The sequence below is a fragment of the Erinaceus europaeus genome, chromosome 16, assembly GCF_950295315.1.
Source record: "Erinaceus europaeus chromosome 16, mEriEur2.1, whole genome shotgun sequence".
Classification (NCBI taxonomy): Eukaryota; Metazoa; Chordata; class Mammalia; order Eulipotyphla; family Erinaceidae; genus Erinaceus; species Erinaceus europaeus.
The window spans coordinates 42,219,163-42,458,633 of record NC_080177.1 but is presented as its reverse complement, the minus strand read 5'-3'; the positions used below and the strand labels follow the sequence as shown (position 1 = coordinate 42,458,633).

The following is a 239,471-nucleotide window of genomic DNA, read 5'->3' as shown; positions in this document are numbered from 1 at the left end:
ACAATAGTAACTACAACAATAAAACAAGGGCAACAAAAGGGAAAATAAATATTTGGAAAAAATTTAAAAATTGAGAGGGGATGAGGAGACAGAAACACCTGAAAACGGACCACTATCTTTATTATTTTCAAAATGTAATTTATAATTATTTTTAATATTTATTTTTCCTTTTGTTGCCCTTGTTTTTTTGCTGTTGTAGTTATTGTTATCGATGTTGTCTTAGATAGGACAGAGAGAAACGGAGAGAAGAGGGAAAAACAGAGGGAGAGAGAAAGATAGACACCTGTAGGCCTACTTCACCACCTGTGAAGCGACTCCCCTGCAGGTGGGGAGCCGGGGGCTTGAACTGGGATCCTTATGCCAGTCCTTGCACTCAAAATGTAGTTTAAGTTTACTGTATATAGATGGAAACCTGAAATTTAGCCGAGGTTGGTCTGAGTCAAAGTAATAAATAGGTATCCTTTAAAAGTTCATTTTATGAAAACTAAAATTTTATGGACCATGCCATAGTTCAAGAAAAACACAGACAGCACTAGGGTTTTAACAAGACTAGTATTCATTATAGGAACAGGTTTAATGTAAAATGAAATGCAAAAGATTAAAATTAATATCTAATTTGACTTAAAAATAAATAAAATCAAAATAGGATAATGACCATATAATGCCATTATAATAACATTAAATAGAAAAGCATCCACCAACATTTTAAAATTGTAGCAAAAACATCCTTAAATAATCAGTTTTACAATTTATTTTTCATAAAAATTGTACTCAGGCTTCTATCCATGAAAAGATGAGAAATTTGGTTACGACTATATAATATGTCAGAATTTGTTAACTCACTTTTAAAGTACTTAATATTTACTTTTAGTGTTCCATTTTTTAAAATATTTATTAAGAAAGGGAGAGTAGGAAGAACCAGAACATTACTCTGGTATATGTGTTGCCCAGGATTGAACTCAGGACCTCATATTTGAGAGTCGAATACTTAATACACTTCACTACCCCCTGGGCTACTGCTCTAAGTATTTTAAACATTTAAATTATATCCCATATATGACAGGTAATACTTTAAAAGATAATTATATAGGCTTTTAAATGTACATTTAAGTTGTCTTGAGAATTTTGTCAACCAAGTTAATTTTCATTTCCACTCTAAATGGTTGATTGATTGCCAGTATCATACTAGGGTCAACAATTTTTTTGTCTGCATTATTTTAGTTTTAAGATACTTTATCCAACTTAAATATTTCTTTGAAACAAAAAAATTTTGAGTGTGATAATAATTCACATAAAGATAGTGGATATAAACTTCCTTACTACCTTTACTGCCAAGAAATAAAGCCAAACTTTAGAAAAATACAATGCAAGAAAAGGTTCAAGTTAAAAATATATTCCTTTGGTTAAAAATCATCCTCATTACAATAATCACTTTAATCTAAACTTGCAACATAGTATGTCCCACCAACCGAAAGGAGTCTTCTGAATGTCATTATTCCTGTTGTATTACAATGTTTTCTCAGTCCAGTACCTATGACAGTCACTAGAATATAGCAACAAAGTGTTTTGACTCTAGAAAGAGTTATATCAACTCCTTTGACAAATGTCTTAAAGGACTTTTACTTTAAAACCTCCTACACATGTAGTTCTCTTCAGATACAGTATATCCAAACTTTTTATAGAAAGCAACATTTTGTGGCAGACATTCAAGGGTAATCTTATAACAGTTCAGTTTCTTGCTTAGCAACGTAAGGGTTGATAATAACCTGCAATTAAAGATACACAGAATTTGTTAATAATGGGTTTTAGTAACAACATAAAAACTGCTTGATAATACTTCCAGTTTATAGCAGAAGTAGTTTGAAATCATGCCCTTTCCTCACTATATTTACATTTAAATTTACAGGCTTAACATGGATAAGCCATTAAATCACCCAAACCATTTTATTTCAAATATACTTTGTCTAGAATCTTCCTTATTAGAATAAACACCACCTTAAATCTTTCTTCCTTTTTTCTTTTTTAAGATTTATTTATTTACTTATGAAGATAGAAGGAGAGAAAAAGAACCAGACATCACATGTGCTGCCAGAGATTGAACTCAGGACCTTATGCTTGAAAATCCAATGCTTTATCCTCTGTGCCACCTCTGGACTTTTTTTTTTTTTTTTTTAAGGTTTAGTGTTAACACTATAGCCTTTTAAAGCATATGGTCAGAATTTTTTTTAATTATCTTTTTCAAAATATATTCAAACTATTCAATACTTGGGAAACAAGTCCCCTATGTGTTTACCCCTCACCCCACACTGAACAGCACTGAAGCTTCCTTTAGTAAGGTAGAACTTGAGTCATGTGTATGACAAAGCAAACATACTTTATGTGAGGCATTTTCACAGTCCAAAAGTTTTGTTGTTTACTTTTTTGTTTTTGTAAACTTCACTGCTCTACTATGGCTTGTGGTGTTGCCAGAGGTTGTACTGGGAACTGTAGTGCCTCAGGCCTGTGCTACTGCTGGTGATCTCTCTTTGGACCAGTTAGTTTTTAAAATTTCTTCATTGGTGGATTAATGGTTTACAGTAAAATACAATAGTCTGTACATGTATAACATTTCACAGTTTTCCACATAACAATACAACCCCCACTAGGTCCTCCTCTGCCATCATGTTCCAGGACCTGAACCCTCCTCCTCACCACCCCTGAGTCTTTTACTTTGTTGCAATATGAACCAGTTCATTTTTAAAGCTATCTTAATGATTATGAAATTATCATATTAGATTGATTTAACTAATATGAAGTGGAAACAAACAAACAAACAAAAGAAACCAAAAATACATCTTTTAAAATTCTTAAGAAGAATGTGATTCTAGGGGGGGGAAAGACTTGAAAAATTCTGGTATATAACAGATACTTAATGTTGGAGATAACTTCTTACTAGTCAGCAAAGATAATATTAAAATTTAACTAGGGGCCAGAGGATAGCTCATATGATAGAGCTATCTTTTCTTTCTTCCACAATTTATTTATTTAATTTTAGCAGAGGGTAAGAGGAGGGAGAAAGACTATTGATGAAGCTTACCCCTTGCATATATTCCCATGTGGCTAGGGGCTCAAACTAAGGTGTTTGTACCTGGTGATGTGCGCACTCCACTAGGAGGCTACTTCTCAGCTCCTAGAGCTAATTCATACACAAGGACCTGGTTTGAGTCCCCAGCAACTATATAGGAAAATAAGGTACAAGATAATTAAGCTTCACAAGTGGTGAAATGCTGTGGTGTCTCTCATCCTCTTATCTAGATAAAAGAATAAGAAGTAACAAAACCAAACCTGGTAACAAAAACAAACCAACCTGCAGATGTCACTGTACACTTTTGATTTCTAAAGTGTAAGATCAACTTGATAGACTATTTCTCTGTTAAAATCAGTTGAAGCATAAAGACAATGTCTTCATAGTGGATGCCATCTAAAAATTACAGGAGAATACTTTCTCACAAGTATTCTTAGTATTTCACTTAGCAAAAACCTGTTAGCTAAAGCAGAGTATCTGTTACCTGCTTGTTTTGTCTACTTACAGTTTGCCAAGCTGCTTTCCTCTCCATTCATCACTAACAACAACATCTTCTACTCTTCCTCTCTGAAAATATTTACAATATTTAACAACTTAAACATCTGGTTCTATATTTAGATAACTCAACAAATAACACTGATAAAAATAAAATGTTCTGTTAACTTCACAAGAACCAAAAAAGAATTGTTTTTTTTACTTTGCTAACTTGTGTCTTCTTGACAATATCTTAAACCTCCTACATTATTTTAAAGCAAACTTCAGAATCCATATTACTAACATGTAATCATACTATGTACCGTATCTTACTCAATCCATACCAAAGCGCCCCCCCCCCTGCAGGAAGGGAGTTTGGGGGCTCAAACCGGGTTCCTTGTGTGGGTCCTTGCACTTCACACTATGTGCACTTAACCCAGTGCGCCACCTCCTGGCCCCTCACTGTTACCTAGATTTTCAAATTTATGAGTTATGTGGGAAGAGTCAACAGTTATGAAGTCTTTACCATTTGTAAACTGGTGATGAGAATCTGTTAGTGTAGTATGTATATGTATCATATACATATTGTTTATTATTTGATAGAAATTGTGAGGAAAGGGAGAGAGAAAAGACACCTACAGCACTGTTTTACTACTCATGAAGCTTCCCCCCTGCAGGTGAGGGCTGAGGACGTTCTTGAGCCTAGGTCCTGCATATGCTGTCGTATGCACTCCGCCAGGTGCCCCACCACACAGCCCCTATAATATATATATATATATATTTATATATATATATATTTATTTATTTATAGTACTATTTTTTCCCCATGCCCCTAAAGTACTATTTATGAAAAACCACCATTAGGGATTTTAAACAGTACTGCTGAACTTTACAATGCATACTTGGTTTATAATTATACCAAATTATACAGAACACCTTAGTAAACAATTCATATATTTTCTTTCTCTTACTTGAACCAGTGTATATCACTCTGGCACATTCTAAGCTAAGAACTGAACTCAAGACAGCAGTGGCTAGGTAAATGTGTCCTCGGTTGAATGTGCATGTTAACATTCTCAAGGACCCAAATTCAAGCCCCTTTTCCCCCACCTGGAGAGGGGAAGTTTCATGTGTGGTGAATCAGTGTTGCGGTGTCTCTTTATCTCCCCTTGCATCTCAGTTTCTGTCTCTATTCAATATTTAAGAAAAAAAAATACATGTTTGAGAATCCAACACTTAATCCACCCAGACCACTATCTCCTTTTCAATGAAAAGCAGTGAGAAAGTCAGTAGAAACTGTAGCAGTGATTTTGCTAGACAGAACTTGTCCATTTTACTTAAAAAATTGTGAGCACATACCTTAGCACAGGAATGGATAAATTTATGTTCTATTATTAGAGTTGCTGTAGCAACAATCCGTCCTAAAGTCACATCTTCCACAACTGTAACATAGTAATCTCCAGATTTCTTCATGTGCTCAAAAGATTCTATGGAAGTTGGAAAACTGTTATTGTAAACACAAAACTTTATTAGGTGTCTGAGAAATACTAAGATTAACTGACTCCATTATTGAATTCAGAGCTATCTCACCACATGTAATTCATACATTGTAATTCATACATTGTTTCTAAAGGAAACTATTAAAAGTGATCAAGGAGTTCAAATATAAAGTCAGTTCCAATTGAAACACAGTCCATATATTAAAAAGAAAAAGGAAAAAAAAAAGGCTGTCAAAATGAAAACATGTAGTTAAAAAAAAGATGAACAACACTTGCTATTCAGTTTCAAAATATTTTGGCAAAGTAGTAAACGGTTTTCTCTTTGTAGTTTCAAGTGTTTCGTGAATAAAAAACTGACTACCTTTTTAATGTAAGCACTTAACCAGGTGCACTACCACCTGCCCTCCAAAGACTGACTACTTAAAATTTTTTTTTATATTTATTTATTCCCTTTTGTTGCCCTTGTTGCTTTATTGTTGTTATTGTTATTGATGTTGTCATTGTTGGATAGGACAGAGAGAAATGGAGAGAGGAGGGGAAGAGAGAGGGGGAGAAAAAGACAGACACCGGCAGGCCTGCTTCACCACCTGTAAAGTGACTCCCCTGCAGGTGGGGAGACGGGGGCTTGAACCAGGATCCATCCTTACGCTGGTCTTTGCGCCATGTGCGCTTAACCCTGTGCTACAGCCCAACCCCTGAGAGGAAAACCTCTCAATACATGTTTGTAGGGAATAAATAAATGTTAAATAAAAAGCACCCTGAGTTAGGTATCAGAAAACCAAGTATAAATCATCTTATGATCGATATCAAATCCCCCCCTCCAAACTAAACATTTCCCTCAAGATGATATTTAGTCTTAGGGTTGGGGAGACAACATAATGTTTATGCAAAAAGACTTTAATGCCTGAAACTACAATGTTCCAGGTTCAGTCCTTAATTAGTACCAACATAAACTGGAGCTAAGTAGTGCTCTAGTTAAAGAAAAGAGGGAGTAGGGCGGTAGCGCAGCGGGTTAAGTGCACCTGGTGCAAAGCACAAGGACTGGTTTAAGGATCCCAGTTTGAGCCCCTGGCTCCCCACCTGCAGGGGAGTCGCTTCACAGGCGGTGAAGCAGGTCTGCAGGTGTCTATCTTTCTCTCCCCCTTCTCTCTCAATTTCTCTCTGTCCTATCCAACGACAACAACAACAATAATAATAATAATAACCATAACAATGATGGAACAACAAGGGCAACAAAAGGGGAAAAAATGGCCTCCAGGAACAGTGGATTCATGGTGCAGGCACTGAGCCCCAGCAATAACCCTGGGGGCAAAAAGAAAAAGAAAAGAAAATCTATATACTGCATATCATATTTGGTTTCCCATCAAATCCAAATATGATACACATGCAAAGAAGTATCCACGGATAAAAACTGAACCTAACAGTCTCACTACTGTTCATTTTTATTCATATATATTTTTTTCTCTCTATTGGGGGATTAATGGTTTACAGTTGATAGTAAAATAGAGTAGTTTGTACATGTGTAACTTTTCTTAGTTTTCCACATAACAATTCAAACCCCACATAACAATTCAAACCCCACTAGGTCCTCCTCTGCCACCATATTCCAGGACCTGAACTATCACCCCCACCCCAGAGTCTTAGTTTGGTGCAATACACCAACTTCAGTCGTATTCTTAGAGATAGGTGTCATAGAAAAGAATCAATGAAGGAATCAAACAGTAAGTATCGGAGAATGATTCTTGTATTGGGTGGGGGGTAGACAGCATAATGTTTATGCAAAGAGACTCAATGCTTGAAGCTCCAAAGTCCCAGGTTTAACACCTCCCCTTCCCCAACCCCATCACCACCAGAAGCTAGAGCTGAGCTCTGGTAAGAAAAAATAAATAAAGATTCTTGTATCAAAAAGGTTAAAGTACTAAACAGAATCACTCATTGAAAGAAATGAAAGAATTCCTGGTCTGGGAGGTGGCACAGTGGATAAAGCACTGGACCCTCAAGCATGAGGTCCTGAGTTCAATCCCTGCAGCACATGTACCAGAGTGATGTCTGGTTCTTTCTATTCCTCCTCCTACCTTCCTCATTAACAAATAAATAAAATATTTTTTTTTAAGTTTTAAAAAATAATAATAAAAGAAATGAAAGAATTGTAGAAAAAATAGATATGTGGTCTGAAAAGTAGTACAGTGGATAGTGTCAGACTCTCACGCATGAGATCCTGAGTTCAATCCCTGGCAGCACATGTACTAGAGTGAATGTGTAGTTCTCTTTCCTCCTATCTCTCATCAATAAGTAAATATAAAATCTTTAAAATTTAAGAAAAAATTTAGAACACATTCTTACATATTTGGTGATGAAAGTCAAACCATAAGAAGAGAAAGGATATAATAAAACTTTCTAGAGCTACCACCTAAATAAGTATTTTGCAAAACATGCTAATTGCTACATTCTAGGTACAGACTGCTACATTTACATTCTAGGCTAGTAAAGCCATGTTAAGTTTTAAAGGCATTGGGGCTTTGTTCACTGTTCATTGTTTAACTTTTTTTTTTTTTTTTTGCCTCCAGGGTTATCGCTGGGGCTCAGTGCCTGTGCTGAATCCACTGTTCCTGGAGGCCATTTTTTTTCTATTTTGTTGCCCTTGTTGTCATAGCTGTAGTTGTTAGGACAAAGAGAAATGGAGAGAGGAGGGGAAGACAGAGAGGAGGACAAAGATAAGACACTTGCAGACTGCTTTACCGCTTGCAAAGCGACCCCCTGCAGGTGGGGAGCTGGGGGCTCGAACTGGGATGCTTAAGCTGGCCCTTGCGCTTTGCCCCGTGTGTTCTTAACCCGCTGTGCTACTGCCCAGCCCCCCAACGTTTTTTAGTCTTAATTATTTCAAGGGTGGGGGAAGTGAGGAGAACAAAAAAAGAAGAAAGATATTACAACACTATTCTACTATTTGTGGTGCTAGTGCTCAAACCCAAGAATTTAATAACTGTAAGGTGCATTCTCTATCTACCCAAGAGGGCTATCTCCTGCTTCAAGCCTCTCGTCCCTATCTGCAGGGGAAGCTTCATAAGCAGTAAAGTAGTGCTGTAGGAGTCTCTTTCTCGCCCCCACCCCCAATTTTTCTCTTGCTTTACCAAAACAAAGTTTTGAAAAATATTTTTTGGGGACCAGGTGGTGGTGCACCTAATTAAGAGCACACATTATAGTGCTCAAGGACCCAGGTTCAAGCTCCTGGTCCCCACTTGCAAGGGGGTCACTTCACGGGTGGTGAAGTAAGGCTGCAAATGCCTATCTTTCTCTTCCCCCTCTGTCTTCCCCTCCTTTCTCAATTTCGTTCTGTCCTATCCAACAACAATAGTAGTAACAACAATGATAAACAACAAGGGCAACAAAAGGGAAGAAAAAAAGCCCCCAAGAGAAGTGGATTCGTAGTGCAGGCACCCAGCCCCAGCAACAACCCTGGAGATAAAAAAAAAAAAAAAAAAAAAAAAAAAAAAAAGAACGGCTTAAAGATCCTAGTTTGAGCCCCCAGCTCCCCACCTTCAGGGGGTGGCTTTGCTAGCAGTGAAGCAGGTCTGCAGGTGTCTTTCTCTCCTCTCTGTCTTTCCCTCCTCTCTCGATTTCTCTCTGTCCTATCAACGACATCAATAACAATCTGCAACAACAAGTGCAACAAAATGGGAAAAATGTCTTCTAGGAGCAGTGGATTCATAGTGCAGGCACCAAGCTCCAGTGATAACCCTGGAGGCAAGAAAGAAAGAAAGAAAAAGAAAGAAAGAAAGAAAGAAAGAAAGAAAGAAAGAAAGAAAGAAAGAAAGAAAGGGAGGGAGGGAGGGAGAGGGAATTGGGCGGTAACACAGTGACTTAAGCACACGTGGCGCAAAGCCCAAGGACCAGCATAAGGATCCCTGTTCGAGCCCCCGGCTCCCCACCTGCAGGGACGAGTCGCTTCACAGGCGGTGAAGCAGGTCTGCAGGTGTCTTATCTTTCTCTCCCCCTCTCTGTCTTCTCTCCTCTCTCCATTTCTCTGACCTATCTAACAATGATGACATCAATAACTACAAAAAGAATTAAACAACAAGGGCAACAGAAGGGAAAATAAATTTTTTTAAAAAGTAAAAAAAAAAGAAAAAGGAAGAAAGAAAAAGCAAATCTGTTATCTGAATAGCCACTAGCTATTTAAAAAGAAATGTAGAGGGGCTGGGTGGTGGTGCACCTTGTTGAGCACACATGCTACAGTGTGCAAAGACCCAGGTTCGAGCCCCTGGTCCCCACCTGAAGGGGAGAAGCTTCATGAGTGGAGAAACAGTGCCGCATGTCTTGTCTCTCTTCCTCTTCCCTCTTAATTTCTGGAAGTCTCTATCCAATAAATAAAGATAACAACAACAAAAAAAATGTAGACACTGAGCAGAGCCTTAAGCAAGAAGCTATAGTACTGAGGCTGAATAGTGTCACACCTGTTGAGCACACATATTACAGTGTGCAAGAATTCAGGTTCAAGCCCCAAGTCCCTATTCCCCACCTGCAGAGAGAAAACTACAGAAGCAGTGAAATAGAGCTGCAAGTATCTTTCTCCCTCTTTATCTCCTTCCCACCCCCTTTCAATTTCTGTCTCTATTCCCTCCTTCTCCACCCCCCCCAAAAAAAGCTGTAATACTTACTTATAAATTGTTCAGGGCTGACAACTCCAGTTTCTGTCAGTTGACCAAGCACCTTTAAAAAACCTAGTTTTAAAGAAATATACTTCATTTCATGGGAAAAGCAAATAGAAGATATCTCAAAGAAGCAGTCTATTAAACTGGTGGGAAGTACAGAATTTTTTTTCCCTAGAATTTCCTATGAATATTCAGTTTTTAGTTAAGTACTTTATTTAAAAACATTAAATTAGAAAAAAAGTAATAAAAACAAAAAAGCATTAAATTCTGTCTATAATCACTACATAAAACAGTAATAGTTTATCAGTGTTTTTGCCTGAACAAGACTTTTTAATACTCGATAGTTATAGAACCAGCATATACAGACTTCAGTGTAATTTAAAATGTTCAATTAAATTTTATTGCCCTTGTTTCTTATTGTTATTGTTGTTATTGACATTGTTGTTGTTGGATAGGACAGAGAGAAATGGGGAGAGGAGGGAAAGACAGAGAGGGGGACAGAAAGATAGACACCTGCAGACCTGCTTCACCACTTGGGAAGTGACTCCCCTGCAGGTGGGCAGCCGGGGGCTCAAACCATCTTTATGTTGGTCCTTGGCTTCGTACCATATGTGCTTAACCCAATGCACTACCACCTGAGTCTCTAAATTTTAAAAAGAAACACATGTAGAGAAATTTTTTTTACAACTTATCCAAAGAAAATTATTTTACCTTCATTCCCCATATAGCTTCTTTAGTGTAACTGCACATAATTCCAATTTTATGAGAAAGAAGTCTTTTTGGTTTCTTAATTAAGAAATAGCAGCATTGTATTTAAGTCATTTGAAGTAAAATATAATCCAAAAGTCAGATTTAAAAAACTCATCAACATTACAATGCGGAGAAAAGATGTTAATTATTAAAACCAGGTTTTGTAAGCTTAGTAAGTTCATACCTCTATTTAAGTCGGCAGTACAAAGAGGCCTCAAAACCAAACCTTCTCCAGGATGTGTTGGGGAAATGGCTGGAGAAAATGTAGCTGTATTCTGGCTCCAGTCCACCTCTTTAAGCAGATTTGGATCGAACATAGGCGTTTCATCAGGTTTCATCTTTGTAGTAAGACCTACAATATTTTAAATGTTAATGCATTTAATAGGAAAATTATGGCTGATGAGAAAGCCAATTTCTTTGAAAATAAATGAATTAAACATATTTTAACAGACTTGGAAGATACTGTATTTTAGCCTATCTTAAATGTAAAAGCAAATTCCTGGGAGTCGGGTGGTAGCACAGCAGGTTAAGTGCACATGGCACAAAGCGCAAGGACTGGAGTAAGGATCCCGGTTTGAGCCTCCGGCTCCCCACCTGCAGGGGTCGCTTTCTCTCCTCCTCTCTGTCTTCCCCATCTCTCTGCATTTCTCTCTGTCCAATGACATCAATAACAATAAAAAAAATGTAAAAGCATTTCATATCAAGTTAGTATCAAGACAATAAAGCAAATGACTCATTAGTATCAAGATAATAAAGCAAATGACTAAATATACAACTTTTGAACATTAACAGCCTAATAGGAGCTCCTCTAAAACATTTTTCCTACAGGTTGATGCTACTAGTGTAGCACTAAACAGCTGAGATTTTCATGGGCTCCCAGGTTCTTAGATATTGATATGTGGCTTAAATCATGGGGGTGGGTGGAATAGCAAAAAATTTTCATGCCTGAGTCTCTCAAGTCAGATTCAATCCCCACACCATCATAAACCAGAGCTGAGCTGAGCAACGCTCTGGTAAAAACAGCATAAAAAACATACAGTAACATAAAATATGAGGATAGAGAGTGAGAACCAGTCTAAATTATTTATGTTCTGTTCACTATAGTATTTGGTACTAGCTATTACTTTATAAATTCACACTAAAAATATATGTTCAATTTTGTTTCCACACAGCAGTTTTTCTTTAAAATTCTGTTTTTCAACTGAATCTAAGCAGGTTGAACCAACAAGTGTTTTTCATACTGTTGTACAATAAGTTATGGTATTTTTCTGTCAAAAGAGCAATAGGCTCCTATTAATTGTGGCCTAATAAAACTGAGACTAGATAACAAATGTGAAAAAAAAGCAAATTATATAAAAACAGAGCTGCACTTCTGTAGAATAGTTGCTGGAAGAAAAAGTATCTTCCCCACCTGCAGGGGAGTCACTTCACAAGTGAAGCAGGTCTGCAGGTGTCTATCTTTCTCTCCCCCTCTCTACCTTCCCTCCTCTCTCAGTTTCTCTCTGTCCTATCCAACAACAGTGACATCAATAACAACAACAATGACAACAACAACAATAACTACAACAATAAAACAAGGGCAACAAAAGGGAATAAATATTTTAAAAAAGAAAAAAAGAAAAAGTATCTCACTAGTAATTGTTAGGATGTGGTCTTGTAAACTATTATTAAATTACAAAAAATTCAAAAATACACGTGGCGGGGGGCGGTCGGGCGATAGTGCAGTGGGTTAAGTGCACATGGCGCAAAGTGCAAGGACCGGAGTAAGGATTCCAGTTCAAGGATTCCACCTGCAGAGGGGTCACTTCACAAGCCATGAAGCAGGTCTGCAGGTGTCTATCTTTCTCTCCCCTTCTGTATCCCCTTCTCTCTGATTTCTCTCTGTTCTATCCAATAACAACATCAGCGGTAACAATAACAACAACAAGGGCAACAAAATGGGAAAAAACATGGCCTCCAGGAGCAGTGGATTCGGGTACAGTCACTGAGCCGATACAGTCAATAATGCTGGAGGCAAAAAAAAAAGAATTTTTCAAGGCAAAACACTTAAAAATTTTAATATGTTCATACTATTTAATATACAGTTGTAACCATGAAGTTTAAAGAAAGCTCAAAAGGGGACCAGGTGGTGGCGTACCTGGTTGATCACACATGTTACAATGCACAAGGACCAGGGTTCAAGTTCCCTGGCCCCCACCTGCAGTGGGAAAGTTTTGCAAGTGGTGAAGTAGTGCTGCAGATGTCTGTCTCTCTCCCTTTCTACCACCCTTTCCTTCTTGATTTATGGCTGTCTATATCCAATAAATAAGTAAAGATAAAAAAAAAAAAAAGCTCAAAAGATGTGGCTGGGGTGATAGCTCAGCAGGTAGAGCACAGGACTTGCATTTGTGAGGTCCCAATTTCCTTTCCTGGCACAGCATATGCTAGAACAATGCACAGACCAGCTCAGAACAGAAGTTAGATGAACATTCATACACTTAAAAAAAACGTGGGGGTCCGGCGGTAGCGCAGCAGGTTAAGTGCACATGGTACGAAGCACAGAGACCCGGCTAAGGATACTGATTCCAGCCCCCGGCTCCCCACCTGTGGGGGGCGCTTCACAAATGGTGAAGGAGGTCTGCCGGTGTCTGTCTTTCCTTCCCCTGTTTTTCCCTCGTCTCTTGATTTCTCTTTGTCCTTTCCAACAACAGTAATAATAACAACAACAAAGGCAACAAAATGGGAAAAATGGCCTCCAGGAGCAGTGGATTGTAGGCACTGAGCCCCAACAATAACCCCACAGGCAAAAAAAAAAAATGCATGAGTGGGTAGGAGGGGAAGACAGAGAGAGAACCAGGGCATCACTCTTGCACACATGATACCAGGGTTTGAATTTGGGACCTCATGCCTGAGAATCCAACTCTAGTCACTGTGCCACCTCCTGGTCATGGAACATTAGTACAACTTAAACAAATTCTTCCTATAAAGCTGCTGGAGTTTACAATACAATATAGACTAGACTACATTCAAAAAAAGTTTTACAATTTTCAAGAAAGAAGAGAGGTACATGGAAGAATTAAGATTATGAAGACTGATGAATTTTATGTAGTGAATACTAATATCTATTTGTGCTTTTCTCTAGGCAGATGGTTTCATTCCATGGAGGAGCATAAGAATAAAGGAAACCGGCAACACTGAGTGCTTTATATTTTTTTAGCTCTAAAAACCTTTAATGAAAGATGTATCATTATTGTCTTCATTTTACAGACCAGGAAGCAAGCAGTATAACTTATTAAAGAGAGAAGAGTCTATAAGCACACAGGCAACAAAGCCAAGCAGCAGGACCAGATTTATGAGCACTAGTCCTGTGGAACTACATAGGACCCTACACTTGATTTAATTCTCAGCTGCCACTGTCTTGGAATTCTTAATTTTTTTTGCCTCCAGGGTTATCGCTGGGGCTCAGTGCCTGGACCATGAATCCATTGCTCATAGAGGCCATTTTCCCCCCTTTTGTTGCCTTTGTTGTAGCCTTGTTGTGGTTATTACTGTTGTTGTTGATGTCATTCGTTGTTGGATAGGACAGAGAGAAATGGAGAGAGGAGGGGAAGACTGAGAGGGGGAGAGAAAGATAGACACCTGCAGACCTGCTTCACCGCCTGTGAAGCGACTCCCCTGCAGGTGGGGAGTCAGGGGCTCGAACGGGGATTCTTTTTTTTTTTTAAACTAAATTGCTTTTCCCCCATTATTTTATTTATTTATTAATGAGAGGGATTGGAGAGGAGATAGAGAGAAAAAAAAGAGAGAGAGAAAGAACCAGACATCATTCTGGTACATGTGCTGCCAGGGATCGAACTCAGGACCTCATGCTTGAAAGTCCAATTCTTTTTTCACCACACTACCTCCTGGACCACACACTCGAACGGGGATTCTTAACGCCAGTCCTTAAGCTTAACCTGCTGCACTACCGCCCGACCCCCGGAATTCTTAATATTTTAACAGCTCTGCATATTCACTTAGCATGGTTTGTCATATATATAACTGTTCCTACATGATTCCAGATTGTTTCTTCTTAGTAATAATGAGGGTACACTAGTGAAGATAAGTTTCCTACCTTATTGTACAAGATTTTTGTCAAAAGTAGGGGCTGGATGGTGGTGCACCTTGTTAAACATACATATTGTAATGCTCAAAGACCAGGGTTAAGCCTACTTGTTAGAGGAAAGCTTTGTGAGTGAATCAGTGCTGCAGGTGTCTTTTTTCCTCTCTTCCTACCCCTCCCTCTCAATGTCTGTTTTTATCCAAAAAAATAGATATTTAAAAATAAATCTATTTATTATTTTTGCCACCATGATTATTTCTGGAGCTAGCTGCTGGCACTACAAATCTGCTGACTTGGCCATTCTTCCCCCCCTCCCCCGTTTTTTCTATTTTATTTGATAGGACATAGAAACTGAGAGAAAAGGGAGAGACACACCTGTAGCACTGCTTCACTCAACTGCTCAGTTGTTTGAAACTGAATCTCATCATTATTCTTGATTCTTTATTGCCATACGGGTTATCATTGGGCTTTTAGCACCTTCACGATTTTTCTATTCCTCTCCTGTGGATTTTTAAAATTAAATTAAAAAATTGTTTTTGGTAGAGGGTGAGAAGCAGAGGAAAAACGCATAGCACCATTCTACCATTACTGAGGATCCCTGGTGCAAGTACTCTTGCACAGTGGTCCTTGAGCATGTTTAAGTGTGCATTCTATAGAGGAGTCATTGCCCTCCCCTTAAATCTTAAAGATCATAGATTAATTTTAAAATACAGACCCACATTCTCTTCACATATTTATCAAACTTTTTTACTTCTGCTAAATTAGTATGTGTCTACAAGAACCTTAGAAGTGTAACTTAGCTCAATAAAGATTTAGTGAGTAAATAATGAATGTTATGTGGTCCAGGTGGTGGCACAGTGATAGGGCTTTGGAGTCTCAAGCATGAGGTCCTGAGTTCGATCCCTGGTAGCACATGTGCCAGAGTGATGTCTGTTTCTTTCTCTCTCCTCCTATTTTTCTCATTAATAAATAAAATCTTAAAAGAAATAAATAATGAATGTAAGATTTATGAGGTCACATTTATTTATTTATCTTTACAGAACACTGTTCAGCTCTGGTTTATGGTGGTGCAGGGATTGAACCTTGGAGCCTCAGGCATGAGTCTTTTTGCATAATCACTATGCTATCTCCCCTGCTCCCTGAGGTCACAGAAAAACCTCAAAATAAAAAAGATGTCGGGAGTCGGCAGTAGCGCAGAGGGCTAAGCACACATCACGCAAAGCGCAAGGGCTAGAGTGAGGATCCCTGTTCGAGCACCTGGCTCCCCAATTGTAGGGGAGTCGCTTCACAGGCGGTGAAGCAGGCCTGCAGGTGTCTTTCTCCCCCCTACTCTCTGTCTTTCCCTCCTCTCTCCATTTCTCTCTGTCCTATCCAACAACGAAATCAGTAACAACAACAATAATAAATACAACAACAATAATAAATACAACAACAATAAAACAAGGGCAACTAAAGGGAAAATAAATATTAAAAAAAAATTTTTTTTAAGTCACGTCATATCACAAATAACATGCATAAAATTCATTTGTACTAGGATCACATTAGGTTTTTATTCACTTTCTTATTCTTCTGACACAATTTCAACAATTTGGTTTGTTCCCAGCTTCTATGAGCAAACAATACAAATGAGGGGGAAGTTGCTGCTGCCGAAAGCAACAAGTAATAAACACTGGAAATGTAGATTATAAAAGTTCATATACATTATTTGTCATTGCTAGGGCTTCACTGCTCTGGACTGTTTCAGAAAGAGAAAAGAGTAGAAAGGATAGGACAGTGCTAGAGTTTCCTCCATTGCGAGACGGCCTGGCTCAAGCTTGGGTCCCGTGCATGGCAAAGAATGGGCACTATCCAAATGAGCTATTTTGCTGGCCCTCATAAAAAAATTTAAAAGTATAAGCTAAGTATAAGGCCAAATCTAAACTACTATATATATATGTAAGGCTTTTGAGAACTATGGTGGTTATCTTTGAGAAGTGGGAAAGTAGGGATGAAGAATTTTGGTGGTGGGTGTGGTGTCGAACTATAATATTGTAATTCTACAATCTTGTAGCATATGATTAATAACAAGATTTTAAAAAATAAACTACTGGGAGTCCAGCGGTAGCGCAGCGGGTTAAGCGCATGTGGCGCAAAGCGAAAGGACCTGCATAAGGATCCCAGTTCCAGCCTTTGGTTCCCACCTGCGGGGGAGTCGCTTCACAGGTGGTGAAGCAGGTCTGCAAGTGTCTATCTTTCTCTCCCCCTCCTCTCTCCATTTCTCTGTCCTATCCAACAAAGACGCCATCAACAACAATAATAACTACAACAACAAAAACAAGGGCAACAAAAAGGAAGTGGTCCGGTAGGTGGTGCTGTGTCTAAGGCACTGGACTCTCAAGCATGAGGTCCTGAATTCAATCCCCCGCAGCACATGTACCAGAGTGATGCCTGGTTCTTTCTCTCCTATCTTTCTCATTAATAAATAAATCAAATCTTTTTTTAAAAAAAGGAAATAAGTAAAATAAATATTTTAAAAATCTTTTTAAAAAATAAGCTACTGGGGGTCGGGCGGTGGTGCAGTGGGTTAAGCGCAGGTGGCGCAAAGCACAGGTACCGGCGTAAGGATCCCGGTTCGAGCCCCCGGCCCCCCACCTGCAGGGGAGTCGCTTCACAGACGGTGAAGCAGGTCTGCAGGTGTCTCTTTCTCTCCCCCACTCTGTCTTCCCCTCCTCTCTCCATTTCTCTCTGTCCTATCCAACAACGACAACAACAATAACTACAACAATAAAACAACAAGGGCAACAAAAGGAGGAAAAATGGCCTCCAGGAGCGGTGGATTCATGGTGCAGGCACCGAGCCCAGCAATAACCCTGGAGGGAAAATAAAAATAAAATAAGCTACTATATATACACCAAGATCTCATCCTATATCACCTATATTGGTGAATGGGGTAATGAGGAGTCACAGCTGTTTGAGACTCCAGGATTCATCTACATGCATTTCATTTTTATTTTATGATTTTATTGGGAGGGTAGTGGCTGAAAGTACACAAGCACACACTTTCACCTCCTTGCCACTCGTCTGCCTACATGCATTTTATAACTATTTCAAGGGCAGACTAAAGTTTGAATATAAAAATTAACACTGACTCTGACAAACCTAGGCATATTTATTAACCTATGCAATTACATTTCATCTGAGAATACCAGTACTATTTTTCTCCTAGTCTACTTGACCGTTCCAAGCTATTTCTAGTTTTCTCCATAGGAAGCTGGAGCACGAGGAAGTTCCAGGACTTGACTCCGTGGTCACATAGCAAAGTGAGCTGGGACTATCTTGCTTCCCCACCTTGAGCTCTACAATGCTATACTAGATAGGCACCAATCTTTACTCCATCGCACCACACAGATAGCTTTGTCCTCCTCTATTCTAAAATCATGTCAGCAATTTCTGCCTAAGTAGAATTAAATTATTGCTTTAAGTCCACTCTAAGATTCATTCATAAGTGGCTAACGTAACAAAATTAATCCTATACTGTCCCGGCCGGCAAATTGAGCATAAAATTGTCAGTTTGGAGTATGTAAACACCACCTTCCACAGGAGAAATATCCAGAGTAGCAGGAAGACCCGGGAAAAGAGACAAAGGGCATCTCAGCGAAATTAGTCTGCACACAAGGTGTTCTTCCGGATGGGGAGCAAGTCCGCGAGCGGATCCTAGTCGCTGTGGGGCGCACCCGCGAAAGGAAGGGAGAATCTGGGGCCTGGGGCGCTCGTGGTTATTAGGAAGCGACCAGGAGCAACTGTCCGGGTCCTCCACGCCAAGTGTGCTGAACAGAGTTGGTCTCGACCCACCTCTGCGCCAACTCTGCCAGGGACACCGACCACCCTCCACCTTGGCCCCGCTCTGCACCGGGAGCAGCCGCCCCCACGTTACCCGCGCAGGGCCTAGCTCGCCTCGCGGGGCAGCAGGCGCACCTGTTCGGAAAAGGTGAAGGCGGCCACCCGGCCCCGCTCGCACCCCCGGTTCCCTCACCCGCTGAGGCTCGGCCGCCGGCGTTGCACTCTCGACCCTTTGGACTCCTGTCCACTGGGCTACTCAGTACAGAATCCGAATCCGGATCTGGATCCGGCTACAGCGACAGCCCCACCTCCTCCGCCACCAGCCACGCCACGGTCGCCACCGCGACAGCCGCTACGCTAGCGGCCGCCAAGACGTGGCAGCGCCAACGCCTGCACCCCGCCTCTGCCCGCTGACGTACGGCCGCGCGGGCGGACTCGACGCTGCTTGTGCGCGGGCCGGGCCCGGCGGGGGGGTTGGGCCTGCGGTGATGACGTCATGTGGCTCCGCCCCGCCGAGGCACCCTCGGGAGCGCTGACCTCGCCCAGCGTGTGCCTAGGAGTCGCGGAGCGGCGAGGGTGGTGTTTGGTGTGGACGTCGGGTTCTCAGACCCGAGAGGCTCGGTTTAAAGTACCCTCTTCATTTGCCGGGTTTTCACCCCTCCCCTTCCCTTCCCGTAAAATTCAGTTTTTTCCTTAGGATTTCTGCAACTCTTTGGAAGTAGGAGATTCTACTGGAAGCTCTTGCCTCCATCAGGTGGAGCCGCCTACTTCTACTCCGTCTAGACTTATTTTTATTTCTCCCTCAAATCGTTTTGGTTAGGGCACAACTTTATTCTTTTTATTATTATTTCCCTTTTTCTTTTTTAAAAATATATTTATTTATTCCCTTTCTTGCCCTTGTTTTATGGTTGTTATTATTGTTGTTATTGATGTCGTCATTGTTGGATAGGACAGAGAGAAATGGAGATAGGAGGGGAAGACAGAGGGGGAGAGAAAGATAGACACCCGCAGACCTGCTTCACCGCCTCTGAAGCGACTCCCCTGCAGATGGGGAGCCGTGGGCTCGAACCAGGATCCTTACTCCCGTCCTTGCGCTTTGCGCCATGTGTGCTTAACCCGCTGCGCTACCACTTGACTCCCTATTTCTTTTTTTCTTCCATTTTTTCATTTTTGTCTATTGGATAGAGACAGCCAGAAATTGAGAGGAAAAGGGGGTGATAGAGAGGGAGAGACCTGAAGCCCTGCTTCACCACTTGCAGTTTTCCCTTGCAGGTGGAGACTGGGGGCTCTAACCTGAATCCTTGCTGCTTGTAACATGTGCGTTCAACCAAGTGCGCCACCACCCAGCCTCCAGGGCACTGCTTTTCAACTGCAGCGATTTTTGCTGACCAGGAAGCATTTGGCAGAGTCCAAAGTGCTTTCAACCTCAAGGCGGGAGAAGTATTAACTAACAATTTCTTCAAGACTTTGGAGGTAGATTAGAAAGGAGGCGTGTTGGGAGTCGGACAGTAGCGCAGCGGGTTAAGCGCACATGGCGCAAAGCGCAAGTAAGGGTCCCAGTTCGAGCCCTCAGCTCCCCACTTGCAGGGGAGTCGCTTCACAAGCGGTGAAGCAGGTCTTTGGGTGTCTGTCTTTGTCTCCCCTCCTCTTTCGATTTCTCTCTGTCCTCTCCAACAACATCAGTGGCAACAATAACGGCAACAAAATGGGAAAAATGGCTTCCAGGAACCGTTCAGGTACAGAGTCCCAGCAATAACCCTGGAGGCAGAAAAAGAAAAAAAAGAAAGGAGGCATGTTTGTGAGTGTGGCACAGCACACAGCACAGAGCTCCCACAACAAAGAAATGACCTAGTCTGTGATGTCAGACTTAACTGAGGTTGAGAACCCCAGGACTGGGAAAAGAAAAACCACTTTTCCTTGAGCGCTGAGTTCCAAAGCGTCTCAAGTAAGTAGCACATATCCCCATTTTACAAATTAGAATGTAAGTTCACAGATGCTAAGTTACTTACCAAAGTCACCTTACAGTAGCCACACTTTCTTGCCTTGTAACAAATTTCAACTTATAGAAGGTACATTTTCAGGGGCTGGAATTCAGGGGCAGAAGTAAACATTAGCCCCCAAGCATGGAAGAGAACATAAAACACAAGGGTTTATTTATTTATTACTTATTGGACTTCACCCTTCTGAGCTAACTTCTTCAGCTGTGAAAAGCAAGACAGAAACAAGCAGACACCACAACATCAAAGCTTCCTCCAAGAAGGTGGGATCAGACTTGAACTTGGGAAAACAAACATAATCCACAACAGTGAAGCTTCCTTCAGTGTGGTCAGGGATGGGTTTGAACCTGGGTCATGGTACATCAAAAACAAGCGTACTATCCAGGTAATAACTACTTTGCTTCTGCATCCCAGGACTTTATCTTATAATAAGATGTATGTACCTTTTATCCACTTTACTCCATTTACTTACCCCCCCTTCTATTGCCTCCCCCCACTCCTGACACTCACCAATCTTGTATCTAAAGTTTGGATTTCAATATTTAATTTTTTTAGATTCCGCATATAAATAAAGTTTCAATAAAATGAATAATGTGCAATACCTTGGTTCCCTCCTGCAGCAGGAAACTTAAGGAGCAGAGAAGCAGTACTGTAGGAATCTCTTTCTCTCCCTCTATTATGCTCTTCTCTCTCAATTTCTCAGTTTCTACCCAGTAAGAAAGTCTTTAAAACACACACACACAGCCAGCTCAGAGCCCTGGCAGTAGCACACCTGGTAGAGCACAGATGTTACAATGTACAAAGATGAGAATTCCAGCTTTCATTCCTCATCTGTAGGACAGAAGCTTCAGGAGGGCTAAAGCAATACTACAGGTATCACTTTCACTCTGCCTATTTTCCCCTCCTCTCTCCATTTCTCTCTCTACCACTGGGGCTTGGTGGCTGCACTACAAATACGTTGCTTCCAGCGAACTTTTTTTGACAGAACAGAGAGAAATTGAGAGGGGAGGGGAGGGGAAGGTAGAGAAGGAGAGAGACAGACACCTGCAGATCTGCTTCACCACTTGTGAAGCACACACTTATATTGTGTGTTTTATCTTTCCAATTTGTTATACTCTTATACAAGTATTCATCATTTTATTCCCCCTTTCTATCACTATTTTAAAAATATTTATTCCCTTTTGTTGACCTTGTTTTATTTTTGTAGTTATTATTGTTGTTATTGATGTTGTTGTTGTTGGATAGGACAGAGAGATGGAGAGAGGAGGGGAAGACAGAGAGGGGGAGAGAAAGATAGACTCCTGCAGACCTGCTTCACTGCAGGTGGGGGAGCCGGGGGATCCAACCGGAGTCCTACGCTGGTCCATCTGCGCTTAACGCTTAACCCGCTGCGCTATCACTGGACTCCCTCTATCACTATTTTTTAAGTGACAAGGTATAAAATCAATACTTTGTAAAAATTGCAGATTAAGAAGTAAAAATGGTAACTTCATTAAACATAACATTAGTCCTTAACATATTTAGTATTGTACTCTGTTGAGAATATATAAAAAAGTGAGTTATACAAAAATAACAATTTATTTTTTATTATTTTACTTTATTCATTTTCTATTTATTTATTTATTGATTTACTTACTTACTTACTTATTTTGCCTCCAGGGTTATTGCTGTGGCTCAGTGCCTGCATTACAAATCCACTGCTCCTGGAAGCTATTTTTCCCATTTTGTTGCCCTTGTTGTTGCCCATGTTGTTGTTGGATAGGACAGAGAGAAGTCGAAAGAGGAGGGGGAGACAGAGAGGGGAAGAGGAAGATAGACACCTGCAGACCTGCTTCACCGCTTGTGAAGTGACCCCTCTGCAGGTGGGGAGCCAGGGGCTCAGCTGGGACCTTTCCACCCGTCCTTGTGCTTAGCGCCATGTGCGCTTAATCCGCTGTGCTACCGCCTAGTCCTTATTTATTTATTTATTTATTTATTTATTATTTATGTGGTTTTGCTGCCAGTGTTATCATTGGGATGCCAGAATTGCACAGTTCTACCGCTCCCAATAGACCCTCTTTAGCAAATCAATTTTTTTTTACTTATTTATGTATTCCCTTTTGTTGGCCTTGTTTTATTGTTGTAGTTATTATTGTTGTTATTGATATTGTTGTTGTTGGATAGGACAGAGAGAAATGGAGAGAGGAGGGGAAGACAGAGAGCGGGAGAGAAAGACACCTGCTTCACCGCTTCTGAAGTGACGCCCCTGCAGGTGGGGAGCCGGGTGCTAGAACCGGGATCCTTATGTGGGTCTTTGCACTTTGCGCCAAGCGCGCGTAACCCGCCGTGCTACCGCCCGACTCTCGATTTTTTTACTTTTTAAAATGGAGACAGGGTTCGAGACCCTGGCTCCCCACCTCCAGGGGAGTCGCTTACAGACTGTGAAGAAGGTCTGCAGGTGTCTATCCTTCTCTCCTCCTCTCTGTCTTTCCCTCCTCTCTCCACTTCTCTCTGTCCTATCCAACAACAACAGCATCAATAATGACTACAACAAGGGCAACGAAAGGGAATAAATAAATAAGTAAATATTAAAAAAAAAATAAAGACAAGCAGAGTGAGAATGAGAAAGACCACAGCACCGAAGCTTCCTCTAATGTGGAGACCAGGCTTCAAACCTGGATCGTGCACATAGCAAAGCATTCCACTATCCAAGTGAGCTATTTCACAGACCCAATTTTCACAGAACAAATTAGAACAATTTGAACTAGAGAACTAATTTAAAAATACTTGGAGTATTTTTTCTTTCCAAGAAATTGACCAAACGTGATGTATAATTTGATTAGAGAACTCTCTTAGTCACATGCTTGTCATTAATCTTATACTAAAAAAATAGTTCTTTAAGTGATTTACTTTCTGTTGCCATAGAACTATGATATATTGCATAAACACTGCCAGTAAATTCTGCCCACTTTTCCTTGAAATGACTAAGAGTCTCAGCTACTTGATAATTGCAACTGAAGCAAAAACATAATAGTAAGAAATGAAATCAGCCCTGTTCACCCCCCCAAGAGTTTACTGGACTCCATAAAACTTATTTGGCTAGATTCTGGGGTCACACCCAGACACCAATGGGACTGTCTCTGAAAGAGCACTTACTTAGAACCACTCAGCATTTAGGGGAAGTGGTGACAGGCTGGTCAAGCAGTAGGAAGACTCTTGTCATAGATAAATGTATCAGTCAATGTTAGTCACACAACTCAAACATAACATTTAAAGGACAAACCATGACTCTTCTGGGAAGCTTCCTGGAAGAGATGGGAGTATTATAAATTTAGGGAAAATTGTACTTCCATGATACAGAGAATTGGGAAGTCTAACATACTGAAAGTCCTAATGAATTTGTTCATAGTAGTTCTGGTATTTTATAAGGTAAACTCTATTTTGAGGACAAAGTTTCTGTTTCAGGAAGGAAAGATTATTTCATCTTGCTGACATTGAGTTGTAAACATTTGTTAGGATTTGGAATGATTTATTTTCTCAGTTTGAGACTTTCTGATCACAAACTTCATCTATTCATGCAACCAGTTTGGGGATCATGTCCTTACCACAGTGTCAAACACAGAATAGCACCTTCCTAGTTCAGAGGTCATCAAACTGCTTGGAGAACTTAAATTAATTTTGATCTCTGAGCCTCAGCTTCCTCATCAGAACAATGGAGACAGCGATTATCTTCCTTCTGCATTTTATTTATATGTTTTGGCAGTGCTAAAATTCCAAGCCTTGTTCTTCCAGGAAGAAACCTGAGCAAGGGAAAAAAAATAATGGCAAAGACCCATTTATGGTGTCCTAGAAAGAAATATTCGCTGTTAATCACTAAATTGTCCTCCAAGGGAGAATTTCTTTAGATTTTTAAAATTTAATTAATTATTTAATTAATTAATTAGATAAGACAGAGAAAAATTTAGAGGAAAGGGACATCGGGAGAGAGAAAGACACATGCAGCCTTGCTCCACCTCTCATGAAGCTTCTCCCCTGCAGGTGGGGGTGGACGCTTGAATCTGGGTCCTTATGCTTGGATCCAGATAAAATTAACCAGGTGTACCACTTCTATCTGAAGACCAGAATCTTATTTATCCTCCTCTAAGATTTCACAAACCCCCTGTTTAATAATTACTTATTCTTTTCTTTTAGTGAGTTAACATATATGTACATATACATATTTTTATTATTATTTTAGTAGAACACTATTCAGCTCTGGCTTATGGTAGTGAGGGGGACTGAATTGGGGGCTTCAAAGTCTCAGGCTAGAAAAAGTTTTACATAACTGCTATTGCTATATCTCCAGCTCTAGTTAATTATTTATTAAATATTAACGTTTTACCACATGCCAAGCTCTATGCTAGGAATTAGGGATACAAAGAGAAATAAGATAGAAATATTCCAGCCCTGTGGTTATGCAAAGAGACTCTCATGCCTGAGGCTCCAAAGACCCAGGTTCAGTTCCCGGCACCACCATCAGCCAGAGCTGAGTAGTGCTCTGGTTAAAAAAAAAAAAAATCTCAGGGCTAGAGAAATAGCCAGGTAGAGCACCAGTGGGGAGTGCCTTGGTGCACTTGGTAGATAGTGGCACTGGGGAGGCTATAATGGGGTGTCTCTCCCCTTTTCACTTCTTTCTTTTCTTCAATGTATTTTTTTTTCTTTTATTGGTAGCACAGAGAAAAAATGAGGGGCAAGGAGGAGATGGGAGAAAGAGATCTGCAGCACATTTTTACCTCTCATGAAAGTTTTCGCCCTGCAAGTGTGGACCAGTGTTGTTGTCCACGGGCCGTGGAGAAGAGAGAGAGGAGGGGTCCGGAGCGAAGATGAAACACAAATCTTTATTTGCGCTGGCACCTCAGAGGTGGGTGCTAGAGAAGCAGGTTGGGCCACGTGGAGGTAGCGAAAATGGCCGCCTCACACAGTAACCTTTCCTGCGTCCGAACACCAGAGTGAAGCGCTGGCAAGAGAGCAAGGTGCGGAAGAAGAAAGGCTTTTATAGGAGCAGCTTTCATGAGAATGAGAAGGGGGAGGAGTAACCATAGCACTCCAGGATAGGATAATAACTCTCGTGAGAATGGGAGGGGGGAGGAGTAACCAAAGCACTCCAAATATCGCGGGGATATAGACAATGCCCTGAGGGCACAACATGGCTGAACAGGCACTCCGAGAATGTCCCAACTCTCCAGGGAACTAGCAGTAGCCTGAGGGGACAACATGGTAGATGTGACTGCATTGGCACAATTTCCCAGCATCTCCCCCTTTCCTTTTATCTAATGTCCAGGGCAACAGTGTATAAAGTCTATGAACTACTCAGGGTCAGTCTATGAAAAACCAGCAACGTGAAGGGAAGGAAGCTGCTGTAAAATTCTCTAAAGTGTCCAAAGGGTATATCAGCAATCCGATAGAAGTCTCAGTCCAAAGTAGGCAACTAGGGGGAGAAATGGCAGGGGATGAAATGCTGCATGAGGAAGGTCAGCCTCTGGAATTCTGCTTTTCTGTAGATTGTGAGCTGGAACCGCCAAAACGTGACAAGCAAAGCAGAAGCAGGAAAGGCAGACAGGCAGTAAAATGTTCTGTCCTTGGAGTCTGTGAATCAGGTTCTTCAGATCGCGTCAGGTGGCATCCAGGGTTTTTTGGGGGGGTGTGCCACTGTAGTCGTGCCATCTAGTGGGTGATGTCAGGGTGTGCAGGGGTCCAGATGGTTTTTTCCGGGATTCCTGTGGAAGAAACACAATCTGCTTCTCGTGGTTAGCAGGGCATCTGCTTTGAATGCTTTATAGAAAAAGAGGTTTGGTGCCTTATCCAACTGAGTATTGGGGGATGTATCTTTCCTATTCATTTATTATTATATATTCATGGGGAAAAGGAACTTACCTTTTTTTTTCCTCCTCCAGGGTTATTGCTGGGCTTGGTGCCTGCACCATGAATCCACCGCTCCTGGAGGCCATTTTTCTCCCCCCTTTTGTTGCCCTTGTTGTAGCTTCATTGTGGCTATTATTATTGCCCTTGTTGACGCAATTCGTTGTTGGATAGGACAGAGAGAAATGGAGAGAGGAGGGGAAGACAGAGAAGGGGAGAGAAAGATAGACACCTGCAGACCTGCTTCACCGCCTGTGAAGCGACTCCCCTGCAGGTGGGGAGCCGGGGGCACGAACCGGGATCCTTATGCCGGTCCCTGTGCTTTGCGCCACCTGCGCTTAACCCTCTGCACCACCGCCCGACCCCCAGGAACTTATCTTTTAACAAAGACTCTAAGGTGTAGGGAAGCGGGAACTATCTTATCCCCCCCCCCTTTTTTTGTATCTTGCCTTTTGTTGCCCTAGTTGTTTTATTGTTGTAATTATATTGTTTTTATTACTGATATTGTGGTCGTTGGATATAACAGAGAGAAATGGAGAGAGGAGGGGAAGACAGGGGGAGAGAAAGACACCTGTAGACCTGCTTCACCGCCCGTGAAGTGATTCCCCTGCAGGTGAGGAGCCGGGGGCTCAAACTGGTATCCTCAAGCCAGTTCTTGCACTTAGTGCCACCTGCGCTAAACCTGCTGCGCCACCGCCCGATTCCCAGGAACTATCTTTTAACATAAACTCTATGGCCATGCCAATAGCAACCTTGAGGGCACATGTGGCTCCCCACATGTCCCCCTGTCTTATATCATGTTTTGATGTTTGGCGGACTTTGTTTTGTGGCAGAAGGAAATGAACACATGTCTGCCACAGAAGGAACCAAACACGTCTGCAGAAGGAGCCGAACATGTGTCTGCAGGGACAGTGGGTGAAGGGGTCATGGAAGCCGCAGAAGGAACTGAGCACGTGTCTGCAGGGACAGAAGTTTGGGTGCTGACTGCAAATCGCTTACAGCGTTTAGGTTGTAAGCACATATCTCTTAACTCTTGTATCTCAGGAGAAGCTGGACCCTGGGCGGCAGGGGGTGGGGTCGGAGGAGGAGCTTCCAAACACATGTATGTGTCTGTGGGAACAGAAGTTCTGGGTCTATCTGCTGATCGCTGAGGGTGTCTGAGTCTTAAGCACATGTGCTTTAACTCTCATATCTCAGCCTCAAGGTCACTTATCCTCATGGCAGACCACATTGTACATATCTTGTGAGTGGCAACCACAGTTATAAAAATCCAAGGGGTAGCGAAAATTAAACCGTCTGTGAGATCGCGAATCTGTCCCAGGGCAGAAGGAGATAATAACTGGGACACCTCCTCATAAAACAAAAAAATTCCCATGGTGGAGGGAAACGCGGGGCCACAGAGGTGGGCGGATGCCACTTACCTGTGTCTGGGCGGCTTTCGGGGACCTCAGGCCGGGCCACCCAGTGGGGCATGGGTGCGGAACACGTTGGGTGCCAGATGTTGTGCGCAGGCCGAGGAGAAGAGAGAGAGGAGGGGTCCGAAGCGAAGACAAAACACAAATCTTTATTTGCACTGGCACCTCAGAGTTGGGTGCTAGAGAAGCAGGTTGGGCCACATGGAGGTAGCGAAAATGGCCGCCTCACACAGTAACCTTTCCTGCGTCTGAACACCAGAGTGAAGTGCTGGCAAGAGAGCGAGGTGTGGAAGAAGAAAGGCTTTTATAGGAGCAGCTTTCATGAGAATGGGAAGGGGGAGGAGTAACCATAGCACTCCAGGATAGGATAATAACTCTCGTGAGAATGGGAGGGGGGAGGAGTAACCAAAGCACTCCAAATATCACGGGGATATAGACAATGCCCTGAGGGCACAACATGGCTGAACAGGCACTCCGAGAATGTCCCAACTCTCCAGGGAACTAGCAGTAGCCTGAGGGGACAACATGGCAGATGTGACTGCATTGGCACAATTTCCCAGCAGACCAAGGACTTGAATCTGGATTCTTGTGCATGGCAATGTATGTCTCTACCAGGTGTGACTCTCCCCTGCCAGGCCTACATCTTCCCTTCCCTTCTTTTTTTCTTCTCTTCTCTTCAAGCTTGTTTATTAAGGAGGAGGAAGGAAAAGAGAGAACCAGAATATCTCTCTCACATGTGCAATGTCAGGGATTGAACTAGGGGTCTCATGGTTGATGGTCCAATGCTTTATCCACTTTGCTACCTCCCTGACAGCAGATCAGCTGTGTGTGTATTGGCAATGCTCAATGGAAAAATAGTTTATTAAACCACTGTAGATTATTGTACAGTGAAGGACAAGGGTTTCATCTCTTAAATCATCCTCCCTTTACACTGTCCCATTGTTCCTTTTTAAACCATCCAGGCTTCAAGCCTACATGCTCAAAGGCAGGTTTACATCAGGAGGCCTCCAGTTGTGTAGGTTTGAGGTGGAAGACCAAGTCTATGTACTGACTTCCAGCTGTGCAGGCAGGTTTCTCGATAAACCACCAGGTCTATAAACCTCCAGGCACGTAGGCATTTTTTTTCTATGATTTTTTTTTCCTTTTTTCATTTTTATGGGAGGGAGTGTTAATGGACATGTGGGTACAATTTTCATCTCCATATGATAGGTGTCTGCAAAGCACTCTCTTCTCCAGTTTAGGTCTCTTTCCACCATAATGCATTAAAACCTTAAAACCAAAATCCCCAAGCCTCCTCTTTACTCTCCTTCAGAGACCTTTGCTTTTGTGAAATACGCACAACCTAGTCCATCTTTTACTTTGTGTATTAATAATAAGGCCTGGGGTCCTGGAACATGATGACAGAGGAGAACCTAGTAGGGGCTGATGGTTATGTGGAAAACTGGGAAGTGTTAAGCATGTACAAATTGTTGTGTTTTTCTGTCAACTGTAAACCATTAATCCCCCAATAAAGAAATTAAAATAATAATAGTAATAATAATAATAATGCCTGGGGACCAATACTATCTGCTATATAGCCTAGACTCTCTCCAGGATCAGTTATGTCACAGAATTAAATTGGGTTTTTTTTTTAGATAGGACAGAGGGAAATGGAGAGAGGAGGGGAAGACAAGAAAAGAGTGTGAGAGAAAGATAGACACCTGCAGACCTGCTTCACTTGTCTGTGAAGTGACTCTCCTGCAGGGAGAGCCAGGGGCTTGAACTGGGATCTTTATGCTGGTCCTTGCACTTTGTGCCACGTATGCTTAACCCACTGCGCTACCACCCTACTTCCATTAACTTGGGCTTTTCCAAAAAGTATACATAACCTGAACAGTTCCAGGAAATTTTAGTAGGGAAAGGGGAGTGAAGCAACAAAGGAGGGAGGACCACTATGAAACCCTATTACAGAGTATGGCCATTATTAAATTCCCTGATGCTTGATCTCCTGTGATAATCTTTGTGATAATCTTGACTGAATTTGGAGTAGGGCACCAAAGTAAAAATCTCTGGTTGAGGGCGAGGGCAGAAGTTCCACTTCACTCCGGCGTGGGGGGGGGTTGGGGGGTTGGGATGGGACACAGATTTTTGGTGGTGGGAATGGTGTTTACGTACACTCCTATTAATTTGTAGTCGTATAAATCACTATTCAGTTAATATGAGAGGGGAAAAATTGAATGTCTCAAACTTTTTAATGCACAGACCATAGGCTGAGTCTTTGATATGTTGACTCTCTTAAAAGCTTAGATGGGGAGAACAGAAGCAACCAGTGGCACAACTATATACAAATAATGTCAAAGGACATAAATTATGGTGATGTTGTATATGATACAGTACATCCTAAAAAAGGGATTTTTCGAAGTAAACCCAATGGCCAAATAACGTGATTATAGCAATAACTATCTACTTTCTTCTTAAACCCTAAGATAGCAAGACCCTCCTGCTTCCTCTATAGAGCCTATATTTCCTCCAGTCCTGGAACCTCTAGGGTGGGACTCACTTTCCTGCATGCTTCCCTCAATTCATACCAAATGATATTGAATCTGCTTATCCCAACCTAATCAACGCATACCACCTTGGTATGCTTCACTTCAGACTGTGTCCAGAGATGTCAGGCATGGAATGTCAACCCTTCAGCCTCATTATTCAGGTGAGAACTTTCCTTTCATAGGATTCTCTAATTCCATTTCAGGTGGTTCACTTCCTAACAAAGTCCCAAAACCTAGATGTAGACCAGGTACCATGAGATAGAGCATATGCTTACATGTATCCATAAATTAGGGCAAAATACACACCTGAAAGCAAAAGTGCACAATAGTCTGCAGTGAGTCAGTATAAAGTTAATAATGAAATAATGTCTACTTAGACTTAGATACCCTCCTCACTTACTTCCTATTACACTTCCTTCACTCATTCCAAAGCTAATTTTATCAAAGGAAGGAGTACAAAAGCTGAATAAGGGCAAGAGACTGGCATGCTTTAACAATGACTCTTTAGTCACTATCAGCACCCCCCTCCAACAACTGGGGCCCTAGTCAGGGAGTCCTGAGATTCCCAAACAGACATGATGGGCCTAGACCTTGAATAAATCCCTCTCTCCATTGTTACTGGTCATCTCTATCAGGAACAACAAAATAGACCCCTTTGTGCACCCCCATAGGACCTTGCCCTCAACTTGGATCAACAATGGTAGAGAATGTTCCATCCTCTGAAGGGAGGATGGACAACATACTCTATGCTCCACTCGAGGAAGATGGGTCCTGAAATCAGGGCAGCTTGGAACGTTCCTACTCATGACCACAGAATGTGAGTTTAAATCTACAGGGATGCAGAGGTCACATAGGCTCTTAAGCTGAATAGGGGCCCCAGATCAGATCAGATTAGTGATGCTTATAGTCAACAATATTTATACACTTTTTCCCATCTTTGGGAGCTACTCTCTTCCCTGATCCAGCTTTCTGGTCCTTTTTCCAGCCATGATACCATCTCCCCAGACAATAACTTGGATCCACCTGCATATCAGATTTCAGGCTCAGGGGGAAAAAAAACACACAACAAAACTAGTATAGCCATAGGCCCTTTTGAATAGAACTAAAATAGGTCTACTAGCTATCTACAAAACAGAGACCCCCCTAACTCTTCATCTGCACTATTCCAGCCTTTAGGTTCATGATTAGTCAACAATTTGTTTGCCTTTATACGTTAATTCTTCTTTCAGCCACCAGGTTCCAGATGCCAGCATGATGCCAACCAGACTTCCCTGGACAGACAACCCTACCAATGTGTCCTGGAGCCCCGCTTCCCCAGAGCCCTGCCCCACTAGGGAAAGAGAGAGACAGGCTGGGAGTATGGATCAACCTGTCAATGTCCATGTTCAGTGGGGAAGCAATTACAGAAGCCAGACCTTCCACCTTCTGCACTCCATAATGACCCTGGGTCCATACTCCCAGAGGGAGTCGGGCAGTAGCACAGCAGGTTAAGTGCAGGTGGCGCCAAGTGCAAGGGCCAGCATAAGGATCCCGGTTCGAACCCCTGGCTCCCACCTGCAGGGGAGTTGCTTCACAGGAGGTGAAGCAGGTCCGCAGGTGTCTAGCTTTCTCTTACTCTCTCTGTCTTCCCCTACTCTCTCCATTTCATTCTGTCCTATCCAAAAATGATGACATCAACAACAATAACTACAACAAGGGCAACAAAAGGGAATAAAAAAAAGAATAGGAAAGCTATCAAGGGAGGGGATGAGATGCGGAGTTCTGATGGTGGGAATTGTTTTACCCCTCTTATCCTATGGTTTTGTCAATGTTTCTTTTTTACAAATTAAGAAAAAGGTGGAAGTCAGGCAGTAGTGCACGTGGCGCGAAGCACAAGGACTGGCATACAGATCCCAGTTCGAGCCCCTGGCTCCCTACCTGCAGGGCAGTCACTTCACAAGCGGTGGAGCAGGTCTGTAGGCGTCTGTCTTTCTCTCCCCCTCTCTGTCTTCCCCTCCTCTCTCCATGTCTTTCTGTCCTGTCCAACAACAACAACATAAATAACAACAAAAATAATAACTACAACAATAAAACAACAAAGGCAACAAAAGGAAATAAATAAAAAGAAAAATATTTAAAAAAAGGTTCTCATGCTCATTGTGTTTGAATTATGGTTACAATCCACTTAGTATTTCAAAGGTACTGTGTTTTAACTGCCTCACAGTATAATAAAAATATTATTTATTACTTAAAAAAAAGAAACTTAAAAGGCACTTGAACTTTTGTACCTGAAGACCCAAATGCCTGCATACAATTTTACAAAAGATCTTTCCCTCCTTTAGATGGTTGATATCTATTAATTAAAACTCTTTATTCATACCTCAGATTCCCTTTAATCAACATCCAACTCATAATTATGGATACTTGGGATAATTAAAATCTGTGAAATAGTAACTACCATTTAGTAAGTACAAAGCAGTTATACATAATGTCTAACTCAAGGTAGCTTTTGTTACACTGAAATTCAGCCAATTTTCAGAACTTGACCAATGCCACAAAACTACTAAGTAGCAGACCAAGTTTTGGAATCAGGTGTGTGTATGTGTGTGTGTGTGTGTGTGTGTGTGTTCACACTCCAAGCACAGTTATTTTTCTGTTATACCATGAAGTCTCACAAAAGTGAAAATTGAGGGGGCTGGGCAGTGATGCACCCCAGAATACCTCACTTGGATGATGTGCTGCTTTGCCATGTGTGCAACCCATCCCTCACCATATTGAAGGAGGCTTCTGTGCTCCAGTCTCTTTTTTAAATTTTTTATTTTACTAGAGCATTGCTCTGCTTTGACTTATGGTGGTGCAGGGGGACTAAATCAGGAACTTTGAAGTCTCAGACATGCTATCCATCCCCATCCCCAGTCTCAACTCTTTATCTCTGCATCTCTGTCTATCTAAAAAAAAAAAAAAAACTTTCAAGGTGAAAGTTTCAGATGAAAGTTCAAACTGTAAATTTTTAGAAAAAGAATTATTTTTATTTTATTACATATAAGGGAGAAATTTCACATAAGGTAGAGAGGCAGAGAAGTCAGAGCACCACTAGGTGCTTGCAGTGCCAGAGAGCAAACTTCAGTTATGAGAGTCTAATCCTTTGCCAATTGAATTATGTCCAACACTGTAATTTAGTTTTATCTAGTATATCTGACTCTGTTTAATATAGCTTTTGCTTATCATTTATTTTTAGTAAACATCCATAGAGCAAATATTTTAGGTTTTGTGGTGTCTGCTGTGGCTCCTCATTCCTGCTGTTGTAGCACAAAGGTAGTCATTGATGACAGATAAACAAATGAACATGGCTGTTTCAGTAGAACTTTTTTTTTAAAAAAAAAAATATATATTTATTCCCTTTTACTTCCCCTGTTGTTTTACTGTTGTAGTTATTACTGATGTCATCGTTGTTAGATAAGACAGAGAGAAATGGAGAGAGGAGGGGAAGACAGAGAGGGGGAGAGAAAGTGAGACACCTGCAGACCTGCTTCACTGCCTGTAAAGGGACTCCCCTGCATGGGGAGCCAGGGGCTCGAACTGGGATCCTTACGCCAGTCCTTGCGTTTTGCCCCACCTGCGCTTAACCCGCTGCGCTACTGCCCGACTGCGCTTAACCCGCTGTGCTACTGCCCGACTCCCCTCAGTAGAACTTTTTTTTTTTATACAAATAGGCAGCATGTGACCCAGGAGGTAGTAGATAAAGTATTGTATGTATGAGGCATGAGGTCCTAAATTTGACTCCTGTTATCTCATGTGCCAGAGGCAATACTCTAGTCTCTTCCTCCTTTCTTCCTCCTCTTTCTTTTCTCTCTTATTAGTAAATAAATAAATATTTAAGAGGTGGGGTAGATAACATAATACTTATGCAAAGAGACTCACTAAGGCTAAGGCTCCAAAGTCCTAGGTTCAATCCTCTGCAGCAGCATAAACCAGAGCTGAGCAGTGTTCTAGTTAAAAAATAAATATATTTAGAATTTTTTATATTTATTTATTTATTTATTCCCTTTTGTTGTCCTTGTTGTTTTATTGTTGTAGTTATTATTGATGTCGTTGTTGTTGGATAGGACAGAGAGAAATGGAAAGAGGAGGGGAAGACAGAGAGGTGGAGAGAAAGATAGACACCTGCAGACCTGCAGTGAAGCGACTCTCCTGCAGGTGGGGAGCTGGGAGTTGGAACCGCGATCCTTTTGCCAGTCCTTGAGCTTTGCTCCACGTGTGCTTAACAGCTGCGCTACCACCTGACTCCCATAAAGTAAATATTTTAAAGGAAAAAACAACAAGTCATACATAGCTCGCTAACCTTTAGTGAAATACTACTTAAACTGGAAAACAGAGGTATAATAAAATCAAGCCCTGATTTGTACTGTTTGCCAACTTTCTGTAATGTAAATACTCCTGATGAAATGACTGGTTTCAAACTCTTAATAGTTTAGCAACTGGATTGCAAAATTCCCTATTTAGTAATTTGCTTTCAAAAGCTAATTATAGCCAGCTCCAGCAGACCTTTAATTGCATATTTCTGGGGTATGGGACAGAGTATTGGGAGTATATAAAACCAAAGTAAACTATAGCGGAAAAAGGCTAAGCTTTTTTTTTTTTTTAACCCTGAACAGACTAAAGAAAATTATAATAAGCATAATTAATAATATCTTTGCATAGCAACTGATATTTAGGATGTTTTTGTTTGGCTGTAGGACTTGTAGAGAAGAAAAATATGTACCTAAAATGATCACCATTGCATTAAAGAAATCTAGTGGTATTAACACTGAAATTAAATCAAAGCAAATGGGCTGAAGCAGAACTGTGTGTGTAACTTATATTATGCATATATGAATATTACAGATTACATAGTACTTTTTTTTCATTTTCAGTGGATTTTGAGGGAATATTGACTTATAGCATGATTACTGTCATGCCGGTATATATCCACATTTCTAATAGTTCCTGTGAGCAGATGTATTCTAGCTTAGTGGGAGGCACTAGAAGCAATTTCTTCTTCTTTTTTAAAGATTTATTTATTCATGAAAAAGATAGGAGGAGCGAGAGAAAGAACCAGACATCACTCTGGTACATGTGCTACCAGGCATTGAACTTGGGACCTCATGCTTGAGAGTCCAATACTTTACATGACACCTCCTGAACCACAAAACAATTTCTTTGAATTCAGGTTTGATTTATTTCCCTTCACAGAGAAACATAGATATGACAACAAATTGTAAAAATCTAAATAAAATGAAGAAATTCATTGTTCCCTTTTACAAACTGGTGAATGGGGCCAGTGAAATAACTCAGTGTGTTTGCAAGACCCACACAATCTTTTTTTTTTTTTTTTTTTTTGGCCTCCAGGGTTATTGCTGGGGCTCAGTGCCTGCACTATGAATTCACTATTCCTGGAGGCTATTTTTCCCATTATGTTGCCATTGTTGTGCTTGTTGTAGTTGTTATTGTTGTCATAGCTGTTGTTGTTGCTGGATAGGACAGAGAGAAATGGAGAGAGGAGGGGAAGACAAGAGAGGAGGAGAGAAAGACAGACACCTGCAGACCTACTTCACTGCTTGTGAAGCTACCTCCTGTAGGTGGGGAGCCCAGGGCTCAAACCGGGATCCTTATGCTGGCCCTTGCACTTTGTGCCATGTGCCCACACAATTTTAAAGACTCGAAATCTATGGAAGATTTTGGTTTTAACTAGGCATTGGATATTAGCATATCATTAATTCTTCCTTTGTATGACAATAACACTGATGTAATGAAGAATATCCTTGTTCTTCAAGTATACTTGAAAAGTCTTTGGGGGGCCAGGTGGTGGCATACCTGGTTAAGCAAGCATGTTATAGTGCTCAAGGACCTGGATTCGAGCCCCCAGTCCTCACCTGCAGGAGGAAATCTTTGCAAGTGATGAAGCACTGCTGCAGGTCTCTTTCTCTCTCTCTCTCTTTGCCCTACCCTCTAGATTTCTGGCTGTTTCTATCTAATAAATAAAGATAATAAAAATTTTTAAAGGAAGTCTTTAGGAGTAAAGTATCATAACATACATGCAGCTTAGATCCAGTGTTTCAGAAATAATTATACTTCGACAAAGCAGAATATTAACAATGATTAAATGTAGATGGTTGGCTTATGAATGGTTGTTTTCATATTCTTTCAACTTTTCTGGTTGCTAGAGAACATTCAGACTAGAAAATGAGAAAAAATGTTTAGATCACTTTTCTTTTTTTCTTTCTTTCTTTATTTAAAAAAGGAGACATTAACAAAACCATAGGACAAGAGGGGTACAACTCCACACAATTCCCACCACCAGAGGTGTGGAATGACAACCTTTCAGCTTCATTACTCGGATGAGACCTTTCCTTTCATAGTATTCTCTAATTCCATTCCAGGCGGTTCACTTCCTAACAAAATCACTTTTCTTTTTATGAAGGATGGGGCAGGAGAGATAGCACAATATACAAAAACTTCTATTCCTGAGCCTCCAAAGTTATCAATTCCCTGAACTACTACCATAAGCCAGAGCTGAGCAGTGCTCAGGTCTCTCTCTTTCTCTCTCCATATATATATACCTCTCTCCACTCATTAAAAGAAAACAAAATATATTTTAAAAAAAAAGATGTATGACTATGAAATTCTCCAGAGGAAGTGCATTCCCAGATTGGAGACCATACAAAATTAAAGCAGTTTAAGAAAGACTTTTGTCACTCTTCTTTTAAATCTAAGTTGCATCAGTTAAGAGTAAACTTAGTTCTGAGGCAATACACTTCTCAACTTTGTCTCAATTATTTAATGTTTATTTTTCTGAACTCTGACTTACCTTGTACCTTTGCCAAAGCAAACTGTGTCTTCATATTCTGGTAAGGCACTTAGTCTATACATACATTTACTGTATAGTATGCCTTGGTGATTGGGGATGGATTCAGTACAGTGAGAAGATGAGTTTTTGGCAAAAAAAGTTTATATTATTGTTACTATTGTACTAGAGTACCACTCAGCTCTGGCTACTAATGGTGCTAAAGATCAAGCCTGGGACCTATCACATATAAGTTCTGTGTACTACCATTGAGCTATCTTCCCAGCCTGAGTATGTAATTTTTTTATTGATTTAATAATGATCAACAAGACTGTAGGATAAGAGGAGCACAATTCCAACTACCAGAGCTCTGTATCCCATCCTCTCCATTGGAAGCTTTCTTGTTCTTTTTTTTTTTTTTAACTTTTATCCCCATAATATTGCTTTATTTTTTAATATTCAATCTTTGAACAAAAGCATGATAAAAATACATAGTGAAATATGATTAATCAATCAAGGACAAGTTTATGCTTTTTCCCCTTAAACATATGAGAGGTATAGCCAGGCCTAACTAGGAAATATCTAGCATCAAATACTTGTATGGGAAGTATCTAACAAAAAGTGCTTGTGTTTTCAGAAATTATTATTTAAAAATTTTTAAATATTTATTTATTCCCTTTTGTTGCCCTTGTTTTATTGTTGTAGTTATTATTGATGTTGTCTTTGTCGGACAGGACAGAGAGAAATGGAGAGAGGAGGGGAAGACAGGGAGGGGGAGAGAAAGATAGACACCTACAGACCTGCTTCACTGCTTGTGAAGCGACTCCCTTGCAGGTGGGGAGCCGGCCTTGAACCGGGAATCTTATGCTGGTCTTTGCGCCAGGTGCACTTAACCCGCTGTTACCGCCTGACTCTCCAGAAATTCTTAAGGATCAACCTTATGTTTATTAGCCCTGGCAAGTCCCTAAAGGGTGTAGTTAACCTAGAAACTTCCTCTGTTGACTTTTTTTTTTAATTTAATTATGATTGATCAACAAGTCTGTTGGACAAGAGGGGTACAATTCTACACAATTCCCACCACCAGTTCCCATCACCTCCATTGGAAGCTTCCCTATTCTTTATCCCTCTGGGAGTATGGACCCAGGATCATTATGGGGTGCGGAAGGTAGAAGGTCTGGCTTCTGTAATTGCTTCCCCATTGAACATGGGCATTGGCAATTTGATACCCGCGGCCTGCTTCTATCTTTCCCTAGTGAGTAGACCCAGAGAGTTGGGGTTCCAGGACACATTGGTGAGGTTGTCTGCCTAGGGAAGTCAGATTGGCATCATGATAGTTAGTATCTGTAACATGGTGGCTGAATGCATTAAGATATAAAGCAGAACAAATTGTTTAATAATCAGGAACCTAAAGGTAAGAATAGAGCAGATGAGGGAGTCAGCGCAGTGGCGCTAAAGCTAAAGGACCAGTGTAAGGATCCTGTTTTGAACCCTGCTCCCCACATGCAGGAGAGTCACTTCACAGGTGGTGAAGTAGGTCTGCAGGTGTCTATCTTTCTCTCCCCCTCTTTGTCTCCCCCCCCTTTCCATTTCTCTCTGTCCTATACAACAATGATGAAAACAATAAAACAACAAGGGCAACAAAAGGGGATAAATAAATGAAAAAAAAAGAATTGAGCAGATGAGATTTGGGGTCTCCCTACTGGAAAAAGCTAAGAAGTCTATTTTAGGTATATTCCAAGGGGACCCATGACTTTACTAATTTTTGCTTGAGCAGCCCAACAGCTAACATGCAGGTTGGCTAAAGGTATTGTCTGGGGAGATGGTGTCAGAGTTGGGAATAGTGTTAAAGTATATATATCAATTTTTAAAAAAAATATTTAAAAAATTTTTTAAACTTATTTTATTTTGTTTATTCCCTTTTGTTGCCCTTGTTGTTTTATTGTTGTCGTTATTGATGTCGTTGTTGTTGGATAAGACAGAGAGAAATGGAGAGAGGAAGGGAAGACAGAGAAGGGGAGAGAAAGATAGACACCTGCAGACCTGCTTCACTGCCTGTGAAGCTACTCCCATGCAGGTAGGGAGCCAGGGTCTAGAACCGGAATCCTTAAGCCGGTCCTTGCACTTCACACTACCTGTGCTTAACCCGCTGTGCTACAGCCCGACTCCCTAAAAAAATATTTTATTTATTTATTATTGGGTAGAAACAGAGAAACTGAGAGAGTAGGGAGAGCGACAGTGAAACACCCGCAGCCCTCCTTTACCACTTGTGAAGCTTTCCTTCTGCACATGGGGACCAGGGGCTTGAACCTGGGTCCTTGCGCATTGCAGCATGTGCACTCAACCATTGGCTCTGGTTTATGATGGATGGTGTGGGGATTGAATCTGGGACTTTGGAGCCTCAGGCATGAATGTCTGTTTGCATAACCATTATGCTATCTACCACCATCCAAAGTATATAATTTTTATATTTATTTATTTGTTATTTTTTACTAGAGCACTGCAGAGTATGTAATTTTTTTTTTTTTTTTGGCCTTCAGGGTTATTGCTGGGGCTCAGTGCCTGCACCATGAATCTGCTCCTAGAGGCTATTTTTTCCTTTCTGTTGCCCTTGTTTTTTTTTAAATCATTGTTGTGCTTATTATTATTGTTGTTATTGCTGTCATTGTTGTTCGATAGGACAGAGAGAAATGGAGAGAAGAGGGGAAGACAGAGAGAGGGAGAGAAAAAGAGACACCTGAATAGCTGCTTCACCGCTCCTGAAGCTGCCCTCCTGCAGGTGGGGAGTCACTCTGCAGGTGTGGGGGGGTCTCGAACTGGGATCCTTGCACTTTGCGCCACATGTGCTTAACCTATTGCACCACCGCCCGACCCCCAGAGTATGTAATTTTTAATTTTGAAAGTTTAAGTACATAAATCTGTAAATCAGAACTTGAAATAATTTAGAAATTACAGAATAAAATAGTGTTGCCAATGTCAACATGGAAACAATGCTATTGCAATAAGATATATTAATAATGTCCATATTATTCAAGCTTTTTCATAATTTAAGTTTTTCCTCAACTCCAGATAAATTTAGGATTACCACCATTGGAGTTTTCTTCCAACAGACATTACACCAGGGGGTGACATTATATACCCATCCACAGATGGAATTTTGTTTGTTTTTCTACAGTTTTCACAAAGCTCCCAAGGGTGGAAAAGAAAAGTTTTTTTTTTTTTTGTCATACATAGGGGAAGCTTCAGGAACAGTGAGGCAGTATTGTGATATCTTCCACTATATCGCTTTCTTTGTCTTTCACCTTTATCTGGAAAAAAGAAAAAACTACACCTAGTGTATCCAGTATATACTGTACTACAAGGCATTTTTTTCTATTAATTAATTAACTAATTTTCAAAGTAGTTTAAATTTTATTAAACTCCTGGTTTTTAAAAGTTAAATCTAAGGTCACATGTCAAATTTGATGTACTATATACAGATCGTGCAGCATATAACTGAAGAGATGCAAATTAGTCCATGCCTCAAAAGATTTACTAGAGTATAGAGTCATTTTCATAAATAAATATAAAATCTTTGTGAAGATAGGAGGGGGACTTAATTTTATTAGGAAGTTAATGGTTTACAGTATAGTTGGTGGCACATGGGTACAGTTTCTTTTTTTTGTTTATTTATTTATTTATTTTTCCTTTTGTTGCCTTTGTTATTTTTTATTTTTTTTATTTTTTTATTATTTTAAAAAAAAAATTTTTTTTAATATTTATTTTATTTATTTATTCCCTTTTGTTCCCTTGTTGTTTTATTGTTGTAGTTATTATTGTTGTTGTTGTTGGATAGGACAGAGAGAAATGGAGAGGGGGGGGAAGACAGAGAGGAGGAGAGAAAGATAGACACCTGCAGACCTGCTTCACCGCCTGTGAAGCGACTCCCCTGCAGGTGGGGAGCCGGGGTTCGAACCGGGATCCTTATGCCGGTCCTTGTGCTTTGCGCCACCTGCGCTTAGCCCGCTGTGCTACAGCCCGACTCCCCTTTGTTATTTTTTATTGTCGTAGTTATTGCTGTTGTTATTGATGTCGTCATTGTTGGATAGGACAGAGAGAAATGGAGAGAGGAGGGGAAGACAGAAAGGGGGAGAGAGGAGAGTCGGGTGGTGGCGCAGTGGGTTAAGCACAGGTGGCGCAAAGCGTAAGGACCTGCGTCAGGATCCTGGTTCGAGCCCTGGCTCTCCACCTGCAGGGGAATCACTCCACAGGCGGTGAAGCAGGTCTGCAGGTGTCCTCCTTTCTTTCCCCCTCTCTGTCTCCTCCTCCTCTCCCCATTTCTCTCTGGCCTATCCAACAACGATGACATCAATAATAACTACAACAATAAGAGCAACAAAAGGGAATAAATATTTAAAAAAAAAAGAAAGGGGGAGAGAAAGACAGACACCTGCAAACCTGCTTCACCACTTGTAAAGCGACTCCCCTGCAGGTGGAGAGCCAGGGCTCAAACCCGGATCCTTACACTGGTCCTTACGTTTGGCGCCCGGTGCAGTTAACCCGCTGCGCAACCGCCTGACTCCCAGGTACAGTTTCTTTCTTTCTTTCTTTTTTTTTTTTCATAAATTTTTAAAATCTTTTTAAAAATATATATTTATTTATTCATTCCCTTTTGTTGCCCTTGTTTTTTTAGTATTATTGTAGTTATTATTGTTGTTATTGATGTCATTGTTGTTGGATAGGACAGAGAGAAGTGGAGAGAGGAGGACAAGACAGAGAGGGGGAGAGAAAGACAGACACCTGTAGACCTGCTTCACAGCTTGTGAAGCGACTCCCCTGCAGGTGGGGAGCCAGGGGCTCCAACCTGGATTCTTATGCCTGTACTTTCTTTGCGCGTGGGCTTAACCTGCTGCGTTACCGCCTGACTCCCTGCGGGTACAGTTTCTTATCTCACCAAGATAAATATCTGCAAAACACACTCACACCCAAATTATATTACCATAGTGTACCAAGACCTGAAGTCCCCTAACATTCTTCCAGTCCAAATTCTTCCCGGAGTCCTTTGTTTTGGGTGCAATACATCAAACCAGTCCAAGTTTTATTTTGTTTCCACTTTTTTGTTTCTTTCTCTGTTCTTGTTTCTTAAGTTCTGTCCATGAGTGAGATCATCCCATATTCATTCTTCTCTTTCTGGTTTGTTTCATTTAACATGATTCCTTCAAGTTCCATTCAACATGAGGTGAAGACGATGACTTCATCATTTTTAATTCAGCATATATTCCACAGCTTTCTTCTTAAAAATTTTATTATCTTTATTTACTGGATAGACACAGCCAAAAATCAAGAGGGAAGGGGGAGATAGGGAGGGAGAGAGACATAGAGACACCCGCAGCACTGCTTTGCCACTAACAAAGCTTTCCTCCTGCACATGGGGACAGGGGCCCAAACCTGGATCCTTACACTTGTAATATGTGCGCTCAACCAGGTATGCCACCACCTGGCCCCTATACCATAACTTTCTCACTCATCTGTTGTTGGACACATAGGTTGCTTCCAAGTTTAGGTTATTACAAATTGTGCTACTCCTGAAATTACCAATGTAGTAAGGTGGCAGGTTATAGAACTACTATGTAAAAATCAGTGACATCTCTCTACACAAACACTAAGTCAGAAGAAGAAATTCAGGAATTGATCCTATTTACTATAGCAGCAAAAATAGTCAAATATCAGGGAGTTAACAAAAGAAGTGAAAGACTTGTATACTGAAAATTACAGTCACTGTTCAAGGAAATAGAAACAAAGAAATGGAAAGACGGGGTTGGGTTACAGCGGGTTAAGTGCACGTGGCGCAAAGCGCAGGAACCAGTGTAAGGATCCCAGTTAGAGCTCCCAGCTCCCCACTTGCAGAGGAGTCACTTCACAGGTGGTGAAGTAGGTCTGCAGGTGTCTGTCTTTCTTTCCCCGCTCTGTCTTCCCCTCCTCTCCCCATTTCTCTCTGTCCTATCCAACAACGATGACGACATCAATGACAACAATAACAACTACAACAACAATAAAAAACAAGGGCAACAAAAGGGAAAATAAATAAAAAAGAAACGGAAAGATATTCCGTGTTCATGGATCAGAAGAATTAACATTATCAAAATGACTATTCCATTCAGAGCCATATACAGAGTTAATGTAATCCCCATCATGGTCCCATATTTCTTCAAGAGAATGGGAAAAAGTTATAAAAGCTTACCTGGAATCAGAAGATACCTAGAATTGCTAAACCAATCTTGAGAAAAAAGAATAAGACTGGAGGCATCATGCTTCCAGACCTCAAACTATTCTAAGGCTATTATAATAAAAAAAAAAAACCGCCTGGTACTGGAACAAAAAAAAGGACACAGCAACCAGTGGAATTGGATTGAGGGCCCAGAAATCAGCCCCCACATGTATGTACATCTATTTTTTTTGACAAAATATTAAAAGGGGAAGAAAGAGTCTCTTCAACAATGTCATATTAAATAATCATGACATCTAAGTGAAAATTGTATAAAAGTATTTATTTATACCTCTGGGTGGTGCTGTGTATTGCTTTATGCTTACACAAGCCTTTCTAGTTTTGAAGTTGGATTCTTAAGATTATGCATTGTACTTTACTGATGAATAAACTGAGACTCAGTGATAAAGATTGTACTAAGTAACAGTTCTGATTTGAAATATAGCCAGGAATGCTTTTTTGTAAAATATTAGTATATGATTTATCTGGGAAAAATTAGTTTATACATTTCAAACAGTATTATACTACTGTGATAAATTTATTATTGTTGTTATTATTACTATTACTTTTAACAGAGCACTGCTCAGCTGTGGCTTATGCTGGTGCTGGGGGATTAAATCTGGGACTTTGGAACCTTAGGCCTGAAAGTCTTTTTGCATAAACATTACGCTAGCTCCCCTGGCCTGACAAATTTAGTAATTAAAAAAAAATGGTTGGTTGGGACTGGGTACTTACATGACTCCCCCACTCCTGGTAGCCATTTTTTTTTTTTTAACTTTTAGTTAGACGGTAAGAGACAGAAATAAAGAGGGAGAAAGATACAGAGAGAATAGACACTACAGCACTGCTTGTGAACCCATTTCCCCTGCATATGGTGGTCTGGGTGTTGAATTTTGGTCCTTGCACATGATAACATGTGCACATTCTGGGTGAGCTACCTGCTAGCCACCTTTTTTTTTTTTACAGATTTATTATATATGTATATATATATACATATATATATGTATATGTATATGTATATATATATATATATATATATATATATATGGAGAGAGAGAGAGAGAACCAGAGTATCACTCAGGCATATGTAATGCTGGTAATCAAACTTGGGATCTCATGTTTGTAAGACCAGTACAGTAGCCACTGTGTGCAGTCTTCTGGGTTACAGAATTTAATAATTTTAGCTTACTGATTAATGAAATTTTCTTTTAAAAATTCTAGAAGTAAATTATTATTGTTAAATTTAATTTTTAATTTTTTTATGACAGCACTGCTCAGCTCTGACTTTGGTGCAAGGAATTGAGCCTGGGACTTTGAAGCCTCAGGGATAAAAGTTTATCTTGATTAATATACTATGTCCCCTGCCCTTAAAAGGAAATTATTTGGGCCAAAAAAATAGCTCATTTGGATAGTGTGCTGCTTTGCCGTGTGCATGACCCAGGTTCAAGCGTGGTTCTTTCCGCACTGAAAGAAGTTTTGGTGCTATGATTTCTTTCACTCTCTCTAAATAAGGAAAAGAAAGAAAGAAAGAAAGAAAGAAAGAGGAGAAAAGAAAAGAAAGAAATATTCACCCCAACTTACATGAACATAGACTGTAATGCTAGGTGGAGAATATATATCCAAAGAACTCCAAGTGACTAAAAAACCTAGCAAAGTAATTCTCTGGAAGCAAAGTATAAATTGCAAACAATTACGTGAAAATACATTCAATCACATTCATAACTTAAGTCAAAACTAAAATAGTAGTGTTACGCCTTTTTGTCCTCCCAGATCGACAAAAATCTGTAATGATCCTCTTCAGAGACTTTGAAACAGTGGTATGACAGTCATCACACTGACATGGAGGTTTAAATTGGTATAATTTTTCTCGAAGTTAATTTGACAGACATTATCAAAATGCTTAGGTTATTTATTGTTTGATAGGACAGAGAGAAATTCGGAGGGAAAGAGGGAGAGAAAGTGAGACACCTACAGCACAGCTTCACCACTTGTGAAATTGCCCCCCTGCAGGTGGGGACTGGAGGCTTGAACCCTGGTCCTTGAGCAACATGTATTCAAGTGGGTGTGCTACTCCCCAACCTCCCAAAACTTTAGATTGTTCAAACTGTGACCTGGCATTCAGCTTCTGGACACCTCTTTGTAGGAATAATTAGAAATGATTTATATGTGAAGTCTCTAATGACATTATTTACAGCTTTTATAAAAAAGAACTGCACAGAGGTCCTGGCAGTGGCACACCAAATTGAATGTATGCCACCATGCTCAAGAACCCAGTGTCAAGCCCCTGCTCCCAACCTGCAGCTTGGTTGCTTCACAAGCAGTGAAGCAGGTCTACAGGTGTCTTTCTCTCCCTTCCCATTTCTATTTCCCTTCTCAGTTTCTCTGTTCTATCAAATAAAATTGGTGGGGGGGAAGGAAAAAATGGCCACTGGGAGCAATAACTTTGTAGTGCTGGCACTGAGCTCCAGTAATAACCCTGGAGGGGAAATAAAAAGCACTGCATTGTTTAGGACATGTTTATTATATTAAGCAGCTACTTACAGACTGGTTGGAAAAGATTTTAAATAACATAAGAAAATGTTCATAATGCTTTTTTTTTTTTTAATTGCCACCAGGCTTATCGCTGGGACTTGGTACCTGTACTAGGAATCTACCACTTCCAGTAGCCTTTTTTCCTTTTTTTCTTTCTTTCTATTTTATTTGACATGACAGAGAGAAATTTAGAGGGGAGGGGAAACAGAGAGGGAGAGAGACATCTGCAAACCTGCTTTATTACTCGTGAAATGCCCACCCTTTGCTGCAAGTGGGGGCTCAAATCCTGGTCCTTACACATGGTGATATGTCCATTTAACCGGGTGTGCCACCACCCAACCCTTTTTATAATACTTAATCGAAATTAAAGAGGAAGTTAAAACCTGTAAACATGCTATTAGCTCAATTTTATAAAAATAGTATAGTATTGGAGACCATACACTAAGAATGTAAGACATACAGTAAGACTTTGTGAGAACTATGGTGGTTATCATTGGGCGGGGGTGTGGATGGGGCACAGAACTTTGGTGGCAGATGCAGTGTGGAACTGTACCCTTTTAATCTTGTAACTATACCCTTATGATCTTATAATCTTGTAAACCATCATTAAATCACTAATTAAAGACAGAATGTGAGGCATAGGCAGTGTCAATAGAGGTTAACTTCATGTGAGGAGTATGAGTGCTTTTCTTCTGCTTCCCTTTTACAAGTCTTCAACAACAAGAAAAACTTTCTACAGTAGTATAGGCTATGTTTAAACATGGAAAGTTATCTTTAAAGGAAACAAATAGTATTTTAAATGATTTTGAAAGATGTTCCTGTTGATGAGCTGGGGAGGAGCATTGTTTTGCTATCCCTGTTTAATCCCTTGTACTGCTAAAGAAAGTGAGGAAACTCCACAGGAGCATCTCCAAGAGTCGAAATAATTATGTCTGACTCACATTCCCTTTTAATACTTTGATTAAGGTGGAGAAATTTTGTAAAGCACAAAGTTTAAAGTTAATTTTAGACAACAGTCAATAATCATCATATCTAAACAAACCGCCCTGAGTACATGTTGCCAACTATTCTTCACAGTTCCTCCCTTTGCCCTTACTCACTTTATTCTGTAATTTGTATTGGCTCAAGTTTTTAAAATCTGTTTTTGTGCATTGCAATTTATACTAATTCTCCTCTCCCTTCCCCCTCTCCCCTTTCCTTTCCCCTCCCCTTACTCGCTCTCCCTCCTCCTCTCTTCTCCCCACCTTCCCCTCATCCCCCTCTTCCCTTCCTCTCCCTCTTCTCTTCCTCTCCCTTCTCACCTCTCCTGCCTTCCCCTCTCACCTCCCTCTCTCCCTTTCCCTTTCCTCTGTCACCTCCCACCTCTCCCTCTCCTCCTTTCCTCTCCCCTTCTCTCTTCCCCTTCCCTTTCCCCCTCTCCTCTCCTCCTTTTCTACTCCCTCATCTCTCTTCCCCTCCCCTTTCCCTCCCCCCTCTCTCCTCCTTTCTCTCCCCCCTCCCCCCTCTCTTTTACCAGAACACTGCTCATTTTTGCCTTATGGTACTGTGGGGGTTTGAACCTGGAACTTTGAAGCCTCAGGCTTGAGAGTCTCTTTACATCACTATTATGCTGTCTCTTCTGCCTTATACTAAGTTTTCTTATTAATGTAAAGACCATACAGTCAGATATTTTGTTAGCTGCTCATAATTCATTCCTGAGCTGGTTACTGAAAGGTCCTCAATGTAATAGAAATAACCTAATGCTAAGCCTCCTCTGAAACTTCCTTTTAAAAATCAGATTGTCTTGTAATCATGCTACTCATGAAAAGCATATTTGGTATTATGTGTTTGTTAAAAAAAAAAAAAAAAAAGCCTGGAGTTAAACTGCAAGCGTCCTTGACATTTGTCCTAGAATTTGGTTAGTATAGTTAGGAAGAAAAGTTTACCATTTCCATCTATCATTAATTACTTGTGTGATCTTTGGCAACATATTTATCCTCAGTTTCTTTCCCTATAAAGTGAAAGTAGTGCCCCTGTTGAACTGTGACTCATGACCTAAGAGCTGAATATTTGAAATTGTGCTTGCTTTGGAAAATCTGGGTTACATGGCTCTCATGCATGTATAGTCCCTCTGAGTTTCAAATGCTTTATTTTTTGCTTACAGTGTCTTCATAATAGTATCTATGGCAGAAACTCTGAGGACCCAGAGTTGAGAGGGCACTGTTTACTTCTCTTTCCTTACTCAGGACTGTGCTTACATGTTGGATCCAGGGGCATAAAGGTGAATATTGAACAAAAATAATGTCTTGTGCCCCTCTCTCTACCATTACTGTTATTCTCTATCAGGAACATCATCATAAGCCCTTTCAGGACCTTGCCTCTACTATAAAGTAGCAATGGTAGGGACTTCCTTACTCTCTAAAGAGAGGCTGGGCCATCCTACTCTGCCACTCAAGGAAGACTGGTCCTGAAATTGAGTGCAGCCTAGAATGTTCCCAGCTGTGGCCATGAAATTCAAGCTCAAACTGACAGGGACTCAGAGATTACACAGGCTCCTGTGCTAAATATGAATATACTTGGATCCTGGGTCAGATTGAGGGGGATAAACAATCAATTGTATTTATATATTTTCTTCACGTTTGGGAGCTACTCTCTGCCCTAGTCCAGCTTTCTAGTTTTATTCTCAACGCTCGCTGACTACATCTTCCCAGACAATATTTTTAGTTCACCTTCATGCTTATCAGGCAAAAATCACCAAAGTGTGGACTCCTAGGAACATACCTAAAATAGATTTCCTAGCTTCTTAACACTCTAAAATCCCTATTCCCATCTGCTCTAGTCCTACTTTCTGGTTCCTTTTTGTTAAATATTTTGTCCTGCTTCATAACTTACTGCCTTTCAAACACCAAGTTGCAAATGCTACTATGATTTTATCTTGACCTTCCTGAGCAGATGACCTCATTAATATGTCCCAGAACTTCACATCTCCAGAGCCCTACCCCACTAGGGAAAGAGAGACACAGGCTGGGTGTACGGGTGGACCTGCCAATGCCCATGTCCAGTGGAGAAGCAATTACAGAAGCTAGAACTCCTACTTTCTACAAAAGAATTTTGATCCATACTCAGAAGGGGAGAAATGTTAGGGGAAGGTAACAAAAGGTTCTGAGAGCCAATTCCATCAGGACCCAGAGAGAGAAGAAAAAAGGAAAGAAATTCAAAAGTAGTAATATAGGTGTAGGTGTGACTTAAACAGGAAGAGAAGGCAGGACCATAGGGGGAAAAATGAGCAAATGTATATAAATATAGATAGCTATAGAAATAATAGTCAACCAATATCTGTGACCTTGGGAGAACCACTGCAGTTTCTAATAGAGGGGATGGGGATGCAGAATTCTGGTGGTAGAAATTGGAATTGTACCCCTGTCACTTGTAATTTTGTAAATCACTAATAAAAAGTAGAAAAGAAAAAATAATAGTGTATCACCTGTAGCCATAGACATATCTAGAAGGGTGTTAAAGCAGCCATATGCATGAGGACACCCCCCCCTTTTTTTTAGCTCAGAGAAATGTTAGTAGAAATTTTAGTCTGTAACAATTGTGTTATCTTTTCATTTGAGGCCTGCCTTGAAGTAGGTAGAATTCATAGGGGCTACATACAGGGAAAGGTTTGATACTAGAGGGGGTACTTCATCCCAAAACATACCTGCTCCACTGTCATAAATAAATTCAATATATATATGTGTATATATTTCGTATAAAGACAAATACTGAGAGGGAAAGGGAAGCTAGAGAAGGGAGAGAGAATTAGAGGTGCCTGCAGCACTGCTTCACTGCTTCTCAAGCATCTCTCTGCAGGTAGAGACTAAGGGCTTGAACTTAGTTCCCTGTGATTTGTGTTCTACTGGGTACACCAACATCTGATCCCCTTAAGTTTTGACTCTTGAAAATGACCACAGATATTTTAAGTATTGGATTGTTATGAAATCATGATACATTTTTCTATGCAAAAGTGAGTTGTGACTTGCCGGGATAGCCTGAGGGTGCTTCTTCCTGAGCAAGTGCTCTCTGGGTTGGAGAGAACTCAACTGGAGCCAATCTAGGCTGCTGCATGGGAGAAGGATCAGGAACTCTGTTGAGCTAACATCACAGGAGATACACTCTGAAACTCTCGGAGCTGGAAAGCAATTCCAAGTGTGTTTACTCAGAAAAGCAGCTGTATATATACTTGCCAAGTAGGGTGGAAACAGGATGTGATGTAGAGAGGGTGGAGCAAAAAAAGACTAGTGGAAATCAGGGTGTACTAGGAGAGGGGGCGGGGCAAAAAGACATCGTGAACCAATGGGGATTAAACCAATGCCCTGGAGGTAGGGTGGTGCTTAGTTAACAGTGGTTTATGTAAATAGACTGCAGCTTTAAGTGGGATCAAACCAATGCCCTGCAGGCATGCCGGTGCTTAGTTAATCAGGATTAGAGACAGAAGCTTTAAGCCGGGGGAGCTGGCATACTACCCAACAATGACTTTTTTGACAACCCCGTACATATCTCAAGCATCAGAGAAATAACTCAGGCTGTTAGAGCTCCATCTTGCATGGCTAAGGCCCCAGAGGCCACAGGTTCATGCCTGGTACCACTCTATGTCTAAGCTGAGCTGTGCTCTGCTCCATCGCTCTCCCTCTCTCTCATATAGTATATCTTGAAAGGAAAAAAAAAAGAAAAAGGAAAAAAGCACATTTCAAAAAGTAGAAAGATACTTATCCTGGGGAGAACAGGAACACTTGTACATTAGTCTAAGTTCTAACAAAAAGTTCAGTGAGACTTCAATAGGACTTTAATGATTGTATTTAAATATACATTTTCTTTGTCAGGAGGCCAAGGACTGCTGTCATGAACACCACAAACAATACATTGCTATTCCTACATATCACATTCTTCATTAGTCCCAGTGTTGTCAAGTGTGACATGCTCAAATGTATGTCACAACGTAAACATTTGAATGAGTCAGTGAGATAGCTCACCTGGCAGGGCTCCTGCATTATCATGCAAAATTCAAACCCTTGTTTACCACATGGTAGTACTAAGGCACTGCTTTAATGTCTTTCCTTTCCTCTTTCTTTCTGTCTCTAACAATGAGGGGAAAAGACAAAGAAAAGTAGATTTCAGGTTAAGATTTACATTGTGCCTGTTTTTAAAACTATTTATTCAATCTAAGTATTCTGTTACTGGCCATGTTTGGTCATCAGTATGTTTATAGATATAAACTTGCATTCATCTATGTATTCTTTGTTTTAATAACTACAGTTTAATAGTCATAGAATACAATTTTTAAATAAAGGATTGTAAGAATGTATGAAATGTAGTGGGGATCTCTTTGAGTTACTATTGTAAATTGCAAACAATAAATAGATTTTACTTTCTGTCAAAGTTCTTATATTTATTCATAGTTTATATGCATAGTGATACCATCTTATAACACAAATATATAGTTGCTGGTCATTACAACAGGTCACCTGCATTGCTTGATGCTGTGGTCTATTTACATAATCATTGTTTTTTTTTGCCTGAGACCTGCCCTACCAATACCGCAGGGTATTGGTTTATCCCATTGGTTAGAACCTTCGCAACAGTTGCTATGGAAGCTTTTCACCTTTGAGCTCTTTTCTTTTCTCCACCCCCCCTCCTAGCCATTTCCTACCTGCCACTTCCATTTCAAAAGATATAAAGGCGTTGTCTCTGATCAATAAAGGCATTGCATTGCATTCTCGCTCCACCAAGAGTTCCTGGTCTCTTCTCGCCCCTGCAATGCAAAGCAACATCTGGCACCCGAACAGGGACCAAACCCGCCCATCCCCCAGATAAGTATATGCCGCTTGGCTCTCTGCAGCCTCATGTTTTACGAAGGCACTGTGATTCTTTTTTTCCCTCTTATTAGTTTTCTGAGACCCCTCCGCCATGGGCGACCTTCCTCCTTATGAAGAGGTTTCCTAAACCTTCTACTCTTTTTTCTCTATACAGTTTTTATATCTCTGGGACATTTTGCTTGGGGCCGCACTTTGGATCATCTTGACCATGGTCGCAGCTTTCAGGGGATATGTAGGGCACCCTCACAAAAGCCTAAGGGACCTTGAGGCTGAGATCCAAGAGTTAAGGGAGACGGTCATTGCGATTACCCAGCACCATGCATGCTTTCGAGAGAAACCAAAGCCTGTTCTGATCCTGACCCACCCTAAGCCCTCTATATTTTGCCCTGAGGCTCCTGTTTTGGTAGACATGTGTCCAGCTTCTCTGGCGGCCACCGCAGCTGCTTCTGACAGCCACCACCACTATGCCACTATCGGACACTGAATACCTTTGCTGACTTCATGATGGAGGTTTTCCTCTAGAGCAAGTCCACACATTCCCAGTAAACATTGCCCCCAATAGACAGAGACCTCAGGCATGATACCCATATTCCTCCACAGATATTAAGGACCTTTGACAGGCGATTAAGGAGGATGGAATTCATTCTCCATGGACCAGGTCCATTTTACAAGGCCTCCAGAAATTTAATACCCCCCAAGACTGGAGGGACATAGCTCACGCTATGCTCCCAGGCCCACTCTTCCTTCAGTGAGAGGCATTTTTTAGAGATGAATGTTTATAGCAATCCCAGAGAAATAGCCAGAATCAGCCCAAGTGGGATTTTGAGGCTCTGTTTGGAATGGGTCATTTGGGAAACAGAATTCAACAGGCAGAGGCCAAGTTTCCACCTGGTTATTTTGATCATGTATGCCTCTGCGCATTACAAGCATGGGAGAGGTTAACACCACCCACGGGAGCGGCCTCAGCCCCCATTCTCTCCCTTCACCAAGAACCTGATGAATCCCTACCTAAATTCATTACTAGGGTCCAATCAGGTTTAGAGAGAAAGATTTATTATCCTGATGCCCGTTTTCTCATCCTGTATTCTATTGTCTAGGATGGCATGATTCCGAACTTCAGTCAGGCATGCCTCAGTCTTAAAAATGAACATCCAGACACCTGGATTATAGTGACACAGGAGCTTAGATCAAGCTTTTATCAGGCACCCATTATGCCACAGGCCTTTGCAGCTATCCCACATAAGAGAAAGGGGGCTTAATTTCAGTGCAGTCACCAAGGGCATTGGCATAACCAATGTCCAGAAAATAAACCGCAACCCCGCTTCCAGTCAGGGGGCCAGAGGCCCTGAATGCCTTGTTCTAGATGCCAGAAAGGTTTTCATTGGAGGAGAGATTGTTGGTCCAAGTTTCATAAAAGTAGTATGCCCCTGTTGAATGTAGATTTGAACAGGGATTTAAATTAGGCATGGGGCATCCCTCAGTCCTGCCTTCAAGAGAGAGTCAAGCAGGTTCCCCCTCAGCATCGCACCTTTCTTCCATAAACAAAAGCCCAGCCCAGGACCCAACCCATCACTCTGCCCACCACACCATGTAACAATAGCAGAGGGTGAGTGGGAGGAGGAGCATACGGTATGTGGGAACTCCCAGCTTAAAAATAGCTGGCTGGAACAAGTGAACAGCGTGGATTCAGAGCCTGAGATTTTGTGGACCACCCTTGTTTTAGAACAGGATCACCCTACTATGACAGTAAAGATTGGTAAAATTCCTTTTAAGTGTTTGATGATACCAGAGTAGATGAGACAATTTTAAGGCAAGCAGAGGTTCCCCAGAGTTGGGAACTCCTTCCAGGACCATGTCTACATGGCGTTGGAGCATTAACACAGGTCTTCCTTACACGAGACTTGCTTGTGTGGGAAGACCCGGAAGGGACTACCAGACGCTTTCATCCTATGATAGATGATATTAGCACCAATTTATTGGGCAGAGACTTGCTCTCTATGGAGAAGCAAAATTCCAGTGGCTGTCTTCCCCCATCAAGATAGACGTGCGGCATTTCTTCCCCTGGTCATTGGCATTGGACTGACGCTTCTATTGGACTTGCTGATACACCTTTGGACACTCCCTTTACACTGCTAAACTTCTTGAGGACTGACTGTAGCAGTCCATGGACCTTGCATCCAACTGTCTCGAGACTTTTCAACACCAGATCACCACTCTTGCCCCTCAGCCTATCAGGCCCCCACTCCTCCGCCTATCAGGCAATGTCCCCTTTCTGCCCATCAGGCAGCCCCTCTCTGCCTACCAGGCCTCTCTTCAGTCTCACGCTGTCCCTTGATACTCTTACTTATAGCTCCCTGTCTTATTCCAGTTCTTTTAAAAGTGCCTGCATGATATCATTTAGGTTTCTGCCCAACAGGTTTCTGTTCACCCCTACACTACTATTGCTCTGTCAGAGATGGAGTCTTTTACAGATATTGACCCATTTAAATATGGCCATTGGAAAGAGGGAGATGTTGGGAAATTGTGAGGATGTGGTTGAGCTTGGCAGGGCTTGAACCTGAGGAGTGTATCAATCCTGTTAGTCTCTCTCTCTACTGAGAGGTTGAGCAAGGAGGGACAGTAGTAACCCCAAAGGTGTGCCTCCTCCTATCAGACTCACAAAGCACCCCACATTCCTGATATTATGGCCATTAGGTAAAAAGAAAGAGATAGATGTTGGTCATTATGCCAGGTCTCCTGCATTGCTTGATGCTGTGGTCTATTTACATAATCATTGTTTTTTTTGCCTGAGACCCGCCCTACCAATACCGCAGGGTATTGGTTTATCCCATTGGTTAGAACCTTCGCAACAGCTGCTATGGAAGCTTTTCACCTTTGAGCTCTTTTCTTTTCTCCACCCCCTCTCCTAGCCATTTCCTTTTCCTACCTGCCACTTCCAATTCAAAAGATATAAAGGCATTGTCTCTGATCAATAAAGGCATTGCATTGTGTTCTTGCTCCACCACGAGTTCCTGGTCTCTTCTCTCCCCTGTGATGCAACCCGACATATAGTAATCTGGGAGGTAGTGCAGTGGATAAAGTGTTGGACTCTTTTTTTAAAAAATTTTTTATTTAAGAAAGGATTAATGAACAAGGTGTTGGACTCTTAAGCATGAAATGGTGAGTTTGATCCTCAGCATTGCATGGGGTACAAGAGTGATGCACTGGTGTTCTCTCTCTCACACTAGTATGTAAGTAAACCTCAAAAATAACAGTAATATAATTTTAATGTAAATTTTGGTAAGTAATAAAAAAAACAAGTTGATGCTGAGAAAGCAAACTTATGAACATTCCATATAGCTAATATAGTGTGGCCTTGTTAGGCTAGAGATTGTGAAGTAAGATATGTGATGTACTTGCCCTTGCTTGTTGATCTCTGTTCCTTCTATTTTTTTTTTAAAGATTTTACTTACTTATTAATGAGAAACATAGGAGGAGAGAAAAAGAGCCAGACATCACTCTGGTACATGTGCTGCTGGGGATTGAACTCAAGACCTCATGCTTGAGAGCCCGATGCTTTATCCACTGCGCCAGCTCCTGGACCACTGTTTTTTCTTTTTGAATGCTAAAAATATTCTCTGGCAACAGAGAAAAACAAGTAGAACTTCATGGATAATTTATGTATGCTCTCTCATGAAATAAAATATTGGGCTGGGTTGAGCACATGTGTGAGACCCTCAGCACATGTTTGATTAATAGCACCACATTAAAAAATGTACTGCTACAACAATGGGGAGAAAAGATCACCACCAAGAGCAATGGATGCATAGTGCAGGCACCGAGCCCCAGCAATAACCCTGGAGGCAAAAAAATAAAATAAAATAAAATAATAAATAAATAAAGTAAAGTACTTTTGGGGGCCAGGTTATGGGGCATATTATTGAGCACACATTAGTAAGCACAAGGACCCAGGTTCAAGTCTCTGGTGCTCATCTGCAGGGTGGGAGGAGCTTCACAAATGGTGAAACTGTGCTGCAAGTATTTCTCTTTTTCTCTCCTTCTTTCCCTCCCCCACATCTCTTAATTTCTATCTAAAAAAGAAAAAAAAAGAATGCTGTAGTAAAAAAATTTATTTGAAATTTTAGATGCTTATCTATTTGTTGAACAAATTATCTGTTGGTTACCCACTTTTCTGGGCAATAAAGCTTGTGCTTAAAGTTATGAGATGGATAAGATAATGTCCCTCTCAGTATTAGTGGGAGGCAGAGATGGTTACAACATAATGATATAAAAACAGAAGTATGCCTGTGGTTTCAAGTAGTCACATGGGGAGAAGCTGCTGTTGCTGCTTCCTGGGAATGCCAAGAAAGAAATGCTTAAGGAGTGAATATTTGCCCAGCATCATAATCTAGTGTGGGAGAAAGAAGGGAAGTGTGCTCAGTGTTTGGCTGAGGGATCATTTGGGTGATTGCAGAAGGACCTCTAGTCCAGCCTCTGAAGTTCTGAGAAGGTATTTGGAGATGAACCAGAGTGAGATGGAGGGAAAATATGGCATAGGAGAACCTTCCAGGAAAGCAGAGTGGATGACTAGGGCACCGAGGTGTTTTGCCTGGGGGAAAGGAAAATAGTTCAGAAAGACTGGGAGTTAGGATGTGTGAGGGAACTTGACAAAGGAGGGCATGCTAGGATACAAATTTGAAATAATAATGGTAGCTCACACTTCCATTTTCTTCATAAGCTTCATAACCATTCTAAACACTTAGTTCTTTTCATCTTCACTTAACTCTGAAGTTATTGCTACTGGTATCTTAATTTTATAGAAGAGGACATTGTGGTTTACATATAACCACAAATTTATTGATACTTTTCTCTTTGAGAAGTAGACACTAATTCTTTTCTCCTTGAGTGTGGGATTGCTAATGACTTGCTTCTACCTAATAAAATGTGGCAGAAGGGATGATTTGCAACTTCGAAGACTAGGCTATTACAGGCGTTACGGTCTTTTGCTCTTCCTCTTTGGATATTTTAACTCAGGAGGAAACCAGTTGACAAATCATAGGAATATTTAAGCAGCCCCACTGTGGAGATGGCCATATGGTAAGAAATTGAGCAACTTCTGCCAGTAGGGATGCAGGATTCTAAACCTGCCATTTGCCCTATGAAAAGCTATTTTGGAAAGAAGATCTAGTATTGATCATGCCTTCAAATGAGTGCAGCTCCAGCCTTCACTGCAAGCTTGAGAAATTCTGTCCTAAGACGACCTACCTAAGCTGTTATTAAATTCTTAGATATCCAAAAAGACTCTTACTCCTGAGTTTCAGAGGTCCAAAAGGGGGGAGGGGAAAGAGACATCTTCCTTCTAAAAACAAGCAAATATCCATCGTTTTAAGATGCTAAGTTTTGAATAATTTGTGATACAGAATTAGATGACTAATACAAAAAGGCATACCCATATTAAGTAATTTTTTTCAAGATTGCGTAAATCATAAATTACAGCTTTGAAGTTTGAGCCCAGGTTTCTTCTTTTAATCTCCAGAGACTGTGCACTAAAACTATATACTATTTTGCTTTGAAAATTAGGAGGCCTGTTAGAAATGTAAGAATATGACTGGCCTAGGGACTGCTAGATAGCTCACTCTGTAGAGTGTGTGCCTTAGTAAATCCCTGAGCTGAAGTATTGCCAGTACACAGAAGTACATGTGAATAGCAGAGTGGTGCCAAGGTCCCTCTGACTCTGTCCTCTTTGTATGGGGGATTGAATCTGAGACTTTAGAGCCTCAGGCATGAGAGTCTCTTTGCAGAACCATTATGCTTTCAACCCCCACCCTGTCGTTCCCTCTCTTTTTAATTTTTTTTCCTTTTGTTGCCCTTGTTGTTTTATTGTTGTAGCTGTTATTGCTGTTATTGATGTCGTGTTGGATAGCACAGAGAGAAATGGAGAGAGATGGGAAAGAAGACAGAGAGGGGGAGAGAAAGATAGACACTTGCAGACCTGCTTCACCGCTTGTGAGGCGACTCTCCTGCAGGTGGGGAGACGGGGTTTGAACCGGGATCCTTATGCTAGTCCTTTCGCTTTGCGCAACATGCGCTTAACCTGCTGCGCTGCTGCGCTACTGCCCAACTCCCCCCCCTTTTTAAAAGATTTTATTTATTTATCAATGAGAAAGATAGGAGGAGAGAGAGAAGGAACCAGACGTTACTCTGGTGCACATGCTGCCAGGGACTGAACTCAGGACCCCATGCTTGAGAGTACAATGCCCCATCCACCTAGCCACCTCCTGGACCACCCTCTTTAAAATACATGTTTTCTACTTGTTTTCATCTAGTTTATGCATTTACTTTATCGTTGTATACTCTATTTTTTTCTGTCTCTTTCTTTTTCTGAACCATTTGAGAATAAATTGTGTAAACCAAACTCTTGACTTCAAAATGCTTAACTGGATTTTCTTTCTTTTTTTTAAATTTATTTTATTTATTTATTTATTCCCTTTTGTTGCCCTTGTTGTTTTATTGTTGTAGTTATTCTTGTTGTTGTCGTTGTTGGATAGGACAGAGAGAAATGGAGAGAGGAGGGGAAGACAGAGAGGGGGAGAGAAAGATAGACACCTGCAGACCTGCTTCACTGTCTGTGAAGCGACTCCCCTGCAGGTGGGGAGCCGGGGTTCGAACCAGGATCCTTATGCCGGTCCTTGTGCTTTGCGCCACCTGCGCTTAACCCGCTGCGCTACAGCCCGACTCCCCAACTGGATTTTCTAAGAATATCATTCTCTTACTAATCCAGTATGTATGAACTAAAATCAATTTAATATTGATATAATAGTTATTACATAGTTAATTATTTCTAATTATATTCATTGATCTGCATTGTCCTTTATGGTTCCTTTTTCATTAGTATCGGGTCAAGTCATGTCTCAAACCTGGAATATTTCCACACCATGTCTTTGTTTTGTATGACATAGGTGCCGTCGACTTTGATGTAAAGTTTCCAAGGAAATTGATTGTTCAGCTAATAGTTTTAACATAACTTGGAGATAAATCACTATAAGATGTAATTTTCCTCTTAGGACTTCATTAGAATCACATAGAATGCTGGACATGAAACAAACACCCTATTAATGCTTGACTAAATCAGTTCTGTAATTCACTTTCCTAATCTAGCCTTTCCTCCTTGCCTGAAGCACAGTCATTACTGAAACAGAGTTTGCATCTGAAATTCTGTGACTAAGAGCTGATTCTGAATTAGGATTGGATTTCTGAGTTACAACCACATCTGTTTGTCAGCTAATTAATCCATAATATCAGAGAAAACTAAGAGACTGAGTTTTTTAAAAAGTGAGAAGATATTGGAGTCACAGGGAACAAAGCTCTCCCCAAATATGTTCCCTTAAGCTTTATTTGATATATTTTACAAAAACTCATATAATTACATTTAATTCTTAACAAGCTCTGGATTATTTTTAATAGGAGGGAATGCTTGATTAAATTACTGTTCATTTAAATTACTCTTCATCTGAAAATATTATTTGATGGAGAAAACCCACTAGATTTATAAAGACAGATAACACTGAATTGTTAATTGGGAAAAAAGGATCCCAGGATATGATATAAATGAAGAAAAATAGTTATTTATTTTAAGATATATTTTAATGTAAAGTCATGCAGTAAAGTATGTTAAATTTCATAGTTAAATTTTACTATGAATGGAAAAAATTACTATGAATAGTATTTTTTGTCAAAAAATAGAAGCCACATAGTATTCATGTAACATCATCATTTTGACTGACTCACAGTCTTGGCATGGTCTTTCTCTAAAAATGTGTGTAGAGATGGGTTATGTCATACTTTAGAAAATATCTTTGAATAACAGAGCAGAAATTACATAATTAAGGAGATTTTTGAATTATTTAAAAAAAATTTTAAATTATTTTTATTCGCTTATTGGATAGTAGAAATGGCCAGAAATCAACAGGGAAGGGGAGATAGAGAGAGAGAGAGAGAGAGAGAGAGAGAGAGAGAGACACCTGCAGCCCTGTTTCACCACTGTGAAGTTTTCCCCCTGCAGGTGGGGACCAAGGGCTTGAACCTGGGTCTCCCTGCACATTGTAACATGTGCACTCAACTAGGTGCACCACCAGCTGGCCCTGAGATTTCTGAACTATTAAAAAATATATATTTTTTTAACCAGACCACTACTCAGCTCTGGTTTATGGTGGTGCCAAGGACTGAACCTGTGACTTTGGAGCCTCAGACATGAGAATCTCTTTAAATAACCACTATGCTATCTACATCTGCCCTGAAATATTCAATAAAAAAAAGATAGAAATTTTACTTATTAATGAGAAGAGATAGGGGAGTGAGAAAAAGAACCAGGCACATTGGTACATGTGTTCCTAGGGATCAAATTTACGACCACACGCCTGAGAGTTCAACACTCCCTCCTAGACTGATTTTTTTTTTTTTAATAGTAGAGGAGTAGAGACAACCAGAGCTTCACTATAGCACATATGATGCCTGTGACTGAACTTAAATCTCATGTGAAAGCCTAGTGATTTATCTACTGCACTACTTTCCAGACAACACTATTTTATTTAAGAGAATAGAGAATGAATTTAAAGACACTATCCTTGGGGGTCGGGCGGTAGCGCAGTGGATTAAGCGCATGTGGTGCAAAGCTCAGGGACCAGCATAAGGAACAGCGTAAGGATCCCAGTTTGAGCCCCTGGCTCCCCACCTGCAGGGGAGTCGCTTCACAGGCAGTGAAGCAGGTCTGCAGGTGTCTACCTTTCTCTCCTCCTCTCTGTCTTCCCCTTCTCTCTCCATTTCTCTCTGTCCTATCCAACAACGAACAACATCAACAATGGCAATAATAATAACCACAATGAGGCTACAACAACAAGGGCAACAAAAAGGGGGAAAAAATGGCCTCCAGGAGCGGTGGATTCATGGTGCAGGCACTGAGCCCAGCAATAACCCTGGAGGGAAAAAAAGTAAAAATAAAAATAAAATAAAGACACTATCCTTTTGACTATGAAAATAATAAAATGATTTACTTTATTAAACAATAGGAAAATTTTGAATTGGGATTTGGGGGGACAAACATACCTAGGTGATGATGAGCTAATTTTCAGTCAAATACTCTTTTTAAAAAATTTGTCTTTACTTGGGGATTAATGGTTTACAGTCAATAGTAAAATACAATAGTTTGTACATGGGTAACATTTCCTAGTTTTCTACATAACAATTCAACCATCACTAGGTCTTCCTCTGCCATCATGTTCCAGGACCTGATCCCTCCCCCCAGTCTTTTACTTTGGTGCAGTACACCAACTCCAGTCCAAGTTCTGCTTTGTGTTTTCCTGTCTGTTCTTATATTTCAACTTCTGTCTATAAGATCATCCCATATTTAATCCTTATGTTTCTGACTTATCTCACTTAACATGATCCCTTCAAGTTCCATCCAAGATGAGGTGAAGAAGGTGAATTCACCATTTTAAAATTTATTTATTTATTTTCCCTTTTGTTGCCCTTAACATTGTTGTGGTTTTATTGTTGTTGTTATTGAGGGATAGGACAGAGAGAAATGGAGAGAGGAGGGAAAGACAGAGAGGGTGAGAGAAAGATAGACCTGCTTTACCGTTTATGAAGCGACTCACCTGTAGGTAGGTAGCTGGGGGCTTGAACAGGGATCCTTAAGCCGGTCCTTGCGCTTTGCACCATGTGCGCTTAGCCCCCTGTGCCACCACCTGGCTCCCTGAATTCACCATTTTTAATAGCTAACTACTATTCCACTGTGTAGATGATATACTACAACTTACTCAGCTACTCAGCTGCTGTTAGGAGTCAAATGTTCTTAAGTAATAAATACTATTTTTGTGCAGAAGAAAAGCTTTTTTGTATTACTCCAAAAACTTGATGAGGTGGCACAGTAGATAAAGCACTGGACTCTCAAGTATGGGGTCCTGAGTTCAATCCCTGGCAACACATGTACCGGAGTGATGTCTTAGTTCTTTCTCTCTCTCCTGCTGTCTTCAATAAATAAATGAAAATCTTTAAAAAAAAAATTGATGACTGCCAAAAAAATCTTGAGAAAGAAGAACAGAACCGGAGGCATCACACTCCCAGATCTCAAACTGTATTATAGGGTCATTGTCATCAAAACTGCTTGGTACTGGAACATGAATAGACACACTGACCAGTGGCATAGAATTGAGAGCCCAGAAGTGAGCCCCCACACCTATGGACATCTAATCTTTGACAAAGGAGCTCAGACTATTAAATGGGGAAAGCAGCGTCTCTTCAACAAATGGTGTTGGAAACAATGGATTGAAACATGCAGAAGAATGGAACTGAACCACTGTATTTCACCAAATACAAAGTAAATTCCAGGTGCATCAAGGACTTGGATGTTAGACCACAAACTATCAGATACTTAGAAGAAAATATTGGCAGAACTCTTTTCCGCATAAATTTTAAAGACATCTTCAATGAAACAAATCCAATTACAAAGAAGACTAAGGCAAGTATAAACCTATGGGACTACATCAAATTAAAAAGCTTCTTCACAGCAAAAGAAACCACTACCCAAACCAAGAGACCCCTCACAGAATGGGAGAAGATCTTTACATGCCATACATCAGACAAGAATTTAATAACCAACGTATATAAAGAGCTTGCCAAACTCAACTCAACAAGACAACAAATAACCCCATCCAAAAATGGGGGGAGGACATGGACAGAATATTCACCACAGAAGAGATCCAAAAGGCCGAGAAACACATGAAAAATGCTCCAAGTCTCTGATTGTCAGAGAAATGCAAATAAAGACAACAATGAGATACCACCTCACTCCTGTGAGAATGTCATACATCAGAAAAGGTTAACAGCAGCCAATGCTGAAGAGGTTGTGGGGTCAAAGGAACCCTCCTACACTGCTGGTGGGAATGTCAATTGGTCCAACCTCTGTGAAGAACAGTCTGGAGAACTCTCAGAAGGCTAGAAAAGGACCTACACTATGATCTTGCAATTCCTCTCCTGGGGATATATCCTAAGGAACCCAACATATCCATCCAAAAAGATCTGTGTACATATATGTTCTTAGCAGCACAATTTGTAATAACCAAAACCTGGAAGCAACCCAGGTGTCCAACAACAGATGAGTGGCTGAGCAAGTTGTGGTATATATACACAATGGACTACTACTCAGCTATAAAAAATGGTGACTTCACCGTTTTCAGCCGATCTTGGATGGACCTTAAAAAAATCATGTTGAGTGAAATAAGTCAGAAACAGAAGGATGAATATGGGATGATCTCTCAGGCCCAAGTTGAAAAATCAAGGTCAGAAAAGAAAACACAAGTAGAACCTGAAATGGAATTGGAGTATTACACCAAAGTAAAAGACTCTGGGGTGGGTGGGTGGCTGGGGAAAATACAGGTCCATGAAAAATGGTGAATTAAATAGTGGGGGTTGTATTGTTAAATGGGAATCTGGGGAATGTTAGGCATGTAAAAAAAAAAAAAAAAGAAGTAGAAACGCAAAGCAGAAATTGACTGAGTTTGGAGTATGGCACCAAAGTAAGAAAGCAGAAGTACACTAGAGTTTGCAGTGAGTACCTCCCTAATACTTCCTCTCCACTTTTCCAAGCTTTGGGTCCAGGATTGCTCAACAATTTGTTTGGCTTTGTATGTTAACTCTCTTTTCAGTCACCAGGTTCCAGATGCCATCAGGATGCCGGCCAGACTTCCCTGGATTGAAGACCCCACCAATGTGTCCTGGAGCTCAGCTTCCCCAGAGCCCCACCCTACTAGGGAAAGAGAGAGGCAGACTGGGAGTATGGACCGACCAGTCAACGCCCATGTTCAGCGGGGAAGCAATTACAGAAGCCAGACCTTCCACCTTCTGCAACCCTCAATGACCCTGGGTCCATGCTCCCAGAGGGATAGAGAATAGGGAAGCTATCGGGGGAGGGGGTGGGATATGGAGATTGGGCGGTGGGAATTGTGTGGAGTTGTACCCCTCCTACCCTATGGTTTTGTTAATTAATCCTTTCTTAAATAAAAAAATTAAAAAAAAAAAAAAAAAGAACCTGAAATGGAATTGGTGTATCACACCAAAGTAAAAGACTCTGGGGTGGGTGGGTGGGGAAAATACAGGTCCAAGAAGGATTCAGAGGACCTAGTGGGGGTTGTATCATTATATTGGAAACTGGGGAATTTTATGCATGTACAAACCATTGTACTTACTGTTGAATGTAAAACATTAATTCCCCAATAAAAAAAACTGATGAATAAAATGACTACCATTTAAGCTGTTTTTTTTCTGTTGTTAAAAGTTTGTTTAGTAGCAGGATAGAGAGCAAAAACATCACTCTAGCATATGCGATGCCAGGATTGAACTCAGAACCTTGCTTATGCAAGTCTAGTGTTCCTTTCCTGACTGCTGAACTTTACTATTATTTTTAAATTTTATTTATGAGAGAGAGAAAGAAAGACCATTTAGCCACCTTCCCAGCAAGAAATGATTGCCATTAAAAAAAAATCTCAATATCACTTTCATTTAGAAGTCAATTTAGTTAGAGGCCTATAAACAAAATTAACAAGTTAGTTATAATTTAAAAAATATTGAAGTTCTTAATACTTTATTTACAATGCAATCACTGACATGCATACAATTCCATTATTCAATAGGCCCCCAAAGTTTTCTTTCTATCCTCCCTTTTTCTCCCCAGAGTCCTTGGCTTTGGTGCAGTACACCATAGTCAGTCCATGTTTCACTGTGTTCTCCCTCCCTATCCCTACTTTATTAAGTCCCACTAATAAGTGAGATCATTTGGTGTTTATTCTTCTCATCATGTTGTTCATCTCAACATGATGTTCTCAACTTAAAAAAAAAATTTATTTATTCATTTCCTTTTGTTGCCCTTGTTGTTGTTGTTGTTATTGCTATTGTTGCTATTGATGTCATTGTTGTTATGTAGGACAGAGAGAAATAGAGAGAGAAGGGGAAGACAGAGAGGGGGAGAGAAAGATAGACACCTGTAGACCTGCTTCACCGCCTGTGAAGCGACTTCCCTGCAGGTGGGGAGCAAAGGATCCTTATTTATTTATTTATTTATTTATTTATTTATTTATTTATTTATTTATTTTTACCAGAGCACTGCTCAACTCTGATTTATGATGATGCTGGAGACTGAGTCTTTTTGCATAACAATTATGCTACCACCACAGTCCAACTATTTTGTTTTATTTTTTTTACCGGATTACTGCTCAACTCAGTCCACCAAAAAAGTCTTTTTTAAAAATATAATTAAAGACTGTGCTAGAGGGCAGAGGGTAGATAGCATAATGGTTATGCAAACAGACTCTCATGCCTGAGGCTCCAAAGTTCCAGGTTCAGTCCCCCACACCACCATAAACCAGAACTGAAACAGTGTTTCAGTTGTAGTAGGGGTTGTACTGTTATATGGGGAACTGGGGAGTGTTATGCATGTACAAACTATTGTATTTACTGTTGAATGTAAAACTTTAATTCCCCAATAAAGAAATTTAAAAAAGAAAAGCAAAAATGCTAAAAAAAAAAAAAAAGAAGAAGAAGAAGAAGAAGAAACAGTGTTTTGGTAAAAAAAAAAAAAAAAAAAAAAGACTGTGCTGGAGAAATAGCATAATGCTTATGCAAAAAGACTGTCATGCCTGAGGCTTTGAGTTCACAGGTTTATTCATTAGCACCACCATAACCAAAGTTGAGCAGTGGTTCAGGAGGTAGCACAGTGGACTCTCAAGTGGGAGGTCCTGAGTTCGATCTCTGGCAGCACATGTGCTAAAGTGATGTGTGGTTCTTTCTCTCTCCTCTTATTCCTCTCATTAATAAATAAAATATTTATTTATTCCATTTTGTTGCCCTTGTTTTGGTGTAGTTATGTTGTTGTCATCATTGCTGGATAGAACAGAGAGAAATGGAGAGAGGAGGGGAAGACAAAGGGGGAGAGAAAGATAGACACCTGCAGACCTGCTTCATCACCTGTGAAGCAACTCCCCTGCAGGTGGGGAGTTGGGGGCTTGAACCGGGATCCTTATGCCGGTCCTTGCACTTTGTGCCACCTGTGCTTAACCTGCTGCACTAACATCCGACTCCTAATAAAATATTTTTTTAAGTAAGTAAATAAATAGACTTAAAAAAATAAAAGATTTAGTGTGCTGTCAAAACAGCTTACTTTATAGTGTGTGTGCTTTTCTGTGCATGTGAACTGAACACACACATTGGAGGAAGCTTGATGCTATAGTGTGATTCTCCCTGTCTCTGTCTCTTTCATTTATCCCCCCTCCACTTTACTGAGGGGTTAATGGTTCATAGCATAGTTTTTGACACTTGGGTGCTACATCTCATCTTTCTGTGATCAATGTCTGCAAAACATCCTCTTCCTCACCGTAGATCCCTTTCCATCATCCTGTATCAGGACCTCAATACCCTCAGCCCAGAGTGGTGAAACCCAGACAACAGTAGTTTTATTGTACTGAGGGAAAGAGAGATGACGGCACTACTTGGCTCTAGCTTCTAGAAGTCCATGGGACTGAGTCTGGGGCCTCTGATCCTCAGATATGAAAATCTGGTGTCCAGCCACTTCACTAGCTGCTACTTTGACTAGTAATACAAGCCATTAAAAAGTTCCAGTGAATATGGGCCCCAGATCAGATCAAATCAATGGGGTTTATAGTCAACAATATTTATATACCTTTCCCATATTTGGGAACTACTCTCTTCCCTGGTCCAGCTTTCTTGTCCTTTTTCTAGCCATGATATCATTTCCCCAGACAATAACTTGGATCCACCTGCATATCAGATGTCAGGCTCAGGGGAAAAAAAAAAAACACTAGTATAGTCATGGGCCCTTTGGAATAGAACTAAAATAGACCTACTAGCTATCTACTGTTGGAATATTGTGAAAGCATGGTAGAGCATAGGGGAACTCCCATCATAAAGATGGAGGTCTGAAAAGATACCTCACCTGTCAGTCTCTCCCTTTCAGGGGTCGAACATGGAGGGGAAAAGCTTTCTTGACTCAGTTTCCCCTTGTCAATCTCCCAAGCATCACAAGAACCTACACCCCCTAACACTTAACTCATTCCCTTGTTATAACCAAATGGTTTGCTTGCTTAAAGTTCATTATAGTTCACCTGCTTTGATCACACATACTCCATATATCAACATTCTGCCTTAACCAAAAGGCTCTCCTTTCTATTCCCTTAACCCCCCTCCTCCACTTTGATCTAACTCCTCTATCTTATCTCTCTGCCTTCAAGGCTCCTCTCTGTCTGCTTCTCCCTTGCCACTAATCATTCTGGAACTCCCCTCTATCACTATCAGTTCTCCTCATTCTTTAGAACCTTCACAATGAGGGTTCTGACCTTCAAAACCCATCATTATTGCCACATATGAAAAATGTCCTTTGTTCCCTTCTTTACTTAAAGCCTCCCTTCTATACAATAAACAGATCATTTGAAACCAAATGGTCTCCTGGTCTTTTCCTATTTTTAGCCACTAGAGTTAACATGAGAGGCCTGTACTGACTTATCTCTGCTGCGAGGCCCCCCACGTGAGTACCAGAAATCTACAAAACAGAGACCTCCCAACTTTCATCTGCATTATTCTAGCCTTTAGGTTCATGATTAGTCAATAACTTGTTTGGCTTTATATGTTAAATCTCTTTTCAGCCACCAGGTTCCAGATGCTACCATGATGCCAAACAGATTTCCCTGGAAAGACAACCCCACCAATGTGTCCTTGAGCCCTGCTTCCCCTGAGCACCACTCTACTAGAGAAAGAGAGAGACAAGCTGGGAGTGATTGACTTGTGATCGACCTGTCAACGCCCATGTTCAGCAGGGAAGCAATTACAGAAGCCAGACCTTCCACCTTCTGCAACCCACAATGACCCTGGGTCCATACTCCCAGAAGGATAGAGAATAGGAAAGCTATCAGAGGAGGGGATGGGATACAGAGTTCTGGTGGTGGGAATTGTGTGGAGTTGTACCTCTCTTACCCTATGGTTTTGTCAATGTTTCCTTTATAAATAAAAAATTTTTTAAAAGTCTCAGTTATCCATTTCAGTCAACATCCCTTTATTCTGAAACTCACCTGTCCTACGGGAAAACAAAGGTTTGCTAATTGGAGTAGTATAACATCACTGATGAAGGTTTCTAGACAAATTTCTAAATCATTATTCATCATTTACCAAAACGGAGGTTAGGTGTAATACAAATGAAAGGCTGTTACTTGCTTTTAGTGAACCACCATGCTTCCCCAGGACACCTTGATAAAGGACAAACACTTGTTTCTTCATGTGTAAAGGGAATAAATTGTTTCTTTCTGGATGAGTCTATACTAGCAATGCAGAAAACAGTAATGTGCTTAGGTAAAGGTTGAGGCTTTTGCTTTTCTGCTTCTTCAAGTGCTTTTCCACCCCTTAATGTACATACATGGAATTCATAGAGACTCGGCCCCACTTCCTTCCAAAGACTCTGCTCCTCCAGTGAGTCATGCAGACAACACACTCCAACCCCTCCCTCCTGCTGGGTGTTTTCTCTTCTAAGCACAGACAGGGATCCCTTGCACCTCATGTTGTCTACCAAGTCAGCAGTCTCCTCCAGTTTCTCAGACAAGGTTTCCTGCTATGAAGGTATGCCTACTATGAAGCTAATATGAGGGTATGCCTACTATGAAGCTAATAGAGGGCTTAAGGGTTTGAATTGCCTAAAACAGTTCTTCAAACTTGAGTCATTATTTTTTTAAAAAAATATTTTATTTACTAATGAGAAAAATAGGAGGAGAGAAAGAACCAGACATGCTCAAGTTTCCCACACTGCCCCCCCCTACGGGTTTTGATCACAGGCCTCTAGCTTTTAACATCCACCACTTTAACCTCTTGACCACAGCAGTCAGCAGTACTAGAGGAAGGTTTCTTAGCTTCTATCCATAATCATGAAATAATGAAAACCTGCAAGGATCCACTTCCTGCTTCCAATCACAAGTTTCAGGTGTTTTCCCTTCTCCATCTCACTCAGGCCCTCTTTCTTCCCTTTCCATGCTATATCTCCACAATAATCATACTAGTAATAATTGGCCACATAGGGCTTGCCCTTTGCTGGTTGTTAGTGCCATGAAAAGTACCCAGAAATCTCAACATGGGAGTGGTGGATCATGGGCCGATACCATCCACCTTCAGGGCCGTAGGGGTGGCTACGATGACAGTATACCTTCCTTTCCACCAGGGCTCAAGTGTATCTTTTTGGTGGCGTCTAGCCAAGACCGAGTCTCCGGGCTGGTAGGGATGAGGGTTTGGAGGGGGTGCAGCTTCATATATTGCTTTCAGTCTTGGCCACACACGCTTTTGGACTTGAACTATTATCTGTATAGAGGCAACTAGGTCCTGATCATTAATACCAGAGAGCAAGTCTGATCTCAAGGCTGGGATTATGGGAGGGGGACGACCAAACATGATTTCGAATGGGGCCAGCTTTGCAGTATAGGGGGTATTTCTTACTCTATAGAGGACAAAGGGAAGGAGAGTTACGCAGTCTATGCCAGTCTCCATAGTTAATATTGTTAAGGTCTCTTTTAAAGTTCTATTTATCCTTTCCACCTGTCCTGAGCTTTGGAGCCTATAGGCACAATGTAATTTCCATTTTGCCCCAGGACACCTACCAAGTTCTGAGTTACCTGGGAAGCAAAGGCTGGACCACCATCTGAACTTAATTGAAGGGGCATACCAAACCCTACAGGAGTTGCTTCACAGGCGGTGAAGCAGGTCTGCAGGTGTCTGTCTTTCTCTCCCCCTCTCTGTCTTCCCCTCCTCTCTCCATTTCTCTCTGTCCTATCCAACAACAAGGATATCAATAACAACAACAATAACTTCTACAATAAAATAACAAGGGCAATAAAAGCAAATAAATAAATATTAAAAAAAAGAAAATTGTAACTTAACCCACCTCTTGTTATTATTTTCAGGAAACGTCAGCAAACATACTGAGCTAACTGACAAGTATGACTATTGTGTACCAATTTAGAAGTAAACAGAGGGGACCAGACGGTATTGCACCTGGTCAAGCCCATATTACAATTCACAATGACCTAGGCTTGTGTCACCACACCCCATCTGCAGAAGGGAAGCTTCAGGAGTGGTGAAGCAAGTACTGCCGGTGTCTCTCTCCTTCTCTATCTCCCTCACAAAGATCTGCTCCCATTCTGTGAGGGGTCGCTTAGTTTGGGTAGTAGTGTCTTGCTGTGCAGAAGCTTTTAAAAAAAAATTTTTTTTTTTATTGTGGGCCCCAGATCAGACCGATGGGATTTACAATGAATGGTATTTATATACTTTTCCCATATTTGGGAGATAATATTTGAAAGCTTCTCTGATCCAGCTTTCTAGTCCTGTTTCCAACTCTGACACCATTTTCCATGCAATACCTTTAGCCCACCTGCATGTTAGCTGTTGGGCTCAAGCAAGAATTAATAAAGACATGGGCCTCTTGGAATATACCTAAAATAGAATTCCTAACTTTTCCCACAATGGAGAACCCAGATCACATCTGCTATATTCTTAGCTTTAGGTTCTTCATTACTAAACAATCTTTCTGATTTATATCTTTTTAAAAAATTTATTTCTTTTTTGGGGAATTAATGTTTTATATTCAACATTAAATACAATAGTTTGTACATGCACACCCCAGTTTCCCATTTAACAATACAACCCCACTATGTCATTTATCATCTTTCATGGACCTGTATTCTCCTCACCCACCCACCCTAGAGTCTTTTACTTTGGTGCGATATGCCAATTCCATTTCAGGTTCTACTTGTGTTTTCGTTTCTGATCTTGTTGCAGAAGCTTTTTTATTTGATGTAGTCCCATAGGTTTATGCTTACCTTAGTCTTCTTTGTAATTGGATTCGTTTCATTGAAGATGTTTTTAAAATGTATGCAGAAAAGAGTTCTGCCAATATTTTCCTCTAAGTATCTGATAGTTTGTGGTCTAACATCCAAGTCCTTGATCCATTTGGAATTTACTTTTGTATTTGGTGAAATATAGTGGTTCAGTTTCATTCTTCTGCATGTTTCAACCCATCTTTTCCAACACTATTTTTTGAAGAGACTCTGCTTTCCCCATTTAATAGTCTGGGCACCTTTGTCAAAGATTAGATGTCATAAATAGCTTTTCTACATTGCTAGTAGAAGTACAAAATAAGTAGTGCACCTGGTTACGTGCTCACAATACAATGGGCAAGGATGCAGGTTCAAGCCCTTGGTTCCTACCTGCAGAGGAAAGCTTCAGGAGTGGTGAAGCAGGGTTGCAGGTGTCTCTCTGTCTCTTTCCCCACACCCCCTCAATTTTTCTGTCTCTACCCAATAATAAATAAATCTAAAAAATAATTTAAAAACAGCAGTGAAATCCAAGGTGACTCAATGTCATCCTTAAAAAAAAGAAAAAGAGGGAGACGGGTGGTAATGCAGCAGGTTAAACGCATGTGGCGCAAAGCCCAAGGACTAGCGGAAGGATCCCGGTTCGAGCCCCGGCTCCTCACTTGCAGGGGAGTCGCTTCACAGGTAGTAAAGCAGGTCTGCAGGTGTCTATCTTTCTCTCCCTATCTGTCTTCCCCTCCTCTCTCCATTTCTCTCTGTCCTATCCAACAATGACAACATCAATAATTACAACAATAAAACAAGAGCAACAAAAGGGAATAAATAAATACAAAGGAAAAAAGATAAAAAAGAAGTGCAAAACAATACATCCACTTTTGGAAAAAAGTTTAATAGTTTTATATAAAAATCTAATTTCCAGGGGGCTGAGCTGTAGCTCAGTGGGTTAAGTGCACTTAGTGAGAAGCACAGGGAACTACACAGGGATCAGAGTTCGAGCCCCTGGCTCTTGAGCTGGAGGGAGGCGACACAGGTGTCTTTTCCTCCCCATCTGTCTTCCCCTCCTCTCTCAATTTCTCTCTATCCTGTCCAGCAACAAGAACAACAGCAACAACAACAGCAACAATGATAGCAGCAACAAAAATGGAAAAAATGGCCTCCAGGAGCAGTGGATTGTAGTGCAGGCACCAAGTCCCAGCAATAACCCTGGAGGCAAAAAACAAAGCAAAGCAAAAGAAAACAAACGAACAAAAAACCCCAAAATCTAATTTCCACCTGTCCTTTGAGTTAGAAATTAAGAGAAAAGAGCCACCTGCTTACAGAAAGTCCTATACAGGATGAGTCATACTCATGTGCTTATAACAGTTCCAAAATGTAAACACCCCAAATATTGTAGAGTATTCATACAGGGGGTGGATGACCCATGTGTTCACCAAAATTCAATAAATATTGAAAACATGAGGAAGAAAAGTCATATATGAAGGATATATTATATGATTTTATATATAGGAATTCTAGAAGAGGCAAAACTGATCTATGGTGTAAAAAAGAAAACAAAACAAGTTTATTTCCAGGCTAGCAAGATAACTCACTCAGAATATTTTCTTGCCTTGTCATGGGCACAATCTGGGTTTAAGCCTGATCAGCCTTGCATGGAGGGAAGCTTCAGTGCTATGGCATCTTTCCCTTTGTCTCAATGGTTTCTTTCTGAAAAAGTCAGCCTAGAGTGATGAAATTCAAATAGTGATTGATAAGTAAGTTTTTAAAATATATTCTTTTTCAAAAAGAAAAAAAAATCTGTGTATTTTCATGTCAGTATATCTCACCTTAAAAAGCAAAACAAAACAAAACAGAAAAAGAATGATTGAGTAGAAGTCAGGTGGTAGCACAGTGGGTTAAGTGCACATGGCACAAAGCACAAGGACTGGCATAAGGATCCCAGTTTGAGTCCCCGGCTCCCCACCTGCAGGGGAGTCGACTCGCTTCGCAGGCGGTGAAGCAGGTCTGCAGGTGTCTCTCTCTCTCTCTCTCTCCCCTCTCTGTCTTCCCCTTCTCTCTCGATTTCTCTCTGTCCTATCCAACAACGACGGCATCAATAACAACAACAATAATAACTACAACAATAAAACAAGAGCAACAAAAGGGAATAAATAAATAAATACTGAGAAAAAGAATGATTGAGTGATGAGTAGGTAGAGGTAGAGATGATGCAAGAATGATAAGATGCTGATAATAGTGAAAACTTTGTGATGGGGGACTGGGTATGATCCTTCTGTGGGAGTGTATATATTACATGCATGAGGACCTGCTTCATGCCCTTCACCGCTACCTTTGTGGTGGAAGGATATTCATGAATGGTGGCAAGTGCTACAAGTGTCACTCTTTTTTTTCTTTCACTTTCTATCAAAAAGGGGGAAAAAAGTGGCCACCAGGAACGGCGAAGTGGTGCAGGTTCCAAGCCCCAGAAGTTACCCCTGGTCAAAAGCCAGAAAATTGTGTGAAGAGCACATGGACTTTATTATATTATCCTGCTTACATTAAATATGCTCAGATTATTTATTAATAAAGAGTGATTCTTGCTCAGGCAAAAATTATTAAAGTCACAGGCCTCTTGGAATATACCTAAAATGGACTTCCTAGCTTCTTCAAACATGAGACCCCAAATTTCATTTACTATACTCTTACCTTTAAGTTCTTGATTATTAAACTATTTGTTCTGTTCTGTATCTTAATGCTTTTCAGCCACCAAGTTGCAGATGCTACCATGACATCAGCCTGACTTCCCTGTGCAGAGGACTTTAATAATGTGTCCTGGAACCCCATCTTCCCAGAGCACTGCCCCACTAGGGAAAGATAGAAACAGGCTGGAAGGGGGCCTGGAGGTAGCACAGCCGGTTAAGAGCACGTGGTGCAAAGCACAAGGACCTGTGGAAGGACCAGCATAAGGATCCAGGTTTGAGGGATCCCTGATCCAGCCGCCAGCTCCTCACCTGCAGGGGGCTCACTTCACAAGCTGTGAAGCAAGTCTGCAGGTGTCTATCTCTTCTCTACCCCTTCTTTGTCTTCCCGTCCTCTCTCGATTTCTCTCTGTTCTATTCAACAACAACAGCAATGACAGCAACAAAAATGGGGAAAAGATGGTCTCCAGGAGCAGTGGATTCGTGGTGCAGGCACCAAGTCCCAGAGATGCCCCTGGAGGCAAAAAAAGAAAAGAAAAAAGAAACAGGCTGGGGGTATAGATAGACCAGTCAACACCTATGTCCAGCAGAGAAGTAATTACAGAAGCCAGACATCCCACCTTCTGCAGCCCATAAATATCTTTGGTCCATATTCCCAGAGGGTTAGAGAATTGGGGAAGTTCTAATGGAGGGGGTGGGATATGGAACTCTAGTGGTGGGAACTGAATTATATGAAATTGTACCCCTCTTATCCCACAATCTTGTCAATCATTGTTAAATTAAAAAAAGAAAAAGAAACCTGGGTAAAGAAAACCCATTCTGGCCTAGGCATTCATGAAGAGGGAGCTAGTATTTTAAAACGAGAATATCTAGTTTTCTGGCTCTTTTCAGACAAATACATTTATATCTGTACTAAAAAATAATATAAAAATGCTTCTGAGGTATCAATATCAGTAGATTAGATTTATCATTGTTTGCCTTTTCCTGGGAAATATGCAATTATCTATATTAATTGATACAATGATATAAAATTACAAACTTTGAGGGGTTGAGTGGTGGCACAGCTGGTAGAATACACACATTACAGTGTACAAGGACCCCAGTTAAGTCTCTAGTCCCTACCTGCAGGGGGGAATCTTCACAAGTGGTGAAACACTGCTGCAGATTTTTCTCTCTCTACCATTTATTTTTCCCTTTCCCTCTCAACTTCTGTTTCTATTCAAAATAAATAAAAATTGAAAAATAACAAAAAGAAATTACAAACTTTGGAAACATTTGTTAGCTATGTGGCTTTGAGAAAATTCCTTCACTTCTCCATAATTCTATTTCCTTGTAGGGTTTGTGAGGACTAAATGAGATGAAATATGTGTAAAGTGTGTGCTAAATTCTTGTTCAATAAATGTCAGTTCTTATTATGGGGATATGTGGCAGAGATTACCTTAAAAATCACTTTTATTTTACTTTGAAATAATTCTTCTCAGGGCCAGGTGGTGGTGTATCTGGTTAAGTGCACACATTATAATGTGCAAGGATCTAGGTTCAAGTCCCCAGTCCCTACCTGCTGAGGGAAGCTTCATAAGTGGTGAAATAGTGCTGTAAGTGTCTCTGTTTCACTCTCTCTTAATTTCCTCTCTCCTCTCAATTTCTCTCCTTCTCTATCCAAAATAAATAAATAACTTAAAATTTTAATTAAAAAAAGATAGAATCCTTCTTTGTTTAATATGAATGTGACTGTGTTTGTTACTTGGGGAATTGATATGCTAGAGTCACACTGGGGAAGGTTGGGCTGAGAAAAATTTAGAAAAGTTTTTCTACCCTTGTAGTAAACTCTTATACTTTGTGTTTAATTTGGGAGTTATCACCCAAACTTTATCTTCATGAGACTGTCTTCAAATTCCTAACATACTGATAATGCAGACAATTCTGAAAAAAAAAATTTTTCTTGTTTGATTACTTTTTAAACTTAAACTTTTTTTTTTCTTTTGAGAGAATCTATCTTTGGGATGTTCTGCATGGGCCAATATTTTAATTGGCTCTGCTTTCTAGCTTTAAAAAACAGTTGGTGGTGGAGGGAAAAGGTTAAGATTTGGGGTCCTAAAAATAGCTAAATAAATAATTCCCAGCTGGCTAACAAAACGGCAAGTATATAACCAGATTCCTCTTCAGGCATAGAATGCAGTTACTTCTGTTTTTCTTAAGCCACATTCACAGCCCTGCTTTCACATGCTAAAGACTCATCCTTTCTTTTATTACTACAATTCTTATTCATGCAGAGAATAGTGCTGAGTTTCTTCTTTTTGCCCTACCTTGGTAGGAACTGAGAGGGGAGCATGGACACAGCTATCTAGTTCAGGTCTGGAGAGGGGCACAGTACATTGTAGGGAAATTGTGAGGATGTGATAGAGCTTGGCAGGGCTTGACCTGAGGGTTAGGCATCTATCTTGTCAGTCTCTCTCTCTACTGAGAGGGCGAGCAAGGAGGGACATGAGACCACCCCCCCAAGGTTTGCCTCTCTTATCAGACTCCCTGCCTCACAAAGCACCCTGCATTTTTCTGCCTCCAGGAGCCCAGCATTCCTTAAAACATTAATCCAGCTCCCTCTGCTCCACCCTGCATTCCTTGATACTATGGAACGCCCTTTTATTACCTATATATCAATCTTTTGCGTTGTCTTACAAATGACTTAAGATCTCCTTACTAATTCCTCGCAGGGTATTATTATTATTATTATTTTTTTAAGATTTTATTTATTTATTTATTCCCTTCTGTTGCCCTTGTTGTTTTATTGTGTTGTTGGATAGGACAGAGAGAAATGGAGGGAGAAGGGGAAGACAGAGGGGGGAGAGAAAGACAGACACCTGCAGACCTGCTTCACCACCTGTGAAGAGACTCCGCTGCAGGTGGGGAGCCGGGGGCTCGAACCGGGATCTTTACTCCGGTCCTTGCGCTTTGCGCCATGTGCGCTTAACCCGCTGTGCTACCGCCCGACTCCCGCAGGGTATTATTAACCCTACCAGTTAACCCCCTAACGACAGTTACTAAGGAAGTCCCTACCTTTCCCAGCCCCCTTTCACCTTTCTCCTCCCCTTTCCTAACCATGTATGGTATTGTCAAGCCACTTCCATTTCCGACTTGCTTTTTCCGTTTTTCAGTCTCTGAGCAAGAGGGCAGACTGGGAGGCGGACGCTGGCCATTGTGGTTTGCGCTATGTGGCTTAATTAGGTGTGCTACCGCCCAATTCTGGGGCACCCCGATGAATAAAGATTTGAATTGCCTCGCTGCCATGAGCTTGGTTCCTGGGTCATCTCTCTCTCGCGTCACTAGCCTGGCAGTATGTAACAGTAACTGTTGGGGATAGTGAATTGGTTGTCAAAGAAGACCCCCAAGATGTCATGAAGATGGATTCTGCTGCTTATTTCTTTTTCTTTTAGTGTCATTTTTTAGGGGAGTTAAATAAAATTTGCCAGAAAACTGGCTTTGACAACTTTTTTGTGGTAGCCTTTCCAAATTTCTTCACAGAAGCTTCTTTGATCACCACAACCTAATTTTGTTTTATAAAAGCAAATTTTGGGGGCTGGGCAGTGGTGCATCTTAAGCGTACATGGCTCAAAGCTCAAGGATCAGCTTAAGAATCCCGATTCCTCCTTTCTGCATAAATTTTTAAGACATCTTCAATGAAATGAATCCAATTACAAAGAAGACTAAGGCAAGCATAAACCTATGGGACTACATCAAATTAAAAAGCTTCTGCACAGCAAAAGACACTACTACTCAAACTAAGTGAAACCTCACAGAATGGGAGAAGATCTTTACATGCCATACATCAGACAAGAGGCTAATAACCAGAATACATAAAGAACTTGCAAATATCAACAACAAGGAAGCAAATTACCCCATCCAAAAATGGGGGGAGGACATGGACAAAATATTCACCACAGAAAAGATCCAAAAGGCCGAGAAACACATGCAAAATGCTCCAAGTCTCTGATTGTCAGAGAAATGCAAATAAAGACAACAATGAGATACCACTTCACTCCTGTGAGAATGTCATACATCAGAAAAGGTTAACAGCAGCCAATGCTGAAGAGGTTGTGGGGTCAAAGGAACCCTCCTACACTGCTGGTGGGAATGTCAATTGGTCCAACCTCTGTGGAGAACAGTCTGAAGAACTCTCAGAAGGCTAGAAGTGGACCTACCCTATGATCCTACAATTCCTCTCCTGGGGATATATTCTAAGAAACACAACACACCCATCCAAAAAGATCTGTGTACACATATGTTCTTAGCAGCACAATTTGTAATAGCCAAAACCTGGAAGCAACCCAGGTGTCCAACAACAGATGAGTGGCTGAGCAAGTTGTGGTATAAATACACAATGGAATACTACTCAGCTATAAAAAAATGGTGACTTCACCATTTCCAGCCCAGCATGTATGGACCTTTAAAAATTCATGTTAAATGAAATAAGTCAGAAACAGAAGGATGAATATGGGATGATCTCATTCTCAGGCAGAAGTTGAAAAACAAGATCAGAAGAGAAAACACAAGTAGAACCTGAACTGGAATTGGAGTATTGCACCAAAGTAAAAGACTCTGGGGTGGGTGGATGGGGAGAATACAAGTCCAAGAAGGATGACAGAGGACCTAGTGGGGGTTATATTGTTATATACAAAACTGGAAGTGTTAAGCATGTACAAACTATTGTATTTACTGTCGAATGTAAAATATTAATTCCCCAATAAAGAAATTAAAAAAAAATAATTCAAAACAAAACAAAACAAAGAATCCTTACCTGTAGTGTGGTTGTTTCACAAGTGGTCTGCAGGTGTATTTCTTTCTCCCTCTCTCTTCCCTTCCCCCCCCTCTCTTTCTTTAAGATTTTCTTTTATGAGAAAGGTAGGATAGAGAGAGAGAGAGAAAGAACCAGACATCACTCTGGTACATGTGCTTCCAGGGGTTAAACTCAAGAGCTCATACTTGAGAGTCCAATGCTTTATCCACTGTGCCACCTCCGGGACCACACTTTGTTCTTCTATTTCTCTCTGTCCTATCCAATAACAATAACAACGATAAACAAGGGCAACAAAAGAAAAAAGTATAGCCTCCAGGAGTAGTGGATTCGTAGTGCAGGCACCAAGTCCCAGCGATAGCCCTGGAGCCAAAAAAAAAAAAAGCAAATTTTTGCACATTTGCTTGGGGTCAGAGTTCTCTGCACATCCTTTATCATGTCTCTGAGAGATTCCCACGCTGCAGCTCTTTTGCTGGATGGCTGTGATTTTATGCCTGCCTTTTGGTCTTCCCCTGAGGATGTGTTTACATGCTCATATCTATCTCATCTCCCTCCTTATCCTGAAATGTAAAGATCATTTTTTTTAAATGGAAGTTTGCCTTCCCAGGAGTCTTCTCCATAACATCTTGTTTTAGGAAGCTTCAGTTTCATATTCCTTTATCTTGTGATTTTTGTAAAACCTTTTTAGGTGTCTTTGTCCCTTCTTTGTTTTTTAAAAATACTAGCATCTAAACTAAGTTTATAAATGATGCTTCTCATATGCATTTTATTTCCATGTTTCTCTAGCATAATTAATTACTAATGGTTTTCCTCTCTCACTTTCTAGTTTCTCTGTGTGTATTTCTGAAATAGTTAGCTAAACTGAGTTTCATTTGACTAACTCTAATCGAAGCCACATTACTCCACACAATTTCTTTGTATGAGTAGAAACAACTTGGGAATTGTGAGTTTGCTACATTAAAACAGATTTCCCAGTAAAGAAGCAAATGGATATGTTATAAATACCATACTAGACAAAATACATACTATATTACAATCTGTTAATTGTACAATAGTATTATTATGCCTAGAAATAATGTACACACTTGGATGGGGACAGATAGCATAATGATTATGCAAAGAGATTCTCATGCCTGAGGCTTTGAAGTCCCAGGTTCAATACTTTGCACCACCATAAGCCAGAGCTAAGCAGTGCTCTGGTTTAAAAAAAAAAAAAAAAAAAGGAGGGGTGGGGGAGGCCGGTCGTGGTGCACCTGGCTAAGTGCACACATTACAGTGCACAAGGATACAGGTTCAAGACCTTGGTCCCCACCTGCAGAGGGGAAAGCTTCACAAGTGGTGAAGTGGGCCTGCAGGTGTCTGTCTGTCTCCCTATCTACTTTCAATTTCTCTCTTTCTCTATCCAATAATAAATAATTTTTAAAAAGAAAAGAAAAAAGAATGTACATACTTTAATTTTAAAGTGCTTGTGTGTGTGTGAAAACAGTTCCTTTATCTTCCAAAATTGGAGTTAATCCTTTCAAACCAGCTGCTGCTTTGTCAACCAATCCTCCATTGTCATTTCAGCACTGTTCTCAACACCTTACCGGGAGTAGTCTCCGTCTCATAAAACCATATTTTCTTGCTTGTCTTTAAGAACAGCTCTTCATAGAGCAGGAGTTGGTCCAGTAGATAAAGCACTGGACTTTCAAGCATGACATCCTGAGTTTGGTGCCTGGCATTACACATGCCAGAGTGACACTTTGATTCTCTCTCCTCCTTTCATCTTAATAAAACAAGCAAACAAGGACCAGGTAGCAGTGCACCTGGTTGAATGCATACGTTACGATGTGCAAGGACCCAGGTTCGAGCCCCTAGTCCCCTCCTGCAGGGGGAATGCTTTGCAAGTGGTGAAGCAGTGTTGCAGATGTCTCTGTCTCTCCCTCTCTATCACCCCCTTCCCTCTAGATTTCTGGCTGCCTCTATCCAGTAAATAAAATAAAGATAATAAAAAAGTTTAAAAATAAAACAAAAACTATACATACAAACATACATATTAGGTATAATATATATATATATATATTTTTTTTTTTAAGAAGCAACTCCTTAGGGGTCACAGTGAGGTCACCTAGTGGGGTACCTGCTTTGTGATGCATGTGACCCATGTTCGAGCCTGGCACACCACATAGGAATACAATGGCACTGAAGTAGGTTTTGGTACTGTGGTATCTCTCCTTATCTCTGTGCCTCTTTATCTGAACAAGTTAGCTGGAATGGTAAAACTGACACCACCACCATTACTAACACCAATTCTTCACTTATTCAAATTGTATCATGAACTTAAACAGTCACATCTTCAGACTTCTCTAATAATGTCTCTTCTTATTTATACCACATCTACAACTACTTTCCTCAGTAAAGTCTTGAACTCCTCAAAAGTCATTCATGAGTTAGACTGAACTTCCTTCAAATTCCATTTGGTCTTTTCCAAACACATGTTGATCTTTTGACCTCCCATGAATTGTAAATGCTCTTGTTTTTTTTAATTAATTTTTTTTATGTTTATTTATTTATTTTCCCTTTTGTTGCCCTTGTTTTTTATGACTGTTGTTATTGATGTCGTCATTGTTAGGTAGGACAGAGAAAAATGGAGAGAGGAAGAAGACAGAGATGGGGAGAGAAAGATACTTGAAGACCTGCTTCACCACCTGTGAAGCGACTCCCCTGCAGGTGGGGAGCCCGGGACTCAAACTGGGATCCTTACCCTGGTCCTCGCACTTTGCGCCACCTGCACTTGACTTGCTGTGCTACTGCCCGACTCCCTTAATTTTTTTTTTTTAATTTTGCTTTTTTTCCCCTTTTAGTGCCCTTGTTGTTTTATTGTTGTTGGGGTTATTATTGTTGTTGTTATTGATGTCGTCGTTGTTAGGACAGAGAGAAATGGAGAGAGGAGGGGACGATAGAGAGAGGGAGAGAAAGACACCTGCAGACCTGCTTCACTGCCTGTGAAGCGACTCCCCTGCTGGTAGGGATCGAACCAGGATCCTTACTCCAGCCCTTGTGCTTCGAGCCATGTGCAGTTAAGCAGGGCATTACCTCCTGACTCCTTGTAAGTGTTCTAAATGGCATCTATTGTAGAGTGACGAATCCATTCCAGAAGGATTTTAATTACCCTGAGTGTAATTATTTTTTAAATATTTTATTATGTCTTATTTATTTATAATTTATTTATTTATAAAATGGAAACACTGACAAGACTATAGGATAAGAGTGGTACAATTCCCACCACCAGAACGCTGTATCCCATCCCCTCCCGATAGCTTTCCCATTCTTTAACCCTCTGGGAGTATGGACCCAAGGTCATTATGGGGTGCAGAAGGTGGAAGGTCTGGCTTCTGTAGTTGCTTCCCCACTGAACATGGGCGTTGACAGGTTGATCCATACTCCCATCCTGTCTGTCTTTCCCTAGTAGGGCAGGGCTCTGAGGAAGTGGGGCTCAAGGACACATTCAAGGAGTCGTCTGTCCAGAGAAGTCTGGTTGGTATCATGGTAGCATCTAGAAGTTGGCAACTGAAAAAGAGTTAACATATAAAGCCATACAAACTGTTGATTAATCATGAACCTGAAGGCTGGAATATTACAGATGAAGATTTGGGGTCTCTGTTTTGGAAATAGCTAGTAGGTTTATTTTAGGTATATTCCAATGGGCCCACGACTTGATTAGTTTTTGTCTGAGCCTCGCCTTTGATACGCAGGTGGACCTAAGTTATTGTCTGGGGAGATGATATCATGGTTGGAAAAAGGGCTAGAAAGCTGGATGAGGGAAGAGAGTAGCTATCTCCAAAATATGGGAAAGGTGTATAAATATTGTTGACTGTAGACCCTGTCAATTTGATCTGGGGGCCATATTCAGCATAGAACCCTATGTAACCTCTGCATCCCTGTTGGTCCGAACTCACATTCTGTGGTCATCAGTAGGAACATTCCAAGTTGCACCAATTTCAGGACCTATCTTCCTCAGGTGGTAGATAGAGTATGTTATCCAACCTCCCATCAGAGGATGGAACATTCTTTATCATTGTTGATCCACATTGAGGGAGTGTAATTCTTATCTGTGGCCAGCTATAGCCTATGAAAGTTATTTCTTAAATAAAAAGATTTTGAAATTAAAATGACTCCCTGACTCATGGTAGTGCAGACTGAGTGCTATTTAACCACCACAAAAACATTAATTGTGTGCTACATCACCAGAGCTCTTGAGTAACCAGGTGCATTGTCAACAAGTAGTAAGTTTGAAAGGATCTGTTTTGCTGAACAGTATGTTTTATCAGTGGGTTTAAAATATTTAGTGAACTATGTTGAAAACAGATCCTCCAGGTTGTTTTGTTCCATTTGTAGAGCATAGGCAAACTAGATTTAGCATAACTATTAAGGACCACATGATTTTCAGTGTTCAAACAAGCATTAACTTCAATCCATTGAATGTAACTAGTAACTAGTAATGTAAGCCTGTAACTAGTGAGCTGACCTGTTCTGTGAAATTTTGAAGCTAGGCATCAAGCTCTGTGACTACTATAGATGGCATCTCTTAACAGAGGACTGTGCACTTGCATTGAAAAATCTCCTTGATAAGTGCACATGGCACAAAGCGCAAGGACCAGTGCAAGGATGCCGGTTCGAGCCCCCAGCTCCCTACCTGCAAGGGAGTCGCTTCACAGGCAGTGAAGCAGGTCTGCAGGTCTCTCTCTCTCTATCTGTCTTCCCCCTCTCGATTTCTCTCTGACCTATCTAGCAACAATGACAGCAATAACAATAGCAATAACAACAATAATAATAACCACAACAGTGATAAACAACAAAGGCAACAAAAGGGAAAAAAATAGCCTCCAGAAGCAGTGGGTTCATAGTGCCAGGCACTGACCCACAGCAGTAACCCTGGAAGAAAAAAAAAAATCTCCTTGAGTGTAGCCACCTTATCAGTGATCTTAGCTAGATCTCTCGATAGTTTGCTTCTACATCACCACTTGTTATTGAAGTTGGGTGATGTGGAGATGAGTTCTTTCCTTCAATCCTTCAATCCTAAAAACCATCCTCTGCCACCTTCCATCTTTTCTTTTGCAGCTTCATCACCTCTCTCAGCCTTTATAGGCTTACAGAGAGTTAGGACCTTGCTCTGGAGTAGGATTTAGCTTACAAGGATATTGTGACGGGTTTTATAGCATGTCTAAACCACTTAAATTCTCTTCATATCAACAAGAAGATTGCTTTATTTTCTTATGATTTTTGTGCTCACTCTAGTCAAAATTTTTTTTTTACTTTTTTTGTTTTTGTTTTTGATTTCCTTCAGGCACTTTCCCTTTCAGAGGCGGGGTGTGGGCAGCATAAAAGTTATGGGGAAAGGCTTTGATGCCTGGCTCCAAAGTCTTAGGTTCAATCCCCACCATAAGCCAGATCTGTGCTCTGGTAAAAGAAACAAATTTTCCTTTTATGGCCACAAGTTTAGTGCAGGATGCTTTACTTTCAACCTGTCTTTGATGCTTGACATACTTCCCTCACTAAGCTTCATCATTTCTAATTTTGATTTGAAGAGACAAGTGATTCTTCCTTTCACTCACTTAGCTGCTATTAAAGGATTAATTGGCCTAATTTCAATATTGTGTGCTAGAAAATAGAGATCTGAGAAACATAGGGCACATATGATTGGTGGAACACACAGAATTTTTTTTGTTTGCTGTCTCATATGGGTGTGGTTCCTGTTACTCAAAAACAATTAAAATATTAGGTTTTTGGAAAACTCATGACACATTTTTGCATTGAAAAATATGTCATGATTTTTCTGATAACCCAACAGGTCAGTTTTCAGAGTGGTGTATGGTAAAGTTCAATGGTAAAGCACATATCTCATATGTGTGAGGTCCTGGTCTTAATCTCTAACACCACACACACACACACACACACACACAAAAACCTTGATTAACAAAGTAGACATAATAATGATAATGTTGAAATGTTATGAGAATTACCAAAATGTGACACAAAGTTAGTGAGCACAAAATATTAGGGAGATGTCAACAATAGACTTGCTCCTTTTCACAAACCTTTATTTAAAAAACCTGTACCTGCAAAGTATGATGAAATAAAAGGCAATATGGTGAGATCTGCCTGTATTTCAGTTTGTTAAAAACAAACTAGATTTTCACAAATATTTGTTGAATGCCTAGTAGTTCCTGTCGGAACTGGGTTTTTCTCACTGATCTGGAATCTTGCCTGCCATCTCCTACCCACTTCTCTGCACATCCTTCAAGGTTCCTCTGTTATCCTCTTGTCGGACAATCTTCTGGGCTGGCCTGGCCTGCAGTGTTGTCAAACTCGTGAACACTTATCACGTCTATCACTCACTTGACGGTTATTCACGAACAGCCATATGGCATGTATCAAACTTCTGGACTGTTTATCACAATTAGAGGAGTCTTTTTATCTCTGGTCCCTATAACACTTAATATTCTCCTCACTCCAAGTATTAGATTCATTAAAAAGACAAAAGTTCCTTGTTTTCTACTTCTCCATTGTTAAGCTTCAGTGACCTATTTTTGTCTACTGCTCTCCAAATAAACTTTCTTCTCTTTCTCAAAAGGTAGTCACTTCTGTGGCTGTTACTTGCCTCACTAGGGCATGCATGTGAACTTCTGTATGTGAACTTGGAACAAAATGAAGTAACTGGCCTCCAGTGATTTGTGACTTCTTATTTAGAGATAGAACTCAATTATTTAAGTACCAAACAATCAGTTACTATAAGCTCTCTCCCTTTTAAAAAAGTCACTTAAATAAATTATGAAATTCAGGCTTTATTTTCTTAGTGTAGTTTCTCAGAATACAAATCAAAGGTTAGTAATCAAATCTCATAGACTTAGAAATTATTTTGGGCAGGGGGTAGATAGCATAATGGTTATGCGAAAAAGTGCAAGGACACTGCCCAAGGACCCACATGGGGCCCTTGGCCCCCACCTGCAGGGGTAAAGTGTCATGAGTTGTGAAGCAGGGATGCCAGGTGTCTCTGTGTCTTTTTCTCTTTATCTCCACCTCCCCTCTCAATTTATCTCTGACATTATCCAATAATAAATAAAATTAAAATAAAACATATTTTTTGTTTATAGATCAACATAATTTGGTCTCAAGCAATTCTTGGGACTAGACAAACCACTGTCATTTCATATTGTTTGTTTAAAATGAAATAATTCAGGAGGTTTGGCATTCCACAGTTGTGTCTTAACCAGTGAGTATTAAAGAAAACATCTGTCTAAATCTCTTTAAAGATCTTCATAGAAGGAATCCTGGGTATATAAAAGGAGTCAAGTTCATAGTGGACAGTTCCATCTATCACACAACAAGGTTTGGACAAGGCATTGTAAGGAAATTAGTTCCGGTTTCCTGGTAGGAATAAGTAGGAGGCATTTACTCTTCATTATATGGTCACCTACAACAAAATTTATGAGAAAGCAAAGGGAAGTTTCTGAATGGCAAGAACTGAGAACTAAAACCCAACCAGAAAGACACATACCATAGTCAGGGTAAGAGAGACAGGCCTCTTTTGAGATGACCTAAAACTAGCTTTGTTTTTGCCCCCATCCTTCTTTGTCTCCTTCTCCTTCTCCTCCTTCTTCTTTTTAAATTGCCACCAGGGTTCTTGCTGGGGCTTGGTGCCTACATGACAAATCTAATGGTCCCAGTGTCTTTTATTTCAAAGGACAGAAGGAAAGAAAGATAAAAAGGAAGAGAGAGAGAATCCAGGTGGTGGTGCACCTGTTTAAGAGCATACATTACAGTGCACAAGGATCCAGGTTCAAGCCCTTGGTCCCCACCTGCAGGAGGAAAGCTTCATGAGTGGCGAAACAGGACTTCAAGTGTCTCTGCCTCTTTCCTTCTCTACCTTCCCATTCCCCTCTTAATTTTTTCTGTCTCTATCCAATCATATATATATAAAGAGAGAGAGAGAAAGAGAGACACCTGCAGTACTGCTTCAGCATTCATGAAGTTTATCCCTTGTAGATGAGGACTAGGGACTTGAACCAGGTCCTTGTACATGGTAACATGTAACTGTGGCATTTCAAGCCTTTTACAAAGAGACACATTTTTAAACCTTTTATAAAGAGACACAGGGTTAGGATTAGGGTTAGGGTTAGGGTTAGGGGTTAGGGGCTAGGGGTTAGGGGTTAGGGTTAGGGTTAGGGTTAGGGTCTCTCTCTCTCTCTCTATATATATATATATATATATATATGAATGATTGGATAGAGACAGAAAAAATTAAGAGGGGAATGGGAAGGTAGAGAAGGAAAGAGGCAGAGACAGTTGAAGTCCTGTTTCGCCACTTACGAAGCTTTCCTCCTGCAGGTGGGGACCAAGGGCTTGAACCTGGATCCTTGTGCACTGTAATATATGCACTTAAACAGGTGCACCACCACCTGGACTCTCTCTTCCTTTTTATCTTTCTTTCCTTCTGTCCTATGAAATAAAAGAGACTGGGGCCATTACATTTGTCATGTAGGCACCAAGTCCCAGCAATAACCCTAGTGGTAATTTAAAAAGAAGAAGGAGAAGATGAAGAAGGAGACAAAGAAGAATGGGGGCAAAAACAAATGTATTCAGAGTTACTTGAGTATGAAATTAAAAACAAAGACCAAACTTGGTGACAAAGATCACCTCAACAACCTTCTATTTGCTACATACATCTGCTTTTATAAAGGAAATTTCTTCCCAGTTTAGACTGTTTTTGAAAAGCTATCTTTCCCCCCCATCTTTAGTGTAGATCAGCTAGAATTGTCACCCCTTGATGCAAATGGTAACCTTTCAAAATAATACCCTTGTAGAAAAATCTTATGTCTCACTTAATCCACGATCTGTGTTATTTTCTGTTTATTTCACTAAAGTTGCCATGTGAGCTAGTTTTATTCACACATAAACACATACGCATACACACACGCACATACACACACACACACACACACCCACACACACCACACTTACTTTAACCAGAGCATTGCTCAGCTCTGATTTTTAGTGGTATGTATTGGGACTTGAAACTGACAAGCACAAAAAGTCATAACCACTATACTATCTTGCCAACCCTCAAACATATTTTTAAAGCCTCCTAATAGGGGCTGGATGGTGGTGCACCTGGTTAAATGCACATGTTCAAGCTCCCAGTCCCCACTTGCAGGGGAAAGCTTTGCAAGTGTTGAAGCAGTGTTGCAGGGGTCTCTCTGTCTCTCTTCCTCTCTATCTCGATTTCTGGCTGTCTCTATCCAATCTATAAAAATAATAAAAAATACTTTAAAAAAGAAACCTCCTAATGGTTTTTACCTACCTTTAATCACTCCTTACTTTTTACTTTCTGATATTAACTTATAGTTTCTGTAGGAACCAGGGACATCCTTAAAAATACACCAAAATGAGTCTAGGCATTTTCAAGATTATCCTACTATATAGCATTTTTTAAAACTTGTTTTTATTTTTATACAGAGACAAAGTAAGATGGGAGTAAATAGCATAAGCAAACAGACTCTCCTGGCTGAGGTTCCAAAACCCCAGGTTCAATCCCCTGCACCACCATAAACCAGAGCTGAGCAGTGCTCTGGTAAAAACAAAACAAAACAAAAACAAAACAACAACAACAAAACATAGAGACAAGACAGAAATGTAAAGAGACCGTGAAAGAGGCCACAGCACAAAAGCTTCCTTTAATGCAGTGGGGGCTGGGCTTGAAGCTGAGTCGAGTACATGGCGAAACAGTGCACTATCCAAGTAAGCTATTCTGCCAGCTGAGCAATGTTTTTTTTTTTTTTTTTTAATATCTACCTTTCCTATTCTGTTGACTTCATACTCATCAACTCATATAGCACTTGAAAATCTTGAAAGTCTAATTTCTTGAGAGTCAAAGTCATATTCAGAATTTCTTTCTTGAAAGTCACTATCTGTGGAAGACTGTAAATTTCAGGAACACCTTTTTTATTAACCCAAGTAGCCTGGGAAACTGCCAAATAAATTCCTGGACCCAGTCACTTCCTGAAATTCTGTTAGGTTTTGCACAGGTTTAAGAAGATTTGGGTGGGAGATGTCACAATGGATTAAGATGTTGGACTGTCAAACATGAGGTCTTGAGTTCAATTCCTGGCAGCACATGTTCCAGAGTAATGTTCTATTTCTCTCATTAGTCAATTAGAAAGGAGGAGATAGCATAATGGCTATGCAAAAGCGTTGAATACCTGAGACTCTGAAGTCACAGGTTCAACCCCATTAATCATTGGTAAGATCTGAGTGTACAACTTCACAATTGCTGGTGGAAACAGTGCTGTGATTTGTTTACAGACCAGACCTTGAGTTCTGAGGTGATTTTCAGATTGAGTTGATCTGTTTTTTTTTTTTTTTTCTTGTCCAGCCCCTCTCGTGGCTAGCCCTGCCCATTAACAGAATAGTATAATCTGTGAGGGTGCAACACAGCAAAGCCATCTGGACCACAGGGGACTGAACCCCTGACCCTACTCATTAGTTTCATTAGTTTCAAACCAGGGCAGCCAAACAACCAATTAGTGACTCACTCGGCAACAGGGGCCAGATGCTTGTGCTGATGTAGTCCAGACTCAGGAAATGTGCGGAGTGGCAGCTGTCAGGAGCAAGGCTTGCTTCCATTAGACTGCATTTAGTGTTATGTTACACTGGACTTTAGAATCACCAGCAATCTGTCTTTTAAAAAATGCAATTTTTATGGGTGGAGAAGACAGTACAATGGTTGTGCAGACTGCCATGGCTGAGGCTCCACAGTCCCAGGTTCAGTCCTCCACACCACCACAAACCAGAGCTGATCAGTGCTCTGGTTTTAAAAAAATTAAATTAAGTTTTTTAAAATGCAGATTTTAGTCAACAACCAGAATGGAAAAAAAATATTTTGCCACTTCTACACTTCTGAATGTTTAAAAATCTTGCACATTTAAAGTCTTATAATACTACATGTTCTGCAACTAAGTTTCTGCTTCAACATAAGATATTTTGATTTACAGTAGATACAACTGTTGATACATGTATAAAATTTCTGTTTTCTGCAAAAACTCAGAAGGCTAGAAATACCTCTCCTGGGAATATATCCTAAGGAACCAAAGACACCCATCCAAAAAGATCTGTTTATACCTATATTAGTTACAGCACAATTTTAATAGCCAAAACCTGGAAGCAACCTAGTTGTCCAACAACAGATGAGTTGCTGAATAAGTTGTGGTATATATACACAATGGAATACTACCCAGCTACAACCCAGCTACTAAAAATGATGAATTCACCTTTTTCACCTCAGCTTAATTGGAATCACATTAAGTGAGAGAAGCCAGAAAGAGAAGGATGAATATGAATGCCCTCACTCTTAGACAGAAGTTTAGAAATAAGAACAGTAGAGGAAACACAAAGTAGAACTTGGATTGGGTTTGGTGTATTGCCCACTTAAGTTTTGAATCCTTTTGGAATTGACCTGGAATGCTACACACAACATATGAGCTAGTCCAGATTTCTACCAGTACTATCCATCAGGAAGTTCCTTTGTCTTTATGCTCTCCTACAAAGCTGGTTCTAAGAAGTCACATTACCACCCCCACCCCCCAACACTTCCTCTCTACTATTCCAACCTTTGGGTACAACTTTTGGGATTGCTCAACAATTTGTTTGGCTTTGTATATTAACTCTGTTTTCAGCCACCAGGATCCAGATGCCATCAGGATGCCGGCCAGGCTTCCCTGGACTGAAGACCCTACCAATGCGTCCTGGAGCTCTGCTTCCCCAGAGACCCACCCTACCAGGGAAAGAGAGAGGCAGACTGGGAGTATGGATTGACCAGTCAATGCCCATGTTCAGTGGGGAAGCAATTACAGAAGCCGGACCTTCTACCTTCTGCAACCCACAATGACCCTGGATCCATACTCCCAGAGGGATAGAGAATAGGAAAGCTATCAGGGGAGGGGATGGGATATGGAGATTGGGTGGTGGGAATTGTATGGAGTTGTACCCCTCCTACCCTATGGTTCTGTTAATTTATCCTTTCTTAAATAAAAATAAATAAATAAGAAGTCACATTTCCATAGATATGCATAGTCCTTCAGTCTGTTTGGATACTTTGGCTATTTCATGTATCCCTGTGTTAACAATATCAAAAAGTAGCCTTTATATGACTTTTTATTATCTGATAAGGCCTATTGTTCTTTAGCAGTGTTTGTTTTATTTATTTTTATTTTACTATTCTTGGCCATTTGCTCTCCTGGAGTAGAGGAAATGCTGTTTGTCTTCCAAATGTTCTAAGAGCTAAATGGATTTGTAATTAGGAAAGGAAGATAGAAACAAGGTCTAGATACTTTGATTCACAAACTTGACAGTAAATATGCTCACTTGAATTTTACTTATACTTATAAAAGTAAAGTTTACAAAATTTAGATTTGTGATGATTATTTATGTTCATTAAAGTATTTTATTATGAATTTTTTATAAACCATATTAACACAGATATGTTAAAACCCCTGTGGCTATAGTGTTTTATTTGTTATTACAGATTTAATTAGCATTGAACTTGGATCACTTCCTTGAGCAAAGAGCAAAGATAATGTCTGTCCAGTGAAGCCACATGAGAGTATAATTATATCTCATGAAATAATGTTCTCAAATTATTTTAAGTGCTTGTAATTTTTAGGCTCATGCACAAGTATCAGAAGGGAAACTTAGCTGGGGTTGTGTGTATACACTGGTAAGTGTTTACTAAGGGAATGGAGAATTTTAATGTATACATTCAGCCTGGGAAACTTTGTGTTTATTAAAACAGGAGAGAGAGAAACAGGGCGGGGGTGGGGAGGAAACATCACAGTGGGAAATAGGGTCATCAGATAAGGATTTTTTTTTTTCCTACTTGGTTTCCTGTTCTGGGTGGCTCTTCTATTCTCTTGAGAATCATTCCTCTTACCCAGATTGAAAAGTCTCCTTTTCCTGTCACTTTATCACCTCCCCCACTCTTGAGCTGCCAAACCAGAGTTCAAACAGATAAGGACAGTTAGTTTGTTGAACAGCACAGAACTCTCCAGTAAATAACTTCTTCCTGGATGTTACTGTGCAAAAATGACTGGAATTTTGTCAAACAAATGAGACTTTGATCAACTTGTATAATGTCTGCTAGGTATGCTTTTGCAAGTCAATTCATCCTTGCCCTTCTTCACACCTGTATAATTACAAAGACATTTTATGGAATGTCAAGATTTATTTAAATTAGAGTCTACATTTTAATTTATTTTATTTTTAAAAAATATTAAAATTTTTATTATATTTATTTACTTATTGACTGGAGATGGCCATAAATTGAGAAGGAAAGAGGAGTAAGGAGAGAGACAGAGAGACACCTGCACCCCTGCTTTACCACTTGTAAAGCTTTCCCCCTGCAGGTGGGGACCAGGGACTTGAACCTGGGTTCTTGCGCATTGTAATGTGTGCTCAACCAGGTGTGCCACTGCCTGGGCCCAAGTCTATATTTTCAGAATAAAACAGAGTAGAGATGACAGCTGTGTACTTAGGAAAAGCATTTAGTATCAGTACTGATGCTGTGACACAGACAGAGAGATTTCAAAAGGTTCTGTCTTCTTATTTTGTGAATTATCAAAGCAGTGAAATGTCATATAATTAGTAGTAGTTCCTGTGAAACTAATTACAGGGGAGCAGAAGTAATCATGAAAGGTGTAGAATACAGATGTATTCCAAAGAATTAAAAGGCCCCAAATCTTTTACTGGTAAACTACTATGTAGGGACTTTTTTTTTTTTTTTTAAGTTTTTGATACTTTAAACATAATTGACTTGGTGGTATTTTCCAGATAAATAGTGAAGAACCCAGACTGATCTGATTTCACTACATCACTAAATAGTAATTACTTACAAGCACCTTAGTTAAGACTGTGTGTGCATGTGTGCTGGTGCTCTGCACTTGTGTGATTCCACTTCTCTCAGTGATTTTTTTTTTTTTGCTTTTATTTTCAGACAGAGAAAAATGGATAGAGGAGAGGAGAGACACCACAGCACTGCTAAGTACTATACATGAAGCTTTCTACCAGAGCTATGTGTGCATGGTACTTCCATGCTGCTGGGCCTTGAAAGCAGGTCATCACATATGGTAAAGTGTGTGCCCTAGTGGGTGAACTATCTTCTAGTCCCTTAATGAGACATTTAACATTTAAAAAAGACCAACTCTGGCCAGGGAGGTGGCATAGCAGAAGGAAACTTGGAATTCTAGGTACAATGTGCTGAGTCTTTCAGCATCATGTGCCAGAGTGATGCTCTGGTTTTCTCCCTCTCTTTTGTGAAATAAATCTAAAAACAAACAAAAATAAATAACAATTATGGTAGACAAAATGAGAAAAGTCAGGGCCAAGATATAGCACACCCTGTATTCTTTACCACTTTATCATGCATGAGGACTCTGGCTCGAGCCCCTAGGCAACAGATGGGAGCTTTATGCACATGGAAGCTTCACAAGCGGCGGAGATGTGACCCTTTTCTCTTTTTCCCTCCATCTGGAAAAAAGAAAAAAGTAATCTGCCACATAATTGTCTTTGGTCTGTGTAAAAGAGGAGCATCTAGAAATGTAAGTGGTTTTCTTCCTACAAAAGCCAACTTTCATTTACAAAGTTCATGTCTCTAGGGGAATGGGCTATGCCAATTATCTGGGTGGCAGGGGTCTTTTCATAATGTTTTTAAGTACTTATATGTCTCTCACATCACCACGATGTATATTTAAAATATCTTACAATTTTATTTTCGGTGATACCTGAAGAAAAAAGTCCCTACGTTGAATATAATTGTTTATCAGTAAAACATTCAGGGCTTTTTGATTCTCTGAAATACATCTGTATTCTACACCTCTCATGACTACTTCTGCTCCCTGTAATTAGTCCTACAAGAGCTACTGCTAATTATACAAGACATATTAAAAGAAAAAAAAGACATATTTCACTGCTTTGATAGTTCACAGTAATACCCCCTGGGGAACAAGGGGTTGATTTCTCTAGTCCCTGATGTTTGAAGTTCAAGATTGTGGATAACATTTGTACCAAGTTAAGATTACTGATTAACTAAATCAGGGGCTCCCAGCAGGTTTTAATGTGAGGACTTTAGAGAAATATAGCTTCTTGTCCCCTTCATGTCCATATGAAGTTGAGTCACACAGAGCAGAAACCTGAAGCCACTATGCAACCCCAAACTTGTGTTCCTTTTTCAGATTTATGCTGTTTTTGTAGTGACAATCCCTCAGGAGGGTTTTGTGTGTTATTTTGTTTTTATTTTTTGCCACCAGGGTTTATTTTGTTGAAGCTTTGCACAATTCTACTACTCCGGGAGACATCCTCTCCCCCTCCTCAAGATAGAGGTTGAAAGAAGAGATGGAGAGAGGACATCACAGCTCTGCTTCACTGTTCACAAAGCTTCCTTTTACATGGTGCTCCTATGTGGTGGCAGGAGGCTCAAACCCAGGTCTTCAATCTTAGTAAATTGTGCACTACCAGATGAGCCACCTCCCAACTCCCAAGAGGGATTATTATTATTACTTTCTTTTTCTGCCTCCAGGGTTATCACTGGGGTTTGGCGCCTGCACTACAAATCCACTGCTCCTGGAGGCCATTTTCTCCATTTTGTTTCCCTTGTTATTTTTATTATTGCTGTCATTGCTGTTGTTGTTGGACAGGACAGAGAGAAATCAAGAGAGGAGGGGAAGACAGAGGGGGGAGAGAAAGATACCTGCAGACCTACTCTATCGCTTATGAAGCGACTCCCCTGCAGGTGGGGAGCCAGGGGCTAGAACTTGGATCCTTGAATCCTCAGGCGCTTTGTGCCATGTGCACTCAATCCGCTGCACTACAGCCCAACCCACAAGAGGGGTTATTTTATTATATTATTTTTTTTATAAACAAATTTTTATATTTATTTATTTTCCCTTTTGTTGACCTTGTTTTTTTTTATTGTTGTTGTAGTTATTGTTGGTGTTATTGATGTCATCATTGTTAGATAGGACAGAGAGAAATGGGGAAGACAGAGAGTGAGAGAAAGGATCCTTACACTGGTCCTTGCACTTTGAGCCACCTGCGCTTAACCTGCTTGCACTACTGCCTGACTCCCAAGAGACGTTATTTTAAATGTTATGTTGAACAGAGAGATAAAACCAGGGTTCCAGTTTTAGCTTTGCCTTTGTATTAATTAATTATAGTTGTGAATTTAAATGAGTCTTGTCTATAAAATGAGACTAGAGGGCAGGGTAGATAGCATAATGGTTATGCAAAGAGACTCTCATGCACGAGGCTCCATAGTTCCAGGTTCAGATACTCATACCACCATAAGACAGAGCTGAGCTGTGCTCTAGTGAAAAATACAAAAATTAAAGAAAATTTAAAAATGAGACTAGATTGTGTGATTTTTAAAAATTTGTTGATTGATTTACTTGTGATAATGAAAGAGCAAGAGAAAGAACAAGAGCATCACTGTGGCACATGTAATGCCAGGGTTGGAATTTGAGACCTTCTACTTGAGAATACTGTAGGCTTTCTGGCGGGGTGATCTCCAGGAGAAAGGTAGCGGACTTTTTCTTTCTCGCTCGCACAATGGACGACACAAAGTAAAGTCACCAGGGATACCTGGAGCGTGCTCCGATCTCACATCTCATTTATTAGCAGGTAGGCAAAGGTTTAAATAGAAAAGCAAACAAGGAACATTATTCAAATATTTCAGAAATTACAGGTTTCTTAAACGTCAGCTTGCCACTATGGTAGGGGGCTGGTATGACAAGAATTGATGCAGATACATAAAGGTCAAGATAATTAGTCTCCTGATGCAGGCATTTAATTACCCAAAGGCGTTTGAGGGGAGGAAAGGGGTCAAACCAGTTAAGGCAAGATAGAGAGAAGATAAGCAAGGTTTGATGCAAATTGAGGACATCAAAGGGCACTGCTAGGAGTGTGTGATAAGGTGTGTTCTCTATGATCAGAAGGTGAGGTGAACTTTGAGTAAGTGAATCTTAAAGTAGGCGACCATGTGGCCTGCAGTTAATGGAGAGAAGTATTGAGGTCTCTGTGGGCTTGAGAGACTAACAAGGCAAGCTTAGTCTGGGAGACTTTTTCCCTCTTGGCTCACCTCTATGATGAGAGAGACTTATAAGCGGGGTGTCTATCCAGACCTCCATCCAAGGATGGGAGAGCTCCCCTATGCTCTACCAAGCTATCACACAGTCCCACAGAATACAACACTATTCACTGTATTCCAGGCTGTTAGATTGTGTGAATTTTTGGAAAAAATAATGTGGATGGGGTAGATAGCAGTATGGTTATACAAAAGACTTTCATGCCTGAGGCACCAGAGTTCCCAGGTTCAATCCCTGGCAATCATAATCTGGAGCTGAGTTGTGTTGTGGTAAAAGAAAGAAAAGAGAAAAAAAATGCACATACACACATGTTATGTGAACAGTTCTTATCATGCTGCTAAATGCACAGTGTGTAAAAGTTCATTTCTTTCATTTTAAACTATGCTAATGTGTAAAAATACTAAGACATGGAGTGGGAAGAGAGCTCACTAGGAAGGTGCCTGCTTTATCATGCATATGGCCCAGGTTCAAGACTGTTCCCCATTACACTGAGTTAAGTTTTACTGTTGTGACTTCTCTTTCTCTCCCTTAAACTAAAAACAGTTGGTGCAGAGCAGTGGAGCCCCAGTGATACAAAATACCCCAAAATTCTTAGTTGTAGTGATTTTTTTTCATTTCCAAAATAACCATTGTTGTATTTAATGAAGAAGTCTATGTTAATTGATCCTAGATAGGAGACAAGTGGTTCACTTAATCCTCAATGTAGTGATTAAAGTTAGCATAATGTCTGTAATCATATACAGCAAATCCTAACCATGGGGTTTTCTAAGTCAACCAACTTTCCATATAACTTGGTTATAACAATAACTATTACCTTCTTAAATGGGGAAGGGACCTTCCCCATTCTCTATAAAACCCATAGTTCTCCCAGTCCTGGAACCTCTAGGGTGGGGGTCCTTTTCCTGCATATCAATTGATACTGCATTTGCTGATCTCAACCAAATCGATTCAGCCAGTACCATCTCGACACGTTTCACTTCAGATTGTTTATAGAAACGCCGGGCGTGGAATGTCAACCCTTCAGCTTCAGCACTCTGGTGAGACCTTTCCTAGCTCTTGGGAACCCTTAATTCCATTTTGGGTGATGCACTTCCTAATAAAGCCACATAACCTAGATAGACCGGGCCCATGAGATAGGGCTTATGTACACATATAGCCACAGGAACAAATATATACCTTAAGTAAAAGTGCACAATAGTTTGCAATGAATCAATAAAAGCATCAGGCAAGTAGAAAGACCTACAAAAGACACCATGAAGTACTTAATCAAATAGTTTTTTTTTAATTTCCTTAAAAATTTAATGTGGTTCAAATGTTGGTACAAAATGACATCTTTCTCTATACATTGTCATGTGTTCTCAAATTTTCTCCCATTTTCTCTCTCTCTCTTTTTATTTATTAAAAGGAAGCACTGACAGTAGTTAGGTGGTAGCACAGCAAGTTAAGCACACGTGGTGCCAAGCGGAAGGACCAGCAGAAGGATCCCTGATTGAGCCCCTCCTTCACAGGTGGTAAGCGGGTCTGCAGATGTCTTTCTCTCTCCCTTTATGTCTTCCCCTCTTCTCTTCATTTCTCTCTGTCCTATCCAACAACGATGACATCAATAACAACTACAGCAATAAAGCAACAAGGGCAACAAAAGGAAGTAAATAAATGAATATTTCTTCCACCAGAACTCTGTATCCCATCCCATCCCTTGATAGCTTGCCTATTCTTTTTTTTTTAATATTTATTTATTTATTCCCTTTTGTTGCCCCCCTTTTTTATTGTTGTAGTCGTTTTCCTATTCTTTAACCCTCTGCGAGTATGAATCCAAGGTCATTGTGGGATGCCGAAGGTGGAAGGTCTGGCTTCTGTAATTGCTTCCCTGCTGAACATGGGTGTTGACAGGTTGATTTATACTCCCAGGCTATCTCTCTCTTTGCCTAGTGGGGCAGGGTTCTGGGGAATCGGACCTCCAGGACATATTGGTGGGGTTGTCTGTCCAGGGGAGTCTGGTTGGCATTCACAGATCCCAACCTAATCAAAGAAACGAGTACCATCTCAGCATGCTTCACTTCAGACAGTGTCCAGAGACATTAGGCGTGCAATGTCAACCCTTCAGCCTCATTACTTGGGTGAGACCTTTCCTTTCATAGGATTCTCTAATTCCATTCCAGGTGGTTCACTTCCTAACAAAGTCCCAAAACCTAGATATAGACTAGGTCTCATGAGATAGAGCATATGTTAATCAAATAGTTTCTACTTAGACCTAGATACCCTCCTCTACTCCTCACCTACTTTCTTTTTTTTTTTTTTCTTTCCTCCGGGCTTATTGCTGGGCTTGGTGCCTGCACCATGAATCCACCACTCCTGGAGGCCATTTTTTTCCCCCTTTTTGTTGCCCTTGTTGTTGTAACCTTGCTGTGGTTATTATTATTGCCATTGTTGATGTTGTTCATTGTTGGATAGGACAGAGAGAAATGGAGAGAGGAGGGGAAGATAGAGAGGGGGAGAAAAAGATAGACACCTGCAGACCTGCTTCACAGCCTGTGAAGCGACTCCCCTGCAGGTGGGGAGCCAGGGGCTCGAACTGGGATCCTCATGCTGGTCCCTGCGCTTTGCGCCACATGCGCTTAACCCACTGTGCCACCGCCCGACCCCCCCCACCTACTTTCTATTTCACTTCCCTCAATAATTCTAAGTCCAGCCATGCCAGATAAAGTAGGGACTAAAAAGCTGGAAAAGGATAAGAGACTGACATACTTTAATGATGGCTCTTTTGGTTACTATCAGGCCACCCCATCATCCAGAGGGAATGTACCCCCCCAATATCCAGCTACCAAAAGCCTTAACTACATTAAATCTCTTGAATCTTTACAAAAACTCGGACCTACCTCCTATTATTCTTCATTAGCAAATACCATTCACCTTCCCAGCTATGAAGGTCAAATGGAAAGACCCACTCGATAAAATTTGGAAAGGGCCTGACCCCTATTGACCATGTGGAAGGGTTTTGCATGTGTGTTTCCGCAGAATTACTCCAAACCTGTCTGGGTTCCTGCCTGCCATGTCCAGCAATACCCGCATGATGGAGCTGCTATCCCTGAGAAACAAAAAATACTGCAAGAGGACTAAATGCAGGACGCACCCCAGGACCCATAATACGACATGGCAGAATCTGAAAAATCTGGTTCACAGAGCCCTCTCTCCTACCCCTCCTCTGAATATCTTATGCTATGACTGGCCAGTTATGTTTTGTGAGTGAGTGTGTTGAATGACCAAAAATTTTTGTATGACCCATTTTGCTCAGAGTACTATGAAACTTTAATTTACTTTATATAAAAATGCTGGACTCAGCCAAGGTTTCTATAGACATCCAGAAACAGTCCAAAAATTTGTTTTTTCCTCTTTTGATTTTTTTATATATAAGCCTTGGTATAAATGTAAAATGCTTAGTCTTAAACTGTGTGAGTAAAGACAGATCTAAATTCGTTTTTAAAATGATATGTTTTCATAACAAAAGTTTTTCTCCTCCTGTGTTTTATAACTAAATGTTTATGGGTATGTTTCAAGTTTGGTAAACATTAACTTAACAGTTAAAAGTGTAACCTTGAAGCTACATTATTACCAGCCAAGGTAAAAAAATTAATTTGCTAAAAGTAACTAACTATTTAATGTAAAAGTCTAAATATTTAATGTGACAATACATCCCCAAAACTAAAATACAAATTCTCTACACAGGACATCTTTGGAGGGCCCCCAAAAGTGCCCTGTAAACTAATCTTGTGGAAATTAATCCACAACAGATCTGGCATCAATCTGACACTGTAAATGTTAAAACCATTGTCATTAACTTAACTCTCTAAGTAACCTTAGTCTGTTTATAGTCCAAAGTAAAAATAGTTAAAGAAATCAATATATATTTTAACTAAAATTGGTCTGAAGATCCTGCTGTAGAGACTGCTACAGGAGGTCACACTAGATGACCTTTAATCAAAATTATAAAGATACTTAAACCAATTATAATCATTGAGTTATCAATTATAGCAAACTTCTAATTTGTTAAAAGTTTTTCTTTTTCACAAGTAATTGACTACAACTATGTCAAAGTATTCCCATGAAGAAGCATCTGCTCATATGGTAAGGTATTAAACTATAAGAAGTTCCTCCATATACAACTTATGTGAATTAACAACATTCACATATTTTTCTACACTTAACTGATGTATCTCATCTTGCCACTATAGGCCTGCCTTTGTCAGCCAACAATTTAAAGATGTTTCCCTTTATAACATCACCCATGCCACAGACATCCCTTACTACCCCCAAAGTCAAATGGTTGTTGAGAAGGCCCGCCAAATGCCTAGGCCCAATTAAGTAAAGAAAGAAACAAGGGGAGATACATCCCCCCAATATTCAGTTGGCTAAGGCACCAAACCTCTTTTTCTATAAAAAATTAGAATCAGATGTCCTGCTAACCATGGGAAGCAGATTGTTTGTGTTTCTTTCACAGGAATCCCCGGAAAAACCATCTGAACCCCTGCATACTCTGACATCATCCACTAGACTGCACAACTACAGTGACACACCCCGAAACCCATGATATAACCTGACACGATCTGAAGAAACTGATTCACAGATTCCAAGAACAAAACTTTCTTACTGCCTGTCTGCCTTTCCTGCTTCTTCTTTGCCTGTCACGTTTTGGCAGTTCCAGCTCACTTTCTATAGAAAAGTGGAATTCCAGTGGCTGACCTTCCCCATGGAGATAGACGTGCAGCGTTTCATTCCCTGGCATTTCTTCCCCTAGTTGTCTACTTTGGACTGAGACTTCTATCGGACTTGCTGGTATACCTTTTGGACACTTTACACAATTTTACAGCAGCTTCCTTCCCTTCACGCCGCTGGTTTTTCTAAGACTGACCCACAGTAGTTCATAAACTTTGCAGCCTATTGTCTTGAGGACTATACAATGCCAAATAGCCCCTCTGCTTGGCAGGTCACACCCTCCCGCCTGCAGGTCCTGTCCTTTGAGGCAAGAAATGCCCCCCCCATTACTAGGCCCTGCCCCCACATGCAGGACATGTCCCCAGATTCAGGAGATGCGCCCAGAGACAGGAAATGCCCCCTTGCCCAACAGCCTTCCCTTAGCATCACACTGGCTCTTACTGCTCCTCTACTTGTCCCTTCCTGTTTTGTTATAGCATTCAGGTTTATGCCCAAAAGGGTTCTGCTCACCCCTACACTACTATTCCTCTGTCACAGATGGAGTGTTTTACAGACATTGACCCATCTTAATGCGATGACTAGATAGAAAGATAGGTGAAGATGTAGAAAAATTGTGAGGAGATGGTGGAGCCTGGCAGAGCTTAACCTATGAGATGAGTCCCTCCAGGTAAGTCTCTCTCTCTACAGAGGGGTTTAGCACAGGGGATCACATAAATCTCACAAGGTTGGCAGCCATGTAAGTCTTCCCTCCCCCACACAAACATCCTACATCTTCCCACCTGAGCATGGCATTCCTTAAAAACATTTAAGCCTGCTCCACTCTACATTTCCTATACTGTGGCCATTAGATAAAAGGAAAGGGGGAGATGCTGGGAAATTGTGCAGATGCAGTCACAGCCGCTATGTTGTCCCCTCAGGTTATTGCCAGTTCCCACGAGAGTTAGATGATATTATTGGAGTGCCTTTTCTGCCATGTTGTCCCTTCAGGTTATTGCCAATTCCCACGAGAGTTAATACGATATTCTCGGAGTGCCTTTCCCAACCAATCCTGTCTTGACTCGTCACTCCTGGTTTTTGCCCTATAAATTCCTCCTGCTTCTGTCTCTCTCTCTCTCGCCTGCTTTTCACCTCGGTGAATGTATGCAGGGAAGGGTGCTGTGCATAGCGGGAGGCGGCCATTTTTGCTAGCTCCACGTGGCCTGAACTGCTGCACGCTCACCCAACTCTGAGGTGCCCCTGCGAATAAAGAATTGTGTTCCCTCTCCGCTTTGGATCTCCTCTCTCTCTCCTCCATGTTGCAGCCTGACACCTAGTAAGGGAATCCTAGGATTCTCACACAGACATGATGGGCCTAGATCTCTAACAGATCCTTCTCTCCACTGTCACTAGTAATCTCCATCAGGAACAACATAGTGGACACTCTTGTGGGTCTCTACAGGAACTTGCCCTCAGTGTGGATCAACAATGACTGCCCCCATACTCTGCCACTCTAGGAAGACTGGTCCTGAAATGAGTCCAGCATAGAATGTCCCTAGCTTTATATCTTAATGCTTTTTCAGCCACCAAGTTGCAGATGCTACCATGAAATCAACCTGACTTCCCGGGGCAGACAACTCCACCAATGTGTACTGGAACCCCACCTCTGTAGATCCCTGCCCCACTAGGGAAAAATAGACAGGCTGGGAGCACGGATCAACCTGCCAATGCCCATGTCCAGCGGAGAATCAATCATAGAAGCCAGACCTTCCACCTTCTGAACCCCATAATGATCCTGGGTCCATACTTTCAGAGGGATAAAGAATAGGGAACCTTCCAATGGAGGGAATGGGATACAGAACTCTGGTGGTGGGAATTGTGTGGAATCATACTCCTCTTATTCTATGGTCTTGATATTTTTATTTTATAAATTAAAAAAAAAGCTATTACTATGTCTTCAGAATGGAAAGTCATTTAAATTTAAACCGTCTTTAATAATCTAGATGTGAACATTCATTAACACAAAACTCAAGCCAAATTTGGGGGGGGATTAGAACTAAAGACACGAAATCTGAAGTGTGAACATACGTGTTCTATGAAAAGTCTGGGTACTTTTTAACTTCAAAGGTGGCTCATGGATGGCTACAGGATAGCTGTTGACACCTGAGTACAATTTCTCATGTCCGAGTGGCAGGTGTCTGAGGAACGCACTCAGTCCAACTTAGGTCCTTTTTCTTACAGAAAATGATTGGCTGAGGCCGGGTGGTGGCACACCTGGTTAGGCACACATTGCCACGTGCAAGGTCCCAGGTTTAAACCCCTGGTCCCCACCTGCAGAGGGAAGCTTTATGAGTAGTGAAGCAGGGCTGCAGGAGTTTCTCTGTCTTCCTATCTTCCCATGCCCTCTCTACAAATTAAAAAAATATGATTTGCTTTAGCCAAGGAGTCACTGAATAACAGTTATTTTCTGTTCTTGAAAATGTTTATTTTAGGGGCCAGGCGGTGGTGCACCTGGTTGAGCACACATGTTGCAATACACAAGGAACCAGGTTCGTGCCCCTGGCCCCTGCCTGCAGGGGGAAAGCTTTGCAAGTGGTGAAGCAGGGTTGCAGGTGTCTTTCTGTCTCTTTCCCTGACAGTCTCTATCCAATAAATAAAAAAAAAATTTAAAAGAAAATGTTTATTTTATACAAAAAATAGTAATACTTTCCATACTTTAATTCTTCTGAATAGCAGATTAAGTTTTCATGAATTTGCATATGTAGTCATAAAGATGATTACTCTTAAAATTCCCAAAAGGATGAAATTTATGGCCATTCAGAGTAAAAGAATATTACTGGCTGCAAGGAAACTTGGAAGCATTTATGGGGAAAAAAGAATACTTGGGCTTGTTCTAAAATTTCTAGGATGCTAGAAAGGTGCTGAGCCTTAGAAATATGTAGAAACTGGAATGTTCAGGGATAAAGACATCCCAGGTTTTTGGAATGACTTATCAATAGAAGGGCAAATGCAAAGTGTTGTCCCAAGGTGGAGAGCTGACCAGTTTGAGAAACTTGATAGGAATACTGAATGTTCATGGGTGTTGGATAAAAATTTAAGCTTGAGGGTAAAGGGATGCAAAGATAGCTCACTATACCAGTCGCTTGCCTTGCCGTGTGTAGTCCTGATTTGAGCCCCACGGAGCAGTGAAACCGCATATGCATGAGACCCTGTCTTAAAGAAAGACAAGGAAAAAAAAAGCCTGGAAAACCTCTTGAGTACCTCACTGGCTATTTTGGCTTTAGGTTATAGGTGACAAGGTGTCATCATAGCTAAATATTGGTATTGTTTTGGGGCTTAATCTCAAAACCATTGGAGAGGAATAGTGGAATAAGCCATAAGGAAAGAAAGTAAAAGGGCTCTTGTGTGGAGGCTTTAGGGCTACAAAGAATGCAGTTACAGGCGGCTGGGTGGTGGCACACCTGGTTAAGTGCATAAGGACCTAAGTTCAAGCCCCTGCTCCCCACCTACAGGGGAATGCTTCATGAGTGGTGAATGCTTCATGAGTGGTCCCTTTCCATTTGTTTTATCCAAATTAAAAAAAATAATAAAAAAATAAGGAAAAAAATGGCCTGGAATTAGTAATGCCAGCACCTATAGCCCTGATAGCAGAACAACAAAAATGATTATACAACTTGGTGACCTACAGTTGAGAAAAGAGAATATAATTATCAAAACATTAAAAAAATATATTTTTTTTACCAGAGCACTGTTCAAATCTATCTTATGGTGGTATAGGGGGCTGAATATAGGTCTTTGGAGGCTCAGGCATGAGTCTCTGCATAAGCATTATGCCAACTATCCCTGCCTATTATCAAGACGTTTTTTACTGGTAAGGTTTTCAAGCAAGACTTATTACGACCTGGCCTTAAGAGTACAAAGAAAAGCCATGGAAAATATGATTTGAGTTTTGCTCTAAGAGGCTACTATATCATAATAGGCATAGGACAAAGACCTGAATTAGCTATCAGTGATTAGTAACACAGTGTCTGAGGGAGAAACTAACAGATGTAAAAAAAAAAAAAAATCACCAAAACAGAGTTAGATACAAGAATAAAGTTCAGAATCAAAGTTTTGTGTCTGAATAGTGACATGATAGCAATAACAACAGTAAATACATTATGTATTACTTTAAAACAAAACAGTCATTTTGATGTTTAAAACAAATTCTGGGTGTAGTAAGATAGTTCATCTGGAAGGGTGCCTGCTTTCCCATGAGTACAACCCAGGTTTAAGCTCCACATGGGAGTTGTATGCCATCAAGCTTTGGTGCTGCTTCTCCTCTCTGGAATAGACAAAAAAAAAAAAAAAAGTGGGGTGGGGTGGGATGGAGTTTTGAGAAAGAAAAAGTCAGAGATATCTGTAAATGTCACATTTTTGTTTAGAATTGTGTTTCTAGCATCTAAGTATCACAGTTCATTTTGAAATACAGGTGGTCTGATTCACGGTTGTCTAATAGCTTTTCCGTTTTATGATAATGTGAAAGCAAGTCAGTACAAACTATTTTGCTCTTTTCCCAGGCTGGTGATATGGTGTGATGCTGTCACAATGGTGGGTGGTGGCAGTGAACTGCAGCTCCCACTCAGCTCTGTGATGAGGTCACACCACAAATATTCTAGTTGTTCCCACTTCCAGTATCCAGCAAATTAATTATATTTACTTTATTATAAAAGCAGGTTGTGTGTTAATGAAATTAGCTCAATTTATAGGCCTGTGAGCACTGTGAACATGATTAAGGCAATACAAGCTCAATTATGACATTTGGTAGATGCATTTTCAATGAGTTTATTAGGATCTGACTCCATCAAATGTGCAGATCTGTGTTAGGAAAAATGTTCTCAAAGTGACAAAATCTTAAGAGACCAAGCATCTCCAGTGCAGTGACACATTTTCATTTTTATTTGTGAGAGAGACACATGTAGCATTGCATTACCATTCATGCAGCTTACCCCCTGCAGGTGAGGATTGGGAGCTGAACCTGGGTCCTGGCACACTGTCGTGTGTGTGCTCAACCAGGCAAATCACCCAGCCACACATTATTTTTTAGTAAGTTCTCGTAAGATGTCAAAACCTTTCCACAACATGGTTTTCTATTTCTACTATGTAAATAATAAGTACAAAAAGAAACATTAAATAAAAGACCTTTTATTTAAAATAAAATGCATTTATACAGACTTTAAACCATGGATTATTGGACAATACTGATAATCAGCCCCTTTCTGGCACCCTTTTGGGCTTACTGAGCTAGGGATTTTCTGACTAGCACCAATGCAGATTGTAATAGCGCAACAGACTAGAACATGGCCAGTCCAGACTGTGTTAAGGACACAGTGGCAAATCATGACTATAATGAAGTCATCCTTAATTTAGCAGATATTAAAACTCCACATTAATTATATATTTAAAGCATTCATTAATGCAGAGATGCTATATCTAAGTCATTTGCTAGCTGTGAGTAGTTTAAAAACTGTACAATTTTATAAAATTTGTGTTTGTACATTAGTTACACAAAATGTATATACTTCATAGACCTTTACTTCATATTGTAATGCAAAAGTTGCATATTTTAGGCAGACAGTGAATATGCTGGTGAATACTAAAAAGTGTTGTAATACAATATGGTGAAAAAAAAAACAAGATAATATACATACATGCTTATTCAAAGAACAAATACAAACAAAGTTTAACGGACTAAGATTTTCCTTCAAAGTAAAACAAATGACATTATTAATTATCAGGCATTTGCATGCCTGACTTATGTATGGTAATACCACAAGTAGGATAATTTTAAACACAATATCAAATCAAACATATATTAAAATACATGCATTAAACATGATAAATAGACTTCATATAGTTTAAGCCCTGGATAGCTTTAAAGTAAATGGCTTGAGTTTCGTACAGCTTGGCTAGCTTACATCAGTGACAATTGGTTGTTCCTGGCTTGCCTACTACTTCGGTTTTCAATTCATGGCCCTAAGGAATGTGTGCCATTTTCAAGTCCATATATTGTATCATGATAGCAGATTATTAGTCGTGCTTGTTAGTGCACATATTAACTGGTCTGATAAGGCAAAAGAGTTTTCATGATAAATGATAAATTTCAAGCTTACTTTATTAAGCAGCATATAACGAACAACAGCTTTTAAAGTTAAATATTATGGCCATGGAGTTTCATTACATAGTATCTATATTCACACCCAACCACTGGTAAGCTTGTAGAACATCTCTTCATCTAAACTCTCATTTTGGTCTTTTGCACGAGTTGAAAGAAAGATATAGCCTCCGATGAACTCATGAACCACTTTGCAATCTACTTCAGTACAAATGAAGGACAATCGTACTTCATCTGCAAACTCCACAGTGACCTAGAACACAGACAAAGAGAATTATCAAATCCCAGTAAAATGCAAAACAGTTGCGTTCAAATAAAGCTAGCAGGCTATTTAAGGCCTGTTTTTATCACAAAATTCAGTTCCTTCTCAAATATTCTACCCCTTTCCCCCAGATACCTACAAGAACGGTTCCATCTCCTGGACCCAAATATTATTCTTATTCTTCTATTTCTTTTCAAAAAATATTTATTCATTCCTTTTTGTTGCCCTTTTTGTTTTATTGTTGTAGTTATTATTGTTGTTGTAATTGTTGGATAGGACAGAGAGAAATGGAGAGGAGGGGAAGACAGAGAGGGGGAGGGAAAGATAAGACACCTGCAGACCTGCTTCACCGCCTGTGAAGCAACTCCCCTGCAGGCGGGGAGCCGGGGGCTCGAACTGGGATCCTTATGCCTGTCCTTGTGTTTTGCGCCACGTGTACTTAACACTGTGCTACCACCCAACTCCCCTATAGATTTTTTAAAATCTTTTTATTTATTGGATAGAGAAAGCCAGAAATCAGGAGGGAATGGGGTGATAGAGAGGGAGAGAGGCAGAGAGACACCTGCAGCACTGCTCCACCACTTGCAAAGCTTTCCCCCTGCAGGTAGGGACCGGGGGCTCGAACCCAGGTCCTTGCGCTCTATAATATGTGCGCTCAACCAGGTGTGCCACCACCCAGCCCCTATTCTTATATTTCTTAAGTAATAATGTCTTCTCCTCCAAAAGGATAAATTCTACTAATTCCTTTAGCTGCCTTTTATATTTTGTTTTCATATTCTGACAAGGAAGACTGACTGAAAAGGGCTTAGGTCATTATGTTCCCAATGGTCTCTGGTGATTCAGTTAATGAAGATGCCCGAGTCCTGGGAGGAAATCTATTTCCTGTGTTAGTCGGAAAAGTCATGATGTCGGAAAAGTCATGATGTATTTTTCCATGTTTCCTTATGCAAAAAAGTGTCATCTTTAAAGATGTCCCAATACTTGCTTTAAATATTTAGCCTTTAAGTATCAGTGTTTGAACATTTCAGAAGTATGAGGTTCTATGAATTCTATGACAACAAAAACTATGATCCTAAAATATGACTTAGGAGACAGCATAATAGTTATGCAAAAGACTCTCCTGCCTGAGCCTTTGAGTGCCCAGGTTCAATCCCATCCCCAGTATCATAAGCCAGAGCTGACTAGGAATCTGCTTTCATTAAAAATAAAATTTCAGGAGTCAGATGGTAGCGCAGTGGGTTAAGCACACGTGGTGCAAATCACAAGGACTGGCTTAAGGATCCAGGTTTGAGCCCCCGGCTCCCCACCTGCAGGGGAGTTGCTTCACAGGTGGTGAAGCAGGTCTGCAGGTGTCTATCTTTCCCCCTCTGTCTTCCCCCTCTCCACTTCTCTCTGTCCTATCTAACAACGATGACATCAATAACAACAATAACAACAACAACAATAAAAAACAAGGGCAACAAAAGGGTAGATAAATAAATATAAAAAAATTGAAAAAAAAAGATCAGGCGATATGTTGTAAGATTATTAGTTTCAATAACTGGGCTACTTACAAGTAGGCAAGTTTAAATGAGAAATGAGTAATTAATTTTAAAAGCCTATGAATTATTTATCAATAACTCACTCACTCACTCACTCACTCACTCACATGTAACGTAAATCTATTTCTAGCAACACTGGTAAAAGCTTACCATTTTTATCTCCCAGTTGACATTCCACTGCTTCATGTTACTGAAACGCCATGTTTTAATCGCATCTCCTGTGTTAGCATCCATCCTAATCAGTCTATTGTATGCAATTCCAATAAGCTCTTCTTTTTTGCCTCCCTGGAATCTGTAGAATTAAATAAAATTGTTAAAATCATGTTGGAGAGAGGGGATGTGTTGGTTTCTGCAAGATATAAAATAGGTTAATGGGTTTTGGTGGGTGGCTTCTTAAAATCTAAAATTTCTTCAAATACAAATTCTATCCCTTTTTCTTTATGGTAAGAACACTATTCCTCTTGAAGCTGTTCCATAATTCTCTAATAGTATCTTCATTTATTTTAAGATGGCTTCTTCTGCCTTCTCTTTTTGTATCTTTGTTGGCTAGCTTTGTGTGTTTTAGCTAAGTCACTGAACTCCTTGTTTCTCTGAAAATTGAAAATTTTCTACAAATTTTCTCATTTATATCTCTGTTTAATTTGGTGTTCTCCCCAAGTTACTATCTTGGTCTAGCCTTGCCGGCAATTTATGTTGTCTCCCCATTATGTTTAATTCTCAGTGAAGATTGCGGCCTGGGTGGGCAGGAGGTGGTAGCAGTGGTGAGAGAAAACAGCTGCTCATCTGCTGATACCTTGACTGGAAGTTCTAGTTTTTTTCCCTCCCTTCCTTCTTCCCTTCCTCTTAAAATAATTTTATTTATTTATTCATGAGAAAGATAAGGAAGAGAGAACTCACTCTGGTATATGTGCTGCTGGGGATTGAACTCAGGACCTCATGCTTGAGAGCCCAGTGCTTTATCCACTGCGCCACCTCCTGGACCACTAGCTTTTTTCTAAGATGTGGCACGAGGAAGTGAACAGAGGGCCTTTCCTCTGTGATACTGCCAAGTAGCTGCCTCAGACCAATTTTAAGATTCTATATAGTTAAAGAGAGATAGCAGGACCAAAGCACTGCTCTACCATCTAGGGAGTTCCCCAGGTGCCGCTCACTCCTCAGCACCATATGGAAGCACTATAAACTTGTAGCCAGCCAGTGCTGTACCTGGTAGAACATGCACAAGGACGAGGGTTCAAGTCCCTGGTGCCCACCTGTGGGAGAGGGGAGCTTCACAAGCAATGCTGCAGGTCTCTCCCTTCCCTCTCAGTTTGTCTCTATGAGAAAGAAAAAAAAAAAAGGCTGCCAGGAGCACTGAGCCCCAGTGATAATCCACAGGGGCTTCCCACACTGTGAGTGCTTTACCCACTGAGCTATTGCCTAATAGCCTTAAATGCTTAATTTCTAATTAAATGAAGTAGATTAAACTGTAATATTTGCCTTTTTACTTAATTATAGGTTTTTGTAGAACTGCTTACCTTGCAATAAAATGTGTGATGCCGAACTCTGGTAACGATTGCCAAGCTTGAATAAATCTCATCTTGGCTTCAATTAGACTCATTTGAGCTACATTCTGGTGGGCTTCCAAGATTCTTGCTGTTATCTAAACATAACCAAACATCACTTTTATTATTAGACATATTCATTCATGGTAGAAAGTAATTTTAAAATGTGTATTATGCACCCCACCAGTATTTTATTGCAAGAGTTGGGATTAGAAAGTTATCTGAAGCAACAATGAAAATTTTAGAATCTCAGAATAAACCTCAATATATTTCTTAATTTTTTATTTATTAAGATAGAAACTATGAGGAGTACTTAGCTGCACTTAAAGACATGTCTCTTTCTAACTATGATGCCATCCCCACTCCCACCCCCACCCCCAGATAATAGCTTAGGTCACCTGTATATTAGATGTCAGGCTCAGGTAAAAACTTGTTGGGTCATGGGTCTCTTTCCATATACCTAAAATAGACCTACTAGCTTTTCCAAAATGGAGACCCCCAAATCTTCATTTGCAATATTCCAGCCTTTAGGTTCATAATTAGTCAACAATTTGCTTTGTTTTCTACCTTAACTCTTTTTCAGTTACCAGGTTCCAGATGCTACCATAATGCAGACTTCCCTGGGCAGATGACCCCACCAATGTGTCTGGGAGCCCCACTTCCCTAGATCACCTGTCCCACTAGAGAAAGAGAGAGATAGGCTGGGAGAATTGGACTGACCTGCCTACGCCCATGTTCAGCTGAGAAGCAATTACAGAAGCCAGACCTTCCACCTTCTGCATCCCATAATGACCCTGGGTCCATACTCCCAGAGGGTTAAAGAACAGAAAAGCTATCAGGGGATGGGATGGGATACGGAGTTCTGGTGGTGGGAATTGTGTGGAATTGCACCCCTCTTATCCTATGGCCTTATCAGTGCTCTCATTTTATAAATAAAAACAAACAAACAAAAAAGACATGTCTCAAGTACACACGACACTATAGTTATAAAATGACATGTGCTGATCCTTATATGAGTCTTAAATTTAGTATCAAAATGTACTCTATGTAATTCAACATATCACTTTTTAGGACTATTTCTTAAAAACATTAAGTACTTGAAATGACCTTAATAATGGAAAAAAAAAAACTATACATGAATTATTAGACAAGTTCATTTTGAAATCATACTCATTTTGGGATTTTACATGAGGGGAATTGTGATTAGGGCTTTAAATAATTATTTTTTGCTTTTTTTTTTTATAAATATGGAGAACTTACCAAATCTCTTATATAGCCTGGCTGCAGATGACAATGCGAGGAAAGAAAAAGGAAGCAGAAAAAAAATCAGAAAAATGGCAATGAAGCAAAGAAAAGTTGTGGTAACCTGCAAACTAAAATTCCAGCCAAAAACCATGCGAAAAATTACATCAGGTAGAAACCAAGCAAAGTAAATGGAAGCATGAAAATGAAAATGAGGAAGCAACAATCACTTTTCATTTAGAATACTGAGAAACACTCCATATGACTTTAGATAGTTAAGTATTACTAAAATTAAGGGGGGAATAAAGAGCAAATCTCTGTCCCCCTTCTTGTACTCATTCTCATTGGTTGAGATAAAGCTAATTATTTTAGTAATGAAATGGTAATATTCTAAGTCTTCTCAGTTTAGTCAGATAATATATGAGTCATGCACTGCTTCTCACATATGTAGAAGGCATAAAGTAAGTGCACTGTTATCTCTTTACACAAGAAAAATAATTACCATCTGTTTTTTGCATCCTTTTTCCTGGAAAGGGAAACAAAGAGCTGCCATACACTATACTAGGAGTGTTGGCTACTAAAATTTTAGCCCAGGGGCTGGGTGTTGGCACAACCAGATGAGTGCACGTATTACCATGTGCAAGGACCCAGGTGCCTACAAAGGAGAAGCTTTACAAGTGGCGAAGAAGTGATGCAAGTGTCCCTCCTTCTCTCTCACTTCCATCTCAGTTTCAGTTTGTGAGTCATAACCATTTAAAAATAGTGAAAATCATCATGAGGATGAGGGAGACACTTAGTGTTAGAGCACAGGATTTGCATGCCTGAGGCCCCTGGTTCAATGCCCAGCATCACATATGCCAGAGCTGAGCAGTGCTGTTTTATATTGGGTTGTCAAGAAAAGTCGTGACATTTTTTTTTTCTATGCCAAAGTCATGACTTTTCCAAGAACTCAGTATAAATAAATTTAATACTAGGGAGGGGGTAGATAGCATAATGGTTATGCAGAGACTCTCTTTCCTAAAGCTCTAAAGTCCCAGGTTCAATTCCCTGCACCACCATAAATCAGAGCCGAGCAGTGCTCTGGTAAAAAAAAAAAAAAAAAGAAGAATTAAAGAACAAATATTGAATACTATGTCCAGTGATTAGCACATGCAACTGGATTTACATTTCAGCATTTACTCAATATTCAGAGCAATGTATGGCTCCTACCCTCTGAGAACAACCTGCAAGTCTGTCTAGGGAAAGGACTAAGAAAAATGCTAGAAAGATCCTTAAGCACAGATCAACTACTATGTTGCCAGTTAATGGCAGTCATACATGGTCTTTGTCCTGGAGAATTTTCAGTGGACAGCAGAGTCAATAACTCAGGGATAGAGAACTATTTTTTATAAAGTGAAAACTGTAGTTATATATCTTTGACAACCATCACAACTATACTTTTTAAAACATATTTTTCGGGGCCAGCTGGTGGTGCACCTGGTTGAGCACACATGTTACAGTGCACAAGGACCTGGGTTTGAGCCACCAGTCCCCACCTGCAGGGGGAAAGCTTTGCGAGTGGTGAAGCAAGTGCTGCAGGTGTTTCTGTCTCTCACCCTCTGTATTCCTTCCTTCCCTCTCGATTTCTGGCTGTATCGATCCAATCAATAAATAAAAGATAATAAAAAAATTTAAAAAAGGTATTTTTTCTGACAATGGAATAAGATTTGAAATGATTCATTCCCTTTTAAAGCAAATGGCTCTACTTTTAGAAATAATTTACGATTTTAACTAAGAATTAAAAAAAAAAATGAAATTAGTACTTTATTTCCTTTCCCTTTTAAACTTACAATCTACATTCCACAGAGCTCCCCAGGGCAGCATTTCCTCCATTCCTTACTCCTCCCACAGCATGACTGTGAGGCAAACAATTCCCATGTAGCTTACACAACCTCTGGAACTTAAACTACTTGGTGGTTAAAATGTCTGAATATTTCTAGCTAAGTGGTTTTAGACCCATATGGATCAACATATTTAAGGTTAAGAGAAGTGTTCTGGGTACTTCACTAGGTTTTTTCAGTATTTTAAAACTATTCCTTAACAAAGATAAAAATCAAACTAGATAGGCCTTCCGATCTCCCTATTCTACCACAAACTTTAGCCTTTTCTTTTTCTTTAATTTTTTAAAATATTTATTTTCCCTTTAATGTTGCCCTTGTTTTTCTTTTTTATTGTTGTAATTATTATTGTTGTTATTGATGTCATCATTATTAGATAGGACAGAGAGAAATGGAGAGAGGAGGGGAAGACAGAGAGGGGGAGAGAAAGAAAGACACCTGCAGGCCTTGGCTCACCACCTGTGAAGCGACTGCCCTGCAGGTGGGGAGCTAAGTCTTTTCTTTTTATAGCATGATATTTAGTATAGAGAATATTGGGGGCTATCCTAAGTGAAACTTGCCTACAAAAACTGTTTTATGTTGTACCAAAAAACTACTGAAATTTTCCTAAGCAGTAGTGGTATAATTTCCAGGAAAGACACTCTAAGCACAGTGAATAAAAGCCACAAATTTCAATGAAATTGACCAAATCCTCTCACATTGTGTAAATCTTGGTTACCAAACAAAGTGTTAAAATGTGGATGATTTCTACTTATATAGTTAATTTTGACATGGCTTATTACATGGTTTGTTGGGAAAGGATGGATATGCTTTATGTCACATGTATACTTAAAAAAAAAATCAGAACACTGTTCAGCTCTGGCTTATGCTGGTATGGGAGGGGACTGAATTTGGGACCTTTGAAGCTCAGGATGAACATATTTTGCAGAATATATAGTTGCACAAATTAAGAAACAAAGCATTAAGAACATATTCAACTTTGAGTATCTTGTTTGACAGTGAGTCCTTCAGGCTTTTTAGAAGACACTTCAATTACCCCACTCCATTATGTGTCATATTAAAATAAAGATTAAAAAATTTATTTATAAAAAGGAAACACTGACAAAAAACATAGGATAAGAGGGGGTACAACTCCACAAAAATACTTTTTAAATAACAGTTTAAAAGCTGCTTACATTAGCCACGTAATATGAAATCACAAATACCTATTTAAGACTTCATTTAAAGTATATGTACCAATCATAAATCATCAGAAAACAGGAAATGAAATAAAAGGAATCAAGTACCTGTTTGTTCTTATACTTTTTTAGGTAGCGAGGGGACACCAAACATTCAGGATTTATATCAGTTGTGATCTGTTCTGGTATTAACTGAGGGTCTGGGTTTAAATGCTGCATCTTCAGAAAGGAAAGAATATTCTGAACTTCTAAATTATAAGAACTGTCTGCCATGGTCTTGCCTTTGGAGGCTAATCTGCAGGCTGCCATCCAGTGTGCATATTGCTTCTCCTGTTGAAAAAAAGTAATTGAGGTATAAAATGTATCACATACCAGGTATTTTCTGAGAATAAAACAAGGATGGCTGGTCAACTCACTGAAAAATCAAAATTTAAGTTTATGTTTTGTTTTTGTCACCAGAGTATCACCTCAGAGGGCTAACTTTTAGACAGAAACTGAAGGAGAGATACTACGGTACCACACCTGGGTTGAGCACATGATAAAGCATGCATGTGAGCTGTCCTGCTGGTCCTAAGTTTACTGTTAACTGGAAAACTTACATTGTCACATCGAAGCCAAATTTCATTCATGCCTTCAGCAACTGGAATTAGGAGTTTAATGTTAAATTTTTGGCCTGAAATGTTTACATCTGGAGTAACTTCACATCCTGTAATTAAAAAAATAATTTGTTCAGATTTACTGTTAAGAAATTCCAAGACAATACGGGCAGCCCCTTATTTATTGCATCTTAATATACTCAATTTTTCTATTATATCTATAAATTGGGAGATGATTTTTCTGTTGAATCTATGAATCAGGAAGTGGTTGATTTATACCTGCTAATTTTTGTCTAGAGTAGATAAAGCATACATTCTCTCTACATTACAGAGAAAAATAAATGAAATTACCAATGAAATTTTCTCCCTTCACATGAATGTTTTAAGTAGCACATAAAAGAAATAGAACATATTAGGTTTTCACTAGAAAAGGGGATATCATCTTTTCCCTCCAAAATTAACTCCTATTATTAATTTGGTAGACTTTCTCCCATTTCTTTCTCTTAAAAGTATCTACTGGGCAGGGGAAATAGCATGGTGGTGTAGGCAACAGACTTTCATGCTTGATCCTCAGAGGTTCCAGGTTCAATCACCAGAACCACCTGGGCAGTGCTCTGGTTAAGGGAAATGAAATTAAAATGTTACAGGACTGGTGAAATAGCTCACTCAAGTTACTGTTCTGCCATGTGCAGGACCCAGGTTTGGGCCTGGCTCCTACCTCCTCACTGAAGGAAGCTTTGGTGCTGTATTCTCTTTCACTCTTAAAAAAAAAAAAAAATCACTGCAGCAATTCAGGATATAGCTCACCCTGTAGAGTGCATACTTTAACATGTATGAGGACCTAGGTTCGAGCCAGCCCCTCACCACATGAACACCTGCATGGTGGAAGCTTCACAAGTGGTACAGTGGTGTCCCTCCTCTCCTCTGTCTCTCTCTCTCTAAAGGAGGAAATAAGGAACAACTGTCATGAGGAATAGTTGTTCAGAGTATCATAGGTGTAAAAGTTCCAGCAATAACTTTGGTAGCAAAAAGGAAAAATATTTACTATATGTGAATATCTGCAAGCAATTAGTTCTTCTTTTTAATATTTCATTTAGAGATACAGGAAGAGGGGACAGAGACCAGAGCACTGCTCAGCTCTGGCTTATGGTGGTGCTGGGGATTGAACCTGAGCCCTTGGGAGCCTCAGGCATAAAAGTCTCTGCATAACCATTGTGCTATCTCCCCAGACTTCCTCTTCTCTTCATGCCACCTTAGCTACCTATTTCCACAGCAGTATGTTGGTCTCTGCTGTAACTATTACTCTTAGGAAATACTAAATGCAATTTGTCATGTCAAAATAAAGGGGAAAGGGAAAATGGGAGATACACACACCTACAGCAGTTGCTTCACTACTCATGAAGCTTCACCCCTGCAGGCGAGGAGCAGGGGCCTGAAACTGGGTCCTTCTGTATAGTAATGTGTGTGCTCAACCTGGTGTACCGCCCTACCCCCCACCATAAATATGAAAGCCTTTAAGAGTAAAGTCCTCAGCTTCCTGCCACCATCCATTCATTGTAAAACCACACAGTGGAATAGGCAGATCTCTTCTGGGCTCACCTATTTAAGTGGGCTGTTTTCTACCATCCCAAGAATCTTGCTCTATCACAGAGATCCCTCCCAAATACTAGATTCTTCCTATTCTGTCCATCAAGATTTGACTTCTTTGTGTCTCTCCTCCACTTTTGCCTCTTTCTTCAGCTACTGCTTTCTCTTTGCTCCTCCTTTGTTATATACATGAGCTATTAAAAAGCTATTTCAGGGAGTGAGGCGGTAGCGCAGTGGGCTAAGCATACCTGGAGCAAAGAGCAAGGACCGTCTGAAGGATCCCGGTTCAAGCCCCCGGCTTCCCACCTGCAGGGGAGTCACTTCACAAGCAGTGAAACAGGTCTGCAGGTGTCTTTCTCTCCCACTCTGTCTTCCCCTCCTTTCTCCATTTCTCTCTGTCCTATTCAACAATGATGACATCAATAACAACAATAAAACTACAACAATTAAAAGAAAACAAGGGCAAAAAAAGGTAAATAATTTTTTTAAAAAAGCTTTTTTTTTTTTTACCTCTTAACTGTATATTGATACTTACACTCAAAATCCACTGAAATCTGCTGTATCTATACTTCACTGAGATCACCAACTCCATATGGCTAAATTCTTTTTTTTTTTTTTAAATATTTATTATTTTCCCTTCTGCTGCCCTTGTTGTTTAACATTGTTGTGGTTATTGATGTCGCTGTTGTTGGATAGGACAGAGAGAGATGGGGAAGACAAGAGAGGGGGAGAGAAAGACTGACACCTGCAGACCTGCTTCACTGCCTGTGAAGTGACTCCCCTGAAGGTGAGCCGGGGGCTTGAACCGGGATCCTTACTCTGGTCCTTGCGCTTTGAGCCATGTGCGCTTAACCCGCTGTACCACCGCCTGACTCCCAATAAGGCTAAATTCTATAGAGGATGTCAATCTTTAGCTATTTTTATGTAACACTGGTGTTATTATCTTTGTCTAAGTTTTACATGTTAGCTTTCATCATTTCTTTTCCCATAGTCTTCCCACACATTTTTTTTTTTTCTCTTCAAGCTCCTTTTCCTCTAATCCAACTAGCTCTTAAAGATGAGTGTTCTGCAAGGTTATGTTCTGAGTCTTCTTATATTGTAGACAACCATTCTACATTAGCAGTTAAAGCTAACTGCTACTATGTCCACAGTGGAGCCTCCTGTGGTGGGTGCTATAATTCTTCCCATGTGATGCTAGATTTAGAACCTGGGCCACACATATGACAAAGCATGACCCTACCCTGATGAGCTATTTCTCCAGCCCTTTACTTTGAAAAATAAGTACTATTTAATAGCTGAATTATAAAGTTATCTCCCTGATAAAACTCTAAACATCTTAAGGGATAAAACTGTAATTCATTCCTGTTCATCTCTCTAGTACCTGGAAAAGAATTCTATATTTACTGAACAACAACAAAAATTTTTTTTAAACTTTGTTTTTTAGGGCCTCAGAGAGCCTTTAGTCAATATTCGCATTTCTCAGAGCAAGATTCTGAAGTCTACACAGACTATTTTACCAAATCACAGTGCTTTTTAGTGGCAGAAAGGAATCTAAATCATGATTTTCAGTGCTAGCTTCTTGAGGAGATGAAATGTTCCTTTGGGAGGCCTTGAAATGAGGCCATCACTTTTCAGCCACAAAGGAAGAAGGTTCAGGATGTAAAAGGGCCACAAGGAAGACATAATTAGTGACCAAATCAAAGCAGACAATCTGAGTCAATCATAGGCAATTTAGGACCAAAGCAAGAAAGCTGTGATAGATTCCAAACGTAAACTCATGCCTTAGTTAGAAAGGCAGTGACCCTAACAAAACTATTTGGAAAATCGTTTCATTTTAATACATTAAATTCTAATACATGGGCACTACAATTTTCTACTCAAGACAGAGGTTCCAATCTATTTCTTTAAACATGCACATAACTATACATCGATTCAGAACAACAGATACACAACAGATACAGGGTGAAGATTTGGATATTTTGTTGAAATATACTAAAAATGTACAATGTATTAAGAAAAATTAACACAGATCAGGAAAAGTACACCTGTACATTAAGTGATAAATGAAATTATTTGGTAAATCATTTTTGCAGAGTCAAAGGACCCTTTTTGTTTAATTACGGATATGTTTTATTACAAAGCCATGATGCTTTACATATAATAAAATGTGTATGTGAAATTAAACTTTCCACCTTTCTCAATTCTCCTTCTCTAGTCCTTACCTCAGATGGGAGCTAAAATCTTACACAAGTGCATCTGACCAGAATGCAAATCTTACTTGGCATAAGAATGGATAATGTATATTTGCTTTCTATTTTTTGCCATAAGGGAAGGCACAGTAGGAGCAAACAGTAAGGAGTCAATCTACATTAGCAAGCATCCTAAGTGTTCCAAGACTCCATGGGAGAGTGGTTTCTGGGGTACAACTTCCCAGGAGGATCTAGGAAATCTCCTAGTACAGAAGTGGGGAAACTTTATTCTACCATGGGCCACTTGGATATTTGTAACATCATTTACAAGTCATATAAAATTATCAACTTAATACTATGAAGAAAGTCCAGCTGCCTTGGCAGGACCAGATTATTTCCCCTGCCCTAATGGCATCTGGAGAGGGCCAAGGAGCTTTAATAACTAGTATTATCACAAGTAGGAGGCTTATCAACAAATGCAAGATTAACTAAAGGTCCTGCAGTAGAATTATGTAGAGGGAGAAGGATATCATTTAGCTAAGGAAGGGACTAATTCTGAAATTCTGCCAACACCTGAGCCAGTGCATATAAGATGAGAGTAGCCCAGTGGTGGCACACCTGGTTGAGCACACAAGGACCCAAGTCCAAACCCCCATTTCCCACCTGCAGTGGGGAAGCTACACAAGTGGTAAAGCAGTGCTGCAGGATTTCTCTCCCTATCTCTCCTTTTCCTTTCAATTTATTTCTATCCAGAATAAATGAATAAATGATGGAAGAGAGCAGTGTGCACAACCAACGAAAGAAGTTAAAGAAGTCTATAGATCTGAATGGGGAATAGGAAGCAAGTCTGCTACAGCTGTGAAAAGGGAAAGACAACAACCTTGTGTGCCTCAAATAGCAGCTTTTAGTTGTGAAGTAGCTTTGGATTTAAATAGATGATGGAACTATTAAGCTAAGGCTGTTAGCCTGAGGGATATCTTGGGGACTTTCTCAGCAGCCAGAGCAGAGTAATAAAAATGACAAAAAAAACTTCAAGAAAGAACTTCACTCAGCTTTGCAGGTGACAGCTAAACTAATGGTGAGCCAGAAAACCAGGAGACCATGATATGGACCAGTCTGTCCTCAGTGAAGGTAAAGAGAAAAGGATGGTGAGAAAGGGGATAGCTAGCAAAAACTGGAGAAAATTACATACATGCATGTAAAATACAGCATGGATGAAAATAAGCCAGACTCTGAAATAAGACTAGCAGGCAACTGCTGCAGAATGGGTAAAACCTAAATATACTAAAACTAATCAGAAAAGCAACAGATAAATTTAACAAGCAAGAAGGGTAAAATCATGTACTTTAAGCAAGGACTGCACAGAAATTATCCCAAAATATGTGTGAAATTAAATGCTTAAAACTGAAAAGATCTAAATAAAAACTTAAAAAAAAAAAAAAATCAAGGAGTAAACAAACTGCTAAAAACACACAAACCCCACCCCCACTGCAGCAAAGTGAAGTATACTGAATATTAGCCAATAAACATATTCTATGCCTTCTCCCCACCCCTTTAACTTGAGCACTGCTCAACTCTGGGTTATGGTGGCACAGGGGATTGAACCTGGGACCTCAGAGCCTCAGACATGAGAGTCTGTCTGCATTATGCTACTTCCCTCACCCTCCATAGCTTTTCTTTTCTTTTTTTTTTTAAGTTTTCTTTCTTTCTTTCTTTCTTTCTTTCTTTCTTTCTTTCTTTCTTTCTTTTTTAAATATTTATTTTATTTATTTATTCCCTTTTGTTGCCCTTGTTGTTTTATTGTTGTAGTTATTATTGTTGTTGTCGTCATCGCTGTTGGATAGGACAGAGAGAAATGGAGAGAGGAGGGGAAGACAGAGAGGAGGAGAGAAAGATAGACACCTGCAGACCTGCTTCACCGCCTGTGAAGCGACTCCCCTGCAGGTGGGGAGCCGGGGTTCGAACCGGGATCCTTAAGCCGGTCCTTGTGCTTTGCGCCACCTGCGCTTAACCCGCTGCGCTACAGCCCGACTCCCCCTCCATAGCTTTTCTTTCTTACTTACCTCTTAGGTTCATCTGATGAGCTGGTGTGCCACTGGATTCGTCTTTGCTCTTATAGCAAGAAATAGATGTATCTTTAAAAGTGCACCAATACTGTTTATAACCTTTTAGAGTCAGCTTTTTTGGCCTATATATCAAATAGGGAAAAAACAAAAAACAAAACCATTTGTTACCCAAAATTTCACAATATTAAAAGCCCCAGGATAAGTTTGTTTCCTTCCCTATGGTCACTATCACCAGGGTATAGTGCCTGCATGGCCCCATTGCTCCTGGAAGCCATTATTTTTTCTTTCAGCTAGAAAATGAAAAATGGAGAGAAAGAGTCACCCCAACACCATTCCACTGTTCCTGAAGCCCCCCCCCCTGCTATAAGCACTCCACATAGTAAATGGAGGCCCAAACTTTAGTCCTTGTGCATGCTAATGTGTGCACTCTACTTAGCTGAACCCCTCAGTGGTATGACTCCCTGGGCCCTCAGTTATATCTTAAGTTTCTGGTTTTTCTTCCCCTTAAATTCTGGTTTACAGTGGTGCTGAGGACTGAACCTGGGACCATCAGAGCCTCAGGGATTAAAGTCTTTTGCATACCATTATGTTCTTTCCCCAGGACACTACCTTTTTTTTTTCCCTTCTTCTTCTTCTTCTACTTCTGGCTTTAATGCCCGGCTCTACTGATTCTGAGGAATATGACCAGATCAACTGTTCAAAAATCTAGATAAAATATACTGGAACTGAGGCCAAGCAGCGGAGCACCCAGTAAGCATACACGTTAGCACGTGTATGTTATCACCAGGGTTTAAGGCCCTGCTCCTTACCTGCAGAGCAGACACTTCGTGAGTGGGGTGAAACAGGTCTGCTGTTGTCTTTCTCTTACCCTATCTCCCCATCTCACTTCTCAATTTCTCTCTGACCTACCCAAAAAAGAGAAGGAAAAAAAAAAAAGGGAAAAAATGGCTGTCAGGAGCAGTATATTCATAGTGTAGGCACCGAGCCAGCCCTGGTGGCAATAAAAAACAGAGGAGGGCAGAGCCAAGATGACAGCTTGTAGACAACACTTGGTGTGAGCTCTGCAAGGAAGCTGCTTTCAGCCTTGGAATCTTGGCCACCAGGTTCCAGATGCTACCATGATGCCAACCCAACTTCCTTGGGCAGAGGACCCCACCATGGGTCTTGGAGCCCTGCCTCCCCAGATCCGTGCCCTACTAGGGAAAAAGAGAGACAGGCTGGGAGTATGGATCAGCAGGAAAGCAATTACAGAAGACAGACCTCCTACCTTCTGCACTCCATAATAATCCTGGGGTCCATGCTCCCAGAGGGTTAAAGAATCAGAAAGCTATCAGGGGAGGGGACTGAATACGGAGCTCTAGTGGTGGGAACTGTGTGGAAATGTATCCCTCTTATCTATAGTCTTGTCAATATTTCCATTTTATAAATAAAAATTAAAAAAAACCCAAACAATATACTGGAACATTATTATAAAAATGTCACATGAATAAATGGGAAAAATCCAATAGAACAAGAAAAGTAACAGTTCATTTTTACACATGCTTTTTACAAGCTCTGATCTAGGTACTATGTTTATCAGATGAAGCAGCTTAATGAGAACTGTGATAACTTAGATTTGGTAACGATGGTTTTTCTAGTTTTGTGCTCTAATTTCTAAGTGCACCTGCCAATCGGCAAACAGATTTAAATGTACTGGTTACTACAAAACTGATGTTTATTATTTATCACTGGATCCCTCTTTTTGTACTTACTTGAAAACTTTAATGTAGTCAGCAAGTTCAGGAATGGAAGTGATATCACCCTAGGAAAATAAATCAGTTTTCTTGAAATATAAAATATTTGGTATGTGAAACTAAGAAATAAGCTTATTTACTTATAAAACTACATGAAATACAAATTATAGATATATAGATGAAGGCATTCCAAATGGCACAAAAACTGGGTAAAAACTGAGACAGAATTTACAAGAATATGTTATTGGGGGTGGGAAACAGGTCAAATAGAGAGCACCTCATTTACCTTTTCCTATTCTCACAGCAAAGCTGCACAGAAACGGACTCTAAAACCCAAGTCAACGGAGCTTCCTATATCAAGGGGCAATAGGGCAGCATCTAGGTGAAAAGAGGACAGATATGTCCTCACCCAGAAATAACCTCCACTATGTAGAGTTAAGATCCAATTCACAAGGTCTCTACGGTGTGGAAATTGAATCTAGGATGCAAGAGAAAAGACTGTGCTAAATTCCCAATAACCTAGTCCTATCACTGGATTGTCACATTTTTGCATAGAAAAAATTCTCATAAATTTTATTTAAAATTTTCCCTACTTTTATTATCTTTATTTAATTGGATAGAGACCACCAGAAATTGAGGAGGGGGGGTCAGAGAGGGAGAGAGAGAGATATTTGTAGCACTGCTTCACTACTTATGAAGCTTTCCCCCTGCAGGTGGGGACTGGGGGCTTGAACCGGGTTCTTGTGCACTGTAATGTGTGCACTCAACCAGGTGCACCATCACCTGGCCTCCCCCCCAATATAATTTTTTTTTTTTTTTTTTTACCAGAGCACTGATCCGCTCTGGTTTTCCGTGGTGCAGGGGATTGAACCTGGGACTTAGCTTCGAAGCCTCAGGCATGACAGTCTGTTTGCATAACCATTATGCTATCTACCCCTGCTCAATATAATTCTTTATTAACTAGGACAGGAGACAAAAAAACTGCTAAGTATAAACGATGTAGGAGTTGCCCTGCAGGCACCATTTCAAGATGACCTACTTAACTTTCCAGAAGGCAATTAGTAAATGTCATACTGGACATTAGTCTTAAGAGTAATGAACCCAGAGGGCAAATTCCTGGGATCTCCACCCACAGCTAGCTAGCAAAAGCTTTGGCTGGAAAATGAGAAACATTTTCAAGACTGTGTATCCTAGCTAACAAGTAGATCCAGCCCATACCAGCCCACACCTGACTGCTTTTCCCCTCCTACAGTTAGTATCAGGTAGCAAAGGGGCCCACCTGTGGACTGTGCTAATGTCACTTGTTTCTATAGTCTCCTATATACTACTCTCTACCAGCCTGGGAGTGTACACTCCACAAGCTGAGACTTCACCCAGACTTTTTTTAAGACAGAGGGAAAGAGACAACTGCACCAAAGCTTCCTTCAGTGTGGTGGGGGGCCAGGCTCAAACCTGGGCTGTGCACATGGCAAAGTGAGCTATTTTGCTGGTTACTTCTTTCAGATCCCAACTTGTACCCAGGTAGCCAAATGGCTGCTAGGCACTTGTGAACTTGAAGTTTTCTGATTATGCCCAGATTTGCACAAACTTGGCCTACAGGTACTGCTAGGCTCTTGCAACAGCAACTCCTGGTCCCTGCCTGCTCAAGCACCGATCCTTTGGCCTTGGATTATCAGACATAATGAGATGACATTGACTGACTAATAAAACTCCTGGAAAACCAAAATTAACCAAATCAAGATAACTATGTAGAATTACCTTAAGCCTTCAAAGCAAAAATTCAGTAATGATGCTCACTAAAATAAGGAGATTGATGGCAAAGAATGTCAATGAGGAAAAAAATATTAGAAAAGTCTGGAAGGAAATCATAAAACTAAAGAATACAGCAGCTTAATTTAAAAAGTATAACATAGAGGCTCAACAGCAAAATGACAAAAGGCAATGGTCAAGTCAGTTAGCTAAGCACAAGGTAGAGGAAACCCTCAAAAAAGGAAGAAAAAAAGAGAATGAAAAGAAAAAGAATGAAACAAATGGAGATAACGTAAGAGAGTTGTGGGATAACATCAAAATGAACAATATTCCCTGGTTTCCAGGAGAGAGAATTCTTATTTGAAGAAATAACAGTCAAGAACGACTTCTTTTGTATAGAACGTCTTTATTTTATTTATTTACTTACTTACTTATTTTTTTTAACCAGAGCACTGGTCAATTCTGGTTTATGGTGGTGCAGGGGACTGAACCTGGATTAAGGAGCCTTGGGTACAAGAATCTCTTTGCATAGCCATTCATTATGCTATCTACCCCCAATCCAAATTTTCTTTATTTATTTTACATTTTTCCAAGAACTTCTTTAAAATAAGGAAGAAGATAGACACTCAGATCCAAGAAGCTTAGATTTTCAACTGAAATAAATCCAGACAGACTTCCATTATGACACATTATAATTAAAGCAGCAAAGAGCAGAGATAAAGATTTATAGAAGCGGCAAGTAGAAAAATCCAGAGAGCCACATAGACGGAAACATTTCCATGAGGCTATGAACTGATTTCTCAATAGACTTTCCAAAAGGACAGAAGGGAAGGGCATAATATATTTTAAGCACTGAGTAGACCAGAGCACTAACCAAGAATAATCTACCCAGCCAGGTTGTCACTCAGATTAGAAGAAATGATAAAGAACTTTTTATATAAACAACAGTAAAAGTTTGTGGCCAGAGGCCAGGTGATAATGCACAGGTTAAGCACACATAGTGTGAAGTGCAAGGACCACGCAAAGATCCTGGTTCGGGCCCCTGGCTCCCCACCTGCAGAAGGGTTACTTCACATGTGGTGAAACAGTTCTGCAGGTGTCTATCCTTCTCTCCTACCTCTGTATTTCTTTCTGTCCTATCCAACAACAGCAGTAGCAACAACAATGAAAAAAAAAAAAAAAGATAGCCTCTATGAGCAATGGATTTGTAGTGCTGGTACCAGGCCCCAGCAATAACCCTGGAGGGGGAAAAAAAAAGTTCATTGCCACTAAAACAAGCCCTATAATAAGTACTAAAGGACCCAAGTGATCTTACTCATGTGTTATATAAATAAGTAAAGCAAGGAGACAAAGTCAAAGGAAAACAAACCCCATATTCTGATTGCAGAACTAGGTTGACAAAGGGCTGGGGTGGGGGGGAGTTGAGTGGGTGGAGGGGCCCAATGGACTATAGTGGAAGGATATTGGTATTTTTGTGGTGAGTATGGTATGTGACAACACACACTTTAAGTGTAAAATTGTACATACAGCCTTGTAAAACAATATTACCTCAGTAAAAAATCATTTAAAACATGTATGTTCACTCTAAAAGTTAAAACTGCAGCAGGATAAGGATATTTAAAAAAATAACACAAAGCACAAGGACTGGCAGAAGGATCCTGATTCGAGCCCCCAGCTCCCCACCTGCCAGTTGCTTCACAGGCGGTGAAGCAGGTTTGCAGGTATCTCATCTTTCTTTACCCCTCTCTGTGTTCCCCTCTTCTCTCCATTTCTCTCTGTCCTATCCAACAACAACATTAATAACAACAACAACAACAGTAATTACAACGATAAAACAAGGACAACAAAAAGAGAATAAATAAATATTAAAAATATAAAAAAATAACATGTCTGAGAATTTAATAATTACCAAGATTTAAAAATCAACCGTAACATTATCTTTCCTTTTTGTATTATTTTAAATGTGCACATTTTAAATCTTCTACAGAAATGTTCTCTCATTACTTGTAGAGAATATGCACAGTATCAGAAAAGTCTATTTTACTGTGTTCAAACCACTATAGGCTAGAGATTAAAATTTCCCTGAAATTCTGAAAAATCAATGTCTAAATTCCCTGTAGTAGTAAATATTTATCTCTTCACCCAAATGATTCATGAAAACCTAAATCCAAAAATAGGTACACATCAATTCCAATAATGAATAAGTAAAAGCATTCACTCACCAAGATTGTTGATGTTTTACCCCCTTCCAAAGTAATCTCCAGGTCTGAAAGGGCAGCATCAACTTCATCAACTTCTTTGTCACTATTGTTCAAATGATTCTCTGATGTCATGATTGAGAGTTTATTGATATGATACTGAAACCAGAAATAGCATCTTAAAATTATTTACTGTACAATTTCATTTTATTTAAAAAATTTAGGTGAGAGCCCAGCAGAGCACTGCTTTGTCGTATGTGATATTACAGATCAAGCATCCTCAAATCACAGATCACATATGTAATCCTGCACTCCACCCAGTTTCTTCTCTGCTTCTAACTACAAAACTTTAAAGATAAGATTACTATCTGCAGGGAGTCGGGCGGGCTGCAGGTTAAGCACATGTGGCCGGTAGTGCAAGAACCAGCGTAAGAATCCCAGTTCAAGCCCCCGGGTCCCCACCTGCAGGGGAGTCGGTTCACAGGCAGTGAAGCAGGTCTGCAGGTATCTATCTTTCTCTCCCTGTCTTCCCCTTCTCTGTGTCCTATTTAACAACAACATCAATAACAACAAACAATAATAACTACAACAATAAAAAACAAGGGTAACAAAAGGGAAAATTAAAAATTAACCTCCACTAGGTCTTTAAGCCTTCATGATTCTACTGCTGTCAATGGATTTTTTCCTCCTCTTTCAATGACAGATAGAAACAGAGGAGGGGAGGGGAGGGGAGAAGAGATGGGAAGTGGAGGGGAGAGGAAGAAAGAGACACCATGGCAGCACTGCTTCAGGGCTCATGGAGCTCCTATTGCACTTACACTTAATGCGCTCTACTACCTAATTTAAAAAAAGTGCCTAGGAAGTAGAATAGGGAAATAAAGGACATGAGATGTCCCAATAAATAATTACCCAAAGAAGGATTTTAAACCAATAATACACATATTCTACTGGGCTTTTAAACAAAGCTTTCTGATTATATTATTTTCATTGTAGTATTCCCTGTGTCTAGAAATTGGGTCTGGTACCAATAAATAATGACTGAATAAAGACAATGTGCACACCATTTTTTGTAGGAAAGAATTTTCTTTATTTCATATACTATCATTACTGAAAGGGAAACTTAGGTGTTTGGTACATGTGCTGCTCATGCTTTATCCACTGTTGCCACCTCCCAGATCACGGGGAAACTTAATTCTCACTACTACATTGAAAGCTAAAACTACATTTCCCCCATTTTTAGCTTAATGCTTAAAACATGATTAAAGAGATTATATTCTATTGCACAAGAAAAAGATGATTCTGTATGAATACACGTATGCCAAAGTGTATGTACATGTGTGTACTCTTACAAAATAGTGTAACTACCCCTATATGTAAACAAAAAAACCTTTGGCTTTAGAATAGTAAGTCATGATTTTAAATACACTTAGATAAGTGACTTAGAAAACATATTTATTTTTAATTTTTTTATTAGTGATTTAATAGTGATTTAAAAAGATTTTAAGGTAACTGGGGTACAATTCAGTACAGTTCCCTAGAATAATTATTAATGATCTGTTAGACTTCGGTGTTAAAAACCTTAAGATTTAAAAAAAAATATTTATTCATTCCCTTTTGTTGCCCTTGTTGTTTTATTGTTATTATTGTTGTTGTTGTTTGACAGGACAGAGAGTAATGGAGAGAGGAGGGTAAGACAGAGAAGTGGAGAGAAAGATAAGACACCTGCAGACCTGCTTCACTGCCTGTGAAGCGACTCCCCTGCAGGTTGAGAGCCGGATCCTTACACACGGGACCTTGTGCTTTTCGCCACATGCACTTAATTCACTGCGCTACCCGCCTAACTCCTGAAAGCTAAACTTTTAAAGTCACTTAAACAGTTACCTTTATTGTTAAATATTGAGTTGTCGGAACAGTCATGTTGTAGTTTTCTATGTATTTCTTTCATTTTCTATTTCTTGCCTCCAAGGTTATCATAGGGGCTTGGAATTGGCACTACAAACCCATTGCTCCTGGAGGCCATTCCTTCCATTTTTTTTTTTTAACTGGATAGGATAGAAATTGAGAGAGGAGGGAGTCGGGTGGTAGTGCAATGGGTTAAGCACATGTGGCGCAAAGCGCAAGGACAGGTGTAAGGATCCCGGTTCAAGCCCCCGGCTCCCCACCTGCAGGGGAGTCACTTCACAGTCAGTAAAGGAAGTCTGTAGGTGTCTATCTTTCTCTCTGTCCTATCTCACAATGACATCAATAACTACAATAATAATAATAATAAAAAAAATAAGAGAGGAAGGAGAAAGACACCTGCAGACCTGCTTCACCTCTTATGAAGCAACCCCCTTGTAGGTGGGGGGGGGGTTCAAAATGGGATCCTTGTACTCCATACTATGTGCCCTTAATTTGGTGTGCTACTGCCCATATCCCTTTTTCTATGTATTTCTACTTTTCAGACAGCCCAATAACACAACAATTTCTAAAAGGAAAATTGGGGACAGGCCACCAGGAACAGTGGAGTCCTCATTCATGCACTGAGCCATAGTATAACCTCGGTGACAAATAATGTACTATTATTATTTTACAATAAAAGATAATTATACAAGAGTATACAATAAAATATAAAATACACATATTTCAGGAATGGGTGGTAGAGCAGTGGGTTAAGTGTACCTCGTGCAAAGAGCAAGGACTGGCTTAAGGATCCTGGTTCGAGCCCCCAGCTCCCCACCTGTAGGGGGGTCGCTTCAGAAGAAGTGAAGCAGGTCTGCAGGTGTCTATCTTTCTGTCCCCTTCTATCTTCCCCTCCTCTCTCAATTTCTCTGTCCTATCCAACAACGACAGCAGCAACAACAATAATAACAACAACGATAAACAACAAGGACAACAAAAGGGAAAAAATGGCCTCCAGGAGCAGCGGATTTGTGGTGCAGGTACCAAGCCCCAGCAATAGCTCTTGAGGCTAAAATAAATAAATAAATAATAAAATTTAAAAAGAAGGAAAAAATATAAAATACATATTATTTCTGTCATTGGCAAAGCATTCAATAGAAAACTACTGGTCCATATTCTAAATGAGAAAGATATAACAGAAAACTATAACCAAATGAGGCTTAAGAAAAACTGCTTCTGAATTCAAGAAAAACTTCAGTCTGAACAACTCAGAAATAGAAAATTCTTAACTGGTGATTAATAAATAAGTCCCTAGAAAACATCTGACAATACTCATCCATCTGTCAAAGATTTTCCTTGTCTGAGTTTTCTTTCAATTCATATAAACTAAGAATAAATGAGCTGTCCTTCCTCTCTAAAGGACTTTAATGCTGCTCTTCCTAGTCTCTAAAGGACAACTTTTTAAATGTTAACTGCACAATTTTTCTAGATGTTTAAAAGCATTTGAAGATCAAGATAATTTATTTTTTGTGTTCTAATGGCAATGAAATAATTTTTATAGTCAAAGCTTTTTAGAACTAAATGTCATTTCTTTGCTTTTTTTTGCCTCCAGGGTTACTGCTGGGGTTCACCATGAATCCACTGCTCCTGGAAGCTATTTTTTTTCTTCCCTTTTGTTGCCCTGGTTTTATCACTGTTGTGGTTATTATTGTTGTTACTGATGTCATTGCTGTTAGATAGGACAGAGAGAAATGGACAAAGGAGAGGAAGACAGAAAGGGGGGAGAGAAAGATAGACACCTGAAGACCTGCTTCACCGCTTGTGAAGTGACTCCCCTGCAGCTGGGGAGCCGGTACTCAAACCGGGATCCTTACACCAGTGCTTGGGCTTTGTGCGATGTGCATCCTGCTGTGCTACCACCCAACCCACTCAACTTTACAGTTCTGTTTTATATGGTTTTTCTTTGTTTTTGTCATTGCTAGAGCTTCACCACTTTCAGCTGACTTTTTCAAATAAACAGAACAAGTGATACCAAATCACCAAACCTCCCCCAGTGTAGTATTCCTATGTGTGTGTACTGAAGGCTCAAACCTGGAAGGTATGAATGGTATAGCAGAGGTCTTTCCAAGTGAACTATCTAATTGGACCCAGTGCTTTCATTAATTATTTATTCTATTTTCATTAGTGGTTTACAAAATAACAGGTACAGTTCCATACTGTTCCCACCACCAGAGTTCTGTGTCTCTACTCCCTTCACCAGAAACTGCAGTGGGTTTCCCAAAGTAACAGATATGGTTGACCATTTCTAAAATTATCTATCTTGTTATTTACTTTGTATTGAGGGGGCTAATGGTTACAGTGCAGTCACTGATACATGGGTATAATATCATTATGCACCAGGACCCCAAAGTTCTCTTCTGACTCTCCTTCCCCTAGACACCAGTCCACATTTCACTCTGTGTTCTCTCTCCCTGTCTCTATTAATTACGTCCTAAAATGAAGTAATTCAGTATTTGTCATTCTCTTTTTGGCTTATCTCACTTAACATGATGTCTTCAAGTTCTATCCAAAATGATACAAAAGGAATAATTTCATCATTTTTAACAGCTGAGTAGTATTCCATCCTCTACATACACCACAATTTTTTTTGTGGGAGCCATTAATCTGCTGTTGGACATCTGGACTGATTCCAAGTTTTGGCGATTATAACAGGTCTCTTTTGACAGGGTGTTTTTGTTTCCTTTGGGTAAATCCCCAGGAGAGAAACTGCTAGGTCATAAGGTAGGTCCATTTCTAATGCTTTAAGAAATCTTCAGACTATTTTCCATAAGGGTTAAAGTAATTCACATTCCCAACAGCACTGCAGAAGTGCCTCCTTTCCCTTTTATCCTAACGTTTGTTGTTACTGGTCTAATTATTACATTCTCACAGGAGTAAAATAGCTTCTCACTGCTGTCTTTATTTGAGTATCTCTAATGACCAGTGACTCTTGAGCGCCATTTCATGGATCGTTGGTCTTTTGGATCTCTTCCTCATTTCCTTGCTCTATTTCTCTATTTTGTTCCTCCCTCCCTTCCTTTCTTCCTTCCTTCCTAGTTTACTGAGCTCCTTATGTATTTTATTAGTACTTTATCTGAAATATGTTACATAAATATCTCTCACACTGCAGGATGCTTTCATTAATTGTAACTATCACTTTTACAACCTTTGGTAAAACCAGAATTCTACGACAATCTGAGAAAACCCAGCAAGGGCTTACTCAGATAACTAAAATGAAGAGTGATTAACCTAATGTATTTTTGTTTTTTTTTTTGCCTCCAGGGTTATTGCCGGGGCTCGTTACCTGCACCACAAATCCACTGCTCCTGGAGACCATCCTTTCCCCCTTTGTTGCCCTTGTTGTTTTTTTATCATTGTTGTGGTTATTATTACTATTATTGTTGCTGTCGTTGGATAGGACAGAGAGAAATCAAGAGAAGAGGGGAGACAGAGAGGAAGATAGACACCTGCAGACCTGCTTCTCCATCTGTGAAGCGACTCCCCTACAGGTGGGGAGCCGCGGGATCCCTACTCCAGTCTTTGTGCTTCGTGCCATGTGTGCTTAACCTGCTGTGCCACTGCCCGCCTCCCCCCAATAGTTTTTTTTATCTCTAAGAATGCTTACTTGTGGGTGTCACTCTGAAGTTGTTTTACCAGAGGGGGGCAGCATTTCTGAGTTAATCAATCTTTTTTTCCCTTTTTTGCCACGTTATCACTGGGGCTCGGTGCCTGCTTAATCCCACCATTTCCCAGTCATTTTCATTCTTTTTTGATAAAGAGTGAAAGAGGAAGAGGAGGAGGGACACCTGCAGCACTGCTCCATCACTTATAAAATTTGCCCCCCGCTGGTGGAGATTGGAACTTGATTCCAGGTCCTTGAGCTGATAGCACATGTACTCTACCTGATACACTGTCACCCAGCCCTGAAGTGAACCAAATTTTAAAAAATAATTATTTCCTTTTGTTGCACTTGCTGTTTTTCATTGTTGTTCTTACTGATGTCATCGTTGTTGGAGAGGATAGAGAGAAATTGAGAGACATGGGGAAGACAAAAAAGGGGAGAGAAAGTTAGATACCCGCAGACCTGCTTCACCATCTATGAAGCGACTCCCGTGCAGGTGGGGAGCTGGGGGCTCAAACTGGGATCCTTATGCCAGTCCTTGCACTTTGCGCCATGTGCGCTTAACCCACTGTGCTACTGCCTGACCCCCAATTTTTAAAATAATTCCTGGAGTAATTCTGAAGCAGGTGTGTATATATATATATGTCACATTTGGAAACCACTGTTTAAGGGAAATAGTAGCTGTCTGCTACTTAAAGAATCTAAAAACTTATTTACATTTAGTTTCATTAGCCTCAAAATTTTTATCATCTAAAAAGGGCTATTATTTTCAGCAAAGCCCTTTTTTTTTTTTTTTAAGATTTTATTTATGGGGCTGGGTGGTGGTGCACCTGGTTGAGTGCACATGTTATAATGCGCAAGGACCCAGGTTCGAGTCCCCAGTCTCCACCTGCAGGGGGAGAGCTTCACAAGTGGTTAAGCAGTGTTGCAGTTGTCTGTCTCTCTTCCTCTCTATCCCAACCCCATTCCCTCTTGATTTCTGGCTATCTCTAGCCAATAAATAAATAAAGATAATGATTTGAAAAAAGATTTTATTTATTAGAAATATAGGAGGAGAGAAAGAACCAGACATCACTCTGGTACATGTGCTGATGGTACATGTGAACTCAGGACCTCATGTTTGAGAGTCCAATGCTTTATCCACTGTGCCACCTCCAGGACCACAGTATAGCCCATTTAAAAAATATTATCATCTCCAACTGTTTTATGGAAACTTAATTTCGGAAATCTATTGCTATTTACCTGGGGGGGGGTGGAGAATAAATTTTCTCTTGCAAGACAATTACTAAGTGTATTATTTAGCTTCTTAGAAAAGGCAAATATATAAATGTTAATGGATTATGCTGTTTTACTATTTAAAAACAATCCTTTAGACACCCCACTACCACTACCAAAGTACCATCTATCAATATTCTCTACCTGCAAAGCTGCAAACATCATCATTTCTTCTTCTGTGCATTCAATTTCTTCTAGGAGAATAGCCCATTTGGCCTGTTCATAAAGTTGGTTGATTCTGATGGCATCATACTGCAGAAAAAGAGACATTCTTTTGTAATATATCACTTTTAACATTAAAGTGCTTGAAAACTCTGAATAATCACTTTTAAAGTTTAAGAAAAAATTAAAGGTAAATAACTCCCAATTTTTATTCACTACCAAGTACTCAATTGTTGGTATGCTTTTAAAAACCCCTTCTGTTTCATTTGGTTTAAATCCCCCCTGCTTAACACTATTCTATTTACATAACCACTTCATTCTATTTACATAACCGCTGTTAACAAGCACCACCCTCCCTCCAGGGCATTGGTTCAATCCCCACTGTTTCATGATATGTTTTTGCTCTGCCCCCTCTCCTTGTCACACTCTGATTTTCACCAGTCACTTTTCTCTCCACCCTCTCTATGTCACATCCTGTTCACGCCCTACTTGGGAAGTATATATAAAGACAACATTGTTGGTTTTAGTAGAGTTTAGCTTAGCCTGGTATAGATTATGCTGCGTCCTGCATGAATAAAGAGATACTGCGTACAACCCAGCCATGAGTCCCGGATCGTCTGTTACCCGCCCGTGAAGCCAGCCTGTTGAAAACAACACTCAATAATGAAGTTACCTATAGGGTCAGGTATACCTATCAATATCCACATTAATTTCCCATTAAAAACAATATCAGAATATGTCAGAAGATTTTATTAGAAATAGGTCCTGTCTGATATTTTCTAAGGAAACAAACTAGTGGTTTTTGTACATATAAGTGTCTCTAAGAATGCTGACTTGTGGGTACTGATTTGTTACTTTTTTAAAAAAATTATTTCTTTATTTATTCATGAGAAAGATAGGAGGAGAGAAAGAACCAGACATCACTTTGGCACACATGCTGCTGGGGGTCGAACTCATGACCTCATGGTTGAGAATCCAATGTGAATACACTGTGCCACCTCCCAGACCACTGATTTGTTACCCTTAACAAATGAAATGTAACTGGAAGCCATGAAGGTAAAATAGAAGTTTTTCAGTCTTGCTGCAACACAGCACAGTAAATGTCATAATCAGAAAGTAAATTATTTGGGCCAGCAAAACAGCTCACTTGGATACTGCACTGCTTTGCTATGTGTGTAACCCAGGTTAAAACCCAACCCTCACCACACTGAAGGAAGATTTAAGGCTATAATCTCTTCCTTAAAATACATAAATCAATCAATTGGGGGGATGGTAGAAATTAAAACCTGACAAAGCAGCATGCCTTTAGAAGCAGTTATTTAAAAAACCCAACATAGATTATATGTCTGTATACTGAATTTCCCATTTAGTTATGTTAATAAAAATGCTGATACAACAACAATAAAAACAAGAGCAACAAAAAGGAAATAAATAAATATTGAAAAATTAATACTGATGTCTTAACAATACTACCTTAGACTACCAAGAAATGTTTGGGGAGAATAGGTGTGTGTGTGTGTGTGTGTGTGTGTGTGTGTGTGTGTGTGTGTGTGTGCGTACACGTGCATGTGCATAGGGAAAGATGGCAAACATCAACCAGGGAGCAGGAGATAGCTCACCCAGTATAATGCATGAATTGCTATATACAAGGACTCAGGTACCACATGAGGGCACCACCAGGGGAAGCTTCATGAAGAGTGGAGTGATGCTGTTGTGTGTCTCTTCAACTGATTCCCTCACTTTCTCTCTCTATCTGAAAGTAAATAAATAGTGGTTGTTATGCAAAAGACTTTCATGCCTGAGACTCCAGTGCCCTAAATCAATCCCCAGCACTACCATAGGCCAAGCTGAGCAGTGCTCTGGTCTCCTCTCTGTATCACTCTCATTCATATTAAAAAGCAAAACAAAAGAGGACTGTAAAAAGTAAGAAATCTGCTTTGATATCCTTTTTTTTTTTTTTTTTTAAACGAGACCACTGCTCAATTCTGGCTTTGGAGCCTCAGGCATAAGAGTACCTTTGCATAACCATTATGCTATCTACCCCCAACCTAGATATGCTTTTAACTTATGAAAACACTGTATTTAAAGTATACATGGCCTTTGTCTAATTCATAAGCTGCTATAAATGAGTAAGTCCTACCCTGCTAACTTTGAAGCAACAAGAAACACCAAACATGAAAATGAACAAATGAAAAAAAAAAAAAAAAAGAATCAGACATCCCTCTAAACCCTAGGTACCTTTGGATTCAAATCAAAAAAGCTGTAATACTTGAATCGGAGGAGCAAAGCCTCATTTTCCTTCACTTCTTGTTCCATGAGAGATCTTGAGGAGTCAAGCCATCTAGACAAATGAGTAAGAATAGTAGTACAAGGTAAGACAATATAATTTCTACCTCTAGTTGAAATTCATCAATTTTATCTGTATTTAAAACATACCCTTGGTTGATTTTTGCTTTGTCAAGAAGAGCTTGAGGCTTGAACATTTTCGCCAAGATTTCTGGTGATGTGATTGGCTGACTGACAGCAAGTATACCAGGATTGCCTTCTGACAAAGCACTATCACCAAACCAAGCAGAAGTTGGTAATAAGGGACTTCCATCATGAGCATCGTAAGTAGGGGTCATTGTTTTACTGTAAAGTCCTGGGCTTGAATATATACTTCCTAACAAATAAAAATAATTGGTAATAAATATGAAGCACCTAATGTTAAATTTTCAATAATATATTCTACAATGATGTAAAAGCACATGTGAAACACAAGCTGCACTATGAAAAGAAAGCTCAGTACATTATTTTACCTGAAATTTTACATGAAATTAACTCAACTTGCATAGTATTAGAACATACAGTTACAAGGCCAAAAGACTGTAATTAAGTTGAGAAATTCTAAGGGGGAGGGAGTATCAGTTCAAGAGAATTAGAAGATAAAGATATAGCTGAAGCAGACAGACCAACACTTTGTTTTTAATTGTGGCAAGGCTCACCTTTCAGAGGGCCAATGTAAAGAACATCAGTGCCTACAGGAAAGGAAAGAAAGGAATTCAGAAGGTAAAGGAAAGGACGAAACAAAGGTCGAAAAGGAAATGGGAAAAGAAAATCGATATTTTTTTCCTAATTGTGAATCATACTGAAGCAAATATTTCAAATAGATTTAAGAGTAAAGAAACTTAGTAATGAACTATAACCTAAGTTTTTGCTCAATTAAAAAAAACAAATTTATGTACTAGTCAAATGATAAATAGGCCCACATTTATCACTTTTAAAAATTACTCACAACTTCTTTTTTAATATTTCTTTATTTTCCCTTTTGTTGCCCTTGTTGTTTTATTGTTGTAGTTATTATTGTTGTTCTTGATGTCATCGTCATTGGATAGGACAGACAGACATGGAGAGAGGAGGGGAAGAAAGATGGGGAGAAAAAGATAGACACCTGCAGACCTGCTTCACCGCTTGTGAAGCAACTCCCCTGCAGGTGGGGAGCCTGGGGCTCAAACCGAGATCCTTCTGCCATCCTTGAGCTTTGTACCACGTGCACTTAACCCTCTCCTCTGCACTACCGCCCAACTCCCACAACTTCCTTAGAGGTTCGTAACTCTTAGACTGCCCAGCGTAACTGAACAAATTCACATGAATTTTGTTATGGTTTTCTCAGTAAATAACTAAACTGATTTAAGCAGATTTATAAATGAAGTATTAAAACTAAGAATTATAAATTTGTCTTAGAGGCTAAATAACAAAGGTTTATAGTTTATTATAAGTTTAATTTATAATTAAACACTTGAAGTCAAGTTTTGATTCTTTAGTATTAAAGACTAGGCAACAGAGTGGAGGTTATATAATTTTTTTTTTTTGGGGGGGGGCCTCCAGTGTTACTGCTGGGTCTCCGCGCCTGCACTATGAATCCACTGCTCCTGGAGGCCTTTTCCCCCATTTTGTTGCCCTTGTTATTGTTGCCATTGCTGTTGTTGGATAAGACAGAGAGAAAATGAGAGAGGAGCAGAAGACAGAGGGGGGAGAGAAAGACAGAATACCTACAGACCTGCTTCACCGCCTGTGAAGCAATCCCCCTGCAGGAGGGGAGCCAGGGGCTTGACCAGGTATCCTTATGCTGGTCCTTGTGCTTTGCACCATGTGTACTTAACCTGCTGCACTACCGCCTGGACCCCGAGGATATATAAATTAAAAATTGTTATGTCAGTTGGTGATACAGCTTGTCATTTAAACTCCAAAAATTAAGGTGACTGTATAAACTGACTTTTTCTTTAAAAAAAAAAAAAAAAGTTCAAAGTGATATTAAGTAAAAGTGCTTCTCCTCTAAAGTCATAGTTCTGTTAATTACATTTTGTCCTTGGCTCATAATTTGTAAGATGAAAACATATATATCATATTCCTCCTGGGTGATAGAAAGCAAATAATGATTGCTCTAGTCTAATTATGGCTATTTTAAAAAATTACTCTTCCTTTTGCAGATACCTATCACAGAGAGATGAGAAACTGTACCTATGTAACAATAACTGTACTATAAACAACTACCTCCCCACCAATACAATAATTTGGAAAGAAAAAAAGAAACCAACTATCTCTTCTCTAATTGTCCCTCTACTCATGCAATCATGTAAACAATCACCAGTTAAAAAGTGGTGTAGATATTTAAGGGACCAGGCAGTGCTTTACCTGGTTAAGCACTCACGTTACAGTGCATAAGGACCTGGGTTCAAGCCCCTGGTCCCCACCTGCAGGGGGAAAGCTTCACAAGTGGTGAAAGAGGGCTGCCGGTGTCTCTCTGTTTTTATCCCTCCCTACCTCTCCCTTCCCTTTCCATTTATCTGTCTCTATGCAATAATAAATAAATAAATAAATATATTTTTAAAAGTGGTGTAGAGTGGTCTGGGCACCCAGGTAGCCCAGTGGATAAAGCATTGAACTCTCAAGCATGAAGTCCTGAGTTCAGTCTCTGGCAGCACATGTACCAGAGTGCTATCTGGTTCTTTCTCTCTCCTCCTATCTCTCTCATGAGTAAATAAATTCTTAAAAAAAAAAAAGTGGTGTAGAAATTTTTGTAGTTGTGGGGGTCGGAAGGTGGTACACTGGGTTAAGCACACATAGTACAAAGCACAAGGACCTGCACAAGGATCCCGGTTTGGGCAAGTCCCCCGATCCCCACCTGCAGGGGGGTAGCTTCACAAATGTTGAAAATGGGTCTGCAGGTGTTTTTCTTTCCCCCTTTCTACCCTCCCCTCTCAATTTCTCTCTGTCCTATCCAATTAAAAAAAAAAAAGGCTGCCAGAAGCAGTGGATTTGTAGTGCTGGCATTGAGCTCCAGTGACTGGAGGCAAAAAGAGAAATTTTTGTAGTTGTTATGATCTAGGCAAAGAATAGAAGGCAATGTAATTCAAGTTTTTTTTTTTTTTTTTTTTTTGTGGCTTGGGTGATAGTGCAGTAGATTAATCCCTGGGGTCACTTGTGCCAGTGATACTCTAGGGCCTGCTCCTCCTCCTCTGTCTCCCAAGATAGACCCCACAATTAGTTAAAAGGACTGAGGCATTCCATTTGGTTAATCAAATACTTTCACTGTTGAAAATATAAAAGTAGGTATGGAAAAATTTTCTCTTAAGTAGAATGTTCTCATTATTTCAAAGATCTAGTAAGTAATAATTTAATAAATTTAATAGTAGTTCTTTCACAATTAAACCAAGTTAAAATTGACAATTTCCATTTTGAAGTTTCTAGGAAAATGCCATTCCTATAAATCATACAGTATTTAACAGTATAGAGTCAGTCAAATGTCTAATGATAAACATAAATCAAATCTCATTCCTCAATATCCTATACACTGTGGGTTCAATACCTTATATTTCATTACTTAAATATTTCTATTCTTTTTTTTGTTGGGTACTCATGGTAAGAGCTCACTAACCATTATTCCCAATATTCTATCAGTCTTATTTTGAAGGAGCAAACTGAAGTCCAGAGAGAGACAGAGGTTAAATAACTTGTACAGTCCCAACAGTTTCAGGGTGATGCTCTGCATTACATAGGAGTGTACAGCTATACAGCACTGACTCCAGTGTAACATAACTTATTTAATCCATTTCTGACTGGTAAGCATTAATGTGCTCCATTTTGTTACTGATGTCACCACTACTATTGCTAACTGTTCTTCCAACAGACATTTCTGTATTTATTTTGCAATTTTAGCAGCACTGTTGGGTCAGAGAGTATGTACATTTTAAATTCCTTTCAAGTCTCTGTTCAGTCACACTCTCAACTAGCTTATGTTTCTGAAGCAAAAAACAAAACAAACAAAGAAACAAAAAACTAAAACTAATTCACGTTAAGGTGAGGCAGCATATATATTAAACAGCAAAACACGACTGTACTGAACTACATGGAAAGGTAACTGTAAAAGTCTAAAGAAAAACAAAGAGTTCAATGAACACTAGTCTCAAGTCTCCTACTACATAGGTTAAAAGCCTGATGTAACACAATAGCTTCTGAGAATTCTGTTAAATTTATCACAGCAGAATCTGCTTTACAGCTTGTTATAAGCTGTATTATTCTATAATATATTGTCATATTAACTATACTCATTATACTGTACATTACAGCTCCATGACTTTTTTTTTTATTTCTTTATTGGGGAATTAATGTTTTACATTCAACAGTAAATACAATAGTTTGTACATGCATACCATGACTTTAAAAAAATTTTTTTTAAATATTTATTTTATTTATTTATTCCCTTTTGTTGTCCTTGTTGTTTTATTGTTGTAGTTATTATTGTTGTTGTTGTTGTTGGATAGGACAGAGAGAAATGGAGAGAGGAGGGGAAGACAGAGAGGAGGAGAGAAAGATAGACACCTGCAGACCTGCTTCACTGCCTGTGAAGCGACTTCCCTGCAGGTGGGGAGCTGGGGTTCGAACCGGGATCCTTATGCCGGTCCTTGTGCTTTGTGCCACCTGCGCTTAACCCGCTGCGCTACAGCCCGACTCCCTACCATGACTTTTTTATAACTAGAAATTTACAGCTTTTGACTTTATTCCTTACTATCTCACCTCTCCCTCTAGTAACTACTAATCTGTTCTTTGTATCTAAGAATTTAGTTCTTCCTTCCCTTCCCTTTCTCTCTCTCTTCCCTCTTTCTTTCTTGATAGTACAGAGAGAAACTGAGATGAGAGGGGAGACAGAGGGAGTGAACAAGAAAGACACCTGAAGCACTGCTTTACCACTCCCTGTGGGTGGGAACGAGGGGCATGAACCCAGGCTCTTGAGTATGGTACCATCAAGTGTACCTGGCCTTTGTGAGCTTTGTGTTTCTAAGATTCCTCATACAAGTGAGATAGCATGGTATTTGCTTTTCTCTTGTTTTACACAACACCCTCATGGTCCATCCATATTGTTAAAAATGGCAAGATTTGCTGTTGCTTCTTTTTTATTATTTGCTTGTTTTTATGACTGAATAATATTCCATTGCTTATATACAGACAGTCATGTGTCCTTTCATGACGTTTCAACTAAGACAGACTGCATTTATGACAATGGTCCCAAAAGGCTATTCCATGTACTCCAGTTGTGTAGCAGGTTATTCTATTTAGGTTTATACGCACACATTTTGTGATATTTGCACAATCATGAAACTGCTTGACATACTTCTCAGAATGTAGCTGTCATTAAGCAACACATAAATGTTTACCCAGTCTTTCATTCTTGGGCACTTGGGTTACTTCCTTATCTTGGCAACTATAAACAGTGCTGCTACAGCATGGGGGTGCACTAAGTAGTATTTCATATTCTCTGGATAAATACCAAAAAATGAACAGCTTGTTCATATGGAAGTCCTACTCTTAATTTGTGGAGAAACTTATTTACATAGAATGGTATGTTCTATTTCTGTGAAAAATCCCATTGGATTTGTTGTTGTCTGTACTGTTCTTGTACCACAACGTCCTTTGTCAATACTGTTCTACTTGGATTGCTTTTTCTTTCTATCATAACCATAGCCACTGAAACCTACAACCTTAATTCACAAACTTAATTACAAGTAATATACCCTTCTGTCTAGGATTATTTTTTTCCCTGAATTCCTGTATATTTCTACAATATTCATTTAGCATTTTACATTACTTGTTAATGTAAATATAGCTCACTGTGTCTGTCTTTCAACTAGATTATGAACTAGTTAAGAGTAAAGGCTGTTTTTTTTTCCTATCTCCCAAATGTCACCAGTATATGAATACTGACATAAAAGCTGTATATTATCTTTCATGTTCCTAAATGTAGTGTGAAATAACTTCATCCTTAAAATGAGTCACACGCCAATTCCACGTTGAATTGCAGTGAAATTTCAATAAGCCTCCATGGATAAATTATGAGAAATAGTTCAGGGGATATAGTACAAATAAGATGACCCCACCAATGTGTACTGGAGCCTCACCTCCCCAGATCCCTGCCCCAATAGGGAAAGAGATAAGCTGGGAGTATGGATCGACCTGTCAACGCCCATGTTCAGAAGGGAAGCAATTACAGAAGCCAGACCTTCCACCTTCTGCCCCCTATAACAAACCTGGGTCCACACTCCCAGAGGGATAAAGAATAGGAAAGCTATCAAGGCAGGGGTTAGGATACAGAGTTCTGGGGGTGGGAACCGTGTGGAACTGTACCCTTAACCTATGGTCTTGTCATATATTTCCATTTTATAAATAAAAAAAGGGACCATATTTAGTATTTCTTTCCTCATTATCACAATCATTCCAGAAAAAAGAATGAACTGAGTTATTAAAGTTAGTTTACATAGGGACCAAACCTAAGAATTTGATTCTAAATTTGATCTTTAAATGTGTGGGCAACAAAAACATAGAAAATTGAAAACTGTAATGCCTAGTTCAAGTACATGCTCAAGACTAAATCACTATGTAATCTAATTAACTGGTTACCTAGCTACCCCAAAGAAATTGCCTATATTCCTCCAGAATGCCATATGTTAAGGTTTTAGTAATGAAGAAGTGAAGGTCACTTTATGTAGGAAAGCTCACAGTTATTGGCAAGAATACACAGAAAAAGTCTGATAGTTTATAATAGAAGCCTGTCTAGTTTAGGTTAAAGAGTATCAAAAAAGTATCTGATAATTTTCTTATGGAAGTAAAGCCTTAAAGGAAAAAGGTAGAGAGAGGAAGGGACTGGCATGTATAGGACAGTTTATAAAAAAAAAAATATTTACTCCCTTTTGTTGCCCTTATTGTTTTATTATAGTTATTATTGTTGTCATCATTGTTGAGTAGGACAGAGAGAAATGGAGAGAGGAGGGGAAGACGGAGATGGGGAGAGAAAAACAGCTGCAGACCTGCTTCACCACTTGTGAAGCGACTCCCCTGCAGGTAGGGCACTGGGGGCTTGAACTGGGATCCTTACGCTGGTCCTTGAGCTTTGTGCCACCTGCGCTTAACCCACTGTGCTACTGCCCAACTCCTGTACAGGACAGTTTTAAGTGACCTGACAAAAATAATACTTTTTTGTTTTTTTCTCATATCACTCTTGCAAATGGACCATGTTAATCTCCTGTTATCAATACAATTTTATTATATGTGCTGCCAAAGTGAGCACATAAATAATAATTTCTTAACTAAGTAGAACACAGAAAAAAGCCAACGAACACTGAAGGGTGGGGTATGGACCTGAACAATTTCTGCAAAATCAAGAACTGAATTTAGTTAAGGTACTGTCTGCATTTCACTCTTTCTCGGCAAAGAACGAGCCTCCCTACTTACTGATGCAATGAATGCCAGACTGGTGTGATTTCATAAAAGATACTAAAGAGATTTAAAAAAAAACAAAAAACTTGTTTATTCTCCTAACCTAAAGAGTGCATTTATCCAGTGCTAGGGAGAAAGTGCTGTACAAACAAACAGCTTTAATGTCTAAAGCTTTGAAGTCCCAGGTTTAATGCCCTGTACCACCAAGAGCCAGAGCTGAGAAGTGCTCATTTATAAAATAATAATGATAAAGTCATTTTTCCACTATGAAAAAAACACATTCATATAGTCAATGGTTCTCACACTGAGCTCTTACTCAAAGTCTCACCTGACCCAGGAGTGATAAGAGGTCCCTCTAATTCAAGTGCCTCATCTTCTGATTGGTCATCTAGCTTTTTCTTTTTTTTCTTTGTTGGATCTCTGGGTTTTTTCAAGAGAGAAAGTTCTTCGGGGTGTCTGATATCTATTTAAAAAACAGATTATTTCACATTAACAGAAAATGTAACTCACATTCAAAAATGTAACAGAAAATGTAATTCACTTCACATTTGCAAATCCATCATCAATCCATTTCATTGTAAGAGCTTGTTATTTCCTTATAGTAAATCTGAGTACGTTTTGCCAGGTATTAATGACCAGGCAAAAGTCTAAAGTGTGTATGTCACTTTAAAAGATAATCTACTAGGACAATATTTATAAATATCTAATAAATGTAGTGACTTCAAAGTGAAAAGACAGTAATCTACTAGGAATAGAAAATGTTAGAACTGTTATTTACATATTTATCTAAAATAAATCCATGATATCAAACCTTATAATAAATAGCAGTTATTATTCATTTTGTCATACACACAATATATGAAGTAAATGTATAAAAACGCAAATTATCAAATCTCAAAATTTAATTGATTCCAACTTCTCTACTTTGTAATGAATGGATTCAGGTTTGTTTACCCCATTTATTTTCACAAGGAGACTCTAACAAAAGAAATCACCGGACTCAAAATAGTTACATTATAAATTTATATAGTAGGTTTTTAAAAATGCTTTAACTTTTGTGACAACCCAATATTTTTACTTTTTATTAGTGATTTACAAAATTGTAAGATAATAGGGTATAATTCCACACCATTCCTGCCACAACCCAATATATATTTTTATTAGTGATTTAATACTGCTTCACAAAATTACAAAGATGACGGGAGGACAACTCTGCACCGTTTCCACCACTAGAGTTCTGGATCGCCAGCCCCGCTACTGTAAACTACAGCAGTTCTCCCAAGGTTGTGGCTGTGGGTTAACTATTATTTCTACAACTGTCTAAATTTGTATGTACTTGTACTATTTTTCTTTTAAATTAAAATAGATAGATAGATAGATAGATAGATAGATAGATAGATAGATAGATACAGAGGCAGAGAAAGAGTGAAAGGTCACAGCACAAAACCCTCAAATGCCATGGGGGTCAGGCTCACACCTGAGTCATTTATACGTATACATCAGACTACCCATGTGAGCTATATTTTCTAGCCCACTAATAAAAAATTTCAGTTAGGGGTGGAGATAGACAGCATAATAGTTATGCAAAGAGACTCATGTCTGAGGCACCGAAGTCCCAGGTTCAGTTCCTGGCACTACCATAAGCCAGAGCTGAGCTCTGGAAAATAAAAATAAAATAAAATAAAAATTTCAGTTGGAATGAACTGGAGACTTTACACAAACTGGTACCTAGACATCATAAAACTATAACAATCAAGACAAAGAAATTATTGACTAAATAAGACACACAGGTGAACGTAGTAGAAAGGAGGGCCCAGAATGCAAACTGGTTCGACCTCTGTTGAGTGGGATCACCAATACCATATATACTGGAGATATGCTCAGGGCAGACTAAGCAGAAGTCTAAGAGATTTCTCACAACACTAGAAATGGACCTACTCTGTGACCTGGCAATTTTTCTCCTAGGGACTTATCCAAAGGAAGAAAACCACCTATCTAAAGAGATCTATGTACACCTATGTTCACAGCAGTAAAATCTGTAATGCCCAAAGCTGAAAGCAATCAAGATGCCCAAAGACAGACAAGAGACTAAGAAAGTTGTGGCAAATATATATACACCATGAAATACTACTTAGCTAGTAAAAATGGCCATTTCCTTTGCCTCATCATGGATAGATAAGGTGCATGTTAAATGAGACAGAAGAGAAAGACGAGTATTGTGTTCCTCATAGGGGGTACTCAAGGTGGAACTTGGATTGCATGTGGTATAGATGGGAGGAAGTGAAGAAGGCACTGGGGTTCCAGTACATGATGGTGGAAAAGGATGTAAGTTACAAGTGAGTGTTTTGCTGAAACCTATTATAGGGAGATAAGAAATTACTCCAAGAGCAATAGCAAAGAGGATCACCTGAGAACGCAACAACACAGGACTAGGGTTACTTTGGGAATACTCCAAGCCAGGGGTGAGTGCAAACACGTGTGGCTCATGGACTGAGAGGGGTTTAAGGAGAGACTCCTGGAGCTAAAAGCCCCTACCAACTTTGGAGTGTCTGGTACCAGTCTGGCAGTTTGCCAATGGACGCACCACCTCCGGACCTAAGTTTTATCAACAAAAAGACTAAAGGAAGCAGGAGATCGCCTAAACCTCACCAATTTACAATTGTGGGTCTACACTGTTGTTGCCCCTCAGGGGCTGTAAAGGCAGCAGGGAAGTCATATACTGACCTTTAGTGGGGAGGGGAGGGATGTTGAGAACTGGCTGGGTGACTCAGGAGAAAACCTATACTCCAGGTGGTCAGGAGGTGTGGCTATACAGTAGGAGCCTTTTCACATAGTTCTCCTGATAAATTAGGAAAAAGGGTGAATAATTCCCTCAGAAATCAGGATTTATTCAGAAACACAAGGCCACAGAGCACAGCTTGGGTTGGCTCTAGCTGGTGGTGGAGTGGGAATTGGGTCCCAGACTTTGGACCCTCAGGGCATGGGAGTCTGTGCATAACCACTGTGCTATCTATCCCCCACCCTGTTTTATCTCTTGATCAGGAGTGAGTGATTAAGCTAAAAAAAAAAAATCTACTTATAGTTAAAAAGCCCTCAATCAAGTCCCAGGAATGACAAAAATTAATAATTGAGCAAAACCTTGGCTCTATGAAACCCAAGCTGCCAGATTTAAAATGTGTAATCTTTCTCTCCGACTAAAATAAAATTTTGAAAATACTAAGGAAAAGAAAGGGACAGAGGAAAAGAAAGGGACAGAGGGCATAACCTATGAAACATACGGGGTAAGCGACAACTCCATTAAAAGATGCAAGGTCATAATTATGCAAAGAAGTCGGGGTAGGGATGACATTATTTTGGAGATGAAAAAACAGAAAAGGTAGAAGATATGGCCAAGTCATAAAGCAAGTATATACAGAAGTCAGAATTTGAGTCCAAACATGACTTCACAAGAAGCATTCTTAAATAACATTCCATTCATTTAATATAAAATATTTTATAATCCCAGAGTCATTAGCTCAAAATAGCAATGCTAATCTACCTGTATATCTCCCAAATCTACGGCAATATAAAATTATGTATCAATGATAAAATGAAAGTTCATGTTTTCTCTGACAGCTGAATACTTACTGTCACATGACATAACTAGGTCAGCCAAAAGCAATCTCATTTCAGAAAGCATAAATAGAATTACAAGAGTGTTTCAACTGTACACTAGCTAAGGAAAACAATACCCATGGTCATTTCCTTAGGAGCTATGTCAGGCTTTCAGTAAAGGAAATGACACAATCTGTTTGAATCATTAAATTCAAACAGTGACTTACGTAAAGAAAATGTTTCAAAAAACTACATTCCTCTGAATATAATGCTCCTTCCCTTCTACTTTCCATAAAAATAATTAGAAGTATTATAAAAGTACCTTATATATTCTAGTAATGATATACTTTGAGATTCTTCCTGTTCAACTTCATCTAGAATTTTAACATTAAATATAAAACACATACATATAAAACAAATAACAATCGTTATCAGTCATTTATGTTGTATTTTCATGAATAATGTATACAAATACTTACTGAAAGTCTTACAGATGTCAGAAACAGCTTTGAAGACTCTATCAGAGAAATTGACTTTCACCTTTACATACTTCATGTTGGGAAGTTGTAAGCGAAGCAGTTTGTGCTGGGGGGTGAACTGAAGCTTAGCATCTGCCTGAATGCCATACTTATCCAAAGTCCAATGTGTTTTAAGAAGCCAAGTTCTTTTCTTTTCCCACCAGAGAGCATGGTCAGACCAATCTTTTTTTACATCTGTAAAAGTAAAAATAAAACACTAAAATATTATACAGATTACCTTGAGAGAAATTAAAATTAGAACACTAAATAACTGAATATTTAATACAAACAAGTAAATAACAAGTAGAATGCTATGTTATAAGTACAAATGAACTACTAGACAGCTGAGGGTGGTGGTTGGGTGGTGGTACTAAGTGCACATAGTACGAAGCGCCAGGGTCCTTGCAAGGATCCCAGTTTGAGCCCCCAGCTCCCCATCTGCAGGGGGCGGGGTTGCTTCACAAGTGGTGAAGCAGGTTTGCAGGTGTCTTTGCTTCTCTCTTCCTCTCTATCTCCCCCTCATTTCTCATTTTCTCTGTCTTATCCATTAAAATGGAAAAAAAAATGACTGCCAGGAGCAGTGGATTTGTAGTGTAGACAGCAAGAAAATAGCTGAGGGTTGGGAGACAGTATAATGGTTATGCAAGACTTTCACGCCTGAGATCCCAAGGTCCCAGGTTTAACTCCCAGCACCACAACAATCCAGAACCTACCAGTGATCTGATCTCTGTATCTTTCTCTCCGACTAAAATAAAATTTTGAAAATACTAACCAGCTGAAAAGCACACATCCTACCTTGGAAACTCAGTACACAAACTGAGGCAGAATATAGAGGACAATAGTAATTACATCAGGTACAATATGGAACACACACATGACAGAGTTAAGTACTCTCTAGTCATTCAGAGTGCAAAGAATCTGGGAAACTAGAATAGAAAAGGTTAATAATGAAGCAAAATTGGTGAGGTTTAAGCTCGTCTTTGAAGAATGAACAATATTCTGCTAATAGCTGAAAATCATGAGGCTGCATATGCGGGTCTAGGTATGTATGGAGTAAAAAATATATATAAAAACAAAAAACTAAGTGAAGAAAGAAAGAAGAGCATGAAAAAGAAAATATCCATGGGGGTTGAGTGGTGGTGCACCTGGTGGAGGGCACACAATACCACGCACAAGGATCTGGGCTCAAGTCCTCAGGCCCTACCTGCAGGGGAAAAGCAGTGCTACAGGTGTTTCTTTTTTTCTGCTCCTGCTTCTCTTATATATGGAGAGGGAAGGAGGAGATAGAGGAGAAGAGAAAAAGAGATTGAGCCTGGGACTCTGGAGCCTTAGACATGAGAGTATCTGCATAACTATTATGCATCTACCCGCCTCCAGTGTAAAATATTTTCAATGTACAGTTAATTTTGTTGAAGATCTTAGTATCTGTGTTTGTCAAGGACATTAGCCTATAGATTTCTTTTGTTGTATTCCATCAGCTTTTTTAAGCTTCACAGAAAGTAGAGAGAAATGTCTCTGTCTTCGTAGAGACAGAGAGAAATACAGAGGGAGAGAAAAATGACACCTACAAGTATGGACAGGGGACCTGAACCTGGGTCTTCACACATGGTCATGTGTGTACTCTACCAAGTGTGCCACTGCCTGCCCCCTCATTTTTTTTTTTTTCTTTTTCTTGTTTTTTTAATTGCCACTAGGGTCATCACTGGATCTTGGTGCCTGCATGATGAATCCACTGCTCCTGAAGTTTCTGACAAATCAAGAAACCAAATTCAATTTCACTTACAAAAAAGAATGAGGTATGTAGGTATAAATTTAACAAAGAAGGTAAAAGACTTCTACATTGGAAACTATAGAAGACACAAAGGAATAGAAAGATACTGAATGCTTGTGGATTGGAAGAATTTATATTGTTAAAATGTCCATCCTATGCAGATTCAATGTATTCCCTATCAAACATATGCTGAGTTTCTTCAAGGGAATATAATGCTAGATGTTTATCTGGAACAGAAGGGTTTAAAAACAGACAAACAAACACCAGAATTGCCAAGCAATTCTGAGACAAAGGAACAAGAATGGAGGCATCACACTTTGATTTCTAATTATATTACATGGCTATAATAATAAAAACTACATGATATTCAAACAAAAGAGGAAATATAGACATACAAATCAATCCAGTAGAATTGAGAGGTAACACTATAGACAGCGTACATGACAAAGAGGTCAGAACATAAAATGGAGAAAAGAGTCATTGAAAATGGTGCAGGGAAAACTGGGTGCAGACCTGCAGAAGAATGAAATAGGACCACCACATCTAACCCTCTACTCATGTTCAAAAGTCAACTAAAAATGCATCAAAGGCTTAAGTGTTAGGTGAGAAGCCATAAAACACACAGAAGGAAACACTGGCAGAACCTGCCATGATATATCCTTCTGAAATCTCTTTGGAGACTCGAGTCCAACAGCAGGGGAAAATGCAAAAATAAATCAGTGTTACTACATTAAAATGAACAGTTTCTCACAGCGAAAGGAATAATCCCTAAACAGAAAAAGATATCCTATTGAGAAGGAGATTTAACATGCCATATATCAGACAAAGGGCTAATAACCAAAATACATAAAAAACTCAACAAACTCAGCAACAAAAACAACCCTATTGAAAGACAGAAATAGGCTGGGGTTATGGATCGACCTGCCATGTACAATGGAAAAGCAATTACAGAAGCCAGAACTCCCACCTTCTGCATCCCATAAAGAATTGTGGTCCATACTCGTAGCGGGGGTGGGGGGGTGGGGGGGTGGGTGGGAGGGGGAAGAAGAAATGTTAGGGAAAGATGACCAGAGGGCTCTGATCTGTAATCCCATCAGGACCCAGGGAGAGAAGAGGAAAAAATAGAAAGACATTCAGAAGTAGTAATAAGTGTAGGTGTGCCTTAGAAAGGAAGAGAAGGCAGGACCATAGTAAAAATGGGCAAATATGTATGAATATAAGCAGGCTTACAGAAATAATAGTCAATCTGTATCTGTGACCTTAGGAGGACTATTGCAGTTTAATGGAGGGAATGGGGACACAAAACTGTAGTGGTGGGTACGGTGCTGAATTATACCCCTGTTATCTCATTAATTTAGTAAATCAATATTAAATCACTAATAAAATTATAAAAAAATAAAAAAACAACCCTATTTAAAAGTGGGGAGAGGAACTGAACAGATATTCCAAAGAGATTCATATGGCCAATGAGCAATATTTTAAAAGTGCTCAATCACTATCAAAGAAATGACAACAGACAATAATGAGATAATACTTTACACCTGTAAGAATGTCATACATTGACAAAGACAGAAATAGTAACTGTTGGAGATGTTCTGGGGGGGTCAGGAGAAGAACTCTTCTACATTGCTGTTAGGAATATAAATTGTCCAACCCCTGTGGAAAAGTCTGGGGGTTTCTCAAGCTAGAATGATACAAATGGATCTATTGTATGACCTAGCAATTTCTCTCCTGGAGATATATTCAAAGAAAATAAAGGCACCTATGCAAAGAGACTTATGTACACCTATGTTCATGGTAGTAGTTTGTAATAGCACAAATGTGAAAACAACCCAGATGTCCAATGATAGGTGTTTAAGAAAGTTGAGGTATATAAGCACAAAAGAACATTGCTCAGCTATTAAAAATGATTAAGTCATCATGTTAAGTGAGATAGTCAGAAGGAGAAAAATGGTTACCAGTTAGTCTCACTTATAGGTAGAACTTAAGAAACAAGGAGTGAAGGCTAATCACAGAGTGAGACTTGGACCAGATGTGAACTGTGGAAATAAAACTAAGGACATGGAGGGAGGCTTGCGAAGGTGGTTGAGTGAGTAGGTACTGGGAACCCAGCACAACAGTGCACAAGAGCCTCATTAGGTGATGGGGTCAGTACACCAGAACCTACCGTGGAAAAATGAGACACTACCCATGTAACATAACAGATTTTTTTTTTTTAATAAAAAGAAATCATAGTGGTCTGGGAGGTGGCATAATGGATAAAGCATTGGATTCTCAAGCATCAGGTCCCAAGTTCAATCCCCAGCAGCATATGTACCAGAGTGATATCTGGTTCTTTCTCTCTCTCCTATGTTTCTTATTAATTAATAAATAAATAATAAAAAGAAACCATAAATACAGTTTTCGTACATGCTACAGTAGATGAAGAACTCAAGAGTTCAACAATGGCAGAAATATTAAAACTGAGTCCAACCTTCACTTAAAATTTGTGTGTAGTATTGAGAGAGATAAAAATGGTGGACCTGACTTATCAAATTATGTGAAATGTACTTTAAAACTTTCGCTCATTATGCAACATGAATTACCAGAACCTGATCCTTGTTCTGAATTGCTTCCAGAACAGAGAACACTAACTTAAAAAAAGAAACTGCACTGTAAAAAATTAATAAACTATCTGCTGAATTTTCTGGAAATTCTGGGTGGTAGAGAGGAAGACAAAGGAACTCTGGTTGTGGGAGCAGTGAGTTGCACTCACATACATATATGGGTGTGAAACTATTACCCTGGAATCTCACAATAGTATAAACCAATGTTAAATCATTAATACAATTTAAAACACTTCAATCTATGTTAGTGGGAGAATTAGCAATTATGATTATATTGCCATTTTGAAATGTTAGTATCTGTTTTAGGAAAGCCTAATCAATTAATCATGGTATTTAAAGTTTGTCTGTAGAAGTACATGATGCTGTTATTTTGTAATTACTCAGAATGCATGTAGGCCTACCCTAGATCTTGAATTAATTTCCAGCAGAGAATTTGTCAACTACCCTTTAGAAGAGAAAATCTGGAACTGGGTGTTGGTGCACCTGGTTGAGCCCACTCATTATAGTGCACAATGACCCAGGTTTAACCCCTGACATAAACCTGCGGGGGGTAGGGATGGTCCTATATGAGCAGTAAAGTAGTGCTGCAGGTTACAGGTTCTCTGTCTCTCAACATTTTTATTGCCACCAGGGGTTAATGCTGGGGCTCAGGGCTCCTGGTAGCCATCTTTTCCTTCTCTCTTCCTCTCATCTATGTATTAGGACAGACAAATTGGTGGGGTAGGGGGAGCCGGGTGGTAGTGCACTCAGTTAAGCGCACATAGTACTAAGTACAATGAACTGAACAAGGATCTGGGTTCGAGCCCCTACTCCCCACCTGCAGTGAGGATGCTTCACAAGCAGTGAAGTAGGTCTTCAGGTGTCTATCTTTCTCTCTCCCTTTCTGTTTCTCCCTCCCTTCTCAATTTCTCTGTCCTACTGAATAAAAATGGCTGCCACAAACAGTGGATTTGGAGTGTTGGCATTAAGCCCTAGTGACTGGAGGCAAGAAGAAAAAAAAAAAAAAACTGAGAGGGGAGAGTCCACCTGTATGTTAACTGTCAGGTCTGCAGGTGTCTTTCTCCCTGTTTCTCCCTCCCTTCTCAATTTCTCTGCCCTATTGAATAAAAAAATGGAAAGAAAAAAAAAAGAAAAAAAATGGCTGCCAAGAGCAGTGGATTTGAAGTGTTGGCACTAAGCCCTAGTGACTGGAGGCAAGAAGAAAAAAAAAAATTGAGAGGGGAGGATCCTCAAGTATGGTAACGTGTGCACTTAACTGAGTGTGCCACCACCTGGCCCTCTCTCTCCCTCTCTACTTCCCCCTTTCCTCTCAATTTCTCTGTCCCTACCAAATAAATGAATAAAACACACATTAAAAAAATATTTTAAATACATTTTCTACAAACTGTGTGAGAAGTACAGCTGGTCAAGAATCAGACTTATTTGAAGCAAACAGCATAGAGATGCCACTAACTATAAATCAGGAGTTGGCAAAATGAATGTCCCAAAAGCCAAATGCTGATTTCTCCTTATCTGATATAGTCCAACAGCTGAAATATTTTTTGAGAAGTGTCAGGGACTGAAGCCACTACCACAAAAAACACGTTACTAATTATATCCCTGCCACCACACCAGAATGGTTTTAATGGCTGGGGGGATTTAAAGCAAATCACTATTATTTTATATAATGTTATATAAAATTGCAATTTCAGTGTCCATAAGTAGCCATACTCATTTATTTGTTCATGTAGTGTTAAGTTGAACTTAACAGTAAAACAAAATAACTATGAAAGACACATGGTCCACAAAGCCCCAAATATCAGCTATCTGGACTTTTACAGAATAACTTGTGGTTATTTTATTAACTAGTATAGTCAACTTTATATTTTCATCAATTAAGCAAAAACTCTGCCCTCAGAAGCATGTCTAGCCTGCACCACCATAAGCCAAAGGTGAGCAGTGCTTTAGTTTAAAAAAAAAAACAACTAATGACTAGACTGTGGAAGCTTATGACATATTGCCAGGAGCCATTTCTCTGCTTTATAGATGATAAGCTTTGAGACAACGGAACCCCTCAAGACAAATGTTAATTACCCCCTGGGCAGGCCATTTCCCCTTAGGTAAACCATTTATCAGTAATCAAGTGAGTCAAAACAAGTGAGTCAACACACAGTTTGGTTCCTGCCATTTGTTGCAAGGAACATTCCTCTTTGAAGATTGCTCCCCCTTCCCCTCCTCCAGCACTTCCCCCTCCTTCCCCAAAGCCTTATAATGCCTGTGTTCACAATAAAATTTAGAGCTTGATCAGAAACTTGACTTGCTCTCGTTCTTCGCGTCTCTTGTCCCTATCATTTCAGGTCTCATTGGGTTCCTAGCCCCTGCTCACCGCCCTGCTGGCCGGGGCATTCTGGCGCCCGAGCGTGGGGCAAAGAAGCCTTCTGGACCTAGAAACTCCGCTGATCAAGGGGGTAGGCCTACCCGAATTCACAGAGTCACCGCGGCCCGAGGGGGGTAACGCAAAGACTCGCAGAGATCGCCACGGAAATACCCGCCCGTGAGTCGCATCTGGGGAAGAGTGTCACAGCGGCTGAGGTAAGCAAACCATGGGACATGAATTCAGCAAACTATTTATTCATTAAAGGACTCAAGGAGTCACTCAAGACACGAAGAAATAGGGTTAAAAAAAAGAATTAAAGAAGTTTTTAGATTATATTGGAAATATTTGCCCCTGGTTCCCCCAGGAAGGCACTATAGATGAGAAGCGTTGGAGGAGAATTGTTGATTGTCTTAATGATCACTATCAGTCTTTTGGTCCTGAACGTGTACCTGTTTCTGCCTTTTGTTACTAGAATTTAATTAATGATATCTTAAAAATCTATAATAATCACCCTGATATTAAAAACCTTATTACAGAGGGTGAAAAAGGTCCTCCGGCAACTTTCTAGTCCGCAGTCCAGGACAAAGTCCCCATCCCCATGCCCTTCTGTGATTATTGATCTTGATCCCCCAGTACCCAGTCAAAATAAAATCCTCCCAGCACCTGATGAAAGTAAATGCCCTGTTCCCCTCCCTACAGGTCCCACTGCACTTACTAAAGTTCCCTTTATTGACCCTCCTATTGCTAATTCACATGAGAATGAAACCCAGCATTCTTTCCCCGGCCTCTATCCAGTTTTACAAACCCCCCCCTCCTGAAGCACTTCCCGCAGAGAATGAGGCTTTGCTAGAAAAAGAGGCTGCCAGATACTACAATCCCGATTGGTGTCCTCCTCCCTTTAATTCCCCTCCCTATATCCGTGCCCCTGCTCTCCAGCCTGACCCTCTCTTTGACAATCCCTCCGTCAGGAGGGCACGCTCAGGAGCCCTTACAGGAATTTCCACTCTCCGCAAGGTCCTTGCTGACCGGAGAGAGCAGCTTCAATTAATGAAAGAAATAGCTGCAGTTACAGAAGAGCTTACATTTTTAGCCTCACCAAAAAACCCAATCCCTAAAACTAAAACTAAGACTAAACAATCCAAATCAAAACCGGTTTTGGCTTTCCCTGTTACTCGGAGCCAGGCTCAAACTGGTTAACCCTAACCCCTAGGCTCTTCCTTGTCCAGACTGCCTCCCTACACCACCGTCCCTCCGTTTTGTGCTCTGGTCCTTGACTTGGCCAATAATACTGATTAGACCACCAAGGCTAAACCTCAACTAGCACGAAAAACAGCTTCCCTTAGAAAATTAGTAGAGAAAAAAAAAAAAAAGAGAACATTTACAATTAGTTAAAGAACTGTGGGCTCTTGATTTGGCATTATCTTAAAACTAGTCAGCCAAAAAAGATCCAGCTTTTTTCCCTCTACTCTCAGAAAGCTTAAAACCAGTTCTGAGTGAGATCTTATCTGGCTAACAAGCTATTCCTTAGAGAAAGAATAAAATCAATCCAACAAGATGTTCTCTTTAACTTAAAAGTTATTAATCAGAAAACCAGTACACACTTTTGATAGAAATTTAATTATTTGTTTCTTTAAAACTATAAAATGTACCTTAGCCCAGAAAAAAAAAAAAAAAAAATTCAAAAATTTTTCTCTGCGCGGCGGCTGTAAACTAAGCCCGCCTGTTCCGCCCTCGCAGCCAATCACGGCACAGAGCCCCTGCTCCACAGATTGGCAAATTCAGTCAGTCAATCATTCCCCTAAGCTACAAAGGTCCCTCCTTGGGGGGGGGTAGCGAGTCTGTGAGTTAGGAATCCAAAAACCAAAAGCGGTTTTTCAAAGGGAAAATTTTCCTTTCACCAAGAATGTATGTTTTAAGTCTGTGCTAACCTTGTTTTCATTAATGTGTGTTAACCCCTAAGTAACTAAAGTTTTTTTTAAGTTTTAAATAAGATTTAGTTAAGCTAAATGTGGTTTTAAAGATCTCGACTCATAGAGTTGGCACACCTTTACCAGAGTAAAATATAGGACAGTTTCGTCCTTCTGATAGCTAATATCAGCATCAATTCATTAGTTAAAAGATTTTCTGAGATATCTAGGCATGGTAAAATGCCTCTGTAGTCTCTCTCACTCTTGTGAAAATTGTAGATATTACCAGCACCTCAATATCAACTGCCACTGTTTGTTAATTTAATTCCATGCTTGAACTGACTTTCTAATAACCCAGTCAGTGTAGAGCAGTGGCCTTGCCAGGAAAAAAAGGGTTAAACGTGCTATTCCTGGCCTGATAAAAAAAAAATTTTTATTCAACAGATGTGATTCAACAAAATTATTTAGTGTAAAATGTCATCTGAAATAAATGTTAACAGTAAAAAATTATTTTAACATTTCAGCTATAAGGTTTATGTTAGCTTTTTAAGTTACCTATCTAAATCAAAGTGAAAGATCAATTAAGTTGTGTACCCACCCTTGTTCATAACTGCCCTAAGGGTGTGATAGCTTTGTGATAAACAAAGGTCCTTAACAAACAAAGTTTAACATTTTACTTAAAATTGTTTAAGTGATTTCAAAAAAAAAAACAAAAAAAACTTTTAAAATACTTTCTCAACTAAACAGGCAAAACTGGCTTGGGTTAGTAAAAGATAACACAATAGTTATGTTAATTATTTACATGCCAGAGGCTCTTGAGCTGGTTTTCCTCTTTATATCTTTCTGCTTTTAAAAATTATCTGGTTTGTTTTAAGACACTGCCAGAGGTTTATTCTTGATAAATTAAGGTAATACATTGTGTTTTTGGCCTGATAGAAGATTTGTTTTGGCAAATCCTGATTTAACAAAATTAATATTTTGAACATTTAAACTATGAGGTTTTATTTTAGCCTTTTAAGTTGCCATATTAGAGTTCTAAGGAACAAAATCTATTAAGAGTTTTATATCTATGCTTACTCATGATAGCCTTGTGATGAGTAAAGATCTTAGTAAACTAAAGGTATAATAGTGTACTTAAACTGTCTAATCAGTTTAAAATAATGCTAAAAAATGGTAAATATTTTATCATGTCAACACATTAGGTATTGACTTTCTATAACATATTGGTTTATTCTAATAAAGAGCCTTCTAAAATCATATAAAAAAAACAAGTCAATTCTAACCATTAGATCATCAATTAACTTGGTACAAGTTCTCTCCCTAAGTAAATAATTATAGGTACATCTGCACATGAAGAACTGACTGCTCATATGGTAAGATTTAAAACTAAACATTTTAAATTTTTTATGTATGGGTGTGTGATGACTCCTAAAGTCACTCATATCCTAAAATTTTTCTCATTTTTTTAACAAGCCTCTTAAAATTTTAACGCTTGACCTGCCATAGTGAGAGCACTTTACTGGCTCCTGCATTATTTAATTAAGATCTTGCTATTCAGACTTTTAAGATTCATCTCCATTGATGAAAGCCAATGCTCTCTGACAGATTGATGTAATTCACCTGCCCATGTTTAGTAAACAAACAAACAAAAAAAAACAAAAAACTTTTTCTCTCAGTTGATATTTTTTCTAAATTTATGTGGGCTACAGCTCAAACAAGAAAAACTAAAACCCTTAAGCTTAATTAATAATAAAAAAAGAAGGGTAATGCACCCTCCAGTATTCAGTTGGCTAAAGTGTCAATGAAGTAACATACTAAATCTTTTTAATATTTACAAAAATTTGAATTGTCCATTTATTATATCTCATTGACAAAGCCACCCACTTTTCCAGTCACAGAGACATATTTCCTTTTTCTCTTTTTTCAACACTGGATGTCCATGTTTGTTTTCCTTTTATTATGGTGGATGACATTGCTCTTGCAAAATCCACAGAGTCCCTGTTGGCAAGTCCTTACCACAAAGGACGCCATGGCAGTATATACTCCAGCTAACCTCACCAGCTTATCCAAGTCTTCTCTTTCTGCTGACCTACCACTGCTGACTTCATCTTTGCATGCTTATTGACTGCTCACTTTTCTCAAAATATTCCTCAATGTTCAAGGAACCTCACCTTGACTTCTAATGTGTATGCACCTCCTCTGTGTTTTGGTAAACACCATCCTATATTTTCATGTCAATTCTTCTCTACCTGGTCCTTGCCTCCTAGTTTTGCTTGTTCCACAGCTGACCGACCCTCTATGAAGAAGAATTTCATCAGCTGGCGCTGACCCACCAGAAGACCAGACGTGCTGTTTCTTCCCCTGGACATCACATCCACTGACTGCTTCCCTTAGACTTGCTGGTGGCATGCTAGGACACTCTATATATTCCTCCCATAAATTTTTTGACAAATTACAACAGGTTATAGACTCTACCACAAATAGTCTTGAGTCACTACAGAGCCCCTTATGAGACCCTTATTAGTCTTTTGTTAATGATTACCTTAAGGCCCTTTATTTTTAATAAGATTACTGATTTTATAAAACAGCAGATTGACTCCTTGGCATCAAAACCTTTGCAAATACATTATCACAGACTTGATTTGGCTGACAGAGGCCTGGCTGAACCTGAAGATGACAGACCCCCTTTTCGGATGGCATAAAACTCAGAATTATGCATCGAGACATCCAACCTTGGCAGGGCAAGGACACCAGTAAGGGGTGCAAGGCAAAGCACTGCAGGGGGAGGACCCTATTGTCCGCCTCTGAGTCCCCCGTGAAGCAAACCTGATTTGCATGGAGGTTGGTGTCAGCAACAAAAATTGTTTCCCTAGAAACTGTGGCTCTGCCTCCCCTCCCCAAAAAGACACCAAGAGCCTTATAAGATGTGGGAAGGTTAGTTTTGCACCCACCCCGCGGGAGGATTCAGGTCAATACTTCCCTCCTCTGGTTAAGCCCACCAAACCTGCTGTTAGGGTCTCTGCTCCTCACCCACATTGCCTGCCTCAATTTTAAAATTATAACAAAGGGAGGATATGCCAGGAGCCATTTCTCTGCTTTATAGATGATAAGCTTTGAGACAACGGAACCCCTCAAGACAAATGTTAATTACCCCCTGGGCAGGCCATTTCCCCTTAGGTAAACCATTTATCAGTAATCAAGTGAGTCAAAACAAGTGAGTCAACACACAGTTTGGTTCCTGCCATTTGTTGCAAGGAACATTCCTCTTTGAAGATTGCTCCCCCTTCCCCTCCTCCAGCACTTCCCCCTCCTTCCCCAAAGCCTTATAATGCCTGTGTTCACAATAAAATTTAGAGCTTGATCAGAAACTTGACTTGCTCTCGTTCTTCGCGTCTCTTGTCCCTATCATTTCAGGTCTCATTGGGTTCCTAGCCCCTGCTCACCGCCCTGCTGGCCGGGGCAACATATACTGATAGAAATTTCAGTAGCATTCTTGAAGACTTAAATCATCAGCAACACATTTATAATTACAGGGTAGTCACTACTGAAAAATAAGAACAGAGTCTATAAACCATTCATTATTCAACAAATGCCTACTGAATAAGTACACTAGCAAGAAGACACTGCTCTAGTGTTAGACATACAGCGACAAGGAAAAAGAAAGTACTTGCAGTTGTGAAGGCCAATATATTATTATGGGAGAGGTGAAGAAATTATTATCAGATGACACCATACTACACAGAATCTCTGTAAATTATAAAGTCATGTAGATTTTATTATTGTAAGTATGAGCAGTCAGTGTTATTTTCAGCTTGTTTGGAATTAAGAATTATCTGACCATTCTCCAAAGGGCCAAAATACTCTACCACTCAAGGAAGATGGGTCCGGCAATGAGTGTAGCCTAGAATGTTCCTAGCTATGGCCACAGAACTCAAACTCAGACCTACAAGGATGCAGAGGTTACACAGGCTACTGCACTGAATATGGACTCCAGATCAAATTGATGGGGTTTACAGTTAACAATATTTAGATACTTTCACTATATTTGGGAACTACTCTCTTCCCTGATCCAACTTTCTAGTCCTATTTCCAACTCTGACACCATCTCCCCAGATAATACCTTTGGTCCACCCGCATGTTAACTGTCAGGCTCAGGGAAAAACTAGTAAAGTCATGGGTCCCTTGGGATATACTTAAAGTAGACTTCCTAGCTTCTTCCAAAATGAAGACCCCAAATCTCATCTGCTGTATTCTTGCATTTAGTTTCCTGATTATTAAAACAATTTGCTCTGCTTTATATCCTAATGCCTTTTCAGCCACCAAGTTGTAGATGCTATCATGAAGCCAACCTGACTTCCCTGAGCAAATGACCTCACCAGTGTGCCCTGGAACCCCATCTTTCCAGATTCCTGCCCTAGCAGGGAAAGATAGAAATAGGCTGGGAGTATGGATTGACCTGCCAATGCCCACGTTCAGCAGCGAAGCCAGACCTTCCACCTTCTGTACCCCATAATGATCCTGGGTCCATGCTTCTAAAGGGATAAAGAATAGGAAAGCTTTCAAGGGAGCGGGTGGTGGAAACTGTGCAGTTGTATCCCTCTTGTCCTAGGGTTTTGTTGATTATATATATATTCTCTATGCTGAATAGCTCAGCGATTTCTAATTTAAAGAAAACGAGTCCTGTACAGCTTGATAATCTTTCCCGTGGGAACAAGGGTGTGTGTGTGTGTGTGTGTGTGTGTGTGTGTGTGTCTGTCTGTCTGTCTTGCTCCTTGCACTAATGAGTGTTAAATAATAACCAGGTTCTTAAACTGGGGGAATAAATAGATCTTTATTAAAGATTATGTATTTCTATACCACAGTCTTTGGGAATAACCTTTTAACAAAATGAATAAATAAACCATAATGGGTTTCTTGCCTTTACTAAGCAAAAAAGAAAAAATTATCTGAGCAATTTTCAAATATACTAATGCCTGAACCCAGACCAAATCACAATAGGTGTGCATTTGGATTTGAAAACTGGTTTTGGGGATCGCATAGTGGTGCCCTGGGTTAAGTGCACACAGTACAAAGTACAATGACCTGTGCAAGGATCCCGGTTCGAGCCCCCACTGTGAAGCACACCTGCAGGTGTCTATCTTTCTGTCCCTGTCTCTATCCTCCCTTCCCCTCTCAATTTCTCTCTGTCCTATGTAATAAAATGGAAAAAATGGCCACCAGAAGCAATGGATTCATAGAGCAGGCAACAAGCCCCAGCAATAACCCTGGAGATAAAAGAAAGAAAGAAAGAGAAAGAAACTAATTTTAAGCAGAGGTGATTTATATTTCAAAATAATCACTGATAAATCTAAAGAACTGTGGGGATAGGAATGTGCAAGTGTGAAACAGAGATCATGCAAGAAAATGTGAGTGGAAATGATGGAAGACTGAATCACAATAGTAGGGCAGCAAGGAAGGAGAAATAAAGAATACATAACTTTTACTATGTCATCATAATGGGGAGCAAATTAATGGAAGGTAAATGAATCATTTTTAAAAACATTTATTCCCTTTTGTTGTCCTTGTTTTACTGTTGTAGTTATTATTGTTGTTGTTGATGTCATCATTTTTAGATAGGACAGAGAGAAATGGAGAGAGGAGGGGGAGAGAAAGATAGACACTTGCAGACCTGCGTCACCGCTTGTGAAGCGACTCCCCTGTAGGTGGGTAGCCGGGGGCTCAAACCGGGATCCTTATGCTAGTCCTTGAGCTTCGTGCCAACTACGCTCAACCCGCTGTGCTACCGCCCAACTCCCTAAATGAATCATTTTTAAGAGAAGAAATTACTAACTAGGTTATCAGAAAAGCCATGATGTACTTTTCTATGCAGTTAATAGTGCACAGTGACTGCAATGATCCTATAAAGCTTTAAACACATTTACAATAGTGCTGGGTGGTGGTATATCCACTAATGCACATACATTACCATGCTCAAGAACCTGGGTTCAACTCCCTGATTCCCAAATGTTAGGAGAAAACTTCAGGAGTGATGTAGCCCCCCCCTTCCTCCCCTATCTTCTCAATTTGTCTTTATCCAAAAAAGGGAAGGGGGAATAGCTGCCAGGGTGTGTAGGGGGTGGGGCGGATGAGTAGGAGTCCTAGTGCTTGCACCAAGCCTTAGTAATAATCTGGATGGTAAAAACAAACACCACATATTTATAATAACTAATTTTTAATCTGATTGCTTTTCTGCAGTCACTTTACAGAACTTTCAGATTTACAGAGTGGAAGGCAGCAGTTAATAAAGACCACGCACTTTATTATGCCCAAGGACCCAGGTCTGCACTGCCCCCACAACCAACACTGAATGGGAAGCTTCATCAGCAGTGAAGCAGTGTTGAGGTGTCTTGACTTCCGTCTCTATTTTCCCTCTGTGTCTTTTACCCCCTATCTGAGAAAAACAAAAAATAGTTTAGTCAGTAGTGGTGGAATTGTGCAGGCATTAAGTTCCAGTGTAGCTCTGGTGGTGAGGAAAAATATGAGACAATATTTTCTTATATAAATCATATCTTTTGGGGACTGCATTTGTATTATACTGTGTCTCTTACTTTAATTAGTAAAATAATGACATTATTTTTGCATGTTATTAGGACTCAAAGGAGTAGTGAGTAAAATTCCCTGCTATTGCATATTCTACAGCTATGGAATAACTTTTTTTCAACATCACAATCTGGGTCTGGGACCATGTTTTACATAAACATGTCTGCTTTTTTCAGAATGCAGTTTTGGTATTTCAAACATAGTATCAATGGCACTGTCAACATACATTTGTTTCATTTTATAAAACTTCAAAAGGAAGATCATGCTAAACAAAATTTCAAATCATACAATTTTTTTTTTTCAACAGAATCTTCAGTTGGGCCTTATGTATAGTGTAACCTCCTTTAGTTCGGTCAACTGTGATTTAACACAAGAGAACACAGGAACAAACCCCTGGACTCTGACCAAGAATCAAAGAACTGAAGTTGCTGGGAGGATGGGGGAGGAACTGCAGTAGACGGATAGTGCATTTTAGTGGTGGGGGTGCTGTGGTAGCGTACATTATGAACAGGTGTGAAACTGTACCCCCAAAACAATATAGTCCTGAAAAACAAAGTTACTTCAATTAATAATGATGATGATGATGATGCATAGGTAGGGAGAAGATAGACTAATAGCTATGGCATGACTTTTCTAGAGTTTCAGCAGCCATAAACGCAAACTTTCTTAGCAAGAAAAACTAAGATGGAAAACATACTTCTAAGAACTCACTGCTGGGTCAGCAAGATAGTTCACCTGGGAGGTGACTGCCTGCTCTGCCATTCACGACCCATATGTGAGTCTGGCCCCCACTGCTCTGGGGTGAAGTTTCAGTGTTTTGGTGTCTTTCTCTTTCTGTCTCTATCTGAAGAAGTACAGAGTGAAGCCTGGTGATGACAAAAAAAATAAATAAGAAGAATTTAGGGGGCTGGGTGGTAGCACATTCAGTTAAGTGCACATATCATCACCACATGCAAGGATCTAGGTTCAAGCCCCTACTCTCCACTTGCAGGGAGGAAGCCTCACAAGTGGTGAAGCAGGTCTGCACATACCTATCTTTCTCCCTTCCCTCTCAATTTCTGTCCTGTCAAGAAGAAGAAGAAAATAAAAAGGTTGCCAGAAGCCATGGATTTGTAGTGATAGCAGTGAGCCCCAGTAATAACCCTGGTGGCAACAACAACAATAATAATAAAAGAATTTAGAAAGATATTTTCTCAGGTGGGGGAAGACAGCATAATGGTTATGCAAAGAGTCTCTTAAGCCTGAGGCTTCAAAGTCCCATGTTCGATCTCTTGCACCACCATAAACCAGAGCTGAACAGTGCTCTGGTTAAAGAGAAAAAAAAAGTTATTTTCTCTAAGGAAAAAGGAAAATATTTCATTATTTCTTGTTGGTATGCTTCTAGTTCTGCTTCTGGGATCCCTTCTGTTACATTGCTTGATGTTGTGGTCTATTTACATGGTCATTCTGTTACATTGGTTTGGTCTCACTGCCCCTGCCTCCGGGAGATTTTGGTTTAGTCCTTGCTACTTCGCGCTTCTTCCTTCTCCCTGTCCCCTATCCTACTGGTTCCTGACTCTTCCGCTGGAGGAGAGAGAGGCAGGACAGAACTGGGTTGTGATTAGATTAGATTAGATTAGTTTTTTGAACCGTTCGCTCATCAATAAAGAAATACTGCTCTTCACTCAGCCATGAGTCCCTGGTCATCTGTCTCCCACCCAAGAAGTTAGCCTGGCATACTAGCACCCTGAACTGGTACTGACAATTTCTAATTCTGCCTGTTTAGTAATTTTTGAAATTAATAATGACTTAAATCATAGTTTAATATACCTAACAACTCTCCCTTCTTTCCTTACCATAGCACTGCTCAGCTTTGGTTCATGGTGATATACTGGGGACTGAACCTGGGGCCTCAGAGCATGAAGTCTTTTTGCATAACTATTATTCTATCTCCCCCACCCCCAGGTCTTACTTTTTATTATCTTTATTTATTTATTTACTGGACAGAGACTGCCAGAAATTGAGAGGGAAGGGGGTGATAAAGAGGGAGAGAGAGAGGCATCTGTAACACTGTTTCACCACTTGCAAAGCTTTCCCACTGCAAGTGGGGACTGAGGGGATTGAACCCAGGTCCTTGCACATTGTAATATATGCACTCAACCAGGTGCACCAACCAGGTACACCACCACCCGGCTCCACAATGCAAATATTTTAAAGAAAAAAATGATTAGGATATGTTTCACTGGGGGTTGGGGGGTGGTAGAGGATCTAATACTGCTTTTGGCATTACAATGTTCACCAGCTCCATGGATCACCAAAATAAATTAACTTTTCTTCTATATAGAAAATATTATTCTTCTTTTAATGCAATGACAGCCAGTTTACACTCTAGAAATATGAACACAGAGACAGGGGGATACACTACTGATAACAAACCATTTGATCTTTTCCAATTTCTACTTGACTGTTTTGAATGTAGACTCCTAAATACAACTGTTTGCTTTCATTTCAAAGTAATCATTACTTACAAAGTCAAGAAAATGCTAAACAGGAAACCAAATAATACTCAGATTTTTAAAAATAAGTATATTAGTAACAATTTGGAATAACAATAGATATTAGTTGTAAGGGACTTTTATTTTGGCCTGTATATTTAAGAATATTCAGGAAGAAAGGAAATACATAATTTGTTTAGCATTTTCATATTCTGATAAGCTAGAAACAGGTATTATATTAGGTAATCTTTGGTAAACATCATTTAATTTTTTTTCAAGATTTTATTTATGAGAAAGATAGAGAGAGAAAGAACCAGACATCACTCTGGCACATGTGCTGCTGGGGATCGAACTCAGGACCTCATGCTTCAGAGTCCAAAGCTTTACCACTGCACCACCTCCTGGACCACATTTATAGTTTTTTTTTTTTTTAAGTAGAACACTCAGTCCTGGCTTATGGTAGTGTGGGGGATTGAACCTGGGATGTTGGAGCCTCAGGCATGAGAGTCTGTTTGCATAACCATTATGCTACCTCCCCTCCATCCCTCATTTCATTTCTAATCGTAAGTACAGAAGCTTTCTGAACATGTCTTATTTGTGGTAATTATACATTTTTGTATGCTGCTTAATATGATTATATTGTACTTTTCCTTCTGTTTTAGCATTCCTTGAACCCCAAATTAGTTTAACTACTACCATATTCTACAATTTGGCCTGTCTATACTGATTAAAAACAAAAACACTTTCTTTTTTTTATATTTATTTATTTTCCCTTTTGTTGCCCTTGTTTAACATTGTTGTGGTTATTAATGTCGTTGTTGTTGGTAGGACCGAGAGAAATGGAGAGAGGAGGGGAAGACAGAGAGGAAGAGAAAGACAGACACCTGCAGACCTGCTTCACTGCTTGTGAAGTGACTCCCTGCAGGTGGGGAGCTAGAGGCTCAAACTGGGATCCTTACACGGGTCCTTGTACTTTGTGCCCTGTACACTTAACCCTCTGCGCCACCGCCTGACTCCCGCAAAAACACATTTCAACCCTAGCATGATAGTTACAAAGCTACTAGTAAGCAGATGTTTCTGACACTATTGCAAGTAAGTCATGTAAACTCTTCAGACCACATAACGTCATAGGCCAGTGTCCTCCTGACCCCCCAAATAACTGAAATTCTAACCCCCCCCCCACACACAACATTTACCTACATTACCTAGTTACTTATTTACCAGACAGGATTTTCCTTCCATTTCACAACTAGGGAAACAAAAATTACTATTAATGTATGGTCAATAGGGTCCAAAATACCACACCAGGTAATGCTGTTTTCTTCTTTCCACAACAAGATATATTTCAAAATTTCTCAACTAACCTCAAACTATTAAGTATCCTGCTTCTTCTCAATCAGCATTGATTCTATCTCAGAAAACAAAGGAAAAAAATTCCATGAGATTGAAACTACTTCAACATGTCAACCAACTCTACAAACCATCTTAGGCTTGTTTGCAAAGAAATTTCTTGCCTTTGTATTAAGATGAAAGGTCTCTCTCTCCCTGTGTATCTGGAACCAATCACTCTACTATACTATGCTGTCCTTCTTAGGAATGATATAAGCCTCTCTTTATGCTGGTTTTCTGGGCATCTCATTCATTCTTGTGGTATTAATGGCAGCTATGTAACAATCTGCTCATTTATAATCAAGCCTTCTATTTACAGTTTAGAAACCCTACTACCTATGAGACAACTCCATCTGGATGTCTTACAGGATCTCAAACTTTTTACAAGCACATTTCAGAGATATTATGGGCTTAGTTCCAGACCACGGCAATAAACAAATATCCCACTAAGCAGTTACATGAATTTGTGCCTGAGTGCATAAAATTTTTTTTAAAGATGTTATTTATTTATTAATGAGAAAGACAGGAGGAGAGAGAGAGAGAGAAAGAGAGAACCAGATATCACTCTGGTACATGTGCTGCGGGGGATTGAACCCAGGACCACATGCTTGAGAGTCCAATGTTTTATCCAAGGGCCACCTCCCGGACCACAAAAAGTTGTTTACACTATAACAGTATATATTATTAGTGTAATTGGTGGGGGTATAGTGTTTTGTTTCCCCTTCCTTCCTTCCTTCCTTCCTTCCTTCCTTCCTTCCTTCCTTCCTTCCTTCCTTCCTTTCACCATAGCACTGTTCAGCTTTGGCTTATGGTGGTGCTACAGATTGAACCTAATAGTGGCTTTGTTTTGTCTTTTAAATTTAGATACTTTAATATTGGATTGTCATAAAGTCATGCATTTTTGCATAAAAAAGCATGACATAGGGGCCGAACAGTGGTGCACCTGGTTAAGCACACACATTACAGTGTTCAAGGGCCCAGGTTAAAGCCTCTGGTCCCTACTTGCAGGGGGAAAGCGTCACAAGTGGTGAAGTAGGACTGCAGGTGTCTCTTTCCCTCTCTATGTCCCCCACCCTTCTCAATTTCTCTCTGTCTTTATCTAATAAAGAGAAAAACAGCATGACTTTTCCGACAACCCAATATAAACATACTTTCTGGAGGGGGTGGGGTGGGGGGTAGGCAGGGGCAGGAGATAGCTCATTTTACCACGGCAAACACATTTTACCACGGCACAAGGACCAGGGTTTCAGCCTGTGGCTACTACATGGGAACAACACATAGAGGAAGTTTCATGTGCTGTGGAACCATTCTGTGTGTGGTAACTCTCCTTTCTCTCTAGTGTAGGGGTAGAGTGGGAAGTGGGGAGGGGAGGAGGAGAAAAAAGGGAGTGGTGGAAATTTATAGATGCAGTCTCAGTGAAGCCCTGGTGACAAAAAAAAAAGTAATTTACAGTTAGGGTCAGGGAGGTAAAATCAGTCTTCTAGAGAACTAAGTGACTTGCCTTAGGACTCAGAGGCCACAGGTTCAATCTGTAAAGCCACCAGTGACAGATGAGCCATTCTCTAGTCTTTAATCTTTCCCCCTCTTACCTGTTAAAACAAACAAACCCTATTAAAATACTGGTGACAGGAGAGGTGATACAGTGCAATGGTTATACAAAAGATTTTCCTGTGTGAGGCTCCATTGCCCCAGGTGCAATCCCCTATATCACCATAAAACAGAGCTGGCCAGTGCTCTGGTCAAAAAAAAAAAAAAAAAATTAAAAAAAAATCCTAATAATGTGTGGAACTGTACCCATTCTGAAAAGAAACCAGAGTACTGATTTTGTAAACCAGTATTAAATCACTGATGAAAGAAAATAGTGGGATGTAGCTCATCTGGCAGAGTTCACACTTTACCATATCCAAGGCCCTGGGTTCAAGCTCTGGACCATATGGGAGAATCACATACAGGGGATCTTTATGAGTGGTATGCCAGGGCTGTGGTGTCTCCCCTCCTCCCTTTCTCTCCAACCTCTCACTTTCCCTGATCATTGAAAGAAAAAGAAACAACAAAAAAAACCACCTTATTGTTAGAAATGCTAACACTATCAATTGAGTCTTCCTGCAAGTCATTATCTTTTTGCTGGCTGACTGTTTTGCCTTAATGTTGATGGCTGCTGACTTCTGAAAGGTAAAGCGGCTGTGGAAATTTCTTAAAAATAAACAATGAAGTTTGCTGCTCCACTTCTTCTTCTAGCGTTTGCCCTTCTTCCATAGCCAGTCAACAGCATCAGGTTGAGCCTGATGTAAAGTTTCGAGACCTCCTTTGAATCTGGAGAGGTGGCAGTCGTTGACTATGTGGGTCATAGTCTGTCTGGAGCCGCAGGGGCAGTTCGGGTCGTCTCTGGCTCCCCAGCGATGGAACGTAGCGGTGCACTGGCCATGGCCTGTTCGATAGCGATTGAGGAGGGCCCAATCATAATGTGCTAGGTCAAAGCCGGGTTGACGCTTGCAGGGGTCTGTGATGAGGTGTTTGTTCTTTACCTCAGCTGACTGCCAACTCTGTTTCCAAGAGACTGGAACAGAGAAGTTCAGTGTAGGCGTAGGGGACCAGATTGGGTGACGAGACATCAAGCGTTGAACAGGGTGGGCGAAGATATCCGCGTATATTGGCAGGTCCGGTCGAGCATAGACGTGGGAAATGAACTTAGATGATGCCGCATCCCGACGAATATCTGGCGGGGCGATGTTGCTAAGAACTGGCAGCCATGGAACCGGGGTGGAACGGATGGTTCCAGAAATTATCCTCATGGAGGAATATAATTTGGAATCAACCAAGTGGACATGGGGGCTACGGAACCATACTGGGGCACAGTATTCTGCAGTGGAATAGCATAATGCCAGAGATGATGATCGTAGTGTGGAAGCGCTCACGCCCCATGAGGAGCTGGCCAGTCTTGCAATGATGTTATTCCTCGTGCCCACCTTTGCTGCAGTTTTTATGAGATGTTTGTGAAATGACAGTGCGATCGAGAGTAACGCCAAGATAGACTGGCTGGGCTTCATGCCGGATTCTTGTATCGCCAAGCTGCACATTAAGCTCACGCGAGGCCGAGGCATGGTGTAGATGGAAAACAGATGATACTGTTTTTTGCAGTGCTAGGAATTAGTCGCCATTTTTTACAGTAATCAGATATCAGAGACATGTCTTTCCTGAGTGTTTCCTTGAGGATGTCGAACTTGGATGCCTGAGTTGCACAGCAGATGTCATCGGCGTAGATGAACTTCCTTGAAGAAGTTTCTGGGAGGTCATTGATGTAAATATTAAATAGCGTACGTAGGAGCCAGAACAGAGCCCTGGGGGAGGCCACTTGAGACAAGTCTCCATCTGCTAGACTTGTCACCCAGATGTACCCGGAATCTTCTGTTTTGGAGAAGAAACGATATAGTGTTGGCCACCCATGGAGGCAGGCATCTTGAGATCTTGACCAGGAGACCACAGTGCCAGACCGTGTCATAGGCTTCTGTGAGATCAACAAAGACAGCACCCGTCTTTAAATTCTTCTGGAATCCATTTTCAACGTAAGTTGAGAGGGCCAGGGCTTGTTCGCAGGTAGATCTTCCTGGGCGGAAACCAGCCTGGGCGGGTGATAGGAATTTCTCTGTAAGATGAGAAATACATGACAGAAGCACCCTCTCAAGGAGTTTGTAACACACGGAGAGGAGAGAAATTGGTCTATAGCTGGCGGCCAGTGTTGGGTCTTTCTTTGGTTTCAAAACCGCTATAATCTTTGCACGACGCCAAACTTTGGGCATAGACTCAGATTCCAAGATGTGGGACAGGAATGAAGCGAGCCACTTCTTTGCCGCGGGACCCAGGTTAAGAATGAGTTCTGGGGTGATGTTATCATAGCCAGCAGCTGTTCCCGGTTTAACCCTCTTCAAAGCGTCTTTTACATTTCAGTGTAAAGGGAGAGATTTTTGGAGATGGACAAGATAACCAGAAGTGGGATGACCACTCATGGGAAATTTCTCTTTTCCAGACTGGGTCGATCTTAGCACGTCCAACTTGAGTTAGGTGACTGGCCACTGAGTTTGGAGATACGGGAGTGCTGCTCCGCTGACTCTTCATTATATCATTATATTACTCTACCATGGGGTTCTATTTGATAATATTCTACTGACTTCTTTCAAAATTGGAGTCAACCCTCTCAAACCCTGACGCTGCTTCTTTAGTAAGATTCGTGTGTGTGTGTGTGTGTGTGTGTGTGTGTGTGTGTGTTTTAGAGAGAGAATGAGAACACACCCCAGGGCATCACTCTGGCATATGTGATACCAGGGAACAAACACAGGACCTCATGCAAACAATTCTGACATTATGTCCACTGCCAACACTTATTAGGCTACATTACTACTGCTTTTCAAGTAAGCTTAGTATACTGTAAATCCCTAGTGCTGCTGCATGTATCAGAGTAATGCTCTGGGCTCACGATCATTCTCATTCTCTCTCTCTCTCACCCCCCTCTATCTCTCTCCCCCTCCTTCCCTACTGCTGCCATGACATTTCATAGGAAATAAATCTTTGGCCACCATCAGTGATCATAGCTAGTGCTTTTACATAACTTGCTATTTCTACACCAGTGCTTGCTTGCTTTTTGATGACACCAGAAGATAAGTTTTTTTCTTTAAATCTCATGACCGTCTGCTAATTTCTTTTCTCTCTCTCTCTCTCTTTCTTGTTTTCCTTGTTCACTTCTCTCAGCTCTCACAGAACTGAACAGAGACTTGTTCTACATTAGGTTTTGGCTTAAGGAATACTGTGGCTGGTTTGATCTATCCAGACCTCTAAAACTTTCTCCAAGTCATTAATAGGAATTCCACTTCTTTAATCAGTTGTGTTCACTAGAGCTACACTTTTAATTTCCTGTAAGAACTTTCCCTTTAAATTCACACCTGGATTGTTTGGTGCAACAGGCTAACTTAGTTAAGCTTTTGACGGGCCTATCTCACCCAACATTCATCAAGATTTTTCCAGCTTCTGCATTAAAGTAAGACTTGTCCTTTCACTTAAATACTTGGAGGTCATTATAGAGTGATTAACTGGTCTGTTTTTTTTTTTTTACACCCCCCCCCTTTTAGAGGGGTACTGAAAGACAGTGAAAAAGACAAGAGCACTGAAGCTTTCTTCAGTGTGTTGGGGGCCAGGCTCAAAACTGGGCTGCACGTATGGCAAATCAACACAGTGGGCAAGTGAGCTATTTCATCCTAGTCTATGTTAATTTTACTTACTTATTAACTTTTATGCAGTAACAAATAGGGGAGGAACTCATGCCTTACACATGTGCAATACCACTGAGTGGCCTCCTAGGTCCAATTATATTTTCTTGAAAGGATTATTTCATATCAGAGTAAGAAAGAGAGAGAGAGTTAGAGAGGTGTAATAGAGTACTACTCTGGTACAGGCAGCCCCAAGGACTGAACCACACAGGAGCTTTGCTGGAAGCCTAAGGCATTCTGAAGTACCAGCAGAGTCGCTTCTCCAGCCCAATTCCTTTTTTTTTTTTTTTTTAAAGAGAGACCATGAGGAGAGGAATCACAGCATTACTCCACCATCAACAGAGTATGTCTGATGTCAGTCTAAGGTCCCACTACTTGCTACTTAGGCATGAGCTTCACCAGGTGAGCTATCTTTTGGCTACAGCTGGCCTAACTTTAATGTTTTTCTCAGAGAACCTAGAGGTCAAAGGTGCAGGTTGAGACAGAATAGCTGGTTGGAAGAACAATAAAACACACATACAAAAACAAATAGACAAAAATGCTCAACACACACAATTAAGTTCTCCATCTCATATAGGTACTATTTGGGCTAGGGAGATAGCATAATAAACAAACAAACAAACAAAAACCAGCTAGCAGTGGCACCTGAAGAGTGTCAGTTGGAGAAGGGAAGGAAGTGCTGTTGGTAAACTGTGGGGCTTCCTGCTAAAGTGGGACACTTGGCTGCTCCCTTATCTTTCCACAAACTCTGTGAATTAAACTTGCCTCCATTCTCTTTCCCAGTTACATTTTGGTGCATTAGGACCAGGTTTTTCCTTTACTAAGCTATTGACAACAGAAGTTTTGGTTTCTGCTTTCCCCTACAATTCCTGAAACAAATGTCTTTTATGTTTCTAATGAGATGTTACTGCCAACAATGTGTAGTCCAGTCTATAAATTAATGCATTTATTATTTATTTTTAATAAAGTGGGGGGGCTGTCTATCTTTCTCTCCTCATCTCTGTCTTCCCCTCCTCTCTCCATCTCTCTGTCCTATCTAGCAACGACGACACAATAATAACAACAACAACAACTACAGCAAGAAAACAACAACGGCAGCAAAAGGGAATAAATAAATATTTTAAAAGGGGGGGCTAGTGGTGGCACACCTGGTTAAGTGCAAACATCACAATGCGCAAGGACCTGGGTTCAAGCTTCTGGTCCCCACTTGTAGGGAGAAAGTGTCACAAGTGGTAAAGCAGGTGTCTCTCTCCTTCCCTACTTCACTCTTCCCTTTACTAAATTTCTTTGTCCTATCAAATATAGCAAAGTTTAAAAAATAATAAAATAAATTATTTAAAAATAAAAAAAGAGAAGTAAGCGCAGTATCCAATTCTTCCTACAGATAAAGAAAACTAGTGGGGTTACTGACTTAATTGGACCCCAATTACCCAGTGACAGAACTATGATTAGAATTCTAGTCCTTACGGATACGTGAGATTGTCAACTGAATAAAGAAGGTTCACATGAAACAATGGGTTTACAGACTAATTTATGTTCACTAAGCTCTGGCCAAGGTACACAAGCACTGAAATTATTCCATATGGGTTTCTTAGGGTTAAGGTAAACCAGTCACTCACATCTTCCAGTTTCTCTGTTCTAATACTATCTCTATATTGAAATGTCCATAACAATGGTCTGCATCCAGGTGAAGGAAACAGTGTCATTGGTAGAGCAATAGACTTTCAAGCCTAAAGCAGGTTCAAGCCCTAGCATGACCACAGCCAAAACTGAGCAACACTCTGGTGAAAAATAAACACTAAAAAAAGAGAGAGACCACCACCCCCCCTCATCATACACTTAGTTCATGATCAAAAAGTTAATCAAGGGGGGCAGGTTGATGGCATACCTGGTTGAATGCACATTACCATGTACAAGGATCTAGGTTTAAGCCACTGTCCCCCAACTGCAGGAGGGGGGAGCTTCATGAGTGGTGAAGCAGAGCTGCAGGTGTCTCTCCTTCTCTCTCTCTCTTTTTTTTTTTTTTGTATTTTTATTTATTTATTGGATAGAGATAGTCAGAAATTTAGAGGGAAGGGGTGATAGGGAGAGGTACACCTACAACACTGCTTCACCACTTGCAAAGCTTCCCCCAGGCAAGTGTTACAAATTAATTAGAACAGATATGAGTTATTAATAAATCAGAGTACAGAATAGCACATCCCAATTAAAAAGTATTTTAAAATATCCTTTTAGAATATTTGTTTATGGGCAGGGGTAGATAGCATAATGGTTATGCAAACAGACTCTCATGCCTGAGGCTCCATAGTCCCAAGTTCAATCCCCCCGCACCACCAAAAGCCAGAATTAAGCAGTGTTCTGGTTAAAAAAAAAAAAAAAATATATATATATATATATATATATATATATATATATACACATATATATACACACACACACACACACACACACTCACATATACATACACACAAAAAAATTTGTTAGAATATTTGTTTACCTCACACTGGGTATTATATACCATTTTGTTACCTGATATGGCATTAGCATCATTTTTATTTTGGCTAAATAAATAAATTAGGATACTGCACATATTAGCTCCCTCCCTTCATCCATGTTTTCAAATGACAAAATACAATTTTACTCCACTCCTTTGTTAAAACTGAATAAAAAAATATGTGGTCCAGGAGGTAGTGCAGTGGATAAAGCACAGAACTCTCGAGCATGAGGTTCTGAGTTCAATCCCTGGCAGCACATGTACCTGAGGATGTCTGGTTCTTTTTCTGAAGCCTACCTGCTTCATGAATAAATAAAAGTTTAATACTTAAAAAACTAATAAAAATTAAAAATAAAAGATAACCTGAATTAAAAACACAGTTCTCACAAAATGTGTAAATAAAAAAAATTAATTTACTACAGAAGCAAGCCTCTATGGATATACATTTTTCAAATCTCTAGAATACCATCAACATCCACTTACTGGTCCTATTTCAGAAATCTTATGAGAACAGATGTTAAACAGCTCTTTGCTACATTACTGAGGCAGGTGTGTGCATAGAAGTGAGACAGAGTGGAATGACAGCTATTTTTCTTGCTTAGGAGGTTAGGACACAAAACAATGCCCAATTAATTTCCCTCTGACTATAAGCCCCATACTATAAAAGCTGGAACCAATTAAAATTAAATAGAACAAATTACATTCTAATTCCCTTTTCCTCTTTTTAGTTCAATGTAATTAGGACTTCTACTGAGAAAACAACCATTCTTATTTATGTAGCAATTACAGTTTATATAATGCATTTGCTAACATTTACTCTTTTCTCTCCAAAGCCTACCAGAATTTTCTTTTTCAATTTCTACTTTACAGATGTCAAAGCCCCTTAGAAAATTGGATAGGTTATCCAAAGATCACACAAATGTGTAAGTGAATGAAATGTTGGTTATTTTTACTACTATGTAAACATATACTATAGTGAAGACAGTCAACATTATAAATACTGTAACCTATGTCTATAAAGGTGTCTGAAATATGACTGATACTTTAACTAATAGCTAAAAAAAAAAAAAATTAAACTTAGCACACATACTATCATGAGCATGGACCAAGGTTCAAGCCCCTGGTCCCCACCTGCAGCAGTGCTATACCTGTCTCTATCTTTGCCTCCCTTCTCAATTTCTCTATCAACAACAACAAAAAGACTAAAATGTTTCTGAAGCTCAACATGTTTGCCTGCTTGAAGCATCAGTTTCCAGGTTCAATCTCTGAGACCTCCAAAGCCTACAGATGAGCAAGTGCTCTGTTGTTGATCTAGTAAAATAAAAAGCTTTTTAAATGCAACACAGCAGCCCAGGAGGTGGTTAAGTGTTGGACTCTCAAGCATGAAGTCTTGAGTTTGATGCAAGTGCCAGAGCAATGACCTGATCTGCTCTCCTTTCTGACTAAAATAAAACTTGGGAAGGGGACCTGGCAGTGGCATATCTGAACACACACTTTCTTTTCTGTCTTTCTTATTAACAAATAAATATATGGTGACATGAATTTTTATACAAAGATTACAAAGAACTTTTGAAACCTATGAATTAAATAATCACATTTATTAAATACTAAACTTTAAGCTTTAAAGTTCTATAAAGAATTCTATAGAATTTTACAAAAAATTTTAGCAAACTGTAAGATGTTGCTAAAATATATTAAGGAAATGTTTATGTGTTTAGCTTGCTTTCTAAGTCAGGCTTTCTAAGTCTGGGGTAAAAACTATCTTCACAATGACTTATTTTTAAAAAAATTTTTAAATATTTATTTTCCCACCCTTGTATTTATTATTATTGTTATTATTGTTGTTGTTATTGATGTCGTTATTGTTAGAACAGAGAGAAATGGAGAGAGGTGGGGAAGACAGAGGGGGGAGAGAAAGACACCTGCAGACCTGCTTCACCGCCTGTGAAACAACTCCCTTGCATGTGGGGAGCTAGGGACTTGAACTGGGATCCTTATGCCAGTCCTTGTGCTTTACGCCACATGCGCTTAACCCACTGCGCTTAACCCACTGCACTACCGCCCAACTCCCCACAATGACTTATTATACTCATGGGTGAAATCATAAAAGTGTATCATAACTTCTTTTTAAAATTTTCTCTTTATTCATTTTCTTTTTAATTTTTTATATTTATTTATTTTTCCCTTTTGTTGCCCTTGTTTTTTATTGTTGTTGTAGTTATTATTGTTGTTATTGATGTCGTCATTAGATAGGACAGAGAGAAATGGAGAGAGGAGGGGAGACAAAGAGGGGGAGAGAAAGATAGACACCTGCAGATCTGCTTCACTGCCTGTGAAGCGACTCCTCTGCAGGTAGGGAGCCAGGGGGTCAAACCTGCATCCTTACGCTGGTCCTTGTGTTTCGCACCACGTGTGCTTAACCCGCTGCACTACTGCCCTACTCCCCTTTATTTATTTTCTAAAAATATATCTTATTCTTTTTTTTTATATTTTATTTTATTTATTTATTCCCTTTTGTTGCCCTTGTTGTTTTATTGTTGTAGTTATTATTGTTGTTGTCGTCGTCATTGGATAGGACAGAGAGAAACGGAGAGAGGAGGGGAAGACAGAGAGGGGGAGAGAAAGATAGACACCTGCAGACCTGCTTCACTGCCTGTGAAGCGACTCCCCTGCAGGTGGGGAGCCGGGGTTCGAACCGGGATCCTTATGCCGGTCCTTGTGCTTTGCGCCACCTGCGCTTAACCCGCTGCACTACAGCCCGACTCCCCATATCTTATTTTTTAATGAGTGATACATACAGAAAAAAGGACAGACACAGACCCCAGAATACTGTTCAGCTCTATCTTGTGGTGCTGAGGATTGAACCTGGGACCTTTGAGCCTCATGCACAAGTCTTGTGTATAATAACCATTATGCTATCCCCCCAGCCTTCAAAACCCCTTTTTGATCAGAGGTCTCTTTGAGAACTCAATTAAAGCTAAGAAACCCTTCCCAGGAAACTCTACATGTGTAAACACAAACAAATATGAATAGCATTTTGAGGGTCTTAGCCATCATTGACTATCACTCCCAGGAATTGACGGCTATTATTTATTATATGAGAGAAAAGATTTGAAGCATGATGCTTTTGGTATTAACAGTCACACTCCAATGAGAATTAAGAAATAAACCAGGCATTTGAGAGATAGGTGAATAATGCTGTTCCTTCTTTTATGAGATATCATAATATTCCAAGGAAACAACAGGCCTGATTCTAACTGTACATTTCGCTATGCAATCTCCCAAGACATAAGACCCTGTGCTAGCTCATCCATACTATCATCGCCACCTTTTATCAGTGACAAAAAACAAACAAACAAAAAATCCATCCAATTTGCCCTCTAATACCTCTAGGGACATAAGTAATGGCATCAGAAGGCTTGCCATTCCAAATCCTCAATTTTATAATTGAGGAATTACATTATTTCTGATTTGAGTAGCCTACTTCTATAAACTATAAATGCCACTCTACTAAATTTTTCTTCTTTAAAAAATTATTTATTATTGGATAGACACAGAGAGAAATGGAGAGGGGCGGGGGAGATACTGAGGGAGAAAGACAGAGAGACACCTGCAGCCCTGCTTCACCATTTGTGAAGCTTTGCCCCTGAAGGTGGGGTCCAGGGGCTTGATTGAACCCAGGATCTTGCACACTGTAATGTGAGTGCTTAACCAGGTGCGCCTTAAATTTCTCTTCCATGTATTTGCCAATTTGAAACAAGTAACAAAGTAACTTACCATTCAGAGCATCTAATCCTAAAACTAAAAGCAAAAATGTGTTTGCCTCTATTTTTATCAAACAGAAAATCAAAATATAAGAGGACCAATGATTCAGTTAAAAAAAACATGCAAGATTCACATGTACACAGCACTTGCCACTTTCCTGGTCTTTTCAAAGCTTAAAAAATGTAAAAAATTCATCAACACTAAAAGATCAAGATCATGTTTACTTAAAATTAAAATCAATTGTGTCTGCAAGTTATTTATATTCTAAATTTCTATTTATGCCTGTGATTCTGTTTTTAAAAGTTTTAATCAATGCAACATAAATATAGGTGTTATTATTTATTTATCAGACAAAGCTGAGCTTTCAAGAACTCAGTGACCTTTAATGGTTCCTTTTTGGGGCTGAGGAGCTAGCAACAAAGTTATGCAATAAGACTTTCATGTCTGAGGTACCAAAGGTCCCAATTTCAATCCCTAGCACCACCATAAACCAGAGCTAAATAGTGCTTTCATATAAAATAAATAAACTAATGAATGCATGTTTATTTCTCATAGTAAGAAATACATCTTACTAAAACTACTATATAAGGTCCATTTAGCATGTTATAAAGAAATCTGAGTAACACTTGTTTCCTTGGAGGAAAAAAGGAAATATATACAATTACATTTGATTTTTTTTAATATTTTAAAAATTTATTTATTAATGAGAAAGATAGAAGGAGAGAGAAAGAACCAGACATAACTCTGGTACATGTGCTGGTGGGGATTGAACTCAGTACCTCATGCTTGAAAGCCCAATGTTTTATCTACTGCGCCACCTTCTGGACCACCATTTGATATTTTCTTTTTTAAAAAATTTCTTTATTGGTAGATAATGGTTTACAGTCAACTGTGTTATTTTCTTTAAAACTCACACTAGTGCAGGACAAAAACAGTACATCAACGGTTTGCAAAGTAATTTAGTCAATTAAGGTTAAAAAAAATTCTTAAATAAAAAAATCAACTGGACAAATAATATATCAAAATCTCACTTTCAAAGGGTTGTTCAGCAGCTCTCTTTCCCGAGCTGTCTCAGAATCAGTGTCTAGTCTTAAGGAGAAGGCTACCTTGTAAGGAGCTTCTTTCTAGCTTAATAATTAAAACTGCAGCAGAGATACAAAGAACGTCCACACTAATGAATTCTCTGAAAACTGAAGAGTGTCACCTCCTAAGAAATATATTTCCTAATAAACAGCCACCAAATTTTATCAAATAGCCTGAAGATTATTTAAAAAAAAAGTCAAATTGAAAGATCAAAGTAGCTTACTGAAAACAAGGACTACAGATAATCAAATTCTGCCCCACGCCTTGCAAGAGAGCTTGACTAGAGCACCCCACGGTGTGCAAATACAGTTCTAAAACCCTTATTGGCGCCAGAAGTTGCACATTTTTCTTAAGTAGCTTTTGCACCATCAGTGCCAAACATAATGTTCAGGTCTACTGAAGATCACTGATAACCACCATCCCTGCAACAGCCTCCTTTTAACAGCCACTTGTGCACTTTCTTCATTTCTTTTCATTAAAGTCACTAAACAAACTATTAAGGCAATTCCCCCGCAACAACTCAAGTATGTTTATAATTAGGAACCCGGAATCACATTACCAAAATTTCAAGTGAACATAACAAGAATGCAAAGACGGAAAAGTCCGTGAGGCTAAACAATGAAAGACTGTGCGTTCTTTTCCTAAAAAGTTATTTGCGGGATGCCCAACAAGAGTTCCCGAATTCACCCCTCCCCCAGTCTGGGTAGTCGTCATCAGACGGCGGCGGGAGGTTACTCACCGAGTTTCTCCACCAACTTGAGCATCACCCCTCCGATGTGCACCTCCCCGGTGACCCTGAGGGTGACATCGCGGTTCAGGTCCGTCACATGCACGCTCAGTTCCCACGTCCCATCCGCGTAGCAGCCATCTGGCATCCTTATCCCGTCCAGAGCCATGGCTCCTTCCTGCGAGCACGGAGGAAATGGCTCTCGTTAGCGTCATTCCCCCCCAAAGGCAGGCAAATCCCACCAGATTCGCAAGCGTCGACCGCGGGGTGGAGGGTGTAGGGCACGAAAGCTTCCGCACGCACCCGGGAGGACGCGGGCGGCGGGGAAGGTCTGCGGGCGGGATTCCGCGCCCCTGCCCCTTCCCGGCCGCCCCGCGCCCCACCCAGCCTAGCGGACCACGCCGGGCTTCACCTGCCCGCCCGCCGCCGCCCGGCCGGGAAGACGCCGCCCGCGGCCGATCCACGGTCCCTCTTCCCGCCCGCGCGCCCCGCCGCGCCCGGCCCCTCACCGCGCGCTCCTCGCGCTCCTCGCCCGGAGCTCAAGCGGCAGCTGGTACCGGACGGCGGCGTCCGCGTCCCTCAGCGTGCGAGGGGCTGCGTCCCGGCCGGAGCGGCTAATGGAGTCCTGTCGCCGAGGCCCCTAGCCTTTCTCCCGGTCTCCACCCCTCTCTCCCCGCCCCTCAATCCCGGGGCTGGGCGTCGGTCCCTCCTCCTACAAGCTGGTCAGGCCGGACTCATCCCCCGCGGCGCCCCCACGTCCGCCTTCCTCAGTCTCGACTGGCGGGCCTGGGGTCGCGCAGACTCCCGGGCCGGGCGCGGCGGCGCGCGGCGGGGGCGGGAGCCGTGCGGGGGCCGCGAGGAGGCGGGGGGCGCCCGCAGCCGCAGCAACCACAGTCCCGCCGAAGGGCTGTCCTTTTATGGAAATGAAGGACCCGGCGTAGGGATTTAATCCAACATCCGGGCTCTTGGCGGCGGGACGGGGGGGGGGTGGTTAGGGAGGAGGCAGTGGAAGAACGACGGCCTCCCACGGAGGCGCGAGTGGGCGCGGGGCGCTGCTGACTCGGCTGCGCTACAACCCACGGCTACCGCCGCTGTCTGTGCTTCCAGCTGGAGGAGGGGGTTTGTCCGTGAGAAACCGCCCCAGGAATTTCCCAGCGCCGGGTCGCTTCCCGGGAACTAAGTCCCCAGCCCCCTCCCCATTTCCCCATTCCTGGAGCGAGTCCAAGAAGTCGCGAGGCGGTGAGAGGTGCCGCGCTCCGGAAGCTGCAGGACAGGAGGGATTTGGGAATAGAAAACTTTTCTCCCCCTCCCACTTTTTTTTTTTTGAGTGACCAGTCCAGCTCCACGAACATCCCAGAGAAGAATGAGAAAATCTAGAGGGAGGCGAAGGCGCACACTTTGCTTTGCAATATCCTGCACAATCTCTTCACTCCTACTGGACTCTCAGGAGTTTGCATGAGATTTTAACCCATTCGGAAGCTCCAACCAGAAGAGTCAAAAACACAAGATGTTCTTGTTTGAAGAGGAAAAAAATAAATCGGTGCAATGTATCTTAAAAATCTGTTTCATTAAGCTCTTCAGCTTTTTGTACATATTTTTATATGCAATTTAGAATTAACTGTCAGGTAAGGCTTTCAGATGCATATGCATCGTCTACCCCACCCTAGCCACACCTTGAAGGAATTTTAATAGCTCTGGAACTGTGCCCGCTGGTACAGGGAAGCACTAAAGAACCCTTGGCTGTTGCGACTGACTAGTGATGGAGAACGGTCCTCCTACTTAATTTGCAATTTGCTTTTAGTCAGCCCCCTATCCACCCCCTCACCGCCCACCCTCACCCCACCCCTGTTACACTCTATAGAAGGGGCTCTACTCAGAAACCACAAGCCAGGGAAACTGCCTAGCCGGCAGAAGCACCGCTCAAAATTTTTTGGTTCAGGGAAACTCAGACAAGATAACCCCAATTTTTAAGATATCTCACTTCCAAGTCGTTTTGAAATGTCTGAAACACTTGGAAGAGGAACATTACAGGCAAGTAACTTTGTTCAACAACATATTTGGGATATAGGGATAGAGGTCTCAAGGAAGGGGTGGGATCCATACAGGAGTAGAAAGCAAAGCAGCAAAATCTAGTCAAATGCCAGAGGTCTGGCACAACAAAATAGAGAAAACCACTACAGTATTTTCAGCCAGTCATCATGGAGAAACTGATGCCTCACATCTCACCACTCCCCAGTTATTCCTACTTGCAGAGGTTCCAAAATAACTGACTTGGAAGCAATATGAATGTCCAGAGAGGAGGAATCTTTAAGTTACGTTATTGAAAACATAGTATTTCTAATAGGGCATTGCTTGTTAGAGTAAAAGAAAAAAAAATCTGCAAAATACAATACATGGATTATATATACATATTATATATATATATATATATATATATAGTCCAGAGGAAAGAAGACTGAAAGGAATATGCCAGAATGTTAAGAGATCGAGGCACTCCCTGCCCCTCCCCTCCCCTCCCTTACTTCCCATAAACTCCAAAGTTTGTATTCAGGGCTTCTCTGTCAACACTTTGAATTGCACCCAGCACCTCAGTTTTTCTGTACATTCTACTACTACATTCACAATGATGGACATAAATGATAGGGCAGCTACAAGCCTTCTCTTTGAGAGGAGGGACCTCAAATTCTTGGCATTGTCCACAGTGTCAACTATTTACAAATAGTTAACCCAAAGGTAATAGAAGATGAGTTGTTACCAAGTCAACACAAATGTCAAGGAAACAGTAAGTCTGCCCTATGGAGAAATATCTTTGCTAGAGACTCCCCCCTGATTGAACATTTTGCTTGTTCATTTCCATACCTTATTTAAAAAGAAAAAAAAAGGAAGGATAGCATAATAGTTATGCAGAAAACTTTCACGCCTGAGGCTTTGAAGTCCCCGGTTCAAGTCCTCCCACCATTATAAACCAGAATTAAGCAGTGTTCTGATAAACTACTAATAGATAAATAATGTATTGCAATATATGTAAAGTTGCATATAGCATGCTTTATATACGACACAAAATAAGTACAGGCAGTGGAGGAGTAGAGAGTTAAAGTGAAGTCGGGGTGGTGGAGAAATAGCTCAACTGGTAGAGCATCAGGCTTGCATACTTGAGGTTCCAGTTTGATCCCTGGTTCCACCTGTCTGGCTCCTCTTTCTCTCTCCTGCCCCTCCCCCTCCCCCTCTTCCTTTCCCTCTCTGTCTCATGTGAAACTCTCACACATGTACTAAATAAATCTGTGAACTGAAGCTGGGAATGAGGCTAAGAACTCTGCTTTTAACGACCTTTGAAAGTGCTCAGAAAGCTCCAAATAACTATGCTTTCAAACATGCTTTTATAGAAGGGGTAGATACCATAATGGTTATGCAAAGAGACTCTCATGCCTTAGGTTATGAAGTCCCCCCCCACCTCCCAAACCAGAGCTGTGCAGTGCTCTGGCAAAAAAAAAAAAAAAAAAAAGAGCCTGACATGCCTGTATAGAAATAAAAATATCCATATTCATTCTGAATATTCCCTTTTGTTCAGATAAATTTGTCAAAGGCCACTGTCATGTTTCAGAACCCCTGTTAATATGCAGTTTCTGCATTATAGTTCTGTACTCCTTTTCCCAATTTCAGGATTTCAGGCACAAAAGTCTTTTGCATAACCTTTATGCTGTCTCTCCTGCCTAGATTATATCCCTTAAATGTTCATTAGCTCACACATATACACAAAAAGAAATATTCATATGTACATTTATATAAACAAGGAAACTAATTTGTGATTATCACTATGCAGGGCAGTGAGCCATAGAGACATGCTCACTTTGTGAAGAACTTTCCGTCATAAACCTACTAAAAACAGCCCCCTCCCTTTTTTTTCTGAAATTGGACCTGGTGTATGCATGATTTCACTTCTCTGGTTTTTTTTTTTTTTTTTTCATTCAGCTAGTGAGGCAAACACCTTAATTGCCATGACACCTCCCATGTGGTTCTGGGGTTCAAACCTGGCAATGTAGGCACCCTACCCAGTGAGCTATGTCTCTAGCCCTAAAGAGCCCCATTTCTTAACATTTGATGTAGGTTAATTACAGACGTACAGGAGACTGGTTTAGCTTTAGAAAATCAGGATTTTACATTTGAATGGGAAGCACAGGAAGGCAGTGGCAGTGGTATTATTGGAAAAATACATAGATTAGGAGGAATATGGGCCTTTGAGTTTTTCAACCTGTTGTCTGCTTTGAAGATTAAAAAGGAAGCAGTTTCAAATGTCTGAAACTGAGATCTTTCCTCCTCCTAGTTTATCAAATGAGACCTTCAAGTGCATTTCTTAAATATTTACTTCTGCCTCATGCTTTCCAGTATATTCAAATGTGGAATCTTATCTGAAATCCCCCACTAAAGCCTCTAAGACAATGCAATACTTGTGGTACTTACATCATACCAAAAACTAGCTGAGAACTCCAGTGTTTGGAAGAACAGCTCAAGCAGTGAAAGCAACAATATCCAAATAAGGTACCAAGCACTGGACTTAGACTTAAACCAAATGATACCTCACAGATCTGCCGTCAAATGCAGCCCTTGGGCTTGGTAATCCTCAGTTTGACTTCATCTTTTCCTCTGAGTCTATTTGTACTGTACTTTATGTTTCTAAAAGGTTAATCTGTAATTACTGCATTTGAAAGAAATAGAGATTGAAAGTAGACAAAAATAATAAAAGACTTATGTTAGTGTGACTGTATGACTGTGGGCAATTGGGATAAGGAGACTGAAAAATGCCATCTGAGGTCAGTGAGGTGAAATGTAATGAATTATTCCTGTCAAATGCCAGGTGAGCAGAATTCTCTCTTTGTTTTGGGGATTGCTAAAAATGAAACATACTGGAAAAGCTATAAGATAAACAGAAATAGGGGGATATTATGAATTATAAATGGGAGCGAGGGCTGCAAAGGCCACTTTCTTCTTTTTTCTTTTTCTTGAAGATTCATTTGTTTATGAGAAGGGGGAAAAAAAGAGTCAGAGCATTGTTCTGGCACATAAAATTCCCAGGATCAAACCCAAGACCTCATGCTTAAAAGTCTATCTACTGCACTACCTCCCAGGTCATGCAAAGGCCACTTTTGGTAGGAGAGGGCAGTATAGATAGCAAGAAAAAGACAAACTGAGAAACAATGAAGATTTTCTAAGAGTCAGGCTGCTTCTTTCTTTAAAAAATTTTCTTTTGTTATCTTTACTTATTTGATAGAGACAGTCAGAAATCAAGAGGGAAATAAAGAAGGAGAGAGACTGAGAGACACCTGCAGCCCTGCTTCACCACTTGAAAAACTTTCCCCCTGCAGGTGGGGACTGGGAGCTTGAACCTGGGTCCTTGTGCACTGTAATAAGTGCACTCAACCAGGTGTACCACCACCCAACCTCAACTATGTTCCTTTCTTTTCTTTCTTTCGAGTCAGACTATTTTCACAGAGGTTTCTAAGATAACAAATCTCTACTTTGGGGGAAAGAAACACACTGCTATAGATGTTTTCTTGTAGCGAACCACACTAGGTGATACTTTTCTTTTAATGACCTTGGATTTTATATGTTTAAATGTCATTTTTTTAAAATTGGGGGGATGAATGATTTACAGTCAACAATAAAATACAATAGTTTGTACATGTGTAACATTTCTCAGTTTTCCACATAACAATCTAGTCCCCCCCCCCCAGGTAAATTTCATTATTTTTAAAAAAGGTTCTGGTGTACTGTTTGCTTGTTTATTGTTTGACCAGAGCTCTGGTTTATAGTGCAGGGAATTAAACCTGGAATTTCAGGCACAAAAGTCTTTTGCATAACCGTTGTGCTGTCTCTCCTGCCCAGATTATATCCCTTAAATCATCTTAAATTATCATTATCTCACACATATATAAAAAAAGAAATATTCATATGTACATTTACATAAACAAGGAAACTAATTTGTGGTTATCACTATGCAGGGCAGTGAGCCATAGAGACATGTGGTACGTGACATGGCTCTTCCTCCCCCTTTTTAATGTCAAGTGCTGGGAAGAAAATAGAACAACCCGAAAAAATAAAAGTATTGTTTTAATTTATTATTTAATGGATAGAGACAGAGAAATCAAGAGGGTGGGGGGATATAGGGAGAGAAAGAGGAATACCTATAGCACTGCTTCACAGCTCATGAAGCTTCTCCCCTGCAGGTGGGGATCCACAACTTGAGCTAGCAACTAGCCTCCTTGTGTATTGCAACACATGTGCTCAGCTGGCTGTGCCCATGCCACAGGCTCTTAAGGAACATTTATTTAGTGTAGGATGCTTATAGTTAAAATGTCAAGAAAGTTAGCTATAAGGAAGAAGAATAATATTAAACCTTATACCATGTATAAAAAAACAATTCAAAATGGGTCATTGATATGGGGTTAGGTGATGGCACATCCAGTAGAGTGCACACATTACTGTGTGCAAAGACCCAGGTTCAAACCCATGGTTTCTACTTATGGTGAAGCAGTGCTACAGGTAGGTGTATTGCTGTCTGTCTCTGTCTCCCTGTTCTTCTTCTCAATTTCTCTCTGTTTTAAGTTTTGTTTTTTTTTAACGTTTTCATTAATTTATTTGATAGAGCTAGAGAAATTGAAAGAGAAGGGGGGGTAGAGAGGGAGAGAGAATGTGAGACACCTGCAGCACTGTTTCACCATTTAAGAAGCCTCCTCCCTGCAGGTAGCGGTCAAGGGCTTGAGCCTGGGTCCTTGCACATGATAATGTATGCATCTAACGGGGTGTACCACTGCCTGGTCCCCTTCTCTCTATCTCTATCAACAACAACAAAAGTAAAACATGGCTGCTGGGACCAGTGGATTTGTTATGCAGGTAGCAAGTCTTGGCAGTAGCCCTGGAGATAAACAAACAAACAAAAAATAGGGGGCTGTGGGTAGTATGCCCAGTTGAGTGCACAAATTACCATATGCAAGTACCCAGTTTGAGCACCCACTCCCCACCGGCAGGAAGTACACTTCAGGAGCAGTGAAGCAGGTCTGCAGGTGTCTCTCATTTTCTCTCCCTCTCTACCTCCCCCTGCCCTCTCAATTTTTCTCTTTCCTATGAAATAAAATAGAAAAAAAAAAAGAAGAAAAAAATGGTCGCCTGGAGTAGTGGATTCAAGCCCCAGCAATAACCCCAGTGGCAATAAAATACATACATACATAAGTCATAGATGTAAATGTAAGATATAGAAAACAGAGGAATTAACATTTTAAACCTTAGATTCAACAATGGCCTCCTAGTTAGTTAAGACATCAAAACAAAAATGACAAAGGAAAAAGTAAATAAAAAGGTGAGAAATTTACTGCTCATATTTCAAAGGACAACATCAAATAGAATGAGGAAAAGGTATGTTTTCTTTCCTTTTTCAATTTATTTATTGGGCAGAGACAGAAACTGAAATAGAATGAGGAGAAAGAGAGGGATAGAGAGATACCTGCAGCACTGCTTCACCACTTGTAAGGCTCCCCCCTACATAGGTGGGGACTGGGAGCTTGAACCTGCTTCTTGCTCATAGTAACATGAGTGCTCAACTAAGTATGCTATCACCTGGCCCCAAGAAAAAAGGTATTTTTAAATGACATCTTTTAAGGGGCTTATGTATAAAATATATAGAGAGACATTATAACTCAAAAATATGTAGAAATGCCAATTAAAAGTGGGTAAGTACAAATGTGTCCTGGAGCTCAGCTTCCCCAGAGACCCATCCTACTAGGGAAAGAGAGAGGCAGACTGGGAGTATGGACCGACCAGTCAACGCCCATGTTCAGCGAGGAAGCAATTACAGAAGCCAGACCTTCTACCTTCTGCAACCCTCAATGACACTGGGTCCATGCTCCCAGAGGGATAGAGAATGGGAAAGCTATTGGGGGAGGGGGTGGGATATGGAGATTGGGCGGTGGGAATTGTGTAGAGTTGTACCCCTCCTACCCTATGGTTTTGTTAATTAATCCTTTCTTAAATAAAAAAATAAAAAAAGAAAAAAAAAAAAAAGTGGGTAAGTATGGCCAAAGGGACAACTCGGCAAATAGGATGTGTGCCTTACAGTGCATACAATTCAGGTTCAAGTCCTGAAACCACATGGCAATATCATGGTGTCAGGGGCAGCTCCCGTGCTGTGGCATCATTCTGAGTCTGTCTCTCTATCTGAATGAAAGAGTTGGCCTAGGAAAGATGAATTGGTATGTGAGTAAGGGCCTAGATTTAATTAACAAATTAATTAATTAATTAATTGGCAAGTGACCTGAATACAGAGTTTCCCCAAAAAAGATATACAAATGGCCAATAAATACACAATATAAGATGCTCAACATCACCAGACATCACAGGGAAATGCAAACCAAACCTCAATGAGTTAACACTTCACACTTACTAGGCAGGCTATGATAAAAATGATGACATTAGGTATCGGTGAGAATATGAAGAAGTTGCAACTTTCATACATTTTCTGGTGACCATGCAAAACAGTTAACAGTTCTGAAAAATAACTGGAAGTTCCTCAGAATGTTATACATATATGTAGCATATAAAAGACACAAAATAGCTCACCTGGATAGTGTGCCTACTTTACTATGTTCATAACCTAAGTTTGAGCCCAAACCCCTCTGAAATGATAATATGTACTCTTTTAAAAAATATTTATTTATTTATTTCCCCTTTTGTTGCCCTTGTTTTTTATTGTTGTTGTAGTTATTATTGCTGTTATTGATGTCGTCGTTAGATAGGACAGAGAGAAATGGAGAGAAGAGGGGAAGATAGAGAGGAGGAGAGAAAGACCGACACCTGCAGACCTGCTTCACCACCTGTGAAGTGATTCCTCCATAGGTGGGGAGCCAAGGCTCAGACGGGATCCTTATGCCTGGTCCTTGTGTTTTGCGCCACATGTGCTTAACATGCTGCACTACCGATAATATACCAACTCCTGATAATATGTACTCTTAACTGGGTGTGCCACCACCTGGCCTCCACCCTGCTCTGCAATGGAAGAAGCTCCAGTGCTGTTGTGTTCCCACCCCCAAGCCCCAAGAAAAAATGGCTCAGAGCAGTAAAAACCTAATGCCAACAATAACAAAAAAGGTAGCATGTAACCAAGCAAGCCTACTCCTAGTTATATGATCAGGGTTGGGGAAACAGTATAATGATTATGCAAAAGACTTTTAGGCCGGAGGCTCTCATGTCCTAGACTTAAACCCCAGCACCACCATAAGCCAGAGCTGAGCAGTGATCTGGTCGCCCTCAGTATCTTTCTCTCTGTATTTCTTTCTCATGAAAATGAAGTAAATGAATATTTAATTAAAAAAAAAACATGGACTGTACCTTCACATGAAAGGTTTAGAGAGGAGGGTGAGAGAATACACCAGCTGTCCTCAAGAAACTTTAATTCAACATAATTAATATGCCACTTTGGCATATTTTGATATAGACTTCACTGAACACCAACATTGGAAACAACCAACCCAAGTGTCTTTCAAGTGATGAATAAATATACAAAATGTGCATTTTTTCTTTACATAAAGGAAAATATAAGCAGATCAGGAATAAATTGAGGCTTGTTGAGGAGTAACACAGGAAACATGAAATAGAAATGAGCATGGCAGAAGCAAGAAGAAAGGAGAACCTGTTCTTGGGACAGTAAGCACAGAGGTCAAACTTGAGGACAGAATTTTAGGCTCAGACAGAAAACCTGGAACCATTAAAAAGTTGACACAGGCAACAGGCAAAAATTAGGAAAGTCAGGGGGCCCTTGGAATATTTCTAAAGTAGATTTCCTAGTTTCTTCCAACATGGAGGCCCCAAATTTCATCTTCTATATTCTTACCTTTTGGTTCCTGATTATTTAACATTTTTTCCTACTTTATATCTTAATGCTTTTCAGCCACCAAATTGCAGATGCTGCCATGACACCAACCTGAATTCCATGGGCAGATGACCTTACCAGTGTGTCTTGGAACCCGCACCTCCTCAGAGCCCAACTCCACTAGGGAAAGATAGAAATACACTGGGGGTATGGATCAACCTGTCAATGTATATACCTGGGGGTATACACCAAAGATCTTTATGGGGTGCAGAAGATAGAAGGTCTGGCTTCTGTAATCACTTCACTGGGTTCAAGCCCCTTGCCCCTACCTGCAGGGGGAAAGTTTCGTGAGTGGTGCAGTAGGGTTGCAAGTATCTTTCTGTCTCTTTCCCTCTTTCTATCTCTCTCTCTCTCTCCCTTCTCAATTTCTCTCTGTCTCAATCCAGTAATAACTAACTAAATAAATAAAAATTTTAAAGAGAGGGAAAGAGACAAAGAGATACCCGCTGCCCTGCTTCACCACTTGTGAAACTTCCCTGCAGGTGGGGACCAGAGGCTTAAAACTAGGCCCTTGCGCACTATAATGTGTGTGCTTAACCAGGTGCACTACCATCTAGCCCCTGATTTGCAATGTTTATAATTCAGATATAAGATAAAATCTTAACTGATAAGTTAAATAACAGGCATGAGCTTAGAGGGAATTTCAGAAGAAAGTTTTTCTTTCTTTTTTTTTTTTTTTTTTGCCTCCAGGGTTATTGCTGAGGCTTGATGCCTACACTATGAATACACTGCTCCTGGAGGCCAGTTTTTTTTTTTTCTGGATAGTACTGAGAGAAATTGAGAGAGGAGGAGGGAATATAGAGAGGAGGAGAGAAAGATCGACATCTGCAAACCTGCTTTACTGCTTGCGAAGTGACTCCCCTGCAGGTGGGGAGCCAAGGGGTCCAACCGGGATCTTTACACGTGTCCCTGCGCTTTGTACTATGTGCCCTTAACCTGGTGCGCTCTTGCCTGGGCCCCCAGAAGAACAATTTTCAAAAAAGTTGGTGCATTTTTGATACTCTATCTAATTGTACTGTGCAGAACACTTTAATTGTTCCTTATAACCACCCTGAGTTTGTATTATCTCTTTTTAATGTGAATTAACTGACGATCAGTTATTGAATGTGACCTAAACTACACAACTGCTATATAGAAAAAAGAAAAATGTTTCAAACAGTTTTCAGTTTGGGGGACTGGGAAAAGTAGTGGAGACACTGAACTGGGAAACAGAAGTTGGGTTGAGTTGATTTCAGGGAGTAAGGGAAAGATGAGGTGCTTTGAAAAAGAAGTCTTGATCTTGGAAAGAAAGTTGTATATTTAGAGAGCAAATAAAGGGCATGGGGAGATAGCATAACAGTTATGCAGAGAGACATATATGCCTGAAGTTGCCAGGTTGCAGGTTCAATCCCCTGCACCATCATTAGTCAAAATGATCAATGCTCTTGTAAAAACAAAAAAAAAAGACAAAAACAAACAAACAAACAAAAAACTAGGGAGCAGTTAGAAAATAAGTCTGGGTGGTGAGCAGTGGTATATCCAGTAGAGTGCAAATGTCGCTATGTGCAAGGACCTGGGTTTAAGCCCCCAATCTCCACCTGCAGGGAAGCAGCTTCACAAGCAGCATACCAGCCTCTCTCTCTCTCTCTCTCTCTCTCTCTCCTTCTCTACCTTCTTCTTCCCTCTCAATTTCTTTGTCTCTACCCAATAAGTAAATAAATTAATAAAAAATAAGTCCAATAATCTTATGAGAGGATCAGTTCTCACAGAAAAATCAAAAGGAGGTGGCCCTTCTTTTTCTTTATGGGGGGATTAATGGTTTACAGTCAACAACAAGATACAGTAGTTTGTACACGTGTAACATTTCTCAGTTTTCCACATAACAATTCAACCTCCAGGAGGTGAACCTATGGATGGTTCACTTTCCCAAAGGAGACTGACCTTTCTGTGTGTGCAGAGAGAGAGACAGAGAGAGACAGAGACAGAGAGAGAGAGAGAGAGAGAAGAGAAGAGAAGAGAAGAGAAGCGAAAGGGAGGGGAGGGGAGGGGAGGGGAGGGGAAGGGAAGGGAAGAGAAGAGAAGAGAAGAGAAGAGAAGAGAAGAGAAGAGAAGAGAAGAGATGAGATAGAGATCCAGAAGAGAAGAGTGGTCAACAGTATCAAATGATACAGAGAAGTCCAGGAGAATAGTGCTTAATTGACAAACACAGGTGCTGGCAAAAATCAGTGTTTTTGCAGAGGACTTTAAAGCTATCTGAAAATAGGTTTCATGGTTAACTAGAAAAGTGGAAATGTAGCATTAAAAGGAAAGTAAGAGAGAGGGTGGTAATTTAGATGTGCAGCAGAGCAATATAGGGTTCTCAAAACAAAGTAGACTTCAGCATGTGTAAAAACTATGGAAAACATGGGAGTTGGGTTAAGCACAGGTGGCACAAAGCACAAGGAAGGATCCTGGTTCGAGCCCCCCGTCTCCCTACCTGCGGGTGAATTGCTTCACAGGCTGTGAAGCAGGTCAGCAGGTGTCTTTCTTTCCTCCTGTCTGTCTTCCCCTCCTCTCTCCATTTCTCTGTCCTATCCAACAATGATGACATCAACAATAACAATAATAACTACAATACAACAAGGGCAACAAAAGGGAATAAATACATTTAAAAAAACACTATGGAAAATGTAAGGGAAAATAGTTACTTCAATGAAACCAAGGGGACTGGGGAGATTGACTAATGCCTATGCAAAAAGATTTCCATGTCTGAGGCTCCTATGTCCTCCTACATCCAGCACTATCATAAATCAGAGCTGACTACTGCCCTGGTTAAAAGAAATAAGAAAGAAAAGAAAAGAAATAAAGAATAAAAAAAACACCTTCCACAAACAAACAAACAAAAAGCAAAAACAAAAAACCGCAACTTGAAATCAAGAACTGGGGAGATAGTAACTCAGGATAAAGCATACTTTCATAACTCTGAGATACCAGGTTCAATCCCTGGCACCACTATAAACTAGAGCTGAGCAGGGCTACATTAACACACACACACACACACACACACACACACACACACACACACACACAACAGGCACACAAATAAATCATTGAAACAAAGATTCCTTTGGGGCTATCTGGAATAACTCCAAAACCTCAGGGTGAAATAAGAGAATTCCTTGCTAAAAGAAGATACAGACATCAATTTGCAAGAGTTGAATTGGGTTATTGGAAATCTCTAACTCTTATAAAAGTGGGGATTCATAAAAAGTATGGTAAAGTGATGTTTGAACAGAGTTAACTATGGTCAATATTAGTCAACAAGAGGGTGGAGTTGGCTGGGTTATTGTGCTGTTCAGATAGATGCCCTCACCTCCCCCAGAGTTCAGATTGGGCCTGGGATGTAAGGAAGGAAGGATGTGATTAAGAGATTATTTCAGTACAGCTAGTGCAGATTCAGAGGCCCATCTGGAAGAACCAGTGGAGATTGCACAGAAGCCAACTTGCCCAGCCCAGAAGTGCTGTTAGGGGACAGCTGGCTTGAGGACTGTACCACCGCCTCTTAGAGGTCACTGGAAGGACACAGGCCAAGAAAACAATCTTCACAGCTGCCTCATGCAGTCAAATCCTTCAGCAAAACAGATAGTCAATTCAAAAAATATATATATTATATTATTTTGTTTTGTTTTGTTTGAGAGAGAGAGAGAGAGAAAGACCAGAGCACTGCTTAACTCTGATTTGTGGTGCTGGGGATTGAATTTAGGATCCTTGGTGCCTCAGGCATGAAAATTTTTTTTGCATAAACATTATACTGTCTCCCCCACCCCAGAAAGTCTAATTTGATCAACATTTCTTCCTTTTTTTTTTTTTTTTTTTTTTAGATTTTAGCTATGAGAGAGATGTGTAAGGTGGTGCCAGGGATTGAACATGGGACCTTTAGGGCCTCAGACATGTAGGCCAGGTATATTACCTCTGCATTGTCTCCCCAGCATTTTCTAGTTTAATTTTTTTCCCTGGTTACAATATATTTTCTAGTTAGCAATATATTAGGTTGCTCCTAGATTTTCTTCCTTCCTGCTTGCCTTTCTTTCCCTCCTCCTTTTGTATTTTATTTGTTTACTTATTTATTGGATAGAGACAAAGAGAAATCCAGAGGGAAGGGGGAGATAGAGGGAGATAGACACCTGTAACTGCTTCACCACTCAACTGGGTGCACCAGTGCCCTACTCCCAGATTCTCAGTGTTATTTCTTGAGTGGCTGATTCTACCTTTTTGATGTCAGTGATTCCCAGTCCCCATTTCTGAGCAAGAAGTCCTTCCCTTTGTGCTTTGTATCACAATGTTCTCTTTAAACGCATAAATGGATCTATTCTTCCTCACCCTGGAGTTGCAGATCCACTTAAAGAGCCAAACCAGAAAGTCACCTATGATTCCAATTGCCCTCTGGCCAACTCAGCTCAACTTGGAAGGACAACAGTGTTTTGTTTTTTTAAAAGTTGCTCTTAGGAAGGTGCTCTCAAGTGGTAGAGAAGTGATGTAGTTGAACATCACCATCTGGTGTTTGGGAGGTGTCACTGCAAATCTTTTCTTTCCTTTGAACTAAAATTCAACAAATTAATTAAAAGATGTATTCATTTAGTAATATGTGAGAGAAAAGGGTAGAGAAAGAACCACTGTATTACTCTGATACATGTGATGTTCAAGGTCCAATGCTTTCAAGTTCAATACTCTAGCCACTGCATCACCATGCTAGGCTACTCTGTTTCACTGTCTCTCTGGCTGACCTCTTCCTACTTCAAGGCATAAAATCTAACACTGTGCTAATGATTCCCATATCTCTAGCTTAGACCTGTTCCTGGGGCTCTAGACTAGTAGGTTTACATGCATGGACATTTTAAGCTGAAGCACAGTGTGAAATGTACATTCCTTGAAAATCTATTCCTGCTCAGGGATTTTCCATCTTGGTTAAATTAAGGTCAACACCATTTATTTATCCATTTGTTAACCAGAAAATTGGAAGATTTTCCCCCATATTTGTTTATCACCCCTCCTTTAGGGGTGACTAACATCTTTTTCTTTTAATTTTAAAACTCTATTTATTAATGAGAGGGAAAACCAGAATATCACTGTATCATATACAATGCTGGGCGATGAATTCAGGAACCTCATACTTTAGGGTTCAGTGCTTTATCCACTAAACCACCTTCTGGCTGCTAACACATTTTTAAAGTAGATGCTAGGGCAGAAATGTAGCATAGCTGTGGAACCCTGCATGAATGAGGCCCTGGTTTCAATCCTTGTCAAAACACTCCTGCCCCCTTCTCTCACATTGGTCCATCTATATTCTACCTTAGCCCAAGTCACAGTCTTCTCACTTGTATTATTATTATTCTGCCTCCAGGGTTATTGCTGGAGTTCAGTGCCTGCACTCTGCTTCTAATGCCATTGTTTCGATTTTTTTTTTTTTTGATAGGACAGAGAGAAATTGAGAGGGGGAGGAGAAGACAGAGAGGGGGGACAGAAAGATAGATACCTGAAGACCTGTTTTACCACTGCTGGGAAATTGTGCAGATGCAGTCACATCTGCCATGTTGTCCCCTCAGGCTACTGCTAGTTTCTGCGAGAGTTGGGACATTCTTGGAGTGCCTGTTTCGCCATGTTGTGCCCTCAGGGCATTGTCTATTTCCCTGCGATATTTGCAGTGCTTTGGTTACTCTTCCCCCCTCCCATTCTCATGAGAGTTATTATCCTATCCTGGAGTGCTATGGTTACTCCTCCCCCTTCCCATTCTCGAGAAAGCTACTCCTATAAAAGCCCTTCTTCTTCCGTACCTTGTTCTCTTGCCAGAGCTCTACTTCGGTGTTCAGATGCAGGAACACTTTGTACTATGTGGGCTTAACCGGATGCACCTCTGCCTGGCCACCTCACTTGGACTATATGTTAGTAGCTTCCTAAGTAATCTCTTTGCTTTTAACATTTTTGGTATTTTACATTTGGTAGCTAGAGTGTTCCTTTAAATATGTCAATCACAATACCCTTATATTTTAGAAATATCAGCAGCTTTCCATTATATTTAAAAGGGGCTTGATCCCTTGTCCTTGTGAGTTATGACATATGCACTCAAACCAGTGCACTTTTGCCTGTGAATAATTGGCTCAGCATTTCCTCTGAGTTTCAGTGTTGTCGACATAATTATTTATTCTAGGTCTGTAATAAACCTCAAATATCACTTGTACACAATTGAACTGGAGGTATTTTTCTTGCAAGAATGGTTCAACAATCCAAGTATACAGCTGAGACTCTTAAGAGTCATCCTTGATGCCGGCCAGACTTCCCTGGATTGAAGACACCACCAATGTGTCCTGGAGCTCAGCTTCCCCAGAGACCCATCCTACTAGGGAAAGAGAGAGGCAGACTGGGAGTATGGACCGACCAGTCAACGCCCATGTTCAGCGAGGAAGCAATTACAGAAGCCAGACCTTCTACCTTCTGCAACCCTCAATGACCCTGGGTCCATGCTCCCAGAGGGATAGAGAATGGGAAAGCTATCGGGGGAGGGGGTGGGATATGGAGATCGGGGGGTGGGAATTGTGTGGAGTTGTACCCCTCCTACCCTATAGTTTTGTTAATTAATCCTTTCTTAAATAAAAAAAAAAAATAAAAATAAAAAAAAATAAAAAAAAAAAAAGATTCTCAAAAAAACAAAACAAAAAAAAAAAAAAAAAAAAGAGTCATCCTTGAGGTAGTCTTCATCTCTTCTCTCCTCTTTTTCCCCCCTTTTTGTTGCCCTTGTTTATCATTGTTGTTGTTTTTGTTGTTGGATAGGACAGGGAAAAATAGAGAGAAGACGGGAAGACAGAGGGGGAGAGAAAGATAGACACCTGCAGACCTGCTTCACCGCTTGTGAAGCAACCCCCATGCAGGTGGGGAGTCGGGGGCTTGAACTAGGGTCCTTACGGTGGTCCTTGTGCTTTGCGCCATGTGCACTTAGCCCTCTGCGCTACTGCCCACCCCCTTTCTCTCTCCTTCTTCTTCTTTTTTAAATTATTTATTTATTTATTCATGAGATAGATAGGAAGAGAGAAAGAACCAGACATCATTCTGGTACATGTGCTGCCGGGGATCGAACTCAGGACCTTATGGTTGAGAGTCCAATGCTTTATCTGCTGCGCCTCCTGGACCACACCTTTCTCTCTTCTTAACCCCCCACCAAGTCATGTTGATACTAGCTTGTGGCAGGTACTATCGATGTTCTGCAGCATTGCTTATCTACAGCAACGATTTTCAAAGTGTAGTCTTGAGGGGTTGGGTAGTGGCACACCTATATATTGCAGTATATGAGGACATATATTGCAATGTGCAAGGATCCAGGTTCAAGCCCTTTGTCCTACCTACAGGGGCATAGTGCTACAGGAGTCATCTCTCTCTTTATAAATTAGGAGATTAATTTTTTAATTATCTTTATTTGTTGGATAGAGACAGCCAGAAATCAAGAGGGAAGGGCATGATAGAGAGAGAGAAACAGAGAGACAGAGAGGCAGAGAGGCACCTGCAACACTGCTTCACCACTCACAATGCTTTCTCCCTGCCGATGGGGACCAGGGGCTCAAACCTGGGTCCTTGTGCACTGTAACATGTACTCTCAACTAGATGCACCACAACTTGGACCCTCTTTCTCTGTATCCTCTCCTTCCATGTTGATTTCTCCCTGTCTCTATAAAATAAGTAAATAAATGAATAAATAAATATTAGAAAAAATTTAAAATAACAGAAAAGTGTGGTCTTGAATCAGCAGGAATATATCGTATCATCTAGGAATATGTTAGAAATGTATTTTCCTATCCCAGCTCTACTGAGCCAAAACTCCAGGAAGGAGTACTATAATCTGTACTTTATTGGGTCCTATATGTTATCCTGATGGTTTGAACACCACCACATCTCACCCCCAGCTTTTGTTGTACATATAAACTTCCCACGACCCTCTGCCTGAATTGGAGGTTTCAAGTGCTGAGAATGTAATACCTATCTAGAAAGTGATGGAGTTGGTGGATTAATGTCGCAACTTCATTCCCTTAAGTGAGATATTCTTAGAGATGTCTCAGAAAGTCAGAGTCCCCAGTAGAATTGAGCTTGCTACTCCAAAGGGTAACTTCTTCATTAATGGATCTTTTATTGATTTTTCTTCTTCCCTCACTTTCTTATGCATTCACAGAGCTTCCTGGAATCACCTCTTAAATAAGTCACTTGTTCTCAAATCCTTGTCTAAGGACTCTTTGGGGGGGCAAAGGAGGGGAGGATCAGACTAAAACATATTATGAAAATATCCATGTAAACAAGACTGTTCCTTACTTCTAACTTGATCAGTTCACTTTGCTACATAATCTTTTTTCATTCTCTTCTACACTTGAACACTTTCCACAGTTTATAACTAGATACTTATATGATTATTTGTTTAATGATGCCACCCGCCTTGCAGGAACAATGTCTAGCTCACTACTGTTATATTTTCACAAAAAGAGAAATGCAATAAATGTCTACCGAATGAGTGACAAAGAATGGACAGTGCCCTTTCATTCAAAACTTTCTGAATGATTACCTCGAAAGATTGTCACATATACATTTCATCATATTTTCTTTTTAAAAATTTTTTTAAAATTAAATTTATATATTTATTGAATAGAGGCAGCCAGAAATTCAGAGGGAAGGGGGAGACTGAGGGGAAGAGAGACAGAGAGACACCTGCAGCACTGCTTCACCACTTGCAAAGCTTTCCCCCTGCAGGTAAGGACTGAGGACTCAAACCTGGGTCCTTGCACATTTTAACATGTGCACTCAATCAGGTGCACCACCACCTGGCCCTCATCATATCTTCTTTTACAATTCCTCTGTCTTCTATTTCATCTCATAAAGTTCAGTTTCTCACTGGATGTTTATGACTCATGTTCTCCATATAAGAACACTATTCTCAAAGATGTGAGACAGCTTATCTGGTAGAGCACACATCTTACCATATGTAAGGCCCTGGGTTCAAGCCATGGCACAAACATGGTATCACCAACATCAAGAGAACTATGGGTGGTAGAGTGGTGCTATTGTGTCTCTCTTCTCTCTCCTTCTCTACAAAAGAAGAATACTACTTTACCTTAATTTTGTCCAAGTTCATTTTTTAAAGTACTTCTTTTATTTATCTTTTATTTGTATGTTCATATACAAATGTGCTTGTAAATGTTTATTCACTGGTATCCTGAATCTAGATGGGCTTTCTAAACATATTTAGTCTTTTCTTTTTTCTTTTTTTTTTACTTAAAAGCTTATTATCTTTATAGATAATAACTTATTGCCTAAATAGAAACATTTATTTATTTATTTTTTAAATTTCTTTATTGGGGAATTAATGTTTTACATTACATTCCATTCGACAGTAAATACAATAGTTTGTACATGCATAGCATTTCCCAGTTTTCCATATAACAATACAACCCCCGCTAGGTCCTCTGTCAACATTTTTGGACCTGTATTCTCTGCCCCACCCACCCCGCAGTCCTTTACTTTGGTGCAACATGCCAATTCCAGTTCAGGCTCTACTTATATTTTCTCTTCTGACCTTGTCTTTTAACTTCTGCCTGAAAGTGAGATCATCCTTCTGTTTCTGACTTATTTCACTTAACATGCATTTTTCAAGGTCCATCCAAGATGGGTTGAAAACAGTGAAGTCACCAATTTTTTTTTTTTTTCCTCCAGGGTTATTGCTGGGGCTTGGTGCCTGCACCACAAATCCACTGCTCCTGGAGGCCATTTTTTCCCTTTTGTTATCCTGGTTGTTTTACCATTGTTGTGGTCATTATTATCATTGTTATTGATGTTATAGTTGCTGGATAGGACAGAGAGAAATGAAGAGAGGAGGGGAAGACAGAGAGGGGGAGAGGAAGATAGACACCTGCAGACCTGCCTCACCACCTGTGAAGCGACTCCCCTGCAGGTGGGGAGCCCGGGGCTCGAACCGGGATCCTTCGGTTGATCCTTGTGCTTTGTGCCACATATGCTTAACCCACTGCGTTACTGTCCGACCCCCAAGTCACCATTTTTTTATAGCTGCGCAGTATTCCATTGTGTATATATACCACAACTTGCTCAACCATTCATGTGTTGTTGGACACCTGGGTTGCTTCCAGGTTTTGGCTATTACAAATTGTGCTGCCAAGAACATATGTGTACACAGATCTTTTTGGGTGGGTGTGTTGGGTTCCTTAGGATATATCCCCAGGAGAGGAATTGCAGGATCATAGGGTAGATCCATTTCTAGCCTTTGGAGAGTTCTCCAGACTGTTCTCCACAGAGGCTGGACCAATTTTAAAGTACTTCTTTTGCAACTGAACACTTGCCTTTGTACTATAATACTATAGTTGTAATTTTTTTTCTGTTCAAACCACAATATTTCTTGAAATTCACCTTCTAAGCTATTAATTAATTAAAAAGACTATTAGTTAAGAGGTTTCCACTGACTTCATTTTTTTTAAATATTTATTTTATTTATTTATTCCCTTTTGTTGCCCTTGTTGTTTTATTGTTGTAGTTATTATTGTTGTTGTCGTTGTTGGAGAGAGAAATGGAGAGAGGAGGGGAAGACAGAGAGGAGGAGAGAAAGGTCATTATTATCATTGTTATTGATGTCATAGTTGCTGGATAGGACAGAGAGAAATGAAGAGAGGAGGGGAAGACAGAGAGGGGGAGAGGAAGATAGACACCGCCTGTGAAGCAACTCCCCTGCAGGTGGGGAGCCGGGGTTCGAACCGGGATCCTTATGCCGGTCATTGTGCTTTGTGCCACCTGTGCTTAACCCGCTGCGCTACAGCCTGACTCCCAAATTAAGTTCACTGTCCACCTATGAGCTACAGCCTAATGTTTGACATCCCTGTAGCAGAAAGGGTTTCTTTTTTAAAAAATATATATATATATATTTAATTTTTTTATTTTATTTATTCCCTTTTGTTGCCCTTGTTGTTTTATTGTTGTAGTTATTATTGTTGTTGTCATCGTTGTTGGATAGGACAGAGAGAAATGGAGAGAGGAGAGGAAGACAGAGAGGAGGAGAGAAAGACAGACACCTGCAGACCTGCTTCACCGCCTGTGAAGTGACTCCCCTGCAGGTGGGGAGCCGGGGCTCGAACCGGGATCCTTATGCTGGTCCTTGTGCTTTGCGCCACCTGCGCTTAACCCGCTGCGCTACAGCCCGACTCCCTAAAAAATATTTTTATATTTATTTCCTTTTGTTGCCCTTGTTGTTTTATTGTTGTAGTTATTATTATTGTTATTGATGTCATTGTTGTTGTCGTGTTGGATAGGACAGAGAGAAATGGAGAGAGGAAGGGGAAGACAGAGAGGGGGAGAGAAAGACAGACACCTGCAGACCTGCTTCACCGCCTGTGAAGAGATTCCCCTGCAGGTGGAGAGCCAGGGGCTCAAACCCGGCTCCTTACGCTGGTCCTTGTGCTTTGTACCATGTGCACTTAGCTCGCTGCGCTACCGCCCGACTCCCTGACTTCATTTTTTAAAGGAGCTAAATAGATAAATATGTAGTGAATAATTTTGCACTTGATATTAAATATTTTTTAATTAAAATATGTATTTTTATGAGAGAGACTGCAGTACTGCCCCATCATGTGCAATGAGAGAAATTGAACTCAGAACCTCACATGTACAAGGTATGAACTCTACCACTGAACTCCCTTCTTAGCCCCTAGATTTAGTTTTAAATTATAAAAACCATTTTCTCAGACATAAAAATAAATGGTTTTTATAATTAAATTTGTCCCCTTCTCCCCACACCCGTTACAACTGCTCATCTTTTTTGCCTGCATACTTTAGGAGAGGATGGAAGAGAAATTATTAATTTTATTGTTTATGGCCCAGATTGTTAGTTGGAATATTTCTGTTAACAAGCAAGATTTTTTTTAAAGTTTATGCCTACTTGTGGCTTTGTATGTGTGTGTGTTAGGTATATGACACCTTGGGAACCTCAATACTTTTCTCTCCTTCGTTATGTGTGGTTTCCAGAGACTCAGGCCCTTCCCGTTTGTGGAAAATAAAGGAGACTTTACCTAGACTGTAATCAGAAGCCACATCTTCCTGTCTAGCCATAGACCCTCCCTCTTTGTGGGAGAGTGGAGGGTTTGTTAATGAAATAGAGGTGTTTGTTTGTTTGTTTTTGCATTAGCTCTTTATTTCTTCATAGGGAGCTAGCTGAGGGTGAAGTATGCTTGTGATACAGGATTAATGACTTCTTGGTCTCTAGCTTAACAGTCAAAAGTAGAATCCATATCCTTCCTCCAACCTCTAATGAAACACTTGTTTCTTCAGGAACTCTACCAACTTTGGACCTTATGCCTAAAAGTAAGTCTATGTTTTGCTTCTTGGCAGAATCTGTAAAATAAATAATAGAAAAGGCCCAGTAAGTTCTCCAGTCTGATTTCCCCAAATCAGAAAAGGCTCATTTCCTACATTAAGTCTGTTGGATGTATTATCTGACTTAATTTTTAATATTTTGGATGATGCCTTTCACAATTTCCCTGAAGAGACCGTTTTATAATTTAATAGTTATCTCCATGACTGGGAGTATTTCCAGTAAACAGCTCAAATTAAAAAATATATATTTCTCCTAGAAAGGAAATATTTTCTCTCTGTGAAAATGTAAAAATTTCCAATCTGATAAAATCATACCAACAGTGGTCTGGGAGGTGGCGAAGTGGATAAAGCATTGGATTCTCAACCATGAGGTCCCAGGTTCAGTCCGCAGCAGCACATGTACCAGAGTGATGTCTGGTTCTTTCTCTCCTATCTTTCTCATGAATAAGTAAATAAATTCTTTTTAAAAAAAATCATACCAACAATTTCCCAGTAGACAGTGTATTTGTCTTTATCTTTTTCTTTCTAGTATTTATCTATTTACTTTGGATAGAAATGGAGAGAAATCAAGGTGAAAGAGGGATGGAGAAAGAGACAGAGAGATACCTACAATCTGCTTCACCGCTTGTGAAGCTTCCCATTTATAGGTGCAAGCTGGGAGCTTGAACCAGGGTCCTGGTGTACTGTAATAAACACACTGTTTTTAGGTGCACCACCTCCCAGCCCTGACAATATATTTTTCAGTTTCTTTAAATAACCCCTAATCATTTGATCCATTGTTTTTCTAAAAACCTATCATTTCCCCCTATGATATACTATCTTAAAATATTTTTTTCTAATGCTCTAAGTCATTTATTGCCAGAGAAATGCAAATAAAGACAACAATGAGATATCATTTCACTCCTGTGAGAGTATCATATATCAGAAAAGGTAGCAGCAACAAATGCTGGAGAGGTTGTGGGGACAAAGGGACCCTCCTTCACTGCTGGTGGGAATGTGAATTGGTTCAACTTCTGTGGAGAGCAATCTGGAGAACTCTCAGAAGGCTAGAAGTGGACCTACCCTATGTGATAATTCCTCTCCTGGGGATGTATCCCAAAGAATCAAACACAACCATCCAAAAAGATCTGTGTATACCTATAATTTGTAATAGCCCAAACCTGGAAGCAACCCAGGTGTCCAACAACAAATGAGTAACTGAGCAAGCTGTGGTATAAATACACAATAGAATACTACTCAGCTATTAAAAATGGTGATTTCACCTTCTTCACCTCATCCTGGATGGAACTTGAAGGAATCGTGTTAAGTGAGATCAGCCAGAAAGAGAAGGAAGAATATGAAATAATCTCATTCATAGACAAAGGTTGAGAAGCAGAATCAGAAGGGAAAACACTAAGCAGAACTTGGACTGGAGTTGGTATATTGCACAAAAGTAAAAGACTCTGGGGTGGGGTGGGGAGGGTTCAGGTCCTGGAACATGATGATCCTTAGTGGGGATTGAAAGAAAACGTGGAAAACTGAGAAATGCTGCACATGTACAAACTATTGTATTTTACTGTTGACTGTAAACCATTAATCCCCCAATAAAGAAATTTAAAAATATTTCTTCTTCTCTGATTTGATGGAACAAAGAGAAATTGAGATGGGGAGAGGGAGATACAAAGGGATAGAGACAGAGTACCTGTAGCACTGCTTTATGGCTTGTGAAGTTTCCCCCCTGTATGTGGGGGCCTGGGGCGTGAACTTGAGTCATTGTGCATAGTAATGTGAGTGCTCAACCAGGTGTTCCATCACTCAGCCCCTTATCTACTATCTATATACATTTATTTTCTATTTGTATTCTAATTCTTTGTTATAATCAGCTAATTTTTAAATTAAAAAAATTTTAAATCAGCTTTTTAAATCAGCTCTGGCTCACATGATGATGCAGGGATCTGAACCTGAGACTCTGAAGCCTTAGGCACAATAGTCTTATAACCATCCACTATGCTATCTTCCCCACCCATAATAACCCTTTTTTTTTTTTTAAAGAGTTGTTTATCAGTGAGTTAGAATTTTATGAGGAGCTGCTGCCCAAAATGCTAAGTATGGCTCTTGAGCTCCTGCCCATTGTGTATATATCAGTATCAATATTTGGTGAACAGAGTAGTTGGGTATCATCATTTGGAAAAGACGTGTAGCAACGACGCTGTGGCAGATGAATGACGGGAAAGGACAGGTGGAATGACATCTACTCACCTCTTCTCAAGACATATGAATAAGCACTGAAAAAACAAAAAATAATTCAACCCATGTGTCAACAACTGTATTGTAAATCATTAATTCCCCAATAAAGTGACTTGGAAAAAAATAATTGAACTCAACCCTCCTTTCTTCTTTTTACCAGATTTTGGCCTCATGGTTTTCATTTTGGGTGGTAGTTGTGAAAGTACCAGCTACTGATAATTACTTTTGTATGTTTTTGTCATCATAACTAAAAAAATAATAGCAATAATGAAGTAAGTTGTTAAATAAGGATTATAAAAGCCAGGTGATATGATTACTAATAGGCTTCCAGAGAGGTGGAAATTTTGTTTTACTTTAATAATCACAATACTTGATGTAGAATAGGCACTTAATAAGAATGTGTTTTGTGCCAGGTTTAGTCCTGGACCCCATCATAATGGAGGAAACTTTGATGCTGTGGGATCTTTTCCACCCTCCACCTCATTCTTTCTGTTTGAAAAAAAATTAACCTAGGGGTGATTAAGCCCCAGCAATGATGGCAAACAAGCAAACAAATCCCAAGAAGATGTGTCCTATGCGTAAGTGGGTAAATGAGTGAGAGATTGATCACCTGCACCAGGTATTTTGCACATGGGGAAATATGTAACCATCTAAAACATCATCACTAAAATTGGTCCCCCTGCCAGGGACACAAACATAAAATGTCATGAGGAACTTGTTAAAGCTGGCAAGATCTGTCTTTCTCCCTTCTGTCTCCTATTTGCCCAAGCTGTGTAAATGGCAGGACACAATGAACTCATCCTTTGATGTCATGCTGGTTAATGAGAAAGAAGGACATCAAACTATAGAATAGGAAGGACAAACATTCAGTAGATACTCAGTAAACATTTTTACTTACCTCATATACTACCTGTGCATTCAATTCATGGCCTGCTATTCTGCTTTCTGGGAAATACCATGAATTGGTTAAGATCATTGTGAACCCACTTTGCTCACACAGATCCTGAGAAATAATACATCCCTGAAAACTGGAAAAAGGCCAACTTCATGTCTTTCTGAATGAGAGATGAAAGGAATGGCCTTGAAAATTATTAAGCTTGCTTCAGTACCCTGAAAAGTAATACAGTAAATCCATGAAATATCAATTTAGAAATGCTGAGGGGAGGACAAATCATAAGGTACAGTTTGGCAATAAATGATTCTTGTCTGACTCACTGAATTTCTTTCTAGGAAGAGGGGTAAGTTTAGTAGAAAGAAAGGGCACAATAAACAACTTCTTAACCTATCAAAATATTTCATTTTTTGCTCATAGCAAATTAAAACAAGAATATTCTAGGTAGAGATATTGTTACAAGGATTAGAAACTAAGAAAAATCACCTTAGTAGGTGATAACACAATAAGAGACACCATATGGGAGATAGGAAGGGAGCATAATGGTTATGTAAAAGATTTTCGTGCCTGAGGCTCTGAAATCTCAGGTTCAATTCCTTGCACTACCATAGGCCAGAGCTAAGCAGTACTCTGGTAATAAATGAATAAATAAGTAAATTAATAAAGTCACAGCCCATCATATATAGCAAATGCTTTTCAAAGGGAGCATAGTGATATTGGCTCTACATTTATTTATGCACACACGATATATTTATTGAATGTTACTCTTCTTTCTAGACACTGGGGATACAATACTAAAAAAACAAACTAAAACTCCTTAACTATAGAGTTTGCATTCAAGGATGGAAGGCTAGAGAAAATATACATGTGATAGATATGATGGGCCTAATTCTTTAATAGATCTTTCTCTCCACCATTACTGCTCACTTCCACCAGGAACAGCATCATAGGCCAATCTATAAGTTTCTCCAGGACCTTGCCCTCATTGTAGAGCAGCAATGATAGGGACTCTCTGAAGGGAGTCTGGGTCAGCCTAATCTGCCACTCAAGGAAGACTGGTCCTGAAATGAGGGCAGCCTAGAATGTTCCCAGCTATGACTATGGACTGTGAACTCAGATCAAAAGGGACTGAGAGGTCACACAGGTTCCTGTGCTAAACAGGAGTATATAAAAGCCCTAGGTCAGAATGATGTGGTAAACAGTTAATGGTATTTAAATACTTTCCTCATGTTTGGGAGCTATTCCTTGCCCTAACCCAGCTTTCTAGTTCTATTCTAATCTCTGGCACCATCTTCCCAGACAATACTTTTAGTTCACCTGCATGTTAGCTATCAGGTTCAAGCAAAACTTACTAAAGTCATGGGCTCCTTTTAGCATATCTAAAATAGACTCTTAGCTTCATCCCACACAAAGACCCATAATTTTTTTTAAAAAAATTTATTTATAAAAAGGAAACACTGACAAAAAACAAAATAAGGGGGGCACAACTTTACACAATTTCCACCACCAGAACTTCGTATCCCATCCCATCCATCCCCTGATAGCTTTCCTATTCTTTATCCCGCTGGGAGTATGGACCCAAGGTCATTGTGGGATGCAGAAGGTGGAAGGTCTGGCTTCTGTAATTGCTTCCCTGCCGAACATGGGCATTGATAGGTCGATCCATACTCCCAACCTGTTTCTCTCTTTCCCTAGTGAGGAAGGGCTCTAGGGAATCGGAGCTCCAGGACATTTTGGTGGGGTTGTTAGCCCAGGGAAGTCTGGTTGGCATCATCTTAGCATCTGGAACCTGGTGGCTGAAAAAAGTGTTAACATATAAAGCCAAACAAATTATTGCCATGAACCTAAAGGCTGGACTATTTCAGATGATGAGTTTTTTTTGGGGGTCCTCTGTTTTGTAGATAGTTATTAGGCCTATTTTAGTTATATTCCAAAGAGCCCATGACTATACTAGTTTTTTCTTTTTTTTTCTGAGCCTGACCTCTGATATGCAGGTCGACCCAGGTTATTGTCTGGGGAGATGATGTCATGGTTGAAAAAATGCCCAGAAAGCTGGATCAGGGGAGAAAGTAGCTCCCAAATATGGGAAAGGTATATAAATATTGTTGACTGTAAACCCCATCGATTTGATGTGATCTGGGGCCCATATTCAGCTTAGCCTATGTGACCTCTGTGATCTGAGCTCATATTCTGTGGGCATGAGTAGGAACATTCCAAGCTGCCCCAATTTCAGGACTCATCTTCCTCAGGTGTAGCGTAGAGTATATTGTCCAGCCTTCCTTGGGAGGATGGAACATTCTCTACCATTGTTGATGCAAGTTGAAGGCAAGGTCCTATGGGGGCCCACAATGGGGTCTATTGTGTTGTTCCTGTTAGAATTGACCAGCAACAATGGAGAGAGGGATTTATTCTAGGTCTAGGCCCATCGTGTCTATTTGGGGATCTCAGAATTTCTCGACTAGGGCCCCAGCTGATGGGGTGGCCTGATAGTGACTAAAGAGTCATCATTAAAGTATGCCAGTCTCTTGCTCTTATTCAGCTTTTGTACTCCTAACTTTGATAAGGTTAGTTTTGGAATGAGTGAGGAAGTATAATAGGAAGTAGGTAAGGAGGTATCTAAGTCTAAGTAGACACTCTTTCATTAGGAACTTTATGGTGTCTTTTTAGGTCTTTCTACTTGCTTGCTGCATATACTGACTCACTGAAGACTATTTTGCACTTTTGCTTCCAGATATATATTTTGCCCTAATTTATGGATACATGTGAACATATGCCTTATTTCATGGGACCTGTTCTATATCTAGGTTTTGAGACTTTGTTAGGAAGTGAACTACCTGAAATGAAATTAGAGAGTGCTATGAAAAGAAAGGTCTCACCTGAGTAATGATGCTGAAATGTTGACATTCCACACCTGATGTCTCTGGACACAGTCTGAAGTGAAGCATGCTGAGGTAGTACTCATTGCATTGATTAGGTTGGGATCAGCAGATGCAATATCATTTGGTATGAATTGAGAGAAGTATTAGGAAAGTGAGCCCCACTCTAGAGGTTCCAGGACTGGGGAAATACAGGCTCTGTAGAGGAAGTGGAAGGTTCCTGCTGCCTTAGGGTTTAAGAAGGCAATAGATAGTTATTGCTATAATCAAATTATTTGGCAATTGGGTTAACTTTGATAGTTATTGCTGTAATCAAATTATTTGGCAGTTGGGTTAACTCTGAAAATTCCATTGTTAGGATTTGCTGTATCATACACAATGTCACCATAATTTATGTCATTTGACATTATTTATATATAGCTGTGTCTTATAGAGTAACGCCACCTGTTTCTTTTCTTCCTGGTCTAAGTTTTAGGAGAGTCAACACTTCAAAGACTTAGCCTATGGTCTGTGCATTAAAAAGTTTGAGACATTCAATAAATTTTTCCCCTCTCATATTAATTAAATACTGATTTATATGACTACAAGTTAATAGGAGAGTACATAAACACCATTTCCACCACAAAAAGACTGTGTCCCATCTCATTCTCCCCCCTTCCCCACCCCTACCCCAGTGAAGCCGAACATCCACCCTCACCCTCAACCCAGGGTTTTTGCTTTGGTGCTCTGCTCCAAACTCAGTCAAATCCTGCTTTGAGTTTCCCTTTCTGTTCTTTCTTTCTCAACTTCTGTTTATGAGTGGGATCATCCCATACTCGTCTTTGTCTTTCTGACTTAGATAACTTAACATAATTCCTTCTAGTTCCATTCAAGATGAGTCAGAGAAGGTGGATTCATTGCTTTTAATAGCTTCGTAGTATTCTATTGTGTGTGTGTGTATATATATATATATATATATATATATATATATATATATATATATCACAGCTTTCTCAACCACTCATCTGTTGTTGGGCAACTGGGTTGCTTCCAGGTTTTAGCTATTACAAATTGTGCTACCATAAACATAGGTGTACACATATCTTCTTGATTGGATGTTATGGAGTCCTAGGGGTATATCCCTAGGAGAGGAATTACTTTGTCATACAGAAGGTCCATGTGAAGGACTTGTATACTGAAAACTATGAATCACTATTCAAGAAAATAGAAAATGATACCAAGAACGTGATACCCAGCAAAGTTCTACCAAGCTTCTTTAAGAGAATAGAACAAAAATTACAATAATTTATCTGGAACCAGAAAACACCTAGTATTGCCAAAACTATATTGAGGAAAAGAAATAGAAACAGAGGTATCATACTCCCAGATCTCAAACTATATATCAGGCCATCATCATCAAAACAGCCTGGTACTGGAACAAAAATAGGCACACAGACCAGTGGAATAGAATTGAAAGCCCAGAACTAATCCCCCACACCTATGGACATCTAATCTTTGATAAGGGGCCCAAAGTAAAATGGAGGAAGGAGGTTTTCTTCAACAAACAGCGATGGAAAAACTGGATTGAAATATGCAGAATAATGAAACGGAATTACTTTATCGCACCAGAAACAAAAGTCAATTCCAAATGGATCAAGGACCGGGATGTTAGACCAGAAACTATCAAAAACTTAGAGGAAAACATTGGTGGAACACTTTCGCACCTAAACTTCAAGGAAGTCTTTGATCATACAAACCCAATTACAAGGAAGACTAAAACAAAAACAAAGCAATGGGACTACATCAAATTGAAAAGTTCCTACACAGCCAAAGAAACCATCACACAAAGAGACCCCTCACAGAATGGGAGATCTTCACATGCCGTACATCATACAAGAGACTAAAATATACAAAGAGCTAAGCAAACTTAGCAACCTCTCCAGATTCAAAGGAGGTCTCGAAACTTTACATCAGGCTCAACCTGACGCTGTTGACTGGCTATGGAAGAAGGGCAAACGCTAGAAGAAGAAGCAACAAAAAAGCAAATGACCCCATCCAAAAAATGGGCAGAGGATATGAACAGAACATTCACTACAGAAGAGATCTAAAAGGCTAACAAACACATGAAAAATTGCTCCAGGTCACTGATGGTTGGAGAAGTGCAAATAAAGAAAACACTGAGACACCACCTCACCCCTGTGATAATGGCATACATCAAAAGGACAGCAGCAACAAATGCTGAAGAGGCTGAGGGGACAGAGGAACCCTTCTACACTGCTGGTGGGAATGTAAATTGGTCCATCCTCTGTGAAGAGCAGTCTGGAGAACTCTGAAAAAACCCCTAATTTCATTTCCTCTATTCCTACCTTTGGGTTTCTGTTTATTAAATAATCTGTCTCGATTTATATCTTACCACCTTCCAACCACCAAGTTGTAGATGCTTCTATGATACCATCTTGACTTCCCTAGGCAGTTGACATTACTTAATGTGTCCTGAAGTTTCACCTCTCCAGAGCCCTACCCCACTAGGGAAAGATAGAAACAGGCTGGGGGTATGGATCGACCTGCTAACGTCCATGTTCAATGGAGAAGCAATTATAGAAACCAGATCTCCATGAAGAATTTTGGTCCATTCCACTCTGACACCATTCTCTCAGACAATATTCTCATCCAATCTCAGGCTAGCTACCAAATTCAAGCAAAACTACTATAATTGTATGCCTCCAGGAACATGCCTAAAATGGTTTCCCCAGCTTTCTTCTATCCTAAAATCTCTAATCTCATCTGCTCTGATCCTACTTTCTGGTTCCTGCTCATTAGCCATCTTGTCTCAACTTAGGTCATGCCACCTTCCTGACACCAGGCTGCATATGCTATTTTGACTCCACCCCGACTTTTCTGGGCAGATGACCTCACCAATGTGTCCTGGACCCTTGCATCTCCAGAGCTCTGGTCCACTAGGGAAAGATAGAAACAGGATGTGGGTATGGATTGACCATACCCACAATGTCCATGCTCAGCGGAGAAGCAGCTATGGAAGCCAGGACTCCTAACTTCTGCTCCTCATACATAACATTGATCCATACTCCCAAGAGGGGAGAAATAATAGAATGAAGATAAGGGAACTCTGCACTCCAGCTCTAGCAGCACCCAGAGAGAGAGAAGGAAAAGGAGAGGGACATATGAAGGTAGATTTGATGTCATGAGTAGTTTAGAGGGAAAGAGAGGATAGAATCAGCAAGAAGTGGTAACTTTGTATAAATGTGGACAGATAGTTGTAGAGAAGATGGTTGGCCCATATCTAAAACTTTAGGGGAACTGTGGTGGATTGCAGTGGGGAGAGTGAAGATTTAGAACTCTGGTGGTGGGAATGGTGTGGATTCAAACCCCTGTTGACAAGTAATTATGTAATATAAATATATAAGAAATAAAAATAAATGAATAAATAAATAAATAAAAGAATTTTGGTCCATACTCCCAGAGAGATAAAGAATAGGGAAGCCTACAGTCAACAATACTTATACACCTTTCCCATATTTGGAAGCTACTCTTTTCCCTGATCCAGTTTTCTGGTCCTTTTTCCAGCCATGACATATCCCCAGACAATAACTTGGATCTACCTACATATCAGGTTTCAGGCCCCGGGGGAAAAAACAAACAAAAAACCAAACAAACAACAACAAAAATGACAAAACTAGCATAGCCACAGGCCCTTTGGAATATAACTAAAATAGGCCTATTAGCTATCTACAAAATGGAAGGACCCCCCCCCCCAACTCATCATCTGCTTTATCCCAACCTTTAGGTTCATGATTAGCCAACAATTTGTTTGGCTTTACATGTCAACTCTCTTTTCAGCTACCAGGTTCTAGATACTGCCATGATGCTGACCAGACTTTGCTGGAAAACAGTTCCACCAATGTGTTCTGGAGCCCCACTTCCCCAGAGCCCCACCCCATTAGGGAAAGAGAGAGACAGGCTGGGAGTATCGATCAACCTGTCAATGCCCATGTTCAGCAGGGAAGCAATTATAGAAGCCAGACCTTCCACCTTCTGCATCCCACAATGACCTTGGGTCCATACTCCCAGAGGGATAAAGAACAGGGAAACTATCAGGGGATGGGATGGGATACAGAGTTCTGGTAGTGGGAATAATTGTGTGGAGTTGTACCCCTCTTATCCTATGGTTTTTTGTCAGTGTTTCCTTGTTATAATAAAAAAAAACAAACAAATAGGGAAGCCCCCAATAAAGGGGATGGGACATGGAACTCTGGTGGTAAAAACTGTATAGAATTATACTCCTGTTATCTTACAATCTTATTAATCATTATTAAACCACTAATAAATAATTTAAAAAATGAGTTAAGAAGAAAAAACAAAGTGAGCAGGGAAGGTGTAGAAAGTGTGGGATGAAGGAGTGTCACTTTGCAATGGCTGTGGGCACCTCAGGGTTGGGTCAGAGTGCAGTGGTTTGGGCCACGTAGAGCCAGTCAAAAATGGCCGTCCCCTGCTAAGTGCACCACCCTTCCATCACAGAGGTAGAAAAACTGGCAAGGGGGGGGTGGAAGTAGGAGGGCTTTTCATAGGGCAACAGCCAGGAGTGACGTGTTGGGACAGGATTGGTTGAAAAAGGCACTGCGAGAATATCGTATTAACTCTAGTGGGAAATAGCAGAACCTGAGGGGACAGGGGAAATGTGACTGCATCTGTATAATTCCCCAGCAAAGGAGTCCAGCAGCGGCATGCCTGGTTAAACTCACATAGTACAAGGACCCAGCAGGAGAATCCTGGTTTGAGTCCCATGGCTCCTACCTGCAGGGGGATTGCTTCACAAGTGGTGAAGCAGGTCTTCAGGTGTCTATGTTTCTCTATCTCTTTCTATCTTCTGCTCTCAATTTCTCTCTGTTGTATCCATTAAAACAGGAAAAAAAAAAAAAAAAAAGGCCACCAGGAGCTGTGGATTCATAGTGCAAGCACTGAGCCCCAGCGATGACCCTAGAGGAAAAATAAGAAAGTGTAAGATGAGGGGTCAAAGCTTCATGAGTGGTGAAACAGGGCTGCAGGTGTCTCTCTGTCTCTTTCCTTCTCTATCTCCCCCTCTCAAATCTTCTCTGACTCTATCAAATTAATTAATTAAAAAAAACCTTAAATAAAGTAACAAAGAACAAGTCATCTATTCACTTATGTGTAAAATTTCAGGTGTGAAAACGGCATTACAGGGTCATCAAAATAATTCACTTTGCCATGTGCACAACCCAAGTTCAGGTCCTGGCCCCATGGCATTGGAGGAAACTTTAGTGCTGTAGTGTCTTTCACTCTCTCTCTGTGTCACAAGCAAACAAACACCACCAAATACAAAGGCCATATGGCAGAAGAATGCTTGGTGTTTTGTGTTGAGGATGCTGTGGAGTGAGCAGGAAGTGAGGCCAGAGAGACAACAGGGGGCCAGATCAGGACAGTTAACTCTTGTCAGCAATGACTAACAGATGTTCAGTATTGGGTAGGTCTTTGTGTTTAGGGTGGAGTGGGAAGAGGATTTAGTCTATCTTGTAAGTCTAAATAAGAGGCAAAATATCCTCAGCCTTAACCTTTGAAATGGAAAGGAGTTTCTCCCTATTTCCTGGTTGAAGGGGGACAAATAGACTTGGGCAACTGACTGTTTCTCCTCATGTCTTAGAGTGACAGGCCAGGAATCAGAACCTCAGGACAGTGGCACTGTGCAGCCCACAGAAGCAGGGCTCACTCTTTAGTATGTGCAATGCCAGCAGCAATGACCTGCACAGAGGGTACTGGTGGCATTACCATGGGGATGTTTTCCTGCCCAGTCTTGCTTTGTTTCTGTCCCTGTTCTACAAACAAAAGTTCTCCAACTCCCTGGTCTTGTGTTAACTAGTTGTTAAGCCAAGGACGGTTCTTTTGCTTCAGTTAGTCAGAATTGCTTCTTGTGTCTCAGGAACTGAATACATTAACACCCATGAAACATTAATATGCAAAGTATCCTTTCTACATCAGCTAATGCACTGGCTAATAAAAAGAAGACAGACAGGGAGAAGACAAGTTGATGGTAGACACTTCATAACTGCATAGAACTGGGATTTATTGTGTATTAGCTATACACTGTATATGTCTATACACTGTGGCAACGCATGTTCTAAAGGTGGCTGCAATTATTTCACCAATTTCACATTCTGTTTTGTATGTGAACCTACCTCATCTTCAGGAAGAGGTGGAAATGCTTTGCTCTCCCTTTGCATCTTCTCTGGTTTTGTGGACTTAACTGACTCATGAAATGTGACAAAAGTGATATGTAAATTCCAAGACTGGGTTTCCATCTTGAAATCCATTTAAGAAAACAAGACAAAACAAAAAAACACTAGTATAGTCATTACCATTTTGATCCTCCCACTTTGAGGAAATGAGCTCTTAGGAGACTTTACTGAGTTCAACCTTCACTACCCTTCAGAAGATTGTTTAGACAGAAGCTACACCCAAGGTCTTTCCTCATTAGGTGGCCCTGCCAATCAGCTCTGTAGGAGAGGGTGGCTAGATGGAATTTCCCTTTGGCCAAATGGAACACTAGTCTCTACATGAGCAGGTATGTACAGGACAAACATACAGAATCCCACACATTTCTTTGCTATACTGTTCAGTGTCTGAAATGAGCAGAGTTTGAATATCAAAAGCAGAAAAATGTTTGAGTTTTTTTTTCCATCCAAGTATGCTACTTTTTTTTTTTCTCATCCAAGACTCCAGAATGCTGCTTTCTCTAAATGACTTTGGCAAAACTGCAAAGTTTACACATATACTACCTACTCCACTAAAATGAACTCATACTTTGCTATATCATCCAACATTCTTATGGAAAAATGCCCAGAAATGAACTCATAAATTTAAATAACTTTTCCAGACCTTTGATCTATGGTCTAATGTAATTATCCTTTAGTAAATGTCATGCATTGATTAGCTCACAGATTAAAATACAAGTTTTTTTGAAATAGAAGTATATGTCAAAATGTTAAAAAATTATACACCGAATCATAGAATATCAGTGTATATCATCACAAGCATTACTTGTAAAGAAAGGCTATAAGCTACTGGGAAGGTGGCTTAGAGGTAGAGTATAGGATTCCTTCTCCTTTTTTGCCTCTAGGGCTTGTTGCCAGCACTACAAATCTACTGCTCCTGGTGGCCATTTTTTTTTTTTTTCCATTTTATGGGATAGGACAGAGAGAAATTAAGAGGGAAGGAGTGATATAAAGGGAGAGAAAGAGACACCTGGGCAGGGGTGGATAGCATAATGGTTATACAAAGAGACTCTCATGCCTGAGGCTCTGAAGTCCCAGGTTCAATCCCCTACACCACCATAAGCCAGAGCTGATCAGTGCTCTGGTAAAATTAAAAAAAAAATTAAAAAAAAGATAGACACCTAAAGATCTACTTTAGTGCCCCCCTGCAGGTGGGGAGCCAAGGCTCAAACCTGGATCATTGTGTGAGGCTTTGCCCTTAATACTGTGTGTGCTTAACAGTGTACATCACAGGCCAGCCCCCTAGCATAGAATTCTCACGGGGAAGTCCTGAGTTTGATCTCCAGATGCCAGAGTGATGCTCTGGTTTATTCTTGCTCTTTGTCTCTCATGCTTTCTCTCTCAATAAACATAAATGATTTTTTTCCCATCAGGGTTATCTCATGCTAGGTGACTGTACCACTGCAGGTGGCAAGTTTTTCTTTGCTCTAGATACAAAAAGGAGGGAGGGCAGAGATGCCACAACATTAGTCTACTGTTCATGGAACTTGCCCTCTGTAGGTGCTCCTATGTGGTGGGAATTGTACCCCTCTTATCCTATGGTCTTATCAATATTTTAATTTTATAAATAAAAAAAATGGACTTGGGGTCAGCAGGAAAGTTCAGCTGGAGAGTATGACTGCTTTGCCATGTAAATGACCTAAGTTTGAGCCTGGCTTTCACCACACTGGGAGGACATTTGTTGCTGTGATGTCTTTCTTACTGTCCTTCTCTGTCTCTCCCTTTCTGTCTTAAATCAGACTAGAGCAGTGAGGCCCTGATGATGAGGAAAAAGACATTGGCAACAACAAAATAAAACCAGTTTGGACATGATGGGATAGGCTGTACAGAGGAATAGGAGTGCTGAATGTAGTCAGACCACTTGTGCCTTGAGACTATAGCAGCAGAGGAGAGCTGGGTTACAGAGGTAGTATGATGGTACTGAGAGATGACTGAACTCCAGAAAGATTCTCTTGGTGGAAGCACTCATAGAATGGCATCTTTTTGAAGAGTCATCTGATCAATATGCTAGAATTAGGGCAATTCTATGAAAATTCAATGAAAGAGACAAAGTAATGAAATTGGTTTCCAAAGCAGCTAAAAGCTCTCATTTTGTCTTAACTTCTTGGAGAGACTACTGTCTTTTAAAAAAAATTTTTTTATTTATTATTATTTTAGTATTTATTTATTCACTTTTTGTTGCCCTTGTTGTAGTTATTATTATTATTATATATTTAAAGAATTTATTTATTTATTTATTCATGAGAAAGATAGGAGGAGAGAAAGAACCAGACATCACTCTGGTACATGTGCTGCCGGGGATCGAACTAGGGACCTCATGGTTGAGAATCCAATGCTTTAGCCACTGCGCCACCTCCTGGACCACTGTAGTTACTATTGTTGTTGATGTCATCATTGTTGGATAGGACAGAGAGAAGTGGAGAGAGGAGGGGAAGACGGAGAGGGGGAGAGAAAGACAGACACCTGCAGACCTGCTTCACCGCTTGTGAATCAACTCCCCTTGCAGGTGGAGAGCCGGGGGGCTCTAACTTGGATCCTTATGCCGGCCCTTGTGCTTCGTGCCACATGCAATTACCCTGCTGCATTACCGCCTGACTCCCTGGGAGACTACCGTCTTTACGCATGTTCTTTTTCCTCTCTCTACCTATTAAAATCTCCCAGAGAAGAGTTTATGAGACTTGTCCCCAGTAAGGTATAAATAATTGATGAGACAAAAATCAATAGCAATATGCAATTAGAAAAGTGAGATATCTTTCAAAGTTCCAACAAAAATAATTGGAGTATTTGGGACTTAACAAAGAATACCTTAGAGTTCTATAGCATTTTGAACTCTATTAAAGGACATAAAAAAAAGATCTGGATAAATGAGCAGATAGTCTATGCTCATAGAGTGATTTAAAATTGTGAAAGTGAAGATTGTCTCCACATATATACATTCAATTAAACTTCTATCAATTGTTTTTTTCTGGGAGGGCCAGGCAGGGATACACCAGGTTGAGCGCAAGGACCTGGGTTCAAGCCTCCAATCCACATGCAGGTAGGAAGCTTTGCAAGAGGTAAAGCAGTGCAGTAGGTGTCTCTCTTTCTCTTTCCCTCTCTATCTTCCTCTTTCTTCTTGATTCATCTCTGTCTCTATCCAAGTAAATGAAATAATTTTTTCTTTTTTGAGAAACACTGAAAAGTTATTCTGAAAAATTGGGAAAAAACAGTCATGTTTTTTCTAAGTTTTCATCTAAGTTTTTTCTGAAAAAGAAAGACCAAAGGTATTATTTAAGATATATTACTGGGACTGGGTGGTAGCGCACCTGGTTGAGCATACATGTTATAATGCATAAGCACTTGGGTTTGAGCCCCCAGTCCCCAATTGCAGGGGGAAAGCTTCACAAGTGGTAAAGCAGTGTTGTCTCTCTCTCACGTCTTTCTCTCTTGATTTCTGGCTGTCTCCATCCAATAAATGAATAAAGATAATATAAAAATTTTTTTAAAAGGACTTCTGGAGGCAGGGCTACAGAGCAGCAGCAACTGTGTTTCTCTCCTCTCCTCTCCCAGGACAACTAGGAATACCAATGGAGATGACCTGAGACCATGACAAAGCAGGACTAGAACAACTTCAGGAACCCACCAAATCACTGGTGAGTGCAAACACATGTGGCTCATGGACAGAGAGGAGCCTAAGGAGAGACTGAGCAGCTGGTAACTGTCCAGCAGTTTACCAGTTGAGGCACCACCTCCAGTCTGTTTTACCAACAAAAAGACTACTGAAGGGAGGAGAGGACTCCCCTAAGACTAACAAAATGCAACTGTGAGTCTCCATTGCTACTGCCCTCACAGGTTGGAGCAGCAGAGGGGAGGCCTTGTACTGACATCTGGGAACAGAGAACTGACCAGGAAACTCAGGAGAAGATCTACACCGTGGAGGCCTAGCAGTGGGGCTGTATAGTGGGAGCCTTTTCACATTGTTCTCAGGATAAGAACATGGTGAATAATTGCCTCAGAATGTACAGACTATAAATGGGACTTGTTTAGAAACTCACAGGGCCCAGCAGTGCTGCTTGGCTTGGCAGAGAAGCTGAATTGAGCCCTGAGCTTTGGATCCGTGGGGTGTGAGCGACTCTTTGCATAACCACTGTGCTATCTCTCCCCCACCCTGCTTTATTTCTTGATCAGAATTGAGTGATTAAGCTAAGAAACCTACTTATAGTTTAAAAGCTCTGAGGCATTTATAGCCTAAATTGAAGAAAAAAAAAAGAGGCTTTAATAGCCACTGTGCTCCAACTCAAGGATTGAAATAATATTGAAACAACTGTTAATTTCCACAACTGTGAACTCTTTAAGTATCTTACTTAGACACAAGTAATTCCAGGCAAGAACGATCAGTAATTTGAAAAGACTCAGAAGGAACCTTATAACATACTATATAGAATGGTTAAACCAACAAGAAGAAATATTAGAGAAACGAACCAGGAGAAGAGTCCAGCTAAATGCTCCCCAGGACAAGAGTCCAGCTAAATGCCCCTCAAAGGTTGAAGCACAAAATACTGAAGTCAACATCCAAACACTAGTTTAAGGAAATAGTCAAAAGACTGAGTAAAGACTTGGAAAGAATTGTCATCAGAAATGCAGAAACAACAAATGAAACTCTGGAAAAAAACACTAATTATCTCAAGGTCATTAGAAAGCTGAAAGCTGAAATAGCTGAGCTAAGAACACAGCTCGCTGAGCAAGCTAAAACAGTATCAGAACAGGGTAACAAAATAGATGAACTCCAGAAAACAGTAGAGAGGAGAGAGAATAGAATAAATGAGGCTGAAGACAGAATTACAAGACCAAGCAGGAATTAGAGACAACTAAAAAAGAAGTAGAAGATCTCAAAAAGATATACTGAAATCAACAACAGAGACCTATGGGATGACTTCAAAAGAAATAATATATGCATTATTAACTTACCAGAGGAAGAAAGAGAGGGAGGGGAAGAAAGCATTCTACAGGACATAATAGCCGAGAACTTCTCTAATCTAGACAACATAAAAGACACAAAGGTTCAAGAAGCCCAGAGGGTCCCAAACAGAACTAAGCCAGACTTAAAGACACCAAGAGACATCATATTTAGAATGGAAAGGAATAAGGCTAAAGAAAGGATCTGGAAGGCTGCAAAGAGTCACCTCCAGAAGAAAACCCATAAGATCAGCAGCAGACTTCTCCACACAAACACTACATACAGGTCAGAAGAGAATGGCAAGATATCTATCAAGTGCTCAATGAGAAAGGCTTTCAAACAAGACTACTGTATCCTGCTAGACTGTCGTTCAAATTAGATAGAGTCATAAAAACCTTCTCAGACAAGCAATAGTTGAATCAATTATCACCAAGCCTGCTCTGAAAGAAATTCTGAAAGCTCTTCTATAAATGGTCAAATCACAATAAATATGCCATATATCAGAATACTCTAAAAATATACAAGAACAGAATTAAAATATCTTCAATCTATGACATCAATAAATGTCAATGGCCTGAATTCACCTATTAAAAGGCACAGAGTAGGAAGATGGATCAGAAAACACAACCCAACAATATGTTGTCTAAAGGAAACCCACCTAACTCAATAAGACAAACACAGACTCAAAGTGAAAGGATGGAAAATTATCATACAAGCCAATGGCCCACACAAAAGGGTGATAACAGCTCATATCTGACATGACATACTTAAATAAAATTGGAACAGATAGGGATGGACACTACTTAATGCTCAGAGGATCAGTCAATTGTTAAGAGGACTTAACAATTATTAACAACTATGCACCCAATGAGAAGCAATCTAAATACACCAAGCATCTATTGAAACAGCTACAGCAATATATTAACAGCAACAAAGTCATAGTAGGGGACTTCAACACCCCACTCTCTCAACTTGACAGATCATCCAGGGAGAAAATCAATAAAGAAATGAGAGTGATAAATGAGGAGATAGATAAACTAGAACTATTGGATACTTTCAGAGTCATTCATCCCAAGAAACTGGAATACACATGTTGGTCATTACTCCAGGTCTGCTGCATTGCTTGATGCTGTGGTCTATTTACATAATCACTGTTTTGCCTGAGACCCACCCTGCCTGCAGGGTATTGGTTTAATCCCATTGGTTAGAACCTTCGCAACAGTTGCTATGGAAGCATTCTATGTTCCAGCTCTATTTTTGCTCCGCCCCCTCTCCTAGCCTTTTCCTTTCCCCATTTGCCACTTCTGATTAAAGAAATATATAAAGGGCATTGTAGCTGATCAATAAAGGAGAGTTGCATTGCGTTCCTGCTCAGCCAAGAGTTCCCCGTTCCTCTCCCATGTTGCTGAGTAAACAGCAGCCCAGCTCCAGTCGAGTTCTCTCTCCTGCTATGCAACTCGACATACACATTCTACTCAAATCCACATGGGTCATTCTCAAGGACAGACCATATATTAGGCCACAAAGACAGCATCAGCAACTTCAAGAGCATAGAAATCATCCCAAGTATCTTCTCAGACCACAGTGGAATTAAACTAAGACTTAACAATCAACAAAAGATTAGTAATAGTCCCAAAATGTGGAAGCTCAACAGTACACTGCTTAACAACTACTGGGTCAAAGAAGAAATAAAGGAATGAATAAAAATGTTTCAAGAGTTCAATGAAAATGAAGACACAATCTATCAAAATATTTGTGACACAGCTAAGGCAGTACTGAGAAGGAAGTTCATAGACATACAAGCACACATTAGGAAACAAGAAAAAGCACAAATAAACAGCCTGATTGCACATCTTAAAGACCTAGAAGAAAAAGAACAAAGGGACCCTAAAGCAACTAGAAGAACAGAAATAACTAAAGTTAGGGCAGAAATCATTAACATTGAAAATAAGAAAACCATACAAAAGATCAACAAAAGTAAATGTTGGTTCTTCGAAAGAGTGAAGAAAATTTAGAAACCATTAGCCATACTCATAAAACAAAAAAGGGGGAAGACCCAAATAAATCGGATCATAAATGAAAGAGGAGATATCACAACGGACACCACAGAAATTCAACATATCATGAGAGGCTTCCATGAACAACTATATGACACCAAGCTAGAGAACCTGGAAGAAATGGACAATTTACTAGGTACCTATGAACTTCCAAAATTCAGTAGAGGAACTAGATAATATGAACAGGCCCAACATAGCTAATGAAATTGAAACAGTTACCAAAAACCTTACCAAGAATAAAAGTCCTGGGCCAGATGTTTTATAAATGAATTCTACAAAACCTTCAAGGAAGAGTTAATACCTCCACTTTTAAAAGTCTTCCGGAAGATTGAAAACACAGGAATACTCTCTTCCAGCTTCTATGCAGCCAACATCTCTCTGATACCAAAAGCAGACAGGGACACAACCAAAAAAGAAAACTATAGACCAATATCTCTGATGAACATAGATGTTAAAATATTGAACAAATTTCTAGCCAACCGGATACAACAGTCTATTAAAAAGATTGTTCATCATGACCAAGTGGGGTTTTCCTCAGGCATGCCAGGTTGGTTTAATATATGATCCACCACATCAATAAAAGCAAGATCAAAATCCACACAGTCATATCAATAGATGCAGAGAAAGCCTTTGACAAAATACAACATCCCTTTATGATCAAAACACTACAAAAAATAGGAATAGATGGAAAATTCCTGAAGATAGTGGAGTCTATATATATATAGCAAACCCACAGCCAACATCATACTCAATGGTGAAAAACTAGAAGCATTTTCCCTCAGATCAGGTTCTAGATAGGGCTGTTCACTATCACCATTATTATTCAACATAGTGTTGGAAGTTCTTGCCATAGCAATTAGGCATGAGCCAGGAATTAAAGGGATACAGATTGGAAGAGAAGAAGTCAAACTCCTTATTTGCAGATGACATGATAGTATACATAGAACAACCTAAGGAATCCAGCAAGAAGCTTTTAGAAATCATCAGGTAATACTGTAAAGTGTCAGGCTATAAAATTAACATTCAAAAATCAGTGGCATTCCTCTATGCAAAAACTAAGTTAGAAGAAGCTGAAACCCAGAAATAAATTCCTTTTACTATAGCAACAAAAACAATAAAATATCTAGGAATAAACCTAACCAAAGAAGTGAGAGACTTGTATACTGAAAATTATGAGTCACTACTCAAGGAAATTGAAAAAGACACAAAGAAGTGGAAAGATATTCCATGTTCATGGGTTGGAAGAATTAACACCATCAAATTGAATATACTACCCAGAGCCATCTACAAATTTAATGCTATCCCCACCAAGATCCCAAGCACTTTTCTAGGAGAATAGAACAAATGCTACAAATGTTTATCTGGAATCAGAAAAGACCTAGAATTGTCAAAGCAATCTTGAGAAGAAAGAACAGAACTGGAGGTATCACACTCCCAGATCCCAAACTGTATAACAGGGCAACTGTCACCAAAACTGCTTTTTACTGGACCATGAATAGACACACTGACCAGTGGAATAGAATTGAGATCCCAGAAGTAAGCCCCCACACCTCTGAATATCTAATCTTTGACAAAGGTGCCCAGACTATTAAATGGGGAAAGCAGAGTCTCTTCAACAAATGGTGTTGGAAAAAATGGCTTGAAACATACAGAAGAATGAAATAGAATCACTATATCCCACCAAACACAAAAGTAAATTCCAAGTGGATCAAGGACTTGGATGTTAGACCAAAAACTATGAGATACTTAGAGGAAAATAGTGGCAGAACTCTTTTCTGCATAAATTTTAAAGACATCATCAATGAAATGAATCCAATTACAAAGAAGACTAAGGCAAGTATAAACCTATGGGACTACATCAAATTAAAAAGCTTCTTCACAGCAAAAGAAACCGCTACCCAAAGAAAGAGACCTCTCACAGAATGGGAGAAGACCTTTACATGCCATACATCAGACAAGAGTTTAATAATCAAAATATATAAAGAGTTTGACAAACTCAACAACAAGAAAACAAATGATGCCATCCAAAAATAGGGAGAGGACATGGACAGAATATTTACCATAGAAGAGATCCAAAAGGCCAAGAAACAGATGAAAAAATGCTCCAAGTCTCTGACTGTCAGAGAAATGTAAATAAAGACAACAGTGAAATACCACTTCACTCCTGTGAAAATGTCATACATCAGAAACGGTAGCAGCAAGAAATGCTGGAAAGGGTGTGGGGACAAAGGAATCCTCCTGCACTGCTAGTGGGCATGTAAATTGGTTCAACCTCTGTGGAGAGCAGTCTAGAGAACGCTCAGAAGGCTAGAAATGTACCTACCCTATGATTCTGCAATTCCTCTCTTAGGGATATATCCTAAGGAACCCAAGTCACTCAACCAAAAAAAAATTTGTGTACACATGTTCTTGGCAGCACAATTTGTAATAGCCAAAACCTAGAAGCAACCCAGTTGTCCAACAACAGATGAATGGTTGAGCAAGTTGTGGTGTATATACACAGTGGAATACTACTCAGCTATTAAAATGGTAACTTCACCATTTTCAGCCCATCTTGGATGCAGCTTGAAGAAATCATATTAAGTGAAATAAGTCAGAAACAGAAGGATGAGTGTGGGATGATCTCACTCTCAGGCAGAAGTTGAAAAACAAGATCAGAAGAGAAAACACAAGTAGAACCTGAACTGGAGTTGGCATATTGCACTAAAGGAAAAGTCTCCGGGGTTGGTGGGGGTGGGGTGGGTGGAAGTACATGTCCAAAAAGGATGATAGAGGATCTAGTGGGGGTTGTCTTGTTATGTGGAAAACTGGGAAATGTTATACATGTACAAACTATTGTATTTACTGTCGAATGTAAAACAATCCTCCAGCAAAGAAATAAAAAAATTTAATAAGATTTAAAAAGAAGACATGTTACTTAGCCATGATCATTCAAATATTATGGTCCTAGTTCAAAACCAGACAAAATGGACAATTGGTAGATGACAAAGGACTCAGAGTCAAAACTGTCAAGACTGGAAGTTGACACCACATGTAAGTGTGGGAAAAAATGGACTGTTTAGTATATGGGAAGACTGACTCATTTTATTGAAAAAAAAAATTTGGTCCTGGGTGATGGGGCAACCAGTTGAGCATACGTTACAGTGCTAGGACACTGGTTCAAGCCTCTAATCCCCCACCTGCAGGGGGAAAATTTCATGAGCAGTGAAACAGTGATGCAAACCTCTCTATTTCTCTCTTTCTGTATCTCCCTTTTTCCTCTCAATTTCTCCTTGTCTCTATCAAATAAATAAATAAATAAATAAATAAGAAGAACTTCCCCCTACTGTCTAAACAATGTTGATACCAGATGGGTTAAGACTCACTTTACACCTGCATATCGGATTTCAGGCTCAGGGAAAAAAAAAAAACTAGTATAGCCACTGGCCCTTTGGACTATAACTAAAATATGTCTACTAGCTATCTACAAAATGGAAGACCCCCCCAACTCTTCACCTGCATTATTCCAGCCTTTAGGTTCATGATAGTTCAACAATCTGTTTGGCTATATATGTTAGCTCTCTTTTCAGCCACCAGGTTCCAAATATTAGCATGATGCCAAACAAACTTCCCTGGACAGACAACCCCACCACCGATGTGTCCTGGAGCTCCTCTTTCCCAGAGTCCCACCCTACTATGGAAAGAGAGAGACAGGCTGGGAGTATGCATCAACCTGTCAGTGCCCATGTTCAGCAGGGAAGCAATTACAGAAGCCAGACCTTCAACCTTCTGCATGCCACAATGACCTTGGGTCCATACGCCCGCCCAGAAGGTTAAGGAATAGGAAAGCTATCAGGGGAAGGGATGAGATACGGAGTTCTGGTGGTGGGAATTGTGCGGAGTTGCAGCCCTCTTATCCTATGGTTTTGCTAATGTCTCCTTTTTATATAAATAAAAAAGAAGAAGAATTTAGTGCCAAGGGTTGATGAAGTGGAACACTTGGTTGAATATACATGTTACAGTGCACAAGGACCCAGGTTCAAGACCCTGGTCCCCACCTATATGGGAGAAAGCTAAAAAAAAAAGAAAAAACTTACTTTAAAGTTATCATTAGGGGCCAGGCAGTGCACACCTGGTTGAGTGCACAAACTATAAGGTGCCAAGGACCTGGGTTCAAGTGATTGGTCCCTACCTGCAGGGGGAAAACCTAACATTTGGTGAAGCTGTGTTGCAGATGTCTCTTTCTCCTTCTCCATAAATAAACGGAGCTACCTTAGATTAGAAAGCTTCTACATGGGATGGTGAGACAGCATAATGGTTATGAAAAACAACTTTCATGCCCAAGATTATGAGCTCCCAGCTTCAATTCCCAGAACCACCATAATCTAGGATTGAGCAGTGAGCTACAAAAATAATTAACTTCCAGAAATATAGAAAGAAACTTCTACAAAGATAAAAAGGCAACCTAACAACTGTGAGAAGATATTAAAACATCATACATCTGAAAAGGGACTGATATTGAAGTTATATGAAGAAATTATAGAGCTCAATAACAACAACAAGAAAAACTAACCAATAATAAAAAAAAAGTATTTGGTTGGATGTACATGTTACCATGAACAAGGACTTGGGTTCAAGTCCTTGGTTCCCACCTACAGGGGAGCTTCCCAAGTGATAAAGCAGTTCTCTTCCCCCCCTCTTTTTCTCTTTCTCTCTCTCTCTCTCTTCTCCTTTAATTTTTCCTCTTCCATCTCAGTTTCACTCTACCTTCATCCAACAAATAAGTAAAATATTTTTTTAAAACTCTTTAAAAAAGGATCTGAATAGACAGATCTTTTAAGGAGGCACGCAGATGGCTCAGAGACATGAAAAATGTTTCATATAAATTATCATTACAGAAATTTAAATTAAAACCACATCAGAAGGTTGGGCAATAGCTTGGCGGGTTAAGCACATGTGGTGCCAGGCGTAAGAACCTACGTAAGGATCCTGGTTCGAGCCCCTAGTTCCCCACCTGAAGGGGAGTCGCTTCACAGGCGGTGAAGCAGGTCTATCTTTCTCTTCCCCTCTCTGTCACCCCCTCCTCTTGCAGGTGTCTTTTCTTTCCCCCTCTCTGTCATCCTCTCCTCTCTCCTTTTCTCTCTTTCCTATCCAACTACTACATCATCAACAACAACAACAACAACAACAATAAAACAAGGGCAACAAAAGGGAATAAATAAATATTTTAAAACATTATAAAAATAAATAAAGCATATTGTTTTGAAAGTAAATAGGAAAAGAAACTCTTATACAATGTTGTGAATGTAGACTGGTGCAGCTCCTATGGAAAACAGTATGAAAGTCCTTAAATAAAAATGGAACTACCTTGTAATCTAGAAGTACTGCTTTTAGATACATATCCAAAGGACATGAAAACAGTAACAATTTTTCCTTCTAAATCTTGGCTTCTATACTTTATTTTATTGCTATATTTATTATTTTTTTATTTGTGATTGATAGTTGGTTACAAAGTTCCGCAGTGCACCACACCCTCCACAAAAGTACTAGAAAACACTGGGATCCATGTACATTTATGTTCATAGCTGCATTATATACAATAGCCAAGGAAACAGTCTAAATGTCTATCCACAGACGACTGGATAAACAAGTTGTAGAGTGGTCTGGGAGATGGTACAGTGGATAAAGCATTGGACTCCTTGCTTTATCCTGAGTCCTGAATTCAATCCCTGGTGTCTGTTATATCCGCTTGTTTTTAAATTTTTTTTTCTTTTTATTTTTCACTTCTTCCCTTTTTTTTGCCCTTGTTGTTTATCGTCATTGTTGTTGTTATTGCTGTCGTTGTTGTTGGATGGATAGGACAGAGAGAAATGGAGAGAGGAGGGGAAGACAGGGCCGGGGCGGGAGGGACACGAAAGAGAGACAACAGCAGACCTGCTTCACCACTTGTGAAGCCTGGGGCTCGGAACCGGATCCTTAAACCGGTCCTTGCACTTTGCGTCACGTGTGCTTAACTCACTGAGCCACAGCCCAGCTCTCTATGTCCGGTTCTTTCTCTCTCCTCCACCTTACTTTTTCATAATAAGTAAATAAATCTTTTTAAAAAGAAGCTATAGAACATACTTTTAATGGAATACTACTCTACAACTTTAAAAGATGATATTGTACCCTTCAGTACAAAAATGGATGGAACGGAAGGTGATTATACTAAGTGAAATCAGAGGTGAAAGACACATACAGTGTTGTTTCAGTCATATATGGAATATAGGTAATTAAAGCAAATGAACTTGCCAAAAAAAAAAAAGTAACCAAACTGTTTCTCAGACTTTGTGAGAACTACAGTAGTAGTGGGGACTTAGAACTTTAGTGGTGGGTATAGCGAACTACATTTACATAGATATAAGTGTAAAATTATACACTTGAAAACCCATAATTTTGTAAACCACTATTAAATAACTGATAATAAAATTAAAAAAAAATCTCTATGTGATATATAGTCAAAGATACTCACTAAAGCACAGTTTGTCATTGGGAAGCATGACAACATGTATTCCAGGTTACTGTTTAGTATCTAGTTCAAATAAATAATAAACCAGGGAGCTCTATTTGTACTAGTATGACACAGTTTCCAAGGTTGTTAAAATAAAGTATAGAACATTGTGTAATCATGTTACAATGTACAAGGACCAGGTTTCAAGCCCCCCAGTCCCCACCTGCAGGAGGAAAGCTTTGTCAGCAGTATAGCTGTGCTACAAGTGTCTCTGTCTCCCCCTTCCCTATCAATTTCTGGCTCTCTATCCAATAAATAAATAATAAAAAATATTTTAAGTGTATATAATTCCAAAAAAAAAAAGAACATTGTGTAATGTATGCTATTTGTACAAAAATTTTCATGTATCAAACATATTTGTACAAGCAAAAAATATTTCTGGAAAAATACATAAGATGGCTGTGGTGGGGGAGGTGTGAGGGGGACATTAACTTAGTCTATAGTTTCTTAAAGATTTTGTATTAATATTGTGAATTCATCTTCTCTTCTATTCATAGTTATTTATAAAAAAAGTTAAAAATAGGTACAATTTTCACACGCAAATGCTCTCTCCAAGACTTGAAAGGAAGGAATACTTTTAGATAGAAAGAGCCTGTTATGCCCACTCTGTTGGCACAGAAAAAGAACACCCAGTACACTGTTAAAGGGCCTCTTAAAATAGAGTTTTGCAAAAGCTTACTGGGCTCAACCCTTTATGATTGCTCTTTACAAGACTGGCAGAAATCATTTTACAAAAGTAAAGTTGCGGTTCTCTATATTTCAGAAAGTTACCTTTCCTGTGAAGATGTTTAGAATTTACAGAATGTATCTGGGAGAGCTGATAGCTTCAGGAAGGCCAGGGAGCTTCAGGAGAAGTTTCCATACAGTTTATTCATGTTTTTATTCTTCTTTCCCCTCTTTCTAGCCAGCGCTGCTGCTTCTCTTCCTGGGTCCAGCCTTTGACATAAGCTCTGCAGCTGCTACAGCTGACCCCTCCTCCTCCATTCCCTCTCTTAAGTCTGGAACAGTTCTTGCTGGCACCTCTGCAGCTGTGACTCATTGCAAATGCTTAGCATTCCGAAATGTTCTGCTGGGTTTTGGGTCTTGTTTGTGGCTCAAAGCATTAGACAACTTGAAAGGGAGGGGAAAACGAAGTTTCACAGCTGCCAAAACATTGCAAAGATGAGGGAGAAACTTAAGAAAACTGTAAAGGTTGTGTGCAGATCCAAGCTAGCCACTGCTGGGCTGGGGCCTCTTGATAACTTAAGTAGGAGTGGGAGACACCATGGAGGCCAAAACAGAGGATTGTCCAAGCCTCAGTGAGACCCATTCACACATCTAGAAGCACCGCACACCATCTGGAGACCATCTCCATCTGTCTGGGAGGAAATGGATTGAAGTCTATCTAGAAAGCAGAAATGTATTTTACCCAGAAATAATGTTTGTCTTAGATAATTAGTTTACTTTTAACTCACTGGAATGCTTTCATTAACTTATGCCTCCTCCCCACTACTATGCTGTATATTCAGGTCAATTAATGACTACTTTGCAAAAAGTAAAAGTAGTGCTCTTTTTTTTCAGGTTAACATTTCCCCCAAGATTTATTAATAATTGACATATATTGTTGTGTAAGTTTAAGGCATACAGCATGATGGTTTGATTTATATAAATTGTGAAATAATTGTCATAATAGGCTGTCAGCAAAAAATTTCATATACATACAGTAAAAATAAAGTATTCTTGAGATGGGAACTCTCAGAATTTACTCTCAAAAACGTTCTCATATATCATATAGCAGTGTTAGCTATAGTTGTCATCTGGTATGCTTCATCCCTGGTACTTTATTTTATAACTGAAAATTTGTATCTTTTTAATGCTTTCCTCCAACCCTTACCTCTACTTCAAGTTTCTCTCTTTTTAGATTCCATGTACAAATGAGGTCATAGTATGTTTGTGTTTGCTTTGTGAATACTGGGTTTACTACACTATGTGCTTTGTAAGTATAGGTTCAGGGGCCAGGTGGTGGCACACTGACTGAGCGCACACATTACCATGTGTAAGGACCTCAGTTCAAGCTTCCCTTAATACAGTAGCACTTGCATATTGTGTACTGGTTGTCTAACCAGGTTGCCCAAGTGACAATGCACATTCCCTACCAGGTGAAAAATCTCACCAGTCACCCCCCCCTTTTTTTTATCCCTGCCCTCTCCTTTTTGTTTTAAGAGATTTATGTACTTAGTGACAAAGAGAGAGAGAGAGAGAGAGGGAGAGAGAGAGAGAGAGAGAGAGAGAGAGGGAGAGAGAGAGAGAGAGAGAGAGAGAGAGAACCAGAGCTTCACTCTGGCACATGAACTGTCTGGGATTCACAGAGCCCCATATTTGTATGTCTACTGCTTTATCCACCATACCTCCTCCAAGTTGCCTTTTCTTCTTTCTTAATGCTATGGAAACTTAATGTTGAAGTTTAAACTTTCCCCAGGGGAAGGGGAAGTCTTTAATCACTCACTTCCACCTTCATATCTTCCCTCACCTCACTTTGTGGAATAATTAAACACAACAAATAAACAAACTTTGAGAAAGTAAATTGCCTTAAGATACACTATTTTAAGTGTTAAGTTTGATAAATTTTAACAAAATTAATGTATAATTTGGAATTGACTAAGTAGATATGAACACAATGACATATCTTTACTTTTTTTTTTTTTTTTTTTTTTGCCTCCAGGGTTATTGCTGGGGCTTGGTGCCTGCACCACAAATCCACTGCTCCTGGAGGCTACTTTTTTCCCTTTTGTTGTCCTTGTTGTTTTATCATTGTGGTTATTATTATTGTTGTTATTGATGTCACTGTTGTTGGATAGGACAGAAAGAAATGGGAGATGGAGAGAGGAGGGGAAGACAGAGGGGGAGAGAAAGGCAGACACCTGCAGACCTGCTTCACCACCTGTGAAGCAAACTCTCTGCAGGTGGGGAGGCGAGGGCTCTAATCGGGATCCTTATGCCGGTCCTTGCGCTTTGCGTCACCTGCGCTTAACTTACTGCCCTACCACCTGACCTCCTTATCTTTACTTTTTAAAAATGAGCCAACAAAATTTAACATACTTTGTCCTAATGCTATCGATGTCATAATGATATCCTCAGATATAAACTTCTTTTAGTTTGTATCAAACAAATAATATTTAATTCAGTTTTATGTAGTATTTATTTATTTATTTATTTATCTCTCTATTATTTGATAGAGACAGAGAGACAAATTGAGAGGGGAGAGGGAAATAGAGAGGGCAAGCCCTTGCAGCCTTCCTTCACCACTCGTAAAGCTTTTCCCCTGCAGGTGGGGACTAAGGGTTTGAACCTGGGTCCTTGAGCACTATAATGTGTGCACTTAACCACATGTGCCACTGCCTTGCCCCTTATGTAGTTTTCTTTCATAGAAAAAAACTTGGTGGGCTGGGGAGATAACATAATGGTTATGCAAAAAGACTTTCATGCCTGAGGTTATGCCTGAAGCTCCAAGGCCTCTGGTTTGATCCTTAGCACCACCATAAATCAGAGCAGTGCTCTGGTATCTCTCTCTCTGTCTTTCTCTCTGTATTTTCTCTCATTGAAATAAAATGAACAAAATATTCCTCACCTGCAGAAGGAATGCTTCATGAGCAGTGAAGCAGGGCTGCAGGTATCTCTCTCTCTCTCTCTCCCTCTCTATTTTCCTTCCCCTTCCCTCTTGACTTCTCTCTTTTTCTATCCAATACTGTGTCCAATAATAAAAAATAAAGAAAGAAAACTTGAATTTAATAGGAAACAAAATTGAAATGAAATTTATTAAATTTCCAATATATTTTCTTCTTTATAAGAATATATAAAAATATATTCTTTTAGCTCATAATCTCTTTAAAGCTCTCACACCTACAGAAAGTTTTTTTAATTGACTTAATAATGATTGACAAAACTTTAGGATAAGTGGGGTATAATTTCATACAATTACCACCGCCAGAGTTCTATATTCCATCCCCTCCACTGAAAGCTTTCCTGTTCTTTATCCCTCTGAGAGTATGGATCCAGGATCATAATGAGGTGCAGAAGGTGGAAGGTCTGGCTTCTGTAATTGCTTCTCTGCTTCTTCTAGCATTTGCCCTTCTTCCGTAGCCAGTCAACAGCGTCAGGTTGAGCCTGATGTAAAGTTTCGAGACCTCCTTTGAATCTGGAGAGGTGGCAGTCGTTGACTATGTGGGTCATAGTCTGTCTGGAGCCGCAGGGGCAGTTCGGGTCGTCTCTGGCTCCCCAGCGATGGAACATAGCGGCGCACCGGCCATGGCCTGTTCTATAGTGATTGAAGAGGGCCCAATCATGATGTGCTAGGTCAAAGCCGGGTTGACACTTGCAGGGGTCTGTGATGAGGTGTTTGTTCTTTACCTCAGCTGACTGCCAGCTCTGTTTCCAAGAGACTGGAACAGAGAAGAACAGTGTAGGCATAGGGGACCAGAATGGGTGACGAGACGTCAAGCGTTGGACAGGGTGGGCGAAGATATCCGCGTATATTGGCAGGTCTGGTCGAGCGTAGACGTGGGAAATGAACTTAGATGATGCCGCTTCTCCGCTGAACATGGGTGTTGGCAGATCAATCCATACTCCCACCTGTCTCTGTCTTTCCCTAGTGAGGCAGAGATCTGGAGAGGTGGAGTTCCAGGACACATTGGTAAGCTGGTCTGCCCAGGGAAGTCAGGATGGCGTCGTGGTGGCATCTGCAATTTGGTGAAAGAGTAATAGAGCTGAAGGGTTGACATCCCATGTCTGGCATCTCTGGATACAATCCAAAGCCAAACATGCTGAGGTGGTACTGTTTGCATTGATTTGGTTGAGATCAGCAGATGCAGTATCAAATGGTATGGATCTGTTAGGAAGCCACTGACCACACCTGACTGCAACCAAGACAGACACGGACAGAGTAATGATGTTCAAAGATTTATTCACACAGACACACAAGACACACATACAGGGGAACTCAGAGCTGAGGATTCACTAGCTGGGACCGTTCCCTGTGCTAGGAATGCCAGGCAACTGTGAGGCCCTCTGTTTTATACTCTCAAGGGATGGGGGTTACGCAAGCAGGCTTGCACAAGCAGGATGTATATTTTATCTAAGGAAAACAGTTGCACATTACATCTTGAGCAATATCTTGAGCAAAGCAAAGGGCACAAGTTATACATTACATCTTTATCTAAACAGTACACTCTAATCTCTATCTATGGCGTCAAGTCTTTTATTTCAGCAGAGCAGGTACAGAGAAACAAAATGAGCTGGTAAAGTTGAGTGGGTAATTCAAACTGTCACATAAACACTTATTTTTACATCATTCTTGTAAGTTCAAACGAGTCATCTGTGGCTGCCCAGATGATTCAGGTGTTCCTGTGGGAGAGGTCAGCCTGTTTCTCAACTTTTACTGTCTTTCACTTGCAAAGCAAGTCTCTAAGATGGAGGAGCTCTCAAAATAGGGAGCTTTTGCTCTCAGATTGACAGAAGCATGAAGGAAAATGAGCTAAAATGACCTCAGAGGTCCCAGGACTGGGAGAAATATGGGTTTTATAGAGAATGGGGAAGGTTTCTGCTGTCTTAAAGTTTAAGAAGGCAAGGGCGGAGGGTAGATAGCATAATGGTTATGCAAACAGACTCTCATGCCTGAGACTCCAATGTCCCAGGTTCAATCCCCTGTACCACCATAAGTCAGAACTGAATAGTGTTCTGGTAAAAAAAAAAAAAAAGTTTAAGAAGGCAATAGATAGTTATTGTTATGACCAAGTTATTTGGGAATTTGGTTTACTTTGATAATCCCATGGTTAGCATTTGCTGTATCATACAAGATCTCACCATGATTTTTATCATTTAATCTTATTTACAAATAGGTGTATTTTATTTTATTTTATTTTTATTTTTTTATTATTATTATTTTTTTTTATTTAAGAAAGGATTAATTAACAAAACCATAGGGTAGGAGGGGTACAACTCCACACAATTCCCACCACCCAATCTCCATATCCCACCCCCTCCCCCGATAGCTTTCCCATTCTCTATCCCTCTGGGAGCATGGACCCAGGGTCATTGAGGGTTGCAGAAGGTAGAAGGTCTGGCTTCTGTAATTGCTTCCTCGCTGAACATGGGCGTTGACTGGTCGGTCCATACTCCCAGTCTGCCTCTCTCTTTCCCTAGTAGGATGGGTCTCTGGGGAAGCTGAGCTCCAGGACACATTGGTGGTGTCTTCAATCCAGGGAAGTCTGGCCGGCATCCTGATGACACCTGGAACCTGGCGGGTTGTTCAGTTTCAAGGGAAGGGTCAGCTGCTTTTGCTGGAGATAAATGCCAAGTGTCTGAAAGTCCAAATAGGTGTATTTTATATACTGACAAGACCAATTGCTTCTGGTCTCCCTGGTCTAAGGCTATAGATGATTTAATATTTCTAAGAAAAAGCCATTATTAGATCTGTATTAACAATTTAAGCCCACTGTTAAAGTTCAATCAGGTTACCAATTTGAAACCTTGTGCTTTGATTGAAGGAATATATACTTAGAACTGGGGTCTATGCATTAAAATGTATGAGACTTTCAATTTGTTTTTGCCCTCTCATACTGACTAAATAATAATTTATAAGACTATATGTTAATAGGAGTATATACTAACATCATTCCCATCCACCAAAGGTCTGTGTCTTTATCTCCACCACCGTATATTGAAGCTGAAAATCTACCTTCACCCTCCCCCTAGAGTTTTCTTTTTTTTTATTTTGGTGCATACTCCAAGCTCAGTCAAATTCTACTTTGTATTTGTTTCCCTTTCTGTTCTTCTTTCTTAACTTCTGTTTATGAGTGGGATCACCCCATTCTCATCTTTGTCTTTCCGAATTATCTCACTTAACATAATTCCTTCTAGCTCCATCCAAGATGGGTCGGAGAAGGTGGGTTCATTATTCTTAATAGCTGAGTAGTATTCCATTGTGTATATATCAGAACTTTCTCAGCCATTCATATAGACAATTTTTGACAAGAGGGCACAGAGTATTAAATGGAGGAGTCTTTTGAACAAATGATACTGGAGAAATGAGTAGAAACATATAGAAGAATGAAAAAGGAACAGCCACATTTCACTATTTACAAAAGTCAACTCCAAATGGACAAAAGGCATGGAAACTAGACCAGAAGCCATCAAATACATAGAAGAAAACCCTGACAGAATACTCCATGATATTTTCTAGGAAACTTCTTTGAAAACTTGAACCCAACAGTGAGGAAAACAAAAGCAAAAATAAGGTTGAAAAGGTTCTGCAAAGCAAGCAAGCAAACAAACAAACAAAAAATCACCAAAAACAGAAAGACATTGTCCTGAATGGGAGATGATCTTTACATACTATATATCAGACAATGGAATAATAATAAAAAAGAGAGATCTTATAAAAAACTAAATAACAGGGAGTCGGGCGGTAGCACAGCGGGTTAAGTGCATGTGGCGCAAGTGCAAGGACCAGAGTAAGGATCCCAGTTTGAGCCCCCAGCTCCCCACCTGCAGGGGAGTTGCTTCACAGGTGGTGAAGCAGGTCTGCAGGTGTCTATCTTTCTCTCCCCCTCTTTCTTTCCCTCCTCTCTCCATTTCTCTCTGTCCTATCCAACAATGACGACATCAATAATAACTACAACAATAAAACAACAAGGACAACAAAAGGGAATAAATAAATAAATATAAAAAATTTACAAAAAACTAAATAACAAAAAACTCAAACAACTCCATTAAAAATGGGAAGGAGACATGAACAAAGTCTTCATCATAGGGCACCAAAGTAAAAACCCTGTGGTGAGGGTGAGGGTAGACATGTGGCTTCCTAGGCGGAGGAGGGGGGTAGGTGGGTGGGATGGGACGCAGTCTTTTGGTGGTGGGAATGGTGTTTATGTACACTCCTAGTAAAGTGTAGTCATATAAATCACTATTTAATTAATATGAGAGGGGGAAAATTTATTGTATGTCTCGAAGTTTTTAAAACACAGACTGAGTCTTTTTAATATATAGGCTGTGTCTTTTATATGCGGACTCTCTCAAAAGCCTAGACCAAGTAGGCCAGAAGCAACCGGTGGCACAGCTATATACAAGATACTGGATACTGTACAGCAAACCCTAACAAAGTTTTCAAAGTTAACCCAATTACCAAATAATGTGACGATAGCAATAACTACCCATTTTCTTCTTGAACCCTAAGACAGCAGGAACCTCACATCTCCACTATAAAGCCTCTATTTCCCCCAGTCCTGGAACCTTAGCATAGGGCCCACTTTCCCACATGTCTCTCCCAATCCATATCAAATAATATTGCATCTGCCGATTGCAACCTAATCAACGCAACGATTGCCACCTCAACATGCTTTAGCTCAGACTGTGTCCAGAGACTTCAGGTGTGGAATGACAACCCTTCAGCATCATTACTCAGGTGAGACCTTTCCTTTCATAGTATTCTCTTAATTCCATCCCAGTTGGTTCACTTTCTAACAAAGCCCCAAAACCTAGATATACACCAGGTTCTGTGAGATAGAGCATATGTTCACATGTATCCATAAACTAGGGCAAAATATATACCTGAAAGCAGAAGTACACTAGAGTTTGCAGTGAGTAGCCCTCCCCCCCCCCCCCCCAGCACTTCCTCTCCACTATTCCAGCCTTTGGGTCCATGATTGCCCAACAATTTGTTTGGCTTTGTATGTTGGCTCTCTTTTCAGCCACCAGGTTCCAGATGCCATCAGGATGCCGGCCAGGCTTCCCTGGACTGAAGACCCCACCAATGTATCCTGGAGCTCCGCTTCCCCAGAGACCCACCCTACTAGGGAAAGAGAGAGGCAGACTGGGAGTATGGATCGACTAGTCAACGCCCATGTTCAGTGGGGAAGCAATTACAGAAGCCAGACCTTCCACCTTCTGCAACCCACAACAACCCTGGGTCCATGCTCCCAGAGGGATAGGGAATGGGAAAGCTATTGGGGAGGGTATGGGATATGGAGATTGGGTGGCGGGAACTGTGTGGAGTTGTACCCCTCCTATCCTATGGTTTGTTAATGTCTCCTTTCTTAAATAAATAAATAAAAAAGTCTTCATCAAAGATGTCCAAAGACAAACAGATATGAAAAAAAAAACGCTCAAAGTCATTGATTATCAGGAAAATGCAAATAATAACAACAATGACGTACCACTTTACAACTGTGAGAATGTCTCACATTAGAAAGACCAGAAATAAGTGCTGACAAGGATGTGGGAAAGCAGAACACTTTTTTCTTTCATTATTTAATATTTATTTATTTACTTATTTTCCCTTGTTTTTTTTTAAATTTCTTTATTGGGGAATTAATGTTTTACATTCAACAGTAAACACAAAAGTTTGTACATGCCTACCATTTCTAAGTTTTCCATATAACAATACAACCCCCACTAGGACCTCTGTCATCCTTCTTGGACCTGTATTCTCTCCCCAACCCACCCCCGAGTCTTTTACTTTGGTGCAATACGCAGAACACTTTTATACTGCTGGTGGAAATACATATTTGTTCAACCCCTGTGGAAAACAATCTGGAGATAACTTAAAACCCTAGAGGTAAACCTACCCAATCAGCTGGGTGTTCCACTTCTAGGGACCATTAAGAAAACCACACAAACACCCATCCAAAGAGATCTTCACACTCATGTTCATAGCAGCACAGTTTATAATGGACCAAATATGGAAGCAACCTGTTCAATGACAGATGAGTGGTTAAGAAAGATGGTGCTGGGTGGTGATACACCTGGTAGAGCATGTGCAAAGACCCAGGTTCAAGTCCCTGGTCCTCACATGCAGGGGGGAAGCTTCATGAACAGTGAAGTAGTGCTTCGAGTGTCTTTCTTTCTCTCGCCCTCTGTATCTCCTCTTTCTGTCTTGATTTTTATCTTTGCCCAAGAATTAAATATAATATATATTTATATATATATCCCAGACCACTTTTTTTTTTAATGAGAGCACTGTTCACCTCTGACTTATGGTAATAGAGGGAATGGACCTGGGAGCTTCAGACATGAGAGTCTTTCTCATAAACATTATGCTATCTCCTCCAACCCCACCAACTTTATTTATTTATCTATTCTTGCCTCAGTGTTATCTGGGGCTCAGTACTGGCACTACAAATCAAGTGCTCCTGTTGCCCACTTTTTCCTTGTTTTTTGATGACAGAAATTGAGAGGATAAGAGGAGATAGAGAGGGTGAGAGAAAGATAGACATCTGCAGACCTGCTTCACCACTTGTGAATCACCACCCCCTCCAGGTGGGGAGCCAGAGGCTCAAACCCGGATCCTTCCATGGGTCCTTGACCTTAGTACTATGTGCACTTAAGTGGGTGCACCACTGCTGGCTCCCCACCAACTTTCTTTAAGAGAGTAGAACAAAAAATTACAAAAGTTTATCTGGAACCAGAAAATACCTAGGATTGCCAACACAATCTTGAGGAAAAATTACAACAAAGGCATGACACTTCCTACCTCCAAGTATATTACAGGGCTATTATAATTAAAACTGCCTGGTACTGGAACAAGAATAGACACACAGACCAGTAAAATAGAATTGAGAGCCCACAAATAAGCTTCTACAAGTATGGACATCTAATTATTGACAAGGAGACTCAAAATATCAAGTGGACAAGAGAATTTCTTCAGCAAATGGTATTGGGAAAATTGGGTTGAAATGTGCAGAAGAATGAAACTAGACTATCACATTTCACCAAGTACAAAAGTAAGCTCCAAATGGATAAAAAATTTGGATGTTGGGCCAGAAGTCATCAAATATTTAGAGGAAAAAATTGGCAGAACTCTTTTTAATGTAAGCTTTAAAAACATCTTCAGCAACTCAAGTCCAATTACAAGGAAAACAAAAATAAACCAATGGAACTATGTCAATGCTGGAAAAAAAACAACTTTTTCTTACTAGAGCGCTACTTAGTTTGGTTTATGGTGACACCAAGGACTAAATTTGGGACCTCAGAGCCTCAGGCATGAAAATCGTTTTGTGTAATCATTGTGCTATCTCCCCTCATTTTCTTTCACCTAATTCTGTTTTTTGTGTGTGTATATATATTTAATCATAGGGTATTTGAGCACTTATCTTGTTTAATTCATGCACTTAAATTTGTGTTTTGTGGTGTAAAACATTTGTAGGTAATATTCTTGTTTCGTGGGCTGGACCTTTTATTTATGTTTATGATTTTTCCCTTTGAGTTATTAAAAAGGAAGTATATGAGCAGATCGCTTTCTCTCCTCTCCTCTCCTCTCCCGGATCAACTAGGAATACCAAAGGAGACCACCCGGACCGAAACAAGACAGGACTAGAATGACCACAGAAACCCAGTAAATCACCCGTGAGTACAAACACATGTGGCTGGTGACAGAGAGGAGAGAGGGGCCTAAGGAGAGATTAAGTGACCGCTAACAGTTCAACAGTTTGTCAGTGGAGACACCACCTCCAGTCTGCTCCACCAACAAGGGGACAGCTGAAGGGAGGAAAGGACTCCCCAGAGACTCACCAAGTACAACTCTGAGTCTCCATTGCTACTACCCTCAGAATCTGGAGCAGCAACAGGGAGGGACTCCAGGGCACAGAGATCTAACCGGGAAACTCAGGAGAAGACCTATACCTTGGTGGCATAGCTGAAGGGCTGTGAAAGTCTCTTTGCATAACCACTGGATTATCTCTGCCACACCCTGCTTTATCTCTTGGTCAGGAGTCAGTGATAAAGCTAAGAAGCCTATTGATAGTTTAAAAGCCCTCAGGCTACCATAGCCTACAGGGGAAAAAAAAAAAAAGGCTTTTACACCACTGAACTCCAACTCAGGGATTTAAAAACCTCTTAACTTATATAAAATGGTTAAAACAACAAGAAAAAATAATGGAGACTCGAACCAGGACAAGAGTCCAGCTAAAAGTCCTCCAGAGGGCGAAGCACAAAACAACGAGTTCAACATCCAAACATTAGCTAAGGAAATAATAACAGGAGTGAGTAAAGAATTTGAAAAAATTGTAATCAGAACTGCAGGAACAACAAATGAGAATATGGAAGAAAATTCTAATTATCTCATGGTTATTAGAGAGCTGAAAGCTGAAATTGCTGAGCTAAGAAGGCAACTAGCTGAACAAGCTAAAACAGTATCAGAGCAGGGCAACAAAATAGATGAACTCCAGAAAGCAGTAGAGGGCAGAGAGAACAGAATCAATGAGGCTGAAGACAGAATTAGCAAGATTGAGGATGAATTAGAGACAACTAAAGAAGAAGTAAGAGATCTCAAAAAGAGATTAAGAGATGCTGAAAACAACAACAGAGTCCTATGGGATGACTTCAAAAGAAACAATATACGCATTATTGGCTTACCAGAGGAAGAAAGAGAAGGGGAGGAAGAAAGCGTTCTCCAGGCCATAATAGCTGAAAATTTCTCTAGTCTAGACAACA

At 40.1% G+C, this 239,471-nt stretch overlaps 2 protein-coding genes and 1 non-coding gene across 10 annotated transcripts; all 3 read right to left on the bottom strand.

Annotated features, from left to right (window-relative positions):
* Nucleotides 1-1,377: 1,377 nt before the first annotated feature.
* Nucleotides 1,378-18,673, bottom strand: GNPNAT1 (glucosamine-phosphate N-acetyltransferase 1). 4 transcript variants are annotated; one of them, XM_060174954.1, is made up of 7 exons: nt 18,530-18,673; nt 14,893-15,018; nt 10,621-10,788; nt 9,693-9,755; nt 4,898-5,025; nt 3,570-3,631; nt 1,378-1,766 (listed from the first exon to the last, which is right to left on the bottom strand). In XM_060174954.1, the coding sequence occupies exons 3-7, from the start codon at nt 10,772-10,774 to the stop codon at nt 1,625-1,627; spliced, it is 549 nt and encodes a 182-aa protein (XP_060030937.1). In that variant the 5' UTR covers nt 10,775-10,788; nt 14,893-15,018; nt 18,530-18,673; the 3' UTR covers nt 1,378-1,624. The 4 variants fall into 4 exon arrangements, with proteins under 4 accessions (XP_060030937.1, XP_007535581.1, XP_016049093.1 ...); XM_007535519.3 differs by lacking the exon at nt 14,893-15,018; XM_016193607.2 differs by lacking the exon at nt 14,893-15,018 and having other exon boundaries at nt 18,472-18,591.
* Nucleotides 18,674-104,934: 86,261 nt separating this feature from the next.
* On the bottom strand, nt 104,935-227,909 carry FERMT2 (FERM domain containing kindlin 2). Of its 5 annotated transcripts, none has more exons than XM_060174945.1 (17): nt 227,781-227,909; nt 178,946-179,111; nt 146,486-146,719; nt 142,741-142,875; nt 135,647-135,679; nt 135,099-135,324; nt 134,901-135,003; nt 132,645-132,752; nt 125,708-125,842; nt 121,755-121,804; nt 120,001-120,125; nt 114,165-114,271; nt 113,674-113,895; nt 110,529-110,549; nt 109,242-109,366; nt 107,878-108,019; nt 104,935-106,177 (listed from the first exon to the last, which is right to left on the bottom strand). In XM_060174945.1, exons 2-17 carry the CDS (start codon nt 179,100-179,102, stop codon nt 106,004-106,006), a joined length of 2,097 nt encoding a protein of 698 aa, XP_060030928.1. In that variant the 5' UTR covers nt 179,103-179,111; nt 227,781-227,909; the 3' UTR covers nt 104,935-106,003. The 5 variants fall into 5 exon arrangements, with proteins under 5 accessions (XP_060030928.1, XP_016049095.1, XP_016049096.1 ...); XM_016193609.2 differs by lacking the exon at nt 227,781-227,909 and adding an exon at nt 179,443-179,813; XM_016193610.2 differs by lacking the exons at nt 110,529-110,549; nt 227,781-227,909 and adding an exon at nt 179,443-179,810.
* On the bottom strand, nt 142,158-142,263 carry LOC132533611 (U6 spliceosomal RNA). Its single transcript, XR_009545473.1, has one exon. It is a non-coding gene; the product is annotated as a U6 spliceosomal RNA (small nuclear RNA).
* Nucleotides 227,910-239,471: the final 11,562 nt, after the last annotated feature.

Excerpts from the sequence above, each read along its gene's own strand:
- GNPNAT1 (XM_060174954.1), bottom strand. The coding sequence starts at position 10,774 with ATGAAACCTGATGAAACGCCTATGTTCGATCCAAATCTGCTTAAAGAG. Across the intron at positions 3,632-4,897 it reads TTATCCATTCCTGTGCTAAG|AGAGGAAGAGTAGAAGATGT; the intron begins GTATGTGCTCAC and ends AAATATTTTCAG. Across the intron at positions 1,767-3,569 it reads GGAAAGCAGCTTGGCAAACT|GTTATTATCAACCCTTACGT; the intron begins GTAAGTAGACAA and ends CTTTAATTGCAG.
- FERMT2 (XM_060174945.1), bottom strand. The coding sequence starts at position 179,102 with ATGGCTCTGGACGGGATAAGGATGCCAGATGGCTGCTACGCGGATGGG. Across the intron at positions 125,843-132,644 it reads TGATGTTTGCAGCTTTGCAG|TATCATATCAATAAACTCTC; the intron begins GTAGAGAATATT and ends TTCTGGTTTCAG. Across the intron at positions 114,272-120,000 it reads TCATCAGATGAACCTAAGAG|GATGTGAAGTTACTCCAGAT; the intron begins GTAAGTAAGAAA and ends TTTTAATTACAG.